Below are 288,358 nucleotides of genomic sequence, written 5' to 3' on the forward strand. Positions count from 1 at the left end.
CAAAAACAAGTGCTGCTCTTCCAGTGTATTATGGATACTGTGGCTATTGGACCACATAAGCTGCATTTTGTTCACCACCTTTTGTCCCTTTGGATTGTGTCATGTGCTATTGATTAGCTACTTCTGACCACATGATCCTGAGCAGCTATGAGCTCTATACTTGTCCCCAATGGAGAGGGTCAGACAAGTTCTCCTCCTTGCCTCTGTGTGTGTGGCTTTATACAGAGTATAGACCTTGCTCCATTATATCCTGAGTCTCCCTAGACCAGTGGTTTTCAATCTTTTTTGGTTCGCGGTGCAATGTAAAACATATAAAAATTTCCGGGCACACTTTGTGTACAAAATTAAAAATATATTAATATATTTTAAACTAAGAATAAAAATAACTTAATAATAATATACTTTCACAATATTTGTGGCACACCTAGCCACCTCTTGCGGTGCACCATTTGAGAATCACTGCCCTAGACATACAGCCTCTGTGGCTTTGCTCAGCCTCAAAAGCTTATTCTGGTTAAATGAAATACAGAGAAACTGTGACATAATTCAATGCAAATGTTTTCTTTTGCTTCTTCATGCTGATAGTTTAGACTGTATTTTCAGATCTGTGCTGACATCTCTTAAAAGTATAGAATCATAGAATAGTAGAGTTGGAAGGGCCCTATAAGGCCATCGAGTCCAACCCCCTGCTCAAGGCAGGAATCCAAATCAAAGCATTCCCAACAGATGGCTGTCCAGATGCCTCTTGAATGCCTCCAGTGTTGGAGAGCCCACTACCTCTCCAGTAATTGGTTCCATTGTCGTATGGCTCTAACAGTTAGGAAGTTTTTCCTGATGTTCAGGAAATCTGACTTTCTGCAACTTGAGCCCATTATTCCATGTCCTGCACTCTGGGATGATTGAGACGAGATCCCAGCCCTCCTCTGTGTGGCAACCTTTCATGTACTTGAAGAGTGCTATCGTATCTCCCCTCAGTCTTCTCTTCTCCAGGCTAAACATGCCCAGTTCTTTCAGTCTCTCCTCATAGGGCTTTGTTTCCAGTCCCCTGATCATCCTTGTTGCCCTCTGTCAGGCCCTTCCTGTGGTTACCGCCTTGTCATGGTCCCACCTCAGGGTCCTGCTCTCTTAACGGTTCTCTCAACGACTCCAGCAAAGATCTCTCAAGATCCCCCTGCTATGCCTGTAAGTGCACCCAGGCACAACGTAGCAATAAGCCAGGAGGAGACGAAGGCACAGTCTCAAGGCAATATTGCTTACAGGGAGTGTCTGGTGGTGCTTGTGAATATGAGTACCAGCCAACAGGGAAATAATACTGAATTCAAAGTGATAAATGACATCCTTTTAAATAAAATCTTTCAAGGGCCTTTTTGTAAACTGCATTGATAGCGTGTCCAACAGGCAGAGTGGAAAATCAGTAATTATCTTCATTTTTACCTGTTCAGAATGCTGCAGTACTTTGGGTTTAAACTAATATTATTATGTAAAACTGTTCAAAGTTCCCAGACGGACATAAAATGAAGGAAGTATACAGTGTATTCTGATTATACGAGTGTTGTGGTATTCACAGGCATGGTCCTTATCTTTTTGCTAGCTTCACTTCTGTAAACCTGCATGATCTCCCCTGCAGCCCTGGGGAGCAGTTCCAGCCTCTCACTCCTAGCGCTTCTCCCATTCTTGCCTCCACTATTGCTCTTATCTTTACTCTCAGCTTCTACTTATTTCTACTCACCTTTTCATTAAATGATATTTCATATTTAATTTGTTTCAAGTTTGTCTATGTTGCTCTTCAGCTGAAAAAGACTCCCAGGGCAGCTTATAACACTAGGATCAGTAAGATATACTCCATACCCTCAGGCTTACAATCTAAAAGATATAGCACCAGAGAAAAAGGGATTGAGAGGGGGAAGAAAAAAAAGCACACCCAGGTACTAGTTCTGGAATGGACACTGTTGGACTCCAACTGCTATTAGCCTTAGCCAGCATGTCAAATGGTCAGGGATGATGGGAGTTGTCATCCAGCAACATCTGGAGGGCCTCGGGTTCCCCATCCCTGTAATAAGTGTTTTTTTCAGGCAGGGAGGGGTGAAGCAAACTTTGGCCAATGGATGAGGCTAGGCTGTTTTCTCCCTTGCCATGATCTTCTTTCTGGGTGGTAGGCTTTCCAGTGAGCCTTGGTCCCCTGGCAGATGGCTGCCCTTCAGCTCTCTAGCTTTACAGCAACTGTCAGTTGGAGCCAAGGGAGAGGTGAACTAAACTCCCTGCAGCTGCTTTTTGTCTGACTGATGAATGGGACCGGTCTGGTCTCACCCTTATGCTCTTCCTGGGAGGCAGGGGTAAGAAAGCTGCAATGTTACATTTAGAGGGCAATTTTGTTATTCTAGCTTTTCAGAAGATTTATAGTGCAGTCATATACCTGTTTATTACTCTCTGAGCAGGGCTTGCCCCAACTTAGTAAACACACATCATGAATTTGTTTTAGCAATTCAGAAGCCAGAAATTTATTACTTCACTAACAAGCTAATCATGGGCCAGCTTGCTTAGAAGTTAAATTGTACTGTCTTCAGTGGGGCTTGCTTGGAGTTTTAAGCAACAATCCTATGTACAGTTAGGAATAAGCCTTATTGAACTCAGTGGGACTTATTTCTGAGTAAACAGGCACATGTTGTGGTTGTTAGGTAGTGAAGGAGTAAAAATCCACCACATGTGATCTGGCTTCTGAACTGCTAATGCAAATTCATACACACTTTGTGTGTATGTGATAAGCACACACTTTGTTCAAATTGGGCAAGCCCTGTTCAGTGGAGTGATAAAATGCACAAAAGTAAGACTGAAGAGAAGGAAGAAATGCTCAAGTAGTAGAGTTATGCTGTCATGAATGATTCACTTTCAGTGTCAACATGGCTCTCTAACAATAACATTTATCTGGACTTCAGAAGATCTCCGACAAGAAGTGTATGAGGCAGCAAAGGTGGAATAGTATTTAGAACAGATTCTGTGCAAGACTTGCCATGAATAGAAATGTACCACTTAAACTGAAAATTCAAAAAGGTCACTTTCACCACTATTTATGAAATTAAAAGTAAACATTAACAATAAGGAACATTGAAGATAGCAAGATGACAAAACTGAATAATATATTTTGTCTTTTTTAAAAACAACAAGCAAATATGGGGACAGAGACTACAGTACTGAACAGTTGTGTCTGATGAAATTTTATGGAGATGGGGAGTTCTATGGAATTGCAGAACTGTGAAGTTCCATACAACAGTTCCTGTAAGGTCAAGAGGCCCTTCAGATGTTGTTGGGCTACAGCTGCTATCAACCATTGGCCATAGTAGCTGGGTCCAGTTGATAAGGTAAATACCCCCTAACATGTTATAACCTCCAAATGTTTTGTCACGAAAATATCACCGCCATCTTGGCACGCATGCATTTGCTGTCTTGCTGTGTCCATGACCTTATAAGGTAATGTTCTTTTGTAACAGTTTATAACTGAAATTATGGGATGCCGAGACACGGCCTGCACAAAGTGTATAAATACTTTGTTTCTGTATGTTTGGCGCGCTGTTGGCTGAGCTTGACTCCCTAGCGCCTTGCTGCAGCAATAAATCCTTTGTTGTACCTTTCTCTGGTCTGAATGTGTCATTGTCAAGTTCCCTTAACACAGTGGGAGCTGGGGTCTCCCATCCCTGCCATAGGCAATTGCTCAGAACTAGAGCACATGCTGTGCATGCAGGAGGTCCCTGGTTCAGCCCCAGCATTTCCACATAGGGCCTGGAAAACCTGCCTAAAACCCTGGAGCACTCCTCCCAGTCAGTTTTGACAATCCTTTGGTAGCCTTTGTTGTTGTTATGTGCCTCCAGGCTCACTACGGCTTATGGCAACCCTATGAATCAGCAACCTCCAAGAGCATGTCATGAACCACCCTGTTCAGATCTTGTTCAGCACTATCTTGTGTTGCATTGTGGATACTCTGTTCATAGGGTTTTCGTGGTAAGAGATATTCAGAGGTGTTTTATCATTGCCTTCCTCCAAGTTTGGATGCATCTTAGTCTGGTGTTTCAGTTTTGACCATTCCGCCTTGGGTGCCCCTGCTAGGAGTCTAGCCTCTGGTCTAGGCTCCTGACGGCATTGCTCCTAGCTTCTTCAACACTCTCAACCCCCTCACCACGTTAAAGTGTAGAATTTTTATAAGGCAGCTTCGTAGATTTCCAATAAGAATTCAAGCAGTACTGAAAGCCATCCCCTCCCTATCACAAATACCCTTCTGAAATAAAAGAACTACAAAACACCTGTCATCCAATTATATTCTTCAAAGCCAAGTCGAATACAATACTCTGGGCGGGATCTCCACGCCTCTTTCCTACAAATAGGCGGGAAATCCTGCAGGCTAAGCCTCCCAGAAAATTCATTTCAAAACACGCTCCAAACACTAGCAGATTACTTCAGAACAACACGCGGAGGCTTTTTAAAAAATATATACACTGAAATTATCCTTTCATCGTCGTTTCGTGTTTATCAAACTGCTCCTGTCTACGTAAGGAATCAGCCTAGATAACATTGTCCACTCTACTTTGGGAAAGGAGCAAAAAGACTACATTACCCATCAACCTCAGCGCCGGAAACGAGTGTTTTCGTCTCATGCGCTTCCGCAAGCTGCTGGAAGGCAAAGAGCGCGGGTGATTTTGAGTCTGACAGACGGGGAGGGCAAAGTTCAGGGGGTGGCAGGGGTAGGGAGTCATGTCTCTCTCGTTAGTTGAGTCGCGATGGCCTGAGCATCTTGTCCCGCTGAAAGTAAGTAGAGGCGGAAGAGAACCCAGGGGAGGGGGGAGGGGATTGGGCGATAGCTCGGAGTAACCCTTGCTCTTAGAATTTGTTTTCAGTGCTAGTGTCCATTATCTTTCATCAGGTGATGCAATAATAATAAGAGCGCCTCTGAACATGGTGCCTTTTCCATCACTAAAAAGCCTAAGCCCTCAAAATAGTGCCAGATACAGCTGTTAATAAACTACAAGAGGGTCTGCAACAAAATGTTGCAGTGTGGAAGAGTGCTCATGTTTCAGCTGTGCTACTTTCCAGGATACTCCAGTGCATTTTCTCTCAACCAGTGCATGAATCCAAATTAAAGCGTACCCAATAGATGGCTGTCCAGCTGCCTCTTGTAGGCTTCCTGTGTTGGAGAACCTACCACCTTCCTAGGTAATTGGTTCTATTGTTGGACCACTGTAACTGGTTCGGAAGTTTTTCCTGAGGTTCAGTTGAAATCTGGCTTCCTGTAACTTAAGCCCAGTAATGATCTGCATTCTGGGACGATTGAGAATAGATCCTGGCCCTCCTCTGTGTGGCAGCCTTTCAAGTACTTGAAAAGAACTATCATATCTCCCCTCAATCTTCTCTTCTCAAGGCTGAACATGCTCACTTCTTTCAGTCTCTCCTTATAGAGCTTTGTTTCTAGTCCCCTGATTATCCTCGCTGCCCTCCTATGAACTCGTTCCAGTTTGTCTGCATCCTTCTTAAAGTGTGGTGTCCAGAACTGGATGTAGTGCTGAAGATGAGGCTAAACCAGTGCCGAATAGAGGGGAACCAATACTTCACGTGATTTGGAAACTATACTTCTGTTAATTCAACTAAAATAGCATTTGCCTTTTTTGCACCCACATCACACTGTTGGCTCATATTCACTGCATACATGTTAGTGCATTTAGTTCATCTACAATGATAAATGTGGGAAAAGTGGTTGCTGCATCTACTGTACATATGCAAAGCAGTTCTACATTGTTTTTAAAAATGTGTGTGGAAAAAGATCTGTGGTTGCTTACAATGGCATTAAAATGCTTTCAGGCTTGGCCCTTGCTAAGCAGCCTGCTTGTGTTTCTATCTTTAGAGAACAAAAGTCAGAAATCAAACAAAAAGCAAAGGTAGCCATAAGAAAAATTCCAAAGCTCAATCTTTATTAGGTCTATCAAAGTTGCCCATTATTTTGTAACATTTTGGTTTGTTTAATAATGGCATTGCCCTGATGTGGATTTAGCTATCTTTTGAAAGTTGTTTGCAAGTTTATGGGCAGAGCCTGCTTTCATTTTTAAATTTTCTACGGTGCTGAGCCATTTTAAGCACTTTGTAAGTAATGGAAGTAAAGAATAATGATTATATTTAATTATACTTTGTCACTTACACTATTAGTTTGCATTATTGTAGAAGTGGCAATATTGTATCCATTTATCGGTGAGTGGTTTTTCTAAATCAGAGGTCTTCATCTGATCCAGACCCAAGACCCACCTCTGACTCCCAATCTCCAACCTGGGACCCATTTTCACTTTTGATATTAGTGCTAATAATGCACATTATTAATCCTAAAATGACAGTTCACAGAGCAATATACATAGGGTTGTATTCAACTAACCCCCACTCAGAGTAGACCCATTGAAGTTAATGAACTGGCTGCTAGTCACATCTGTTAACTTCAGTGAGTCTACTCTAAGTAGGACTAGCATTTGATGCCACCCGTAGTGCTACCTTAGCAGTGATTTTTACACTTGATCATAGCTAAAAGACTCAAATGTTACTGAAAACCAGTGAAGACTCATTCACAATTTCTGTGGGACACCTGGGAATATTTGTTCTTCCAGATTTCATTCCAGTGAAGGGTGATACTAGAAAGTATAACTCTCAGATCATTTTGTTTTGAGAGGCACCATTGTTGAGGAGCCTTCCTCACAAAGATAGGTGCTACTAAATAGCAGCAGATGGATGATAGATGCACTTCCCAATTCTTTACTAACTAAAATCCAAATTTTAGTGATCTTGTTTACTAAAATTGCACTTTTAAGCTTGTGCCACAACAGAGTTCAAAGAATTGTTTCTGCATCTGCTATCTTTGTTCCAGTGACTCTGTATCCACAGTAAATTGTGGGGAAAATACGCACTGAATTGTTCAATTAATTGCATAACACCTCCTTTGATAGAACCAAATTTACTAATTGATCTTCCTCAAAAAATTGTGCAACAGCTGGAAACTTGTCGATGGAATTTTCTGATTAATGTCTCAACCAGAGTTCTAGCATTTTTTGAATGCCTGCATTTCTTGAATGCCTGCATTTCTTAAACAGAGTTAAACATTGTAAAATTTCTTCCCTGCACTGAGGTATTTCATTCAAGCAGCTGAACTAATCTACAATGTATGCCAACTTTAAAAGCCACAATGAGTTGTGAAATAAAGAAGCATATGATAATTTATTCCTCAACAGCTCTAGAATAGCCTTGTGAGCACTTTTCCTTCAATCATCTCATTTCTATGTGTATTTTTGTGTTGAGAACCTATTTCTTTGTCACATTCACTGCTTGGGCCCCCAGCTGCTGCCATGGTAGCAACTGCTGGGCAATTGAGGTATCGCACCACAGCTGACTCTTTAGTGTTCTAGTCCCCAGGATACTTCTATTCTGGGAGAAGTCTTCAAAGCCATAGAAATAAACTAGAAAGTGAACAGAGTACCCTTTCTCCATTTAGAGCTTCCTCACAAGAGGCATAAGTATGGGAAGGTGGGGCATATGGTTGTCTAGAAATATGTATCTTACTGAAAAAGGCTTGTGCCTTTCTCCTGCTAAGTTACAGCACTCATGGAAATGGATAAAATGAATGTCTCATCAGAATAATGCATCCTTGCCTAGACACCACATGTAGTGCTCCTTTGGTCTGATCAGCCTGAGCTGGAGTCCCAACATAGAGGCAACAGCTTTGCTGTGACCCACCTGGTCTGGCCTCATGACCCATCTGTGGGTCCCGACCAACTGTTCGAAATGACTCTTCTTTTGAATTATAATCTGAACTATACATTTTGCTAGATATTATTTATTACTTATTTCACAACATTTGTACACTTCTTGATTGTAATAACATGGAATATTTTTTTAAAAAAATTAATAAAATAAACTTTAAAATCTCATTTCAGGAAGTGGATAACTTGTTGCGCTGTGGGATATGCTTTGATTACTTCAATATTGCAATGATTATTCCTCAGTGTTCACATAACTGTAAGTATACAAGTTGTTTGTTTCCTTTTTGTTTTCTATTATTGTTTGTTGTTGTTGTTATGTGCCTCCAAGTGGACTGCAACTTATGGCGACCCTGTGAATCAGCGACCTCCAACAGCATCTGTCATGAACCACCCTGTTCAGATCCTGTAAGTTCAGGTCTGTGGCTTCCTTTATGGAATCAATCCATCTCTTGTTTGGCCTTCCTCTTTTTCTACTCCCTTCTGTTTTTCCCAGCATTATTATCATTTCTAATGAATCATGTCTTTTCATGATGTGTCCAAAGTATGATAACCTCAATTTCATCATTTTAGCTTCTAGTGATAGTTCTGGTTCAATTTGTTCTAACACCCAGTTATTTGTCTTTTTCGCAGTCCATGGTATCCTCAAAGCTCTCCTCCAACTCCACATTTCAAATGTTGATTTTTCTCATCCATTTTATTGAAACTAGAAATTTAAAACTCAAAGGTGGGGTAGTATTAGGATTCCATGAGTTACTAAAATTGATGGCAAACTTGTTGGTCCACGAGGTTTCAGGGTAGATCTGTTATACTCATTCATGGGTGGCTCTTGAAGTTTGCTTTAAATAGGAGATTCTTGGTTGCCACCAACCTATTACAATACAGTGCTCTGAGTGCATGGCAGTACAATCCAGCTTGTTGGTGTTTGACATGTAAGGCACCAAACACAAGGGTATTCTCATTCTTTCAACCTTATCCTAAGCATGTTTACTTGGAAGCAAGTCCCACTGAAATCAATAGAATTTATTTCTGAATAAGTGTGCTTAGTGATGGGACCTTTAGACCATACATAAAGGCTGGTACTCTAAGGTTTGGCATATTTTTATTTTATTTATTTATTTAATTCCATTTGTAAATCAATTCTTATAAAATATCTTGAAGCGATTTCACAATTAAAAACAATTGAGCAATTTCAGATATAAGAACAATTATAACAGTTGAAAAAAATCACAAACGCTTTCATATGTAACAACAAGGATGGCAGTAGAAGCAGCAGGCAGCTGTCAAAAGCAAAAATAAAAAACCCACCCTGGACTCTGTGGTGTGTAACAACTGCTGGCCAGTTGCCAATACACCGTTTTAGGGGAAGGTGGTGGGGAGGGTGGTGGTGGTGGGGCAACTGCAGGTTTTCCTGGATTACACTGATTATCTGGATCCATTTCAGTCTGCATTTAGGCCTGGTTTTGGGATTAAATCAGTCTTGGTTGCCCTGATGGATGACCTGTATTGGGAGAGGGCCGGGGGAGTGCGACCCTGTAAGTATTACTCGATCTCTCAGTGACTTTTGGTACGATTGACCATGGTGTCCTTCTGGTTCAACTGTTTATGATGGGAACTGGAGGCACTGTACTCCAGTGGCTCCATTCCTACCTGCATGGTTGAGTCAAGAGAGTTGCACTGAGGGAGTGTTCTTCGATTTCCTGGCACCTGTGCTAAGGGGTACTGCAGGGCACTATTTAGTCTCCAGCTCTGTTTAACATCTATATGAAGCTATTGGGAGCAGTCATTAAAAGTTTTGGAGCACATGCCATGAGTACTATGATACCACACAGCTCTGCCTCTCCATAACATCTGAATGAGGAGAGGCATTGCAGGCTCTGGACCTGTGTCATAATGCAGTAGTGGACTGGGTGAAGGCCAATATTCTGAGTTTGAATCCTGGGAATTTGAATGCTACGTGGGTAGATGATTCCTGTGTCTGGAAGATAGGCCAGTTACCTGTTCTGGATGGGGCCGAGTCCAGCTAAAGGAGGAGGTACGTATCTTGTGGGTACTCTTGGATATTTTTTTGTCATTAGAGGCCCAAGTGACCTCAGTAGCTAGGAGTGCCTTTTACCAGCTTCATCTGGTAGTCCAGCTGTGGTTATATCTTGATCAGGGTAACTTGGCCACTGTAGTCCATGCATTCAATGCATTGGTAACCTCAAGCCTGGATTAATGCAATGTACTCTATATGGGGCTGTCCTTGGGTCTGGTTCAGAAGCTCCAGGTGGTACAGAATGCATCAGCTAGACTGCTGATGGGGACCGATGGCTGACAGCATGTGATACCTCTGGCTAAAACATCTGCATTGGCTACCCATATGCAACCAGGCCAGGTTCCAGGTTCTTGTGTTGATATACAAATTGTTGAACAACTTGGACCCAGGATATGTTGAGGACTGCCTGAGCACTTACATCCCAACCTGATCATTGAGATCATCTGAGGGAGCGCTGTTACTGTAGTTGTCCCCCCATGTTACAGAGGCCCAACTGGCCTCAACCAGAAGTCAGTCATTTAATGTTGCTGGTCCTATCCCATGGAACACTCTTCCAGCAAAGATTTGGAGGCATCCTTGCTTTTGAGTTTCAGGCATCTCTTGAAGACTTTTTTGTGCCGAGAGGCCTATGCAGTTGTTTAAAATGTTTTTTGAGTAGCCAGTCATTTTAATGATTGTTTTGTATTGTTTTAAAATGTTTTTATGTTGCTGTACAGCGCCCTGAAGCTTTATGAGAGGGGTGGGATGTGCATACTCTAGTTAATTAATAATAAATTTCTTGATGGGGGAAGGAGACAGGGAAGTATAGGACATTCTCATAGTGTGAGTACTCATGGATTGTCAGGATATAACAGTTGTCCTCAAGATCCTTTGCCATAAAAGTTTGCACTTGGCCTGAGTTGACAGAAGGTGGGAAATTCATATATGGCTGTCATTATTTGATATTGGAACCACAATCGTAACAATGACCTCCCATCACAGGAAACATTCTATAGGGATCTAAATGAATTACTTGGAGCAAACTGTTCTTTTAATTCAATTAATTAATTGATAATTACATTATGTTGTAATGGCCCAATTTGCACATAATATTAAACCATAGTTAATTTTTAACTTTGGTTAGATGCGAACGAGCAGCATGCTTCACTCCACCGCCACTCCTGGCTGTGCAGGGGAGCAGCAAACAGAAGCCTGACTGTGTGTCATATGTGAACTAGCACTTGTGATTTGTTTTTCCATAAGTGGAAGCCAAAGTTGGGTCTCAGAATTATCATTAACAAGCATGATAAGTTAAATTCTGAATTCACACCTATAGTGGAGAGGGAATATTAGTTTTTGGAATATATAGAAGGAGTCAGTGCAAAAAACTCACTTATTAATCATAGCTCTGACTTCACTCATTGGCTAAAAACACAGACAGGTGGGAGGTGCCAGGCTGGTTTAGTTCCCAGAAATTGCTTACAAGTGTACCCACACATTTTGCTTCACAACTTTCTTTCTAGGGGGACTGGAGACTTACTTTTTTGTTTAAATGAAAGCTCAGAGTTTGGAGCCCCTTCTGGTCATTCTGGTTGCCCTTTTCTGAATCTTTTCCAACTCTGTGGTATACTTTTTGAGGTGAGGTGACCAGAACTGTTCACAGTATTCCAAATGTGGCTGCACCATAGATCTGTATAACGGCATTATGATATCAGCAGTTTTATTTTCAGTTCTTTTCCTAATGATCCCTAGTATGGAATTTGCCTTTTTCACATCTGCCGCACACTGGGTCAACCTCTTCACTGAGCTATCCAATACGATCCCAAGGTTTTATTCCTGGTCAGTCACTGCCAGTTCAGATCCCATAAGTGTGTATGTGAATTCAGATTTTTTTTGGCCTCAGTATGCATAACTTTACACTTGTTTACATTGAGCTGCATTTGCCATTTTACTGCCCACTCAGTGTGGAGAGGTCCTTTTGAAGCTCTTCGCAATCCCTTTTTGTTTTAACAATCCTAAACAATTTAGGGAGCAATCTAACTTGAGTTTACACTGGGCTGGGAGGAGTTGGTTTTGATGGACCCCCGGCTGAACTGGCAGGCTGCTGAGCTCGTCCAGCATAAGTCTACTGTTCCGGCTGAGTCGTGGTGGTGCTAGGAGCCTGCCAGGGACAGCCAGCCCAGTGGATGGAGAGCTGGTGGAAGTTGGCAGTAGCCCCAAAAACGGGGTGTTCCAGGGCTGCAGCAGGGGAGGAGCTGTGAGGGGGACTTATGCAGCACCAAACTCCCCCTTGGAGTGCTCCCCAGATCCTAATCTGGCCCAAAGTTCCACCGGCAAAAAGGCCAGTGCAAAATTATTCCAGTGGTGGTCTATGGGGAGTGCTGACTCCCTGGTAGGCCTGTTTGTGGGAGCCAGCTCTTTCCTTCTGGCTCCTGCGCACAGCTCCCAATGGAGCCTGTGTTCAGCTAGGATGGTGGCTCGCAAGCGGCAAGTGGATGCTGCAGAGCTCCCACCGGCTCCTCCTCCGCTGCCCCCCCTTCCTCTGGCTATCTCTGAATTGGGTTGCTCTGTCGTTAGCAGACTTGCCCATCTCACTGCTCACCTCCAACTCTCGGTCTTTTATGAACAAGGTAAAGAGCACAGGTCCCACTACCAATCCTTGGAAAACTAGGCAATAGTAATTCCTTGAGTTGTCAAGACCTTCTGTTTTCCCCTCCTCTGTAGTGCAGTTTTCCTGCTTATGTCTTATTTCTAGTACTCCGTAGTCTCTCCGTAGTTTGCTCTTCTTTGTTAACCTAGCAACCTTTCCTATGGTGGGTTCTCTCTAGAAGGTATTTTCTGTAAATACTACCACATAATAACTGTGGGTGGATGTTAAAGAATCCCCTCCACACATTGTTGTTGTTGTTATGTGCCTTCAAGTCGATTACGACTTATGGCGACCCTATGAATCAGCGACCTCCAACAGCATCTGTCATGAACCACCCTGCTCAGATCTTGTAAGTTCAGGTCTGTGGCTTCCTTTATGGAATCAATCCATCTCTTGTTTGGCCTTCCTCTTTTTCTACTCCCCTTCTGTTTTCCCCAGCATTATTGTCTTTTCTAGTGAATTCTGTCTTCTCATTATGTGTCCAAAGTATGATAACCTCAGTTTCAACATTTTAGCTTTAAGCGATAGTTCTGGTTTAATTTGATCTAACACCCAATTATTTGTCTTTTTCGCAGTCCATGGTATGCGCAAAGCTCTCCTCCAGCACCACATTTCAAATGAGTTGATTTTTCTCTTATCTGCCTTTTTCACTGTCCAACTTTCACATCCATACATAGAGATTGGGAATACCATGGTCTGAATGATCCTGACTTTAGTGTTCAGTGACACATCTTTGCATTTGAGGATCTTTTCTAGTTCTCTCACAGCTGCCCTACCCAGTCCTAGCCATCTTCTGATTTCTTGACTATTGTCTCCATTTTGGTTAATGACTGTGCCGAGGTATTGATAATCCTTGACAAGTTCAATGTCCTCATTGTCAACTGTAAAGTTACTTAAATCTTCTGTTGTCATTACTTTAGTCTTCTTGACGTTCAGCTGTAGTCCTGCTTTTGTGCTTTCCTCTTGAACTTTCATCAGCATTCGTTTCAAATCATTACTGGTTTCTGCTAAGAGTATAGTATCGTCTGCATATCTTAAATTATTGATGCTTCTCCCTCCAATTTTCACACCTCCTTCATCTTGGTCCAATCCCGCTTTCCATATGATATGTTCGGCATACAGATTAAACAAAAGGGTGATAAAATACACCCCTGTCTCACACCCTTTCCAATGGGGAACCAATCAGTTTCTCCATATTCTGTCCTTACAGTAGCCTCTTGTCCAGAGTACAGGTTGCGCATCAGGACAATCAGATGCTGTGGCACCCCCATTTCTTTTAAAGCATTCCATAGTTTTTCATGATCTACACAGTCAAAGGCTTTGCTGTAGTCTATAAAGCACAGGGTGATTTTCTTCTGAAATTCCTGGGTCCGTTCCATTATCCAAGGTATGTTTGCAATATGATCTCTGGTGCCTCTTCCCTTTCTAAATCCAGCTTGGACGTCTGGCATTTCTCGCTCCATATATGGTAAGAGCCTTTGTTGTAGAATCTTGAGCATTACTTTACTTGCATGGGATATTAAGCAATAGTTCGGTAATTACTGCATTCTCTGGGATCCCCTTTCTTTGGAAGTGGGATATATATCGAACGCTTCCAGTCTGTGGGCCATTGTTTAGTTTTCCATATTTCTTGACAAATTCTTGTCAAGATTTGGACAGATTCAGTCTCTCTGGGATGTTATTTAAATTGTATTTTGGCATTATGGGTGCTTTGTTGTTCTTCTTTAGCTTTACTCTGATTTTCGATATGATCAGTTCATGATCTGTACCGCAGTCTGCTCCTGGTCTTGTTTTTGCATAAAGTATGGAACTTCTCCATCTTCTATTTCCAATTATATAATCAATTTGATTCCTATATTGACCATCTGGTGATGTCCACGTGTACAGTCGTCTTTTTGGTTGCTCAAAAACTGTGTTGGCAAGAAACAAATCATTGGCTTCACAGAATTCAATAAGTCTTTCTCCTGCTTCATTTCTGTCACCTAAGCCCCATTTCCCTACAATTCCTATTTCTTCTCTGTTCCCTACTTTTGCATTCCAGTCCCCCATGATTACCATCATATCTTGTTTTGGTGTGTGATCAATTTCCTCCTGTACTTCTGTGTAAGATCTCTCCAATTCCTCTTCTTCTGTGTTTGATGTTGGAGCGTAGACTTGGATGATGGTTATGCTAATAGGTTTCCCATTTAATCTCATTGATATCACTTGCTCAGACCTTGCGTTGTAGCTCCTAATTGCTTTTGCTACATCACTTCTCACTATTAAAGCAACTCCGTTTCTTCTTGATTTCTCATTTCCTGTATAAAATATTTTGTAGTTGCCTGATTGAAAATGTCCCATTCCAGTCCATTTTAATTCACTCACGCCAAGTATTGTAATGTTGATGCGTTCCATTTCTTGCTTGACAACTTCTAACTTTCCCTTGTTCATGCTTCTCACATTCCATGTTCCTATTGTGTGCGTTGTACAACTCCAGACTCTCCTTTCGCATCTGTGCGCATCAGCCTCTGGGCTTCCTTTCGGCTTTGACCCAGCTGCGTCATTAGTCACAGCGCTACTCGTACTTGTTCTTTGTTCTTCCCCAGCAGCTCGTTGAGTGCCTTCTGACCTGGGGGTCTCATCTTACTGCACTATCTCGTATTTTATTTTGGATACTCTGTTCATAGGGTTTTCGTGGTAAGAGGTATTCAGAGGTGGTTTACCATTGCCTTCCTCTGAGTTTGGATGCATCTTAGTCTGGTGTCTCAGCTTTGACCATTCCGCCATGGGTGCCCCTGCTAGGAGTCTAGCCTTTTGGTCTAGACTCCTGACGGCATTGCTCTCAGCTTCTTCAACACTCTCAAACCCCCTCACCACGTTAAGGTGTGCATCCTAAAGGGGGCCTCCCCACATAGCAAATGCAAAATATGAACATTTTGCAAAGAAGCTGTTCTTTTTTACCTTAGTTATGTAAGGCTTGCTCAAGAGCGATAAACATAAGACCTTGCATAAGACCTCTGTATCAATTTTTTAAAAGCCTGGTGTATGTACTCTGATTACGGTCTCCAAGGTAATCACTCACATTTACTTTGCAGAGATCTTGAGTGAATTGCTCTGAATCCAGCATGCCTTCTTCATGTGTCAGTGCATGGTAATAGGTGTTTTTCATTTAGTATTGGGGGATGCGAGAAACAAAATGGTTTGGTTATGCTCAGGTAAGAAGCAATGGTAGTAGGGTAGGGTCTGGCCACCAAAACATTACCATACACCTGACAACCCCCCTATCTCCAAAATGTGCTAACATGCTTTCACACCACTGGCGACTGCAGATATGTAAGAGGTTTCTTTTACTTACTGGATTTTCTGTGGTAAGGGGAAATTTAAATGTGTAAAAAGTAAAAATGGTATGGTCTGAGCAACGTTGTGTGGGCACTGCAAAAAACGTCAGTGCACTGCATGAGCAGCATCCATTCCACAATAAACTCCCATTCAGAATCTACACTCAAACAACTGATCCTGATTTCTAGTATTGTATGAAAACAATATAGATGTTTGCTCCATCTTCAGCATTCATAACTTTGTACACGTCTATTACCCCTCCTCTTAGATGTGTTTTTATGAACAAAGATGTCCCAGCTTCTTTAGTATTCCTGGTAAGAAAAATATTCAGTCAAGTTCCTTTCATCTACTTTTCTGTAGCTTCTACTGCTCTTATGAAACTCTTTTTGAGATCATAGAATCATGGAGTCAGAAGGGGCCTATAAGGCCATCGAGTCCAACCCCCTGCTCAGTGGAGTAATCCAAATTAAAGCATACCCGACCGGTGGCTGTACAGCTGCCTCTTGAATGCCTCCAGTGTTGGACAGCCCACCAGAAGGATGGGATAACTAGAACTGTAGACAATATTCTTAATGTGTCTTAGATCTATATAACGGGGTAGTGAAGAATGTGTCATTTAGAGTGCCTCATCCAACTTTATTAAAAAATGGCTATTGCTGAGATTTTATTAAAACATTGCTAGCATCACAGTATAGTTCCGACTATGTGTGTTAAACAGCCTGTTGTCTCTTGTGCTGGTTTCTTTTCTGTGATTGGATGTTCCTGAGACACTGGGCTGGGCAGAGTATTTGGCTCTTTTGACTTGGTGGTTCAGTTGAGTGCTATAATTAGTTTTGTAGGTACAGTTCTGCAGACAGATCTACTGAAGTGTCACTGCAAAATGAGGTGTAGCGCTGAAGACTGTTCTTCTGGTTCAGCTTCAGTGTTTATCTCTGGGTATATTTCAACTCCTCTGGGACATGAATATTGAACATCAGTCCTGTCACATTCTAAAATGTCTTGGTTCTTGGGGGATTGCAATGGAGACCAATTAAGCCAATGCAAATTCATGCAGCTGCAAAGCTTCTCCTCCAGTATGGATGTTCATATATGGCATTAATTGATCAGCAGTGTAAAGTTGAACAGGAACTTTGTTAATGGCTCCAGTGCTTCTTAGTATTCATCATAATAGATGATGTAAATGGATTGGTTACAGATTCTGAACTTGCATCAACACCAGAACTGTTGGGAACAAGGAATTAGCAAGCATGCATCAGTGATTGACTCAATGGCTAATGGCTTTCATCCTAGAAAATGTTAACTGGTTGGCAAGTTCATAAAGGACAAATTCTTCTTCTTTGCTCTCTCAGATAAAAGGTTGATTGGTGTAAAATCAATGTGATTTGAGTAAATGACAATGTTGTGTAGCAGTTAGATGCGAGTCCTTCAATACCTGGTTGCTGCTTCTCTGTCTGGCTCATTTCCACCTGCCCTGGGAGAGTGAGGACTGCCTGATTCAAGTTGCAATAGCTGCTCCTGATGGTGAAGAAGCCTAGAGAGAAGCACCACTCCATTTGTTGTGGGAAGAATTGTTGGTGGTGTTTTGTTTTAAAAAAGTTTTTATCCGAACTTCTTGGCTGTAGCTAGAATTCTGCGTAAGAGCTGACGGGGCAAGTTCTGGTGTATATTTACTTTGACTTGTTCTCGATGAGCTGCACAGGAATGCTCTGAAAGGCATGGACTGAGTCTCTTAGGCAGTCACTGGCAGGACCAAGTTTGGCGTAGATAAAACAGCATTTCCTGTGTGGGAGTAATTATGGTCTGCTTGATGTATGTTGGAAAATGGACTGCCTTCAAGTCGATCCCGACTTATGGCGACCCTGTGAATAGGGTTTTCATGGTAAACGGTATTCAAAGGTGGTTTACCATTGCCTCCCTCTTAGGCTGAGAGGCAGTTCACCCAGTGAACTTCATGGCTGTGTGGGGATTCAAACCCTGGTCTCCTAGGTCATAGTCCAACACCACACTAGCTCTCACCATGTATGTTACAGCTCTCTTGATGTATATTACAGCCTATGAAAGTCTTTCATCTTACTTGCAAGGCTGCCTTACATACTTTCATAGACTTTGTGAAGTTCTTTAACATGATGAACACAAAGTCTGTTTTTTTAAAGTTGTGTTGATGGATACTGAAACCAGTTTTGAAATTTACAGTTCATGTTTTGCCAGCTGAAAATTGAACTGCAACATTTTTGGTGCTGCCAAATAGCCCAGGGTTCTAATTATGTTGTGTGTGTGTTTTTTCTCCAGATTGTTCACTCTGCATTCGTAAATCCCTGTCATACAAAGCTCAATGCCCTACATGTTGTGTGGTAAGTCTTATTTCCTGTGCTATGGTTTCTGTTTAAGCAAATGTTCTACAGCTTTCCCAACTTTTGGGTCCCCAGATGTTGTTGGACTACAACTCAAATCACCCCCAGCTAGCATGGCCAATGGTCAGGAATTATGAGAACTCTACAACAACATCTCGGGAAAAGCTGCACAGTTCTATGAATGGAGAGCACTTGGAGGTATTGGTAAATAACTGTCTGATTCCAATCTGTGCCTGGCTTATTGGACCCTAAAGTCTTGCATGCCTGATGTTCTCTTCGAAGATATCCCTTTAACTTGGCTCCAAGCTTCTTTAGTGGGGAATAGTCCCTACTCCCTCTGCTAGCAGCATACTTTCTCCTGCTGTGGTTTTTCCTAGCTCATTTACTTAACACATCATGAGAAGGGAAGAGTGATTGATGGCTTTAGGTCTCAGGGAACCACTTATTTATTTGTTTCACTCTGTTAAATGCTGCCCTAAGACGACCTCATAATTTATGCAGGGAAGAAAAGCAGCTTCAGGAGGTGGGATGATGGAAATCTGGAGCAGAGGAGGAGGTGTGCTTAACTCTTATCTCTTTCTGTAGCTTATTGGCTAAAAACGTCCCCGCCCCCACTGCCTCCAGTGGCTCCCCCAACCTGTGAGTTTTAAAAAATGTTTATACAAAGGCAAATCGGGAAGTGTGGAGATGCTGTTTTTCAAAGGCAGTCCCACATGCAGCACATTGCAGTAATGAAAAGCTACCAAGGCATGGATCACTGAAGCAAGGCTATCTCTGTCCAGATGGGTTTAGTTGGCATACCAGCCTAAGCCACTAGTGTCTAGCAAGGAAGATGGATCAGTGAACACTCCCATACTAAGAACTCTTTGCAGAACAAGCAAGTCGCCAACATTACCTCTGTCTTGTCTGGATTGAGCTTCAGTTCGTAGGTCCTCATCCAGTCGATTTCCATGATCAACATTGATTTAGCACTACAACTGGGATTAGTGAAAAAGAGAAATAGTTTGTGTTCAAAAACAAAAAGATAACTGCATGAGGAAGGGGGGAGAGCTGCTCTTTTCCCTCATGTGCCTATTGTTGAATGCTTTTGAATGCCTGAATAGGGCTATAGAGTTGGGTATTTTTCCACTTATTGATAACACTGCACTCCAGATCCCTGAATGATTTCAGTGAGTGGTTTCATACAGCTGTTGAACAGTGCTGGGGATAAGGTAGGAACCTGTGAGATCTGAAAGCATAATAAATACCATGGATTCGAGAAGAAATCCCCCAGTACCACCTTTTGGAACTGGCTGTCCAGGTATGAGCAAAAACCACCAAAAAGCAGTACTGCTGTTGCCAACTTGGACATCCTCTTCAGACAGGAATAATTGATGATATATCAAAAACTGCTGAGATACCCAAGAGAATCATAAAGTCTGCACTCCTTCATTTCTTTTTCTCTCTCTTACCAAAAGCCATCCCACATGGTGACCATGGGAGAATCAGTGCCAGAACCGGGCCTGAGCAATAGTTGACATGGATCTAGAAAATCAGGTTTGTCTAGGAGTGTCTGGAGTTGCCAGATTGCATGCTGTCAATATAGCTGGCTTTATACTTGCAGGGAGACTTTAATGTGTAGGATGATTCAGATGTCCCTATATGAGGTACCAAATTTTATGATGACTCTGCCATATGTTCTAAACTCTCATTGCCTCTCAGTTGTGGCTAGTTGACATTTGCACTTAGCCTCCTTTAAGGGTAGACTTAAATGCTTAATGTTAGGCATCACAAAGCTTCAAATATTGGTACAATTGAGAAATTTTCCATCATGATGAAGAGTTCATGTTGTATGGGAACTTTGGTACAAAATTAAAAAAATCAGATAATACATGTTATTCATGAAGGTCTCTAGCAAATGAGTAATGTACAGTATGCAATCCTGTACATGCATACTTAGAATAAATATCATTGAGTTTAGTGGAGTTTGCTCCTGAGGAAGGCCTATAGCCCCTTTGAAACTGATTGCCATTTATTGGAAAAAATAGCTTTGTTACAGTATCTGGTATGAAGAGTGTGCTTTGTTACACAGCACTTCAAACATTATTCAGTTCACACTCAGAGGATGAATTGGAGTAGTATTGTTCTGTTCAGTATATGAATTGCAAGCCAGTAGTACAAAAGATGGCTAATGTTTAACATTCTGTCCAACATAAGCTGCTGTCACTCACTTGTAAGTATTTGTAGAATACAATGCATGTGCAGTTAAATTATTATTATTATTATTATTATTATTATTATTACTACATTTGTATGCCACCCCATAGCCGAAGCTCTCTGGGCGGTTTACAGCAATTAAAAACATTAAAAACAAATATACAAATATACAAATTTAGAAACACATTTTAAAAAAACAATTTAAGAACACATGCTAAAATTATTGAGACCTTATGGGATTACCTTGAGGTGCAAATGTCTTGACATACACAGAACAGATCCAGGCTTGCTGTTTTATTATTACTCATCTGAGCAACATTTTTAGTTTGCAAAAGATCAGCTTTATCCTAGAACAGTTTTCACCATAGCCATATAAGGTAGGACCCATTTCACAGGAGAGGGAATTGAGGCTGAGAGTGACTTGTCCAAAATCTTCCATGGGGTTGGATAATTGGGAATCCAAGTTTCCCAGGTCTGCCACTCATTTTGTGGCTGGCCACACCTCCCAGGTTCCAAGTCATATGCTCTAATCTAGCCTCTGGCTCACGGTGATAGCATTCTGTATTGTTTTACTTGACATATCCGACCACACAGCTGTATACAATTAAAACTGAATGCCTAGTTAACAACCAAAGCATGCCCAAATCCTTATGACTCCTAAGATGGTGCTCAGCACTGAGGGACTGTAGCAAATCTAGAAATAATGTTTCCTAGCGAATGAAGTCTATATTATGTATACACAGCGTGTTGGCTCTAAATACTGTATCTTGTTGGAAAAGTAAATAACATGGAGCCCTATTTATACTAAGCCATAGTGGGATTAGTTATCGCTTCAAGCTTGTTGGATTTTAGTATGGTTCTTAAAAATGATAGCCTGTCTCAGAACTGTAGCAAAGGTTTTGATAAGCATTGGCAAAATATGTCTGCCTCTCATTCCATCCTCCTAAAGGTATTATTATTGTTATTATAAATTTATTTATACCCCGCCTTTGGGCCAAAGGCCCTCAAGGCAGCTTACAAAGAAAAATAAACACAAGTATAAAAAACAATACAATTCACAAAAATCAAACTAAGCAACAAACAACATTATTAAGAAAAAAAAATGTCCAGGAAAGAAACTCAGAAGCTAAAGGTATGAATTCGACTATAAAGTATTGAAAGTTCCTGCCCCCCTTGATGCCTGATGCTGGTTTTGAAGACTGCTTTGTATATATGTCTGGCACAAATAATGTTTGTTTTTGCCTTTTGTATCTTCTACATCAAACAATGTGATTTTTTTCAAAGGAACACAGTTTGGCACCATACAAGGCAACTAAAAGCAGAAGAAAGATAACTGTCAGACAGTTTTATAAAATAATAATTTGTATGCAGCAAATCTTTCTGGTATCTGTATCTATTTGTTCCATAATTAATTGAAGTTTTAGCCTTTTAAAGTTCTGCCTCCCATTCCCCTCCTTTTTGTGGCTTAATATTATAATACTTTAGTGTTTTGTTTTGTATAATACTTTAGTGTTTTTGTTTATAGTTGCAGACATAATAAAACAGTGAATTTCTGGCAATCAGAATGAAGTTTATTAGTTTTTCTGTAATAGCTTTTTATAATTTGATAAAACAAACTTAACTTTATAAATCATTTCTCAGATTTTCAGTAGAAAAGGTGATTTTCCTAGCTGCTTAGATGTTTTTAGAAAATACTTTTTGTACTTGATCTTTATGTTTTCCTTTGAATATAGCAATGTTTTCTGCGGAAGAAATGAGAGGCTACAAATTTATGAGTGAAATAATACTTGCCTGAACACTTTCTGTTGTTTTCTAGGCAGCAACAGAACCTGACCTGAAAAATAACCGGATATTAGATGAACTGGTAAAAACCTTTGGTTCTGCAAGGTACTACACAATTTTGTAAATTGCAGAGTGAGAATGCAGATGTGACTCAGTTTCCATTTGGAACTGCAATTTAAAATGTGCTATATGTTGAAATTGACAGTCTAAACCTGTGTGCAATGAAAGGGAATGTGTGATGATTCTAATACAGGGAACATATTGGCTAATTTTTAAATTGGTCAGTGGCCATATTAGATATTCCCATATTCATGCAGACTTACACTCATTCATACATACATGCAATTTTGGATTATACAGAAATATGGATAATCCTGGCAGAATCACATTGATTGGAAGCTGCTCAGAGCAGCCACAGACAGGAAGAGAGGGAGAAGGAGTAGGTGGGGATATATTATAGCTTAGCTGGAACACATAGGAACATGGGAAGCTGCCTGATACTGAATCAGATCCACTGGTCCATCTAGCTTGGAACTGGCTACACTAACCATTAATGGCTCTCCAGGAATTCAGACAGGGTTCTCTTCCAGCCCTGCCTGAAGATGCTGGGGATTAAACCTGGGATCTTCCGCATGGAAAGCAGTTGCTCCACCACTGACATATGCCACTGTGAGAACATGATGCTGGACTAGATGGGCCACTGGCCTGAGCCAGCAGGGTTTTTCTCAGGGTTTTTCAGGGAAGTGAAGATGTTTTCTGCAATGCTTTTTCTTGCCTAAAGTGTTCTATGCTGTTTGTAAACTCTCCTTGGTCAAGGCTGGGCAAATGGCTTCGCAGCAGCGCTGTAGAGTTTTCGGGAGGAGGCTCCTTTCTAGGAATGAATTCAGTAGCTGCTTAAAGAGCTCTAGCCACCAACGTACAGCTTCTCTTCCCAGACAGCCATGTGTGACAGGCCAGTGTATCCTTGCCAACCTCTCTGTCTCTCTTTCAGAAATTCCTTGCTTTTGTCTGTAGGGATGGAGTCAGACCAAAATAAATAGAGGCAGAAAGACAAGTTACTTGGCAGCCGTGTTGCAGGGGATCTATGAAGTGCAGGTTGTTTGTAGTTTAATCTAATTTTCATTTCAGAGTTGCAGCACTCTTGAGTTATGATTATATTCCTTTCTACTCAAAGGGGTCTGAATTTGTCAATTACCTTGAGATTTACTCAGTGATCATGATATGCTCTGGATATTGAATTGACCAAGCAGCCAATTAAATATATGTTAGGTTTCTTTTCTACTGAATCATAATAAAGCTTGTCATTTCTATTGTGTCCTGAGTGGGTGAATCATTTTATAGTGGCTAACCATTCCAAGATCTCTCAGGTTGGTGGCCTGGTATTATTGGTGTTGTCATTGTTGGTTTACAATTGGCAATAAAGGTATAATTTGACAAAGGCTTGTCTTTAACTCTTTGTTTACAGTAGCTGACACTGAAGGTTTAAGATTAAGGACACTGATTTTCCTCACTCTGCACTGTTCTTCCGCTTAAAAGAGACACCTTAGCGGCTGTATTGTTGTTTTTCTGTAAATTGGGTCTCCAGAATGGACTGTAGAACAACACACAATGTGCAGTTCACCCATAGGGTCTCTGCCATCATATGTACCTTTCCTCTTAATTTTTTTTTTTAACCATGGGTTGGTTCAGCTTATCCCTTACTCTTCATGGCAATTTCGCTGGTCAAAAGTGCCTTCCCTCAACCTTCTTTTTTTGTCTAAGCTGAATAGCTTTACCTCAGTCAAGCCGATGGAAATCTAAAATGAAATGAAAACAGTATTTTGACCAAAGTAGGCAATCTTAATGCTATTACTTGGGATACCATTTGAGGAAGGGTTATAGGTCAGTGACAGAGGATCAGCTTTGCATGCAGAGGGTCCCAGGTTGAATCCCTGACATCTCCGGGTAGGGCTGGGAAAGACTGCTGCCTGAAATTCTGGAGACTTGCTGCCAGTCAATGTAGGCATTATGAGCCAGATAGACCAATGATCTGACTCAGTATAAGGTAGCATCCTACATTCCAGGTGTCTCAGTATCTTAGAAAATTGACTAATCTTATTTGTTGTCCCCCCTTCCCCCTCTTTTTTATGAATTGCTTTGTTTTTAATAAACAAACAAATCATAGGGAGAACATTATGTTCATAGTAGTAATTTAACTGTGGGAGCATCAATTTCTCAAGGTAATGGTCTGCCAAATGGAAGAGAGCTAAAGAAAGCAAAAGCCACAAATAACTATATAGCTGAAGCTTCCTGATAGGAAAAAACAAAAGAGAGGCCATTTGGCAAGGTATGAGATAAAGTTGTGAAGTGGTCTGAACTACCTTCTCTTACACATGATAGGCCTCAGGCATCTCTGTTGCTTTGAGAGGAATATAAACTAGGGCTGAGCTGGAATGGACCATGTTTTCATGGACATCACTGCCTGCAAAGTGATCCCACCCATTTCAGTGATCTTTTGGGAGGTGGCTTTTGGTCAGCGTTGGGCTGAAGAAAGGAAGCACACCCTCAGCATATTTTGAGATGGGCAGCACCCTCCCCATACCAGGCATTTTGGGTGACAGAAGCAGTGCATCATGGTGAGGTTCCAGCACCATTTTCTGGTTCAAATGAATAATTACAACAATAAATGTCATAATCAATAATAACAATATTTGAGTCTTTCCAAGGAAGATTAGGGAACACTAGAGTTGTTTCTGTGGTCGTTTAGAAAGGTGGATGTGTGAGAATGGTGAAGAAACCTACTTTTTTGGTGTCTAAATCACCTGACATAAGATAACTTGCACGAGTACCACTTGCTGAGAAGTGACTGTTAAGTAAATTAAAAAAACTCTCTGGCAGTGAGCTCTCTGTAATAGAATGGCTGTTGAACTCATTGTAAATTATAACAGGAATTGCTTTTCTTAACCAGAAGCTGATAATAATTGGATATTTCCTGCCAGTTGGGCGGCTGAACTGTGTTACTATTGACTGCTTTGCCTTTTTGCTCCCCAAATATAATTTCTTTACTGGATGACTCAGAGTTCTATACCTCAGGGGTCCTACTAAACTTCTAACCTTTCTGTGTGGAGTAAATTGTGCTTTAAAAATGCAGGCAGGACTGTAGAAAATGGATTGATTCAAGAAAATATCCCAACTCATTTTGGTCTGTCCAGCCCTTTTTCAGGGAACATTTTGGTGTGTGTGTGTATGTGTGTAGAATCTTTAGTAAACTGTAATCAATCATTTATTACGGTCGATGACCAGCACCATAAAATGTTAAAACAGTAAAACAATAAAACATATCGGTATTATACGGAGAAGGAAACAAGCAGCAGCAGCCTAAGATAATATGGTACTAATGATGTTGAATTAAGACATCAGTGGCCCACCCGATATTAACTGTTATTTTTACTTGCCATCATCACTCTCCTGCAGGTAACAGCCAAAGCACAAAATCTTGCCACCTTGGCTGTCACCTGCTGGTTCCTATCGGAGAGTAAATGTTCTAAATAAAATGTGTCAGACTTCCCTGGGATTTTTTGGAGAATTGGGTTTATAAGATCGAATTGGGAGTCTCGATAAAATGGACAATACAGCAATACATCTGCAGCTGTCTCCATACTTCCTGTATCACAGGGGCATAAACGCTCCTGTACTGGCACCTTGCTAAATCTACCTTCTAAAAGCGGAGAAGGTAAGACATTAAGTCTAGCAAGTGTGAAAGCTTTTCTGTGCTTAGCAGTCGACAAATTTCTCATATAATTTGTTGTCGTAAACTTTCTTGCATAATCTCCATAGTTGGAATAGAGTGCAGCCAGACTCAAATGGGTTTGTAAATCAATGTCCATGATTCGCTGAGAGATATGCCATAATAGTGGGGATAGAAAAACCCAAATGCGACAATTTCATTGACAATTCTCTTTTCCATCTGGATTAAAAAACTAAACCCACTGGGAAGAACATTAGTTTTAGCCAGAAGTTTATCTTATATATCAATGCACGAGCCTCAACAGAGATTTGGCCCACCTCCAGCTGCAAAATTATATTAGGGACACATAACGGGGTACCTAATATTGCTCTTATAAATTTAGTTTGAACAGTCTCAAAAGGTGCAAAATTATCAAAAACACAGTTGGGAACCGTACAGCATCTGGGCTATGCTCTTAGCAACAAAAACCTGTAGGGCCACGGGGATATATTGGCCACCTTTGGTGTAATAAAAAGATAGCAGTGCCTTTGTACTTCTCTGGACATTCGCAATGGCATTTTTTAATTGAACCTTCCATGAGCCCGTTGAATGAAAGGTTACACCTAAATATCTATAGAAGGTAACCTGCTCAATTTGATGGTCATTGATCTGCCATCGATGCCTACTCCTCCTCCTATTAAAAATTAAGATCTTAGACTTTCATAGTTAATTGTCAGTCGTTCTTCTTTGCAATATGAGGCTAAAGCACTTAAAAGACATCTCAGACCAATTCTTGACAAAGATAAAAGTACTGTATCATCAGTGTAGAGAAGGATTGACATGGGTCTATTTGCCAACTTGGGAGGATGAGAATTTACCTTTGATAGGGTTTCAATCAAAGAATTAATGTAGAAGTTAAACAACGTGGGAGCTAAAATGCATCCCTGTTTCACTCCATTACCTGTTAAGACCAACACGATCACATTTAACCCTCAAGTGTGTGTTTTCACAGAGACTATGCATTAATATAAGAAGCCTCCTATCGATGTTTGTGGCCTCAAATTTTTCCCATAGTTTGTCTCTTGAAATCTAATCAAACGCAGATTTAAAGTCAATAAAAGCTTCATGAAGCCCCTCCTTTGTTGATAGAGAATACTTTTCCATAAAATATCGAAGAACAAGTCCTTGATCAATTGTGGAACAACCCATCCTAAAACCGGCCTGCTTGTCACCAGGTATATTTTCCTGCTCTAGCCAGCTTAATCGTTTCTCGTGCAAATGAGAAGCATATAGCTTGCTAATTATACTTAGCAAGCTTATCAGTCTGTAATTAGCAGGATTGGACCTTTTTTATATATTGGGATAATGATGGCCAGCCCCCAGTCCTCTGGAACATATGCTGTATGATCAGTGCATGTAAATAATGATGCTAGGATAGGGGCCCACCCCTCTAAATTTAACTTAAGGAGTTCTGGTGGAATATTATCACTCCCTGGTGCTGTACCAGCTTTCAATTTAGAGATAAGGTTTTTGACTGCATGGGAGGTGACCGGCGGCCACTCGGGGAAACTACTTATGTCTGTCTTCAATGTCTGGTGACAGCTTGGTCCTGTTGCAAAAGGCTTCTTGGCCTTTTGGCTAAGATCAAGTGTAGTAAACTGTTATCTACCAAACTGTTTCAAATAACCACCCTGTTAAAAGAATAAAATAAAATAGAGCAATTCCTACAGGGGGTAACATTGTACCCTTTTGAAAAGGGGCATTATTTGACATGTGGCTTGTCCCATGTAGTAGTAGTAGTAGTAGTAAGTAGGACCAGGGTGGCAAACAAATATATATGGAGACTGCATAGTAGTATAGCAAGTGTGGGGAACCTTTGGCCCTCTAGATGTTTCTGAACTACAATTTCCCTACATCTAACCACCTAGAATCTACCCCTAAATAATGTTTATATATCCTAACAGGAGTTGGGCCTCAAAATATTTTCTTGAATCAGTATGTTTCCTTGACACCTTTTATGGCAGAGGTGAGGAACATTGTTGCATTACAACTCCAGACATTGCTGGACAACAGCTTCCACCATCCCTAACCTTTGGCCGTGCTGGCTGAAGCTGATGGGAACTGGAGTCCAACAGCAACTGGAGGGCCACAGTTTCTCCATTCCTGTTCTATGATCTACTTTGTGTTAGTTTTTAGTGCTGTCATTCTCTCTTGTGACTAAAAAAAACACACATATTGGTTTTCCTTTGGCCTTTCCTTTAGGTCTGGCTTCCCTCTTTTGAACACCCATATGTTATTTATATATTATTAATTAATTAAATTTATATCCCACCTTTCCTCCCAATAGGAGCCCAGGGAGGCAAACAAATATATATGGAGACTCAATAGTACTATAACAGGAGTGGGGAACCTTTGGCCCTTCAGATGTTTCTGAAATACAATAGCCATCATCCTGGGCCATTGACCATGCTTGCTAAGGGTGATGGGAGTTGTAGTTCATCTGGAGGGCCAAAGGTTCCCAAGTCCTGCAGCATAGTATGGTTCCTCCCACCCACTCCTCTTGAGATAGCTCTCTGAATGTTAAGAGTTAGTTTTGGTATGACAAGTTGTAACTTGTGAAGTAATATGCCTAGTGGATGAAGTAGAGAGAAAGATGCCAAACCATGAGATGAAGAAGTTTTCAGTGATATGTAAAAAGAAAAGAAAAGCCATCATCCATACAAACCTTAAGAAGGTGTGCTCTGGTTTTGAGTATGCTGGTTTTGGTCCCCCCCCACCCCCGCCATATGAGGTACGTTGGTTTAAACTCCAGGAACGAGGGCCCATCATTCTGCCTGTAAATCTTGTCAGGAATTGAAACTCCCCTAAGGAAAGAAAACAAAGATTATATATTATATTTACAAACAGACTCGTACTCACTCATGGGAGATATCACAGTTGTTATTGGAACTTCCTCATGAGTGAGCATCCTGAAAATGTGATACATATTTAGTTTGGCCAACCTGATTATTCCAAAAGTTTGAAAACTGGACATTTCTTAACTGGATAAATATGATGCACCAGAGGGAGCAGGACTTGGCAGCATACCCCTATTTTACCTAGTGTGTTTATTTACATGTGAGTAAATAGAACATCCAAGTAGGGCTAACAGTGAGGTCAAGATAGCTAGTTTGGCAACTCCAAAATCTGAAATTCGGCACATGAACAGCTTGAGATTACACTGATTACTAGAAAGCCTGGAAGGGAAACATTTGTAAAGTTTTTTCTCTGTTTCTCTGGAAACAGGAGGATGGAAGGAAGAGCTGTAATAGTGGAACACAAATTTTGGCCAGCTCGTCACCAGAGTATGATGTCATAAAACACTGGCATCATACTTGGTGTTCCTTGACCATTTGTCTATCAATTGTTCCTTCAACTGAGTCAGGAGTAGGTGAGTACTTGTACATTGTGCTTAGTTTGGGAGCCACTGAGAAAACATTAAGTATCTTGTTGCTTTCTAAGTGGTTCCAAAGCTGGCTTTGGCTTCAGCTCTTCTCCTGTGCTGGGTTCACTAGATCAAAAGCTATGATTAGTACTGAATGTGTTTTTGTAGCCCTGGTTAAGACACTTCCCATGTCTTCTGTCCATGGCAAGCAACCCTAATGAGAAAAAGAGACCAAGATGGGTGGGAATTCCTAAGAAAGGAAATTATGAAGGCACAATGGCAAACAATTCCAACAAGGAAAAAAGGTGGAAGCCAGCGCCAGTGTGGCTTCACAAAAAGCTTAGAGATGATCTGAAAACAAAAAAGGCCAGGCCACAAAGGAAGAGTACAGACAAGTATCATGGATTTGCAGGGATGGCGTCAGGAAGGCTAAAGCTGAGAATGAGCTGAGGTTAGCAAAAGCTGCTAAAATCAATAAAAAAAGCTTTCTTTAAGGTACATACATAGCAAAAGACAGAGAAAAGAAATGGTAGTACAGCTGCTCATTGAGGATGGCAAAATGATAACAGATGACAAAGAAAGGGCAGAAGTGCTAAATTCCTACTTGGGCTCAGACTTCTCTCAAAAGAGGGTCTATGACCCTTCTGGCAAATAACATACAAGTTGAAGAGGCAGGATTGCAGCTTGAGATTGATAGACAAATGGCCAAGGAATAACTAATTACTTTGAATGAGTACAAATCTGAAGGGCTTGATGAACTGCATCCTAGAATATTGAAGGAACTCTCTGAAGAACTCTCAGAACCATTGTCTATTACCTTTCCGAAATCTTGAAGGATGGGTGAAGTCCCGGATGAACGGAGGAGGGCTAATGTTGTCCCTGTTTTCAAAAAGGAGGAAACTGGGAACTACAGACCAGTCAGACTGACATCAATCCCTAGGAAAATTCTGGAGCAGATTATAAAGTGAATTGTCTGCAAGCACTTTGAAAACAATGCAGTGATTAGAAGCTGACAGGGATTTGTCAAGAACAAATCCTGACAGACTAATCTTATCTCATTTTTGGATCGGGTAACCTCCCTGGAAGACTGTGGGAATGTTGTTGACATAATATATCTCGACTTCAGCAAAGCTTTTGACAAAGTGTCCCATGATATTCTGATTAGCAAACTAGCTAAATGCAGGCTGGATGGAACGACTATCAGGTTGATCTACAGATGGCTCCAGAATCGTACTCGAGTGCTTATCAATGGATCCTTCTCCAATGAGGGGAGGTAACGAATGGGGTACTGCAGAGCTCAGCCCTGGGGCCAGTGCTCTTCAACATTTTTATCAATGACTTGGATGAGAAGGTGCAGGGAATGCTTATCATATTTCCAGATTAAACAAAATTGGGAGAGATAGCTAATTCCCTGGAAGATTGAATTTTATTTCTAAGTGATATTGTTAGGCTGGAGCATTGGGCTGGAAACAGTAGAATGAAATTTAACAGATAAGTGCAAAGTTCTACACCTAGGAAAAAGAAACCAAATACGCAGTTATAAGATGGGGGATAGTTGATCGCAATCTGACTATGAGCCAACAGTGTGATGTGGCTGCAAAAAAAGGCAAATGCTATTTTAGGCTGCATTAACAAAATTATGGTGTCCAAATCACGTGAAGTACTAGTTCCCTTCTATTTGGCAGTGCCTTTTATTAGCTTCGGCTGGTAAGACAGCTGTGACTATTTCTGGACTCGGATAGTGTGACTACTGTTGTCATGCACTGGTAACCTCCAGGCTGACTTACTATAATGCGCTCTATGTGGGGCTGCCCTTGAGGTTGGTCCAGAAGCTGCAGCTGGTACAAAATGTGGTGGTGGGACTTCTCACTGGGGCAGGGTACACTTTAAGAAGGATGCAGACAAACTGGAACAGATTCAGAGGAAGGCAACACGGATGATCAGGGGATTGGAAACAAAGCCCTATGAGGAGAGACTGAAATAGCTGGGCATGTGAGAACAGAAGACTGAGGGGAGATATGATAGCACTCTTCAAGTACTTGAAAGGTTGTTGCACAGATGAGGGCCAGGATCTCTTCTCAATCATCCCAGAGTGCAGGACACTGAATAATGGGCTCAAGTTACAGGAAGCCAGATTTTGGCTGAACATCAGGGAAAACTTCTTGTTATTTATTTATTTTTATTTATTATTTAATTTATATCCCACCCTTCCTCCCAGCAGGAGCCCAGGGCAAACAAAAGCAGTAAAAACACTTTAAAACATCATAAAAACAGACCTGAAAATACATTAAAACAAAACAACTTTAAAAACATTCTTTAAAAAAGTTTTAAAAACATCTTAAATAAAAAGGGTTAAAAAACATATTGTTTGGGGAAAAAAATGTTTAAAAAAACCAAAAGCAATTCCAACACAGACGCAGACTGGGATAGGTCTTGTTGAAAGAGGAAAGTCTTCAACAGGCGCCGAAAAGGTAGCAGAGATGGTGACTGCCTAATATTTAAGGGGAGGGAATTCTACAGGGTAGGTGACGCCACACTAAAGGTCCATTTCCTGTGCTGTGCAGAACGGACCTCCTGATAAGATGGTATCTGCAGGAGGCCCTCGCCTGCAGAGTGCAGTGATCGACTGGGTATATAAGGGTAAGATGGTCTTTCAGGTATCCTGGTCCCAAGCTGTATAGGGCCTTGTATGCCAGAACTAGAACCTTGAACCTTGCCTGGTAGAGCGGTACAACAGTGGAACCAGTTACCTAGGAAGGTGGTAGGCTCCTCAATACTGGAAACATTCAAGAGTCAGCTGGACTAACCTCCTGCTCAAAGCAGGAATCCAACTTAAAGCATACCTGACACGCGAGTATGCTTCAAGTTGGATTCCTGCATTGAGCAGAGGGTTACATTTGATGGCCTTATAGGCCTCTTCCAACTCTATTATTCTATGATTCTTCCAGGTCACTCACAAAGCTGAAATTTATTACGTATGTATACAACATGTTTCTTCTTTCTTCTTCTCCAGTAACGTTTGTGGATAATAAAACTTCATGTCCTTGTCCAGAAAAAGAGCTATGATTTGAAGTTAGCTTCCCCCACCCACTAACCATAGTTAAGATTAGCCTGTTGGGGGAGGGGGTAGCGTGTAAATCCAAGGCTTGCTGTGACTTGTTGACTTGTCCTCCTTATACCGCACTGTGGTTTAGCTTTAAGAGCAAGCACAGCTGCTATAAGGCAGCTTTGTATGTTCCTTACCACCCATAAAAGATTCCTACTCAGATTGAGTATGTGATCAAGCCTTTTGAAGTAAACATAGGTTGAGCCTGAAGAAACATATTGGGTGTGAAATAAGATGTGTAATATTGTAATGGTCTCCCTGGCCCACTTCATAATGATCCCAGTCATAAAAACTATGAACATGATTTGTAACCACATGTTCCCTCCTTGCTCCTTGTTTTACACGCCCACCTTCAGTGAAGTTTGCTTGGTTTCTTAAAACCCTGTTTCTCATGCCATCTGTTTTAAGGGCTTCCTCTAAACTATGCTTTATTGACCCAAGATCCGTATGTCTCAACAGCTTTGGTTGCTTTTCTTATCTTTTAGGACAAACTTTTTTTTTACATTTGATGTTTTATATATTTAAAACAAATTACAGGAAGCAAAAAGAAGCTTGACTTTAATGTGGCAAAATAAAGTTTGATTCTCAGGTATCAATCAATCAATCAATCAATCTTTATTGATACGGTCATAGACCAAAAGACATTTATAAATAAAACTACATACATTTATAATAAAAGGTTACAAAGTTGCAGTCATGTTAAAACAGTAAAACAATAAAACAACAAGGAAAACAGTTACAGTTGGGTGGCGGAAGCTTCTGAAAGGATAGATGCCTTCCGAATTGATTGAGCCGCAAAAATAAATTTAGCAACTGACAAGATAGTATCCTTATTAGCTGCTGACAAAAGATGTAAAAGTAAACAGTTAAGCGGTTTGTAGGGGTATTTATTTATGATGGGGGTTATGAATTTGGAGCGAATATCGTCATATAGGGCGCACTCAAAGATGACATGAGAGAGAGTTTCTATGGCGCTGACACCACAAAGGCATAATCGGTTTGCATACGGGATACGTTTAAATCTCCCTTCAAGTAAGGCAGAGATAAGACAGTTAAATCTAGCCTTTGTAAAGGCTAGACGATATTTGGGGATCGTAAGAGTTTCCAGATAAGGGGCACTGAGCATAGGCACAAAGCTCAGACCAAAGTGAATAGGAGAGCAGGTCGAGGTGGCTGCAGTTATGGAGCGTTGGAAGTCCATATCGTTGATACGAGTCCGGATAGAATGTTTAACTGTCTCTGGAGCGAGGGACATCAGATGTTCAATTGAGAGGCCAATACTTGCAAGGTAATTTGTAAATGTACGGGCCCATTTCGAGGTAAAAGAGTCTTCCCAGAGTAAAGGGAGATAGCCAGTAGATTTTTCATAAGACATTTTAAACCAGAAATTTAGGGCGGCCAACCACGCTTGAGACTCAAGTGAGACTAGGCCAGATTCTAACCTAAGGACCGCCGCAGGAACGCACCTGGGAACGCCAAAAATTTGTCTGAGAAACAAGGAGAGAACTGCCTCCGCAGAAGAGTTGAAGGCGCCAATCCATAAAGGTACCCCGTAGAGAAGTTGAGAAATAGTTTTGGATCTAAAAACCTTTAGGGCTGCCGGAATGTATTGTCCTCCTTTAGTGAAGAAGAACCTTCAAATACCACTGGCTGAGTTGCGAGCAGTAGAAATAGCCCCTCGGATATGGGGATTCCAGGACAGAGAGGAATGAAAAAGTATACCAAGGTATTTGAATTGAGAAACCTGTTCTATTTTATGGGTATTAATTGTCCATGCGTGAGCAGGAGAGTGCTTGGCAAAAGCTAAGATCTTAGTTTTGGAAAAGTTTATAGATAGTTTGTTATCATGACAGAAACTCATAAAAGCTTTAGTTAGGTGTTTGAGTCCTACTTTAGAAACAGAAAGGAGAACAGCGTCATCTGCATACAATAACAAGGGACAATGCAGGTTTGCTAACTTAGGGGGGTGGAAGTCCGGGGATTGACAATAAAGGGACAGATCATTCATGAAAAAATTAAATAAAAGTGGGGCTAGTATGCAGCCTTGTCTAACTCCTTTTGTTGTAGTAATGGGGTTTGTGAGATGACCTTCACGACTACATCTAACACGAAAGGATGTGTGGTGGTGCAGACGGCTAATTAAGAAGAGGAGTCTCTTGTCGATCGTAGATTTTGCGAGTTTCGCCCATAGTATCTCCCTAGGGATGGAATCAAAAGCCGATTTCAAGTCGACAAAGGCAACAAACAGGCCGTTACCCCAGCGGTTCTTGTATTTTTCAGCTAAGTGATTTAAAATCACACAGTGTTCTATCCCAGACCTACCTTTCCGGAAAGCTGCCTGCTCCCTCCCAAGGATATTATCCTCCTCCAACCAAGATGAGAGTCTCTCTTTTAAGTAGCAGGCATATAGTTTGCCAATAATGGAAAGGAGGCTAATTGGGCGGTAATTTGCTGGGTCCTCTTTGTTCCCTTTTTTAAATATAGGGATAACTATGGATTCAAGCCAAGACTCAGGGAAGCATCCGGAATTATTGATCAGAGTAAAGAAATTTGCTAGAAGAGGGGCCCACCAAGCTTGGTGCGCCTTCAACATTTCAGAAAGTATGTTATCAGGTCCAGGAGCTTTGCCGGATTTCAAGCTAGCAATCAAATCAATAATTTCTTTTTGGGTTACAGGTGGCCAAGTGGGAAGATTTGTTAAATTATCAATAAAGGAAACAGCATTTACAGTCTCGTTGTTTGCAGAAAAATATTTCTCCCAGAGGTATGGGGAAATGTGGCAAGGGGCCGGATTTAGTGGGCTCATAGAACCAGAAATCAGCTCCCAAAAACACTTCGAATTATTTGATCTGGAGGCTTGAATTAGGGCTTCCCAATCTTCATGCATCACCTGCCTTTTTTTGATGACTATCATATGCTTGTAGTATTTTTTGATAATAAAATACTCAGGGGGGAGGGGGGTTAAATTTTGGTGTCGATATTGAAGGTATAGCCGTCTCAGCTGTTTCTTAGCATCAAGACAGTCCTTATCAAACCATCTGGGAAAACCAGTGGTAGGAGGAGCCCTGAAGGAAGAAGATGGTGGGATAATAGAGGCTTTAAGTTTGGTAATTAAGGAGTTATACGCTATTGACGCTAAATATGAATCAGAAGCATGCATGATCTCCCTCTGTAAGGACAGGGCAGAGGGGGAAGTGAGAAATAAGGCCACATTAGAGGCTACTGTGGGAGTCCAAAATGTCCTTTTATGGGTAGGGTGGATTAGATTTGCCATTGGTTTATGGGTAAGGAGCAAGTGACCGCGTTCTGGTAGATAAAAGGAAAAGGTAAGGGGAAGGTGATCACTATCCTGTCTGGAGCCGACAGAAAAGTCCGAAATAAACCTGAACAGGGAATGCGAGATCAAGGTGTAATCGATGACACTGCACCTGAGGCCAGAGATGTAGGTAAATTCCGCACATGAATCTATCTGCTTATGACCGTTCAACATTATTAGGCTGTGTCTAGCAAGGAATCGGTATAAACATATTCCACCATAATTTATCTTGGGGTCCTTGGAAGTCCTAGCATAGCCTGGGAGGTATGGGGTGGTGTCCTCGCCCCCCCAGAGGTTTGAAGCAAATAGCGCATCATTGTGGGGGCCAGACCTGGCGTTGAAATCACCCATAACAATGAGAGGAGCTTTGGGGAATTTAGCCTCGAGTGATGTTAGATAATTGGTAAGAACGTCCCAGTCACAGTCAATTTGTGCCCGAGAGGCATGAGGGGGAATATAAACATTTACTAACAGAAAAGAAAATGTGCTAAAAGATAATAAAACAGCCTGTGCAATGTTTTTACAAGGGGTTAAACTTATAGAGCGAGCTGTTACAGAAGTAGAAATGAGTATGGCTAGGCCTCCTTTGGGTCTGCCTTTGGAACTGGGTTGGGAATAGGTCGCTGGTAAACATGAACAAGAGAAACCATCCACTATTAATTTAAGGGTACACCACGTCTCCTGTAAGAAAATTAAGTCAAATTTGTTCAGAAAAGTAATACAGTCAGGAATTTTTTGTTTGGCATTCCACCCTGCAATGTTCCAGGAGAGAAGGTGGAATGTAAAATTAGGTGAGAGAACAGAAACCTGGCATGCATTAATAATTGGATTCGTAGGATGAGAAATTACCTTTGCTGTATAAGATTTGCAGAGTGAGTGCTGTGGTGTCCTGAAATGAGGGTTTACCATTTTTTCAGGAGATTCACAGGATAGAATCGGGTTTTTAGAATTTAATAAGGGTTGTCAAGTCAGTTCAGGAACCTCATGTACTATCACATCACATATTGTGCTAGGTCTACAAACATTTGAGTAACAATGTGGCAGTACCTTTAGGGGAACTTTCAGAGGAGAAACTTGAATGCTGGATGGTGAGTTCAGTTCATAGTCCTCCAAGTATCTGGAACATGTCCTTTTTGCCCTTAGATTGTTTAACAGATTCTGCATTTTGTTTATGACCTCACTTTGTTCATTCTCAGTGAATGTATGGAAACTATTTAATAGTTCCTCCTCTCCCTCACAAGCAAAGTCAAATGCAAGATCTTGATTTTCCTTACTGTTTACCAGAGAAGGAGGTGACTGTAACGGAACGAAAATGGGAGCTGGTGGTGGGGAGGAGCTTACTTCATCCAAAATAATAAGATCAGAGTTTATGGAGTTAAGTGTTTCAAAGTTTAATGTTTCTTGTGCTGGGGGAGTCAAAGGGGATAAGTTCTTTTCCAGCATAGTTGGTCCTAATGATAGAGAAGAGCAGTTCATGTTTAATGTGCTTTTAAGAGGAAAGTGTTCCAGGAATGGATCCAAGTTTCCAGAGTTTGATATATTTTTGCTGCTGTTCGAGGAAAACTTCCTCCTCTCATGTGAAGAGATAAGGTTTGTTGTTGGAGTTCTCTTTGTGAACAAGGAAATTGGACTGGCCAGGTTTGTGAAATGTCTCTGAACGGATATTCCATGGTAGCTGAGAAGGGATTTATTTGCAATTATCCGTGCTGTTGTCTCAGCCGATTTAAAGGTAAGTAAAGCAGACGTTTTTGTTGAGGGGTTGTAAAGGAATTCCACATACGAGATATCGTCAGGCCGTAAATCCATTACACCTAACGACTGGAGGGCGTAACACACTCTTTGCTTCCTGATGTTTACTTTTTCTTTGATGTTAAGAAGAGGAAGATTCAGCAGTGCAAGTTTGTTTGAATTATATTTGAGAAGCCAATTCCCATTTGTATTCTCTCGTCGTGAAATCTTGTTATTGGTAGAGCATATTCCGCTATAGGACCTCGGGTTGGGGTGAGTAAGTAGCTCTGGAAGATTTGGACTTTTTTTGCTTTCTGGTAAGGCTTTGCAATAAGATCTAGGGGGTGTTCTCGCTGTAGATGAAGCAGATAAATTCTTTGTTTGCGAAGCTGTTTGCTGTTGAGCTTTAAGTACTTTAAAAAGTTTCTGAAAGTTCATCTTCTTACTCCTTGGCGGTTTGTAATTTTTTATGTTTTTGGATTTTTTCTCCTTAGGTGCAATACGAGGTTTCTTTATGTTTGCACACTTCAGTGTTGTTGTTGTTTTGTGGGGGGGAAGAGTGTAGTTTAGGCTCAAATATAGTTTGGATAGTTCTTCCATAAATGATTTTAAAAGGTTGTTTGTTTCTTCCAAAAAAGCTTTGATGTTTTCAGTCTCTTTTGCCACAATGGCTAATTGTAACTGCAGACATTTTTGGCCAGTTAGAAGTAGTTTTTGGCCAATTTGTGCCAGTTCCGTGGTTTCAGTAACTTCTGTAGAGCAGGCAGAAGATGGCTGTGATTGAGTAAAAATGGGAGTCTGGCTGTCGATGTCTGTAGCATGCACAGTAGACAGAATGTCTAAGGGGGAATGTAAGTCAGTGTCCTTGTACAGAGAGGAAGATGGCGTCTCCTTGCTTTCAGGTACCTGCAGCAGAGAGTTGATCAGACTAGGTGTATGCGTCTGCCCAAAAAGGGGATCTGTGGATGTTCCATACACCAGGCTTTGTATAATTTCTGGGTCATCCCTTGCCTGGAATTCCTCACTCAAGCAGGAACAGAATTGTTCTGTTTCGATTTGGGAAGGGGTTTTCTCAATAGATCGTGACGCATTTCTCTTTGTCTTATCCGCTTTGGTTGGTAAAAAGAAGTTTGTAATTTTAAGCTGTTGATCCCCATTCCCAGATTCTTCCAAAACCTGTTCTGATTTATGGTCATGTTCATAACATCTTTTCCTTGTTTGAACCATTTTAAAAACTATAAGGTTTGCCTTTTAAACTCTAAGATGAACGGAGGTATAATTATAAATTGTCGACTCCAAGGCTAAGTAGTTTTATCTTAGGAATCCTTAGATTTTGTTATGGTAAATTATATTCCTTGAGTTAGTAATGCGAAGCAGAGTTGTGACTCACCGGCTGATAAAGAGTCTGTTTTCTTGCTGATAAAATGGTTCCATAGCCTTCAAAAAATAGGTGTTGTTGATGCTGTTAGGTTCCAGAATAAAAATTTCCAAAGAATATCTCTAAAGATAGCAAAAAAAGAGGCGAGGTGGGTATGAGCTCCAGAGCTCGCTAGTGGACCTGCCTGCCAGCAGCCATCTTCCGTCGCAACCACCAGATTCTCAGGTATTTCTTTTAGTTGAGAACCATAGATATTCTGGAAAGGATTGTTTTAAATCCCACAACATTAATATTTTACTTTCTTCTTTGTGCCTGAATCGTCTTAGGGACAGATTTACTGGTGTATTATTTTATTATTTTCTTGCTGTATCTAATATTGCACAGAACAAGTAGTGCTCCTTGTACCCAGTCTGATACTCGGCTATAATCCTTAACTACTTCTGATTTCCTTAATGGATCTGAATAAATCTTATAAGTCAGGGAGGCTGAATAATCTATTCCTTTGTGACCTAAAGGGCTGTCAGCTTCCCAATGTAGACCAAATCAATAGATGCTCAACATGGTGTCCTCAGCTAACCTCAGGTGCCATTAATACAGTACAGGAAAGCCTGCAGTCTCAGGAATGTTTGCACCTTAATCTGAGAGTTACTGTTGGGTACCATAAGTTAATAAAAAATAAATAGATATCAATATGGACTGCCTTCAAGTCGATTCCGACGTATGGCGACCCTATGAATAGGGTTTTCATGGTAAGCAGTATTCAGAGGGGGTTTATCATTGCCTTCCTCTGAGGCTGAGAGGCAGTGACTGGCCCAGTGACACCCAGTAAGCTTCATGGCTGTGTGGGGATTCAAACCGTAGTCCAGCACCTTAACCATTACACCACACTGGCTATGGAAATGCTGATCTGATTCAGTGCCTTGAGACAGATGCGAAGACATTAGGTCCTGAATAATTTCTCCCTCACTCTCTTCCAGTCTTTGTCTCCTTCCTTTTTTCTTGCTTTTGAAACATTAGAAGCTGCCAAAGTGTTAAACTGTAACGGTGAGTTTAGCAAACTGTGCTAGAGGGGGAAGAGAGGTTTTTGTTTTTTTCTTTGTAAATCATGTTTTGTAGTTGGGCTTTGTGTGATTTCTATAGATCTTAGGACATGGGTCATTTCACCTGAGAGCGGTCTATATCTGAGCGTTGTTTGATCACGAGGGGAAATGGTTGTGTGAATGTGACTCTATACAGCTACCCTTTTCTGTAGTAATAACACTTTTTCAGGTATTGCAGTCATGGAATGATTATACTATGCACTGTTTCCACATGTGAATATGGTACTACAGTTTCTTTTTGCATAGGGCAGTGTTTCTAAAACATTTTTCCCCACTGACCACTTCAAAATTGCTGGGGGTCTTGGTGGACCACTTGCATATTTTTTTGGCCTATTGTAGCAATTATAATTCCATCGAATTCAAATTATAGTACAGTAAAATTCAGTATAAGAAATAAAATAAGCAATACAATACTATTAAATTTAAACATCAATATTTAATGCAATGGATGTGCCCTGTCCCATCTTCAAATCACAAATCCACAAACATGCAGTAGTCTGCAAGCCACAGTTTGGGAACCCCTGGCAAAGGGGAAACTGACTGTGCACCTGTCCAAGGTTAGTGTTTCTTGTAGGAAAAAGAGGACTAGTAATTTGAAGTTTTTATTACCTACTTGAGTCATGCTGTGATCAGCTTGATATGGGATAATCTATAAGAGACTTGCAGAGGATCCTGCATTTTCATGCATTTGTGAAGGACACAGTTGGGCTCAATGCCTTTCAGAACCCTTCAAGCTCTACAGTTCTATGATTATATAGGCAACTTTTGCTTTTATCCCCAGTATCTGAAGGTCTTTATTCTGTGATAACTTTGTGCAAGAAGATGCAAAACAACAACAACCCATTTTGAAGTATCTTAATTATCTATTGCCTGTTGGTTGCAGCAAATATATTCATCCTCACTGAGGGTTATTTTGTGGTTGTTGTAGACAGAGCTTGGAAAAGTTACTTTTTTGAACTACAACTCCCATCAGCCTGAGCCAGCATGGCCACTGGATTGGGCTGATGGGAGTTGTAGTTCAAAAAAGTAATTTTTCCAAGCTCTGGTTGTAGAGCAGGGGTAGCCAGTGTAGGGCCCTTTAGATGTGATGAACTACAATTCCGATCAGACACTGCCAGAATGGCCAATGGTGGGGCCCTTTAGAAGTGATGAACTACAACTCCCATCAGGCCCAGCCAGAATGGCCAATGGTGAGGGATGATGGGAGCTGGAGTCCACAACATCTAGAGAGCACTGCTTTGGCTTGCCCCTGTTGTAGAGCAGCTATACATAGACACTTTTACTGCTGCTGCCTTCACTACATCTGTTTTTTTGTGAGGAATATGCTGCAGATTCAGAACAGAATAGTGGCTTCTTGTTGCCTATCTTGACCTTCTTTTGTCTGTTTGACATCTCCAGCTTTGCAATGTCTAGTTTTGACCATTGAATTGTCCTTGTAAGCTGGCTTCTACAAACATGCAATTCCTAGTCTGCTTGTATTTTGTATCCAGGACCTGTTTTAATGTTCTGTAAATAAAACATAAAAATAAGTTGTAGACTTCGAATGAAAGCGTGTGTGTGCTGCTAAAAATAGTCTATTGTGTATTAATAGTTCCAATTTGCCTCGTATCAAGTAAGATTAAGGCATTCATAATAATTTCATTATAAAATGCATGCCTGTGATAGAGTTTACAGAGGAACCATTGTATATTTTATGAGGTAATAAAGAGGTAATTATGATGAATATATTTGGCTGGTTTTGTCTTTTAAGTTTAAAAGATATGTTTCCAACTTCAACTGATCCTTGGAAAATGTGACATTCTCGGTCAGTGGAGGAGTGGAGCAGATAGGAATGGGTTAACTCCTCCTGGAGGTAGAGTCAACACTTGAAAAAAGATTAGTTGGTGGCCAGCCAGAAGGGGGAGGGAACCATCTTCTCTTCTTCAGTTCTTGACTCTGTCTGAGTGAGCAACAGAGTCAACCTATTCTTCCTGGGTCCCCATAAGTTGCTGTTTTACTCTGGCAAGAGAGTATTTTTCTTCTGCTGCAAATGCAGCACACAGGCTTTCTGCCTCTTTCTATTCCTTCACTCCCCGCCATTCAGCGAATAGGCATATACAGGAGAGGAAGATAGGGTTTGCTTCTGCAAGGCGCAGGGAGCGTGGACATGGCAGCAGCCGGGATTTGTCCTCTGCTTTCCCCACAGTCCTTCATTGGAACGCTCCTCTTCGATCCCAAGGAGATGAAAGCCTCTCCTGGAGTGTTGCTGTTGCAGAGCCAGAGAGGACCATGGACTGGTCCCTTGCTGTCCATGACTCTTGTAGGACAAGAGACATCCCCCCCCAGCAACCATCTCCACAACACACGGCTGCTGCCTTGCCACCTTTATAGGTACAGCCACTAGGTTTCTTTTCTAAATGGGGGGGTGCCTGCCCCAGCTTCCTCCCTCTTTTTCCTGGTTTTAAGCTATGACTAGTGGGGGAAGTGTCCTGTCTCATGCCTCAGCTGAGGAAGATGAAGGTCCCTGAGTGGGGCGGGGGATTCTAATGCTCTGTTAGGTAACCCTCTAGCCACCCTTGCCTCAGTGGCGGGTGCCATGTTAGACTCCCCGCCCAAAATAGTTTTGCTTTCTTAGCTTCCTTCTACTCAACTGGGAGTGGGGAGGAGGCCTCAGTGACTCCAACAGGCAAAAAGCATGCCAAATCCCGCCATCTTGAGAAGCCCTCCACCTCAACGGCCATGTTGGTCTGGCTTAACAAGGCCATGATGAGGGAGGTGGGTGCCTGCAAGCACTCTAGGGCTTGCTGCCATGCTTATTTCTCTTTTCCTCACCCCTCTCTTCGGATTCCAGTCCTAATAGAGGGAAGGTGAAGAGCATAAGAGGGGACTTTTTCCAGAATCTCAAACCTCATGAGGATAAATGGAAAAGGTGCTCCAGTTCCAAGGTCCAGCCTGACTGCCTCTCCCTTAGCCCAGACTCCTTAGGGGAGGGCACCCCACGTCATCCACTGTATCAGGTTCAGAGAACGAAGAGGGGGAGCTCTTGGGGGAGGATTCCCCTCTTCTGCCCCCCCCATTCCGTGTATAAGAGACTGTATCCTCCTGACTCTTACTCTATCATGGTATCCAAAGCTATGGCCTGCCTTCCGCTAGACCTTCCTAAAGAAGCTCCCCAAGAGGGGGAGCTAAAGGAAGGAAAATAGGGATCCTCAGACATCTTCCCCAGATCCAGGGATCAAAAGGTGGTCATTCCCTTTCCAGCATTTTTCAGGGTCATTGTTAAGGAGGAATGGGATCATCCAGCCAAATCCAAAGTTCCTCATGCCTTGTCAAAAAAAGCTGTGTGACCTTCCTGCCACAACCTTGGCAACCTTCCAAGTCATTGATGAGTCTGTGTTTGCCCTCAGAGCCAAACGGCTATCCCTAGGGAGTGAATGGATACTTTGTCAGATCAAAGTGACAGGCACAGTGAGTCAATCTTAAGCCTGCACAAAAATCCTCCACATTGGCCATGATAGTTTCGGCAGCAAATTCCTTTCTGGCCTGGATGGCAGTCAAGTGGGCTAAATCACTTCTGATTGAAGTATTATTGGATGCCAGACATGTTAAGGAGGGTCTGCACAAATAAGTAAAGACAGACCAATTCCCAGTGGACTGCTCCTTGGACAGCCTACAATATTCACAATTGAACAGCCTACAATACTCAAGCACTTGGATATGATGTAGTAGTAGTAGTAAGACACAACATCTGGCTGAAACCATCATTCTTGGCCCTGCCTGACTCGGGTGGTCAACTCTTCAGCAAGTCCCTGGAGCGCCACCTGGTGGAGATCAAGGATAAAAAGAGGGCTCTCCTGTATGTTCCTAGGAAGGATGACAAGTCCCACAAGAAGACATCACATTCCTTTCATCCCAAGGGCTATCTAACTACCTACACAACTGCTTGCCAGTTCCGTGGATCCTGGAATTTCTCCCACAAGCACACCCAACCTACACCCTCCTCCAGTTGGGGGGGGGGAAACAAACATCAAAATTCCAAGGCCAGTGCCAAGCAAAGCCAAGCATGACTCCAGAATGGCCCAGATAAGGGGGCAGGTTTCAGTTTTTTGCCCATGCCTGGGCAGCTTTCACCTCAGACAAGTGGATCCCATTCAATCCAGCTACTCCCTGGAGTTTACCACCTTGAGACAGATGGCGGGCAGCCCCCCCTTCTCGCCAGCTGGAGAAGCTGCAGAGAACCCTGGACACCATTGCTCATCTAGTCAAGACAGATGCCATAGAACCTGTACGAGAACCTGGAGTCTTCTTTGTGTTCTTTACAGTCTCCAAACGCAACGGCAATTACTACGCTGTCTTGGATTTAAAGTTCTTGACCTGCTTCCTACAGGCAAAGAAATTCAAGATGGAGAAGCTTAGGTCCATCACGGAAACCATTCAACAGGGACACTTCCTGGGATCTATAGATCTCACAGAAGCATACCTGCATGCCCTCAATCTTCAACAGCACAGATGTTTTCAGTGCATTGTGCATGGCCATCACCACTGCCAATACAGGGTCATGCCATTCAGTCTTTTCTCGGCCCCATGGGTGTTTACCAAGATCATGGTGGCAGTTGTGGCACATTTAGGGAGTCCACGTATACCCTTACCTGGGCAATCTGTTGGTGAGGGCTTCCTCGGTGACAGTTGCACAATGGGATCTTGAGACAACCATCCAGTGCCTGAAGAACCACGGCTTTATAATCAGCAGGGACAAGAGTCATCTGATTCCCACTCAGCGCCTCCAGCATCTCGGGTGGTAATTGATACAGCTCAGAGCAAGCTCTTCCTTTCCACCAAACACATGGACAGACTTCTATGTAAGCTGCACACATGCCCACTGGGCAGGCAGCTTCCCCTGATGGAACATGCTCAGTTACAGTGGTCCATGATAGCAGCTATAGACTCGGTGCCATGGGCGCGCTTCCACTCAAAAGCCCTCCAGTGGCTGCTGCTTCCATATCAAGACCTGATTGCTTTATACCAGAACTGGTTCATCACCATCTCCAGACCTGTGCAGGAGTCCTTATGGTGGTGGGGCCACTTGCCAAATCAGGAGAAGTGTTGTCCTTTCAGAGCCCCAGTGGTCTCAGTGGTCACCATGGATGTGAGCCTGGATGGCTGGGGAATGACATGTTGTTCTAGCATTGTGCAGGGGAAGTGGTCAGCTCAGGAGTGGTGCTGGTCAATCAACTGGGCGATCCGACTAGCACTTCAGGAGTTCCTACTCCTCCTGTCCTAGACATGTGTGCTGGTGTGCACTGACAATGCCATGGCCAAAGCACATGTCTGCAAACAAGGGGGCACAAAGTTAGGTCCCCTTCATGAGGAGACCAATCTGCTGTTCCAGTGGACGGAAAGACACCTGGCTTGAGCTGGGAATAAGTTCACCAGGGAGAGTGGGCCCTTCACCAGGATGTGTTCCTAGAGATTATGCAGACGTGAGGGCTGCCATGCATGGACCTGTATTTGCCTCCTTGGCAAATACCCACCTGGACCAATTCATAGCACAAGGCTGGAATCCACATGCCCAGGAGATAGATGCCCTATCAGTCCCCTGGCCTCAGGGACTTCTCTATGCCTTCCTGCCTTTATCTCTGCTGACCAGGCTGCTCTGCAGGATCCGAGTTCTCCAGGCCTAGGTGACAGTGGTAGCTCCACACTGGCCCCAGAGACCATGGTTCTCTAACCTAGTAGATCTCAGCTTCAACCCCCTGTGGCACCTTCCCCCCAGACTGGATCTTCTCTCACAAGGCCCCATCCTTCACCCGGATCCAGATTGGCTCCAGCTTCATGCCTGGAGACTGAGTGGCAATGGTTGAGAGAAGAGGGTATGTCTGACAGGGTTGTTTCAACCATTCTGGAATCTCACAAACCATCCACAGAGAATTTACTATCTCACCTGGAAGGTGTTTGACAGATGGCACAGACACAAGCAGTTACCTGTTGTGGATTACCACATTCTCACCATCTTTGACTTCTTGCAAGACTGACTTGACCAGGGGTTGGTAAGAGACAGGCAGTGCCCCTCAGCAGTGTTTTCCCAACGGTGGGGGGGGGACGACTAAATTTCTACTCATCCTCAAGTCAAACTTTTCCTCTAGTGGGCAGCCCAGTACAACACAGGTTTCCCTCCTGGGATCTCATATTAGTCCTCAGAGCGCTATTACAGGCTTCCTTTGAATAAGCCCCTTTCATACCTATCAAGGACCTCACCCTTAAGACAGTCTTTGTTGTGGTGAGCACTTGAGCTAGGAGGGTGGGGTGACTGGGGGCTTGAAGCTTTGCATTCTCTACCCAGACAAGGTGGTTTTTCACCTTGACCCCAACCTTCCTTCCTAATGTCAATTTCCCCTTCCACAGGGGACAGGACATCATGCTACCTAGCTCTGCCCCAACCCAGTCCATCACAGGGAAAAGAGGTTGCACAAACTAAATGTCAGGTGGGGTCTTCGGATCTACCTGGACCAAACAGAGCCATTCAGGAAGTCTGAGCCCCTGCTCATGTCTTTTAAACAAGGTGCAGAGGGATTAAAGGTGTCCAGGTCCACCATTAGTCACTGGGTGAGGAGCTGCGTGATTAAGGCATACCAGGCCAAAGGGAGGGTCCACCCACGAGGGATTACTGCACACTCAGTTAGGGGGGCTGCCACCATGTCGGCACTCCACAAGGATGCTGCACTGGAAGAAATTTGCAAAGCCGCCACTTGGGCTCACCCATCCACCTTCATCAAGCACTACAAAGAGGATAAGTTTGCTTCTGCTGAAGTGCCTTCGGCTGGAGGGATCTTCAGATGGTAGTAGGCTAGGTCTGCTCTCACTTGAGGATGTGGGGTGGTGGTGTCACTGCTCAGGTACATCTAATTTCTGTTTGCTCCACACCTCCACTGACTGAGAATGGAAAGTTGGACTTACCGTGAAGGGTCCTTCAGCAGAAAGTGGAGCAGACTGCCCCACCCTGCAGCAGAACCTAGTCTATGTGGTGGGGAGGGTATTGCCAGGGAACCCTCAGGCAACCATTGGTTGTTCTGCTTCTGGATAGTGTAGTAAGGGCCTCCTATGCTCCCTCCTTGTTACTGTCCGCTGATACGCTGATGTTTTCTTGTCCTGTCCACTGTTCAAGTTACACTGTTCAAGTTTATGTAGGTTGGAGTGGCTGGCTACTCAGTACTCGGTTTTTATAGCTGTGTCACGAACTGAAGAGGGGAAGTAGGTTCCCTTCCTCTTCTGGCTGGCCACCAACTAATCTTTTTTCAAGTGTTGACTCTGTCTCCAGGAGGAGTTAACCCATTCCTGTCTGCTCCACTCTCCACTGAACAAAAGGACACTTCATGGTAAGTCCAACTTTCCATTTATTGTGATAATCTTTGGATTTCTAGTCTAGCAGTTCAGTGAAAGACCATAGTTTTTTCCTTCTTCCAGTCAGAAGTGAACACAACAGGTCTATGTGGCTTTGAGCCATTGGTGGTAATCTGGTTAATAGTTTTTTTAAAAAAAAAAATCTGTGAAATAAATATATAAAAGTATTTTCTTAGGGCTCCTGGAAGGTGCCTCTTTTCAGTTTTCAGCAACCCCTCCCTTCACCTCACTCTATAGCCATCCCACTCAGAAGGGTCTCCTGACCCTCAGAGTTTTTTTTGGGGGGGGGAGCTCACCTTCTCTCAACTACCTTCCGTTTGCGCTTCTCTGGGTATACTGTAAGCCATATAAATGATTTTTTCTATCCTTGCAACTTTCTGGGTTTATGGGAATAGATTTAATTTTAGTTTAGAAGAGTTCTAGCTTGGTGAGATTTGTCACTACCCTTTTGTGGTAATTTGGTGTTGAGGTCAGTGGGAGCCCCCAAGAAGGAAGCAAGGGGATTATGGTGGTGTTGCTAGAATGTTTTGTAATATACAGTATCTGAATTTTTAGGAATGTCTATCCTTCATCTAGAATTAGAGGCTCCTGACCAAAACCTCATAGAATAGGCTTCAGCTTTCATGGAAACAGATGTAAATGGAGGCTGACAAACAGAGCCTCCCTGCAAGTGGAGACCAGAATTTATTAGCAGAGTGGTATTCTGAAGGAATTGAAATGTAAAAATGCAATTTGAGTGTCCATATTCCAAACTGTCTTGGCAGCAGGGCTGTGGAGTCGGAGTCAGGAGCAATTTTGGGTGGAGTCAGAGTTGGTAGAAATGTACCGACTCCGACTCCAACTCCTTCATAAATGGCAAATGTATATTAACTAGTAATAACAAATTTACTGTAGTAAAATGGTAGCACAAGGCATTTCATCACCACCATGTGAATCCAGAGCTTGGAAAAGTTACTTTTTTGAACTACAACTCCCACGAGCCCAATCCCTGGGGCTGATGGGAGTTGTAGTTTAAAAAAGTAACTTTTCCAAGCTCTGGATTCACGTGGTGGTGATGAAATGCCTTGTGCTACCATTTTACTACAGTAAATTTGTTATTACTAGTTAATATACATTTGCCATTTATGAAGGAGTCAGAGTCGGACAGTAGAAAAATGTCGGAGTCGAAGGTCTGGCGTACCGACTCCACAGCCCTGCTTGGCAGAGAGCCGTTACTTGATAAGAGTTATACTTTTTTTGCAGTACATTTCAAAAAGAGGTATGTCATTTCATTTTGCAGCCTTAGACAGATACATAGTTTTATTTATTCATTTTGTTTAGGCCATTTTTAAAGGTTGCCCAAAAACCTTGTTATCCAGGCAGGTCACAAACATAATACAATGAAGTATCATAAAACAACTTCTGCATAGAAAATTGTGACTGCAGATAGAGATAAAACTAGTGTCATAGCACGGCTAAAAATATATGATATGTAAAGCATGGGTTGCAGTTCAAAGCTTTGAAATCGGAGATTTTAAAAGGGTGAATAAAACAAATCTTCACCTAGTGGCTAAATGATCAATAAAAGTCATCAGGTGAGCCTCTCTGAGGAGGGCATTCCACATTTGGGATGTTGCCACAAGAGGATCTCAAGGGCTATCTCCAACGTAGCACACTAAGTAGCCTGTTCCATCAGGTGTAGGATTTACGCTTGTGCAATGGAACTTCCCCCTCTCCCCTTGCATGCCCCCTAAATCTGTTCTGGGTTTCCCCCCCAATCCTCTGGAACAGATTTGGGGAGGGCATTAGGCATGCACTGGGGGAGGAGAGAGGGAAGGTTCCATTCCGCAAGTATAAATCCTTGCACTGATAAAACGAGTGTTCTGGATAGTGCCCCAAGGTTCAGGCAGATATCTTTTAGAGAGATGCTAATCTTTCAGGTCTCTTCTCTAAGAGAACAATGTTTATGTTTCAGAACACCCAGTCCAAGACATCTATTTTGTACAATTATAAGATTAACTCACCAAAGGCCTATTTAGTCCAGCACCGTTTCTCACAGTAGCCAGCCAGATGCCAATGGGAAGACCAAAAGCAGGCTATGAGGGGTGCAGCAGTCTCCTACTGTTGATTCCCAGCTCATATATGCAGCTCATGATTAACTGATTTTTGTTGTTGTTAAGACAGTCACTGAAAAGCTTCATCTTCAAAATACACTCAGAGCTGTCTTTCTGTAACAGCTGGATCACTGAGGCCCATTTTGCTGAAGCCCACAATTTTTAATCATGCCATCCCTGATATTTAACATGATGATTAGGTATTGATCTAGATCCATATGCTACATGAGGTTCAGGGGGTTTTATTACAGGGGGTTCAGGGAGTGTTACCATCTCGGGTCGAGAAACATTAAATGATGGCAAATGGGTGTGTATTTTTCAAACACTTTCCCCTTTGTCAACTTGGAGGGACTGCAAGAGTGCAGAGGGCAAAAGTGTGGTGTGGTTGCCCCTGAAGACTCATTGAATTAAGTTGATGCAAAGAATAAAGTAAGGGTTAGGATTCATTTGGGAGGAAGGGCAGGATACAAATAACATATATAAATAAATAAGGAATCTTCAGACTGAGATAAAGTGACCAGAAGTGATTTTTCAAAACACCAAAAAGACAGTAGATGCAAGTCTTCTTTTCCTCTGAGGTTTTTAAGATCTATGGCCATATCTGTTTTGCACGTACGCAATTCAATATGAAATGTCAGACTGCTTGTTCCCGAATATTACTGTGAACTGAAAAATTACGCCCCGTGACTTTTCATTATTCTTTGCTTGTTGGGTTTAATGTTGAACTATGGTTGCATCCAATATATGGCCACTAGATGTCACCACTTAGCTTATTGTAGCTATCAAAAGAATTGATTACAACTTCAGTAGCAACATCTTCATCATTTTTTGGTGTTAAATTGTTGCTTTTTGGTTCTTCTGCATGATACTCACGGCTGGAATGAACATATATGTGTCACCAGTCTTGGATGGTGGTGGTGGGTGTGTTTCACAGGAGAGTTAGGCCTGGCTTTGGAGTTCTTGATGAGAGTTAATACATCTCCAGTTTGGTGTTGGACTCATCAACTTGTATTGTGGTGTCAATATGCTGGCAAGGCACTTGGAATGGTTCTTGGGTAATGTGGGTTGGGGTGTTCTTAGGAGTGCCTGTCTCATATAGCATGTTATATTCAGAAGTTGTGTCTGACATAAAATCTTCATAGCAGATGGCGTTAGCTCATTTACTCTTAAGATGTCTGCCATGTTGGTCTAGAGTTGCAGTGATGTTGCAGATCCCTTCTCTAATCTTGGGTCATCTCCCATAAAGATTCTGAAAAGCATTCAAACCCTTCTATGGGGATTATCTTCCCATCCTCCCTTGATTGTAGCTTCTTCTGCATCTGAGACTGCTCAAAAAGTGCACCAAAAAGATGGACGCAACATTTTTTCTTAATAAGAACACATTTTAGCTGCCTTCCTTATATTATTGTATTCATCTAGGCTCAGGAAATAAACGAACATTAGTGATGCTATGTTATGGTTTGTTTCTGTGCCACCTTTTGGCCAAAAAGGCCCCCAAGGCAGCTCACAAAGAATACACACAAACACAAAATACAAGTAAGAAAAGAGCAATAAAATTTAGAAAAATTTAAGAAAACAAAATCTTGACATTTTTAAAAAGCAACAACTAAAAGCCAAAGGCATCCATGTTCCTGGTAAAGGGCAGTCACCAAAAAGATGTCCGAAAGAGCAGGGGTGAAGGGGCAAGGCAGATGGAAAAGCTTGCCCCCTGAAGGTCCCAGCACAGTCTCACCCCTGATAAAATCATATATTGGTGGGAAGTGTATAGAAAGGGCATTCCCTAGATGGCATTGTACACTGACCTAGGTCTGGTTTTTTTCTAGACTGCGGCTGTTCGAGGTGGTCTGGGATTCCGCACTGTTTTCTTCTCCAAAGCTGCTTACCAAAAATGACTCTGCCCAAAGCCGTGTTTTGACATCCTCAATTGGTTTTGTTTTAAAACAAGAAAAGCAATTTACAGATACCGTTTTAGTTAAAGAAAACTTTCACACCCCTAGAAGACACTTAAAGCCACCTGACAGGGAAACTAAAAAGATCAAAATAAAGCAGGAGGAGAGCCCATGTGGTTCTGAAGAGTGCCATGAGACATTTGGCACAGAAGAAGCAAGCACAAGTCCTATAGCAGGCACTAGAAACCCTGAAACGCCTTCCACATCTGCAACAAAAGTTATTACAAAGGGTAAGTTGTTGGTTTTTGTTATTCTGTACTATTTTTTGCTGTATGTTTCAGAGTTGCACATGAGTTTGCTAAAAAGATGTTCCTGTAGAATGTAAAGTTCATAGGTGAGGTTTATGGATTCATAAATCAGGTTTGTTGTAAAAAGTGCTTTTTTCCCTCTGATTCTGGGACAGATCTTATGCATTCTTTCTGGCTTTTGTGCCTTAAATACAAGTGTGCTCAATGTGATATCTTGTGACTGTGACACAGATTGAATTAATATGTAGTACTAAACCATGGTTTAGAGTAGGGATTTTTGACCTCTCCTGCGATTGGCTGGCAGGGGGGAGATTTTACACCTACTCCATACTGCAACATCTGGGTAGGTGCAGTTAGAAGAGGGTGTTGGATAAATAGGTTATTTGGTTTAATTCGGCCACTTGGCAGGTGTGTGTGGGAAAGGGAAGGGGGGAGTACAAGCGGTGAGTACCCTGAGGCACTTTTCAGGCAAACAGTTACCCCAGAGACTTTCGCACAGGGCTGTGGGACCTTGTGAGGCAGGGTATGGACACTGTTGAGGTTAACCTGTGACACTCACCTGGAGTTATGGGGCTTCAGGGGGGCATAAATCAGGAAGACTTCCCTCCGCACCTGAAAGGTGTGGCAGGGGAAAGAGCTGGAAGCATGGCCAGCTTGACTCCGTGCAGGGTAGGCTCACCCGAGCATGACAGGCTTAGGAGTCTGACAAGGATTAATGGATTTCCTGCACATGTTTCAATTCCCTATGCATTTTAGAAGTCAGATGTTTATGAGTTCTTGAGTTCATAGGTTCTTAAGTTGTAGTTAATGAAGTGGCCCTAGTTTAGCCCATACATGTGTCTGGCTTGTTTATTTCCCGCCTCCTAGCGCAATAAGCTTAGCTTCAGGCTTGTGCACTCCTCTCCTTCCTCCTTTGTCCTCTGGCATGGCTGTAAAGAGAAAATTGTAAACTTCCACTTCCATTTTAAATTAACCACAGTTTAGCATGTTGTCAAAATCCTACACTGTGGTTAATCTTACTTACTGTTAGTAGAAAGAAGATAAACTATGGTCCATAAACTATGGTCTGAAGTTTGAGCATTTCCTCTTAACTTGGTTAAGAGTAATCACAGTTTGCCTGGGTTCAGATGACATGGCAAGCCACATTTAAATAGTACTCAGCCATGTGATGGAAAGACATTCCTGTCAACACAGAAAATGTTAAGTGTTTTAAGAGAAGAGAGATTTGTGCAATACAATAATTTGTTATGTTTAAGTTCTTGCTTAGTATGACATGCCATTTCCTTTTGGGTCTTTCAAAAAGTCAATAGCATGCCCATCAGGTGATAACAGTTAAAAGGATTCTGATGTATTTATTTTTTCAGTTGAACAGTTTTCAGTTTAAAAATTGACTTTGATAGAACCCTAGCTAAGTGGTGTTTTGCAATTCAGTTCTCCTTAATTCCAAAAGAACTGGAAAATTCAGAGCTGATGCTTTTAAATCACCAATAATGGAAACTTTACATTCATGATACACTAAAGTTGTTCCTACAGATTTTAATGGAGATTTTCATGGCTGTCCAAATATGAAGGGGGAAAGAATGCACTTTTCCTGACTCTATCTTGTGAACTGAGTCATAAATGTAAAATACAACGATATCCTTTGTACAGCAGATTATATTTTACATAGTTATATTTGCTAATTTATAATTGATTTGGAATACAGTGTGGGGACCTAGTTAGCTGGAAAACAACATATTATTGCTTAGATGAATTAGGTATTCCTAATCTCCTTTGCAATGTTATTATAGAACCTTCACCAAAGCTTTAAATTAACTTTAAAAGAAATGCTATATTAGTAATGATGTTCCATTCTTGTTCTGGTCATTCCATCCCCATGAAAAATAAATGTGTCTCCCTCTCTCCTTCAGTCTACAGCATAAAAAGACATTATCCCTGTTACTGTGTTTTTAGGATATTGTGTTTTAATGGTATTTTATGCTTGAAACCACCCAGAGAACAATATTATTGGGCGGCTTTGTGTAAAGACAAAAAACAAACAAATAATATATCCCCCTCCCTGTTTGAAGCGTGAGGAAGATAATTGTGCGACTATATTCCATTTTTTTCTGACCTCTGCCTTTGTGCTTTCCTATTTTGCTCTTCCCCTTCATGTCTCTGAGGCACTTCCTAGACCTTTTAAAGCTTTGACACATAGCGTGATAGCTGAGTTGCATATATATAAATATATATGTGTATGTATGTGTGTATATGTGTGTGTGTGTATGTAATTTTATACATATTGCCTAATAAAAATATTCTCTAGGCTGCATACACAGAAAAATAGACAAAATTAAAACACGCTATACAGCTGCTCAATAAAACCTTCAGTCAATAGAACCAACCCAGCTATAGGACAATAAAGGCCAGCCACAAATCCAGTCTCCAGCAACCATTCTAGCAAAATGCAACCCAGCTACAAAAGCTAAAACTAGACAACTTGCTAAAATCAGACAAGAAAATCAATTACGTTAAAGGATATTAGATATTAGATGTTAAATAATTGGGGAGAACAAAATGTTTTCAGTTTGGACTGAAAAGTTATTCAAGTAGGTGCCAGACGAGTGTCTCTAGGGAGAGCATTCAAGGGAGGGTGGCGGACAGCTGCCAAAACCTCCATCTCTCATAGACACTGTCCAAATTTCATTTTGAAGAGACAATTGAAGATAGACCTCTGCTGATGTCTTCAGGTAGGTACATGGGGGAAGAGGCCTTCCTTTATGAAGTGAGTTCCCCAGTCATGGAGAGCTTTGCTTACGTCTCAGGCAAAATATTACCACAGTGCTTGCATGCCTCCATTTTTGCTCTTTTAAGACCCAAAGGAAAGCACCTTCAACTGCTATAGTTTGTTTTATTTTAAAATGTATAGGCCCCAAGGCATGTGATAAATAATACTACGGTCAACATTTAAAAATAGTTCTGAAGAGACAGGTCCTGTAGTCTTGTGGGAAATATTGGGAAGGGTGTGCATGTGCTAAAAATCCCACCACTACAAACCATCACTCTCCAACCCCTGGGGAGTATCTTAAAATAAAGGGCCTGTAGTAAAATGGGCTGTGTCTCCTGCTGTGGGGGTCAGGTTTTAGTAGGACCTTGAAGTCCATACCTAAGAATAATACCTGTGATGGACCTCATCAAAAATTCCTGCTTCTTGTTGCTGGGCAGTAGTATTTACATTCCAAACATAAAAAATGGGGTTTGGAATCCAAAGTGGCTGTGTGTGTGTATAAGTATGTTATGGGGGAAAGTGGTGAGAGAGAAAATGATGACCTTTTCCATGTCTGCTTCTGCTTCGCCTCAGATGGCCCCCTCTGATGCCTCTTTAAAGAGAACAGCAATTTTGGGGATTTTAGGATGTGAAGTAATGTGCAGTTTCAGCATCAGTTTCTGCTGAGGAAGCAAGAGAACAGAACTTCCCTTTCTTTAGGCTGGCAGGAAATATTCTGCAGTCCTGGACCACCAGGCTATTTCATCAGGGACAAATGCAACAATGTACAGTATAGGAAAATCTAGATGGGAATGCATTGCTGTTGCCATTTTGAATCCTAAGTATCCCAAACTTGTTTCTTTAGAAATTAGATGGTGGGTCTATACTTGTATTTTTGTGGAAATTGGCTGCATTTGGAATAGATAATGAAATGGTGTCGCTGTTTTGTTGTTGCTGTTGTTGTTAATTTTATTAACCCCCTTCTACACATGCATCTCAGGGCGATGTGCAAGATACAGTAAAAACAGCTAAAAACAGATAAGACACAGAATACAGCAGATATATTTAACCCCCCCAACCCCCCCCCCACGCAAAATCAGCATTTCCATCTGCACAAAAACACCCTTTTTTCCACATGAAAATGCTTGGTTTTCTTCAGTTAATAAGCATTCTTTCAGAATGGCCATGTTGACATGATTTTTTTTTCAGTGGAGTGCCCTGTCTGTGGTGTTCCTATTCAAGAACTTCATATAAATAAGCACCTTGATGGCTGCCTGATAAGAGATGAAAAGAAGGACAGTCTCCGAAGGTAAGATACTTGAGTGGGTGAACTTCTGGTGAATGCTGCCCATGGTTGCTGCAATGAGATGCAGTAATGTGCCAGATTGTACCAAGCTTTCTAGATTGCCTGTTATGTGCTATGAACAAAGTTTTTAAAATAAAGGATGATGTTAACGAGCACCAAAAGAAGAGTATACAGCAACACTTTTGATGTTGAATGTTTTTCAAGATTGTTGGATTTATTGGTTAAAGTGGTACCTTGGTCACCCACAGTTGTATTGAAATAAGTTGAGCCAATCTCACTACCTTTATATCAATCTTCACGAATAGGCAAAAAACCTAGTGGTTTAAGAATGTACATAGAGCCATTAGATATTTCTATCAAACTTTAAAAAGCAGGGAAATTGTTTTAATATTGTTGCTTCCTCTCTGCTAAAACAAGATCAGCACAACACATGTCTTGCTTCTGTTATTTGGGCTGATTGCAGGTGTTGCCACCACTCACCATATGCTCAGAGGCACATGTTACCAAATTCTTCCAAGCTACACAGGAAGTGGATTGGACTGTGAAAGACCAACCCAAATGGTGTTTGCATTTTGACAAGTTTGTAGGGCAGTACAATATCTCAGAGAGGAGGTCAGGTCTCCTGCTCCCCTGGTGCATTCACTATAGCTGCCCAATCTCCATGCTTTTAAAAGTTTGATAGAAATATCTATGGGCTATAGGTACGTTCTTAAACAGCAAGGGTTTTTTTTTGCTTATTAGTGAATTTCTCTGCTTTTCAATCTGGGAGGTAAGAAATGGGATCCTGTGCAAGTTTGTGTGGATCATTTGCATGCTTATTGAGTTCTGTGGGATTTACTCCCCTGCAATCATGCTTGGGATAGGTGAAACCGACCACAGAGAATGGGGAGGGGAGGAGGGGGTGGAGAGCAGGCAGGAAGGGGAGGAGGAGGGCAGGTTTGATCATTTGCATGTTTATTGAGTTCAGTGGGATTTACTCCTGTGCAGTCATGCTTAGGAAGGTAAAACTGACCATGGTGAGGAAGGTCTGGAGTGGGCGGAGGAGAGGAAGAAGGGAGGAGGAAGGGAGGGGAGAGGGGAAGGAGGAGAAAGGCCGGTCTGATAATTTGCAATCTTATTGAGTTCAAAGGGATTTACTCCCATGCAATCATGCTTAGCATATGTAAAACTGATCAGCGGGGAGGAGAAGAGGGAGGGAGGGCTGGAGTGGACAGGGGAGCAGGAAGAAGGAAGAGGGGAGGGGAAAGGCAGGTCCGATAATTTGCATGCTTATTGAGTTCAGTGGAATTTACTCCTGTGCAGTCATGGTTAGGTTAGGTAAAACTGACCATGGGGGAGGAGGAGGGGAAGGGAAGAGTAGAGGAAAGGAGGAAGGGGGGAGCAGAAGGAGTGGGAGGGGAAGGAGTGGATTGGAAGGAAGGGGGAGGGGAAGGGAGGGGTGAAGGAAGAGGGAGGGAAGGGGGAAGAGGGAGGGGATAGGAAGGAAGAGGGGGAAGGTCAGGTTTCATCATTTGCATGTTTTTTGAGTTCAGTGGGATTTACACCTGTGCAGTCATGCTTAGGATAGGAAGGGGCAAAATGGAGGTGATGGGAGGAAGGAGGAGCGGAGGGCAGGTTTGATCATTTGCATGCTTATTGAGTTCAGTGGGATTTCTGCCCGTGCAATCATGCTTGAGAATGAAATGGACTGCCTTCAAGTAGATTCCGACTTATGGTGACCCTGTGAATAGGGTTTTCATGGTAAGCGGAATTTAGAGGTGGTTTTACCATTGCCTTCCTCTGAGGGTGAGAGGCAGTGACTGGCCCAAGGTCACTCAGTGAGCTTCATGGCTGTGTGGGGATTTGAACCCTGGTCTCCCAGATTGTAGTCTTGGATAGGTAAAACTGACCATGGGGGAGGGGGAGGGAAGGGTGGAAGGAAGGGGGAGGGAAGGGGGAAGAGGGAGGGGATAAGATGGAGGAGGGGGAAGGTCAGGTTTCATCATTTGCATGTTTTTTGAGTTCAGTGGAATTTACTCCTGTGCAATCATGCTTAGGATAGGTGAAACTGACCTGGAGGAGGGGCAGGAAGGGGTGGGGGAGGGAGGAAGGGGGAGGGGAGGGAGAGGGAGAGGGAGAGGGGAGAGGGAGAGGGAGAGGGGAAGAGATTGGATGGGTGGGCACTGGATAGAGGGGAAGCCCCTTTCCTTCCCAAAAGGAAAACATTGGGAACAGTATCATTCTTTTTCAGAGTTTCTCCCACCTTTCTATTCTACAGCAGGCACATGTTATTTATTTATTTATTGCATTTGTATACCGCCCCATAGCCAAAGCTCTCTGGGCAGTTTACAACAATTAAAAACATTAAAAACAAATATATAAATTTAAAAACACATTTTTGAAAAAAAGCAATTTAAAAACATAAAATCCACCATAAAACTAGCCAAACCCTGTAGGAGAAAAAGAGCAGAGACACGTTTAACTAAAGAAGCTGGCTGGAATTCTGAAGTGTTCCAATCACAACCCTGGCCCTGATGGCGTTCATCCCCCAGTTGGCACTCTCTGTACCATTTATTCTAACGATACTGAATTACACTGTGTATTTTCTATAGTCTTATATTTGGGTAGCAGTTCAAGAGCACATCTTTACTCACTCACTCACAAGTCAGATGTTGGAATGTTTGCACAATATGCATTTATTCGCCTTCTAAGTCCGATGTACATGTGGTGGCACAGCTTCATACAAGTAACATCTTCTGAGACTACTGCAGTGCCTGAGAAGGGACATTTTTTTTGCTGGTAAAGTTGGGTTCTAATGTGATGGAGCAGATTAATGAATTTGGAAGGAGTCTGGAGAGGTACCAATACAAGGTTTCATATGTCCATCCCAATCCATTTTGAATTGGACCCAGATCCTGGGAAGTAGGCCTATGAGAAATACATCTGCTTTGGCCTGGCTACTCCACGCCATATTGTGATGCTGCATGGAGGCTAGTCCACTGGAGCTACTGGGGCACAGCCCTTCCAGTGAGAATGTCAAACAGTTTTGTAAAAACCCACCCTCCAAAAAATCTCTCAGAGCAACACACTCTTTCTTGTTCCACATATATTTTATACTTCCATTTGAACTCAGAGAAGCTCTGCAAACATTTCTGTCAGTCTGCCAATCAGCTTCTTGTTCTCTGGCCAATCAGCTCTCTGCACCACTCAGCCAATCCTAATCCAAAAGTATGACTATGGCAAAGAGGTCCCTTGCCTTGGTCTGCCAGTTTATCAGTTCTTCTAGGAAGGCTTCTACTATTCACTAATAGGCAAAAAACCCCGCGACCCAGGAATGTACCTATAGCCCACAGACACCTCCATCAAACTTCAAAAAGCAGGGAAACTGGGCAGCCACAGTGAATGCACCAGGGGAGCAGGAGACCCAACCACTCTCCGAGACACCGGACCTTTATTTCACTTTAGACAGTCATGGATTCTCCTAAAGAATCCTGGGAAGTGGAGTTAGCGAAGGGTGCTGAGAGCTGCTAGGAGATACCCTGTTCCCCTCACAGAGCTTCAGTCAGAGCGGCTGACTGTTAAACCACTCTGGCCACTGGAGCTCTGTCAGGGGAACAGGAGTCTCCTCTTAGCACCCTTCAGAAACTACACTTCCCAGGATTCTTTGGGGGAAGCCATGACTATCTCAAGTGAAATACAGTCTGGTGTGGGTGTGGCCCTCTGATTAGGCAAGCCAAGCAGCTGTGAGTCTGGCTTTTAAAACACTGACAATTGGTTCTTACTGAGCATGCCCCACATTATAATAGACTGCAAAATTTCTTAAATTAATTAATTATCAGCCAGGCATTTTTTTAGTTTTAAATTGCAGAAGATGAAGGTCGGAGTATGGGGCAAGGTCAGTAATAGAATTACAAATACTCTGTGAACATGGGTGATGTTTAATTAATTTCAACAAATTATGAGAACTCTTGACAGAAAAAAGTCCAAAAACGGTCTGGTTTTTTCTCTCTCTTTTTACACTTTGAACTCTCAATTTTCTCTGTTTTGTGTATTGCCATGAAAATGTAGAGGGTTGTTAAGCAAGCGTTCCTGAGTTCAGGACTATACGTTTTGTAAAGCTTTGTTTTGTTTTGAAATGAGCTTATGGGAAGCATCAGAATGTCATGGGGAGGTATTTTCAATTTAACATTGTGGAATGAGAAACATCCATGCTGACTACAGTATAGAGCCACTCCACTCTTGTGGCTGTATAATTTGAAAGTATGCCACTTTCTTAGCCAGTCTTGTATCACGCAGGAAGCCAAGCACCTAGTCACTTCCTCTGAATCCTTCAGAGATGCTACTGATATTTATTTATGATATCCTCCAGATGCCACTTTGGGATGACAACCCAGGCATATGAAAATAGCTTAGGCGAGTCTTTGGAACAAAGATGATGTGGTGTTGTTTCTTAAACTTGTCAATCAACACAAATATAAAGAAATGGAAATGGACTGCCTTCAAGTCAATCCCAACTTATGGCGACCCTATGAATAGGGTTTTCATGGTAAGCAGTATTCAGAGGTGGTTTACCATTGCCTTCCTCTGAGGCTGAGAGGCAGTGACTGGCCCAAGGTCAACCAGTGGGCTTCATGACTGTGTGGAGTTTCAAACCCTGGTCTTCCAGGTCATAGTCCAACACTCACAGTACAAAATTCTCAGTAGTTGCAGCAAGGTCTCACTTTACATGTCATTATTCAAATGACATGAATTATTATTCCAAATGAAAGTCATTATTATTAGAAGGAGCATGGACAGATTGGTTCATACCTTCAGCTTTGGGAATGTCCAACAGCACAGATGTTCTGGAATGTTTGCTGGTGGCTGATTACTGCCAGGAATTTCTGCATATTAGACTGCAGGCAAATCCTAAAGCTATGCTTCATAATTTTGAATCTAATGATTTTAAGGCAATGGTAGAATTAGAGGTTTCCCAACCAATCTTCTACACATCTGTGGTTTGACAAAATTTGAAAAATCAGGATTATATTCAAATTTACTTAGCTAGTACAACAAGTAATGAATCCTAATTTTAAAGAAAAGATGTTAGTGGACCTGATGGGATTCCTGCTGAAGTCTTTAAAGAAGGTGGGCCTGAATTTACACAACAACTTCATAAGCTCATCAAAAAAATCTGGATGAGGGAGGAGATCCCAGAAGACTTTAGGGGCGCCATAATTATCACCCTTTTTAAGAAGGGTGATAGAACAGATTGCGGGAACTATCTAGGTATCTCTCTTCCTGCTACTGCAGGTAAAATCCTTGCAAGGATCCTCGCAAATCGCCTCCTACCTATCTCAGAAGACATCCTCCCTGAATCCCAAAATGGTTTCTGCCCTTCCAGGGGGACAGTGGACATGATCTTCACTGCACGACAGCTTCAAGAAAAATGCCAGGAGCAGAATCGACCTTTATATATGGCATTTATTGATCTGACTATGGCCTTTGACACTGTGAATCGAACCGCTGTCTGGACCATCCTTCTGAAAACTGGATGTTCTGATACATTTGTGAATATTTTGCAACTCCTTCATGTCAACATGACAGCAACAATTTTGGACAACAATGGCTTTCAGAGCGATCCATTCAGAGTCGGATCAAGCGTAAAACAGGGATATGTCATTGCTCCTACCTTATTTGCTATCTTCATTGCTATGATTCTACACCCTATTGAGGGGAAACTTCCTACTGGTGTGGAAATCGTATCTCGAATGGATGGAAAGCTTTTTAATCTGAGTAGGCTGAAAGCAAAAAGTAAGGTAATGTCAACCTCTGTTGTAGACCTTCAATATGCCGATGATAATGTAGTGTCTGCACATTCAGAGAAAGATCTTGGAACTATCCTAAATGTCTTCACAGAAGCATATGGAAAGCTTGGGCTCTCACTTAATATTTAAAAAGCCAAAGTGCTTCATCAACAGGTGCGAACTAGTCCCTCTGTAGCACCATCGATCCAGCTTAACGGTGTGACGTCAGAGAATGTTGATCACTTCCCCTATCTTGGCAGCCATCTCTCTGTAAAAGTTGACATCGATACTGAAATTCAGCATCGTCTGAACTCTGTGAGTGCTGCATTCTCCCGAATGAAGCGTAGAGTGTTCGAGGATCTGGATATTCACAGGGAGACCAAAATGCTTATTTACAAAGCCATTGTACTACCGACCTTACTGTATGCCTGTGAAACATGGAGCATTTATAAACGCCACTCCTGACTTCTTGAAAGATTCCACCAATGCTGCCTCCGGAAAATTCTGCAAATTACTTGGGAAGACAGACGGACTAATGTTAGTGTTTTGGAAGAAGCAAAGATTACTAGTGTTGAAACAATGATCCTTCAACATCAACTTCTTTGGACCGGCCATGTTGTTTGAATGCCTAATCACTGTCTTCCAAAGCAGCTACTTTACTCTCAACTTAAGGATGGAAAACGGAACATTGGTGGACAGCAAAAAAGGTTTAAAGATGTCCTTAAAGCAAATCTAAAAAAATGTAACATGAGCATCGAGAACTGGGAAGTCTTGGCCCATAAACGTCCCAAATGGAGGTCAGCTATTATCAAAGGTGCTGTGGACTTTGAAGAATCACGAATACAGGGCGAATGGGAAAAACAAGCTAAGCTGAAGGCACGTCAAACAGATCCTCATCGCGACCATCTTCCATCTGGAAACCTATGTCCTCACTGTGGGAGGCTGTGTGGATCCAGAATTGGCCTCCACAGTCACTTACAGACCCACTGTTAAAGACCTTATCTTGGAAGACAATCTTACTCAGCCACGAGTAATCGCCAATGAATGAATATGTTGGAAGCCATTCAAGCTTCTGATCACATTCCAGTCAAGTACAGATTCATATCTTTTCTTACTATAAATTAGCTACATAATCCAACATTTGAACAATCTTAATAGTTTGTGAGGTTCTTCTTAGGCTGTTTTACTCTAATTTTCCCAGAAGCTTAGCTATGATATACTAAAAATGATAATCAGTGAGTTTCCTTTTGCTCTTAATTGGTGATTTTGTTTATTGTTATGTGAGTTCTTTTTTGTTTTTTTAATGCCTGTATTTTTAAACATTTATTTCAAAATAAAATGCAGTGTTAAAAGACTGTGCTATCGCAAGAGTAACTAGATAATTTGATGAGTTTTGATGGGTAATGAGTTTTGATTGAACAGGATAAAACATTCCTTTATTAAAATATATCTGGATTTCGGTTGGCCAGTGTTTCAATTTCTCTTTGATCTCACTGTTTACAATTCTCCCCCCCCCTTCTGAAACACTTCATGGATCTGATGAAGTGGACTGTAGACCACAAAAGCTTACGCCGTCTAAATTTGATAGGTGACTTTTTGTTGTATGCTGCAGCAGACGAACATGGCTGCCCCTCTGCTTCTGTGTATTTTAATTCCTTCCCTTTAGATTATCAGTTAAAAGTATGTTCAAAGTTGAGATATTGAACGAAAATATAAATTGGAATAGGATTTTTTTTTTTACCATTTACTTATTTACATATCCCAGCAGATCCATCTATAGAGTCCCATGTGTGGATGGCAGAATCCCATGACCACTTTGTCTGTTAAACCACTGACCATTCTTGAAGCTCAGATTTGTTTAGTTAGTCTCTTTGCTAAAGTGTTTTGCTAGACATAACAGTATTACTCTTGAACTATCTTGTAACCTCACCATATGTGGAGAAAATCTTCCAAATTCTGAACAATCTTCTCTCCTACGTTTTGGATTAACTGTGCCATAAATACAGTTAAGTTTCTGAGGTATGAGATACTGATGATGATATATTTTTAAGGTATTCTCAAATATTTTTTGCTGATACAGATTTTGTGAGGATCTGCAGGGGATCGCTTTGAGCCAAAGAGCTTCTACCGAACCCTTTAAGAAGGCCTCAGTTCACTTCTGTAGGGGCCAGGGCAGCATCTCTTTTTTTTCAATTAATTTTTATTCAAATTTTCAAAACCAAAACAATACAAAAAGAAAAAACACAAATCAATAACTAATACAATAAAAAAAGAAAATATATATAAAAATATTGACTTCCGATTTGTCGTAGTTCAGCTATAAATCTATAATATACAACAAGCCTGTCTCTTAATAGATTATAAAATCACCTTCCTCCAGCGGTTATCTTAATTGGTTTCAAATCTCATTAACATCATATCATTTTATTCTTCCACAAAAAGTCAGAGAATTTTCCAATCCTTGAGATATATGTCCATCAATTTTTTTTCTAGATAAACATGTCAATTAATCCAACTCATCAAGTCTACTAAGTCCAGTAATTTCAAATCGCTCTTCTTCCATTATCCGTATTGGTTCCATCTTCCATCTTTACGCACCCAATAATCTTGCTGTCATAGTCATATAATAAGAGTCTGATAGGAATTTCCTTTATCACAGATATTTTCTTGCCATCAATTCCGAACGTATCACTGAAGTATTGTTGCAAAGCCGCATCTCTGTTCCTCTTTTTTACATGATACACTAGCATATCTCTTGAAGATTTTTCCATTGACACAAAACAGGGATTAATTCTGTTAACTTTCTCCATTTCAAGTTCCATCAAATCCTTCCAGTCCAGGAATTTTTTTGAACCGATAATATCTTTATCTCCAATCTCTTCAATTCCTTCAGGGACAGCGCTGAGTTCCAAACCGTAATATTTGTCTCCAGGAAATCCAAATCTTTTTCCATGTCCATATTTAATCCAATCTCCATAGTTTGAACCTTGCCTTTAATTTTTCTTTCATCCTTTTTTGGTTTTCCAGATCTATCTTTATTCTCCTTTCTCATAGAATCCTGAATTTCTTTCAGCTCCTGTCTCATTTCGTCAAATTCAATTCTCAACGCTTGACTATTATTTCTCAGTTCTTGTTTTATTGACTTAATCCCATTCATTATTTTCTGAAACATGTCTAAAGATAAAGTCCCTTCTTGTACATCCATGATCTTCTTAATTGTCATTCTTAAAGCCAAAGGAACAAAACTCCTTCAATTTTCAATGTCCCAAGCAAAGAGCAGTTTATTTCTTTATCCAGTTACAAAGGAGTTAATCTTTCAAACCAACTGGCATCACACTCTAGACAGCCCTTATCTCTTATATGCCCAGAAGTGCAAAAACAGCTTTAGTTCACAGCGTCCAAATAACTAGTAGCAGAAAGAATGAGCAGATTCGTCAAAAAAAAAGTAGATCAGAAAAAATAGTCCCAGACATATATTACACAAAAGTCTTATAAATCAAAAAGATTTTTCTTTTCTCTTCCAATCAGAAACCCCTCATCCGCTGTAATCTTTATAATGCTATTTTCCATGTCAGCTTTTTGCAATAAAAAAAAGATAGGCTATTTTTATTTTCTTCCCCCTTAGTTCCGTGAGTAAAAGAGAAGGAAAGTTTTGACTCACCCAGGTTTTCTTAATTGCTGGTTCTTTGACAAATCTCTTTAGCTGTATAGATAAGAAAGTAATAAGCGTAGACAGGAGAATGCTTGCCTGTTAGTCTGTTTTTCTTTAAAGAAAAAAAAACGGGTCACTTATTCAGCTGAGCTAGCTAGAAGTCCTCGCTCCATCCGAGCTGCTGGAAGACCTTCTTTCACAGACAATTCTGACGAATTCCAGTCTCCAACAAACACAACAAAGCTGTGTGGGAAATCTCACGTTTCTTCCTTATCCGGAAGAAATTATCCCCAGTCAAAAAAGACCCTTCTGACTGGATTTAAAACTGAAAAAGTTTCATCCAAGACGGGAGCCCGTCTCAGAGGCTGCACAGGCGGAGGGATCCTCCTGGGAAGTCAGGGGCCAGGGCAGCATCTCAATCAGCCAAGCCAAGAGATGGGTGGGACAGGGAGCAGCTACCAACTGGGACCGATGAAGCTTTTGGAGCTGCTGAGCATAAATAGCTCAGAGCTAGCAGGGAGGGGATTTTTTGTGGAGAAGGAGCAGAGACCTGAGGAGCTGCTATCCCTTGGTTCCCCTGTAGCTTCTTCCTGTGCTAGTTGGGAGGTACATGGGGCTTGGAGAACAGGCTTACCACCCACCCAAACCCTCTGGGGCAAGTATACTGTGGGACTGCAAACAGGGGAGGGGGTAGAGTATCCTACAAATTGGCTAGCAAGAAGATCCCTGGATGTATCACTCCCCAAGTCCTGTAAACCTGAGAAAGGAACCTTCAGGGTGCTGCAGTGGATAAGACTCTACCCCCAACCCACCAAGCCCAGACTAATATCAGGGTGTGGTCAGCAGCTGTCTTGGAAGAGAAGTCTATCTGGGAGAAAAACAATGTAGAAGACAGTAAGGACTTGTTATCATTCTGATACCTGGTGTGGATTTCGACGGAGGGCTGTATCACCTGTGTTCCATGGGGAAGATCCCAGTATAGCCAGAGTTGCTCCACTTGTGTTTATCTTGGTGGTAATTGGGGTTCACGTTTGGGCATATCCCTCATTGAACCCATAGACCCTTTAATGTGACCCCCAGGAGGGGCCCACCTTCTTAAATGGTTTTTTATGCCAAAAGGCTTCCCAGTTTTGTTGAGATGCTTGCACGCAAATCTATCTCCCACATTTCCTTCAATCCACTCACATAACGTTAATTGACTTTACTTTTTCAAGTACATTACGTATTGCAGAGCTTAACCTTTTGCTGTTTGATGGATGTGAGCCTACTAGCCTCTCTGTTTCCATTAGGGTTCTTGTTGCTTCAGCTTTTACTATAGCACTGGAACAAAAATGTAATATTTGATGGATACTAGCCCAGTTATAAGGGGTGTCCTCTAATTGTTCTCTAATTTGCTATCATTTCTTTTTGTCTCATGCCAATGCAAATACTATCAGATGGAGAGGGTACAAAAATAGATGTCTTACTATTGAAAGAGTTTTGCCATGTTTGAAATAAGAATCAAGAATGGAGTTAACTTGTGAATAGGGTAGAATGGCTTACTCTGTCTTGCATTGTGAAAATCCAGAGGGCTCCCAAGGAAATATAAATAGGCAGCACAAACAGGGTGAATGATGTCAAGGACTTTTTAAAAAAATGAAACTTGTGAGTTGCCTGTGGAACCTGAGTTTGTTGCTAGGGAACGTTATCAGTGGCATTTCTTGCAAATTGCTTTGAGTGCCTGTGGCAGAACAGTGATTCGTAAGTGTTATAAATAATAAATAAATAATAGTTAAGAAATGATTAGATAAATTTGTGGAGCACAAGAGGCCCGAGTGCCAAATTAGTCAAGTTAGTTAGGGAATGTGGCCACATGAACTCAGTGACCATATCTATAACTGCTAGAAATAGAGGGAGTGATTGCAGGAATGGACCTCTTCATTATTTGTCTGTTTTCCCAATTAGGAATCTAGAATTGCATTCCAGGTAACAGAATATCATGCTAGATGGAGAACAATGGGGTCTAAAGATATATACACTGCCTTGTTCTTTCAAGGGCTCTTCATAGCTATGTACAATATGGCAGAATCTTGCTTTTAAGGCCTTGGTTCCACACAGGCTATTTGTTCTGTCCTGGGTCTCAAAGACTGCAGTCTACATTCAAAAATTAGCATTATTCCTTACCCCAGGACAACATTATAAATGGAAAGTGGGAGTAGTGGCCTGTGTGATAGTAGAGTTGCCCTCCCCACACTGGCTTAGCTGACCTGGATGAGATTTTAATTGTTTTCCTAGGTGTTGGATTGACCTTTTATTGATTATTATAGCATCTTTAATAATTTTTCATATTGTTTGCTTTGTTTTTGATATTACTATATTCTGTGTTTCTTTTTATTGGCTGCTGTGGTCTTCCTTTTAAAAGAGAAAGCTGGATCCACCCGGAGTGAAATCAGAGGATGGTCACCTGCAATTTGTTCCAATTTGGTTGCCCTCAAAAAGTTTGATTATATACTTTATAGTAAAGGCACGTTAGCAGCAGTTATGAGCTCTCTGACTATTTGTAGCAAGGTTCTCCATATCTCTGGAATATATTACCAGAAAAGGGACTCTTGCTAACAGAGTGTTGTTTTTAAAACTGCAGCCCTATGTAGAGGTTTGGTAGTGAATGAGAGAAGGGGCCTACAGGAATGCCCAGGGTGAGCCCTGCCCCTTCAGTATTGGTGTGTGTGCCCCAGCCAACCTGTGATCAATTCAGTTAGAAGGAGGCCACCTTCTACGCACATAGATGTAGCTTTTTTTCAACCTTGGAATTTGTATCATGATTAAGCAGGGTTTCCACTCGTGTGTTGGAAACTCTACACACGTAGAAGCATCCCATCCAGACTAACGTGATCACACTTTGGCTAGCTAGCGAACATGCTGTAATTGAGAGCAGGGCTAGCCCAGTGTGTTCCCACAGGTCCCTTTATGTGTTTAGAACCAAATGCTTGAATAGGGCTGTTGTTAGCTTGTGATCCAAACTGTAGAAACACAATGGGTGTGTTCAGATGCTACATTCATAAGCCAAGATAGGAACACAGCCTTTTCAAGTGAGCAAACAAACCAGAAAGTCTTCAGTGACTATAGTTTCCTGTTTTGTTTGAACTGGAAAACTATGGTTAATGGCTGTGGAAGAAGCCAGGATACAAAGCCACAGTTTGAAGATGGCTTTGAAGTCATCATGTCCTGGTTTGGATGAAACAGGAAATTAATAACTAAAGGTTTCCTGGCTTGCTCTTCAGTTCACACGAAAAGGCTGCATGTGCCCCCACAAGTTATGTTCATATCTCAGTTTATTAAGTAGTAATTGTGCTAGGTGTACTACCATGCCTCAATTTAGTATAACTTTATTGAGCCATCTCTCCAGTCCTGATTTCAAGGTTGCATTTCATTCTTATTGGAATAGTAAGGAATAAAGGCAGGGCTGATCTACCGCCAATTTTGTTTTGCAAATGATGCAAAAGGTTTTTGAGATTCCTGTATTTGTTCATTGGTCTTGTTCCTATATCTTTCCCTCTCTAGTTGAAGCCTGTGGTTTCATTAAGAATAGTGTTGTCCTGAATGTAGAATACCACAGGCTTACTGTGTGTTAGTCCTTAGCCATGAAAAGACAATGACAAATGTTTGCAAGCCATCTTATTTCCACAGAGGCTTCTCTGTAAGCATTCCAAACAGGTGCTAGCATCTTTATTTTGACAGTGTTTGAATGTTTCTTGATTTTTATTATTACTTGCAGATGTAAGAACTTATATATGGCTTGAACATGTTTTCCCTCTGGAATTCTTAGAAATATGGCTGTTTTGTGTAATGTGGTTTATTTTTATCTAGGCGTCATGCAGTTTAAAAGAGTCTCTGAGAAGATTCTTGTCTCAGAAGACTTAGCTACCGTAAGTTATTGAGCATGACCTTGGCAATTCTTACAATGGCAGCTAGCACATTTAGCTTGCCTGTAATGAGAAAATATAGTTTAAACAGCATTTCAGTGACACAAATTAAGTATGACTCATTTTCCCGTTTTCCTGTGCTTAGAATTATGTGTAGAATTGGTTGTTGGCACAGACTTGTGGAAAACTCAGTTCTCATTCTTATTTTAAAGCAAGATTCTATGCCTCATGGGTTCAGTTTGGAATCCTTTGGGAAGAAGGGCAGGATATAAAGTGAATTAATGCTGCTGCTACTACTACTACTAACTACTGCTACTGGCCAAGAAAACTTAACTATAGCCCCCTTCAAAATTGACCATAATGCATTCAAAGAATTAGTGGGGGGGGGACTGCCCCTGCCAACACCACCCCCATACCTTCACACATAGGGTGGAAAACCTATGTGGATTCCCTCTTCAGACCTTCTTCCCATAACGATGGTGATATAGGAGACGGGGCTAGCATGCGTGGCCCCACCTTCCATTCCATGTGTTCTTTGAACATGTGCAAATTCCAAAGAACAAACCATGGTGTGTGTTTTTTTTAATCAGCCAGCATAGCAGAATCAGAAACCATGGTTTGAAGGGGAGGGTTGTAAGCCATAGTAAGTGCTGGCAGTGGTCCTTTGTGATGGACACACTGTAGTTACAGCTGTTGGACTGCCTATGGAGGCCACTGAAGAGTTAGCAAACTGGTCAGTTGGCCAGACCAATGTTCTCTGTAGATGGCAATTTACCTTTGTTTTTGTTTTCTTGTTCCATTTTGTTTCATCATTTGTTAGCAAGGGGATTTGTGAAGGCAGCTTGCCCTCTAGTCATGCAACAAGCAGAGGCAGAGCAAAGCTTCTTTCTCAAACTTTAAGTACAGACATTTTCAAAGAGAAGGACAAGCAGTCATCAGTGGTGAAGGCCACTGCCTAGTGGTTAAGGCTGTGATGCTCAGGTTCAAAAACCCACTCAGCCATAAGGCTGATTAAGTCACACACTGTCAGGCTAACCTACTTCAAATGGTTGCTTTGAAGACAGGGAGGGGGCTACGTATACTCACCTGAACTCCTTGAGGGAAGGGCAGAATAAAATTGAATTAAAATATCTATTTTGCTTTTTTGTAATGAGCAAAACTGTGTTATTCTCCTAATACAAATTGATTTGTTCTTTTAAAAAACTTGTTCATTATTTGAAAGTGTTTAACTGGTCAATCGATCAAACAGTTTTTGATTGGCCACACTGCACCACAGAGACAGGAGTTCTGAGCAGAAGGAAGACAAGAGCAGACAAGCCGTCTTTGGGCTTTGGGCAGACTATGCTTTGGTATGATGTCTGCATTTGAATCATACTTGTGAAGATAAAATTGAAAATACACAGGCAGTGTCCATTCTTTAAGTGGAACTTCTATGCTTTATACTTTTATAAATGTTTGATAATTGGTTCAAACAGTCTTGAAAACATTATATGAGGAATATGTGGCTATGAAAAGCAGGGTGTGCACTTGCACGGAGGCTAAATACCCCCTTCCCTGGTGGATTCCTGCCTTTTCCAGTCTGATACTGATCCAAACCAAACACAGTAGATTTATAGCCTGTCAGCTTCTTTAGTAGCTTCTAATTTGCTTGTGATTTAACATATATTGTTAGGATTGTTGGAAGTAATGCAATGTATTTCTACCCACTGAAAGATTTGCATTCCCCACTAGAATCTTACTGTTATCTGGACAGGAAATGGATCTTCTCACCACCTGCACTATAGAGTACAAAGATTACAATAATTAAAATGCTGTAATTAAAACTGCCTTTGGGTTTGCTTTCAAAACATTTTAACTTTAGTTTTCAATATGACGTGTTCAAGACTTGCCAAGAAAACACAATTCCAAAGGAAAAGCATGTTCTCTCTTGCTGTACAGCTGCAAGATCATTTTGTTTCCATTTAACACAAGGGACCATTGCGAAATCTTGATGTTACTAAACTGTTTGTCTGGGGAGGAGCAGGGCGGGGCGAGTAAGAGCATCTATTGGAGTAATAAAGTTTGTTCTCATGGTTGCTGATGGCATCATTACTGTGATATGTTAGATGATTCTCATATGAATCCTGCTTAAGTATGAAAGCTAATTACAGAGATCCTGCTCTGTGTCCCTGTCAGAGGTGCAGCTGATAGGCATGAGTGACAGGGCTTTCGCTGTTGTGGTGCCAAGTTTATCGCTGTTGTGGTGCCAAGTTTATGGAATGCCCTTCCCAAGAGAAGTCATCTAGATTTATCTATACTTGTTTTCCTGTGAGCAGTAAAAATAGATCTTTGAGCAAGCCTTTCGGATTACTGCATTTTAATGACAACGTTCCGATGCTACTGTCTGTGTTAAATTTTGACTGTTGATGTTTTAAATTGTTTTGTTTATCATTTTTTATATTTTGTTAGCTGTCTTCACTATCTATGAGAAAATGCAGGATAGAAATACTTGAAATAATAATTAATATCATGTACCGTTAACTGGCATTTGAATGAACATGTGCATATTAATGCAGTGGTTCCCAAACCTTTTCTCCCCATGGACCACTTGAAAAGACAGCTAGATGCTATATGATTTTTAACTGTAATTTTACAGAGATACAGCTGAATGATGCTTATGCACCACTGGTAGTCCATGGACAACAGTCTGGGAACTTCTGTATTAATGGATTTCTCTGTAACAGTTCCATATGTTCAATGAGAGTGTGCCCAAAAGTACTTCGCCGATACTATTTCATATACTGTCATCCAATAGATTTCAAATCAAACTCTGAACCCTTTAGCTTAGCCTATCTCACAAGTTTGTTGCAAGGATAAAAATGGGGGAGAACTTTGAGCTCCTTGGAGAAAAAGCAGTGTTTAATTGTACTTAATAAATACAATAATAATGCATTCTTACTGTTGGGGCAGGAATGGTATACCTGGTGGGGAGGGGGTAAAAAGTGGAGACTAAACATTCAAAGTAATGAAAAGAAAGATCAGCAGGCAAATTGAAGCTTATGGAACTCCTTAGGAGAAGTACCAGGAATGCTTCCTTTCACCAAAAAAACCCTCCTGTTTTGACCTACCTGAAAGTCCAGGAACCTATTCGAGCTTTTATTGTCATGCTTTTGTGTATGTGTGTGTTTTGATTAATTATAATATAGGAAAAGCATGTACATTTGTAGAAGTGCTTGGCAGGAAAAGCTTTGATTCCCTCCCATTTAAAAAATCTTTCAGCTCTGGACACAAAAGAAAGTTACTGCCTAAAGTGGTGTACAATTTATTGTCTGACCGTGATCTGAGGAGAAGACTGAAGGAACATGGGCTCTCCACGCAGGGAACGAAACAACAGCTTATTAAAAGACACCAAGAGTTTGTGCACATGTATAATTCAGAGTGTGATTCTTTGAATCCTAAATCAGGTAGGAAGGTAGATTTCAGGTAAAGTTTTCCTTAAAAACTGCTAACATTTTCATAAAATATGCCACTTCCTGACAGTTTGTTTACCTTCATTTTTTTAATTTAAGAACATAATATCAGAACATGCCTATTCATAATTTCTTTTTGGACATATCTGGTTTTGGGCTCTCTTAACATGAAATAGCTACCTTGCTGGGAGGCCAATTGAAATTGCATTTGACTGATATTTGCTCATTGCAAGCTAACTATGTGCCGTGGTTGCTTTCTACATGGGTTGGGGGTTCCCCTGTGCCACTGGCAGAAATATTCTCAGTGATATTCAGTCAAAATCATATAGTGTGAACTAATTTATATGGCCATCTCACGCAGCTTGCAGTGTTGAGCCTCTGCCATGTGGATGCAACTTCAAAGGGCTTCTTTGTGTGGTTGTGTAGGGTGACATCAGCCTTAGTGACTTAACCGTTGCTGGCATTTGTCCTCATTCACCCAGGGGTGGTGGTAGAAATATATGTGGTCATCCCACACTGTCTCATGTTACTTTTACAATGGGTGCTGCAGATACTTTTCTGGTAGCCATGCAATTCTATATTACAAATTCAATGATATATAATACACATCTAAGATAGACATTTTTTTAGGACCTACTCTATTTTCTTGACTCACTTTGTGAAGAAACTTCCTTTTGGCTGTCCTGAATCTCCCACCTTTCAGCTTCATTTGATGATCCCAGGTTCTAACAGTGTAAGAGATGTCCCCCCCCCAATTCTCCTTTCTCAACAACATGCATAATTTTATAAACCTCAGTCATGTTCCCTCTTATTCACGTACCTTTACTCATCTGGCTTATTTTTGTCACAAGTTTTCCATATTATGATAATAACTGTGATTTAGGGAAACAAACTAACTTCAAATGGTGGTTTGCAGAGTTGTCTTGTTTTCTGAAGCCATAGTTAAGATTAGGCACAATTTCAGGTTTGAATAAACTACTTAACTGCAGCTAATTGAAAATGGAAGCAAAAGCTTCCAATTTCCTGGCAGCCACACTGGAGGTGGAGATGAGAGGTGAGAGTGTATGAGCTCTTGCATGTAACACTAAGCCATATTTTAGTGTTGCATTCAAGCCAGGCCATTGTGATTTAAATTAAAATCAATTGGGCATTTGAGTCTAATCTAGGAAAGGCAAACCTGGGCCCCTCCAGATTTCTATCTATCTATCTATCTATGGAACAATTTCTTTACAAGGTATTGGATTCCTGATTGAATTAAGGTTTGGGTTTTGTTTTCTTGTGACAAAAATCCATAGGCTGTGAAGTAATAGGCCCTATGTAGGAGAGACTTAAAATCAACAAACTCATTATGCAAACAAAACTGCAATGTGTTTGTGATGCTAGAAAATTATCATTTTATAGCATGCTGTACATTTTCTTGCTATTTTGTTTTTTTATCAGCCATTTGTTTTCCACAGTCCAGAAATGAATAAGAATAAGAATAGTAGAATTCTGGGTAGTGTTAACAGACAAGAATGCTACCAAGGGCCACGTTTTTCTTCATATTTAATGTTTATAATAACTTATCTTACTTGTGGCAGTTTAATCTACACACTCTTCGATCTGTTTGATCTCACAATTCTATAAAACAGGTCAATTATATTTCTGTTTCACAGAAAAGGGACTGAAATGGAGAATGATTTGTTCAAAGTTGTTGTCTTAAGAGTTGATTGCGAGGCAGGGATTCAGAATCTGGGCTCTTAATCTCTAATCCTACACAAAATTATTCACTGGGGCATGCTGCCTTTTTCAGTCATTTTTATTTCAGTGCTAACTAGAAATGTTATGCTCAGATGAATAGTACAAAATAATAATGGAAGAAAACTCAACCATCCACTCACATATGTTGTTCAGGCACATTTTTACCTTTATTTATGGCTGAAACTCTTAATAAGTATTTGTTAAGCCTGCTGGTGCTGACATCAACAGTAACTAGGCCTAGCTTTTACTTAGGAATACAAGAAGCTGCCTTATACCAGGTCATACTAAATGTCACCTTACCCAATATTGTCTACCTTCTAGGGAAAAGGCTCTCCAGGATCTCAGGAGAGGACTTTCCTATCATCTACTACCTGATTACTTTAGTTGGAGATACCAGAAATTGGGATTGAACTATTCTGCATGCTGTCTGTTTCTGATCTATGACCCATCCCCATTTCAGGCTACCGGTGGAAACTCACTTGATTGACTGCTCATACACACAAAAAGTGCCTTCCTGCTAGAAAACTAGTCTCACCTTCTCTTTGACCTGCCTAGTTGTTTTTTTTTTTAAAATATAGGTTATACTTCTGTATAGATGAGCAATCAATCATTTCATCCCTGCTTGCAGTCTACAACTTTGAAGTGATAAAGCCAAAGTTTAGTCTATGGTTATGGACGAATGTAGGCCACTGGGTAGAGTGGATGCTAACTAAGTGTTGCTGGGCATGTTTAGAAGCAAGATTTATCTGTTGCTGGAGTGTGCCTCTTCAGATGCAGTTGTTGAGGCATTGTATGCTTGGATGGTCCTGATCATTATTAAAAAGAGAGAGAAATAAGAACTCTGTAACTAATGTCGTGACTGAGTTTGGTTTTTTTTTTTTTGTCCTCCCTCCCAACCTTTAATAATAATGCAAGAAACAAAGGTAGCAAGTGAGAGGTGTAACATTCACCAAAAGGTCCATGGACTGTGCTGTAGTGATATTAAAAAACTTGCTCATCTCGCTCTTGTGTTCAAGTGTCCTAGTCCTTGATCTGTTTTTGGCTGTTGATACCTTTGGGTTGGGTAGAGTGTGGGGCAGGGCTCATATGGAGCAGAAACCAAGAAGTTTGGTTGGCCCATAGATGGGCTGTTGCTGCAACCACCCACAAAGAACCACTTGCCTTTCCCTTCTAATATCCTCTTTCATTTCTCTTTCTCTCTGAGGTTTCCTCAGTAGCAGGTGGCTACTGCTGCTTTTGAACGCCCAGTGATATTAACAGCCAAAGATTTCCTGAGAGGTCTCTTAGAGCTTGCTCACAATGACATGAAAATTCTGTCCTACTTCTGAGTTTTTTCAAGCAGCTACCTTGTGGTTACTACCCATTTCACCAAAGATACTGTCTTATTTCCCATATTCAAGTCTTGCTTTTTGCAGGCAGATGAAATGCATCTCTCCCTCCCCTCTGTCACTCTTCCTCTCTCCCACAATCCCCATCTGTTAAAAACAGCTTTGTTATAGCTGAAAATGTATTTTCACTTGAGACTAGTGTGTTTCAGTCCTTACATTGAATCTGCTCTCAGACATTTTATATTTGGATATAATAAGAGCTCCTGTGGCTTTATGCTGCTGCTTATGGTGATTGTTTATTCCAACAGTTGCTGAAATTGTGAAAGAGCTGGAAAGCAATGAGAAGACTCGAGCACAACTGGAATCCAGTAAACCTATGGAAGATGTAAGTTGATAAGCTTTGACTGAGCCTTAGTAACAAGAAATGGGCATGGGACATTCCATTAAATAAAAATCCCACAATGAGCATTCCCCCCAATGGTGGTGGTAAACTGAGAATGCACCATGTGTCTCCTCATTATATCCAGTTAATTTTTTAGCCTAATTCATGTCAAGGTATTGTCCCTTCCATGAATAGTTGAGTGACTTATTGAACTTAAGGTCTAGTGAAAGCTGCTTGGGGAGCCACTTTTTACCAGCTTGCATTTTTAGATGTCTGTCCTCTGGACAAGAACTGTGCCACATTTGTATTCTGCACAGTGCCATTGCATTTAAAGGTGAACCTACCTAATTGGCACTTTCTGAAACAACATGCAAATCAAAACATAGCCATCTTTTGAAATCCACAATTCTCTGAATTTTGCCATATAGTTCTCTGCCCAATAAACAAACAAAAAAATTATTCTAGGGTAAGGGATATATTAAAATGGCTATATTATTTTAAATAGCATGCAAGTTCTTTATATTAGGAGAAATTGCTTTGCAAGATTGTGTATATTAGGCAAAATTGCATATCAGATGTGTATATTGGAAGAAATACACACTAGAATGCTGATGAATTTTCATGAAGACCTTTTTAAAAAAAATCACCAACTGATGTGGAAATGTAGAAAACTAAACTTAAGACTGGAAAAATAAGAAACAGAGAAAAACTGAAATTGATAGATTCACCCTTCCCTCCTTAAGGCTGAGTGCAAGTATGACTGTGTCACTTTCTGCACATGAATTTTCTAAAATAACTGGGAAGCTGGACGGTTGAATTGAACCATAGTGGTCAACTAGATATGCTCATTCTTATGGTATATGCTGGTGCCAAGTTGTGTCAGAAGCTGCTCCAAGAGTGGTTTGCATGGTAAAGAAGCTGTTGCTATATACTTAACTATTACTACCAAACTGAATGTTGAATTTCTTAATGGACAATTGGGAAACCTGTGACATTTGGAGGAGCCCAGAATGATAGTCCTGGGTGATTTCAATGTCCATGCTGAGGCTGCCTCTAGTGTTCCGGTTCGGGACTTCATGGCCTCCATGACGACCATGGGGCTGTCTCAAGTTGTTACTGGCCCAACACATAGGGCAGGGCACACCCTCAATGTGGTTTTTGCTCCAGATGGAGGAAGGGGTGGTCTGGAGATGGGGTGGTGGTGGATGTCACCCCATTGTCATGGTCAGATCGCTTCCTGATGAAGTTTGGACTTATGGCTCCAATCCTTCCCTGCAGGGGTGGTGGAGAGATTAAGATGGTCTGCCCCCAGAGCCTAATGGAATCCACAGGATTCCTGAATGCCCTGGGGGAGTTCCCAGTAGATAGAGCAGGTGACCCTGTTGAAGCCCTTGTCACACTGTCAAACAGTGAGGCGCGTCGGGCTCTTGATGTAGTTGCCCCCGAGCGCCCTCTCCGGCATTGGAGCCCGACTTGCACCTTGGTACACCAGTGAACTAAGGGCAATGAAACAGGCTGAACGACGGCTAGAGCGCAAGTGGCGAAAGACATGCTATGAGGCTGATCGGGCACGAGTAAAACATCATAACTGTGCCTACTGTGTGGCGGTGAGGGGGGCAAAGAAGGCCCACTTCTCTGCCTCGATCACATCCTCAAGTAGCTGTCTGGTGGAGATTTTCCGTATTGTCAGGGGTCTGTTGACATCAACTCCAGGAAATGGAGTCTTAGACCCTTTGGAGGCCCACTGTGAATTGTTTGCAAGGCACTTTGAGGGTAAAGTTGCTCGCCTCCGTAGCAGTCTTGATGCTCCATCCACATCTACTGTAGTCCCCAGTGAGGTGTCCAGTGCAATGTCTGCTGCAACTTCTTGGGAACGGTTTCCATTGATATGGCCTGATGATGTGGACAAGGTGCTTGCAATGATGCAGCCAGCAACGTGTCCTCTTGATCCTTACCCTTCTTGGCTTGTTAAAGCTTGACGAGGGGGTCTGACCGAGTGGATCCAGGGTGTGGTCAGTGCCTCATTGTGGGAGGGAGTGGTTCCAGCGGCCTTGAAAGAGACAGTGATTTGACTGTTCCTGAAAAAGCCCACCCTGGACCCATTTGTTTGTGACAACTACCGACGGGTTGCAAATACCCCCTTTTTAGGGAAGGTGATTGAGAGGGTTGTGGCACATCAATTGCAAGTACTCTTGGATGAAACATTATCCTGACCCATCCCAGTCTGGGTTTAGGCCTGGTTATGGGACTAAATTGGCCTTGGTCGCCCTGATGGATGACCTTTATTGGGAGAAGGACAGGGGGAGTGCGACCCTGTTATTCATACTTGATCTCTCAGCGGCTTTTGATACCATTGACCATGGTATCCTTCTGGGCTGACTTGGTGAGATGGGTATTGGAGGTACTGTTTTACAGTGGTTCCGATCCTATCTCCAGGGTCGCTCTCAGAGAATAGCATTGGGTGACTGTCTTTCGGCCCCCTGGCAGTTGTGCTGTGGGGTGCCACAGGTACCATCTTGTCCCCCATGCTGTTTAACATCTATATGAAGCCCCTTGGGAGCAGTTATCAGGAGCTTTGGGGCGAGGTGTCAGCAGTATGCTGATGATACCCAGCTCTATTTCTCCGTAACATCTGAATCAGGAGAGGCCGTGCGAGCCCTGGACTGGTGCCTGGTCTTGGTGGTGGGCTGGATGATGGCCAATAAACTGAGTCTGAATCCTAGCAAGACGGAGGCACTGTGGGTTGGTGGTTCCCGAGTTCAGATAATTGGTCAGTTGCCTGCTTTGGGTGGGGTTATACTCCCTCTGAAAGAGCAGATCCATAGTCTGGGGGTGCTCCTGGATCCATCTTTGTCGCTAGAGGCCCAGGTGACCTCTGTGGCTAGGAGTGCCTTTTACCAAGTTCGGCTGGTAAGACAGCTGCGTCCGTTTCTGGACTGAGATAGCCTGACCATGCACTGGTAACCTCCAGGCTGGATTACTGTAATGCGCCCTATGTGTCCTTGAGTTTGGTCTGGAAGCTGCAGCTGGTGCAAAATGCGGCAGCGAGTCTGCTCACTGGGGCAGAGTATTGCCAACATGTCACTCCGCTGCTGAAAGAATTGCACTGGGTGTCCATTTGCTACCGAGCCAAGTTCAAGGTTCTAGTTTTGGTGTGCAAAGCCCTATACAGCTCAGGACCAGGATACCTGAAAGACCATCTTACCCCTTATATACCCAGTCGATCACTGCGCTCTGCGGGTGTGGGCCTCCTGCAGATACCATCTTATCAGAAGGTCCATTCTGCTCAATATAGGAAATGGACCTTTAGAGTGGCGGCACCTACCCTGTGGAATTCCCTCCCCTTGAATATTAGACAGGCAACATCTCTGCTACCTTTTCATCGCCTTTTGAAGACTTTCCTCTTTCAACAAGCCTTTTAAGTTGAGACCTATCCAGGTCTGCGTCTGTGTTAGAATTGCTTGTTAATATGTTTTTTTAAATAATGTTTTTAACCCTTTTTTAAAAGATGTTTTTAAAGCTCTTAAAAAAATGTTTTTAACATTTTTTTGTTTTAATGTATTTTAAGGTCTGTTTTTATGATGTTTTAAAGTGTTTTTAGCGCCTTTGTTTGCTGGCCTGGGCTCCTGCTGCAAGGAAGGGCGGGATATAAATCAAATAATAAATAAATAAATAAACAATTCCAGATGTTGCTAGACTACAGCTCCCATCATTCCTCACCATTGCCCATGCTGGCTGGGGCTGAAGGGAGTTACAGTCCAACAATATCTGGAGTGCCACAGATTCCATATTACAGTAGGGCCCTGCTTTACGGTGCTTTGCTAATGTGGCGGTCTCAACTGGATGCAATTAGACTAAAGCCCCACTCATACGGCGCTTGTTACGCTTTTACGGCGGTTTTCAGGCATCGTGCGCCATTCTATTCAATGAGTTCTGCTTTTCGGCGGTTTTCGTTTTTCGGCGGGGATCCAGAATGTAACCCGCCATATGAGTGGGGCCCTACTGTACTGTCTTAATGGACTGCTGATGACTGTGTTGATATACTGCACTCATGGTAAAACCAATACCCACTTGAAAACATCCAAAATCAGTGGCAAAGAAACTCAGAACATTTACCTTCAAATAATTTGCTTAGCCTAAATGTTGTTTGTACTGGTATTTCAGGATACCCCCTGCCCCATGAATTTGGATTTTTGTTAGAGAACAAAAAATTGATGCTATCTAATTTGACTGAAAAGAGTAGCAGAAGCAGTACTGATTAGTAGTAATGAAAGAGAAATAGATGGCAGGTTATAAGAGGTGAACTGCCATTGGTAGCCATCTATAGCAGCCTTTCCCAACCAGTGTGCCTCCAGGTGTTGTTGGACCACAACTCCCATCAGTCTCAGCTAGCATTGCCAATGGTCAGGAAGATGGGAGTTGTAGTCCAACAACATTTGGAGGCACACTGGTTGGGAAAAGCTGATCTATAGGCTACAGCTACAGCTATTGACTCTGGCTTGGTTAAGATACAACTTTGTTTTTGGTGTTATATGAATTGATTCTGTATTTTTTGTAATGTATCATGAGGGCTAGAAACATTGTTTTTAAGCAATGAAAATCTGGTATGTAATCTGTGATATATGTTATGCTGGGCAAGAGATTCTACATGGCATTCTATGAGTGTGGGAGTACAATAGATGCTCAGCCTTGAATATATGAGGCTTCTGTGGTTGCTTATTAAGAGCTTCCTGCCTTTAATGTACAGCCCTTCTGAATATTTATTGTATCTGGTCAGCAACTGAAGCCTGTCCCACAGCATCCCACGGAGTTTGCCTCTGAAGGGTCCTGTGCCATCATCCTGCTCAATGTAGTTGCCTCCAAAGACCAGCAGCAAGGAAATGTACTCCCAGGTTTCTGTAGAGAAATGATAACAGTTAAAATGGAAAGAGAGCTCCATAAACCTGGATACAAATTTGGGCCAAATAGCATGCAGTTCTTGCTGTAGCAAAACATCCACACTAATCTATGGGTTTCTGTAGCAAAAGGTTTGGTGTCTTTCTCACAAATATGTGCTCTATAAGTCCCAACAGCATTGCTTGAAAATAGAGGTAGCCTAACACATGTTAAATGCAAACAGAGAGAAGGAAGGAGTGAGTGAGGGGAATAGAAAAACTATTTTTAGTTTTTAGATAATTATGTCTTAAAATCTTTGGTGTGCAGCTTTATATTCCTCATCCATTCTTCATTAAAAAGTAATGTTTGTACTACTGTTGCAGAGCATGACATTTACAAAGCACCAGACAGAAAATGAAATAGATGAAATTCATAGAGATTATCGTAAGTAAAGTTATTATTTCATTTGCATTTTTTTAAAAAAGGAATTTTCTCAGAAAATGTACATATACAAATTGAACTGGTATTAAAATACTCATTTTCTCTCTTTTCCACATCATTGTTCCCAAATATTGGCATCCAAAGAAAAGAAGGGAGAACAGAGCATTATGGGATTGCGAGGAGCCACTACTGGGAAGCAAAACTCTTCCCTCTTTTTTCCACATTTGCCATAATAGCTTTGGTGTTAACATGCACACATACTGTGGTTCAATTTGTTACGCATTCTTTAGTACAAACAATAGATTGTCATTACCTCTGAACTGGCAAACTGTGGTTTCATTTGTCCTCCAAACTAGGATCACAGTGTGCAGTTTGAAACTGGCTTGCAATCCTGGTTTTAAGAGCAAGCAGAAATGATAATTTGCAGGTTTTGATGTATTGGGAAACTATGCCTTGCACTAAAGAGGGAGTAATTGAATCAGAGTGCATGGGGCAGGGAGGGGAGAGCTTGTGAGTATAAGGCTTGTTCACATCGTGCCAAACCATGGTTTCACATTCTGTCTGAACTGAGCTGGTGTCTTTCTTAATTTAACTATTAATTAGTAACCTGATAGTTTGTCCAGTCAGAAATCTATGCAATCATTAGATTTGCATATCAAATGATGCTTAATATAAAGTTGACTATGGCCCTGGTTTAGAGCTCAAGTACTGTCAAATACCACCTTGATTGGTTCAGTATGGGACTGCTGTGAGCCCATTTCTCATTCTATGCAGTGACTAAAGCTCCCTTAGGAGAGCAACAGGAAGTTGGACCGGTTAGGAAAACTTGCTTCACAAAATCCTATTCAGCATATGTTTTAACAGGCTGCTCTTGATTTTTTAAAAAACTTTGATTTTGTGAATACTTTTGAGCCTCCACAGTTAGTTTTTTATTCATTTGCAGGACTAATTTTTTTCTGCACTGCATAGTCCAGCAATTCCTCTTTTAAAAGCCTCCCCCTTCCCTAATGATAGCATTTTGCACCCACATCCTTGTGTTGGAGAAATCCTAGTCAATGCTTTCAAATGTCAGAACAATCGTATTAAATAGTGCAATGTGAAAAGTTGTAGCAGCATTATGCAGACAAAATGTTTTCGTAAGTGTATCTGTCATTTCTCCCTGTAGCATGGCAATGCAATGAAAGTACTGCATCTCAGATGAAATTTCTTGATGTCTAACGAGAGCAGTGAGAAACCTCGATCCCAGTTTTTTCTTCAAGTGTTTGCTGTTCTTGAAGAAGTAGTGCTTGTAACACAGGAAGTTATAATTGTTTGTTAACTAAAGCGGATTGTGAATTATACTGGCTTGGAGACATAAACCCTGCTCAGAAACAAAACAGTCAGACATTGAGTCAATATGTGAGCAGGGATGCTGCCCCACCCTCTGATGTTGGGAGAGTGTAGAATGTCTGAGTGAGAATGCATGAGATGAAAAGAGCTGTGGTAAAAAAAAGTCTAGACAGAGAAGGTTTGTCTGAGAACACATTTGATTGAAGACTAGTAAAGCGTTGATTCTCTGTTCTGGAAATGACAATCATGAAGCTGGCATCTCTTTTTCAGGAGACCAGATTTTCAGAGAAGTGTCTCACTTGGCTTCTCAGTTAGTTGACAGTTTGCTCAGATAGCAGGATGTTTGCTAAACTCTGAAGTGGCTGCTTGAATACGTCTGGGCTCTCAAGGGAGACAAAGGAATGGGTTTGCCTCTTTCTACAGCTCTGGAATTGCATCAGAGAAGATGATACTCAACAAGAGCCTTGGCTTCAAAACCCATCATGTACATGAAGACTTCTTTAGAGGAACTTGTAGTGCTGGGTTTCACAAGCTTCACATTTTGTATTATGCATATAACAATGAGATTTCAATGAACCAAGATTTATGAAGCATTTCAGTGTTGTTTTATTTAAAAACCCCAAGATATTTTAGTGTATGTATATGTATATTTTTGACAGATTTATAAGTGTAGATTGTCCAAAATGCCCTGATCTAAAAATCATGGTTCTTGAAAATGAGACAATGACAATAGATTTTATTAATTTATTTGGATTAATCTTAGATGTTAAGAAGAGTTGTCACTCTTCTTATATTCCCCTTCCACACCCCTCAGCTTTTCTGGTCTTACTGGTGTTCTAGCAGTAAATTTCTTAAAACAGGCTTTTATTGGAGGACACAAAGGTAGGCAGTTTCGTTAATGTGGTTTGCTGACTGTTTCTAGTTGAATTAAGTAATACATTTTCAAGTCATGCATTTTCATTAATTAATGCATTTTCAAATGTCCAAGAAGAAAGCAGTTTAGGAAACAAATGGATTGTTGAATCTTTCCCCCTCCCAAAGGATGAAAAGTGAAGTATGCTGCAGATGTTTCTGTGCATTTCTAGAGGTCTACTTTCATCATTATTGCTTTTGGGGCAGAGCTGCATTGCTGCATTGCTACCAAGTGCTGCCCTTTAAATTGAATAAATAAATAAATACCAAATCATCTGCTACAAATGATGGCTAGTAGAAAGTTACACAGTGGGTGCTAGCTATGAATAAACTGTGAGATCGGATGATTAAGCAATCATGGGCCAATAGCAGTAGGACAAAAAAGGTGTGATGGTAGCAGCACTGTCTTCATGAAATATCCACATAACCTGTAATGGTACTGTGACATGGTGAGCAAATGCTGCCATAAGTACATTCACAGTCACGTAAATAAATTTGCTGTCTTCAGTGCCATGTGGATTAAATCCTGGCAATTTGTTCTGATCCAAGGAAACAATAACAGTATGGAATGGGGCTCCAACTGGCCGTAGGCAGGCAGCCCTCTAACCAGGGCTTGACAAATTTTGGATGGCCAACGAAGCATTTATGGTCACCAGGACATGCCCCTGCTCTGAGGGGTGGTGGCCCATATATCATGCTGTGTCTTTGAAGTATTGTACTGAGTCAAGGACAAGCCAACACACCTCTGTCATCTCCTTTCAGTCTGGAGCCACAGAGGGGTAAAAGAGGCATGTTAGCTTTCTCTGCCTCTGTAGCTGTGTAGCTCTGACCCCCCACCCAGACAAGCACAGAAACAAGCTGAAGTGTCTCCACTCTCCCTCTTCAACTCAGAGGCAGAGAGGGGGAAGCAGTAGTTGACTTTGCACCAACAAGCACAAAAATAAAGCAAATTGCAGGGCTTGGGGACGGGGAGCAAGTTTCATCCCTATCTTCGTCCCTAACACTGGAGCTGCAGACCTGGGCCTGTCTGGTTGACCCCTTGTAAAGTGAAATTGTTGAGCCCTGTCTCTTACCTTCTGGAAATCAGTGCAACTTAGTTGTGCTCTTGGTGAATTGGAAGCAGCTCTCCTGTTGTATTTGTCTGTGATGTCAGGAAGGGGATTTGGATGCTGGGCCAGTTATCCTTAACATCACTGAGGCTTTTTCAGTAGACCACAGATGGAATGCTTTGTCATTGTTTTCAACTAGATGAATGCTTCACACCCATGTTCTTACAGATGTGGACAATTGCCAGCAAACTCTCATGTTGAATTTTCCTCCCCCCTATGAGCAGATGCTCTGAGTTACAAGTGTTCATTTCCTTTCTTTTCTGCATTTGTGCTAACTGTACTATTAAGTTATTATGTGAGAATACGAAATGTACCCTGGAAAAATGCATTTAGTGGTTGTCAAACAGTTAAAAAAAGCTTTAGAATTAATTCCAAAATATTTGGGCTATGCAAGGGCGAAGAATGCTTTTTCCATTGTTAATGTCATGTTTGCTGGGTGCTTTACTGACGTCCACTTCTCCTTCATCCTGCTGCTTGGATGCAATGTTTGTTACATTGCATCTGATCTCTCTAGTACACATTTGCAGGGTGTTTCAGGTGTCAGTCCCAGCAGCAGACCAGGACCATTGTAGAATTAGTCTAAGAGTGGTGCCTTGTCCAAGGGTAGTTGCTGGGCTCCCAGTTGTTGTCATAGCACTGAACCAGAATTGTCAGAAACTGTTAGGCGGACTTATTCTCTGGAGATAACTTGCCAAGCACTTCTTGTATATGTCTTGCATTCATTTCACTTCAGTAGGGCATTCATGAATGCTTCAGCCTCCTTTCAGTTAGAATGGGTTAAAAAGTGGTAAAGGGGTGCTCTGGAACTGTTTTATCAGGCTCTGTTAAAATGACTATTTTGTTGCAATCCATGGTGAGAATACTCCAGCATAATCCATACTAGTGTTTTTCTGGATTAATACAGGCTTTGCAAGGATGCTCACAAAAGATGAGTTCATACTGAGGCAAGCTCCCTGCGCTCCAGCTGATCAGCTGTAGTGTGCCATCGGCTGTAGCGTAGGGAGCTCGTGCGCTACAGCTGATCGCTGTCAGCTGGAGCACAGTGGCTGTAGCTCTCCGTGCTACAGCTGAATGCACTCTGCAGCTGATTAGCTGTAGCGTGCAATCGGCTGTAGCACAGGGAGCTTGCGTCCTACAGCTGATCGATGTCAGCTGGAGCACGGCGGCTGGAGCTCCCTGCACTACAGCTGATCGCTGTCAGCTGGAGTGTGGCAGCTGGAATACAGTAGGGCTGCACTTTCTGGCGATTTTCACTTTTCGGCGGGGGCCTGGAACATAACCTGCCATATGAATGGGGCTCTACTGTATTTCTAGTCTGTGTCACTTTTGCATATATTCACCTATAATTTTTTTCTGTCACATTTTCATACTAATCTTGTGTTCTTATTTTTAAAATATGCAATAAGATTTCTATTTCAACACATAATTCTAAATGTATTTTGATACTTTTTTTGAATGGAGAACTATGAAAGCTGGTGGATAACTGAAGCAATTTCAGATATCCGATCTTATACATGCTTATCTAAGCGTAAGGTCCATTGAACTCAGTGGGCCTTATGTCTCAGTAGACATGATTGGATTGCACTGTAAGTTCTGATCTGTACATTAGTCCAGGATCAGGTCAGTTCATATTGGAATTTGTGAAGCTTAAATACAGATTGATTGTAAGATATATTAATGCTTTAAAGTTCTCCAAAATGCTGTTGAAATGAATGGGCAAGTCAAGTGATGGTATGCATTGTGCCCTTATTTATTAAAAAATTATATCTGAATCTTTTTTCCCTTCCAAACTTGACCATTGAATTGTACAAGATTTTGGCAGGTTGGCTGTCTTTATTGCTGCTGTCTTGCCAGGACAGGGTTCCCCCAGCTTCTTCTCAGTTTTCTACTGAATTTGGATGGGATGTTATGGTTGCAAATAACAGATACCTTAGGTTTGGCTTGTGTAAAGTAGGTATTTGAGCAATAAGGGAAGGGAAAAAAGTTTCCCTTGATTTACAGTCTGCTGTTGAGGAGTTTTCTGACCCATGTGTTTCAGAGCTGGAGGAAAAATTTGTTGGAATAAGATTGCTGCCAACAGTGTGTCTATATATATATATAGACACACTATATATATATAGACACACTATATATATATATAACGTTTATATATATTACGTTTATATATATTACGTTTATATATATATATTACGTTATATATATATATATATATATATATATATATATATATATATATTACGTTTATATATATATATATATATAAACGTAATGGACACATTGGCACCACATGGCCTGAACCTGGAGGACAGTACCAGCATCACTTAGCTTCTGCAAATGAAGCCCCTCTGAGCATTCCATCCTCAAAGCTCTATAACTGCCACCTTGGTAACAGCATTTGTATGTTAGCAGCTGATGAAGGCGGAAGCCGAAATGTTTTGGTATTACAATAAAAACCTCTGTTTGGTTAATCACAATTACGTTTTTATATATATATATATATATATATATATATTAGGTGATTAACGGAATCCTTATAGGGATCCAGAGCAAGCTTGAGTGAAGTTCTGTTTGTTGCTTTCTAAACTGTCTTACATATATATATATAAAAACGTAATTGTGATTAACCAAACAGAGGTTTTTATTATATTAACAAAACGTTTCAGCTTCCGCCTTCATCAGCTGCTAACATACAAATGCTGTTACCAAGGTGGCAGTTATAGAGCTTTGAGGATGGAATGCTCAGAGGGGCTTCATTTGCAGAAGCTAAGTAGTGGTGGTACTGTCCTCCAGGTTCAGGCCATGTGGTGCCAATGTGTCCAGAGAGTAAATCCAAAAGTTCTCCCTTTTGGTCAATGCTGCTGGATCTGCTGACATCTCTATTGCTGTTATGGAAAAGTCCAACAGGCTGTGACCCTCGATGTTAAAATGCTTTGCAACTGATTGTTCCACTTTTTTTGTCAAGATTGCCGACTTGTGGTTCCTGAAGCGCGGTCGTAGGTCAGTTGTGGTCTTTCCTACATATTGGATATGACATCCTGGTCTTTTGCACTCGATGATGTAAACTATATTGCAGGACCTGCAGGTGATGTTCTGTTTGATGTAATATGTCCTGCCTGTCCTAGTGCTTGTAAAAGTGGTTGTCTCCCTGAGGTACACACAGGTGATACAGCGTTTGGAGTGACAAGGATGAGACCCTGGATTGGTGATAGGTGGCTTAAGCACAGCTCTCATCAACAGTCTGCGCAAATTAGGAGGTTGGCAAAATGCTACAACAGGAGGCTAGCAAGATGTTCAGAGTTTGCCAGCAATGGGTAGCTCTCCCTGATTGCTCGGTGATAGTTAGGAGATGCTGGATGGAAATCTACCACAAACGGAATCCGTTGCTCTTTGCTCTTTGACACCTCAGTATGATGGAGGAGGTTCTCTCTGGACAGAATGGAGGCTCGGTGGATGTTGCAATCGATAATATATGGAGAATATTCTCTTCGAAGAAGGTGTTCTTTAAGTTCACTGATCCTTCTCTGGTATTTATCTTCAGTGTTGCAAATAAGTTTGATTCTCAGAGCTAAGCTATACACAATGTTCTTCTTTATATGCCTAGGATGGCAGGATTTCCAGTTTAAATAGGTGTGGGCATCAGTGGGTTTGCTGTAGAGATCAGTGGCTATTTTGTTGTTTTCAATGGTGAGAAAGACATCCAGAAAAGGGATGTGCGGATTGTCATTTGTACTATTAAATGTAAACTTAATAGAGGGATGGATAGAGTTGATGTAATTTTTAAATTGTTCCAAACTCTCTTTACCATTCGTCCAGACCATAAAGATGTCGTCAATGTATTGCCACCATATAAGTGGTTTGCTGAGTGCCTTTTTGAGGATCTCCTGTTCCAGTTTACCCATAAAGAGATTCGCATATGATGGAGCCATGCGAGTCCCCATAGCTGTGCATTGTAGTTGCAGGTAGTGTTCTCCGTTGAATTTAAAGTTGTTACAAGTCAGGACTAGCGTAGCTAAAGTTGTGAGAACCTCTGTTGGAGGATTGTTCATATCTCTGGTGTTAAGGAACTCATTTAAAGCCTGAATCCCATCATTATGTGGTACATTGGTGTAAAGAGATGTGACATCTAAAGTAGCTAGTATAGTCTTGTTGTGGAATTGATACTGCTTGTTTAAAGACTCAATTTTAAGCAAGAAGTCCTTGGTGTCTTTGATATATGATGGGAGGTTTTGCACCATGTTTTGTAAATTTACGTCAATGTACAGAGAAATCCTTTCGGTAGCTTTGTTGTACCTGAGACAATTGGGCGACCAGGATTGTTGGCTTTGTGGATTTTAGGCAGTATGTAAAACCTTCCAGGGGTGGGATTTGGATTAACAAGGAGATCACCAGTATATATCAGGATTTCCCCCCCAAGAGAGTAAATGACCAAAAAAGAAAGAAAGAAAAGTAATTCTTGCAATGATGGCGCATAAATAAAATGTCAGTATTTGAAATAAATATTTGCAAAAGCTTCCCCCTGTGGCATGATCATTATCCAACATTATTTCAACCCCTTTCCCATTTGCTTGTCTTCTGGGTTCACCTAAAATGCGTGCTGAATGGTGATTTGCTAAACTGGAACAACCTTGGATGGGAGCTGCAGTAGGTGACCTTTAATGTCTCTCCTTAGAACTTCTGATATGCCCAGGAGGGTGTTGCTGTGGGCAGCTGAAGTTGAAAGACAACTGCCAGAAATGCTTTTGTGTAGGGCTCTCACAAGTGGGAGGCTCCTTCTTCTGTGGGCTCCATATGGCTACTGTAAGGCCTGTCCCTCCAGGTTATAAACTGGTGGATTGGATTTTTTTAAAAAAAAACCTGGGCTGGGATACACATGGGATGGTAAATGCATCCTTAGCTATCTTTCAGTTTCTGATGGGGAGGGGAAGAGTTTTGCTATAGCTTCCTGCAGCCTTAGCCAATGGGGTGTCCTCCAGGTGTTGTGTTGATTTGTTTCTCTGATATTGGTTTTAAATTTTCTGTTTTGTGCACTGCACAAGCATATTTATATGTAGTGTGAAAATTAAACAAATTGAATGAGCAAACCATTGGCCATGTATGCTGGGGTTGATGGGAATTGGAATCAAAAACATCTGGAGAGAATCATGTTGGAGATGGTTGACATAGTGGGTTGTTATCCCTAGTCAGGCATTAGTTAACTATATCCTGGAGGAGCCATGACTTTCCCTATACCCCTGACCTTTCCAGCCCTGCCTTCCTTCAACTGGACATGTTTAAAAACCCTCTTCAGACCTTCCCACTCAATGCAAGATGATTGGAGGGTAGAGGGGCCAGGGCCAATGCATGCCTCCTCCCTCCATAGATATAGTTAATGAATGCCTGAGTAGGGCTAGTGTCTGTTCCCAGAAAATTCTTAAGCAGAAAAGCCTGGCTTAACCCCAGGCATGAGGTTACATTTTGCTACTGTGGAAGGGGTTGGGAACCATTCCTTTATGTGCTCAGTAGTTGCCAGACTCAGCTATTCTACTACTAGGGAATCTGCTCTGAGTTTGGATCTATGGTATCTGGAAAACCATCGTTTTTTCTCCAACCTTGGGGCTTGCACTATAAATGTTCCTTGAGAGAGTGAGAATTGTCTACTCTTTCAACCAATAATAGTACTAAAAAAGTGGAACCTACAACAAAGTATTACAGTGTGAAGTGCTCCTGTGAGATCCAGTGAGCCAAACATGCCATTTTCCAGGATACTCCATTTGATTCCTCTCCCCTTTTTTGTCCCCTCCAGCAGATGCCCAGCATTCTGTGGCCACAGAATCTGTTCAGTTCTTAATGGCAATTTTGAGGGTTTTTTTTTACCCCCTGGGTTTTCCCCCCTTAAAAAACAGTTTTTTGAACTTCTGCAAATCTGAGGGTTCCCTTCAGCAAATTGAACCATCCTCTTGTTTCTCAGGGGCCACCTTTTGGCTTCACTCCTGTTGGCACTCACCAGCTATGTTTGCTATGAGAGGGAATAATGCTTAGCATTTATGTCAGGGGTGAGGAACTTTTTTCAGTCTTGAGGGTTGTACTCTCTCATAGGCAGCCTTTCAGGGGGCCACATGGCAATGAAGAGTGGTGCTAGAGACAAAAGTGGGTGGAGCAATGGATGTGACCTTTGTACTGTGGGCTGCATTCCAGCCTGCCAAAAATTGTGATTTCTAAATATACCTACACATCTATCCACCCTCCATCCAGGCAAAGAAGAGGCATTGTCACAGTTCAAGAACACATTCCTGCATTTGAGGAGGGCACTGAGCAGAGCTGGTGAGGAGTGTCCCTTGAGGAGAGGGGGTATGGCCGAGGACTAGATAGAGAGGCCCGGAGGGGGCTTATTCATGTCCTGGGCCAGAGGTTCCCCACACTTCTTTCATATTACTGTTTTTGAGTGTTCAAAGTGCTTTACATATATTCTCCCAGCAACCAATCTGATTGGGTTTAACAGAATATTGTTTTGAAGTATATTAAATTGAACTAACCTTTGATAGGAGATCTTTTTTATACCTTAGGGAAGATTGAAAAAATGGTTAATTTCTAGGTCATAGAAAGGGTTTTGTGAATCATGGTTGAAAATTAAAAATAAATGTAGATTCAGAACAGCATCATGCTTACCCTAGAAGTTGTTGATCTTTGTGGGGATAATTCATCAAGTACAGCTTCAACCATCTGCTTGTCACAATTAAAGTGTTGATGTTGTTATGTGCCTTCAAGTCAATTACAACTTATGGCGACCCTATGAATCAGTGACCTCCAATAGCATCTGTTATAAACCACCCTTTTCAGATCTTGTAAGGTTAGGTCTGTGGCTTCTTTTATGGAATCAATCCATCTCTTGTTTGATCTTCCTCTTTTTCTACTCCCTTATGTTTTCCCCACTATTATTGTCTTTTCTAGTGAATCGTATCTTCTCATTATGTGTCCAAAGTATGATAACCTCAGTTTCATCCTTTTAGGTTCTAGTGATAGTTCTGGTTCAGTTTGTTCTAACACCCAATTATTTGTCTTTTTCGCAGTCCATGGTATGCGCAAAGCTCTCCTCCAACACCACATTTCAAATGAGTTGATTTTTCTCTTACCTGCTTTTTTCACTGTCCAACTTTCACATCCATACATAGAGATCGGGAATACCATGGTCTGAATGATCCTGACTTTAGTGTTCAGTGATACATCTTTGCATTTGAGGACCCTTTCTAGTTCTCTCATAGCTGCCGTCCTCAGTCCTAGCCTTCTTCTGATTACTTGACTATTGTCTCCATTTTGGTTAATGACTGTGCCAAGGTGATAATCCTTGACAAATTCATTGTCCTCATTGTCAGCTTTAAATCTTCTGTTGTCATTACTTTAGTCTTCTTGACGTTCAGCTGTAGTCCTGCTTTTGTGCTTTCCTCTTTAACTTTCATCAGCATTTGTTTCAAATCATTACTGGTTTCTGCTAGTAGTATGGTATCATCTGCATATCTTAAATTATTGATATTCTCCCTCCAATTTTCACACCACCTTCATCTTGGTCCAGTCTTGCTTTCTGTATTATGTTCTGCATATAGATTAAACAAATAGGGTGATAAAATACACCCCTGTCTCAGTTTCAATCAATCAGTTTCTCCAGATTCTGTTCTTACAGTATCCTCTTGTCCAGAGTATAGGCTGCGTACTAGATGCAAAAAGGGTCCATTAACCTCCTCACTGAGAAAAAGTCATAGAGGCTTGGCTGACATCCAGCGGTGTCCAGCTACCAGCAGAATGGATTTCTGTTTCTGCAAAAGGGCTTCCAGTTCCTGTGCTCTCCTCTAAAGCCCCATGCACCTCCCTTCCAAATCCGTTCTGGAGGATTGGAGGACTCTCTGAAGCAGTTTGGAGGGGGAGCTACAGGGGGAGAGAAGAAGAAGTCCTGTTGCATGAGTGGAAATCCGCCGTTTTGGATGCCACCCTTTAAGATCCAGATGTAAGTTGCTACACTTCTTTATTATAAGACAGTTGTTGAGATAGATTAATTTGGTCTCAAAATGTCAACTGGATCTTTGCAACATAGTGCTAGTTTTGAATGTGAAAGTCAGATGATGCCTGAAGGATGGAGAGAACTTGTTGCTATAAAGTTTGCATTTAATCAGTGACAGTGTACTGCTCTTATGCTTGTTCTTGGCTTCTTCAGGGCCTCAGCTCTAAAACGTTCATGGTGGTTTTTCTTCTCTTTTTTTCAACTTTCCACAAGCCCTAATCCTTGCCTCTTTGGTGACCTGACAGGCTGAAACTGGGAAGGAGGTAATTTTTTTGTAACTGCCTTTTTCTTAAGTGTTCAGCAAAACAGCCCTAAAGCTCTACTTTTTTCTCCTTAAAAGCACTTTGGCGAAATTGAAACAAGGGAAACATAACCCTTTTTGAGGTGCAAGTATAATGTTTTGAATGAAAAGTGAATGTTTGATCATATATGAAGATGCTGAATTTAGACGATGGGTCATAGTTAAGTGGTAGAGCACATGCTTTGCATGCAGAAGACCCCAGGTTCATGCCCTGGTATCTCAAGTTAAAACTAGAACCAGGTAGCAGGCGATGGGAAATATTCCTATCTGAAGTCTTGGAGAACAGCTTGAAAGTCACAGTAGACAATGCTGAGACTGGTTCATCTAGCTGGATATTGTCTATTCTCAAAGACCTCAGGCAGGTAGATTTCCCCATCCTACTTTTAGCTTGAGAATATGGGATCTACAAATGTGCTGTACCACTAAGCTACGGCCCACCACATAAATTATCATTCAGAACCACTCTTCCCCCCCCCATTTGTCTGGAATCCATTTCCCTGTACCAGCAAGCCTAGCTTGCAGCTTGATCCAAATGCAAGATCTGCTGGGATGAGCAAATCTGGGCTGTCCCGGTTCAACCAGGGCTATAAGTCCCTTATCTTGGCTTAGCCAAAGATACATCAGGATAACAACCCAGCACAGCTAGGAATATGCTGTCTCAGCCAGCGGAATTTAAGCAGGCAGAACCTGTGCTGGTATGAGTCCCCAAAAACAGGGGTTCAAGGGATGTGATAGGGGTGGGAAGGGGAAATAAGAGACTTTCACCTGTCCCAAACCTCTTTCTTCTCAGTCATGTAACCTGGCAACCCAGCAGAACATACACCTGCAAAAAGGGTGGTATGAGCCTTTTTTAAAAAAGGCTTGTTTTTCCTCAGCAAGTCTCAGGCCAGCTTAGTTGGTAGCAGCTCCCCTCCTGAACCAAGTATGGAATAGGGGTCACTTGCACCAGCTACTTAGGATTGTTCTGTTAGTGTCATAAGTAGCTCATTTTTATTTCGTTAAAATCACTTGGCAATAGTAGAACTGGTACTTAAGCGTGAAGGATTTCTTTTTATTTTATTTTTTTGTTATGTAAATAAGATAGTTTGGCAGACTCTGTTGTGATATATTTTTAGTCTTGGGCATGCAGATTGTTCATTTTGGAGAGCCGAACATGCTGCTAGAGAGCCATAGCTAATTTATATGTTTGTTTATAACGTTCATGAAAACAGCAAATGTCACACTACAGCTTGTGCAAATGTTTTTCTTAACCTGCAGAATTGGTATATATAGTAGCGTCTAATTTTAGTTGATGTTTAAATTTGTTGAAATCATGAAAAGTGGAGAAATTTGTTCTGAAAACCATATTTATAGGGTTGTAGCCAGTGACATTGTCCTGTTAGCACAAGGATATCCGCATGTGCAATGAAATTTCCCTTCGCTCCTCTTCCAGCCCATCTGCTATGGTGATTTCCACCTGTTCCTTGAAAATCTCAGCGCACCTAATATGAGACTCCCAGTCATCTTCTGTCCAGACATTTATTAGGTCCACACCTGAACTCTACAGGATTCATATACTCAGCAGCTGCACAAAAATCCTATCTGACCTGTGAAGTGACCACTGTTATTTTAAACCAGGAATGGGGCACTTGTGGCCCTCTGTTGTTGGACTACAACTCCCATCAGCCCAGCCAATATTGCTAATAGTGATTAGATAAACTCCCAGTTAATGATGGGAGTTGAAATGCAACAACGTGGAGGGCTGCAGGCTCCCCATACCTGTTTTTAAGCCACTAGTGTGAGGCCAAAACTAAGAACGTGTGGCTAATATCCTTAGTAGAACTCAGTCAGATGGCAGTGTGGAGTAGTGAATAGAGTAGCTAGATTAGGACTGGAGAACCAAAGGTCCAAGTCAGCCATGAAGCCCTGCCTAACCTACGTTACGAAATTGTTGGGTAAAATGGAGGGGGGATGACCATGTACACTGCTTTGAGACATAGCCAGCTACTCTCTTAAGGCCAGAACAGGTGTGGCATGGAGATCCATGACCTGATTTCCCAAATGTTTTTTAAAGTTATTTTTTAAACTTATAAGCAACCGTCTTGGGTGGGTTGAAGCATCTGATTTCCATTTGAGTGATGACATTTCCCGCTGTGTGGTTTCTTCGATCAATATCTGTCCTGTACCACCAAACAGCTGACAGTCTCGGGGGGTGGGGGGAAGAGGCACAGTACAGATAACCTGTCTTTTCAACGCAGTGGGGATAATAGCCACTTTGGCTAGAAGTTTTCAGTCAGAAAAACAACACAGGTCCCTAATAATAAGCATTTTAAAAAAATGCAAATGTGGTTGAAAGCTCTCTACCATGAAACATATCTATTCCTTTAATTTAGGGAGAATTGATTCCTGGGTCCCAGTAGAATTAGTATGGCTGTTGATATTGTCAGTTGTTCTTCTGCATGATTCTCTAATAACCTACAGTTGTGTTACTAGGATAATATTCTCTCTCTCTCTCTCTCTCTCTCTCTCTCTCTCTCTCTCTCTCTCTCTCTCTCTCTCTCTCTCTCTCTCTCTCTCTCTCTCTCTCTCTCTCTCTCTCTCTCTCTCTCTCTCTCTCTCTCTCTCTCTCTCTCTCTCTCTGTGTGTGTGTGTGTGTGTGTGTGTGTGTGTGTGTGTGTGTGAACAATAGATAGTCACAGGAAAGAAGGATTACATCCTTGTTGGGTTGTTGTTTTTAATGCTTGTTTGTCAAATAGAGTGTGGCAAAAATATTTCATTTGCCTGTTTTTGGAATAAGCATCAAATAATGTAGCTTGCATATCTGTTTGCATTGTTTGGCATTCAGAAGTCTCTGGATGGGCTGTTTGGATGCATTTCTGAGGAGGCTTGGAGAATGTAGAGTATGTGCATTATGCTTCCATATAAAATATAGCTGTCATGTGAAGGCTTCTAAAGTGCCTTTTAAGTAAGTTGCTGACAGCAGCTACATCATTTCTTATCAGAATTATCATTAGTCAAATTGTTATTTTCTGTTTCATCAGAGACTCAGTCATCTCAAAGGTTCTTGGGTTTCTTTCTTGAGCACTCACTGTTTTGTTAATGAGTCTGAACTTTAAAATATATTTCTAAAATTTATTACATGCTGTGCTTTGGGATTCGGACTCTGTCAAAAGAAAAACAGTATTCTGTTCCAATTTGTTTATAATTTCAAAGATGTTCGTCTCCCAAACAAATATATACATACATTAAATAAATAAATGTGTCCTTGGACCACACCATATTTGATCATTCAGTATTTGTGAACACTAAAATTGCCTATAAACAGCAATTTGGGGGCCACCACTGAGAAGGCCCTCTCCCTTGTTGCCATTCTCCGAGCTTCCCTTGGAGTAGGCACCCGGAGGAGGGCCTTTGATCTTGAACGTAGTCTACAGGTGGGTTCATATTGGGAGAGGCGTTCCATCAGGTATTGTGGTCCCAAGCTGTGTAAGGCTTTAAAAGTCAAAACCAGCACCTTGAATCAAGCTCGGAAACATATAGGCAGCCAGTGCAAGCAGGCCGGAATCGGTTTTATATGTTCGGACCGTCTGGTCCCTGTTACCAATCTGGCCGCTGCGTTTTGCACAAGCTGCAGTTTCTGAACTGTCTTCAAAGGTAGCCCCACGTAGAGTGCATTGCAGTAATCTAGAGGTTACCAGAGCATGGACAACTGAAGCCAGGTTATCCCTGTCCAGATAGGGACGTAGTTGGGCCACCAACCGAAGCTGGTAGAAGGCCCTCCGTGCCACCGAGGCTACCTGAGCCTCAAGTGACAGAGATGATTCTAGGAGAACCCCCAAGCTACGAACCTGCTGCTTCAGGGGGAGTGCAACCCCATCCAGTACACTTTGAATATTGGAGGAAATGTTTCCTACATTAGAAGATTAAATCTCCTTTCAAATGTCAAGTTTTCATTCTTTTCCCTCCAGTGAATTAGAACTATATAAATGTAGATCTTGGTTGCGATCCAGAGCAGCAAGAGGAACATGTGGGGATGAACTAAGTACTCGGGGCAGTGTTTCACTTGTTGCTTTTTTGCACGGCTGAAGAGCATGTCCTTTTGGCAGTGGAAACTACTGTAAGAAAAACAAACGAACAATACACACAAGGGCTCTCTCTCTCTCTCTCTCTCTCTCTCTCTCTCTCTGTTTCCCTCACTAGTGCAGCAGAGTCTAAAATTGTCCTTAATGTCAACTAACTACAAAAATTACCATTCTGATTTCATTGTTCTCTGGGCATCACTGTTTGTTGGATATTCAAAGTTTGCCAACATCTAGTTATGCGATGGGGAAAAGGCAAATATTTTCTTTTGTTGAGTTTTCTTAAAAACCGTACATAAAGGCCCTTGATATAATCTCAAAAGAACTTACTGTGAAACAATTCAATTGAATTTTAATAATTTGAAGGGAATGAAGATGTGTACTGGTACTGCTTATTCCTCCTCATCGCTAAGAACTGCTGATATATTTTTGCAGAGATACTGAACATGCAAGACCATAATTCGGCATTCACCACATGGTTCATTCACTCTAATTTTACAGGTGCAACATGTTGCTTTCAGTCACTTTTCTGGCAGGTTCTTTTTTGTGATTCTGGGCTATAGTACCCCATGTTTCTTTGGATCCAGTTTGGTATCTCCAAGTTTTTTTATATCACACATTGTTAATGTGCTGGCACAAGTGGTAATTTGCTGCATCAGCTTTTGGAGGTAGATGTGCAAGGCCAGGCTCCTTTTTTTCAGTATAGATCTTTCTCTCATACATTTTTTATGTCAAGGTCTGGATTTTCATCGTCCCCCCCATACAGATGAGAGTACTTTGTGTATGATCTATGTCAGTTGAACTTTGGGGATGTGTTCTGTTTGCCTAAATAACAATGTCCAATTGCATTTTTTTTTTGGATTTGAGAAGGAGATGGAATATAGATGCGCTCCTCCATCCAAAAATGACTCTGGTTGTATCACAACCACTCATAGCATTACTTACAAGATCTGAACAGGGTCGTTTACAACAGATGCTATTGGAGGTCACTGATTCATAGGGTTGTCATAAGTTGCAATCGACTTGAAGGTACATAACACAAATACACCACTCCTATTGCATTTTCAGTAATACTGATTTTTTTCCAGCATGTTTTGTGGACTGCATCACTATGTTCCCATTTCTGTGATGTAAGACAAGGACCAGTATGTCTGTATCACCAGAAATGCCTCTCACATTGCTGTATTCTGCTAATTGTAGAGCGGCCTTTACAATGAGTATATGAACATCATTTTTTGGCATGGATCACAGTGTGACTGTTGTTCTTTAGGAATCTTCTGAGCATGCCCTCAAAGCACTGTTTATTATCCTGGTTTGAGAAAACCTGTCCTTTCCTCACAGTCACTGCTGACTTCTCAGCAAACTTCACAGCCACTGATGATTTCTTTGTATAGTGTAGGTGCTCTGTTTTCTTAATACTGGCAGTACTATGCCCATCAAAAACAACAACAGGTGGTTTCCATAGTGATGCTTAATATTGGTTCCAGCAGCATTGACTGTATCATCATTACTTGCACAAGGACAGTTTTGCACAGTTTTGTGTGTGTGCGCGTGCACTCCCATACTTTGTTTCTATGTATTTTGTGGTCTGATGGATATTTTGTGTACTACATATTGTGTAGAGCAGAACATATTTTTGTCTTTCAAATGAGTCCACAAAAGTACCTAGCCAGCAAAAAACCTTTTTCTAGTCTTTCTGATGAATGGCTAGCAGTATGGATTAGGATGCATCTGTTGCAGAGTAGTGAGATTAGATATTTGAGCGTCTGAGTGAGCTTTGTGTATTTGAAACTTTGCTAAAGATTACACCTTCCCTGGAATTAGTCAGAGACTTTAAGCTTTAAAATAAGAAATAACTATTCTGGAAGTACATACTTGATAGGAAAGAGTTCTACATCTAGCTAAGTTGGAGATGCAAACACTAAGTCTAGTGTTTGCCCTCATGCTTGGAGCAGAGGGAGAGACAAAGAGAAGATGTTTGCTCTCCCTCTCAAGAGAAAGAAGAAGGAAGGAGACCGGAAGATGTGGGTCAACATCCTAAGTATATCAGTCTAGCAGGAAGGGAGAGTCAGCAGGAGATCAAAGGATAGGTATTATCCTAGCAGTCAGGAGGTCTTCTCTCTAGCTACCCTTTTAACCCCATGCAGCCTCAACCCACGAGTTTGAGTTGAACCACATATTCCAACAGCATCTATAGCCTGGAAAAGGAGGAGGGAGCACCAACTGTTTCTGATTTTTTTAAAACAACTCCCCGCTGTGTTTGACTGGTAGTAATTGGTACTATAGGCAAGTGGCTGTTTACGAGTCTGCTTCGTATTATCTGGCATAATTGCTAACATCCACCAATTTGTTGTGAGGATCAGTTACTATGAATTGCTTTGGGTGAAAATGCACCAGAAATTATCAATGAATGATTCAGTAGTCAGAGAAGCCTTCGCTAACCTGGTGCCCTCCAGATATCGTTGGGCTACAACTCCGCTCCACCCCAACTAGCATGGCTTTATAATTCTGGAGCTGATAGGAGTTCTACTCCAACAACCTTTGGAGGGGACTGGGTGTGTGAAGAATGAATTAGAGGCATTGTACTGCTCATCAGCCTTTCAAGCCTTCATTGTGATACTACGCTTTCAGTTTGCTCCTAATGTGTCAGTGTGTTTTTGTTTTTCAGGGAAAAAACACAAAGCTGAATTTCAGCTTTTAATTGACCAAATGAATAAGAGAAAGAAAAACACAAGTCAAATAAAGGAGAAAGGATCAGAGCTGGAAGAAGCAACTGCTGAAGAACTACCTGTAGAGACTGGTATGCAGTGCTGATTAAGACAAATTAATGTTGGATACTAATATATATCATTTAATTGTTCAAAGCATGGAAGCAGAGCAGCTCTGCTGCAGTAGGTGTTCAAAACACCTGCCTAACTAAGCCAGATGGTTTTTTGGTTTATTCATGTATTCTAAACTGGATCTGGAAGGAAGTACTGAAGTCAGTAGGAAATGTGTATATGATTTTCCTTCAATATAAATATTGGCCATTAGCAATGTTTCGTTAGAATCCACTCTGTTTCAGATGCGAGCAAGTAAAACCACTTGTTTGAACCTTCAGGTTTTCTTACTTGCCCTTGAATTAGGAAGACACTTCTGCTTCTTACTTCTTGGACACTTTAACAGGATGGTTACATGTGTTGTATTTTATTTATTATTTATTTATTTATTTATTTATTTTATTTTATTAAGCTTATATACCGCCCGACTAGCAACAGCTCTCTGGGCGGTGAACATTAAAAATACAATAAAAATAACACAATACAGTATATCACAATACAAAACTGTACAAAAAACTGTACAGTCTAAAATCAAAATATAATAATTTAGGATTAACAGGAATTAAAATGCCTCAGAGAAGAGAAAGGTTTTAACCTGGCGCCGAAAAGATGATAGTGTCGGCGCCAGGCGCACCTCCTCGGGGAGACCATTCCATAGTTCGGGGGCCACCACTGAGAAGGCCCTAGATCTTGTCACCACTCTCCGGGCTTCCCTATGAGTCGGAACCCGGAGGAGGGCCTTCGTAGTAGACCGTAGTGTACGGGCCGGTTCATATCGGGAGAGGCGTTCCGACAGATATCGTGGTCCCGCGCCGTATAAGGCTTTATAGGTAAGTACCAACACTTTGAATCTGGCCCGGAAGCATATTGGAAGCCAGTGCAAACGGGCTAGCACAGGTGTTGTATGCTCAGACCGCTTAGTTCTTGTTAGCAGTCTGGCCGCCGCATTTTGCACTAGCTGTAGCTTCCGAATCGTCTTCAAAGGTAGCCCTACGTAAAGCGCATTGCAGTAGTCCAGACGCGAGGTTACCATAGCATGTACCACTGATGTGAGGTCCTCCTTACTCAGATAGGGATGTAGCTGGGCTACCAACCGAAGTTGGTAGAACGCATTCCGGGCCACCGAGGCTACATGAGCCTCAAGTGTGAGGGAAGAGTCTAAGATGACTCCCAGACTACGCACCTGTTCCTTTAGGGGGAGTGTAACCCCATCCAGGACAGGGTATATATCCACCATCCGATCAGAGAAACCATCCACCAACAGCATCTCAGTCTTATCAGGATTGAGTCTCAGTTTGTTAGTTCTCATCCAGTCCATTGTCGCAGCCAGGCAACGGTTCAGCACGTCGACTGCCTCACCTGAAGAAGATGTAAAGGAGAAGTAGAGCTGTGTGTCATCAGCATACTGATGACAACGCACTCCAAAACTCCTGATGACCGCCCCCAGCGGCTTCATATAAATGTTAAAAAGCATGGGAGACAGAACCGAACCCTGCGGGACCCCACATTGGAGAACCCACGGTGTCGAGCAATGTTCCCCAAGCACTATCTTCTGGAGACGACCCGCTAAGTAGGAGCGGAACCACTGTCAAGCAGTGCCTCCAACTCCCAACTCCGCAAGCCTCTCCAGAAGGATACCATGGTCGATGGTATCAAAAGCCGCTGAGAGGTCAAGGAGAATCAACAGAGTTACACTCCCTCTGTCTCTCTCCCGACATAGGTCATCAAACAGGGCGACCAAGGCAGTCTCAGTGCCGAAACCGGGCCTGAAACCCGATTGAAATGGATCTAGATAATCAGTTTCATCCAATAGCGCCTGGAGCTGGTCAGCAACCACACGTTCCAGGATCTTGCCCAGGAACGGAACATTGGCTACTGGTCTGCAGCTGCTGAAATCCTCTGGGTCCAGGGAAGGCTTTTTCAGGAGTGGTCTCACTGCCGCCTCTTTCAGTTTTAGTACATTGTTGATTTAAGGCGAAGGGGTGAATAAGATGTTCTTATTTTGATGATCCTTAGTCAACATAGAATAAAATAGAAGTCATTCTGAATAAACTTTTTTTTGGTTTCAGGGCTGGTTCACACACACATCAACTGGAGAGCCTATATGTTCACTATTATTTATTTTTATTTATTTATTAGATTTATATCCTGCTCTTCTTCCCCATAGGAGCCCAGAGCAGCAAACAAAAGCACTAAAAACACTCTAAAACATCATAAAAACAGAATTTAAAATATATTAAAACAAAACATGTTTAAAAACATCTTTTTTTAAAAAAAAGCTTTAAAAACATCTTTTTTAAAAAAAAACTTATAAAACATATTAAAAAGCAATTCCAACACAGATGGAGAAAGGGATAAGGTCTCTATTTGAAAGGCTTACTGAAAGAGGAAGATCTGCAGTACGCACCAGAAAGATAACAGAGATGGTGCCTGTCTGATATTTAAGGGGAGCGAATTCCAAAGGGTGGGTGCCATTACACTAAAGGTCTGCTTCCTAGGTTGTGCAGAATGGACCTTCTGATAAGATGGTATCTGCAGGAGGCCCTCACCTGCAGAGCACAGTGATCAACTGGGTATATAAGGGATAAGACGATATTTCAGGTATCCTGACCAGTTATCTGAACTCGGGAACCACTAACCTATAGTGTCTCCATCTTGCTAGGATTCAGATTCAGTTTATTGGCCATCATCCAGCTCACCACTGAGTCCAGGCATCATTCCAGGGCTTGCACGGTCTCTCCCGATTCAGATGTTACAGAGAAATAGAGCTGGGTATCATCAGCGTACTGCTGACACCTTGCCTCAGATCTCCTGATGACCTCTCCCAAGGGCTTCATATAGATGTTAAACAGCATGGGGGACAAGATTGTACCCTGCGCCACCCCACAGCACCACTGCCAGGGGACTGAAAGACAATCACCCAATGCTATTTTCTGAAAACAACCCTGGAGATAGGATTGGAACCACTGTAAAACAGTGCCTCCAATACCCATCTCACCAAGTTGGCCCAGAAGAATACCATGGTCAATGGTATCAAAAGCCGCTGAGAGATCAAGTACGAATAACAGAGTTGCTCTCCCCCTGTCCTTCTCCCAATACAGATCATCCATCAGGGTGACCTCCCTTAAAAAGGGGGTATTTACAACCGGGCAGTAGTTGTCACCAACCAATGGGTCCAGGGTGAGCTTTCTCAGGTCGGATGACCGCCTCTTTCAGGGTGGCTCGAACCACTCCTTCTTACAATGACACATTGACCACACTCTGGATCCACTCAAACCCCCTCAGCAAGATTTAATAAGGCAGGATGGTCAAAGGTCAAGAGGACATGTTGCTGGCCACATTGTTGCAAGCACCTTGTCCATGTCATAAGGCTGCATCAACTGAAACTGATCCCAAGAAGTTGCAACAGACATTGCACTGGACACCGCACTGGAGACTACAGTAGATGTGGATGGGGCATCAAGATTGCTACGGACATTGGTACTTTACCCTCAATGTGCCTTGCAAACAATTCACAGTGGGCCTCCGAAGGGTCTAAAATTCAATTTCCTGGAGTTGATGTCAACAGATCCCTGACAATATGGAAAAGCTCCACTGAATGATTACTTGAGGATGCGATGGTGGCAGAGAAGTGGGCCTTCTTCGCTGCCCTTACCACCATACAGTAGGCATGGTTATAATGTTTTACTCATGCCCGATCAGCCTCACAGCACGTCTTTCGCCATTTGTACCAAGGTGCAAACTGGACTCCACAATGCTGGAGAGGGTGCTCAGGGCTAATTGTGTCAAGAGCCTGACGTGTCTTGCTGTTCCACAGCGTGACAAGGGCTTCAACAGGGTCACCTGCTCTATCTACTGGGAACTCCCCCAGGATATTCAGGAATCCTGTGATTCCATTAGTCTCTGGGGACAAACCATCTTAATCTGTCCGTCACTCCTGCAGGGAAGGATTGGAGCCCTATGTCTAAACTTCAGCAGGAAGTGGTCTGACCATGGGGTGACATCCGCCCTTCCATTTCCAGACCACCCCTTCCTCCATCTGGAATAAAAGCCAATTCAAGGGTGTGCCCTCCCCTATGCTTTGGGCCAGTGACAACTTGAGGCAGCCTCATGGTCATCATGGTGGCCATGAAGTCCCGAGCCGGAACATTAGAAGCAGCCTCAGCATGGACATTGAAATCACCCAGGGCTATCGTTCTGGGCTCCTCCAATACCACAGCTAAGATGGCCTCCGCCAGCTTGCTCAGAGAAGCTGTCATGCAGCAGGGTGGATGGTACACCAGTAGCAACTCTAGTTTACTGTCTCCTTGGTCTGATACCAGGTGCAGGCCCTCACAGCCAACTCCAAGACAGAGTGGTTTCCTAGTGACAGAGATGGAAATTCTGTAGATCACAGCAACTCCTCTCACCCGACCCTGCAGCCTGTGCTGGTGTTGCGCCGGGTATCCAGGTGGGCAAAGCTGGGTCAAATCAACCCATCCCAGCTGGCCCACCTAGGTCTCAGTAATGCACAGCAAATCAGCATCTTCATCCATGATCAGATGGATGAGTGTGGTCTTATTGTGTGCCATTAAACAACAGCACACATGGGCCAGTGGGCACAGCAGATGAGCAACGACGAACCCATCCATGAGAGGACTGGGAGAGAGGAACTAGGCGTAGATAGCCTTCCCTTATCTTCTATGGTAGTTCATCTCCTCTCTGTGGCTATACCTCCCTCTACCCATGATCACTGAAATTGGGGTGGCATCACCCATCTTCCTCTTTACTAAGACTCCTCCTAAACACCTGATATGGACACAAGAGCCCACCAACAAAACCTACCTGAACCAGTTATCCTAGTAGGCCTCTGACAGAATTTGGAACAGTCATACCCACTCAGTATCTTTCTCCCAAGGTACATATACTCCACCCTGTCTCACACCCAGGGAGGGCGAGCCTTCTGCCAGTTGCAGACTCTTACTCTGAAGGCATCTGGCAAATTAATAGAAAGCTTGTAGAAGACTTTCTATATGCATCAGTGATGGTTGTTTTCTCTTTAGTAACCATAGACAAAATGGAAATGGACTGCCTTCAAGTCGATCCCGATTTATGGCTACCCTATGAATAGGGTTTTCATAAGCGGTATTCAGAAGGGGTTTACCATTGCCTCCCTCTGAGGCTAGTCCTCCCCAGCTGGCTAGGGCCTGCTCAGCTTGCCACAGCTGCACAAGCCAGTCCGCAACTGCCAGCTGGGGGGAAACTGGGCTCCTTGGGACTCTGCAGCTTGCCCACGGCTGCACAGGTGGCAGGGCACGTAACTGTGGGAGTGATCTTTAGCTGGGCCTTGACATCCAGGAGACACGAGCGGGGATTTGAAGTCACAGACTCTGGACTCCCAGCCTGGCTCTCCTCCCTGCTGTGCTATACCAATAGAGTAATTAATTCTGTTCAGCCAGAATGAATGAAAAATCATACCTAAGCCATTGAGATCTACTGTGTGGGTTTGGACCTCTGATATTCCAGTTCAGTTATGAACTTCCTTGGCAAGTTCTAGCAAGGTATTTCTGTCATGGCAAGAAACTCTGTCTTGGTTCTCCAGCTGTAAAGTAGAGATCATAATGATCCGCCCAACAAGATTTTTTTATGAGGAAAAAATATCAATATTCTGTGTTGTTTCCTTGGCTTGGATTCTAACTTCCACTCCCAGCTTTTTTGCCTTCCTGTTTCCATTGCAGTCCCCTCTGCCTCCTTGAAAAGCTGCTCCTGAAGGATGGGGGCTCTCTAAAATGGCATGGGATGAGGGATTGATGTTGATTGGGGAAACTGGTGAAAATCACAGATATTTCATTGTCTGAGTAAAAGTACCTTCTATTCATGCAACTGTGTGCTTGTATCCAAGCCTTTGTGTATTAATTGTGATATGTAGATAGTTAGCTATAACAATTATAAAGATGCATTTGCTTTATTGAAGAGCACCCAGATAACATTTGAATCACAAAGCTTTCAACATCCTGTGGCTTCTGTGTTAAGTGAATATGAGGAGGATAATTCATGGTCATCACTGAGAGATGGAGCAGCTTTTTTTTTTGCAGGCTTTCTAATTTCTCTAAGATGATGTATCATCTTGCAATTTGAAAAATCATTTCTCTCACTCACATAGACACACATGCATATAACTTGCTCTGATTGGCTGGTTTTTTTGAGGGGGGCAACATGCATCAGAGAAATCCATTCCTTGTACTTCCTTCTTTTATTTTAACCCCTTGCCTCTGGATATATATATCTGAAACACTTGTTGAGATTTTGCTGTAAGTACAGCAGAGTGTGGACTTTTAAAGGGCTCTGCAATGTGCAAGCCACAAAAGCCCAGTGTTTTCTTCTTAGCATGTTCTAGTTATATACAGAAGTACACAGGTATATTGCAATAAAAAAATCAATTGAACCATCACTGCCAATTTACTTTCATTTGGGTTGTGCTGTTTCCCTACCCACCCACCCCAGGAGAAAAACGAAGTGTTGAAGAGCAAGCAGATTGGATCTCCAAAACAGACACTCTTGATTGTGGAAGAAGCCAATCTCTTGATTGGTCTGAAGTCAAACAATTGTCTTCTACCTCCTCCTATCAGTCATTTGAATCTTCGAACAGGTTTGTTTGCATGAAAACCTTTTTGTGTGTGTCTTGCCTTTTGTCATTGCAGGGCATGGGAGCAAAAGTGTAAAAAGAATACTAATTGTGAGATGACAGACCTCCAAAACTGTATGATACTTCCCACTCACACTCCTCCCCAAATACACCTTTTTCATACTTTTATGGTCCCTATAACCCTCACTAACCATCACTTGGAATTTGTTGCTCCTTTCCTGCCTTTTCACCTGTCAATAAGCCAAAGCTGTTTCTAGCAAGGTGACAAAATAGTCGATTCTGCTTCATCCTTTTATCATTTGACTTTTTCAACCTTTTGGCATTTGTCTCCTGCTTATGGAAAAAAATGTTACCATATGGCATTATGATGGGATATTTGATTTTGTTTTTTTGTTAAAAAACAGTTGTTACCTATCAGATAGCTACTTTAGGCAGACTTGGCATTCGTGGCTTTCTGCTCTTTGAACAACAGAGTTTCATGCCACATCATAATCTGCTTTTGGAAGTGTCCTTATGTTCAAATGCCATGTGGCATTGTGGGCTGCTCTTTAAGAAGCATAAGTCCAAAATGTCCTTGGCTCCTAGAATTCATTGTGAGTGCTATGGATTTCAGCCAGTAGTTTCTTTCCACTTGCAAGTGGATTTAAGGGCATTAAACTATAATCTGTTCCACGAATAGGCTGTGTTCAACTTGGAGGCAATTTCAAAGGTTCCTAAGAATAGGCTGCGTTATATCAAGTCAGACCACTAATCTTTCAAGCTCAATATTATTTACATGAGGGTAAGGAATTGGTGGTCTTCCAGAGTTGTTGTTAGACTCCAGCTCTCAGTGTCTCTGACCACTGCCCATGCTGGCTTTGGCTGATGGCAATTCAGTCCAGCAGGGCCTCTTGTCAGATGGGTAGAAAGGGTCCATTTCTACCTGCTCTGGGGTCACCAGAATATGTTTCTACATGGTCTAGAAAAAGTTCCCCCTTTAGGATGCACACCTTAACTTGGTGAGGGGGTTTGAGAGCGTTGAAGAAGCTGAGAGCAATGCCATCAGGAGTCTAGACCAAGAGGCTAGACTCCTAGCATGGTCACCCAAGGCAGAATGGTCAAAGCTGAGACACCAGACTAAGATGCATCCAAACTCAGAGGACGGCAATGGTAAACCACCTCTGAATACCTCTTACCACAAAAACCCTCCAAAATGGAGACAACAGTCAAGAAATCAGAAGGAGGCTAGGACTGGGGAGGGCAGCTATGAGAGAACTAGAAAAGGTCCTCAAATGCACAGGTGTATCACTGAACACTAAAGTCAGGATCATTCAGACCATAGTATTCCCCATTTCTATGTATGGATGTGAAAGTTGGACAGTGAAAAAAGCGAATAAGAGAAAAATGAATTCATTTGAAATGTGGTGTTGGAGGAGAGTTTTGTGCATACCACGGACTGCGAAAAACACAAATAATTGGGTGTTAGAACAAATTAAACCAGAACTGTCACTAGAAGCCAAAGTGATGAAACTGAGGTTACCATATGTTGGACACATAATGAGAAGACATGATTCAGTAGAAAAGACAATAATGCTGGGAAAAACAGAAGGGAGTAGAAAAAGAGGAAGACCAAACAAGAGATTGATTGATTTCATAAAGGAAGCCACAGACCTGAACTTACAAGAACTGAACAGGGCGGTTCATGACAGGTGCTGTTGGAGGTCACTGATTCATAGGGTCGCCATACGTCATAATCAACTTGAAGGCGCATAACAACCTTCCTGCAATTTCTGAGAAATGAGCTACCCTGCTGCTCCAAGTCCCCACCCCTTCAGGTTCTAGCCAATGAGTTAAGTCAGAGCTGTGATTGATGAATGAGCACCAAGAATCAAAAGGTGCTGTTTTCTCCTCTTCTGTATTTTTCTTTCTGGCTTCTGGCTTCTGTCTCCTTGCAATCTGAGATCAAGTACTCCCTATGAGTTATTCTCTGCAGATTCTATTACACAGTAAATGTAGGGTGGGTGTTGAAGAATTTCCCACCCTCACACAAAATGGCAAATGCAAACTGAACTCTTTGCAAAGAGACTTAGGACTTAAATTCCAGGCACTTGTTAAGAATTTACCATATAATTAATTTACAGTATAATGTGTCTACTCAGAAGTAAGTCTCTTTGTGTTTAATGCGGCTTCCTCCCAGGTAAGTGGGTACAGGATTGCAGCCCAGGCTTTCTTGTGAGAAAGGGGCAGAGTAGGGTCCATGGTGAGAGGGCCCCTTGTGCACAACAACATGGAAGTAAGCTCACTTGAATGCAATTGGGAGCATTTAAACACACAATAATCATGCCGGATGGGTTGAAGCCTGGAGGTATACTAAGTGGGGGTGGGGATGGAGAACAAAACATGCTCCTTTATGAAGATGCATCACTTTGGTTCCAGGAAGCAATTTTTGAAGCCTATAGTACAAGCATTAAGTCCCCTTTTGCAGCCATTTTATACCTCCTATATCTTCACAACTACCATGTGAGGTAGGTTTGGCTGAGAGTTGATGAGTGGCCCAAGGCAGGAAGTAAGCACAACAGTGGTGAGCTCACTGAGTTTAAAATGTGAAACTGTATGTTCTCTCTCTCTCTCTCTCTCTCTCTCTCTCTGTGTGTGTGTGTGTGTGTGTGTGTATAAAGGCTAGCAAACTGGCTTATCTTGTAAAAAAATCAGGAGTGTAATGTAGCAATCAAAACATGGAGGATGGTGGATGCCTGCCTGCTTTCCTGGCTTTGTGTGTGTTAGTGTCTCATCACCTTTTTTACCTGTGCTATATATATATTTAATATATATCAAGCTGTCCAAATGTTTTGTTGCTGTCGTTTTTACGGCATGGAGCAGTGGAGTAGAGAGAAATGTTCACTGTGTGCTTCATAATTGTTATCCAATCTCTTGGTGTGCTTTTCCCCCCTATGGAAATAACTGCAGTGCCATGGGTAGGTGGGTGGTTAAGTTGACTGTAGCAGCAATTTCCAGGGAGGGGTGATGAGTTGCTTTCCCAGACATGGGGGGAATATGGGGTTTTTTGGGGATGTGTTGGTGCTGCTGGCATAAACACTTAAATGGGTTGTTGCTGTTCAGAGAGGTTCAGAAAAGGGCAACGAAAGTAATCAAGGGGATAGAGCAACTTCCCTGTGAGGAAAGGTTGTAGCATTTGGATTTTTTAGGTTAAAGAAAAGTCAAGTAAGAGGCGATGAAGTGATAGAAGTGTATAAAATTAGGCATGGCATAGAAAAAGTGGATAGAGAAAGGTTTGTCTTCCTCTCTCATCACATTAGAAATCATGGACATCCAATGAAGCTGAAAGTTGGAAGATTCAGGACAGACAAAAGAAAGTACTTCTTGACACAGTGGATAGTTGAACTGTGAAATTTGCTCCGACAGGAGGCAGTGATGGCCATCAACTAGGAAGGCTTTAAAAGAGGATTGGACAAATTCATGGAGGATAAGGCTATCAATGGCTACTAGCCATGATGGCTATGCTGTGCCTCCATTCCGAGTCAGCACACTTCTAAATAGCAGTTGCTGGAAACCAGAGGAAGGGAGAGTGCTCTTGCACTCATTGTAGGTTTCCCATAGGCATCTGGTTGGCCATTGTGAGAACAGAATGGTTGACTAGATGGGCCATCGGCCTGATCCAGCAGGCTCTTCTGTTCTTGAAGAGATTCAGGTAGTGTACATGGTTATCTCCCTTCCCATTTTATCCTCACAGAAGCCTGTGAGGTATGTTAGGCTATGGAATTGGCACAGGGGCATCAAGTGAACTTCATGGCTGAATGGGGATTTCAAATCCTTTTTTCTTCAAAAAGAACAAAACACCTTGTAGTTATTGTGAAGTAAATAGATAACCATTACGAATGAACATTCACTAGAAAAGACAGTAATGCTGGGAAAAACAGAGGGGAGTAGAAAAAGAGGAAGACCAAACAAGAGATGGATTGATTTCATAAAGGAAGCCACAGACCTGAACAGGGTGGTTCATGACAGGATGCTGTTGGAGGTCACTGATTTGTAATCGAGTTGAAGGCACATAACAACAATGAACAAATGAACATGGTGCTTGGTTTTAACTCCTTAAGACTTAAATTTATCCAAGAATAAGCATCACCTTTGACCCCCTCTATCTGAAATATCATGCCTGGTCTTGCACTGAATGTAGTATTTCTTATGCAAATTTGCATAGATATTAGCAGAGATTGTCAACAGTCTGAGATGCGTGTGTGCCAGTGTGTGTGTTTATCTAAATGGCAGGCTTTTACCCTGCATTGAGATCACTGAGACTTAAGACTTAGTAAAATAAGAAAAGCTACTTTCTTTATAGAAATACATAGTAGATAGAAAAGGCATACCTAGTTCTAACTAAGTTGGAGGTGCAATGCTCAGACATGGGTATTGCCCTCATGGCTCAGGAGAGAGAGCAGAGACAAAGAGAAGAAGGAAAGGGAGGAAGGAGAAGGGGCAGATAAGCGTCCCTAAGCATATCAGTCTGCGATGGAAGGAAGTCAGTCAGAGTATCACAGGTAAAGGTAGTCAAGCCTAGCCATCTGGAGGACCCTAACTCTGTCTCCCTTCTGGAACATAAACGAAAGAACACATTTTGTTTTTAAATTGTTTTTAATGTTGTATTTTAAAATTGTTGTAACCCGCCCTGGGTTTTTTGGGTGAAGGGTGGGTAATAGATTATGATGATGATAACAACTAATTTACAGCTCATTATACTTGCATACATGGCCACATTCACACCATAATTCCACTATTATTCCACTTTAAACAATGAGGACTTACCCCAAAAAATCCTGGGAAGTGTAATATGAGAAGGGTGCTGTGAGTTGTTAGGAGACTCCTATTCCCTCAACAGAGCTATAATTCCTAGAGTGGTTTAATAGTTAGTCCCTCTTCCCAGAGAACTGGAAAAATTGTAGCTCTCTGAAGGGAATAGGGGTCTCCTAATAACTCTCAACACCCTTCACAGACTACACTTCCCAGTATTCTTTGGGGGAAGCCATGACTGTTTAAAGTGGAATAGTAGTGGAATAAATGTATGGTGTGAATGTGACCTTTGAATGGATTAAGGTTGGCTCTGGAGGAGAGTAGGGCTCTCATACTTTTAAGAACTGTATGGCAGGCAGATATTAAACAAGTGAGCCTTTTCTAATATGGGACTACAATTAATGGGAAAGTTTCACCTATTGATATTCTGTCTGTGGGACAGTTTATTACTTATATGTAAACCTGATTTATTTGTATCTGCAAAAGAGGGCACAAATTCGCATATGACATAGATTGTATGCAAATTTGTTTCACCTTTTGTGAGTGCTGGAGGGGGCCTAATCTACATATAGTCATCTGGACCCAGAAAATCTGTTTGCAGCCCCAGTAGTCTAGCAACATCTGGAAAGTTCCCAGTTCTTCACCTTTGCTTTACATTGTCTGGCACCAACTCTCCAGTGTTGCAGAGGGAAGCTTTTTCCAGCCGTGCCTGGAGATGCTGGGGATTTCATTTGGGACCTTCTCTGTGCAAAGCCCATACTCCGCCACTGAGCTTCAGCCCTTTCTCTGAAAAATTGTTATTAAACATGTAAAGAAGCCCGGAAGTTAAAATTTTGAAAACTCATGATAATGCTAGTGCCTGTATAACATTGAAGCTTGGAAGGTCTTCTGCATTTTTTTACATCTTTTGCATGATTTTATATTGCTCAACTATTTGTTGGTGACTTTAACTGGGGGCCCTCATTGGCACATGATTTTTTTCATTCATGCTTCATGGGTGACCTTTATTTGACTTATTATGTTTCTTTTCAAGACAAAAATTATAATTAAGGAGACAGGCACATGAGAATGTAAAGTATGTAAAAGAATTGGAGGGGGAAATTTGGCAATGTGCATTGCGTTCTGAGAAAACAGCTTGAAAAATGTAAATTTGCAACATGCTTAAGGAACAGATGTTTCCCATTGTTACCATATCTCTGGCTAGCAGAATGTTTGTTCTTATTCACTGCAGGGAAATAATTGACCATTGTTATACTTTTTTTTACATTTTGGCTATGACTATGAGGAAAGTTCTGTCTCTTATGCCCCTGTCTGAAAAGTCAAGTTTTATGGACTATTAATATGCGACATCGAAACAAATGAATTTGCAATCTTTCTTTCAGTGGCAACTTATTTTAGGAAGAAGGGCACACGGGAACCTGCTTGATAAAAAGCTCAGTATTGTCTACTCTGGCTGGCAGCAAATCTATAGGGTCTCTTTCATATTAACTGCTACCTGATCCTTTTAACTTGAGATGCGAGGGTTTGACAAATTAAAAACTAACAAATGACCAAGTCCAGATGGCATCCATGATAGAAATCAAATTTTGGATGATCTTCAAATCAAATCTTGCTGATCTTCTAATAAAAAAATATGTAACATCTATAAGATCAGCCTCAATATCAGAGGACTGGCCAATGTGAAACCAATTTTTAAAGAAGGGGTACAGGAAGTTACAGGCCCATTACTTTAACATTGTTTTGGGAAAACTACTGGAAGGCATTATTAAAGACAGAATTACCAAGGATATAGAAGAACAAGTCTGGCTGAAGAACCAGCATGGCTTCTGCAAGGGTAAGTTCTGTCTCATGAACCATTAGAGTTCTTTGAGAGTGTCAGTAAATATATGGCTAGAAGTGATCCAGTTGACATTGTGTACTTGGATTTTCAAAAAGCTTTTGATAGAATCTCTCATCAAACCCTCCTAAGTAAGTGCAGCAGTTTTGGGATAAGATAACAGGTTGTCTTATGGAACAATAACTGGTTTTAGAAAAGAAACTAGAGAGTATGACAGTTCTCCCAATGGAGAAATGTAGAAAGTGGTCCTCCAAGAATTGGTATTATGACATGTGATTTTTGACTTACTCATAATTAATGTGGAGTTAGGGGTGAGCAGTGAGGTGGCCAAGTTTGCTGATATTATATATATATAAAAAAAGATTGCAGGGAACTCCAAAAGGGTCTTTCCGAACTGAGTAAGTGGTAGACATTAAAATGACAAATGCAATTCTTAATGCAAGTGTAAAATTATGCATGGGGGTGGATCCTGACTTCAAATACATGCTTGTGTTGTCTGAATTGGACATGACTGACCAGCAAAGAGATCATGGAGTCAAGGTGGATATCCTAATGAAGATATTGACCCAGTGTGTGAAAAAGACAAATTCCATGTTGGGGATCATTTGGAAAAGGGATTAAAAATAAAGCTGCCAATATAATAATGGAAATGGACTGCCTTCAAGTCAATCCTGACTTATGGTGACCCTATGAATAGGAATTTCATGGTAAGCGGTATTCAGAGGGGGTTTACCATTGCCTCCCTCTGAGGCTAGTCCTCCCCAGCTAGCTAGGGCCTGCTCAGCTTGCCACAGCTGCACAAGCCAGCCCGTTCCTTGTCCGCAATTGCCAGCTGGGGGGCAACTGGGCTCCTTGGGACTATGCAGCTTGCCCACGGCTGCATAGGGCAGAGCTTGGAAAAGTTACTTTTTTTTTTTTTTTTACAATAATTTTTATTCAAATTTTCATAAAACATAGAAAACAAAATCATAAAACATTCAAAGACAAAAAACAAAACAAAACAAAAATGATTAAACAAAAATAAATAAAATGTTGACTTCCCATTTGTCACATATCAAATCAGTTATAGGTCTACAATATATAACAATCCTGTCTCTTAAATCATATTATAAAATCACTTTCCTCCAGTAGTTATCTTAATTAATCATCAAATCTCATAAACATTAGGAAAAGTTACTTTTTTGAACTACAACTCCCATCAGCCCCAGCCAGCATGTGTAGTTCAAAAAAAGTAACTTTTCCAAGCTCTGTATAAGTGGCAGGGCATGTAACCCCTGAGACACGTAACTGTGGGGGTGATTTTTAGCTGGCCCTTGACACCCAGGAGACACGAGTGGAGATTTGAACTCACAGACTCTGGACTCCCAGCCAGGCTCTCCTCCCCACTGTGCTATACCAGCTGCTAATATAATAATGCTTCTATATAAATATGGTGTGATTATACTTGGAATACTGTGTTCAGCTCTGGTTGCGATATCTCAAAAAGGATACTGTAGAGCTGGAAAAGATCTTGACACAATTTAGAGAAGGCTGCTGTTTAGGAAAGAAATAGGTGTGCAGCTTGCAAATAACTTTACTTAATTTGGGAAGAGGCAAACCCACAGCAGTAAACCATGCAGAGATCAATGTTCAGCCTCTCAGGGTGGGTCATTCTGCTGTCCAGCCTATTCAAACTGCATCCAATGCAGAGATTCAGCAGAATCACCCAGCCCCAGTGGAGCCTGAATGGAGAAAGCAGGCCAGATCATTGAATCATTCACAGATTTGCTTGGTCTAAGCACACATGATGCATGCACTTTTTTAGAGCTAAGCAGGTTTGGGTCTGGTCAGTGCCTGTATGGGAGTCTCCCTGGGAGCTCCATATATGATATGATGTCTTCTGTTCCATTACTGAAGAAAGGTGGGATGTAAATGTGCTAAATAAACCTGTGGATGTAGTGCTGGGAGGGGTGGTGTCACAGAAGCCTCTAATTTCACACCGCATAGTGGAAGTTCTATTACAGCTCAGTAGTATGTTCCTTATGCTGGGTAGAAAGGTGACTGCAGGGGGGGCAAGGAGGGATCGCTTCCCCCCACCCCAGAATTGTAAATTTATTTATTTTACTGTGCATAGACACATGCACACCTAGCTAATCAGCAGGAAGTTTAGAGTGATCACTGAGACCGCTCTTATTAAGAGAGCAGTAAACTTCAGCTGCTAGACTTGGATTCTCTGCATTGTTCTGGAGGAAAGCCTACTCCTTGTTCTGGCCAAATGATTGTACTATTTCAAATTTTACAACATTTCAACATTCTAGAAATACAATAATGTAAAGCCAGTGGAATCTGTATTATCTTAGGGCTTATCCAAACAGAGCAGGATAATCCACCGTTTCCACACCCGGTTTGTCAGCTGATAGTCCTCACTTTTCGCCTTTTTGTTCGCTGTTTCCCAATGAAAAAAAATGTCCCAATGAAATTCCTGATTTCAAGCAGCAAATCGCATTTTCGTCGGTATTGGAAGGAGCGGATTTAACCCGTGAAAATGCGTGATACCGCACGATGTCATTTGGACGACTGAAAAATAATAAGCACACATAGCGCGTGTGTCACACATTTTGCAGTCATCTGGATGAGCCCTTAGTTTCAATATGGCTTTTTTGGTAATGGGCCTTCTTTCAATAGCCTCCAGGCTTTCCTTACTGTAGCACGTTCCCCTTTTTGCAACCTGGAAACAGCTTGAGATAGTTTGTAATATGCTAACCACTATATTTATTGAACATCTTATCCCAGCAGCTAACGAAATAACAAGGCTGCACAGATCTCCCTTGTAGTTTCTAGCTGCGTGGCAAGTTCCTTGTGCAAGAGGTCCTTTGGAAGTTGGCCTTAAAGTAACAGTAACCTGCACTACCCTGAGCCCTAGCGAAATATAGCAATTGCTATTTTTTTCTTCAACTTGAACCCTGCCAAGGCTCTCCCTGCTCTGACTGTAGGCCTTCCCCCTTCTCTAAGCAAACTGTGACAGAATGCCCATATTTACTGTTTTCTTGAATTTTATGTATATAGGTTTGGGATTTGCTTTAAAAATAGCTGAGTTACAGCTTGCTGTAGGATCAAAAGGACTACTCAGCAGCAGAACAGAAACCAAAAGTGCTGACAAGATTCTCAGGAAATATGTAGTGAAAAGCCTTTTCTTAGGTAACAGAAACTTAGTGCTACAGTGTTGATTATACAGCCATGCAAGTGACTCTATACCAGTGGTTCCCAACCTTTATGAGTATGGAACCCCCTTTGTAAGGTTCCCCTATGCTAATTGTAATTTTAGACTTTGTTAATTGAAAAAATTGTGAGTGGCAAAATTATATGTCCAAATATCCCTTTCCATTAAAAGCTCCCTGCAGACAGAGATATGTTGCTTTCTTTTCTTAATGCAAAGATCCAATCAACTTGGTATCCCCCCCCACAATCTGAAGATGTACAGTCCTGTCTCCTAACCCCAGTGGGTTACAGCGTTGGACTAAGAACCAGGTTCAAATCCCTACCCAGCCAAGGACCCCACTGGGTGATCTTGGACCAAACAGCCTGATGTATCTCACTGGGTTGGTGTAAGGATAAAATAGAAAGGGAGGGGAAGCATGTGCACCACATTGAGCAACTTGGAGGAAAGGTGGGATATAAATACAATAATAATTAATTAAATAAATACATTTCTGCTGCAATACCAGGATCCCAGCCTCAGCCAGCCTGCTGAGCTTTTGTTTCTTTTTCTTTTAAATAATAATCAAAAAGCAGCAGTGTGATGGTGATTGGGATGCTAGACTGTGCACTGCAGACAACAAGGTTGAGGGGTGCTTTTAGGCCTTGGGATGAACATCAGAACTGATGACTTGGTTAGCGTGCACTTGGGGAATGAAAGCGGAGCAGAACACAGATCAGAACATGCACGCACACAAACACACCTGTCCCTCCTGCAAGCATCTGCAGGCATGCATGCATTTGGACACGTGGGAGCAGGGAAGCCCTCAACTGCTACATCATCTTGGAGAGAGATATTGGGGGGCAGAGTGTAGGTGGGATGCTGACACACACACGTAGCCTCAGAAATAGAGAGTGAGCAAGTCCTGCACTTCCTCACTGCTTCTTGGCCCTGTCTGGGCTGAAGGTCAAATCTGGGCGGTCTCGCAAATAATAATTTTTAAAAGGAGGTGGCAGCGAAACAGGAGCCAAGGAATGCAGGCAGGCAGGCCGGCTGCCAGGAAGGAAGGGGGAAAACAGCCTTTCCTTGCATTCTTGCTTCCTTTTGCTTCACAAAAAGCCTTCTGTCATTTTGAGCAAGGGCGTTGCCAGCAGTGGCAGTGCGAGGGAGGAGTCAGGAGTCGGCAGTAGTAATCCCCTCTTCTTCCTGGTAGCTCCGTCCTCAGCCTCCTTCGGCATCTGCCTTGTGTTTTATAGGCAGCTGCCTGTCCTTGGTGTACCCAAAAGACACTCTGCCGCTTCAGCAAAAGTCCTCCTCTCTTGTTTGGAGCAAGTGGGAGGTGTCATCTGAAGTGGCAGTGGGGAGTAGACAGCATCTAGAGAAGGAAAACTTTAAAAAATAAATAAATAATGCATTTCTTTACTGTTCGTGCACCCCCAGATTACTTCAAAGCCCCCCTGGGGGTCATGGCCCCCTGGTTGGGAACCACTGCTATATACTATAGCCAGCATGGATTTTTCGCATTCCACAATGTTAAATTGGAAATAACCTCCATGCCATTCTGATGCTTCCTATTCACTCATTTCAAAACAAAACCTTACAATACGTACAGTCCTGAACTCAGAAATGCTTGCCTAACAGCCCTCTACATTTTCATGGTGATACACAAAACAGTCAGAGAGAATCGAGAGTTCGAAGTATAAAAAGAGAGGGAAAAAAGCCAGACCCCATTTGGACTTTTTTTTGGTCAGTGTTCTCATAATTTGTTGAAGTTAATTGAAGAGCAGCCATGTTCACAGAGTGCCTGTAATCCTATCACTGATCTTGCCCCATACTCTGACCTTCATCTTCTGCAGTTTAAAAGTTAAAAAATGTGTGGCTGGACATTTAGCATTGGAAATGATAAGCCCAGGCATGCTCAGTAAGAACCAACTATTAAAAGCCAGACTGACAGCTGCTGGGCTTGGCTAATCACGGGGCCACACCCACACCAAACCTTTATTTCACATTAGACAGTCATGGCTTCTCCCAAAGAATCCTGGGAGGCATAGTTTGTGAAGGGTACTGAGAGGAGACTCCTATTCTCCTAACAGAGTTCCAGTGGCCAGAGTGGTTTAACAGTCTGCCGCTCTGATTGAAGCTCTCTGAAAAGGGAAAAGGACCTCTCCTAGCAACTCTCAGCACCCTTCACTAACTAACTACACTTCCCAGGATTCTTTGGGAGAAGCCATTACTGTCTAAAGTGGCATAAAGGTCTGATGTGGATGTGGCCAAGGACAGCTTTGGTTTAAATTTGGGTGGGAGACTATATATGCCTGCTGTAGAATAAAAAGGGGGGAAAATGCTGAAAAACAATGATACTGTTCACAATGTTTTCCTTTTGGAAAGGAAAGGGGCTTCCTCTCTGCCCAGTGCCCACCAACCCAATGTCCTCTCCTCCTCTTCCCTCCCTTCCTCCCTGTCTCTGGTCAGTTTCACCTATCCTAAGCATGATTGCACAGGAGTAAATCCCATTAAACTCAGAAAGCATGCAAATGATCAAACCTGCCCTCCCTCTTCCCTCCCCCTTCCCAACCCCTCCTTTCCCCTCCCCTCTCTCCTCCCCCATGGTCAGTTTTACCTATCATAAACATGATTGCACAGGAGTAAATCCCATTGAACTCAATAAGCTTGCAAATGATCAAACCTGCACATGTTACCAAATTCTTCCAAGCTACACAGGAAATGGTTTGCACTGTGAAAGACCAACTGAAATGGTGTTTGCATTTTGACCGATTTGTAGGGCAGTCCAATATCTCAGAGAGGAGGTCAGGTCTCCTGCTCCCTTGGTGCATTCACTATAGCTGCTGATGTCCCTGCTTTTTAAAGTTTGATAGAAATATCTGTTGGCTATAGGTATGTTCTTAAACTGCAAGGTTTGTTTGTTTTTAAATTGATTTATGATTGAAAAAAGGCACAAGAGTTTTCTATATAAGCATGCTAGGAAGAGAAAGCAAAGCAGCACAGCTGTTTTTATTATTATTTATTTATTTATTACATTTATATATATTTAGCTATGGATATCCAAAACTACTTCAAAAAATAGAAGGCACATGCTAAAGATGCTATGTCATCAGACATCACGCAAGTAACATCCAATGCCTCTGCCTCAAAAGAGACAAAAAATATACAGGTACAGGGAGGGCCTGAGAACATCTCAACTGAAAATAATGAGGCACCTAGCAGTAATGTACAATTTGAACACTAGGAAAGTCTGGATATAGGTAACTATATATTAGAAGGAAATCTTGTATCAGCTGTGTTAAAAACTGAACTGCTTATACAATGTTGGATCCCTCCTGAAAGTTATGACTTCTGGCAAGATAGACTGAGCACAACAGCATTTTACCATAATGGCTTTCTAAATATTCTCCATGCTTAGCATACTCTTCTGTTTTGAAAGGATACTGTATTTTATTTCCCCAGACAGTAGTACAAGGGGTATAGGGCACATTTGTTACCAAAGCTTAAGCCAAGCAGAAAGACTTCTATGAAGCTGCAAGAGAACACTCAAAAGGTGGACGGCATAGTGATTCACACAAAGATGCTTACAACTTCTTTCTGTCATGAATAAGAAAAAGGTGTCAACTGAGCAACAGCGTAAGAAGTCTTATTAAGAACTATAGGAGAAAATAGGAAAAACTGTATTCTATAATATCAGCCATTGTGTATTTTGGGTCACATGACCTTGCTCTTCGTGATAAGACCAGGACCACAGGCATCATGATAGACCTTCTAGAGTTTCGTTTTGAGGCAGGGCATGAAATTTTTTTTTTTAAAAAAAGGAAACTGGGGCAGACAATGTCAAGTACACATCTGCAAGAATGCAAAATGAGTTAATAAAGTTGGCTGGCCAAATTTTGAGGGAAAATATTGTTAGGAAGACTAATGCTTCAATGAGATTCTCAGTTTTAGCAGACAAAACAGCAGTTATTTCTTGGCATAGAACAACTCTTTCTAGGTATAAGATTTGTAGAAGAAAGTGGTGGGAATTCATTTGTACATGAAAAATTCCTTTGGTTCATTTCTATCTCAGACCAAATTGCAGTTGGGATAGCTAAAACAATCTTATCTGCTTGTACTGATTTTGGACAAAATTTCAGTAAGTTGGGCAAGGATATGATGGTTGTTCAACCATGGCAGGAAAAGAAAGTGGGGTTCAAGCACAAATCAGGGCAATCTATTCATAGGCAACCTTTGTCCACTGCTCATCCCATAATCTCACTATAAACTGTCTGAACAGTAGAAGTGATTTATGTCATACAGTTGGCATGATTAAAGCCATAATAAAAAATTTCTGTGAGAGCATCCAAAGACGGCATCTTTTACCCATTACACCAATGCTATGTGAAACATCATGGACTCAAAAATACAAAAGCATCCATGTCTTTGCAGTAAATTATACAACTATTGCCTCTCAACTCAAACAATTAGCAGAATCAAGCAAAACCCACAAAGACTCCAGTTTTTGTTTAAAAAATATTTCACTTTGTATTATATTTTCTGTTATAAACAGACAAGCACTAACAAAACCAGTTTCTTTTATGTTATGGACAAACACTAACAAAAACAGTCTGACTGGTTTTAGACCATATGTCTGGAGTTCTATGCCACAGCCATGGCAGATTCTTTGTAAAAGGTATGACCCTTAAAACCCTTAGGGGGTTTAATCTGGTTTAGAGCTCTACATTATTGTTGTTCAATGGACAAATGTATGTCTTTCTAGTGCCTTACTCTGTTATTGTTAAATGGACAAATAAAGTAATTTGTTAGAAGTTAGTTCTGAAATGTATAATCCCATAGAATACAGTAAATTATCACAACCCACCATTGTTTCTTTTTTCTTCTCTTCAGCATCATGTAATGGTGGATTGAGTGGGTTGCCAGTGACCTGTAGTAACCATTCATAGAGCACCCCCTGCCCTGGAAGTATTTCTGTGGACACCTTTGGCTGCTTATAAGCCTTTATTTTCAAAAACCGCCTTACTCAGAAGTCTTATTTGATCTTGGAGTTTTGTTCAGTATTAAATACTTAGCGGCAATCTTTTTGCTGTAAAAAGAGTGGGTACCAGTGTTTCTCAAATCCAAAATTGATTCATGCTTTATTTGATGTTATTGAACACAGATTAGCGATAGATACTTGCTTTGAAAGATTTTTTCTATATGTCAGCTGTTTAAAACTGGACAATTTGAGGCACACAACTTGCACAGACATTTTTGAAAAGTCCTGCTGCTTATAGTATGGTTGCTGTTTTTCTTCTAACTTAACTGTGCAATGCCTACTTGATGGTGATTTATGTTTTGGAACACTTTCCATGAGCATGGAGATGTTCTGCCGTTAAAATACCATCATAATTTCAGGACTTATTGGGACAACTGATTATAGTGAGTGAAGTAGTGGCTGAAAATGATAGTTTGAGAAGGAAGGACAGATTAGCATCAAATTGTAGCTTCATAAAGCTGTTTAATTCCACTAAGTGTGTAGGTGCCTTATTCTTGGATAGTACCTATATTGTATCCAGTAGTGTAACTACTCCATTTGCAATGCATTAGCTATTGTATGTTCAATATCAAACAAAACACTAGAATTTAAAAGGTTGGTGCTTCTTGTTACTCAAAGTGGTTACTGTTGAATATATCCTTGTAAGTCTTCTATGCTTTTGGTTGAATTCTGTAGCTGTTGTCCGCAGATTTTCCTTCTGAAATCTCTTTCCAAATTTTTGAGGCTTTTTCTTTTTTCTTTCTTTTAAAAAGATTATTCATCAAATTTAAGCCATATGTTGTTTGAGGAAGATACTTCACAAACATTGGCTTAAATCCTATTTTAAACACATTTTCTGGGAATCAAAAAACCAAAAAACAGCAATTTAGAATAAGTGTGGTCAAAATCTAAATATATGCATACAAATGGTTTTAGAACTCAATCTTCATGATAAATCTTTATTCCAAAATATTTTAAGACTTTCATTTTTATCAATCCTAAAGTTCTTCTTCTTGTTCTTCTTCTTGTTCTTCTTCTTCATTTTGGATTTCTTAAGTTCAAGCCTTGTTGGTAAAAGAACTGCATTGTAACAAGCAAACAATGCAAGGTACCACTCCCCATTTCTAGTGTGATGTTGGGCCAATAAAGAACTAAAGGAGTGGGGCGAGGTTTCTACAGGAATTGAAGTTTTTAATAGTGGCTTCCAGGTTCTAAACGAAAAACTTGGTGGATATTAGGTTCAGTTGATTTCAAGTTTCTTGTGACTTGGCAGCCTAGGATTTTTTTATTAAATCTTATAGGGATCTGATCAATAAGGCCACTTTCTGGCAAAAGGTAAACACTTAACATTCACATTAGTAGGGCAGTTTGTCTAAGCAAAAAGGAGCAAAATGAAGCCACTTCTCTTGGTCCCCCTTTGCCCTTTTGTTGTTGTTGTTATGTGCCTTCATGTCGATTACGACTTATGGCGACCCTATGAATCAGCGACCTCCAACAGCATCTGTCATGAACCACCCTGCTCAGATCTTGTAAGTTCAGGTCTGTGGCTTCCTTTATGGAATCAATCCATCTCTTGTTTGGCTTTCCTCTTTTTCTACCCCCTTCTGTTTTTCCCAGCATTATTGTCTTTTCTAGTGAATCATGTCTTCTCATGATGTGTCCAAAGTATGATAACCGCAGTTTCATCATTTTAGCTTCTAGTGACAGTTCTGGTTTAATTTGTTCTAACACCCAATTATTTGTCTTTTTTGCAGTCCATGGTATGCGCAAAGCTCTCCTCCAACACCACATTTGAAATGAGTTGATTTTTCTCTTATCCTCTTTTTTCACTGTCCAACTTTCACATCCATACATAGAGATCGAGAATACCATGGTCTGAATGATCCTGACTTTAGTGTTCAGTGATACATCTTTGCATTTGAGGACCTTTTCTAGTTCTCTCATAGCTGCCCTCCCAGTCCTAGCCTTCTTCTGATTTCTTGACTATTGTCTCCATTTTGGTTAATGACTATGCTGAGGTATTGATAATCCTTGACAAGTTCAATGTCCTCATTGTCAACTGTAAAGTTACATAAATCTTCTGTTGTCATTACTTTAGTCTTCTTGATGTTCAGCTGTACTCCTGCTTTTGTGCTTTCCTCTTTAACTTTCATAAGCATTCGTTTCAAATCATTATTGGTTTCTGCTCGTAGTATGATATCGTCTGCATATCTTAAATTACTGATGTTTCTCTCTCCAATTTTCACACCTCCTTCATCTTGGTCCAATCCCGCTTTCCGTATGATATGTTTTGCGTGCTGATTAAACAAATAGGGTTATAAAATACACCCCTGTCTCACACCCTTTCCAATGTGGAACCAATTGGTTTCTCCATATTCTGTCCTTACAGTAGCCTTTTGTCCAGAGTATTGGTTGCGCATCAGGACAATCAGATGCTGTGGCACCCCCATTTCTTTTAAAGCATTCCATAGTTTTTCATGATCTACACAGTCAAAGGCTTTGCTGTAGTCTATAAAGCACAGGGTGATTTTCTTCTGAAATTCTTTGCTCCATTCCATTATCCAATGTATGCCCTTTCACTGACAATATTTCTAAGAGCTCCTCTGGATAACAATATCAAGACTCTTCTGGGTTTCTCACAAGGAATCCTATGCTGCAGCTGTGTTAACAACTGTGCCACGCTTTAGGCTTGAGTTCCAGCTTTTTTTTTGCCTCTGGAGGAGCCAGTCTCATTAAGGCCCGTGTCAACAACCCCTTTCACTGTTCTCTTCTTTGACGTTCACTTACTCCAAAACACGCTGTGAACAATCTGATTATTATGATCAAATATAGTTTTAGCCTTATATAAGATTCTGCATCAGAGAGTAGTTTTTTAAAAAATCAAATAATACTTCGGCTTTTAATTTGTAATGGCAGCTCACTGAACTGCAAGAATAGACTGGGCGAGGGGGTCAAGGTGGTGGTAAATGCGTCCTTGGAAGAGGGTGTGATGCCATCAGCTCTCAAGGAGGCAGTAATAAAACCAATTTTAAAGAAGCCCTCCTTGGATCCCCAAGATTTAAACAACTTTTGCCCAATCTCAAATTTACCATTCTTGGGCAAGGCGGTTGAGTGGGTGGTGGCGAAGCAGTTCCAAGTGCACTTGGAGGAAGCAGATTATCTGGATCCATTTCAACTGGGCTTCAGGCCTGGACATGGGACTGAAATGGCCTTGGTCGCCTTGGTGGATGATATGAGGAGGGCGCTGGATAGGGGTGAAGGCACCTTCCTCGTCCTCCTGGATCTCTCAGCAGCTTTTGACACCGTTGACCACGGTATCCTTTTGTACCGATTGGAGGGGTTAGGCATAGGGGGCACTGTTCTGCAGTGGTTCCGTTCATTCCTCTCCGATAGGTACCAGAGAGTGGCATTGGGGGATGAGGTTTCGGATCCTTGGCCTCTCACTTGTGGGGTGCCGCAGGGCTCCATCCTCTCCCCGATGCTATTTAACATCTATATAAAGCCGCTGGGGGCTATCATCAGGAGATTTGGGCTGCAGTGTCACCAATATGCGGATGACACACAGCTCTATCTCTCATTTAAATCTTCACCGAGATTGGCTGTAGAAACCATGCCCAAGTGCCTGGAGTCAGTGAGTGCCTGGATGGGAAGGAATAAGCTGAAGCTGAACCCTGACAAAACCGAGGTACTGTTCGTGGGAGACAAGGGAAGGTTAGGGGATTTGGACCTGGTGCTCAATGGGGTACAACTGCCCCTAAAAGACCAGGTCCGCAGCCTTGGAGTCATTCTTGACTCCAAACTGTCCATGGAAGCTCAGGTTTTGGCTGTGAGCTGGGCAGCACTGTATCAACTCCATCTGATATGGAGGCTACACCCCTACCTTCCCAATCATCTGCTCCCATCGGTGGTAAATGCCCTGGTCTCCTCTCGCCTTGACTACTGTAATGCGCTCTATGTAGGGTTACCCTTGAAAATGGTCCAGAAGCTGCAACTGGTTCAGAACGTGGCGGCGCACCTGATTAAAGGCAGTCGCCGGTGAGATCACATAACTCCAGTGCTCAGAGAGTTGCACTGGCTAGCAGTTGCTTGCCGGGCCCAATTCAAGGTGTTGGTTTTGACCTTTAAATCCCTACACGGTTTTGGCCCAGTCTATCTGAAGGAGCGCCTCCAGCATCATCAGCTATGCCGCCTAACAAGATCGGCCTCAAAAGACCTCTCTATCCCACCAGTCAAAACAGCTAGACTGGTGAGGACTAGAGAAAGGGCTTTTTCAATTGTGGCCCCCACCCTATGGAACTCCCTTCCAAATGATCTCCGCCAGGCCCCTTCTACAATGAGTTTCCGCCGGGCCATGAAGACCTGGCTCTTCAGTCAGGCCTTTGGGGTGGGTTAGATTTTATCATTATCGCTTTTAGATTTTAATGTTATTGTATTGGTGTGTCATTTTGTGTTATTTTGTTCATTTTGTATGTCGTCCAGAGTGGCTGGATGGCCAGCCAGATGGGCGACTAAGAAATCAATCAATCAATCAATCAATCAATCAATAATACTTCGGCTTTTAATTTGTAATGGCAGATCACAGGTACAAAACATTCAAATTCAAAGTAGCAAAGAACTTGTATAGGAAACATTTTGTTTGCAAGCAGTGGAATAGAAGAAAAAAGTGTGTATTGCTGTCAGTATTTGGTATCTAAATCAACTGACATCTAAAAAGAGCTATTCTGAGTCTGAAAGATAATGGCTCAGTAAGATACAGAACTGTGGCATTGATATAATCTTAATTCATTTGGGAAGATAGCTCTGGTGACAATTTGTTTGGTTGGTTTGGTTGTAACAATCCCTGAGTAATAGTTTAGTGAAATCCTGGATTCATACTGTGATTTGTGTTGTGGCCCCCACCGGGCATGAGTGGTCAGGTGGGGGCAAGACAGAGGATGAGGATGCAGACTGGGACGTTGCTGAGTCAGTGTCTGTAATCGCAAAGTTATGCTAGTGTTAGAGAGAAGCTGAGTTTCTAGAAAGAGTAGCTAGTTTCATGAGGTGCTCTGCATTGCAACTGAGAGCTCTAGTTTACAGAAACCATGATAGCAACTAGAAAATGTGATAGGAATTAGCAATTACCAAAGATCCAGAGCTTGGCTGATCAGACCGAGGTACAGGATGGAGCCTAATTGATAGTTCTGCCATCCTTGGAAGCTCAGGCTGGTGGTGGCCTGGGACAGGATATTCTCTGTGGTGATTCCTAAGTTGTGGAACTCTGTCCCCACCGAGGTGTGTCTGGCAACTTCATTGTACAGTTTTAGGCAAATGGTGAAGGTACACCTCTTTGCCCTGGTTTTTGACACCTGAGATGTGCATTTTTAGGACCCACCCTATTTCGCGATTGTAGGTTGTTTTTAATTGTTTTTATTGCTGTATTTTAAAATTTTTGTAAAACAACCCCGAGTTGTTTGGGTGAAGGGCGGGTGGTGATTGTGGTGGTAGTAGTAGTAGTAAATCACACCAATATTATAAAGTTTAAAAGCTTTATTAGAATACCCAATTGGTTCACACCTACGTGCTGTTGTGAGTTCACCACGGAAGCCTAACAAGCCTACGTCCCTAACACATACTCACTCGCACCTTGGCATGCTAACCTGACTGGCCAAGATCCAAAGCCAGTATTTAAGAGGAGACGCAAAGCAAGCTGAAATCATTACATTCTAACTAGGTTTATTAAGCTAGGGCAATTAAATCCAAGCCAGGGCTTTGTCTCAAATTGTTGCTTGCTTCAGACTTCGGGATCTTCTGAAGATCAGAAACATCAGAAGACAATAGAAATAAACTCTTAAATTATTTTACCTACGTTGAAGCCTTAATGAAAGTATCCTAGTCTTTAATTCTTTCATTTCATTTGCCTCTGAATTTACTGCTAAGAGGATTTTTTTGTTCTGTGCATCCATGTGTATATACACTGTACCTAGCAACTTAGAATAACGTTCCATGTGTTTGATGACGTGAACTACAAAAGTTTATGGGCTGTATCCAATGCTGCACCACTTATGCAGTGGGACTTTCACTTCCATTCCTTTTCCTGCGCACCCCAAAAATTTGCTTCAGGGAGTCCCCCTACTTTCTAGAACAGTTTTTGAGGGTGCATGAGAGGCTGAAGGGGAGAGGAGACGAGGGGGAAGTTCTGTTGTATAAGTGGAAATCTGTGTTGATTTTGCTTGGTTTACTAACACACCTCCTGCAGAAAAAGTCTCAAATTATAGCAAAAAAACAAGGGGGGGGGAGTGATGATATTATGGAACTTCACTTTTTACTTGTAAGACAGTTGGCTACAATGTTTGCTCGGTCTACTGTGACTTTAAAAAGAATTGTATTATATAGATTTAAAGAAAACTTTTCTAGTATTGGCTACTCTGCTTCTGAACTCAAATCCTTGTAAACATCTCTCAGATATTCCTATGTACAAAATTAGTTCTAACTGGTTTAGAATACAAAATGAAATAATTATTTTCTTATTGTATCTTTTGAAGTAACTTCTTTAAACCTTACTAGAAATAATATGCAATTTTTTTGGTTTATTTTATTTATTTATTATTTGATTTATATTTTATTTATTTTATTTAATTACATTTCTAGACCGCCCTATAGCAGAAAGCTCTCAGGGCGGTGTACAACAAATAAAATCACAATTAAAATATGAGCAAGTGTGGAAAAAAATATATATATAGTACAATTATAAAACATTAATAAAATTGCCATTGAGATTTAAATTAAGATCATATTAAGTTTAGAATGTTAAATTAAAATATTTAAAAATTTACAAAATTTAAAAAGCCTGGGCGAAAAGGTAAGTTTTTACCTGGCGCCGAAAAGATAACAGAGAAGGCGCCAGGCGTATCTCGTCTGGGAGGGCATTCCATAGTTCGGGGGCCACCACCGAGAAGGCCCTAGATCTAGTTGTTGATCTCCGGGCCTCTTTATGGGTTGGGACCCGGAGAAGGGCCTTCGACGTCGAGCGTAGTGAACGGGTAGGTACATAGCGAGAGAGGCGCTCCATCAGGTATTGCGGTCCGATGCCGTTTAGGGCTTTATAGGTAAGAACCAACACTTTGAATCTGGCCCGGAAACATATCGGTAGCCAGTGCAGCTGCGCCAGGACAGGTGTTATATGGTCAAATTTCTTTGTCCCAGTGAGAACTCTGGCCGCAGCATTTTGCACTAGCTGAAGTTTCCGAACCGTCTTCATAGGTAGCCCCACGTAGAGTGCATTACAGTAGTCCAATCTAGAGGTTACCATAGCATGGATAACTGAGGCAAGATGCTCCTTGCTCAGATAGGGTCGTAGTTGGGCTACCAGCCGGAGCTGGTAGAATGCATTCCGTGCCACCGAGGCTACCTGAGCCTCAAGTGACAGGAGCGGATCTAATAAGACCCCCAAACTACGTACCTGTTCCTTTAGGGGGAGTGTAACCCCATCTAGGACAGGTCGAACGTCAACCATCTGGGCAGAGGGTCCTCCCACCAACAGCATCTCAGTCTTGTTAGGATTGAGTTTCAGTTTATTAGCTCTCATCCAGCCCATTATCGCGGCCAGGCAGCGGTCTAGTACATCAACAGCCTCACCTGAGGAAGATGAAAAGGAGTAGTAGAGCTGCGTATCATCAGCATATTGCTGGAAACGCACTCCAAAACTCCTGATGACCTCACCCAGCGGCTTCATATAGATATTAAAAAGCATGGGGGACAGAACTGAACCCTGCGGGACCCCATATTGGAGCACCCAGGGACTCGAGTAATGTTCCCCCAGCATCACCTTCTGGAGACGATTCCCGAGATAGGAGCAGAGCCACCGCCAAGCAGTGCCTCCCACTCCTAAATCCGTAAGTCGCTCCAGAAGGATACCATGGTCGATGGTATCAAACGCCGCTGAGAGATCAAGGAGAACCAACAGAGTTACACTCCCTCTGTCTTTCTCCCGACAGAGGTCATCATACAGGGCGACCAAGGCCGTTTCTGTACCAAACCCCGGCCGAAAGCCCGATTGAAATGGGTCTAGATAATCAGTTTCATCCAAGAGAGCCTGGAGTTGGCGAGCGACCACACGCTCTAGAACCTTGCCCAGGAATGGGACATTTGCTACCGGTCTATAGTTGTCAAGATTTTCAGGGTCCAAGGAGGATTTTTTTTAGGAGCGGTCTCACCACCGCCTGTTTCAGGCAGGGTGGGACCACTCCCTCTCGTAAAGAGGCATTAATTACCTCCTTGGCCCAGCCGGCTGTTCCATTCCTGCTAGCTTTTATTAGCCATGAGGGGCAAGGATCCAGAGCAGAAGTGGTCGCCCGCACCTGTCCAAGCACCTTGTCCACATCCTCGAGCTGTACCAACTGAAACTCATCCAATAAAACAGGACAAGACTGTGCTCTGGACACCTGCCCTTCCTCCTAGCAGGAGCCCAGGGTGGCAAACAGAAACGCTAAAAACACTTTAAAACATCATAAAAACAGACCTTAAAATACATTAAAACAAATAGTTAAAAACATTTTTTTAAAAAGCCTTAGAAACATCTTTTAAAAAGGGGTTAAAAACATATTATTAAAAAAAAGTATTAAAAAGTAATTCTAACACAGATGCAGTCTGATATAGGTCTCAACTTAAAAGGCTTGTCGTTAGAGAATAAAGTCTTCAGAAGGCGCTGAAAATATAGCAGAGATGGCGCCTGCCTAATATTTAAGGGGAGGGAATTCCACAGGGTAGGTGCTGCCACACTAAAGGTTTGTTTCCTATATTGTGCAGAATGAACCTCCTGATAAGATGGTATCTGCAGGAGGCCCTCACCAGCAGAGCGTAGTGATCGACTGGGTATATAAGGGGTAAGACGGTCTTTCAGGTATCCTGGTCCCAAGCTGTATAGGGCTTTGTACACCAAAACTAGAACCTTGAACTTGGCCCGGTAGCAAAATACTTTTGCTTAATGAACAATCTGTGTTACAAAGATGTTTGAGGGAAAAGAGATATGAAATCTCTAACTTCATAGCAATTACTGCAACTTATTTTAACTGGCCATTTGAAAGAAAAAGTCTCCCTCGGGTGTAAACTTTAAAAATAGGATTAGAGAGTTCTGGGGCATTAGTCAAGTGAAGTCAGAACAGCTGTTTAATCCGGTTTTTACATATCCCAAATGAATTGCTGTCCTATCTTTAAAGTTGCTTTTAATCCCAAAGTGTGTTGAGTGGGCTGTATTTCCCTTTAGTTAAATTGACCTATGGCAGAAATAATCATCTTGACAGTGATATATACATGGGGATGGGGGTAAAACACTTGCCATGTTTGGCATTTTCAAAACCAAACTCTACTTAGATATAATAATTGTAATGTTTTAACTGGTCTGTAACATAATATTAGTAAATTTCACATTCAAGTAATATGCTGTTCTAGTATGAGAGTTTACAGCTCCGTATTAATAAATAGCATGTGGGACCTCTAATCCAAAGCTGTGGCATATCAGTTCATTATTTATTTTTTTAAAAAATGGCACTTAAGTATGACTGTGACATTTTGGAGATTTTTTGTTGTTTATTTTAAAATTAAAGGGAATAAAAAAAACCCAGGGTGGAATTCAATTGGTGCTCTTGTGCTATAGAAGGACTTGTGATCCAGCAGAGGTGTCTGCTAGCAGAAGAAGAGGGAAGGTGATTTGTGCTCACCTCCCCCTCTTGCCTACAGCCCCCAGCCTCACCAAAATCAGCTCCAAAAAGTTGGAGGACCCTTTAGAACAGGATGGAAAGTGGTGTGGCAGGCTACAGAGGGAAGGGGGATTCAGCAAAAAGCTCCTTCTCTCCTTTCTGTTAGCAGGTGCCTGTGCTGCATTGCAGACCCTTCTGCGAGTGCAAGGTCAGCAGTCGAATTCCACCCATTCATTAAAACACACACACCAGGTGTTGTATCTAAATAATAATGACCTGAAGAAAAGCAGTGGTAGTAGCACTTCACAAATAAATTGGCAAGAGTAGGTGTGGTGCTATTACATGTCAATTGTATAGCTATTCTCATGCTTCTGAATACAGAAAAGGTTGCACAACCTCTTTTGTGTACCAAATTATAATTTATTCAGCCATGGTGAGATAATACATTATAGTTTAGTGCATCTTAAAGATTCTCTCTTCCTTCTTTTTCTGTTACACAAGCTTTAGTGCAAGCAGAACACAGTCTCTGGATTACTTTTGCCTTTCTCATGCAAAATTGTAGTGTCAGGTATTTTATTTGCAAGGGCCAAAGATGCCTTTTGTATGTGGATGGTCCCCTTGGATCCAACCTCCAAATCCATTTTTTAAAAATTAATTTTTAGAAATCTGTTTGTGTATATCTAAGAGAAACATGATTTTTTGTCCATTGTCTAGTTAGGCAGAAGTGGTCTCATTAAGTAAAAGCATGGAGTTGTTGACAGCATTGAGCATGTTCATAGGGCATTTTAGTAGCAGATGTTTTGCAGTGTGAAATCTGCTTGCCTTGTCTCTCATAGGGATGCATTACAGATGGATGGATGTTTTGTGGGGTCAGAAAACGCAGTGACAAAAATCCAAATGCAGGGATGTATTTGAGAGGGCTGTCAGCTGCTTTAATCAGCAAACAAGCAACAGAGCCATCTCATTAGCAGCTGACATTAAAAGTGCATTTTGGGTCTTTATAGCTTTACTGGGTACAGTTATTTAGAGCTGGAGTATTATGTGTAAATCCCGAAACATCACGACTTTGAAAACAAAGGCAATTAAGAAAAGGAAAGAAACTCTTTTAGAGACCACTGTGGAAACAAGCTCTTGGGAATTTGTATTTTCATGTTTTGAAGCTAGGGGTTTGTATTTTGATGCTAAGGTTTTTTGTTGCACAGGTATGTCTTTATGTAACATCTTGGTCACATAAACCTGCAACTGGCATAGTTAGAAAATCAGTATTCCTTAGAAAATTACTTAAATCTGACATACTGTAAAACCCAAAAATGCAGAACTATAATAAAAAAAATAGAGGCGGAAGTGTAGGATGGAATTGAAAGCATCTAAGTTAACTGTAGTTATAGTCTCATTGATAAGAACTCCCTGATTTTCTGTGTGGTCATTCTTGTCAGAACATTTATCACTAGTTATTTGGGTGATAACAGTAGCTTACTCTTCACTTGCAAAAAAAAATTTAGAATCCCAAGGAAGCAAAGCTCTGTTGTGCTGGCAAATGGTTGTCTTGCAAAATAGTTCCTGGCTATTTGATTCTCTGTTGTTATAATAATAGCCATGGAATAGATGAAAAATGGCTCAGATATTAAAAGCTTGCATTCGCTGCTTGATAATGGGTATAATGGAGTTCACAGAGGCATAGTAAGGCATGTTAGTGATTTCTGTAGAGAAAATAATTTTCCTATTAAGTAATTTTGTGCTGATAGTTGATGCCTCATTTTAAGTTTTGTTTTGATAGAAGAAAGATGTGGACCAAAGAGATTCAGGTGAAAACATCTGGAGGTGAAATGGGATTTCATAAGAAAGAAAAGAGTAGGCAAATCTAGTTCCATGTTTGAGGAAGCCCTCGGCTGCCTCCCTCTTCTTCCCCCCACTCCATTGTTCCAGATTACTTAGAGCACATCAGTTGTCCAGAATTTCAAACAATCATACAAGCAAATGTTAGTCCTATGCCCTTTTCTGGCAAATGCCTCTTAGTTTTTTCAAAGTTAAGACATTATGTATTAAGCTAAGAACAACAGTACAAACTTTATTAGCTTCTCCATAAACATATGTGAAGACATTAAATTGTATAAATTCTTAAACTTTGTGGAAAGTTTTACCACAAAACTTTTCAGCAGGTGCCATAGAAACTGAACTTTCTGACTGCTGACCGACCAGTCTGATATGGAGCATGTTGTGGATCAAACTGCTGCAAGCACCTTGTCCACATCCTTAGACCTCATCAACTGAAAATGATTTCACAAGATCAGGGAAGATCTGTTATAATAGTATCTTTCAGCTGAACCACCCATGGGGGGAGGGGCATAGCTGTGGAGTGGGAAAATGGCTGTCTGAACTTGGAGCTCCTCTGTGAATTTCTGGAAAAGCTGCCTCAGGCACCTTCATGCAGCGAGAGACCCCCTAAAACTAGTAGCCCTAAGTAGGGAAATGCAGGGAGATTATGCTGGAAACAAAGATGGGGATCTCACAGACTTTTTTAAAGCCCAGGGAGAGTCAGGGAGGAAAGGTCCCTAACAGCACAATGGTGGAGATGGGAACCAATGTGGCTCCTGCCTCAACAGCTAACGAGCAACAACAAATGCAGCATGTGCTGCAAATTGAAGGTACCGTGTTGTTGGCAGAATTTAAGGGGCAACAGCAATTTTTGAAGCAAATAATAAAGGAAACATGGAAGGAGCTTATGCTCCCATTTGAGACTAAAATGGCAAAGATGCGAACAAAGCTAAATGGTATTACAGATAATAGCCTCTAATGCATCAGAACTGGGAATGTCGCATTCTGAAATGATTAAGGGGAAATGAGAAAATCAAAGGAGTTGAAGAACATTGAAAATAGGGGACATACCAACTGGTGCATCCAGGGGATCCAAGAAAAGGAAGAGGATGATCTCAGGGGGTTCGTATAACACGATTCAAAACCCTTCTGCCTGACTTGGAGCTCTATGCACATGACTTTGAAACAGCTCACTGTACATTAGCAGCAACATCAAAACAATTCCCTCCTGAGAGACATTGGAAAGAAGAAATATGACAGAAGCTATGTACATTGAGAAGTATAACATAAAGAACAACCAATCATGGTTTTGCTGGACTTAGCCCCAGAAACGGTGAGAATGGCAGAGAACTTTGCCCTTTTACACTCAAACTCCAAGAGGCTGGGGGTCAAATATAGTTGGGGCTTCCCCTTCAAATTGATTGTAAATGGGCAACTTCACATTCTCTGCTTGCATTGTTACGGAAATGATGGGGCTGTCAGTGCAAGAAGTGGAACTACCTGAAGGAGCACACAATTTAGAAGACCCCTTTGAGGAGAAATGCAAAGATGAGAACAGATCCTCCAAAGGAGGGTGGGAAACAGTCCACAACTCACAGAAGCAAATCCAGAAAAAGCAAAAAGAAGCTTTCCTCCCCCTCCAACCCCAGGCTGAGCCTTGTGCTCCATGACAATAAAAGGAAAGTGACAGACTATGGGTTAACTTCAAATTTTCAAATGTTGTTTTGCGTAATTCCTCTATAGAAGAAAGAGGCATCTCAGGACACCTAGTGTTGAAAGACATGTGGATTTGCCATATCCCCTTTTCTTGCAGTTGAAATGAATATTTACACAGATTTTTGGGAGTGATAGATTCCCCCCTGTAACTCAACAGAAAGGTCATATAGTTGTAGGCGATGAAGGGATGTGACTGTCTTGGACAGTTTAACTTACATCACATTACATCACAGGTCTAGGTTCTGATCTGCTTGGTTTGTTTTCTGCTACAGAGCTCTCTGGTATAAAGCCTAACTACTGTATTTAACAGATGCTACAGTGTGGCATAGTATATCCCTCACTGTTGTTGGTTACAGTTGAAACTAACCATAATAATGTTGGTTATATTTCTTTTTATGTTCACATTTTTATTCCCAGGAGTTCACGGGACTGCCTGGAGGGTGGGCCAGCACGCCAGACTGAAATGCAAGTGGTCGTCTGCTCTATGTGTTCTTTTTCAACATGTTCTTCTTCTTCTGGAATGGGGACTTGAAGATAGTGACTTTCAACATGAGGGGAATGGGAGATGCAGTGAAATGAAAATGGGCTATTGATTATTTAAGAGGCATGAAGCCTACAGTGGTTTGCCTACCGGAGATTCATAAAGTAACTCGAGGCTTGACATTGCTTAAAAATCCATTGTCTGGGGACAGCTGGTGGCATCTGGGCTTCTGAGGTCAGAGGAGTGGTGCTGGTGCTGCAAAGGAGATTAGATTATAAAAAAAACAAAGACTCTGAAGGACAGGTGGGGCAGATATTATTTATTTATTTATTATTTATTAGTTCAACTTTTATACCGCCCATAGCAAAGCTCTCTGGGCGGTGTACATAAAAATAAAAACACTGCACATACAATTTAAAATCAAGTGGTCATCAGATTACAAAAGATATAACTGTCTGTTAAAAACATTGAATACATAAAACTAAAATATGAAATATTAAAATATTAAAATGCCTGGGCAAAGAGGAAGGTTTTCACCTGGCGCTGGAAAGATAGTAACGTAGGCGCCAGGCGAACCTCGTCAGGAAGGGTGTTCCATAGTTCGGGGGCCACCACCGAGAAGGCCCTCTTTCTTGTAGTCGCCTTCCAGGCATCTCTCTGAGAAGGCACCCGGAGGAGGGCCTTCGATGTTGAGCGTAGTGCACGGGTAGGTTCATATCGGGAGAGACGTTTCATCAAGTATTGCGGGCCCGTGCCGTGTAAGGCTTTATAGGTTAAAACCAGCACTTTGAATCGGGCCCGGAAACATATGGGCAGCCAGTGCAGGCGGGCCAGAATCGGTGTTATATGTTCCGACTGCTTGGTCCCAGTTATTAATCTGGCCGCTGCATTCTGCACGAGCTGCAGTTTACGAACCATCTTCAAGGGCAGCCCCATGTATAGTGCATTGCAGTAGTCCAATTTCGAGGTTACCAGAGCATGAACAACTGAAGTAAGATGTTCCCTGTCCAGATATCGGTATAGCTGGGCCACCAGCCTAAGTTGGTAAAAAGCACTCCATGCCACCGAGGCTACCTGTGCCTCAAGTGACAAGGACGGGTCCAGAAGGACTCCCAAGCTGCGCACCTGCTCCTTCAGGGGGAGTGTAACCTCATCCAGAACAGGTCGAACATCCATCATCTGATCAGGGGATCCATTTACTAACAGCATCTCAGTCTTATCTGGATTGAGCTTCAATTTGTTCGCTCTCATCCAGTCCATTATCGCGGCCAAGCATCGGTTTAGCACCTTGACGGCCTCACCTGAGGAAGATGAAAAGGAGAAGTAGAACTGCGTATCATCAGCGTATTGATGAAAACACACTCCAAAACTCCGGATGACGGCACCCAGCGGCTTCATATAGATGTTGAAGAGCATGGGGGACAGAACTGATCCCTGCGGAATTCCATATTGGAGCGCCCAGGGCCTCGAGTAGTGCTCCCCAAGCACTACTTTCTGGAGACGACCTGCAAGATAGGAGCGGAACCACTACCAAGCAGTACCTCCAACTCCCAAATCCGCAAGCCTCTCCAGAAGGATACCATGGTCGATGGTATCAAAAGCCGCTGAGAGATCAAGGAGAATCAACAGGGTTACACTCCCTCTGTCTTTCTCCCGACAAATGTCATCGTACAGGGCGACCAAGGCCGTCTCAGTGCCAAAACCGGGCCTGAAACCCGATTGAAATGGATCCAGATAATTGGTCTCATCCAAGAGAGCCTGGAGCTGGGATGCTAAAAAGATTGTTGAATGGCAAACAGTCTCTTTTGGGGGCAGTATATGCACCCAACACAAAGCAACTCTCCTTTAAAAACTTAATGTATCCGTGTTGTGCTTTCACAAAAGGGGAATTGATCATTGGTGGGGACTTAAATTGGAACATTCAGGGGGTAGCTATGGAAGGTTTACATATAAATGAAAGAAATACGGCCTAGGAGCATCTAGAGTAGAAAACCAAGTGTATAGTCTGAACTTTTATGCTCTACTTAAAAAATTAGGATCGAAAGACCTCTGGGGAGACATGCATCCAAATGATTTCAGCTTTATTTACAATTCCCCCAGACATAAGCAGTCTAGGATAGATTAAATTCTATCAACACCTGAGGTCACGAGGACAGCATCCTCCTCAGACAAAGGAAATATAAAAACAGATCTTGCCCCAGTGTGGTCAAGCTTTCAGATGTCAGATTGCATAGAATCCACTCCAGTATGTTGCTTCAATTCATTATTGGTCTGTAGCCAAATTGCAAAAGACAAAATCCAAGAAATGCTAACAAAGTATGTTAAGGAAAACTCAACAGAAGGGGTTTCAAGTACATTATTGTGGGAGGCACAATAAAGCAGTGATCCGGGGCATTTCTCTTAAAGAATACAGCAGGATAAAGAAAACTACAACACATTTGACCAACCAGAAGGCACAAGAAATTACACAGTTGCTCCAAATATATAAAGCAATAGGCTCTAAGTGAGTCTGTCTTGAGACAGAACAAAAGAGAAGGGAGCTAGACCTCATAGAAATAGATTAAAACCATGGGTGGGCTGATGTATCTAATTCTAAAGCAAAAGTATTATGAGTTTGGAGAGAAGGGCTTAAAGCTATTAATAAATAGATTGGGGGGGGAAGGAAGGAAAGTGCCAAGATACTCTTTGATGTACTCAAATATGCTAACACATTGAGCCCAACTCCCCAAATTAGTATAGAGTTTAAGTATTACACCTCATTGTATTCTTCTTCCAACCTCAGCAATTCTCAGATATGACTATATTTGATAGCAGTAAAACTCCCAAAGCGGGAAGTGCAGAATTTTTAAACCAATCAAGTACAGAGGGAGAAATTACAGATGCAATTAAAAGTTTGGAAGCAAACAAATCTCCAGGGTCTGATGGATTCACAGGCACCTTCTATAAACATTACAGAGAAACTCTGGTCCCATTACTGCACAGGCTGTTTAATGACATACAAGATGGCGTCCCCCTACCCAAAACCTGAAGTCAATCCTGGATAGTGGTCCTCTCAAAACTTTGAGACCCAGCAGAAGTGGAAAGCTATAGAGTCTTGTTATTGAACCAGGATTATAAGCTTTTTACCCTAATCTTGGTGAACAGGTTGAAATTGCATATAGGAAATTATATTCACCCAGGGGGCTTGAGAGTGTTGAAGCCTGGAGATGAGGAGCTGTATCATTCAGAAACCTTCCCCGCTGGATGGATGCAGGAAGGGGAATGATGTCACAGGAAGGATCTGTCAGACCACTGAGTGAGACAACTTGCTTCTTGCCTTTCCTAACAGTTAACGCTTTGTTTTTCACACACTAAAGCAGAGGCTTTGCATTGCCGTTGGGGACAGAAATACCACCAGTGCCCAAGAAGAAGCACCATGGGCAGGGTCCAAAAGAGCTGCATCACCATAATAACCTCCACCACCGTGGGTATGTGCCGACTGTCACCATTTTGCAGGAGAAATTCAAGTGCATATTGGAACTTTAGCACATGTCAGAACGGGAAAAGCAAGCAGAGGTATTAAGAAACAGTTTGATTTGTACTGTATGCTAGCTGAGAGGCCAAGATGTTTTCCTTTGAAATGGAAGCATCTGATCACCTTAGGAAAGGATAAACTCTTCTTGCACAACTTTGCTGTAACAAATACCTGTTGCCCTTCTGCCTCTTGGGAGCTGCCGCCCCTGCTAACACCACCTCCTCTTTCTTGGCGGTGCCGATAAGTTAATGTTATTTGTTATTTAATTTTATTTGTTATTATAATGTTATTTGCTATTTAATTTAATTTTTGTAAATTGTATTGCTTTTATTTATTTTTATTGTATTTTTATATTGTATTTTTATACTTGTGTTTATTTTTCTTTGTAAGCTGCATTGAGGGCCTTTGGCTGAAAGGCGGGGTATAAATAAAATTTAATAATAATAATAAGAAGAAGCTGAGAGCAATGATGTCAGGAGTCTAGACCAAGAGGCTAGACTCCTAGCAAGGGCACCCAAGGCGGAATGGTCAAAGCTGAGACACCAGACTAAGATGCATCCAAACTCAGAGGAAGGCAATGGTAAACCACCTCTGAATACCTCTTACCACGAAAACCCTATGAACAGAGTATCCAAAATGCAACATGAGAGGAACATGAGCATGCAGGAAAATGAGACCCCCAGGTCAGAAGGCACTCACCGAGCTACTGGGGAAGGACAAAGAACAAGTACGAGTAGCGCTGTGACTAATGATGCAGCTGGGTCAAAGCCGAAAGGAAGCCCAGAGGCTGATGCGCACAGATGCTAAAGGAGAGTCCGGAGTTGTACGACGCACACAATAGGAACATGGAATGTGAGAAGCATGAACCAGGGAAAGTTAGAAGTTGTCAAGCAAGAAATGGAACGCATCAACATTATAATACCTGGCGTGAGTGAATTAAAATGGACAGGAATGGGACGGGAATTTTCAGTTAGGCAACTACAAAATATTTTATGCAGGAAATGAGAAATCAAGAAGAAACGGGGTTGCTTTAATAGTGAGAAGTGATGTAGCAAAAGCAATTAGGAGATACAACGCAAGGTCTGAGTGAGTGATATCAGTGAGATTAAATGGGAAACCTATCAACATAACCATCATCTAAGTACGCTCCAACAGAAAACGCAGAAGAAGAAGAGTTGGAGAGATTTTACGCAGAAGTACAGGGAGAAATTGATCACACACCAAAACAAGATGTCATGATAATCATGGGGGACTGGAATGCAAAAGTAGGGAACATAGAAGAACTAGGAAATGTGGGGAAATGGGGCTTAGGAGACAGAAATGAAGCAGGAGAAAGACTTAATTGAATTCTGTGAAGCTAATGATTTGTTTCTTGCAAACACATTTTTTGAACAACCGAAAAGACGACTGTAAACATGGACATCAGCAGATGGTCAATAGAGGAATCAAATATAGGAACAACAAAGCAATCATAATGCCAAAATACAATTTAAATAACATCCCAGAAGAATATAAAGATCAAATAAGGAACAGATTTGAGGATTTAAACTTAGTTGACAGAGAACCAGAAGAACTATGGAGTGAAGTCAGAGAGATTATCAGGGAAGAATGCAAAAGGACAATACCTCTAGTTAAAAAGAAAGACCTCAATGGATGACTAAAGAAACTCTTAAAATGGTTAAAGAGAGAAGGAAAAGCAAAATCAGACAGAAACACGGTCAGAACCCTAAATGCAACAATACAGCAACTAGTAGGGACAAAGAGAACTATTACAATAGTTATTGTGTAGAAATAGAAGAGGGCAACAAAAAGGGAAGAACAAGAGCCCTATTCCAAAAGATTAGAGAAATGAAAGGGAAATTTAAACCACGAGCAGGGATGTTGAATAATCAACAGGGAGACACACTGACTGACCCAGATGAAATAAAAGGAAGATGGAAGCAATACACTGAAGAACTCGATAAAAGAGATACAAGGATGACAGATTCATTCATGGAGGAACCATATGATGAAGAACCAGAAATTTAAGAATGCGAGGTAAAAGCTGCTCTTAAAATACTTGGAAGAAACAAATCACCAGGAACAGATGACATACCAATAGAGTTGCTACAAGCTACTGAGACTGAATCTGTCCAAATTTTGACAAAAATCTGTCAAGAAATATTGAAAACTAAACAATGGCCCACAGACTGGAAGTGTTCAATATATATCCCAATTCCAAAGAAAGGGGATCCCAGGGAATGCAGTTATTATGGAAGTATTACCTTAATATCCCATGCAAGTAAAGTAATGCTCAAGATTGTACAACAAAGGCTCTTACCATATTTGGAGCGAGAAATGCCAGATGTCCAAGCTGGATTTAGAAAGGGAAGAGGTACCAGAGATCATATCACAAACATACACTGGATAATGGAATGGACCCAGGAATTTCAGAAGAAAATCACCCTGTGCTTTATAGATTACAACAACGCGTTTGACTGTGTAGATCATGGAAAACTATGGAATGCTTTAAAAGAAATGGGGGTGCCACAGCATCTGATTGTCCTGATGCACAACCTATACTCTGGACAAGAGGCTACTGTAAGGATAGAATATGGAGAAACCAATTGGTTCCACATTGGAAAGGGTGTGAGACAGGGGTGTATTTTATAACCCTATTTGTTTAATCTGCACGCAGAACATATCATATGGAAAGCGGGATTGGACCAAGATGAAGGAGGTGTGAAAATTGGAGGGAGAAATATCAATAATTTAAGATACGCAGATGATACCATACTACGAGCAGAAACCAATAATGATTTGAAACAAATACTGATGAAAGTTCAAGAGGAAAGCACAAAAGCAGGACTACAACTGAATGTCAGAATGACTGAAGTAATGACAACAGAAGATTTATGTAACTTTACAGTTGACAATGAGGACATTGAACTTGTCAAGGATTATCAATACCTCGGCACAGTCATTAACCAAAGTGGAGACAATAGTCAAGAAATCAGAAGAAGTCTAGGGCTGGGGAGGGCAGCTATGAGAGAACTAGAAAAGGTCCTCCAGTGCAAAGATGTATCACTGAACACCAGAGTCAGGATCATTCAGACCATGGTATTCCCGATCTCTATGTATGGATGTGAAAGTTGGACAGTGAAAAAAGCGGATAAGAGAAAAATCAACTCATTTCAAATGTGGTGTTGGAGGAGAGCTTTGCTCATACTATGGACTGCAAAAAAGACAAATAATTGAGTGTTAGAACAAATTAAACCAGAACTGTCACTAGAAGCTAAAATGATGAAACTGAGGTTATCATACTTTGGACACATCATGAGAAGACATGATTCACTAGAAAAGACAATAATGCTGGGAAAAACAGAAGGGGGTAGAAAAAGAGGAAGGCCAAACAAGAGATGGATTGATTCCATAAAGGAAGCCGCAGACCTGAACTTACAAGATCTGAGCAGGGTGGTTCATGACAGATGCTGTTGGAGGTCGCTGATTCATAGGGTCGCCATAAGTCGTAATCGACTTGAAGGCACATAACAACAACAACAAAAGGGCAAAGGGGGACCAAGAGAAGTGGCTTCATTTTGCTCGTTTTTGCTTAGACAAACTGCCCTACTAATGTGAATGTTAAGTGTTTACCTTTTGCCAGAAAGTGGCCTTATTGATCAGATCCCTATAAGATTTAATAAAAAAAATCCTAGGCTGCCAAGTCACAAGAAACTTGAAATCAACTGAACCTAATATCCACCAAGTTTTTCGTTTAGAACCTGGAAGCCACTATTAAAAACTTCAATTCCTGTAGAAACCTCGCCCCACTCCTTTAGTTCTTTATTGGCCCAACATCACACTAGAAATGGGGAGTGGTACCTTGCATTGTTTGCTTGTTACAATGCAGTTCTTTTACCAACAAGGCTTGAACTTAAGAAATCCAAAATGAAGAAGAACAAGAAGAACAAGAACAAGAAGAAGAACTTTAGGATTGATAAAAATGAAAGTCTTAAAATATTTTGGAATAAAGATTTATCATGAAGATTGAGTTCTAAAACCATTTGTATGCATATATTTAGATTTTGACCACACTTATTCTAAATTGCTGTTTTTTGGTTTTTTGATTCCCAGAAAATGTGTTTAAAATAGGATTAGAGCCAATGTTTGTGAAGTATCTTGGAGGTCACTGATTCATAGGGTTGCCATAAGTCATAATCGACTTGAAGGCACATAACAACAACAACAACAGAATAGGCAGGGTTTGTTCCCCAACAACAGATAACCGATCCAATTTGCAAGCTACTTAATATGATTAAGCATTCTAATACTAAACATAGACCACTGGCATGAATAGCATTAGACATATATAAAGCATTGGATTGTGTGGAAGGAACGTTTTTAAAAGAAGTCACCAAAACAATGCAATTTGGCCCCGAATTTGAAATAATAATTGACCACATTTACCAAGTGCACAAATTCGAATAAATGGTAGAAATTGTGAAACAATATATCTGGCTCAGGGAACAAAAGAAGGATGCCCTCTTTCCTCATTGTTGTTCAATTTAGCACCTGAGCACTTAGCAAGATTTCTGAGAGGCAACTCATTAATTGAAGGGATCAAAGTAAGAGACACAAGGTGTTTATTGAGACTTCATGTAGATTATATGATTTTGACAATTGAGAACCCATTGTAGGCTGTTCCCATCCTTTTACAGGTATTTGAGGGTTTCAGACAGGTGGCAGGATTGAGTATTAATATTAATAGATCTGAGTTCATGGGAATAAGCGTCACCCCAGATGTTCAGCTGCTACAAATACTTATTTGCCATTGGAAATTAAAATACCTGGGAGTTAATATCCCTAAAAAATTGAATAAACTATATCTACCCAATTACAGGCCAGTGTGGGCAGCATGCAATGCGGATGTTAATAGAGGGGGGGAAAACTGGTGCTGATGCTAATGGATAGAATAGCAATAGTTAAAATGATGATCCTGCCCAAGATAGCATATTTCTTTCAAACACTTCCAATTTGTATCCCTGAAAATCAATTGAAAAACTGGCAAAGTAAACTGGAAAGGGTTATTTCTGAGACTAAAAGACCAAGATTAGTTAAAAAGTTACTTTAAAAATTAGGAAAGGATAGGGGGCGGGGAATACCTACTTTTACTTTATACTATGAAGCACACCAAGTGTGGCATTTGGCCTACCTAATAATGGAAGACAAAAACATGCAATGGGTCTAGATGGAGAATGCGATTGTAGTGGGTATACCACTTTCTGCTCTCCCCCGTTTCATTTTAAATTTTCACAGTTACAGCAAATAGAGAATAGGTTCACCAAACGAATGTTTCAAATTTGGAGGAAGAGGAAGGGAACATTAGCTCCCTGATCCCTGTAAGTACAGCCAGGACTTATGATATGAAAGGTTTGAACAGCAAAAACTTGTACAGATTAAAGGACTTTTATGAAGATAATAGGCCACTATCACCACAAGAAATAACAACACAAGTGCAAAACACACCAGTGCTTGGTTAATGTGCAGGCAAATCTCATAAAGATGGCACCAAAAGTACAATGTTAGGAATCTGATGTAGTGGGAAGCTAGTTTGACAATGGAACACTCTAGTAATAAAGGGCAAGTTTCTATTCTATATAAAATATTAGTTGGCATCAGCATAGGCACTACTGCAATGCTAAAAGCCCAGTGGTAAAAACATTTTGAATGTGAGATTGAATAAAATCAAAATGAGACAAGCCACCACTTAAGTCAATATCTGCCAGTGGCCAAAATTTAACATTAATTCATTGGTGGTACATGATGCCACTAAAGTTATCTAAAAAAAAAAAGACTTTGCAAACCTATGTTGGCAGGGTTGTGGTGGTTAAGGCATTTATTGACACATGTGGTGGTTGTGCCTCCAGGTAAAGGATTTCTGGGAATCAGTTTTTGGGAAATACAAATTACAGCAAAGCAGGTCGTGGATGTAAAGCCACAGCTCGCTTTTCTTAACATGTGTACCCACCAGAATAATAACCGTAAGGATACAGGTTTAATTTGTCACTTTCTCACTGTGGCAAGGGCAGCAAAAACATGGAAGGACCTACATTGTCTTAATCTAGATATGTGGTATGTCCAGGTGTGGCAAGTGGCCCTCTTGGCGAAACTCTGAAAAACTCAAATGGGCTTGGTAATGTATCTATTAGAACTTCTAAGTATTAAAGAAGCATGGCTTCTGCAAGGGAAAGTCCTGTCTCAGTAACCTATTAGAATTCTTTGAGAGTGTCAACAAGCATATAGATAGAGGTGATCCAGTGGACATAGTGTACTTAGACTTTCAAAAAGCGTTTGACAAGGTACCTCACCAAAGGCTTCTGAGGAAGCTTAGCAGTCATGGAATAAGAGGAGAGGTCCTCTTGTGGATAAGGAATTGGTTAAGAAGCAGAAAGCAGAGAGTAGGAATAAACGGACAGTTCTCCCAATGGAGGGCTGTAGAAAGTGGAGTCCCTCAAGGATCGGTATTGGGACCTGTACTTTTCAACTTGTTCATTAATGACCTAGAATTAGGAGTGAGCAGTGAAGTGGCCAAGTTTGCTGACGACACTAAATTGTTCAGGGTTGTTAAAACAAAAAGGGATTGCGAAGAGCTCCAAAAAGACCTCTCCAAACTGAGTGAATGGGCGGAAAAATGGCAAATGCAATTCAATATAAACAAGTGTAAAATTATGCCTATTGGAGCAAAAAATCTTAATTTCACATATACGCTCATGGGGTCTGAACTGGCGGTGACCGACCAGGAGAGAGACCTCGGGGTTGTAGTGGACAGCACGATGAAAATGTCGACCCAGTGTGTGGCAGCTGTGAAAAAGGCAAATTCCATGCTAGCGATAATTAGGAAAGGTATTGAAAATAAAACAGCCGATATCACAATGCCGTTGTATAAATCTATGGTGCGGCCGCATTTGGAATACTGTGTACAGTTCTGGTCGCCTCATCTCAAAAAGGATATTATAGAGCTGGAAAAGGTTCAGAAGAGGGCAACCAGAATTGTCAAGGGGATGGAGCGACTCCCTTACGAGGAAAGGTTGCAGCATTTGGGGCTTTTTAGTTTAGAGAAAAGGCGGGTCAGAGGAGACATGATAGAAGTGTATAAAATGATGCATGGCATTGAGAAAGTGGATAGAGAAAAGTTCTTCTCCCTCTCTCATAATACTAGAACTCGTGGACATTCAAAGAAGCTGAATGTTGGAAGATTCAGGACAGACAAAAGGAAGTACTTCTTTACTCAGCACATAGTTAAACTATGGAATTTGCTCCCACAAGATGCAGTAATGGCCACCAGCTTGGACGACTTTAAAAGAAGATTAGACAAATTCATGGAGGACAGGGCTATCAATGGCTACTAGCCGTGATGGCTGTGCTGTGCCACCCTAGTCAGAGGCAGCATGCTTCTGAAAACCAGTTGCCGGAAGCCTCAGGAGGGGAGAGTGTTCTTGCACTCGGGTCCTGCTTGCGGGCTTCCCCCAGGCACCTGGTTGGCCACTGTGAGAACAGGATGCTGGACTAGATGGGCCACTGGCCTGATCCAGCAGGCTCTTCTTATGTTCTTATGTTCTTAAATGTAATTTTAATATATAATAGCTAGCAATCATAAAACATTATTAAAAACCATCATATAATTCCATCATATTATATTATTAAAACCATTCAAGTCTTGTACTAGATCTTTCCTAAACGTGTTTCAACCTGTAAAGGTCTTCTTCAGTGGGTACTTTGGATTTTTGGTAGCTGGATGTTACTGAGTTCCTTTGGTGCTTTTAGATCTTATAAATAATAGATCTGACCTACACCATATATGGTACAGATGTATATCTTGCTTGGTCTTTTAATTTAAACTGATGAATGAATAGTGGAAATCCTTGGTGGTGCAGGCCTCTCAAAATTCAATAGAATTACATGTTTTACCAGCTGACCTCATCATACGAATATCTCTGGCTGGTATAAGGCAGCTGTTGACAAAACTTGAGTTGCAGGGGTTAGAACTGTAGAGTTGGAAGGGGCCTATAAGGCCATCGGGTTCAACCTCCTGCTCAATGCAGGAATCCAAATTAAAGCATGCCCGACAGATGGCTGTCCAGCTGCCTCTTGAAGGCCTCCAGTGTTGGAGAACCCACCACTTCCCTAGGTAATTGGTTCTGTTGTCATACTGCTTTAACAGTTACAAGGTTTTTCCTGATGTTCAGTTGAAATCTGGCTTCCTGTACTCTGGGATGATCGAGAAGAGATCCTGGCCCTCCTTTGTGTGACAACCTTTCAAGTACGTGAACAGTGCTATCATATCTCCCCTCAGTCTTCTCTTCTCCAGGCTAAACATGCCCAGTTCTTTCAGTCTCTCCTCATAGGGCTTTGTTTCCAGTCCCCTGATCATCCTCGTTGCCCTCCTCTGAACCCGTTCCAGTTTGTCTGCATCCTTCTTAAACTGCGGTGTCCAGAACTTGATGCCGTACTCAAGAAGAGGCCTAACCAGTGCCAAATAGAGGGGAGCAAATACTTCACACAATTTGGAAACTATACTTCTGTTAATGCAGCCTAAAATAGCATTTGCCTGTTTTACAGCCACATCACACTATTAGCTCATATTCAGCTTGTGATCAACTACAATTCCAAGATTATTCTCTCATGTAGCATTGCTGAGCCAAGTATCCCCCATCTTATAACTCTGCATTTGGTTTCTTTTTTCCTGACCTGGATTTGTCCCCCAATGTAACCTCTACTCACGATCTTGTTTCACCAATACAGGATAAAAGTAACTATTTTACCGCTGAAGAATTACTACTTATCGACACCTTCAGTACACTATCGGGGTTGAATCAAAAAGAGATCTTAGTTAGACTGGAACGGTTGAAAGCCCAACTGTGTATTCTCATGAGTAGGAATCCAGCCCAACAACCTGCAGAAAGAACAGTACAGGCCCTTATATTAGAACCGATCATAAAAATCTCAAACAAAGTCCAAGCCCCTGTGGTAGATGAACCTCTTGGTTCTCACTTTGGTTTTGATAAGAGTCCTGTAATTCAGAGTGTTTGTCATTTGGTGAAAGGAAGGAGTTCTCTTTCGACGAACCTCCCGCACCCCCCTCAAGAAGGAAAAGCGTTGGAAAATTCGCCCAGTTATGAACTTGCCAAATTTGCGACGATAGACTCACCTGGATCCTGGACAAGAATGCGCTACCTAGACGCGGCGGAGCTGGGGATCCGAGTTTGCCCTTTTGAACCCAGAGTGACCCATCGTCCAAGTCCCTTGCAGAAAACCCCCCTCATGACTATCAAACTCCCAACTCTAGCAGAACACTGTAGACAGTCACCTTTGCAATGACGCCCTTTAAATGGATGTATTGCTCCGTCAGCTACTTTTAACGAGATTAGCGATATGTGACACCTTTCCTTATTATCTTGGAATGTAAATGGATGGTGTAACAAGCGACATGATGCTGACTTTTTAGAGTATATAAGTAACCCTCAGATTATATGCTTACAGGAAACTTGGGCTACCTCTCCGGATAATCTAACCCTTTCAGGTTATTACTCCTTCTCTACCTTAGCGGTAAAGCACTCAACTAGGGGCCGCCCTAGTGGGGGTCTCACCACATTTGTTTCAAACTCCTGTTTTTCATCAGTCCATTATCTTCCAACTTCCCTTCCCCAATTTATTTTGGCGCTCAGGATTAGAGGTGTATGGGCCGCGGCTCTTATCTGTATAAATGTTTATTTCCCTCCTCCCTATGGCTTAATTTCTGTAGGTATAAATGTCTGGGAAAAGTTGGAAAAAACCCTTATCCAACTTGAGATGCAGTATCCGAATGACAGATTTATACTTAGTGGGGATTTTAATGCCAGAATAGGTAATCTCTGGTTAAGTAATACAGAATCCTCTAATTGGGAACCTTCGTATCAGAAAGAGAATCAATATAGGATTTTTCAAGACCAGAAGACTAATAAAGGAGGCCCCCTTCTGATAGAATTAGCTTCAACACATTTGCTTGAAGTCCTGAATGGATCCAGGTTGGACTCCTCTTGTGGCTCTTTCACGTACAGGTCGTTCTTAGGTTCAAGTACAATCGACTATATTTTAGTGTCACAATCATTACTCTTGGACATTATTGATTTTTATGTCGTATGTAGGATAGAGAGTGATCATTTTCCTCTTCATGTAAGCTTAAAAGTTACTAAAAGTACTATCCCCACTACATTACATCCCGGACAATCAGTGACAGAGAGAAGGATTTATTGGTCAGGGAAGCTAAGAGATCATCTAGCAGCTCAACTGGGGAGTGATTCATATCAATCAATCCGCCAGGGAGTTATAGACGAAACACTGGACCCCATTCAGGCTTTTCAACTTATTCTTTCTTTACTTAGACCGAGTGTGACCCAAAAGAGCCATGGGTCTTCTAAAAGACATCCTCCACACTCTTGGTTTGACCAAGAATGTAGAGTGGAAAAAAGAAAGCTTAAATCTTTTTTACTTCTGACTTTTAAGTATCCATCTGCACAACTTAACAAACTCTTTAAATTATTGAAGGCCTCATATAGAAACCTTTTAAGATTAAAAAAAGGCAATTTTGTAGACTTTTGCTGGCAGCGACTAGCTAATGCGGTGTCTGGAAAGCAAGAGCGCCAATTTTGGAACTTGGTCAATTCAGGGATGGGCTCGTTTAAATCACTAAACGTGGAGCGAATTCCGACCTCAGCCTGGCATGCCCATTTTTATAGGCTTTACTCTTCAACAATAGCATCTCAATGTAACCTACTGGAATTAGACATCTTAAATGTTCCTCCGTGGCCCCCAGTTACTGTTGGAGAAATTTGAGCCCTTATTGATTCTTTGAAAAACGGTAAATCCCTGGGTGAAGATTTTCTTCCCCCTGAAATTTTCAAGCAATTTCCAGATTGGTGGGCGCCCCTTCTGGCTCGTGTATTTACCAGAATTAACAACACCGGCATCCTACTGGAAGGGTGGAAACGTAATATCATTGTTCCAATCTATAAAAAAAAGATCCTTCTGAACCCTCTAACTACCGCCCAATTAGTTTACTAGATGTGGCTTCCAAACTTTATAGTAAATTTCTTCTTCAAAAGTTGGAACAATGGGTGGACAAAGATCAGGTTATATACCCTGAACAGGTGGGTTTCAGAAAAGGCTCCTCTCCAATTGACCATTGCTTGACTCTTGACTCTTTACTTTTTGGCTAAACATAATATGACTGGCCCTACAAGGCATCTCTATGTTGCATTTGTCGATTTGGCTACGGCCTTCGACTCTGTGGATAGGAATGCCCTTTGGTCTAAATTATATAATCTGAACATTGACCGTTGTTTGTTACATCTCATAAGGGCCCTTCATACTAATACCAATGCCATGGTAAGAGTGAGCCAAAATGGAAACATGACTAACCCGATACCGGTTGAGAGGGGCGTTAAACAAGGATGTCTTTTAGCCCCCCTGCTCTTTAACCTATTCCTAAATAACATCATCCCTGAACTCTGGCTCACAATACTTTTCGCCTTCTATTGGGCCTAAGAAAATCTCTACGTTGTTTTATGCTGATAATATGGCCCTTCTCTCATTCAGAGCTTGGAAAAGTTACTTTTTTGAACTACAACTCCCATCAGCCCAATACAGTGGCCATGATGGCTGGGGCTCATGGGAGTTGTAGTTCAAAAAAAGTAACTTTTCCAAGCTCTGCTCTCATTAGTGCCCATTGGCCTAAGAAAGCTGTTGAGAACACTACAGACCCTTTGTACGAACGAAGGGCTACACATTAACTATGGGAAAATGAAAGTTTTAGTTTTTGGCAAAAGGTTTAAAGGGCACCGATGGTCACTGGCTGGCCATCAGCTGGAACAATGCCATGAGTATAAGTAAAAAATAAAAAATAAAATTTTATTTATTGGTCGCCTATCTGTCCAGGTTAGTGGACACTCTAGGCGACTTACAATAGCAAAAAGCTATACATAATATACAATATACAAAAACAATCCATAGTCCTAAACAATTTAAAACCAATTTCCAATTAAAACATCATAAAATTAATCCTCCTCAATCCCATAGGCCTGCCTGAATAGCCAGGTTTTTAAGGCTCGACGAAAACCTATCAGGGAGGGAGCATGTCGGAGATCATATGGAAGGGAATTCCAGAGGGTGGGGGCTGCAACTGAAAATGCCCTCTCTCTGGTCCGCACCAGCCTAGCTGTTTTAGCCGGTGGGACCGAGAGAAGGTCTTGAAAGGCTGATCTTGTCAGGCGGCATAATTGGTGATTCTGGAGGCGCTCCTTCAGATAAACTGGGCCGAAACCGTATAGGGTTTTAAAGGTCAACACCAACACCTTGAATCGGGCCCGGTAAACAACTGGTAGCCAGTGAAGATCTATTAATACTGGAGTGATGTGATCACGGCGACGGCTGTGCTTGTACCAGCTGTAATTTCCGGACCGTTTTCAAGGGTAACCCCACGTAGAGCGCATTACAGTAGTCTAAGCGAGAGGAGACCAGGGCATGTATCACCTGTGGGAGCAGATGAACAGGGAGGTAGGGTTGCAGCCTCTGTATCAGATGTAATTGATACCAAGCTGCCCATCTCACCACCGAAACCTGAGCCTCCATGGACAGCTGGGAGTCAAGAATGACCCCGAGGCTGCGGACCTGGTCCTTCAGGAATAATCTCACCCCATTAAGTATCAGGTCTGTAATACCCAACCTTCCTCTGTCTCCCACAAGTAACACCTCAGTCTTATCGGGATTCAGCTTCAGTCTGTTCTCTCCCATCCAACCACTTACGGACTCCAGGCACTTGGACATGATATTCACAGCCAACTCTGGTGAGGACTTAAATGAGAGATAGAGCTGAGTGTCATCCGCATATTGGTGACACTTCAGCCCAAAACTCCTGATGATAGCCCCCAGCGGTTTCACATAGATGTTGAACAGCATGGGAGAGAGGATAGAACCCTGTGGCACTCCGCAATTAAGGGGCCAAGGGTCTGAAACCTCATCTCCCAAAGCTACTCGTTGGTGCCTACCTGAGAGTTAGGAATGGAACCACTGTAAAACAGTGCCCCCCACTCCTAATCCCCCCAGGCGATCCAAGAGGATACCGTGGTCAACGGTATCGAAAGCTGCTGAGAGATCCAGGAGGACGAGGAAGGTATATTCTCTCCTATCCAACGCCCTCATATCATCCACCAGAGCGACCAAGGCTGTTTCAGTTCCATGCCCAGTCCTGAAGCCTGGGGGTATGTTTTTCTGACACACTCTCTTGGAAAAGGCATTTACAAATTACAAAACAAACAGCGGAAAAAATGGTGGGAGCAATTTTGAAATTTTATCATTCGGCTGGCGGTAATTTGATCCTTCCAGCCCTAAAAATTTACCAAGCCAAAGTGATACCTCAGGTTCTGTATGGTGTATCTGTTTGGGGTTGGGACAATGAAATCATTAGGTCCTTAGAGTCAATTCAAAACAATTTCCTTAGGTGTCTACTGTCCCTCCCCCCGGGAACTTCGGCGGCCATGTTACGGGCTGAGACCGGTCTCCCCCCGTTGGGTGCCCATATCCACCTAACCCTACTCAAGTTCAGGAGAGCAGTCAATGTATGCCAGGGCAAGGGAATATTAAAACTTTGTCTTGACCACCCATTTGCTGGCAATCTATGGGACAGCAAACTAGACAAACTATTACAAAGATACCACTTTACTACTCAGGATTTCATCTCCCTATCAACTAAACAAAAATTACGCGAGGCTGTCTTCCAATATTGTGAATATTTAGATAATTTAACTTTAACTAACTCTAGGGTGGCCCCGTGGTACGGGAGGTTTAAGACTGCCCATTACTGTGCCGCACATTTGGCGCAGCCTTTACCTACCAGCCTTAGCCATGCATTTACAGCAATACGATTCTTCTCTTTGCCTAATGCTGATAGAGAGGGACGGATTGCAGGGATCCAAAAGGATTTGAGAAAATGTGTCTGTGGATCTCAAACGGAGGAGGATCTACCACATATACTGCTCCATTGTCCAATTTATCAGCTTCCCAGAATTAGGTTCCTTAAGGGGTGCATAGATGATTTTGGGCCGATTCCAGAAGTCGGCAAAATAATTTTATTAATATCAGACTCTATTCCGGAGGTGACTCAAAAAGTATCTTTGTTTGTGCTAGCAGCTCGGAAAGTCCGAGCTAATTTTATCTCTGTATGTCCTAGGAAATAGTTCCTTTGTAAATGAATTTATGTGGTTTTATTGTTTTGATGTATTTACTTTGTACTTATTTTACTTCTGCCGTTGGCCTTTGGCCCTGCATTTTTAAATAAACTTGGAAACTTTTTCTTGGTGTAGAACGTTGCACTTATCCCTGTTAAATTTCATTCTGCTCCAGCCTATCAAGATCCCTTTGAATTTGTTTCTGTCTTCCAAGGTATTAGCTATCCTTCCCAATTTTGTATATTCTGCAAATTTGATAAGCATTCTCTGCACCTCCTCATCCAAGGGATTAATAAAAATGTTGAAAAGCACTGGGCCCAAGAACGACCCCTGAGGTTCCCTGCTTGTTAACTTCTGCCCAGTTTGAGAAGGAACCATTGATAAGCACTCTTTAAGTACTATTCTGTAGCCAACTGTGGATCCACCTGATAGTTGTTCCATCCAGCTCACTTTTAGCTAGCTTGCTAATCAGAATATCATGGGGCACTTTGTCAAAAGCTTGGCTGAAGTCGAGATATTATGTCCACATCATTCCCACAGTCTATTGTGGAGGTTACCCGATCAAAAAATGAGATACGATTAGTCTGGCAGGATTTGTTCTTGATAAATTCATGTTCTAGTAATCACTGTATAATTTTCAAGGTGCTTACAGACTGAACGCTTTATAATCTGCTCCAGATTTTCCTAGGGATTGATGTCTGGCTGACTGGTCTGTAGTTCCCCGGTTCCTCCTTCTTGCCCTTTTTGAAGATAGGGACAACATTATCCCTCCTCCAGTCATCCAGCACTTCACCATCCTCCATGATTTCGCAAAGATAATAGACAGGAGTTCCAAGAGTTCTTCAGCCAGTTCCTTCAATACTCTAGGATGCAGTCTCAAGCTGCAATCCTGCCCCTTCAATTTCACATTTCCCAGGAGAGTCATAGACCCTCTTTTGGAAGAAGACAGCTAAAGTAGGAATTGAGCACTTCTGCCTTTTCTTTGTCATCTGTTATCATTTTGCCATCCTGTACCACCATTTCTTTTCTCTGTCTTTTACTATGGATGTACCTGAAGAAAGCTTTTTTGTTGCTTTGGCATCTCTCGCTAACCTCAGCTCATTCTCAGCTTTAGCCTTCCTGATGCCATTCCTGCAATTCCGTGTTACCTGTTTGTACTCTTCCTTTGTGGTCTGGCCTTCCTTCCACTTCCTGTATGTGTCCTTTTTTTTGTTTTCAGGTTATCTCTAAGCTTTCTGTGAAGGTACATTAGCTTCTGCTGTCTTCCCCCTTTTTTTGTTGATGAAATTGTTTGCCATTGTACCTTTAAAATTTCCTTTTTTAGAAACTCTGACACATCTTGGACTCTTTTTCTCATTAGGGTTGCTTGCCATGGAACCTTACTTACCATTGTTCTGAGGCTATCAAAATCAGCTTTTCTGAAGTGCAGGGTACATGTATAACTATTCTCAGCTTTTGCTTCCTTTACAATCAAGAACTCTAGTGTAGTGTGGTCACTTTCCCCCAGAGTTCAACTGCCACTTCCTCTACCAAGTCATCTCTGTTGATTAGAATCAAGTCAAGGATAGCTGATCCTCTGGTTGCTTCCTCCACTTTCTGTTGGAGTAAGTTACCTCCAACACAAGTCAGGAATTTCTTGAAGGGGCCGTGTTTGGCAGAATTTGTCTCCCAACAGATATCAGGATAATTGAAGTTCCCTGTTATTACTACATCATACTTCCTCAAAACGTTGGCAATTTGCTTTGGGGAAAGAATAAGGCATAAAAACTAATAATAATATTTATATTTTTAACAATATAACATCCTATAGCACCACACTGCAAGGGTTCCATTTCTCATTGTTAGGCCACATTATAAATTTGCTTAAAGCCCACTTCCTAACTTTGATTTTATTTTTGATAAGAGTTTAACTCCAAGAACTTGGAGGGGAATACACACACACACACACAGACACACACATTTAAGTTACTTTTGCTTTATTATTTGAGTTATTTTATGAAACAATATTGCTATTTTATATTCTTTCCTGTATATGTACTATTTGTACTCTGTTTTATGAGTCAATAAAAAGTTAAAATCTAAAAAAAAAATCAGCCATCTGCCCCAAACATTGTCTTTTTCTGCTGTTGCCCCTGTACTATGAAAAGCCTTTGCAATTCGTAAAGCGCCAACCATCAATGCTTCAGGCTTGTAAAGACTTATCTTCTTGCCCAAGCTTTCCCTAACCCACAAGACTGCTTTATGCTTTTAAATCTCCCTGAATTCCTATTTTATTTATTTTTATATGTTTTCCTCCTGCTGTTTTATTGGTTTATTGATTGTTTTTATATTGCACACTGCTTAGAGATTTTGAAAATATTAAGCATTTTATCAATGCTTTTAACAGCTAACTGACTAAATAAACGTTGACTGCTCTTGAGGAAGTACTTTTGGTGAGCACTCCAATGTCATATTGACTGCATGTAACACATAATGAGAAGACATGATTCACTAGAAAAGACGACAATGCTGGGAAAAACAGCAGGGAGTAGAAAAAGAGGAAGGCCAAACAAGAGATGGATTGATTCCATAAAGGAAGCCACAGACCTGAACTTGCAAGATCTGAACAGGGTGGTTCATGACAGGTGCTCTTGGAGGTCGCTGATTCATAGGGTCGCCATAAGTCGTAATCGACTTGAAGGCACGTAACAACAACAAACATGAAACCAGTTTGTTTATCTTAGCTAGTACAGTGCTGACGGTGAGGGAGAATTGGGGATAATGGTGCCCTGGAGAGAATGCTAGTCAAGGCAGCTAATAATATCAAGAGGGGGGAGCAATCACTCTTGGCTGAATTGAATAGACTGTTTTTTCCCCATGTTTTTAGCATGATTTTTTTGCAGGGGTAGTTGTATTTAGGACAATATTTAACATGGCTTATTTTATGGCTATATGTTTTTCATGGTATGTTATAAGCAGCCCTGAGGGTTCTTTGGAGGCAGTATGGCAGGATATAAATCTCATATAAATAACGATTTGAAAAATGAGAAGGAAGTTGTCGGTCTCTGCCAACCAAGTTGAAATAGTTTATAGCTGCAGTAAAGTAATTAGCAGATAATGGCCAACGGCTGGGGCATAAATCTCTCAGGCTTGAGTTGAGAAGAGGCCAGCAACTATAGCAAACATGGATACCGGGTGGGTGTAGAACAGATGAGTCCTTGGGGCAATCCAAAGTCAAGGTACCGGAGGTCCAATCAGGCAGGGCGGGATCATGAGCAGGGCTAGCAACAATCTGACATGGAGGTCTGAAGTTTCCTGCAAGAGCCCAAGACACTCACAGCCTTTTAAGCTCAGTGTCTGAGGCCATGTGCTTGCAGTCAGCCTTCCCTCTTTCGAGAGCTTGTGGTTCTTAAATGGGCCGACCGCCTCCATTGTTCCAACACCCATTGGCACCTCCTCTCTGCTGGGGTTGGAGTAGCTTCCTGGTCACTCCCTGAATCCGACAGGACAGCTCCAGCATGGTCCTGCTTCTTGTTTGATGGTGAAGGGTCTTGAGCTTCCTCTGCTCGTCCCTCCCCCTGGGTCTCCCATTCCCCTTCTTCCCCTGTTGAATCCTCCAAGGGAGGCAGGACAGTAGTATAAATGCCAGCAGAAATCACAAGCTTGGATTATGACTTTTGACTATCAGTCAGTATTATTTGTCTTGCTGAAATGTATTGCTGGAGCTAGTCAAAGCTATAATGCTGCTTTAAAACCTCAAGTACATACTATCTAGGCTAGTTATTTAAAATATTTTTAAGAGAAATAGAATTGGAAATAGGATTTCAAGGGCTGGTAAGACTGGTAACTCAGGCTTTCTAACTTAATTGAAAATTACATGCTACCACTTTCTGACATGCTAGAAGTTGAAAAATGTTCTAATCCCAGTATTTTTTATGGAATGTTAAAAATTTCATGAAGCATTACTTGTCTTCTTGGCAAAAGTAGTTATGTGTTTTTCATTTATTTTATTAACCTTGAATCACTTAGTATATATATATATTAATAGAGAATATGTTTATTGAAGTACTCCTAGAAAATGAAATGTGTATGAGAACTATATTTTTTGATCTGTAGAAGATACCTGACAGAAAAGTGGTGTAAAAATGGCATCTTTTTATTAGCTGCATCATAGATGGGATTGGTGTGTCTTTAAGAGTCTGTTTTTAGTGATGAAGGTGAATTTAAATGAAGGTTTCTGCATCTGAGGTCAAAATGCATCCAATGTGTATGTTGAAAAGGCAAAGTAGATGCGGCAAAATTAATGGCAGAACCGGTCATTTACTTTGTATATAACACAGATGTCTACTTTTTAGAGACAGGTGAGTGTGTCAGCAAGAGAGAGAAACCAGGTTACAGTACAGGCAATGGGGCTGCATTGCTGTCCTGGCTTTCCAACACTGCACATTGCTACCAATTACCGAGAGAGGGAGCAGCAAGGCAGCAGGCAGCTCAGCATGGTACAGTGCAGCAGCAGAGCCAATGTGATGCTCTTGAAGCTGCGCCCACACTGTGCTGAGCTCCCTGCTGCTTTGTTGCTCTCCCCTCAGAAACTGGCAGTGATGCCAAAGAGCAGTGCAGCCCCACCTGGGCAGTCCCTCTAGCCACTACTGAGTGCAGGGTAATTATATGACCTAAGAACTATCAAAGCATTTTTAAATTTTAAAAATGGGTTTAATACAATATCCCTATAGGCAGCAGAGATTACCTTTAAGGCTCCTTTTTCTTCACAGAGAAGCTACTAAGTGTGTTTATGTGACTCTTACCACTTTTGAAAGCAAACTCTACCAATTCTGCATGCTATAGCAGTATCATAGTATAGAGTGGGTGGAGCTTTTTGCTAGAAATAGATGCTACAGAACCCACCCATTTTGTGACATAGCGTAATCACACTGAAGGGAAGAGCTGGGAAGGGAAGGGAACAGCTGCAGCACTGGGGGACTGGAGAAGATCTTCTCTGGGAGTGAGTACCTGAGCAACTGGGTGCTTGCTCACTCCTCTGGGTTGCTGTCTCTTGAGACAGCTGAAGTCCCTGGAAAGTGCTGCAAGGACTGGGACCCCCTGCCTGACCCTGACTCCAGAGAGAGGCTGCAGTCAATTTGGCAGCTTCTTGCATCAGCTCTTGGCTGGGTTAGCAGGCATAAAAGCCCAGCTGCCCTTGGGGAGCCCCTTAGGGAGTCCCGAGGGCAAGGGCACTACCCCTTCTGTTTTTTTTAAAGCCAATCTAGAGGAGATTGGTAGTAGGGACGGTATATGGTACGTGTGTAGTTCCTGCTCAGGGTGAGAGCCTGTGCAGTGAACTGAATGATAGGAGAAAGTAGCCAGATGCCTTCAGAGTGAGAGTGTAACTGGCAGAAGGCTGGCCCTCTCTGGGTGTGAGACGGGGGGAGTAGATGTGCCCTGGGGGAGAGATATTGAGTGGGTCTGATGTTCCCAATTCTCTTAGAGGCCTACTGGGATAATTGGTTCAGGTAGGTTTTGTTGGTGGTCCGTGGTCGGTAAAATGAGTACCCAGCAAATGCTGGGGGGTAAAGAAAGGCCGGGGAAGGAACTGGCAATCCCACCCCATATATATGGTCTGCCTTGTAAGCGTCGCAAGACGTCACCCTAAGAGTCGGAAACAACTTGCACTATAAGTGCAGGGACACCTTTATCTTTACCTTTTAGGTTTTGTTGGTGGGCTCTTGTTGGGTCCATATCATTGTTTCAGAGGAGTCTTAGTGAGGAACATGGGTGATGCCACCCCAGTTTCAGTGATCATGGGTAGAAGGAGGTATAGCCATGGGGAGGTGGTGAACTACCATAGAAGATGAGGGCAAGGCTATCTATACCTTATTCCTTGCTCCCACTCCTCTCATGGACGGGTTCCTTGTTGCTCATCTGCTATGCCCACTGGCCTGTATGTGCTGTTGTTTAACACCAGACCAGTACACAGTAAGACCACACTCATCCATGATTTGATCATGGATGAAGGTGCCAATTTGGTGTGCATTACCAAGTCCTGGGTAGGTGAGCTGGGAGGAGTTGATCTGACCCACTTTGTCCACCTGGATACTCGGTGCAACACCAGCTCAGGCTACAGGGACAGGTGAGAGGAGTTGCTGTGGTCTAAAGAACTTCCATTTCTGTCACCAAGAAACTACTCTGTCTTGGAGCTGGCTGTGAGGGCCTGTACCAGGTGTTGAGCCCAGGAGACAATAAACTAGGGTTGTTGCTGGTGTACCGTCCACCCTGCTGCCCACCAGCTTCTCTGACTGAACTGGTGGAGGCTGTCTCAGTTGTGGTATTGGAGGAGCCCAGAATGATAGTCCTGGGTGATTTCAATGTCCATGCTGAGGCTGCCTCTAGTGTTCCAGCTCAGGACTTCATGGCCTCCATGATGACCATGGGGCTGTCTCAAGTTGTCACCGACCCAACGCATAGGGCAGAGCACACTCTCAACTTGGTTTTTGCTCCAGATGGAGGAAGGGGTGGTCTGGAGGTGAGGGAGGTGGATGTCACCCCATTGTCATGGTCAGATCACTTCCTGGTGAAGTTTAGACTTATGGCTCCGATTCTTCCCCCGCAGGAGTGATGGACAGATTATTAAGATGGTCTGCCCCCGGAAACTAATCGAATCCACAGGATTTCTGAGTACTCTGGGGGAGTTCCCAGTAGATAGAAGACCCTATTGAAGCCCTTGTCATGCTGTGGAACAGCGAGGCGTGTCGGGCTCTTGACATGGTTTTTTTTTTTTTTTAGTTTAATTTATATACCGCCTTAAGCCTGAAGGCTCTCTGGGCGGTGTACAAAAAGTTGCCCCTGAGCGCCTTCTCCGGCATCGTGGAGCCCAGTTTGCACCTGGGTACACCAGTGAGCTAAGGGCAATGAAACAGGTTGGAGGATGGCTAGAGCACAAATGGTGAAAGACATGCTGTGAGGCTGACTGGGCACACCTAAAACATCATAAACGTACCTACTGTGCAGTGGTGAGGGTGGCAAAGAAGGCCCACTTCTCTGCCACCATCGTCAGAGGTCTGTTGACATCAGTTCCAGGAAGTGGAGTTTTAGACCCTTTGGAGGCCTACTGTGAATTGTTTGAGGGTAAAGCTGCTTGCCTCTATAGCAATCTCCTTATCCCCAGTGAGGTTATCTTGACCCATTTCAGTCTGGGTTCAGGCCTGGTTATGGGACTGAATCAGCCTTGTTTGCTCTGATGGATGACCTTTATTGGGAGAAGGACAGGGGGAGTGTGACCTTTACTCTTACCTGATCTCTTGCCAGCTTTTGATACCATTGACCATTGTATCCTTCTGGGCTGACTTAGTGAGATGGGTATTGGAGGCACTATTTTACAGTGGTTCCGATCCTTCAGCGTCGTTTTCAGAGAATAGCATTGTCTTTTGGCCCTCTGGCAGTTGTGCTCTGGGGTGCCACAGGGTACCATCTTGTCCCCCATGCTGTTTAGCATCTATATGAAGCCCTTGGGAGCAGTCATCAGGAGATTTGGGGTGAGGTGTCAGCAGTATGCTAACGATACCCAGCACTGTTTCTCTATAACATCTGAATCGGGAGAGGCCGTGCAAGCCCTGAACTGCTGCCTGGACTCGGTGGTGGGCTGGATGATGGCCAATACACTGAGTCTGAATACTAGTAATACAGAGATACTGTGGGTTGGTGGTTCCCAAGTTTGAATAATTGGTCAGTTGCCTGCTTTGGAGGGGGTTGTACTCCCTCTGAAAGACTAGGTTCGTAGTCTGGGGGTGCTCCTGGATCCCTCTTTGTTGCTAGAGTCCCAGGTGACCTCAGTGTCTAGGAGTGCCTTTTACCAACTTCGACTGGTAAGGCAGCTGTGGCCATTTGTGGACTGGGATAGCCTGACCACTGTTGTCCATGCACTGATAACCTCCAAGCTGTATTACTGTAATGCGCTCTATGTGGGGCTACTCTTGAAGTTGGTCTGGAAGCTACAGCAGGTGCAAAATACGGTGGTGAGACTGGGACAGAGTATCGCCAACATGTCAACCTGATGCTGAAAAAATTGCACTTGCTACCTATTAGCTACCGGGCTAAGTTCAAGGTTCTAGTTTTGGTGTACAAAGCCCTATACAGCTTAGGACTAGAATATCTGAAAGACCGTCTTACCCCTTATATACCCAGTTGATCATTGTGCTTTGCAGATGAGGGCCTCCTGCAAATGCCATCTTATCAGGAGGTCCGTTCTGCACAACAAAGGAAACGGACCTTTAGTGTGGCAGCACCTACCCTGTGGAATTACCTCCCTTTGAATATTAGGCAGGCACCATCTCTGCTATCTTTTCTGTGCCTACTTGAAGACCTTCCTCTTTCAACAAGTAGAGACGTTATCCCAGTCTGTATCTGTGTTGGAATTGCTTTTCAATATGTTTTTAAACCTTTTTTTAATTTAAATATGTTTTTAAAGGTTTTAAAAATATTTTAAATATGTTCTAATATATTTTAAAGCATGTTTTTATGATGTGAAAAAGTATTTTTAGTGCTTTTGTTTGCCGCCCCGGGCTCCTACTGGGAGAAAGGGCGGGATATAAATCTAATGATGATGATGATGGACTGCCTTCAAGTCGATTCTGACTTATGGTGACCCTATCAATAGGGTTTTCATGGTAAGTGGTATTCAGAGGTGGTTTACCATTGCCTTCCTCTGAGGCTGAGAGGCAGTGACTGGCCCAAGGTCACCCAGTGAGCTTCATGGCTGTGTGGGGATTTGAACCCTGGCAGAAATGAGTTCTCTAACTAGATGCATTCAAGCTGTATGTGTTATACTTCAACCAGCTCAAAATGGATTTGTTGGCCTGTTCAATTAACTTGAATATAGAAATGGCTTCCCCAACCCTACCTGGAGATGCCAGGGATTGACTCTGCGACCATCTGATTGCAATGCATGTACTCTACCACTGAGCTGCAGCCATTGATGTAGGATTTCTTGGCATTTAAGGACCATTCATGTAGGATTTTATGGCCTGTTCTAGTGTCATAAAGCAATTCACAATGAATACCCTCTGATGGTGTAAACCACACAAAGAAAAAGTATACAGTTTTCCTCTTGATTGATTTATCTGGATTTACTTCGTCCACTGGTTCTTTATTCACAATGCTGTAGACCCCTCATAAGCACTTTTTGAATGAATGTACTTACCTTGATTGCAAGTTCAAAAGAGCATGTTGAGGGTTGACTTACATTATTCCTTTTAATAAGAAAGTGTATGATCCTATACCAGTTGGTTTAGAAGCAAACACGCAAACAAAATGGAGGTAGCTGGATCCCAAGGGAATAGCCCTTCTCCAAGCCCCAAGCGAGTACAACCAAGTCCATTCCCCTGGTTATATTCTCCCCTCGCTGGAGCTGGCTGTCCTCCCTCACCTGCCTTTTGTAACCCTTTTAAAGTTACTAAAAGCCCATGAGGTGACTGCCCTAAAACAGGAGCAGTAAAATAAATGAGTGAAGTGTGTTAGTTTCTCTCAATGGTTGACCAGTCCCAGATGGGTTCTAGGAATAATATACCTTGTGTTCCCACAGCATTTGAGAGATCCAGGCAGTAACGTAAAATGAAGAGGAAAACTTTTATTTTAAATCAAGGACTTATTTAGGACAAGCATGCATAGATGGCACGCAAGCATGATGGTTTTCAATATTACAGTTCTCTCCCTGAACTGTGCTTCTCAATGTTTCTATACAAACCTACTCTCAACCAGCACCCAGCAAACTGTCTCCCTCTCTCTTCTAAAACCCTAACTCATCTGACTTACCCTCATCATCTAACTAACTTCATTACAACTCCAATCTCAACTCTCCTGCTTAACTGACAAAGCAGTCTTTTTATACTCTCCCCCTCCTCAACATTCTAATTTCAGAACTGGCCAGTGATAGAAGAGGCAGAATCTAGCCCTATCCATCACTCCATAAGGTATGCAGAAGATCAGGGCCGGTTCTAAAGGGCGGCCAGGTGGGGCACTGGCCCGACAGCCCCTGGAGCTACAGGGGGCCCCTCAGCTGACCCCCCCACTCCCCTTCTGTGATCCGTGGCCCCCCCACGCCCCCCCACCTACCTGTCTGCTGTCTTTTACCATGGCCCTTAACGAAGATGGCGGCCGCGGTTTCCCTAAAGTACTGAAGCCCCTGCCGCCATCTTAGTTGATGGCAGCAATGCACACGTGTAGCACACGCGTGCCGTCAACAAACATGGTGACGGAGGCGTCATCCCCTTAGGGAAACCGTGGTTGCCATCTTCGTTAAGGGCAATCGTAAAAGACAGGAGACAGGTGGGGGGGATGTGTGTGTGTGTGTGTGTGTGCTTCAACCCAGGGCAAGCTGATGCCCAATGGCCCTGGCATGCCTGGAGCTGGCCCTGCAGAAGATTATTCCTTTCCTCACTGACCCAGGAAAATTCCTTTTAAAATCCTTTTAAGAAAACAACACAAAGAGGAGGAATGTGCATGCTTTTGTTTTGTTTTGGAACTTTTGCAGCAAGAAGACAGAGAGCAGGCACAAATTCTTGCTGTGCTCTGTGTGATAGTTAAATCTGCTACCTTGCCGTGTTGTCCTAGCCTGCACACCAGATGTGGCAGTTTCTCTTGCTTTTCTCCAAGCTTGAGGATAGACAGGGAAATCTCAGTTGTTGGCATCTAGACTGTCTAAGCCTGAGCACCAGGTTAAGCACTATGAGATCCTGCTCACTGACATTCAGACTCAGGGATACATTGTAACTTTTTATTGTGTATAACATTACATATATAATTATGCATGGCATGGGGAAAGTGGAAAGAAAAAAGGGTTTATCCATCTCTCATAACACCAGAAACTGTAGACATCAGATGAAGCTGAATGCTGGAAGGTTCAGGACAGACAAAAGAAGGTATGTCTTCACACAGTAGTGAAACTATGGAATTCCCTCACATAAGAGGCAGTGATAGCCACCAACTTGGATGGCTTTAAAAGAGGATTAGAGGATTATTCATGGAGGATAAGGCTTAATGGCTACTAACCATGCTCTGCCTCTATAGTTGAAGGCCGTATGCTTCTGCATACCAATTGCTAGAAACCACAGGAGGAGAGAGTGCTCTTGTTCTTAGGTTTTGCTTGTGGGCTTCCCATTGGAGCATCTGGTTGGCCATTGTGAGAACATGATGTTGGACTAGATGGGCTTCTGGTCTGATTCAGCAGGCTCTTCTTATGTTCTTATTGCAGGTCCCACTTGTCTTGAAATATACAGATGTTCTCAAGTACAGTAGGGCCGCGCTTATATGGCGGGTTAGGCACCAGGCCCCCGCCGTAAAGCGGAAATCGCCATACAGCGGAACCCATTGACTATAATGGGTTGCATCACGTGAAAATGCTGCAAAATGCCACAAAAGCGCAAAATCGGCTTTAAAATGGGGAATTTCCCCTAATTGAAAGCTGCCGCATCAGCGGAACGCCAGAAAACGGAACGCCGTAAAGCGGGGCCCTACTGTATGCAGTCTTGAGAGTCAGCGTGGTATGGAAGATGCAATGGCTCTTTGTCCTAGGAAGTCTTTATATAAGCCAGAATCAGCCATTAACTCTCTGGGTGGCCTCAGTTCTCCCATCCATAGAAAGAAAATTATAAAGGCTCGGTTCCACGCTGGAGGTGAGATAGATGAGTATTGTGATGGTTTTAGAAAACTCAAGTTTAAAAAGTACTGTAGAAAGATCAGAGTTTTGTAGTGGAGACATAAGTAGATGTTTTTCAAAGTTAGCATTTAAGTAGCTGGTTACTTGAACCAGGCTTTCATGAATAAACCTAGCAGTTCATAAATTGTCTCCTAAACTGTACCCTAGCTCCAGTTGTCAAAAATATGGATCATTTCTCTTATCTATCCATTTCAGATCTTCACTTAAGGAGACAGGTTTTTAACATTTGCCACTTCCATTTTAAAAGAATCCATGTGAGATATTCCAGCTGTATCCAGATTAATTTTGCAGTCTTAGTCATGGCTGAGACCATTGTTGATTGAAGTTGTTTTTTTAAAAAACAAAACAAACTATAATAAGAATCCAGCTTTATATAAATTGCAACTCTCCTGGGTGTGTCAACAGGGCTATTAAACAGATTTATCTATGTAGGTTGCTGCCAAGGTCAGGAGCAAAGCCATAAGAAGCTTTATTTTTTAAGGGGAGAAGAGACAGGGCAGCAAAAAAGCTATTCTAATCACAAACTTTTTTGCTAGACTTTATGTTGGAAGAAGGAAATCATGGGGGTTCAGGAAGAAAACGGCAACAAAATAAATGCAGCTATAAATGTTAGATCACTACAATGCTGGTGTTTTTCTCCGCAACGGCAGCAACTGTGGAAATAATAAACTCCTGTGGAAATCGTTTTCCAAAATGTTTTGAGCCCATAATAAGCTAATTTTTAGCACCTGTGGTTCTTTTTCTTCTTTTATCTACTTATTGGTACTGTTCTGAGTTTTGTGATTGTGAATTCGACACATGCCCAAAGCTTCCTGGACTTGGAAAGTTGTTAACTTAAGGGAGAAAGGTTCTGAAATAGTTTTCTTCCCCCAGCCTTGTTCAGATGCTCTCGGAACACATGCAGGGTTAAACCAGGGGCAGGCAGACGCATGCAGCAAGCACTGTCCTCGGTTGCTCTTTAGACCTCTGTCCAAAAAGTGTGAAGGTCTGAGGTTTTTTTGTTTTTTTTTAAATGTTTGATTGAATCTGCTTAGGAATACAGGAACATTAAGAAGAGCCTGCTGGATCAGGCCAGTGGCCCATCTAGTCCAGGATCCTGTTCTCACAGTGGCCAGCCAGATGTCTGCGGAAAGCCTACAAGCAGAACCTCAGCATAAGAGAACTTTCCCCTCATGCGGCTTCCAGCAACTGGCAGAGCATAGCTATCATGGCAAGTAGCCACTGATAGCCTTATTCTCCATGAAGGGCCACTGAAAGCCATTGAAAGAACTATCCCCATGATCAGAAACCTTGATAAGCCAGGGGTGCCACTCGTGGGGAGGTTTTCTAAGGACATTTAATCAAACTGCTTAAAGAAAAACCCCTTCAGATCATGCTAATTGTATGAAATTCTAAAGAGATGAACTCTTATCATAATATATTTTACTGTTTTTTCTTTAAAGTAGCTTACCCAGTGTTGCAACTGTGAGAACCTCACTTTTTTAAAAAGCTAATACTTTTCTGTGGTGTTAACCAAGTTAAGATACTTGTCCAGAAGTCAATCACACTGCCTATGTAGAATGACCTAAGTATTAACAGGACTCCAATATTGCCATTCTTATGAGCATGAATATTATTATTATAGTGTTGGGGAACTTCACTTCAATATCCATGCTGAGGCTGCTTCAAATGAAACAACTGGGAGCAGTCATCAGGAGATTTGGAGTGAAATGTCATCAATATGCAGATGACACCCAATTATCTTTCCATTCCATCTGAATCAGAAGAGGGAACTGAGGTACTAGACCAGTGTATGGAGGCGATGATGGTCTGGATGTGGGCCAATAAATTGAGGCTGAATCCTGAAAAGACAGAGGTGTTATGTGTCCTCAGTTCTCATGTCCAGGACGTGGAGAGATGATTGGGGTTGTGCTCCCCTGGAAGGAGCAGGTCCTGGATCCAGCATTGTCACTGGAGGCTCAGGTGGGCTTAGTGGCTGTCTCCGGCTGGTTCACCAGCTTTGCCCCCTTTTGGACAGAGATTACTTGGCCACAGTAATGCATGACCTGGTAACTTCCAAATTGGATTATTGCAATGCACTCTACATGGGACTGCCTATGAAGACAACTCGGCAACTGCAACAGTCAGGGCTTCCTTTTAGATCTCATATAGCCCCCATTTAAAAACAACTGCGTTGGTTTCCAGTTTGTTTCTGGGCCCAATTCAAGGAGCTCACGCTGGTGTTTAAAGCCCTAAACGACTTAGGTCCCAAATATCTGAAAGACTGCCTCCTTTCCTACAAACCCTCTCAGGTGTCGAGATCAGCAGAGCACCCTTTTAGTAGTTCCACCACCCTCAGAAGCTCAGGAGAAGACATTTTTTATGGCAGCCCCTACATTGTGGCACTCCCTCCCAACCAAGGTGCACCTGGCAACTCACTGTACATCTTTAGGTAAATGCTGAAGCCGCATATATTTACCCTAGTCTTTGACACCTGCTGTGTATATTTTTCAGACCCACCCTTTTTTGTGATTCTGGTGGTTTTTAACATGTTTTTAATGGTGTAATTTAAGGTTGTTGTCACCTGCCCTGGGACCTCTGGGTAAAAGGCAGGCATTAACTCCTGCTGCTAATAACAATAATATTGTTGTGTGCCTCCCCAATCTCCGAGCGGTGAGATTTGCGGGGTCCCTGCACTCATCCAGGGTTTGGTTTCTTTTGGGAAGAAGGTCAGCAGAGACTGTGGTGTTTTTTTATGAAATATGGTTTATTTATTTACACACTTTCCAACCTGAGCTTTGGATGGAGGGGTTCAAGGCATCAGCAGTCCAATATCCAGCTTTCCCATCAGTGTTACAGGAGGCATCCTATAGCCATGGTGCAGAGAGACAGCCTCTCTGCCTGCCTCCAGTTCCCAGGCATTCTCCAGACAACCAAAAACACAAGCCTCTCCTAGGCTCCGGGGGGGGGAAGCTTCTGAAGAGTTTCAATAACAAAAGGATCTTCCTGGCCCATTCCCCAGTTGCTGGGCACCTGATAGACCCATTACAAACCTGGCCACTCTATTTGTTTAGCAAAAGAAGCTCATCTGACCATCAGAGCGAGTTCCTCATTCCAAGGCACAGATTCCAAATCAGAGGTTGGAAGGGGACCCACAGGAATCATCCATTCCAACCCCCATACTCATAACAATATCTAGTCTTTTCTGCAGTGCGCACAGGGTGATGAACATGACTGTTGCCTCACCTTCCATATTAACAGCCATGTGATGTAGGTTAGGGTGAGAGGTGGTGACATGCCCTAGACCACCCAGTGAGCTTCATGAGGGAGTAGGGATTTGACCATGGGTATCCACCATCCGAACATATCAGTAGTTCAGTGTGAATGATATATTTGGACTGATCCAGTCCATTCTGTGAAGCAGAGTGGGAGCACAATTGTGCTTGCTGCAGATCTGGCACACCTGTCCCATCTTTGCTATCCTCTCACATGCACATCTGAAGTCAGCCTATATGCAGCAGCCTCAGTCGCCCAGTCCACCCTCACAGGGACTTGACAGTCTGATTCAGACCTATTCATGTTGGATTTTACTTGTGTGGGCAGACTTTTCTTGGTGGCAATAGGGAGGACAGGTAAACCCTTGCTCTATGCAATGAGTTGGATTAACCCAAACATATCATCTTAACTAGCCCACTAACCATTACACCACAGTGGCTGTTCAGGCATTAGTGAGGTAGAACTGATTCTATTCATAAATATACATTCAATGTACCCAAAATCTTCCAACCATCGAAAAGCATGCTGTTTATTGAATGCATTTAGGCATACTATGTTGAATGATACAAGTGCTTGAACGGCACAGATTTTGGCCATATTTATATCTGAAATTGGAGTCTGAGTTGAATTTGTGGTACTGACATCCTAAATGGCAAGTAGAGGTGACAGTTGATCCTGAATGCTTGTAGCAATATTATAAAACAAACCTGGAAGGCATGCATCCCAGACATTCTTGTACAGCTCCACATAGTGTTGGGTAGGCCTTCAGCAGTGAATGTATGTAATAAATTCCTTAATGTCATCCCAGAAGCCATAACAGAACGACAAGAATTGACCTTACCAATATGAATGGGCAGGTATAAAGTTAATATGCTCTTCGTATTCAAACTGTATAAACTTGAAGGTTTGCCTATTTCCATTGATGCACACATTTGGAAAGATCCTGGTTTATACAGAGTCAGACCAATATTCTTTCTATTCCCACATTATCAACAGGACTGAATCCCAATTGTCCTGTAGCTGAATAGCTTGCAAAATAAACCTAAACAAGGCACCTGAAAGTATTTGCTATTACCCCAGTGGAGCCATCAAGTTATGTCACTTTTAATGGAACTTTTAAAGGAACTCACAGTTTATGTTTCTGGTTCAATCTGTTTGCCAGAAATATCTGAAAACCTTAAGTAACCTATTTGCGAGGAGCTGAGATAGGAACAGGGAACTAGCTATTATCTCCTGGCCTTTGTTTTATGTATGATCCCTTGTGATGGGAGGACAAGGCAAATTAAGCATTCTTTCAAGAATGTTGCTTAACCTGCTCCAGATTAACATCTGAAAACATTTGAAGTTATTGCATAGTCACAATCCAATTATTCTTCTGTCTGTTCAGTGAGTGGATTATTACTGTAAATATATACAGCTTATTTATTTGACCAAACTTCCACCTTTAGCTGCTGTGATTTATTATTCTTCATTGAAACTTGTGCATTAAACTTATGCATTACATTTTGCATATGGGAAATCAGGCAACTTGATATGGGAAATCAAGCAGATGTTAGCTGCATGGATGCTTAAAAAAAGAATTTGAGGAGCACATTGATAAACCATAAAGACCAACAGTAACAATGCACGAATAGCAGGATAGTGTCTAGAGTGGCAATTGGACCTTTGAATAACAAGGGAGTCAAAGGTGTGCTAAAGAAGGTTAAGTAGGCTGCAAAGAAGCTGAGTGAATTATTTGTATCTGTCTTCACAGCAAAAGATGTAGAGGAGATCCTCTACAGATTGCGAGCCTGAACTAACTTTTATAGGTAGGGAGTCCGAGGAATGGAGACAAATAATAGGTCTCAGCTTTATTGATGAAATAGGAATATGGTCAGTTCTCCCCATGGAGGGATGTAGCAAGTTGAGTCTCCCAAGGATAGGTATTGGCACCTTAAATGAGTTAGGGGTGAGCAGTGAGGTAGCTAAGTTTGCTGATGATACCAAATTGTTCAGGGTGGTTAAAACAAAAAGAGATTGCAAGGATCTCTAAAAGCAATTCTCCAAACTGGGTGAATGGGCAGTAAAATGGCTGAATGTAAGCAAATGTAAAGTGATTCACATTGGGGCAAAAGGCTTTAACTTCACATATGCTGTAAGGTCATAGGGTCTGAACTGGGGCTAACTGGCCAGGGATGAGCCCTTGGGGTCTTTGTGAATAGCTTGATGAAGATGTTGACCCAGTGTGCAACAGCGGTGAAAAAGGCAAATTCCATGTTAGGGATCATTAGGAAAAGGATTGAAAATAAAACTGTCAATATAATAATGGCATTACAAAAATAAGGTGTGACTGCACTTGGAATACTGTGTACAGTTCTGATCACCTCACCTCTTAAATAATATTGTAGAGCTAGAAAGGGTTCAGAAGTAGGCGACCAAAATAATCAAATGGTGGAGCAACTCCCCGAGCATTTGGGGCATTTTTTAAAAAAGGCGATTAATAGGAAACATAATAGAGGTATATAAAATTATGCAAGATGTGGAGAAAGTGGAGAAAGAAGTTTTTCTCTGTCTTTCGTAACACTAGTGGAAATCCAATGAAGCTGAATGTTGGAAGATTGAGGACTGACAAAAGAAAATACTTCTTCACACAGTGCATAGTCAACTATGAAATTAGCTCCCACAGGAGGCAGTGATGGCCACCAACTTGGATGGCTTTAAAAGAGGATTCAACAAATTCATGGAGGATAAGGCTATTAATGGCTGCTGTGTTCTACCTCCATTGTTAGAGGCAGTATACCTCTGACTACCAATTGCTAGGAATCACAGGTTGGGGGACCACTGTTGCACTCGGGTCCTGCGTGCATACTTTCTGTAAGCATTTGATTGGCTACTGTGAGAGCTATACTAGATAGGCCTTTGGCCTGAAGCAGCAGGGATCTTCGTATATTTTTAACACTAGCTGTACATTTTTAAATAATATTTTAATCCAAGTTCAGCTTCTTTGTCATTGTAGTGGGTGGCGCTAAGAATAATTTCACTAAAACTGAGTACTGTACAAAAGTAAAAAAAGAGACAAACCAAGACCCTAGGCTTACCATCTAATATACCGGTAAGATAGAAAGGAGTGAGATAATCGCTCTTCTTGTGGCCTTACTGTTAATCATGTGTTGTTAGAATGACCACAGTTTTCAAGGCAGGCCTTTCTGCATACCCAGTTCCCTGTTTTGAGTGTGTCCTCAGTTCTGGATGACTGTCCAGTATTTTACCTATTGTTATTAATGTGATTACATCTGTTATTGTATTTTATCTCTTTTAATGTACGTCGCCTAGAGTGGCTAATTGCCAGATAGGCGACAAACAAATTTATTATTATTATTATTATTATTATTATTATTATTATCGTTATTATTATCGTTATTATTATTGTTATTATTGTTGTTATTATTATTATTATTATTATTCCATTGTTGATCTACAAGCTTTGTCAAGGTGCCTGAGTGCTAATGGCTGGTTGTCCTCTTTTTAAAGACTGTTTGAATTATGGGAAAGAAGTGGTTTGATTGATGGAGAGATCTGAATAGGTGTCCGTAATTTTCACAGGAAATTAGACCAAGGTTTTGCTGTCTACCTCAAATTCTGGTTTGCTCCAGTTGTCCATTTTGGTTCATCATGGCTATTCTGGGGTTTGCTGAATGCAGTGGTTTTGGGACCCGTCAAGTCCAGATTAACACCCTCTGGCAGCATATTCTTGTGCACATGGAAGGAACTTACAAGTATTTTTAATAGATTAATAATAGCCCGCTACCCTTCAATATAGATAAGAGGGTGGGGTACCAAACATAGGGTCAAAGGGCTAAGGGGCCACACATTGCACAGCAATAAATCTGAGTGTTTACATGCAGAGTAAAAATGTGTCAGAGAGCTGATTCTGGCTATCTGAGAAGAGTTCCTGCATGATATACATCATTCTCAAGCACATGTTGGTCACATTTGCGCTCTTATGTTTTTATAAATGCACTTTTTAAAAAGTCTTACATGTATGGCACAGTTATGTATGAACTAAAGAGGCCCAGAGATGTAAGTGAACCTCACTAAACCTGAATCCCAAATTCTTTGTCATATCTTTAACAAGTAAATAATTAGGAAGTGCATAATAAAATGAAGGAATAGATGCTACCCCTATCAGAGTTGAACGCCAGATAATCCTTAGACTAGAAGAGGGGGAAACTTTTTAAGCCTGAAAAACACATTCCCCCATGGACAACCTTTGGGGTCACATGCCAGTGGTGAGCAGGACCAGAGAAAATGTGGGTGGAACAATGGATGTGACACTTACCTTTGTACAGTAGGTTACATTCTAGCCAGACAAAAGACAGAGGCAGATGTGTGTATGTGTATAAATATTCCATCTAGACAAAAGCACTTGAGGATGGCACAGAGCAGGACTAGTAGGGGTATGGCCTAGGGAGATTCCTGAGGGCCGGATAGAATCCTGGAGGATCACACTCAGCCCCCAGGCCTGAGGTTCCTCACTCTGGCTCTAGACCTTGGTAAAATGGACCAGAGTTTGGTGACTTAGAAGGGCCCATTTGGATTTAGGGAAGACTTTCTCTGGCCATTGTTGCAGATTCAGTAGTCTGCTGTCAGAGCAGGAATAGTTTGAGTATGAAACTGCTCTTTACCTCTGGATTCTGCTTGGCTAGTTATATTAAAAAGTGTGGGTTGCACCAGGCAGAATGTCCTGGGAATGGCATAGTACACCTGTGAATGACTTTCCCCGTATCTATACCAAGGCAAGTTAAAAATTAGAGAGTCCATGCAATTTTAGGTTTTCTGTTCAGTTCTGTGGGATTTTCTGGAATCCATAACATTACACATTCTCAAAAGCTCTGTCTTTTTTAACTGCTTTTTTGAAAAAGCTAAATTAATTAATTAGATTTGTTTGCCAAAGAAAAAGGGGCAAGGAGCATTTTAATTATGAGTGCTTACTTGGAAGCTTTTGCCTACCATTTTAGGTTTCTGAAGCTCAGTTTGGAGAGAAACCAGCCCTTACAGCTTTATATGAATGCATATGAGGACTGCAATTCAAATCTAGCGATTGGTGGTGCTGCCAAGAATCTTTGCTTATATTTTGCTTTGTAAGGAAGCTGGTTTTTTTTTATGAGTTCCAGTGCAGCATCTCTATGTTTGATCTCACATTAATAACTTAAACCACAAAAGAAAAAACCCAACCTAAACAAGCCTGGAAGAATTCAGTTGGGCTAGATGATTTCTCTATTCAAACATTACGTGTAATTTTATTATGTTTGAAATGGCTATCAGTCATGAGACATAATTAAAAACTTATATATCAATGCAATTCTTTGTGCTAGGTCTTTCAGATACATGTAAGTTTAATATACATGAATGAACTAGCATTCATAAAACCTTGTATAAAACAATCATGTATAATAATAAAATGTCTTTGTGCTGAACAAATCCCAAACGTGTCAACGTATTCAGGTCTTCTTCAGTGGGAACTGTAAATTTTTATCAGCTAAGTGCTCTTGTGCTCCTTTGGCGTTCCTGAAGGGACCTGCATTACTATGAGTGAGTGACACAGGATTATGCATCCAAAGAGACAATTTTAATTCGATTGTGAATCTACATTCTAACTGTATTCACTTTAGATCCTTAATATTTATTTTCCAGTCTCAATTGACTGCACAAGGTATACATCTGTATAGAAAAGGTATAGGTTAGTGAGTGTTCTGTGTATAAGGGGGACTTCATACCTTTTATATTTTTTATATGTATAATGTTGAACTATAGTTGGCCACATTTGTTGTTTACTTTGTCTGTAGGCCACACTTATTGTTTACATGATCCAGGAATGCCAAAGGAGCTCCAACTAGTGTGGGCCCATATATATTGGTGAAGTTTCCTTTTTACCCCTTCTCGAAATTTGGAGTTTAGTCTCATTAACTGTGTCCCATCAAGCTTCCCTTCTAGGGTAGTGTTAGGTAGAAAACCCCTTTGGGCCCACTATGGGTTTGGAGTCACTTGTCAGGTTTTGTGAACCAACGTTGCAAAGCACAATGGAACACTGAGGGGGGGGGAGCACAACTGCTCTAGGTTTCGTTTCCTCGCCTCTGGGAACTTAGCCCTGAAGATGCCTCTCAGTCCACAACAATGTTTTGAGAAGATAAGCACTCTGCTCTCTTCGATTGTTTTACTTTCTCAAGTGTCTTGTACTTTATTATCAGCCTTGTAAATAATCAGAGGCTTGCACTGCTTTCTGAATTCTCTTTGTATACTCCCTTAGAAAAGTAGTAATAGGATCACATAGAGTTACTGAGATTTGACCTTTTCAGGCTACACGCATTCTCCTGTGTATATGTTTCTTTTTTTATGACTCCCAAAGTGTCAAAACATCCCCTCTCACTGGCCCTAACAGTAGTATTAAAAACTAGGTTTCTATAGGCATCCTACCTCTAGAATAATAATAATAATAATAAAATTTTATTTCTAAGCCGCCTATCTGGCCTAATCAACAGCCACTCTAGGCGACGTACATAAAAATAAGATACAACATATAAATACAAATACGACATCAACCTCTAATTAATCTAAACCCACCCACATCTTTAAAATAAATTAGATTACCCAGGAGTCCCGTAGGCCCGCCTAAACAGCCAGGTTTTCAATTCTCGGCGGAAACCTACCAGGGAGGGGGCATGGCGAAGGTCATAAGGCAGAGAATTCCAGAGGGTGGGAGCCACAACTGAGAATGCCCTCTCTCTGGTCCGTACCAGCCTAGCTGTTTTAACTGGTGGGACCGAGAGAAGGTCTTGTGAGGCTGATCTCGTCAGGCGGCCTCTTTGGTGATGCTGGAGGCGCTCCTTTAGATAAACTGGACCGACACCGTATAGGGCTTTAAAGGTTAACACCAACACCTTGAATTGGGCCTGGTAAACAACTGGTAGCCAGTGCAGATCTTCTAGCACCGGGGTGATATGATCACGGTGGCGGCTGTTCTTAATCAAACGTGCCGCCGCATTCTGTACCAGCTGTAGTTTCCAGACCTTTTCAAGGGTAACCCAACGTAGAACGCATTACAGTAGTCTAAGCAAGAGGAGACCAGGGCATGTACCACCCGTGGGAGCAGATGGACCGGAAGGTAGGGTCGCAGCCTCTGTATTAGATGTAATTGATACCAAGCTGCCCGGCTCACTGCTGACACCTGAGCCTCCATGGACAGCTGGGAGTCAAGAATGACCCCAAGGCTGCGAACCTGGTCCTTCAGGGGCAATCTTACCCCATTTAACACCAGGTCAATCCAGCTCCTAAGTTATTTTTTTCAGGATTTGGTTCCTAGCACACAGTGACCTCTGCTGCTGAACTTGCCTTGATGCTTTGTCAGCTGGGGCCAACATGCTTCGTCAGGTGAGGGCTCCCTCTAGCCTGTGAATCGTCCAGTCATCTTCATCCTTTGAGTACATCTTCATCTGTAGCCATGAATGTAGGACTCCCAAAATTTCAAATTTATCAGAAATGTATCCCTACCCATTTTATCTTCACTACAATCCTGTAAGATAGGTTAGGCATGGAAATTGTGATTGGCCCAAGATCACCCACTGAGTTTCATGGTTGAATTGGGATTTGAACTTTGGTCTTCCTGGTGCCAACCCAACACGCTACAATACACTGGGTTGTATACAGAGTATGAATATACTGTATTTGCAAATCTGAAAGAAACTGACAGTGCTTTAGTACTGTAGCTTGGGTTGCAATCATTTTGTTGATACTGGATTTACATTATTATATTCCAGGAATGTTATACCTGTCACTTTCATCCTCATCTTTCTTTCTGTTTGGAGCATGAGAGAGAGGAGAGAGAGAAACCACTTCTACTCCTTTGAGCTCCTTAGTCTGCCTGTTATTTTGGAATGCCTGAAAATATTCAAAAAGTAGTCTAAGATAAATCTTACTTTGCTTTTCAGCTCAAGTTCAGACATCATAAGAGATCTGGAGATTGCTGGGATGTGTTCAGGTTCATCAGATCAGTAAGTGTTGTATAAAGAAAAGGGTCTCAAAAGTTGTCATTGATTTAATTTTTTTGTCATTCAGCTAACCTGTAACCTTAACCAATAGACTAGAAACATGCCAAATGTTGTGGCATTTGATCCACAGAAGCACCAGTGGAAGACGACTGTACTGCCTTGGCAACTCCCCCACAAGTTTCTTCTGAGAGTGGGGGTGGAACCTCCTGAATGGGGGGGCTGTGACAAAAAAATTGAGCAGAAGCACCTTCTGTAAGCAGCCCTGCCATTCCATTCAAGTTTCCTGCAACCTTCAGGATAGGCTTTTCAGAAGACTAACGGGAGGAAGGGGTGGAAGAGTCACCTTCTATCAATGCTTGTCTGAATTCAAGCCTATATGTCCTCCCTCCTCCATTTCCTGTCAGATTCTTTCTCTTAAGCAGTATGCTCTCTCACATGATTTTAAACAGTCTAAGGATGTTGCCACCCTAGGATCCTACTGGGAGGAAGGGCGGGATAGAAATTTAATAAAGTCCCACCTTACCATGATTCATCCAGACATATGATAGCAACTCTTGTTAAGTAACAGGAAGTTTGCAAGCCAAAAAGAAAAAGGAAATGTTTCTTTAGAAACAGAGAGTGTATATTAGAGACAGGCCCAGACAAAATCTTCCTTGAAGACGTGTTGCTGACCTTTTCACTGTCATCCACCCTGTTTCTGATGTTCATTGAGTGCCATGGTTTATGAAGCCCAAACAGCAGCACCCAGGGACAAGAGGGGGAGTAATCAGCAGATAATGCCAACATTTGCAGAAGTACTAACAATAGTTTTAAAACACCTGAGGTAGAGCCCCCAAAACAGCCCAGTGAGGACTGTGCGCTCAGTGGCCATGAAATGCTGACAGAGTGGTGTGTGTGTACAGAAACTGAGGGGGGTATGACCTGACTGACTGTAAGAGTGAACAGGAGCATTCCACAGTGCAATATTTTGTTGATGGTCCCGACTGTTAATGTACTAACCACAAAAATCCCTAATGTAAAAACTCTTCTGAATAAATTCAGCAGAATATTGTGACATGCCAGAAGACTAGTTCTGGCTATTCTGATAATCTCTTCCTTTATTTGTTTCTATAATTGTTTTAAAATTGCACAAATTTGAAATACAGTGCTATTGGATAAGGTTACGTGAGCAGCAATGAACACAATTTGAAATGAGATGGAAATAGGCTAAAATATACACTATGTTCTGTTATTTCTTAGTTCTCAAGTGCTATAATCTGCTGTTATTTCTTATACCTATTTGTGACAATTCAAGTGTTTTTAAACATTGGCAATAATAGCATCAGTTTCAGAAGTTTAGCCAGTTCCACAAAGCTGTCACATTTCGAGTTGAGTTTAATTAAATTTTTATGTTGCATTGTCAGAAGAGACTAGGATTTGGGCGGGGGGGGGCTGGCAATGGCAGGGCCATGGGGAGTGGCATAACCACTGCCACTTCTACAGCCCCATTGCTCATGCTACCCAGGGTGGAAGGTGGTGGAGCAGGGAAAGAAACCGATTTGTTGTGCCATCTCTCAGACTGGAGCAGTGAAAAGGCCTGGATTGGGCCCCTTGCCATCATGTAACAGCACCAGCCCCAGTTTGGGAGTTTCTGCTGGCTGCCTCTGGCAGGGATGACACCGGTGGTAGCTTCCACCCACCATTTGGGCATACACAGAACTTCTCTAATGACAGAGACCAGCAGAGCCCCACCTCATCCAAAGCCCCCACCAACACAACAGACAGCAAGACTATTTAATATTCAGTAAAGACATTATTGTGTATGAATGAATGGCTTTATAACTCTCATAAGAACATAAGAAGAGCCTGCTGGATCAGGCCAGTGGCCCATCTAGACCAGCATCCTGTTCTCACAGTGGCCAACCAGGTGCCTGGGGGAAGCCCGTAAGCAGGACCCGAGTGCAAGAACACTCTCCCCTCCTGAGGCTTCCGGCAACTAGTTTTCAGAAGCATGCTGCCTCTGACTAGGGTGGCAGAGCACAGCCATCACGGCTAGTAGCCATTGATAGCCCTGTCCTCCTCTCCCCCTCCCTCCCTTTCCCTCCCTCTCCCTCCCTTTCCCTCCCTCTCCCTCTCTCTCTCTCTGAAGAAGAAGACTAGATTTTGTCTCTTTACAGTAGAGGTGGTAGAGGAAAGAAACACAAGAAATATCTACTGTTGCTACGTGCTGGGTCTTCCATTCTTTGCTGTTTCATTATTTACCTAAATTATATGTCATGGTTGTAAGATATTTGTTGCACTGTTAATTTCATATATTTCATTCGTGTGAAGGGGGAGGATGCAGAGTACTATCCTTACACCTTTGGCAAAAGCTATCCTCTAGCTTTGTGATCTCAATATGATATGTGCAATTTCTTTGAACATTTCTTTGAACTACCTGACTCCTCAACCCAATTTGTCGTCTTCGTATTAGTATTAGTACAGAAGCACAGATGTCTAGCTACAAAATAATGTGTGCTATATCTTCATAAAGCAAATTTGTACGTGAAATATTTAGATTTTAAAATTTCGCTTCACAAGAATTTTTTTTTTTACAATAATTTTTATTCAAATTTTCATAAAACATACAAAACAAAATCATAAAACATTCAAAGACAACAAACAAAACAAAACAAAAATGATTAAACAAAAAAATAAAATGTTGACTTCCCATTTGTCGCAGATCAAATCAGTTATAGGTCTACAATATATAACAATCCTGTCTCTTAAATTATATTATAAAATCACTTTCCTCCAGTAGTTGTCTTAATTAATCATCAAATCTCATAAACATTACTTTATTCTTTCCACAAAAAGTCAAAGAGAGGTTTCAATTCTTTAAGAAATATATCTATCAATTTTTCTCCTAATAAACATGTCGATTAATCCATCTCGTTAATAATAATAATAATCTTATTGTCATAACCATAGTCCAAATAAACATATCGATTGATCCATCTCATCAAAATCTGTTAGGTCCAATAATTTCAATAGCCATTATTCCATTATCCATATTAATTCCATCTTCCATCTTCAATAGTCCTGTTAAGTCCAGTAATTTCAGTGTCCAATCTTCCATTATCAGTATTCCATAATAATCTTGCTGTCATAACCATAGTCATATAATAAGAGTCTGATGGGAATTTCCTCTATCCCAAATATTTTCTTGCCATCAATTCTGAATAAGTTGCTGAAATATTGTTGTAAAGTCATATCTGTGTTCTTCTTTTTTACAAAATGCACTGGCTCATCTCTTGAGAGTTTTTCCATTGTCACATGGCTGCAGTTAATTCCATAGATTTTCTCTATATCAAGCTTCATCACGTCATTCCAGTCCAGAAGATTATCCAAGCCATTGATAACTTTATCTCTAATATCTTCATTAATTTCTTCAGAGATAACGTTAAATTCCAAACAGTAGATTTTATTTCTAATATCCATAAACTCCAGATCTTTTTCCAATTCCACATTTGTTCCAATCTCCAGGGCTTGTATCTTCCCTTTATTTTTTCTTTTCTCATCTCTGATCTCATTCTCCTCTCTCACAGGATCCCCTATTTCTTTAAACTCCTGCGTCATTTTGCTCAGTTCAATTTTCAGCTCCTTACTGCCCTGTCGCAGGGTTTGTTTCGTTATCTCAATCTCATCCATTATTTTCTGAAACATAATTACTTCCAGATTCTCAGCCACTTTCTTGATTGCCATTTTTAAAACCACGAAAACAAAACAAAACAAAAATAAAGAAGAACCACTTCTTATTTCAGCAACAATTGGGTTAATATTCCAGGCTTGATGACATCACAGTATAAACAGAGCAGCCTGCCTTATCTCTCTATGTTCAAGAATACAAAACAAATTTGGTTCCCAGCATCAAAACAGTTAGTGGCGTCGTGAAGAAGTAGACCAAAAAGAGAATAGTCCCAGACAATATAATGTTCCTCGGAATAGAAATCCCTCTTCTGTTTATATCTTTAGAATGCACTTCCAGGACAGCTTTTTGCAATAGAAACAGAGATAAGCTGTTAATTTCGTGAATAACAGAGAAGAGTTATAGCTCACCCAGAAGTTCTTTAAAGCTGATTCATTTGACAAATCTCTTTTTGCTGCAACAATTTAAACCAAGTAAAAAAAATAATAGAAAGAAGGGTGCTTGCCTGTTAGTCCGTTTTCTCTTTGAAGAAAAGATAAACGTATCGCATTAATCAGATAGAGCTTGTTCGGAAGTCCGTCCGGCATTGCTGGCTGGACCTTTTCTCATAAATTAATGAAATCCAGTCCTCCCAACAAAAACAAGCTTTTGAGGTTGATCTCTACGTTTCTCCCTGCCCGGGAGAAATTTCATCAGTCAAAAAAAAAATGTTCTGACTGATTTATATCTGAATAAGCTTCTTTTGAGGCGGGAGCCCGTCTCAAAAGCAGGCACAAGCGAAGTCACCCTTCCCGGAAGTGACCCTGGGAAAATTTCGCTTCACAAGAATTAATAAAAGGTGACCAATTGTTAATAAAATGTCTCTTTTGACTCCCTGTGTTTTTTATCTCATGCATATAATTTATTAACTTTTGCTGCAAGAGTCATTTCCCATATTTTCTCAAGGCATGCTGTCAGACTTGGAACTTTAATCTGCTTCCAGGTATAATTATTTATACCAAATATTGATGTAACAGTATCTGAATCTAATTCACTGGTTTCAGTGAGCTTAAACATGCCTAATTTAGGCCATTATCTTTCTTGTGAACTAATATCAATATATATGTATATATCAATAGAGGGGTCTAATTTGTCCTTAGGTTGAGAAATGGCTCATGAAAGTGTCATTGCTAGGGACCCACCAATATGGTGGACCTAGTCACAAGTTAGAGCTTTGAGTTGATTTGTATCACGTGACTGACAGACAAGTTGGGACTGATGACAAATATAATAATAAAGCCATAATATCTGCTACAGAGAAAAATAGAAGTGGTAGTTTGAAGTCTTTGGTTCCATTTGGATTATTTTGGATTGTTTTTCAAATTGTACTAAATGTTTACAGTCAATATTACTAGGGTTTTGTAGCTTCTTGTTCAGTTTCAGTTATTTTCTGGAGAAAGCAAATGGGCATTGAAACCTTATCTGATCACCAGTCGCATACAAAAATGACATTCCTAGTTATGAATCAAATAAAAACACCATGCTGTACATTTTTCTGTAGCAAATAAAAATAATAAATTAACACCATTTCAGTTCTTAGGTTACAGAAATCATATCTTCATTTGTAATGGACTGGGAAGCTGTGCATTTAATTGCTGTAATCTTTCAGTATTATTTCCCTTTCAATAATTACATCAAACTCTGTTATCAAATTTCTCAACTCGTATGCTGGTAGTCAGTGCTAGCCCTACTCAGAGTAGACCCATTGAAGTTAATATTAATGAACTTAGGTTCATTAATTTAGTGGGTCTGCTCTGAGTAGGGCTTAGCTGAATAGAACCCATAGTACTTAATTCTATTGAATTCAATAGAAAACAATATATTTTCTTGCATGCCATGCAGGATTTCCTTCATGTTTGGTTTTGAATGGCTGGCTCTTAATTTCTCCCTTGTAAATAGAGAGGTTTCTGCCTTCTTATAATGAATGAAACGTGAGCTCTTTTTCAAAGGGCTCCTTTCTGTGTATTATATGAGCTGATGCTGCAGTTAAAAACAGCAGTGTAATGCAGTCCATTCTGAATTTCTAATCTTCAGAAGCATTGCACCGCAGAAAATTTAAAGCAGCAGCCAAAGGAAGCGAGATGGGGATGGATGGGCCTAATGAGAATAGTCAGAAATAAAAAATCAAATTTATCAAGCTTACAACTCAGAAAAGAGAACTGTAGGTAGCAAATAGAGGACACAAGAATTGGCTAATACATTTATTTATCAGAATATTTCTATCTGTCCCTTCTAGTCTAAACGTTACACAGAGGCTTCGATTGAAGCACCAGGTTTGAGAGAGACCTGGGCAAGGTGACCTGCAGGCAGCCTCTCAGAGGCATCCTAAATGTATTTATTTATTTGACTTATTAGTCGCTTATCTGGCTGAATTGTCAGCCACTCTAAGCGATGTACAAAGCAGAACATGCAAACATCAAAACATTAAGAGACTAACAATAAAAACTAACAATAACGGAAAAGCTAAAAAAACAGGAACAGCAAACCAAAAACATTCATCTTCCTGGTAAAGGACAGTCCCCAAACAAATGTCACTAAGAGCAGGGGTGGGGGGCAAGGCAGGTGGAAATGCTTGCCCCCTGATGGTCCCAGCACAGTCTCATCCCCTCAGCAGCACGACTCAGCCCGCAGCTCCCCCTGATAAGGCCCAGGCAGAGGGGTGGGGCAAGGCAGGTGGAAATGCTTGCCCCTTGATGGTCCCAACACAGTCTTATCCCTGCAGCAGCACAACTCAGCCTGCAGCTCCTCCTGATAAGGCCCAGGCAGAGGGGTGGGGCAAGGCAGGTGGAAATGCTTGCCCCCTGATGGTCCCAGCACAGTCCCATCCCTACAGCAGCACGACTCAGCCTGCAGCTCCTCCTGATAAGGCCCAGGCAGAGGGGTGGGGCAAGGCAGGTGGAAATGCTTGCCCCTTGATGGTCCCAGCACAGTCTCATCCTTGCAGCAGCTTACTAGGTGAGCTTACCAGGCAGCAGCAGTGATGGTCTGTGGCTCTCAGCCTGGAGTAGAGAAAATCAGCACTGGGTGAAGTGGTGGCACCAATTGTTACCATTTTCATTTCCCCAGAATGCCTCTGAGTCCAAATGCAGCAGGGTCCAGAGACTGGAGAAAGTAAGGTGGTGGCTACAGCTTTGTCTGGTGCTTTCCTTCTCAGCATTGGGCTGCCCTTACCTTGAAAGGTAAAACAAGTGCTGGTGACTGGCATCAGCCACAGTGGGCCCAGCACTTGCTCCACCATGCCATGTGGTGACTCAGACCTCTTCCATTGTACTACATCCAGACTACCACCACGTTTGAGACTACTACTGCTATAGATCTTGCTGGGCCAGGTCCAGGTCGGGCCAGGTTCTCAGCAGCCCTCTGGATCTTTAGAGTGGGGAAGAGCTAGGGACATTCCTGAACTGTGCCCTCTGAACAATTGTGTATTCTGTTTTTGTTGTCTGGTAAAATGCTGTAGGGTTTAAGAAAAAACTGATCTTTCAGTGAACTATCTTACTCCATATGAAAGTAGCTCATCAAATCCCCCTCCCCAGGAGCCTTGCACACATGTTGTTTGGGGTTGTTATTGTTATGTGCCTCCAAGTTGATTATGACTTATGGTGACCCTATGAATCAGTGACCTCCAACAGCATCTGTCATGAACCACCCTGTTCAGATCCTGTAAGTTCAGGTCTGTGGTTTCCTTTATGGAATCAATCCATCTCTTGTTTGGCCTTCCTCTTTTTCTACTCCCTTCTGTTTTTCCCAGCATTATTGTCTTTTCTAGTGAATCATGTCTTCTCACTATATGCCCAGTTTCATCATTTTGGCTTCTAGTGATAATCCTGGTTTAATTTGTTCTAACACCCAATTATTTGTCTTTTTCGTGGTCTATGGTGTCCGCAAAGCTCTCCTCCAACACCACATTTCAAATGAGTTGATTTTTCTCTTATCTGCTTTTTTCACTGTCCAACTTTCATGTCCATACATAGAGATTGGGAATACCATGGTCTGAATGATCCCGACTTCAGTGTTCAGTGATACATCTTTGCATTTGAGGACCTTTTCTAGTTCTCTCATAGTTGCCCTCCCCAGCCCTAGCCTTCTTCTGATTTCTTGACTGTTGTCTCCATTTTGGTTAATGACTGTGCCAAGGTATTGATAATCCTTGACAAGTTGAATGTCCTCATTGTCAACTTTAAAGTTACATAAATCTTCTGTTGTCATTACTTTAGTCTTCTTGACGTTCAGCTGTAGTCCTGCTTTTGTGCTTTCCTCTTTAACTTTCACCAGCATTTGTTTCAAATCATTATTGGTTTCTGCTAGTAATATGGTATCATCTGCATATCTTAAATTATGGATATTTCTCCCTCCAATTTTCATACCTCCTTCATCTTGGTCCAATCCCACTTTCCGTATGATATGTTCTGCATATAGATTAAACAAATAGGGTGATAAAATATACCCCTATACCACACCCTTTCAGATTGGGAACCAATCAGTTTCTCCATGTTCTGTCCTTCCAGTAGCCTCTTGTCCAGAATATACGTTGTGCATCAGGACAATCATATGCTGTGGCACCCCCATATCTTTTAAAGCATTCCATAGTTTTTCATGATCTACATAATCAAAGGCTTTGCTGAGTTGAGTTTGAGTTTATTTACAGTCAAATTGACCCTGCATACAGAATAATATTACAAAGTAAAACAAGTACAAATGGGTTCCATTTGATTTAGCAGCAAAGAGATATATAATCAAATAAGAACAATATACAGAGCAAATACATTATAGCTAATTATTGAACTTTTGTTTTCGTACATTTAATAGCAGCAGCGCTAAATTTGGCGACAGCAAGTGTCACCTCAGGTATATAATCACCTAGTAGATAATCTATGTAAAAAGATTCAGTTCTAGATGGAAGAGACGACAAAATAGGCATAATTAATTTAGCTCTTAAGTCATGATAAAATATACATCGAAGAAGAACATGTTCATTCGATTCAATTTCACCGTCAGCACAGGGGCAGAATCTCTCAGAGTATGGGATTTTATTGTATCTGCCAAACAATACAGCGAACGGCAATATATTTAATCTAATTAGGGTAAAAGCCCTTCTATAGTTGGGGAGTTCCAAATTCAAGAGGTATGACATTAAGGTGAAAAACTTGGGGTTGTGTCTTTGTTTCCTTACAAGGAGTAGATGATGCTGGAGATCAATATCTCTTAGCCGTTGTTTAATTATCGCACAAGCAGAGTCATGACCCAGATGGAGGATGTAAGGCAAAGAAAAGCCTGGACTTAATAGTTTATCATGAATCAGTTTTTCCCAAGGGGAACAAAATTTATCTGTGAGAACATGGGGAGCCAGCCCTATGGGTCTAAAAATTAATTTCAACCATAATAATAATCTCAGTTTCCACACGCAAGACTCTATAGATTGGAGACCGCATTCTAGTCTCAATATAAAGTTAGGGACACAAGTAGGAACTCCTAAAATTGATCTTAGGAAGGAGTTTTGTATGGCTTCTAGTTTAGTAAAATTGGTATATGTACTAGTTTGAGCCCCATATAAGAGTTGCGGGAGAATTTTAGCAATGAATACTTTTATGGCTGGAGAGATAAATTGGCCCCCTTTGGTATAGAAGAAAGATAATAGGGCCTTTGTTGTACATCTAGCAGTTAGCAGAGTGGAGGAAATATGCATCTGATGGGAACCTGATGTTTGTAGGACAATACCGAGATATCTAATAGTTTTCACTTGCTCAATGGGCAGGTTATCAATCCTCCAGGTGTGTTTTGTCTTTTTTTTTGGTAAAGACAAGAACCTTAGTTTTCTGCCGATTTACTATTAGCTCTTCTTCTGAACAGAAGGATGACAGAGCTGCCAACAATCTTTTGAGGCCAATGGGTGTCTGTGAAAGGAGCAGTATATCATCTGCATATAACAGGCAGGCTCTCGGGATAGAGGATAACATTGGCAGATAAGATTGTATAGATGTAAGTTTAGCCACTAGGGGATTTATATAGATGTTGAATAATAGGGGTGCTAAAATGCACCCCTGTTTAACACCCTTATAGGTAAAGATACGTTTTGTTAAATGGCCTTCATTATTACACCGAATCTGCAGGGAAGTATTATGATAAAGGCCCTGTGTCAGAGTTAAAAGACGCCTATCAATTCCCAGGTTTTGTATTTTCATCCAGAGTCTTGATCTAGATATAGAATCAAAGGCCGCCTTTAAGTCTACAAAGACCGTATATAGAGCCTGACCATTAGTTTTGGTGTATTTGGTAATAAGATGCTGAAGAACCAGAACATGGTCAGACGGTGATCGTCCTAGACGAAAACCTGCTTGTTCAGGTGCTAGCAGCTCAATTTGGTTGACCCAGTCTAGTAATTTCCTATAGAGATAAGTGGTGTATAGCTTACTTATTATATTAAGCAAACTTATCGGTCTATAGTTCTGTCCTTCCAGTAGCCTCTTGTCCAGAATATACGTTGTGCATCAGGACAATCATATGCTGTGGCACCCCCATATCTTTTAAAGCATTCCATAGTTTTTCATGATCTACACAATCAAAGGCTTTGCTGTCATCTGTAAAGCACAGGGTGATTTCCTTCTGAAATTCCTTGGTCCATTCCACTATCCAACGTATGTTTGCAATGTGATCTCTGGTGCCTCTTCCCTTTCTAAATCCAGCTTGGACTTCTCCATTTCTCACTCCATATATGGTAAGAGCCTTTGTTGTAGAACCTTGTGCATTACTTTACTTGCATGTGATATTAAGGCAATAGTTCTATAATTACTACATTCCTTGAGATCCTCTTTCTTTGGAATTGGGATGTATATGGAACGCTTCCAGTCTGTGGGCCATTGTTTAGTTTTACATTTTTTGTGACAATTTTTTTTCAAAATTTGGACAGATTCAGTCTCAGTAGCTTGTAGCAACTCTGTTGGTATGCCATCCGTTCCTGGTGATTTGTTTCTTCCAAGTATTTTAAGAGCAGATTTCACCTCACATTCTAACATTTCTGGTTCTTCATCATATGGTTCCTCCTTGAATGAATCTGTCATCCTGGCATCTCTTTTATAGAGTTCTTCAATGTATTGCTTCCATCTTCCTTTTATTTCATCTCAGGCAGGCAGTGTGTTCCCCTGTTGATTATTCAACATCCCTACCCTTGATAATATGTTTGGGTATTTATGTGCGTTTATGAAAACCTTGTAAATCTTGACAGACTATATTTTATGTCCTCCGGACAAAAAAATTTAAGCTTGCTTGCAGTACAAGGATGAAACAGAATGAAGAAGAAACAGAATGAGAAGTTACCCAGAAGCAGAATGTACCAATATACATGGTACATTGTAATAAATGACACTGAAGAGAAATGCAGCAATATTTATGTCTTCATTACTATATCCATGGTAAAACATTAACTGCATCTAAAGGTTCCAATGTAGGTGGACTTCCCGGAAGTGAGTGCTCAGCTGGTGACTGTCTCTGAGAGATCTCTGCCTCAGAGGAAGCTTTTTTCAGGTTAAAAGCCAGTTAAAAGGAAACTTTGACTGGCTTAAATGTTCTCCAAGGTATAGGAGAACCGATCAGATTTTCCACAAGACTTCGTTGAGCTGTCGGCGGCTGGAATTGATCAGGAAATCCCTGAGATAAGAAGGCATGCCGATCGGCTGAAGATGGAGTCAGGATTTCCATGCAAGCTGTACTGGGATAAAGCGAAGCGTTTTTTTTCCTTCTAAAAAAAAGTCCTTAACCAGCGAGCCTACTTCTGTCTAAATCTTATCATTTGGCTTAAATTACTACAATAAAAGGGATTTGTTTACGAATCAGCAACTGAGAAACCTGGGTGAGTCATACTTTTTCTCTTTTAAATATAATTAAGGAAGAAAGAAAATGTAAACAACTTATATATTTTTTTTACGACAAAAAGCTGGCCTGAATTTGGAGCTTTAAAGTTTAAAAACGGATGAGAGGTAATTATTATTTGATGGAAATATATTTTGGACTGTTTTTCTCCTTGGACTATTTTTTTTTGGACGAATCTGCTGTTCGTATATGTTACTAATCGCTTGGTGTTGGCTGTACTGGGAACCAGGATTGTTTTGCATTCTTGGACGTAGATAAGAACTGTGTTGTGCTGGCTGGACTATAATAACAGGCCTGGAATATTAACTCTTTTGTTGGTGGAGGAAAAAAATAAATAAATAGACTGCCTCTAGGTTTTGGAACAGTGGTTAATATCAGAAATTAAAGGCTTCTTTTGAAAATGACAACTAAAAAAGCAACTAGGGCCCAGGAGCGAAGAGGTTCTATTGACCCACAGGAAGGGGCTATACCCCCAGATATGTTTCAAAAAATAATGGAAGGGATTAATGATATAAAACAGGAAATGAAAACTGAATTGATAGATATAAAAGACTATATTAAAACACAAGTGGATGAGATTAAAGGGACAATTGGGCAAATAAAGGAGGATGCAAAAAATACTAAAGAAAAGGTACAAATCTTGGAGAATAGAACAGATATATTAAATCTGGAATTAGAAAAAAACTTGGACTATTTGGCTGTGACTGAAATGAGAAATAAAGAGCATTGTTTGAGATTCCGTGCAATCCCTGAGGAAACAGGTGAAGACATCAGAGATAAAATTGTTAATGCTTTAGTAAAATTTCTGGATTTGAATGAAGATCGGATGGAATTTGAAATAGACAAAGTTTATAGAATTAATTCCAGATATGCAACAATGAAAAAAATTCCAAGAGATGTGCTTGTTCATTTTATAAAGAAGACGACCAGAGATATGGTATTACAGCAACACTTTAAAAATACCTTTAAAATTGATGGTAAGGAAATATTGGTGATGAAAGAAATTCCTATTAGACTTCTACGTAAGAGAAAAGAATATGCTTTCCTTACAGAAAAACTTAAGCAATGCAAAATTCAATTTAGATGGGATGTTCCAGAAGGAGTGGTCTTTACATTCAGACAACAGAAATATAGATTGAATACTGTTCAAAAAGCAAGGGACTTCTTGAGAAAAGCTTCAAAAGATATGGAAGAAGATAAACTCAAAGATATGGATATAATTCCTGGGAAACAAAGTCAACAAGGATATGCAGAGGAGGGGAAGGAAGATGATGGATTAAAAGGAGCATCAGGCACATTTTAAAATACACGCTTAAAGATGGATTACAAATATCTAACTTGGAATATAAATGGAGCCGACACGGCGCAGAAGAGAAAGAAAGTGTTTCATTATTTGAAAAAATTAAAATTGGATATAATTTGTTTACAAGAAACTCATATTAAGAAGAAAGATTCCAAATATTTGATTTGTAAAAATTTGGGTGAAGAATTTATTTCAGCTGGACCAAAAAAAAAAATGGAGTTGTTCTTTACATTAACCCACAATTGCTTCCTAAATTGGTATTACTGGATGATAGTGGTAGATTTGTGGGGGTTGAAATTACTTTACAGGGTACAAACATTTTGATAGTGGGTATTTATGCTCCCAATGAAGATAAAACAAGGTTTTACACAGGACTTATGGAAAAATTGTCAGAGTTTTCATATGATCATTGGTGCGTCATGGGTGATTGGAATGGGGTAATCTCACCAAAAATTGATAGGCTTTCTGAAAAAAATATCAAAGAGACACAGGGTAAATTACCGAAGATTTGCTTTGAACTGATGGAACATTTAGAATTGGTGGATACCTGGAGATATATAAATGATAACGCAAAGGAATTTACTTATTTTTCAGAAAGACACAAAACATTCTCGAGGATTGATATGATTTGGATGTCTAAAATTCTGGTCTTATGTTTTTTTTACTTTGTTTTGTTTGTCTTTTGAAAAATTTGAATAAAAATTATTAAAAAAAAAATAAAGGTTCCAATGTAGTTATACTCAATCCAGATATATAAAAATCCATTGGCAAACCACCTAAATTTCAGGCAATGCTTCAGATATATTAAAGGAAGATTGCAAAGTAAAAGGAGTTAATGGCATGGACTATCAGTGTTAGTCTATTGCGGCAAAAACAACAAAGAGACTTGCAGCACCTTCTATAAAATGAAAGACACACTTTATTTATATTGTTTGTTTACAATAATGCTCTAATAATGAAAACATCAATAGTCTGTGATCAGAAAAGTAGTGCAAATTTTTTTGCATGGCAGAAATTCAAATGGCAATGTGGACCCCCCTCATATTTCTACTGCAGTCCTTCTGTCTCCCAAAGCTGAAGTTTTCAGGGGCTGGGAAAGTGTTTGCTTTCTGCCCTTCAGGTATTGGGGGCCTTCTGCGGTGGGGTTTATAGTGCCATAACAGGGATTTCACAGCCTCACCACAGGTTCAGGGTTTTGGCTGCCTTATGCGCCAACCTGCGGTGTGGCCCCCTCCGTTCCTGCAGTGCGTCAATGGTGTTCCAGTTAGAGGAAGGACCGACTCTGCTAGTCCCATACCGCATACTGGGAGATGGGGGAGGGGAGTCAGAGATGGTCAGGGCAGGAGGGGACTCCTGGGAGTTGGGGGGATGGCAGGGGCTATGCAAAGCGTGGCCTATTCCTAGGAATCTCGTCCTGGAATTCATCACAGATGGTAGGAGTAAAGCTTGTCTGCCAGTGTGTCGCAAGGTAGGCTTGCAGGGGGGCCTTTAGGACCATTCACATGTCTTGGGATATGTCATGTGCTGGCCAGCTGGCCCATGCACACCCCCATACCCCTTATCCTCACCCTCCATGTTCACCTGACCCGCCAGGGATTGTTGATCAGGGAGGTGCCCTGTGACCATCATGCTTCAAAGCTCAGCGGTTACATGTAGCACCCCTCACACTTAATTTTGGAGCCTTCCGGATGGGGGGTGGGGGTGTTTGGGGCCAGGTCAGACTTCCCTTCGAGCCATCCTGGGGTCCAAGGTTTGTTTCCAGGCAGACCAGGGGTACAAGAGTCATTCCACATTATTTTACCCTCCCCTGGACTGGACACTTCCCCATGACGGCGACATAGTGTTTTTGGCCGGAAGCTATAGGCCTGGCTGCCTGATATTCAGGGGGAGGGATCTTCCCTCATAAAGTTTCGGTCTAGTGTCGCGATGCCTGGGAGCGGACCCATGGGGGTTTGAGGGCCATGCCCCTCCGGAATTGGGGTTGCCTACCCGGCAGTGGAATTGCCTACCTGGGACGGTCTATTTGGTTTTTGTATATGCAGGTGCAGGCCGCTAGGAGGTGGAAGTAGGGGGCGCATGGAATACATTCACCCCAGGGGCGAGTCTGAAGGTCTGGGACCCAACTGTTCACGATTGTTTCTGTTTTTGGCAGGTTGCTGGACGGGGATGGAGCAGATGCGCAGTCTACTCTGCAGCCATGGCATGAGCTCATAGGCTGGCCTTGGGGCCGCAAACGCACATTGGTTCACAGCTGGGCCTCTGATGGTGGGCCATGGTTTGGTGACTGGGTCGACAGAGTATGCGCTGGAATGGTCTCCTACCCATGTCGTTCCAGCAGGGTTCAGGGCAGAAGGTTACTGAAGGGCAAGACATGTGAGAACATGCAGTTGAGGCCACAATAGCCTCTGGTCGTCTGCTATGGTCAGACAGGAAGGGCAAGGCCCTCAGTGGCAGGCATGTGAGGACATGCAGCTGAGGCCTTGGTAGCCTCGGGTCGTCTGCTGTGGTCAGACATGGAGGGCAAGGCCCTCAGTGGCAGGCATGTGAGGACATGCAGTTGAGGCCACGGTAGCCTTGGGTCGTCTGCTGTGGTCAGACATGGAGGGCAAGGCCCTCAGTGGCAGGCATGTGAGGACATGCAGTCGAGGCCTCGGTAGCCTTGGGTTGTCTGCTGTGGTCGGACATGGAGGGCAAGGCCCTCAGTGGCAGACATGCTTGGACATGCAGTTCGGGAGGCAACGATGCCATCCTCCTGATGGACCTGCAGAGGGGTCTGCATGAGATTCTTATCGGGTGTGGGGTAAAGGGAGACTAAGCAGAGGCTTGTCCCCCTTTTGTGGCAAAGAAGTGCGGGAAAAGGTTTAAAGGGAAAGGGCAGCTAGGTGACACCTTTAGGCACCTTTGGGGGCGATTGGCGGTCCGGGGGCCTGCAGCTCAGGGCTATACGGCCCGGGGGGCAGAACACGGGCCGCCTTTGGGGCCAACGTGCCTCATCCGCTCGGAGTTTCACGGCTCCGGGGGGCGGTGATGCGTGTTGGACCCCCTACACATCTTCAGGGTGTGGCTTGAGCTGGGGTCTGGCATAGGGCAGCCCCGGGCTCAGGCAAGGTTTAGTCGCCCTATGGCTGCAAGCAGGCTTTGCCTGGATCATCAGAATGCTCCCGCACTTGATTTCCCCTCTGCAGGTTCATTATTCTAATTGATTCCGTTTAATAAAGTGGCCCATGATTTAACCCAATGAATGGTGTTTGTGTTTTATTTCGGCAATAGGCCGCAATCCCGTTCCGTGCCCGGTACCTGCCGGGCAAAAGGGGCGTGTTTGCGGCTGCTGCCGAAGCCAGGCCGCCATCAAGGGTGTGTGCGTGTGCACGTGGCGCGCCAGCGCGCCGTCGTGACGCACAGTAAGGAGGCGGGGCAGCTGAAGGCCATTTAAGGCCACTCCACCAGCCTCCCGCCCTCCTTTGAATTTTGGCGGCGCCCGCCCGACCCTCCCTCTACTGCAGTGTGATTCATTTGGTCGCTACGGGGCCGACTAGGAATTTTTGGCCTGCCTGCCTCGCTTTGCTGGCAGGTTTCTTTTGCCTACTCCACACTGTGGTTGGGGGGACGGGTCAAGGGTTAGCACGGGTGCCTTTGGGGTTAATAGGCTGATTGGTGTGTTTTTAGCTTCAATATGTCAACGGTCACTTGTGGCAAAGAAGTGCGGGAAAAGGTTTAAAGGGAAAGGGCAGCTAGGTGACACCTTTAGGCACCTTTGGGGGCGATTGGCGGTCCGGGGGCCTGCAGCTCAGGGCTATACGGCCCGGGGGGCAGAACACGGGCCGCCTTTGGGGCCAACGTGCCTCATCCGCTCGGAGTTTCACGGCTCCGGGGGGCGGTGATGCGGGTTGGACCCCCTACACATCTTCAGGGTGTGGCTTGAGCTGGGGTCTGGCATAGGGCAGCCCCGGGCTCAGGCAAGGTTTAGTCGCCCTATGGCTGCAAGCAGGCTTTGCCTGGATCATCAGAATGCTCCCGCACTTGATTTCCCCTCTGCAGGTTCATTATTCTAATTGATTCCGTTTAATAAAGTGGCCCATGATTTAACCCAATGAATGGTGTTTGTGTTTTATTTCGGCAATAGGCCGCAAACAGGCAGAAGGGGAAATCAGCAACCTCTGTGTGTAAACATAGAAGCGCCTTAGGTATACACTAAGTAGCACTTTGGATCCTGGCCCATATTTATGTGGTATGTCTCTATGAAAAATATCCTTTGATTAATGTAAGGACTTTTTAGTACTATTCCACTTTATTTGATTTGAGTGCTGGATTTGGATAATTGCCAAGAAGATAAGACTTGCAGACTTGGAGGGGAGGGCAGTTGTATCCCTCACAATAGCTTGATAGCCCTTTCCATTTCTCTAAGCTTTTCAAAATGCATACATATTAAAGAGACACTTTTTTTTAACCTAACCCCCCCCCCCCCAAAAAAAGACCTGGTTCCTTTCTTGTACTGCAAGCAAGCTTTAAAAATTACTTGTTAGGTAGATTGTCTAATGAGTGTCATATGTTAGATTTTCTTTTAAGCGTCGGTTGTTTTTTAAAATACCTGTAATTTTAAATAAGAGTCCTCAACACAACATTGGCATCGCTACACTTGAATAATAGATTTTAGTGGCTCCGGTTAACAAGTTGATTGCTAAATTTGGCAAATTTAAGTGATGCTGTGTTTTGTCAATAAAAAGAAATGATGAAGTAATTATGTTGCAGAGTTTTTCATGTCATTTACTTCCAAATTTACTAAGCTACTCTTAACCTCAAGTGGCATAAACACTGTATACTGTGGTCTCTGGTCTCCCCTCAGCTAGGCTTGAAAACATTTGTTTTAGGTTTTGTAGCTTCCCTAAAGAATGCTAGAAAAAATTGGGGGGGGGTGTAGTCAGGGGTAGTATTCTTAAGGGGAACTAATAAAAATAAAAATTCTTGGAATGCCCCTACCGTCTCTCTACCTTCTTCTCAAGGGGAAACAAAACAAAACAGCCTTTACGCTTTGAAAAGGAAGGAGGTGGTGTTAGGTGGAATAATTTGTAAGATGTGCAAGAGGCTGTGATGATTTCTATTTCAACTGGAAATTATGCTACTGAACATAATTATGCTACCGAACAGAAATTCCTCTGCCTCCCAAACTTAAATGGGAAGTAGAATAATGTACAAATCCCATGCTCACTGGCTGCAATTTTCTTCCAGAGAGCATGGGATTGTAATTTTCTTTGCTTCTGGATTCCATGTTCTCCGTGACTTCATGTTCTGCAGCAAGAACTAACTTCTAAGGACACACATTTCCTGTTAAGCAGAGGTATCCTTCCTGCTAGTTAGCACTAAGAAGCTACCCTGGGCTCCTTCCATATGGGATGAGGCTTTTTAGATTAAGGAGGTAATTGTTTGAACTCTTCTCATTGCAAATTTGTCCCATCATTCATATTTTAATGGGGTTGTCAGACGTTTGTTTGCAACATGCTCAGTCCTTTAACTCCTTTTTACGTTGTTTCTGACAGAAATTGCTGAATAGTTTTCAGCATAAGCTGCATTCGTCAGTAGTAGCACTGACCTGGTTTATGTTAATTTGAAGAAGCCACATTCAGTTTGGATGCCAAGGAGCAGCCCTCATCTGGCCTTACATGTTGCAAAAGGGGTGAAGCTCACTGCTAAGAGGGAAGATGCTATTTGTAATAGGCATTGTGTTATAGAAATCCTGATGATCTCTAAAGATTTGTTAAACTAAATATTATGCCTTTAGCTGTAACAACATATTTGTTATAAATGAAGATGTCCTTAAATAAAGTACACATTAAGACTTATGAGGAGATATTGAAATCACTGTTGCTTCATTTCTTCAGACACATACCGGACATACTCCAACTTCTTGTTGTCATTGTACATTAATCTTGCTGCTTTTCAGAGGAAAATTAAGCTCTCTGATTATGACAGTTGAGTGTTGCAGAAAAATTGGCTGATCATTTAATCCCAGGCTCAGCTTCTCAAATAAAAAGCAACTCTTAAACTAATCTGCAAACATTTCAGCAAAGCCAAATAACTCACCTAGCAAGCTTGGAACGTTGTGACTCCACAGCACATGACCTCCAGTGTACCTTTTGAATTCTTTCCAACACAAAGAATGTAGCAACAGGACGACCATATCTTTCTAAGGACTCAATTCTCTGCTGTTGAATTATCTGTGTAGTGGTCTACCAATGTAGATAGAAGTCTTCAGTAACTGGTGCAGGAATTCTCTTTTCCAGTAGACATTGATAGTCCACTTTGTCTTTCTGTGGTATACTGGGGTGGACTATGTTGGTTTTAACTGGTGTACAGGAGTGGAATACATATCATTTTAATGGCTATATGCTGACAGTGTTGCATTCCCCCCTGGATATCTTAGATCAGGGCTGGGTAACCTGTGACCTTCCAGGTGTTGCTGGAGTACAGCTCCCATAATCCCTAACCATTGGCCCTGCTGGCTGGGTCTTCAGGGGAAGATTGATTGCTCAGCGGTAGAGCACATGCTTCACTTACAAAAGGTCTCCATTTCAATTCCCAGTATCTCCAGATAGGGCTAGGGAAGATACTAAAATGTAGTCTACCACACTGGCCCCTCTTTTAGTTATGAAAGTATAAAACCCCTTAGATGAATCAAATTTGGAACCATTTAGACAGATGAGGTGAGCACTTAGCAACAAACTATATAAAGCATGCCCATTATTATTTAACACCTTATTGTACGATGTGCGCGGTAGTACTACCAGTTCGCCAGGACATAAAGCAGGAGGGTCAAAAAATTTGGAAAAACTAGATCCTAGTCTGGCATTAAAATCACCACCAATGATTAAATTATGTGTGGGATAATATTGTTGAATTTGTTCTATAAATTCAGAAAACTCTTGCCATAACAAGGAACGACACCTCTGGTCATAAGGGGGAAAATAAACATTAATACATATGAAATGGTCAGAGGGGGGAAAGTTTCAGGAGAAATAGTTAAGGCTTGGCAATTTTCAGGGGTCCCACATGACAGATACTAGGGCATTGAGTTCAGTAGAAATTAGAAGCGCTAGTCCACCACTAGCGCGACCTTTCTGAACCAAACGTCTAGCTGGTTTAGTCCAGCTTTTAAACCCATCAATGTGTAGGTGGTGATCTTCAGTTAGCCATGTCTCTTGCAGGCCTAGGATGTCGTACTGGCGAAGAAAGGTTAAGAACTCAGGGTCAGAAGCTTTATTGTTCCAACCAGCTATGTTCCAAAACAAATAATTGGACTCTACCAGGGAGGAAGGGACCTGGGGCTTAGATGAAACTGAATGGGCTAAAGTGCCTTCAGATTGAAGCAATGATTTTCAATTAATTGAATCGTCTAATAATTGAATTTGGTCTATATCACACACTAACGTTTGTGGTGGGCAATTTATGTCCCCGAGGGGAGAGCTGGGAAAAGTGAGACGAATGAGTGGTTGATCTGATCTCATGCGGGGCCAGGCAGCATCTTTCCGTCCAAGTCGGGGATGACGGGATTGAGGCTCCTTCTGATGAACAGGGTGGAACCGCACTAGGATTTATTTGAGGACAAGAATGGCCTACAGAAGAAAGTTTTTGTTGATGGTACAAATCTGCCTTTAGACGTTCAAGTCTGTTGATTATGTTTGTTTGTTCAGCTACAGGGAGATCAGGGAAAATCTCAATAAGTTGGAGATCTTCCGACCCTCGATTCATTTTGTATGTCGGTAGAAGGGCCGAGTAGGGCCGTATCAACCAAATTGATAGGAGCTATTGGAGAAGCGGGGAGGTTTGTGGATTTACATCCAGGAAGACTAGAATGAAAAGATCTAATCCCCAAGGGAAAAGGAGGGGATACATTCTTAAAACAATGAGTAATAAATAATCCGTGATCCACCAGGTAGGATTTTAAAGAATAAAACTTCTTAGCTATCACATTATTTATAAAGGTTATTATTACCTTAGTCATACGTTGATTACTATAAAGAAATAAAATTTTACTTATATCTACAGGAGCTATTTGTAGCGGTACACAGGAGATTAAGTATTCGCACAATTGAAATTTGTTCGGGTAGTGGCCACGTTTCCTCAAAAAGTTTGGAAAATTGAGGAGAACCACTTTGTTTTGTTCGATGACTAAATTCATGTGGGACTGTGACAAATCAGTTTCCAGTACCTTACACGATGGAAAATTCAAAGAGGGCAGAACAGAAGACTTATTTCTCGTAGGCTGTGTAGTCTCCGCTGGAACTCCTGAAGGCTGATGTTGTGATTTATGAAAAGAAATAATGGAAATGTCTTTTCCCGGACAATCTGAACGATCTTCAACGTTGGGTGAACTTGGCTTCAAACAAACAGACATGGTAGTTGATTGCAATGATTTAGAGTCTAAAAGTTTCAGAATTTCAAATAATGGAGTAAAATTTAATTTTTTATAAGAAGGATTCTTGTAGTTTTTCACATTCTTGGGCTTCTTGAAATTCTTCACTGCTTTTTTACGTTTCTTGGATTTGTTGGAATAGGAGGGTAGATTAAGAGGGTCAGCGCACTTTGCGTGATCCTCCTTAATAAGTGTTAGTATCTTCCCACTTGCTGGACTGTATAAAGGGTTTTACCACTGAAGATAGATCTGATAGCGATCATCTCCCCCTTTCTTTGAAATTAGCTGTCTCAATTGGTCACCTGTCCCCCTTGCAGTCTTTTCCAGATACTGAAATACATCAGGGCCCAAAACGCCGCAGATGGTGCCCTATATTACTCGATGAGGTCAAATCTATATTAATGTCTCCTAAGTTACTGAACCTTTGCCTAAATGCATCCTCTCCATCAATGGATGTCATTGAGACATTCGAACGAATTTTAAACCATCTTTATTCGGTCGTTACTTCATCTAAGAGTTTCCCAGTTAACGTACGCTCTGGTGGCAAACCATGGTTTGATAAGTTCTGCCTGGCAAAGAAAAAGCAAATCGGTTTTCAAACTCGCTTTCTTCGTTATCATTACTCGGAAACGGCCCTAGCCAAACTTTTAAATCTAAAAAAATATTATAGTAATCTTTTAAAATCTAAAAAATTACTTCATACCACCTATCTTTGGCAACGATTAGGCGTGGCTGCCCATCAGGGCAACCAGGGGGAATTTTGGAGGCTGGTTCATGGTACTCTATTTGATAAACCGTTTATAGCTATTCCCCCTATTCTCCCACAAACATGGATTTCCCATTTCCAAGTCGCGTTTGGTGATTTATCTTCTCTAGGGCAAGATTTTCCTACTATTCCCAGAAATTGCCCCTCATGGCCCCCGGTTTCGGAAGCAGAAATTGATACTTTAATCTCTGCTTTCCGCTCAGGGAAAGCCCCGGGACAAGACATGATTCCTCCCGATTTGTACCAAGCATTTCCATCTTGGTGGTGCCCTATTTTAGCGGCTTTATTTTCAAAGATCAATGAATCAGGATGTATCCCTCATGGCTGGAAAACAAGCATAGTGGTCCCTATATTCAAAAAAGGGGATCCCACATGCCCGTCCAATTATAGACCCATTAGCCTGTTGGATGTAGCGGCAAAGCTTTATGGGAGGTACCTCTTAAGGAAACTTCTTGACTGGGATAAGGAACATTCTATTATATCGGATGTCCAGGCAGGTTTTAGGGATGGGGCTTCCACAATTGACCAATTGTTTATCCTACACCATTTCATTATGAAAGTTAAAAAGAAGTCCTTACCATCCCTCTTCCTAGCGTTTATTGATTTTGCGGCGGCTTTCGATTCAATTGATCGCCCCCTCCTATGGAGGAAACTAGAAAAGGCTGGAATTGACAAAAGACTGTTATGGCTCCTACAAATCCTTCATCATGACACTGTTATAAGAATTCGCCTTGGTTTCAATGGGGTTTTATCTCAAAAAATCCCAATGAGAAAAGGTGTTAAACAGGGTTGCCTATTGGCCCCCTTTTTATTTAATTTCTTTATTAATGACATTGTCCTGACTATGACCTCACCCAATTTTTTTCCACCCTCGATTAAAGATAGAAAGATTCCGGTTTTATTATATGCAGATGACTTGCTTTTGCTTTCACAGAATAGGACTGGCCTTAAAAGAATGCTTTTCAATCTACAAGAATATTGTGATCTACAACTTCTCCAAATCAATTATTTAAAATCTAAAATAATGATATGTGGAAAGTATAGCAAAGCCAAATCGTCTTGGCTTTTGAACGGCCACAACATCGAACAGGTCCACACCTTTAAGTATCTGGGAATATATATTAGCAACAAACTGTCCTGGTCCCATCATTTGGCTCACATTAAACTTCAAGCATCTAGAGCCCTGGGCCTATTGAAGAAATTATTCTTCTCTAAAGGTGGCCAATTATTGAAACCCATGTCCCACCTCTATATATCAAAAATACTCCTGTCAATTTTGTACGGGAGTGAGATTTGGGGTCCCTCTTTGCGTTCAGTGCTTGAGCCAATCCAAAACTCTTTCTTTAAGCAAATCTTAGGTTTACCCGTAGGCACTCCAGCGGACTTTTTGAGATCAGAACTCAACTCGCCCTCTTTAATGGCTAGGATCGATTTAGCATATTTACGTTTCTGGAATAAACTCTCTGTTAACGATCCTCCTTCTCTATCCAAATTATGCTGGATAGACCAGATGGAAAATGGGGGCTGGGCGCAAAATTTTTTCGCCCTAGGTCTCCAGTATCTTTTAACCCCTGCCACGATTGCCAATTCTAACCCGAAATCATTGCGGAATCTGATCTATGAACAGGAGGCCAAACAAGATAGTCTAAAGATTACAACTTCTCGTTTTTCACATTGGTATATTCATATCAAATTAAATAATGCATGGCCCAATTATTTGGATATTTTGACTAGGGCTCCCCTCCAAAGAGCCTATACCGAATTACGTTTTCAAACGATGCCCACAGCGACCTTACGAGGTAGATATTTGGGCACCCCTTACACTGAAAGATTATGTATAGCTGGGTGTTTGGTGCCGGATGATGTGTTACATTACATGCTGGACTGCCCAATGTTTTCTACTCCAAGAGCCAAATTTTTAATTCCGCTATTTCAGACATATAATGCTGTAAACAGTTTCCAGCTAGTGGTTTTTTTATTATCAGCTGTAGACCCAAATGTAATAATTTCTACTGCTAACTTTGCCCTCGCAGCGAAGAAGCTTAGAGTTAGTTATATTAAGAATAATGGTCATAAATAAATATTTAAGTTTGTTGTATTTTAACTAATTATTTTAATTTTGTATCATGTACATATGTTAATATTTCTTTTGTAACAGCCTTTGGCTATATACAAATAAATGAAAATGATGATGAGATAGGGCTAGGAAAGATGCCTACCTTAAGTCCTGGAGAACCCCTGAATTGAACAGCATTTATTGCATTAGTCCATAGACCATAGCAAGTTAAAACAAGGTACCTAAACTTTCACCAAAAGTGCAGTATTCAAAATTAACATTTATTCATAAAATATGTACATATCCTGAAAATAAAATGGGCTTTGCTTATAAGACAAATAAACATTACTAAATGGGCTCCTGCTGGGAGGAAGGACGGGATATAGATCAAATAATAAACAAACAAACAAACAAATAAATTTTGTGTGTGTGAGAGAGAGACTGAAGGTGACATTAGGAGATTGTCAGGATATATTTTAGTGCTACAATGGCTTCATATCTCTGACAACTTACAGAAATGGAATCCAAAAACTTTTTCCTGCGTTTAGCGGCCTTTAGTGCAAACAAAGCAACCCTCCACGTCACATACTGGAAGTCACTGTCAACCATATAGATGGACCAATGATCTGGTTCAGTATAACACAGGAAACAGGCTCCCTAATCCATGAGACTTGATTGATTAGAATGATTGGATGCATTAGAAAGATTGCTTACAGTGTAGGAGTCTCTTAGCGTGGGGGACTTGCAATCTAGAAAACGAAACAAGGGAGGCAGAGATAAGCAAACGGGAAGAATGTGGGATCATTTTAAGTTACATATATTTAGGCTATACTTTAATCCAGGAGTTTGCAAACTGTGGTCCGCAGACCCCCAGTGGTCCACAAGCTTCATTCAGGTGGTCTTTATTATGTCTGTGAAGAACACTTCCAATCTGAATTCTAAAGAATTTGAATTTTTATGCAATAAATACAGTATAAGAAATAAAAGAAGTAATAAAATACCATTGGAATTATGTAATAACTAGCACAAAGCATTACAGTTGTTAACACCAGGCAGAAAAATTGTTGAGTGATCTGCCAAGACCCTCAGCAATTTTCAAGTAGTTGGAGGGGGGAAGGTTTGGGATCCTGTATTATAGAGTGTGAGGTCTAGGTAGCTGGGTCAAAGGCTTCACAGAGAAATTAAAAGAATAATATATTAAAATAAATAGAACCTCCAAATACCTCAGAATACCAGCTGCTGTGGACTAAAGACTTGGTCATCGCCTTCATAGTCTGCATACAGTAGGAGTTTCCATTTGATTGGATGCAGGTGAAAACAAAATGCTTAACTGATCAACTGATCAAGCTAGACAGTTCATATGACTTCATACATGTATAATTTTGGTGTATATTGGATATAATTTATTTAAGAGTCAGGTTTTAATTTTTCAGGTTTTAATGTTTATTCTTATATAAGTGCTGACATAACAATGCCCTTAGGAATAGTTCTTCCTTTAAGAGCTACCTATTCCAATGTCGATAGTGATTTAAAATTGTTACATGATGAAAGCTTGAGCTAGTATTTATGAAGTTAGAAAATAATATGGACTGCGCTACTGAAAATTGTGCAAATCTGCTTAGTCTGTCATCCTATACACACTTACCTAGTTTTGTCACTATATGCCTTCAAGTTGATTATGACTTATGGCGACCCTATGAATCAGTGACCTCCAGTATAAACCACCCTGTTCAGATCTTGTAAGTTCAGGTCTGTGCCTTCCTTTATGGAATCAATCCATCTCTTGTTTGGTCTTCCTCTTTTTCTACTCCCTTCTGTTTTCCCCAGCATTATTGTCTTTTCTAGTGAATCAGGTCTTCTCGTGATGTGTCCAAAGTATGATAACCTCAGTTTCATCATTTTAGCTTCTAGTGATAGTTCTGGTTTAATTTGTTAATTTTCTAACACCCAATGGTATTTCATCCTAAGGCAACTCCTGTGCACACTTTCCTGGAAGTAAGCCCTGTTGAACATCTTAGGACTTACTTCTTAGGAAACATGTACAGAATGTTGTACGTATTCTTTCCAGCAGGTGTATTTGTGCATTATTATTATTATTATTATTATTAGTAGTAGTAGTAGTAGTAGTAGTAGTAGTAGTAGTAGTAGTGCATAACTTGTAGTCGCTTGTTATCCAAAGGTCTCCAAGTAACTTGCAACACCATTTAAAAACATAAGCATAGATACATTATGCCATTTAAAAATCCTATAAAACACCTATTTTTAAAATATATACACAATGTATATTTAGAGAAAGGTCTAGTAATAGATTATTCAGAAGATTCTTCTAATACAATATAATAAGTTTGTTGATACATGTTTTCCTTTGATTGTCAAGCTCATCCTCTGAAAACTCAGTATAAGGACAGATTTAAATAAGATAACTGCTAGTGTGAGGCTGCTAAAAAGCACTTGAAGGAAATGGGTATGTTTAGCCTGCAGAAGAGGAGACTGAGAGGGACACGATTGCGTTCTTCAAATACTTGAATGACTGTCACATAGAAGAGAGCAAAGACTTGTTCTCGGCTACCCCAGAGAGCAGGATAAATCTAATCAGCTTAAGCTTCAGGAGGGTAGATTTTGATGGAACATTTAGAGAAACCTCTTGATGATAAAAGCTCTTTGAGAATGGAACCAATTACTGGGGGGAGGGGTTCTGCCTTTCTGGAGGTCTAAGATAAGAGCCAGTATAGTGGAGTGGTTGGAGTGTCAGACTGGAACCTGGAAGATCAGGGTTCAAATCCTGCTCGGCCATGAAACTTACTGGGTGACCATGGGCCAGTCACTGTTTCTCAGCCTAACCTACCACACAGAGTTGTTGTGAGGATAAAATTGGAAGGGGGAGAAACCATGCTTGTATGCCACCTTGAGCTCCTTGGAGGAAAGGTGGGATGTACATGTAATAATAAATAAATTATATATATATTCAAGCAGGAGGCTGGGCAGTCATCTTGTTGGGCTGCTTTAACTCTGGATTTCCTGCATTGAGCAGGGGGTCTAGAAAGACTCCTCCAACTCTGTAATTCTACCAGACCACTGACTGGACACACGGGCTTGAGCCTCTTAAATATTCCATGGAACACTGCATCATGGCATCTTTCACATAGTGCTCATCTTGTGTCCAGTTTCTTATTGTAAGTAGAAAAATGTTTCAACTAATATTAAAGATGTAACAGATTTGTCAAAGGCTAGTAATGCTGTCCATCTCTAATAGCAATCAGTGATGGAGAACAGAGAGAGTCCTTGTAGATTTTAGTGCTTGCTTGCATTTAAAAAAAAAAAAACCCCACAAAACCATGTGGGAATACATGGTGAGCATCTTGGCACATTATCACTGCAGTCACAACACTATCCTGTGAAAATGATTGATTACAAAAAATTGGTTGGCTTTAGCTGTGAGAAACAGGGAGCTGTGACTGGAGAAACAGGACCACGTTCCAGTGCAGATTAGAACAAATCCTCTCTAACCTTGGAAGGGGGAAACATCTGCTACATGTCTGGACTTCCATGAAGCAACAGACCTTTGTTCTATCTTCTGAAGGTGGTACTTTTGTAAACTCGGTTACTGTGCTCCACTCCAACTGTCGGTGCCTGAAATTAGTTAGCCTATCAATAGTAACCTAAGTATTTACTGAGTTTCCAAACATGAAAGCACATTTTTCTATACTTTAAGCCTTTTAGAACTCAACACCAAATGAAAGGGCAACTGGTACTGGAACCACTGGGAAACTAGTTCTTGAACTAGTATTTGAACTTTAACATACATTAATACTCCTATAGGAGAGAAAGTTAATTGAGTCCCCCAAGCAATTTATTCCAGTTCTAACTTATACTGGCATCCTTTGAATTAAGCTAGTGTGACAAGTTGAAGAAGCTGGCTATGTTTAACCTGGTGAAGAGACATTTAACAGGCCATATTGGAAGGGCTGCCTCAGATATAATGGAGCGAATTTATTTTCTCTTGACCCAGAAAGTAGGACTGGAAGCAGTGGGTTCAAATTACAAGAAAAAGGGTTTAAACTAAATATTAGAAGAACATCCAGAATGTGCAAACTGTTCCAACAGTAGAGCAGACTGCCTTGGAAGGTGGTGATCTCCTTCATAAAGGTTTTTAAGAAGAGAGCAGTGATGTTGTGCATTGGCAGAGGATGGGAATAGATGATGTTTTGATGTCTCTTCCAACTCTTTCATTTTAAGCTGCAGCTTAAAATCGTATTGTAATATAATTCTAATGGGAACAACAATCAATGCCATTCGTCTCTGTATAATTAATGTCATAGTCATAGGAAATGTCTGGTTGTTTCCATTTAGCTGTGACTGAATTTCCACTATGCCTGTATTTCCATATATAGCTGTGTTTGTTATACAGATCAACTGTGTGTTTGGGGTTAGGGCAGAATATTTTATTTTAGGGAAAGCAAAAATACATCTCTTTTAAAAATTCAGCTCAAATACAGCATTAAAGTTTGCATTAAAATTAGGGTGGGTGGGTGGCCCACTTTTGTCTCAGATACTGTGAAAAAAATTGCAGTTTAACATTTTTAAAGCTGTGGTTTCCGTGCTATAATTGAATTATGCAACAATTTCTAATAAAAAAAATTATTCTGACCGTTAGGCAGCCAATTTAAATGGCTGCATCCAAAGAGCAGGCGCAGGCAAGTGCTTACATGCTCATGCTTGTGTTTCCGTGTATATTTGCAGACTAGCCATTCCTAAAGTTTCCTGCATATCTGGCCTATCTAAATTCACATCCACATACTCCAATGGTATGGTTGCATATTATTCATGGCAATTAGTTGGCATGACATTTGGAATATTGTATACTGTTTTGATTGTACAGTTCTCATTGTCTTCTCAAAAAGGATATAATAGAGGTGGAAAAGGTACTGAGGAAGGCAGCCAAAATGATCAGGGATTTGGGACAATGTCTCTACAAGTGTCCGGGACTTTTTAGTTTAGAAAAAGATAGCTAAATGGGAGCATGCTAAAAGTTTTTATAAAATTATTCATGGGGTAGAGGAAGTGGATAGAGAGACATTTTTCTCTCTCGCAGTGCCAAAACGCAAGGCATCTAATAAAATCAATATTCAATGGGTTCAGGACAGACGAAAGCATTTTTTTTTTGCATGACACATTATTTTATGGCACTCACTGTCACATGATATGGTGATGGCCAATGGCTTAGATGGCTTTTGAAAGGGACTGGACTAATTCATGGAGTATGCCAGTCACAATGGCTGTACGGAACATGCAAGGTTCAGAGACTGCATGCCACAGAATACTAGGGGAGCAACATAAAGAGGGGACTGTTGCCTTCAACTCCTGTATGTGGGCTTACTTGGTTAGCCACAGTAGGACACAAGATGCTGAACTACCTAGAGTAGTCTGCTTTATTAGGGCTCTGTTTTACGATATGGCAATGGTAACTGGATTAGATGGCTTTAAAAGGAGATTAGGCAAATTTTTAGAGGGTAGGTGTCTCAGTTATCATTAGCCATGGTTTCTAGGTTAAAACTCCAGATTTTAGAAGTAGTGTTCCTTTGAATACCAGCTTCTGGGGGATGGGGGCAAAAAGCAAGAGACTGTTGCCTTCAGACCCTACATGTGGGCTTTCCAGACCCAGTTAGCTAGCCATTTTTGGAAACAGGATGTTGGATGGGATCAGCCCTCCCCAGCCTGGTGCCTTCCAGGTGGTGATGAACTGCATGAGCTCCAGCCAGCATGAACAGTGGTCAGGGTTGATGGGAAGTGTAGACCAAAACATCTAGAGGAAACCAGATTGAAGAAGCCTGGACTAGATGGTCATCTTATGTTCGCAGTGAAGCTGCTCCCTGGCAACTGGATATGTGTAGGTAAAAGTCCTTGGGAGAAGCTTGGTAGTTACTGATTCCAAAAAGGGGACCCTCAAACTCCTTGCATGCATGGAGCTTCCCACATGCTGCTTTGTATCTTGACTATGATTTTTTTTAAAAAAAATCTAGTTAGTGTATTGAGCTTTCTTTGTTGTTTTTAAATGTTCTTTGTGGTACACAATGGCAAAATTATTATTTAATTTGTCAACTGATATATTATCTTGAATGTTAACAGCCTGTTGGATCTGCCACCTGAAAAGATCAGCAGTAATTAGTCCTGCATCTAAGATAACAGCAACTTACCCAAGTTGTGATTACTGTGTGATACAGGATGCCTGTTTGGTTCCTGTCCTTGCTTCAGGTTGTCTTTCCAGATGCTGTCTGCTTGCAGAAGCTGAAGGGAAGATCCAAGGCCTGTGTTGCTGGGACAGTTTGGGGAACTTGGTTGTTAATGAATGAAAAGGAACATTTGAGGGTTTTGTCACCACAAGCTTAACTGCAAGATGACTGTGTTGCTAGTCATTGCTTTATTGAACTGGCCTAGTTCACACTGCCAAATTCCTGCACCGTGATAATTGCAGCCTTCCAGGTGTCTAGTGTGTGAAATGGGTAAGCAAAAGGCAAGGTAGAGGTTGTGGTGAAAGAGTTTTATGCTGAAACAACAAATATGTCTCTTTCCCATCAACCCTCAAACTTCACAATTTTTTATTATCTTCTTAACAGCCTTTCATGTTGAGCAGTGTTAGTGCTGGCTGTCCTTACAGTCTGCACATACAATCTCTCTCTAATTATAGACAAAGCAAATATGAGACGGTTTTGCAGCACTAACGAGTTAAAAGTCTGCAATGTTTCTCACATCCAAGTATGGTAAGAAATGCATTCTTATACATGTAGTTATATTGAGTTGGAAATACAGTGGCATATTTGTGGTATGGTTTATAAAACATATTTTTATGATGCAATTTTATTCTCAGGTAACATTAATCTTGTGGAACGTGCAACTTTAACGATAATGAAGGGAAGGAGAGAGGAGAGGCTCTGCTACAGACATAGTGCTGAGATTAAGGATAGTAGTGTAGCACTTGGGAAGCTAAAATATTTATAACAGTCTCAGAGGATGTCATTTCTGATCAGCCAGTCCATCTTCTTGCTTTGCTGCACTCTGAGGTGGCAATCAATCAAAACACATTTTCTTCAGTGCCCAGCGGTGTCGTTAGTATGTATTAGAAGCTGGGCTTTTAGTTTTACAGCTGCAGCCCTCTGGAAGGAGTTACCAAATGAATCAGTTACCAGCTTAAATTAGGCACCTAGTGTTCAATAGCTATTTAGGCAACTATTGAAGGCTTTCCCTGAAGAGTGACCCAGTCACTTTGTGGAATCAATTGTAGAAATTGTTTTATTGCTTTTAGTTTACCAAGTTTGTAGTATTTTGCATTTGTATTGTACACACTTTGGTAGCTTTTGCTTGGAAGCCATTTATAAATCTGCAAATAAAATAAAATACTTAGTGTCTGCACAGCTGCATCAAGTCAGCATGGTTGGAAATCTGCCAAGGGCCCACATCCTAGCAGGGCTCCACTATCAGGAGACCCCCAGATCTGCTCCTCCTGTTCACCATTGCAACCTGTTTGCCTATTCACCCACCTCTTGCTTTAAGCAAGCCAACAGCTATATAATGAAACAGAAGCAATAGATGCCATTGCCCGCTTTCTCGTTGGCTGTCTTCCTGGCAGACAAACAGGTGGCAGTGATGATGAAGTGGAGCGGCAGAATCTGGTGCTAATGCAGGAAGGAGTAGACTAACTCCTTACTGGGGGAGCTCAGAGAGGGTGTCTTGCATAAGGGCCTTCTAAAACATGGAGCCAATCCTATCATATAACATTAACAAGATGTCATCTAACTGGTGGAATCATAATAAATGTTATAGTACACTTTATAGTACGACTGTACACATGGACATCACCAAATGGTCAATAGAGGAATCAAATTGGTAGCAGAAGATGGAGAAGTTCCATACTTTCTGCAAAAACAAGACCAGGAGCAGACTGCGGTACAGATCATGAACTGGTCGTATCGAAAATCAGACCTCAATGGATGACTAAAGAAACTCTTAAAATGGTTAAAGAGAGAAGGAAAGCAAAAGCAAAAGGAGATAGAAACACAGTTAGAACCCTAAATGCAATAATACAGCGACTAGTACGTAGGGACAAAGAGAACTATTACAATAGTTACTGTATAGAAATAGAAGAGGGCAACAAAAGGGGTATCACAAGAGCCCTGTTCCAAAAGATTAGAGAAATGAAAGGGACATTTAAACCAAGAGTAGGGATGTTGAATAATCAACGGGGAACACACTAACTGACCGAGATGAAATAAAAGGAAAATGGAAGCAATACACTGAAGAGCTCTATAAAAGAGATGCCAGGATGACAGATTCATTCATGGAGGAATCGTATGATGAAGAACCAGAAATTTTAGAATGCGAGGTGAAAGCTGCTCTTAAAATACTTGGAAGAAACAAATCACCAGGAATAGATGGCATACCAATAGAGTTACTACAAGCTACTGAGAAGGAATTTGTCCAAATTTTGACAAAAATTTGTCAAGAAATATGGAAAACTAAACAATGGCCCACAGACTGGAAGCGTTCCATATACATCCCAATTCCAAAGAACGGGGATCCCAGGGAATGCAGTAATTATCAGACTATTGCCTTAATATCCCATGCAAGTAAAGTAATGCACAAGGTTCTACAACAAAGGCTCTTACCATATTTGGAGCGAGAAATGCCAGACATCCAAGCTGGATTTAGAAAGGGAAGAGGCACCAGAGATCATATTGCAAACATAACATTGGATAATGGAACGGACCAAGGAATTTCAGAAGGAAATCACCCTGTGCTTTATAGATTACAGCAAAGTGTTTGATTGTGTAGATCATGAAAAACTATGGAATGCTTTAAAAGCAATGGGGGTGCCACAGCATCTGATTGTCCTGATGCGCAACCTATACTCTGGACAAGAGGCTACTGTAAGGACAGAATATGGAGAAACCGATTGGTTCCCCATCGGAAAGGGTGTGAGACAGGGGTGTATTTTATTACCCTATTTATTTAATCCATACGCAGAACATATCATATGGAAAGCGGGATTGGACCAAGATGAAGGAGGTGTGAAAATTGGAGGGAGAAATATCAATAATTTAAGATATGCAGATGACACCATATTATTAACAGAAACCAGTAATGATTTGAAACGAATGCTGATGAAAGTTAAAGAGGAAAGCACAAAAGCAGGACTACAGCTGAACGTCAAGAAGACTAAAGTAATGACAACAGAAGATTTATGTAACTTTAAAGTTGACATTGAGGACACTGAACTTGTCAAGGATTATCAATACCTTGGCACAGTCATTAACCAAAATGGAGACAATAGTCAAGAAATCAGAAGAAGGCTAGGACTGGGGAGGGCAACTATGAGACAACTAGAAAAGGTCCTCAAATGCAAAGATGTATCACTGAACACTAAAGTCAGGATCATTCAGACCATGGTATTTCCGATCTCTATGTATGCATGTGACAGTTGGACAGTGAAAAAAGCAGATAAGAGAAAAATCAACTCATATGAAATGTGGTGCTGGAGGAGAGCTTTGCGCTTACCATGGACTGCAAAAAAGACAAATAATTGGGTGTTAGAACAAATTAAACCAGAACTATCATTAGAAGCTAAAATGATGAAACTGAGGTTATCATACTTTGGACACATCATGAGAAGACATGATTCATTAGAAAAGATAATAATGCTTGGAAAAACAGAAGGGAGTAAAAAAAGAGGAAGGCCAAACAAGAGATGGATTGATTCCATAAAGGAAGCCACAGACCTGGACTTACAAAATCTGAACAGGGTGGTTCATGACAGATGCTCTTGGAGGTCGCTGATTCATAGGGTCACCATAAGTCGTAGTCGACTTGAAGGCATATAACAACAACAACACTTTATCATAGACAATGATAAAAAAAAGTTGCATTCAGGCTGGAAAATGGTGGTTAATAATATTTTAAGGGCTATAATATCACTTGGAAGGTATTTTACTGAACACCACGCTGGATGCTACTCTTTTGCATTGGAGAGCCTAGATACAGGCTCCCATCCCGGAAGCATGCAATGTCAAACTGGTTCACTAGTAGAACTGTATCATGTGTCCCATGGGCCTATTTAAAATATCAGTAGATATATATGGTTTGGATCAGCGTTCTCCAACCTGGTGCACTCCAGAGGTTATTAGACTACAATTCCCCATCAGTCCCAGCCAGCATGGCCAATGGCCAGGAACAATGGGAGTTGTAGTCCAACAACATCTAGAGAGCACTGTGTTGCGGAAGCCTGGTTTAGATGAGGTCTTGGTAATTTCTTTGTCTTTTCTGCAGTGCTTAATCGTTAATGCTTAATATTTATGTTGAAAGAAAGGTTCAGAGATGGCAGCAAAGTTCTCCCCACCATCAAGACTGAGAATTTGTGACAGCCTGTGCTGCATGGTTGGCTAGGGTGAGAAGGTTGTGAAAATTGCTTTGTCAAAGCAGGAGCCAGAGCTTTGCCTCCCAATTTTTATTGTGTGGACTGTTCTCTCTCTTAATTGCAGTTAAGTGCCATCTCTGGAAGAGAGAGCAATACATTTAGTATATTAACACATTTTAGTAGAATTACTTTGCTGCAAGCATCACTGTGTGATCCATTATTTCTACATGAATGACACGCAGAGATGAATGAACTCATGGTTTGTAGTTATAAAATCTAAAGTTTTAGAGGATGTTATATTTAGAAACAAATAAAACATTTTTATTGGGATCGTCATGGGTCTTGAAATACAGTACAAAGATAATGTGTCATAACTGCTAAACAATACATAAATAAAGAATAAAAGCTGCAGCATAATAAAGGATAAAAGCTGCAGAGAGGCTTCAGTGATTTGGAGATATCCTGCCTAATCTCCACCATAATTTCATACCTATTTGTGCATGTAGCGAACAGTATGTTCACACCAAGGAACAGTTAAAAGGAACATGCTGAACAAACTTACTAGGTACTTAAAAGAAGTTGGGGTGCAGGTCCATGATGCAATTTCGCATAAAAACTTCTTATTCTACTGTACATGTACACACAGTGGAATAGCAATTATGCTTCCAGACCTGTGGAATATATATAACCTCCTGTAGCCAAGTGGGTGGAGTGCCCACATGGTTGCAGGAGGTTTCTCTGATTCCAGAAGTCTAGAAGCAGAGTTCCATTTCCCCAGCTCTATTTGGGGGTGGGTGGGGAGCATATTGTCATTGGGATCATAGTGGGGAAGGGAAGCTTTAAATACTTTTTGCTCCTCTCTGAACTTCCAATCATTCTTGTCCCTGATTGCACGTTTTGGGGGAGGGGGGAGATGAAATAAATAGATATATGGCAGTGTTACTTATTGTGTATTTATTAGATTTATTTCCCACCCTTCCTCCTAATAGGAGCCCAGGGCCCCTACTGGAAAGGGAAGTGGTGATTCCTGGAGAAGAGAGAATGAAATGGCTGGATCACTATCAGTGCAGGCAATTACTGGCCTACATAGGTCAGAACAGTTGTGTCTGTACTGGAGGAAACCTCAGTACTTCCCATGGTAATACAAACACACACACACACACACACACAATCAGAAACTGAATGGGGAAAACCTGGAAGAAGGATGTTTTAATCACTGCTTTTTGGAGATGTCCTAAAAAGTGAGTGAACCGAAGTACGGTTGTTCCACATGAAATGTGGAAGCAATGAAGAATTTACTGAGAGACAGACAAAGTGGTTTAGTGCTTAGAGCAGCCTTTCCCAACCATTGTGCCTCCAGATGTTGTTGGACCACAATTCCCATTTCTCCTGACCATTGGCAATGCTGGCTGAGGCTGATGGGAGTTGTGGTCCAACAACATCTGGAGGCACACTGGTTGAAAAAGTCTGGCTTAGAGTGTCAGACTAGGACTGGATATGTCTGCTTAACCATGAACCTCACTGGATGATCTTAGGCTAGCCAAACACCTCTTATCCTAACTTATCTCACAGGGTTGCTGTAAAAATAAAAGGTGCGGGAAGAACCATGAGCTCCTGAAGCTCATTCAACGGAAGGCAGGATAAAAATAAATAAATTCTGCTCACTTGTATACCACAAAAATCCATTAACATTATGCAGAGACCCACCAAATGCACCCTACTTTTCAATGCACATTCTCACTGTTTTAAGAATACTGGCTTTTAAGAATGCTTCTAGAATGATACACACAGGGTAATAGGTTTGTAAAGAGGTTCCTCAAGCTAGGGTTACCAAGGAATAAGAAAGTGGCTGATGAGTTTCCATGGAGAGCTGTCTTCTGCCTGTAAGTGTCTTTGCTAATTCAGGCAAAGCATTAGTGTCCTTTCTAGTTCAGGCAAAGCATTCGGTGAGCTCTCACTGAAGTGGGTTTAAATCCTTAGGCATACATTTTGATGATTTTAGTAATTAAAGATAAGTTACTTTCCACTTTATTGTGAGCCATATGATGATTAATGATAATAGCTAGAACTGGAAAAAGGATTGGGGCAATATTTGAAAAATAGGTTATGGTCAGTTCTCAATATGTCAGTAAACCCTCACTTTTCCCCATGTCTCCAACCCACCTGACCAGTTCCTATCCCTACCCAAGGTCCCTAGGATCCTCAGAATGTCTTATCTCTAGACATCCCCTGGTCCTTTACTCTGAAAGTCTGGGTACTCTTTTCATCACCAGATCTGAAGGCACTGAAGGTAGAGCCTGACACTGATTTTATGCCTTCTACGTTAAATTTTACCTTGTAGTCCCTTTAGTACCACTCCCTATATAGACCATCTTCCATCTGGAAACCTATGTCCTCACTGTGGGAGGCTGTGTGGATCCAGAATTGGCCTCCACAGTCACTTACGGACCCACTGTTAAAGACCTTAATTTGGAAGACAATCTTACTCGGCCATGAGTGATCGCCAATGAAAATGAATATATGTGTGCATATATATATATATATACTTTATATATATATATATATATACTTTATATATATATATATATATACTTTATATATATATATATATATACTTTATATATATATATACATACTTTATATATAGTATTTTAATTGTATTTATGTATTTTAATTTATTTTAATGTTTTTGTGATTTTATTGTTTACAATTTTATTAAGTACATGTTTGATTTTATTTTTGTAAGCCGCTCTGAGTGCCCTGCTATAGGGTAGAAGGGCGGGATAGAAATATTTAAAAATAAAATAAAAATCTTGTATTTGTAAGGCTGTTTCTATAATCCAGTGGCTCCTCCCAAGTCCTTTCTTCTCCTGCACCTCTCCTAGCTCACCACTGAGGTTGCAATCTCCAAACTCTGCTTTTACTTTGCCTTCACTTTGCTGCAAGCCACCTAAAAGGAGCTAAACCTACCCTCCTTATCTCTCCTCCCTGTTTCTGCTTTCTGTCCTCCCCAGCTCCAGGCTCCCACTCCCTTTGACCAGGACCTGCTTCCGCTGTGTCAACAGCTTCCCTTCTGCTGACTGCCTTGCTTTCAGTCTCCACACATGTGAAACCTGTTTCTGATCTGCCAGCTTATTATCTAGTAGGGCTGTTAATGGGGCAGCATGGAGATTGGTGCCGTCTGCTGCAGTCTCCTGACACTCACTTTTTTCTGTAGCTGAGCTAATCAAATTCTTAACATTTCATCTGATGCAAGTTATCATCTGATGGATGTTTGCATGTTTCTTTTAGCAACTTAGGATAATCGATGAGGCTTTTATGTTGTAATAGTGCTGGTAGCAATATCAGGACTATACTCTGATCTGTATGGTAAAATGGAACCCATATTTTAACAGTCTTTCAGGAGAATCAGTAAATTATTATTATTTTATTATTATTTTATTCAATTTATATACCGCCCACAGCCCGGGGGCTCTCAGGGCAGTGCACAACATAGATAAAATACAATAAAATTACAAAAACAGTAAAATATACATTATTAAACAAGTAAACAGCCAGATATACATTAAAAGCACAAATAGATTAAAATGCCTGGGAGAATAAAAAGGTTTTAACCTGGCGCTGAAAAGATAAAAGTGTAGGCATCAGGCGCACCTCATTGGGGAGACTGTTCCATAATTCGGGGGCAACCACTGAAAAGGCCCTAGATCATGTTACTACCCTCCGAGCTTCTCTGTGAGTTGGAGCTCGGAGGAGGGCCTTAGATGTTGAATGCAGTGAACGGGTAGGTTCATATCGGGAGAGGTGTTCCGCTAAGTACTGTGGTCCCGCGCCGTGTAAGGCTTTATAAGTCAAAACTAGCACTTTGAATTTGGCCCGGAAACAAATAGGTAGCCAGTGCAAACGAGCCAGAACAGGTGTTATATGTGCAGACCGCCTAGTCCTTGTCAGCAGTCTAGCAGCTGCATTTTGCACTAGCTGTAGTTTCCGAACTGTCTTCAAAGGCAGCCCCACGTAGAGCGCATTGCAGTAATCCAATCTAGAGGTTACCAGAGCATGCACAACTGAAGCGAGGTCGTTGCTTTCCAGATAGGGACGTAGCTGGGCTACCAACCGAAGGTGGTAGAACGCATTCCGTGCCACCGAGGCCACCTGCGCCTCGAGAGACAGGAATGGATCGAAAAGAACCCCCAAGCTACGAACCTGTTCCTTCAGGGGGAGTGTAACCCCATCTAGAACAGGTTGAACATCCACCATCTGGTCAGAGAAGGCACTCACTAACAGCGTCTCAGTCTTGTCAGGATTGAGCCTCAGTTTATTAGCTCTCATCCAGTCCATTATCGCGGCCAGGCAGCGGTTCAGCACATTAACAGCCTCACCTGAGGAAGATGAAAAGGAGAAGTAGAGTTGCGTGTCATCAGCATACTGATGACAACGCACTCCAAAGCTCCTGATGACTGCACCCAGCGGCTTCATGTAGATGTTAAAAAGCATAGGGGACAGGGCCGATCCCTGCGGGACTCCACAATGGAGAGTCCAGGGTGTCGAACAATGTTCCCCGAGCTCTACCTTCTGGAGACGATCCACCAAGTAGGAGCAGAACCACTGCCAAGCAGTACCTCCAACTCCCAACTCCATGAGTCTCCCCAGAAGGATACCATGGTCGATGGTATCAAAAGCCGCTGAGAGATCAAGGAGAATCAACAGAGTAGCACTCCCTCCATCCCTCTCCCGACATAGGTCATCATACAGGGCGACCAAGGCTGTTTCAGTGTCAAAACCGGTCCTAAAACCGGATTGAAACGGTTCTAGATAATCGGTTTCATCCAAGAGCACCTGGAGCTGGCTGGCGACCACCCGTTCTAAGACCTTGCCCAGGAATGGAACATTCGCTACTGGTCTATAGTTGTTCAAATTATCTGGGTCCAGGGAAGGTTTCTTCAGGAGTGGTCTCACTACTGCCTCTTTTAAGCAACTAGGGACCACTCCATCTCTCAAGGAGGCATTTATCACTTCCCTGGCCCAGCCGGCTGTTCCAGCCCTGCCAGCTTTCACTAGCCAAGAGGGGCAAGGATCCAGTACAGAGGTGGTTGCACGCACCAGTCCAAGCACCTTGTCAACATCCTCAAGCTGTACCAGCTGAAACTCATCCAACAAATAAGGACAAGACCGTGCTCCGGATACCTCATTAGGTTCAACTGCCGTAATACTGGAGTCTAAGTCCCGGCGGATGCGTGAGATTTTATCTTGGAAGTGCCCAGCGAACTCATTACAGTGGGTGTCTGAAGGTTCTATAATTTCCTGAGAGCTAGAATGTAAAAGCCCACGGACAATTTTAAAGACTTCCGCTGGGCGGTTGAGAGATGATTTAATAGTGGCAGTGAAATATCGCTTTTTCACTGCCCTCACCGCTTCTGTATACAGTTTGGTGGAGGCACTCACCAAGGCGTAATTGCATCCGTCAGGAGTACGCCTCCATCTGCACTCAACCCTTCTCCTCTCTTGCTTCATCGCTCTCAGCTCTGGGGTATACCACGGGGCTGCATGAGCTCTGCATGGGATAGGTCGCGCAGGAGCGATCGTGTCCACTGCCCGGGTCATTTCCGTATTCCACAGTTCGACCAGGGCTTCGACAGGAGCGCCTGTCTTATCAGCCGGAAAATCCCCAAGAGCCCTTTGGAAACCCAAAGGATCCATTAGTCTCCGAGGTCGGACCCGCTTAATAGGTCCTCCACCCTTGCAGAGGGAAAGGGCGGCTGTAAGCCTAAACTTCGGCAAGCGGTGATCTGTCCATGACAATGGGTTCGAGAAAAAACTCCCCACCTCCAGATCACCATCTCCATGTCCAGTGGCAAAGATCAAATCAAGAGTGTGCCCCGACACATGCGTTGGGCCAGTAGCAAATTGAGACAGCCCCATGGTTGCCATGGAGGCCATGAAGTCCTGAGCTGCCTCAGATAAGCCAGCCTCGGCATGGATGTTGAAGTCTCCCAGTACTAATAGTCTGGGAGACCTCAACAGTACCTCCGAGACTACCTCTGACAGCTCAGTTAGGGAAGCTGTTGGGCAGCAGGGTGGACGGTACACTAACAGAATTCCCAGTCTGTTTGACCCAACACAAGGTGGAGGCATTCCAAGCCAGTCGTCACCTGGACAGGGTGCTTGATGAGTGAGAGAGAACTCCTATAGGCCACAGCCACCCCACCTCCCCGGCCCTCGGGTCTACCACAGTGCTGAACCATATACCCAGGTGGGCAAAGCTGGGAGAGAGCAAGTCCTCCCTGATCACCCACCCAGGTCTCAGTTATGCACGCCAGGTCGACACCCTCATCGACAATTAAGTCATGGACGAGGGAGATCTTGTTGTGTACTGACCTAGCGTTTAGAAGCAGCACTTGGAGATCCGAGAGCTGGCTGATAGGACAACCAGCAGTCCTGCGGATGTGAGAAGGACCGGAACAAGATACAGACACAACTTGTCTGGGACGAGTTCCCCTTATCTGGCATGTTCTTCTCTGTCCTTAGGCAGTCCCCACTCTAGAGAGCTTAAACAACTGGATAAAACATTTAAAGAGGAGGATCAAAGAGAGAGGATTCAAATTCACACGTGTATATAACAAATGTGATTCTAAATTGTTGATCACACAATTGTTGTTATGCTGTTCTATGCATTTTTAATGCTTTCTTCTCTGCTCAATAATATTAATAAATTCCCACCCTCCTCAAATTGTAGTGTGTTTTTTGCTGTCATGAGAACTGGTGGCAAAATTCCCTTTTGGCTCTAATAGATGTAAAACTAGTTTTTAAAATTATTTCTGGCTTCTTAATATTCCAAATTTATCTCCATATAATTTTCTTCTTTGCCATGAAGAATGCTCAGTGAATGCTTTTTTGAAAAAAGCAAATGAAACAGTGCCATTGAAATAATTTTCAATCAAGTTCATTTTTTAAAAAGTGGGATGTTGTATTCAGGAAGAAAAATAAACTGTCTTATTTTTTCTTCTAACATTACATTCAGGTTCAAAATTGGTTACCTTTACCATTTATCCACACTCTGTGTTAAAATTTATTTTCAGCTTTATCCGTACTATGTCAGACGTGATCTCCCTTTTGGAAAAAAAATAATCTTAGATACCAGATTTTTGGCTGCTGTTACAATTTATGTAAGAATGAGGCTGGGAAGCAAGTGCTGCCAGTAAATGGAATGGCAAATTACTTGTTTGCTTGGCCCCAGACTCTTGGAACAAAATTGAATGCAAACCAAAAATAGAGGCAACTTTGAGGAGAACAGTTTCTAGAGTGAGATCAAGTAAGTACAACAGGGGTGCACTCCCCTTGTCCTTCTCTCAGTAAAGGTAATCCAGGCAACCAAAGTCGATTTAGTCCTATATCTAGGCCTAAATCCAAAGAGTACTTGCAACTGTTGCACCACATCAGAGTATGGAAATAGTGTCCAGAATGCTATGGAGGCAAGCAAGTTTCCCTTGCAAACAAGTCACAGAGAGCTGAATCTCCATTGCTGGAGCAGATGTCAGCAGGCCCTGGACACTACAAAAAAGATCCACTGAATGGCTACTTGAGGAGGCAGTGGAGGCAGGGGGCCTCCTTCGTTGCTCTCACTCACACAGCAAGCATGATTATGCAATTGCACTCGTGTTTGGCTTTACAGCCCATCTTTTGCCATTTGCAGTCTAGCCACTGTCCAGCTTGTTTCATCACCCATAGGTCTCAAATATACTAAGATGTAGAATAGGCTCCACAGCGCCAGAGAGGGCTTTACAAAGGTAGCCAGCCCTGCTCTTCTAAATAACCATTTGCACTGATACACTATAGTAATAAATAGTTTACTGTGTGAACCATTACAGCACAATTCTAGCCATGTCTACTCAGAAGTATATCCTATTGAATTAAATAGAGCAGCCTTTCCCAAACTTTGGATCTCCAGATGCTGCTGGAATACAGTTCTCATCATTCCTGACCATTGGCTATGCTGGCTGGGGCTGATGGGAGTAGTCAACATCTGGGTTGGGAAAAGCTGTATAGTAGGGGCTGAATTCCTGGTAAGTGGGATTAGGATGATAGCCTTGCCTGTCTGCACTTTTGGTAGAGCCTTATGCTTCTTTAAAAAACACTGTACGACTGGAAAGAGGCCCTTCTCAGCTTTTCAATGTTTACAAGTCTGTGCCAGGTGCATTATAGGTCCTTTTAAAAATATTGTGAAATGGCGAAATATTGTGAAGAAAAGATGGCTGTGCTTTTCTTTACTATCTGTCTGTGGGAATGCCTGTTTATATCATTATCATATACTTAACATTAATAACTTCAAAATAGCTTTTTCCAGATGGGTGAATACTATATCATTCATGTCAGCAGAATGTAAGATATCAAGCTGTTGAACTGAACAATGGAATTCAACTGTCTTAATAGCGAGTGTCATACAATATCCTATGTGTAAATGAATTGTGTTGGAAATCTGTTATTGAGCCTGTGTTGAAAAATTCTTTAGTCACTGTAATGATGACTTTCATGGAACACAGATACGTTTTTGTCGAGGATTTTCTGTGCTGCTAAGTTAATTTGTGGTTCTACTTTTGCAGTTGCCCTCTGTTAGGTAGCTATTGCCGATGACTTACAGGATATTTAGGATGTGGTCAGTGGGGCTTAATTTCCAGATAAATTGGGTTCAGATTGCAGCCTTAGCCATATGGTTTTATAAGGAACAATTCAAATGAGGGTGGTTGCCTGTACAAGTATATATAATGGCACAAGTATGTCCTGACTGTAATATAGTTTGGTTGGACCTTGTCTCATATTCATTATAAATTTCAAAATGTAGGTATTTACACAGATTTTGTCTATTTTGTTGTGTGCCCAGTTAGTATGCTTATATTTCCTGTATTTGTTTATATTTAATTACAAATAAAAATTGGTTCAAGTGCTTGATTGTGTTTCTCATGTTAAAATATAGTTATAGTCGTGAAGTCTCTTAACATCATTGGAGGAGAAATCTAGTCTTGCAGTAGGAAAAACCCAGCATGCTTATTTCATTCTTTGGGTCTATTGTTCCTGTTCCAGGTATGTTTGTGAGCCAGGAACACTACACTGAGCACATTATGAGCAAACCTTAATAAAATTTATCTCACCCTCATAGTTAGTACTTTAACAGAGGCCCTACACAGTATTGCACCTGTGGTAGAGGTATGGTGGATTGACTTTCTTTATGGCATAAGAGTAGAATAAAATGTGCATCTTTGCATACATATATTTATATATATCAAGGGTGGGGAACCTCCAGCCCAGAGGCCAAACTAGGCTTGGCAGAGGTTCCAATTTGGCCCAGCAGACTATTCCTGATAGATCATGCCCACCTGTTCCACACTTGATGTCATATGTGACATCAAGTATGGGGCATGTACCAATGTGGCTTCAAATGACCTTTTGGGAGCTCACGTTGAGATCCTGATTGTGCTATCGATGGAGTGGGATGTGCTCCCGCCATTCATCAGGTGATGGGAACACACCTTACTCCAGGAGCAGGAAGTTACTTGTATTCAAACTGCTGCTGAAACATTTAGTCACCCCCTCCATTTTAGCAACAATTTTAATGCAAACTGCTTCCTCTTCCTGCAACAAGCCTCTTTAAAGGCACACTGGGAGCATGCCTTCAAAGCGGCTCATCACCTGATGTAATTGTGACATCAAGTGATTGACAGGGAGGTTCCCCACCCCTGATACAGATAATAAATCATTTTCTGATCAATCAAGGGAATTGAAAATTATGATGACAAAGAATCATGATTCTGCAATATAATAGCTAAAAGCAGTTAGTATCCACAACATAAGCAGAAATAAAGCACAGCACATAAAGGATGCGTGGGCAAGATTTTTAAATAGAATGTTAATGAACACAGGGTTTTTAGCAAGAACATTTTGATTGTCCTGTTGTTGCAGCCTGAGGAAGATGTAGACAAGACGCTTGTGGCAGTGAGGCCAACTATGTGCCCTCTCGATACCTGTCCAGCATGGCTGGTAAAATCTAGTAGGAGGGAATTGGGTGGATATATCCAGGAAGTAATCAGTGCCTCACTACAGGAAGGAGTTATGCCCACTGCCTTGAAAGAGGAGGTGGTGCAGACTCTTGAAGAAGACCTCCTTAGATTCAGAGGTTTTAGAAAACTACCATTCAGTCTCTAATTTTCCCTTCCTGGGCAAGGTGATTGAGAGGGTAGTGCCCTTCCAGCTGCAGGTATGCCTAGAGGCAGCAGATTATCTAGATCCATTTCAGTCTGGTTTCAGGCCCAGTTTTGGCCTGAAACAGCCTTATTCCCCCTAATTGATGACTTCTGTTGGGAGAGAGACCGAGGAGTTTGGTTCTCCTTGACCTCTCAGTGCTTTTTGACACTATTGACCATGGGCGTTTTTCTGGGGTGATTCTTGGAGGTACAGTAGGGCCTCACTTTCCGGTGCTCTGCTAATGCGGCGGCTTTCATTCCCCATTTTAAAGCCGCTTTTGCTGCGTTTTGTGTCATTTTTGCGCAATGCGCCCCATTATACTCAATGGGGTTCCGCTTTACGACGATTTCCACTTCACAGCGGGGGTCCGGAACGGAACCTGCCATATAAGCAGGGCCCACCTGTACTGTTTTACAGGGGTTTTGTTCCTACCTGTAGGGTTGCTATCAGAAAGTAGTAGTAGGATATTGTTGTTTGGCTGCATGGCTTTTGGGCTATGGAGTCCCACAAGGGTCAATTCTGTTTCCTATGCTATTTGACATCTATATGAAGCCGTTGGGAGTTGTTATTTGTAAATTTGGAGCATGGTGTTGTCACTATGCTGATGACATACAGCTCCGTCTCCATTGGAATCAGGAGAGACTGTGGTGTTGGACAGGTGTCTGAAGGCAATGATGGACTGGATAGGGACCAATAAACTGAGGCTGAATCATGCTGTGGGTGGGTAGTTTCCATGTCTGGGAATTAGGTGTATGGCCTGTTCTGGGAGGGGTTGACCTCTCTCTGAAGGATGAGGTTTGTAGTGTGGGCGTACTAGATTCCAACTTGCTACTAGAGTCTGAAGTGGCTTCATATGGTGGGAAGACTCCAGTGGGATCCAGCTTTGCACCTTTAAAGCAGAGTACTAGGATCCCTTCTGGGGAGTGTTGGGGTCACATTATAAAATGTCTCACAAAAACTCCTGCATGATTATAGCGTATCTCATAAACTTAAACATAAAATTACTAAAGTAGTGGTGTCCACTTTATGAAATTCTTTACCCAAAAATATCTGTTCAACTCCCTATCTTTAGTTGCCTGGTGAGGATCTATAGCTCAGCTTTTCCCAACCTTTGGGTCCCCAAATGTTGCTGGATTACAACTCCCATCAGCCCTGGCGAGGATGGGCAATGGTCAGGAATTATGGGAACTGTAGTCCAGCAACATCTGGGGACCCAAAGGTTGGAAAAGGCTGCTATAGCTGATAATTGATCTGATCCCCTTATCATGGTTTGTTTCTGCTTTTTCTTGCTTCTCTTTCTAAATTTTGCTGATTAGTATTTAATTTGCAAATATGAATATTTTTAATTTTGTTATTTTATGATTGCTGCCTTTAAGGGTCTGTATGGATGGAAAGGCGAGAGAAAAATATTTTAATAATCTCTGCTGCTGAAGAAGTATGCTGCATGCATGGGTCAGGCCATCAGAACAGATAATTGGTTGGTGACAACCTATTCAGTCAAGCTTGTTGTAGTTTCTGTATTTGAATATTTGCAAACTACCAAATAAACATTTATCTTTTTTAAAAAATAATATTTTTAAGTATCACCATTCTTTGGAGCCGGAATAATCATAACCACATACATTGTTTCTATCACAGTTTTTAGCTTGCTCTATACTTTTAGCATCCTTCTTTTCTGTATATGACACAATCATGATTGTTTACAGTTCTGTTTTACTTCTAGGATACAGTATTTAAGATATTCATTCTCTGTATGCCAACTACTTAAATGAAATCTTGTTATTGTGGTCTTGCACTTACAGCTGTAGTTTTACCAGTTGCTCAGTTCTCCAAGACTCCTCAACTCTTAAAAAATTAAGAACATAATAAAAGTCTGCTGAATCAGGCCTATGGCCCATCTAGTCCAGCATCCTGTTCTCACAGTGGCCAACCAGTTGCCCATGGGAAGCCTGCAAGCAGGACCTGAGTGCAAGACCACTCTACCCTCCCGCAGCTTCCAGCAACCAATATTCAGAAGCATACTGCCTCCTATAGAGGTAGAACATAGCCATCGTGGCCAGTAGTCATTGATAGCCTTACCATTCAGATTGGTGGCCATCACCGCCTCTTGTGGGAGTGAATTCTTAGTTTAACTGTGTGCTGTGTGAAGGAAGTACTTTTTTTTGTCTGTCCTGAATTGTACAACATTCAGCTTCCTTGGATGTCCATGAATTCTAGTGTTATAGGAGAGGGAGAAACCCTTTTCTCTATTCAGTTTTTCCATGCCATGCATGATTTTATGTGATTTTATCATGTCACCTCTGACTTCCCTTTTCTCTAAACTAAAATGCCCCAAATGTTATAACTTTTCCTCATTGGGGAGTCGCTCCATCCCCTTGATCATTCTGGTTGCCATTTTCTGAACCTTTTCCAACTCTACAATATGCTTTTTGAGGTGAGGTGACTAAAACTGTACACAGTATTCCAAATGCGGCTGTATCATAGATTTATTCAACAGCATTATGATACCAGCAGTTTTATTTTCAGTACCTTTCCTAATGATGCCTAGTATGGAATTTGCCTTTTTCACAACTGTCTCACATTGGGTTGACAACTTTTCAAGCTTTCCACTACGACCCCAAGGTGTTGTTCCTGGTCAGTCACTGCCAGTTCAGAACCCATTAGCATATATATGAAATTAAGAACATAAGAACATAAGAAGAGCCTGCTGGATCAGGCCAGTGGCCTTAAAAAATTAAGGTTTTTTGCTCCAATATGCACAACTTTACACTTGTTTACATTGAATTTCATTTGTCATTTTACCACCCATTCACTTCTCAAACTGTCCTTTTGGAGCTCTTTGCCATCCCTTTTTGTTTTAACAACCTTGAACAATTTAGTTTCATCAGCAAACTTGGCCACCTCTCTGCTCACTCCTAACTTTAGATCATTTATGAACAAGTTAAAAAGCACAGGTCTCTATACCAGTCCTGGGGTACTCCACTTTTTACAGCTCTCCATTGGAAGAACTGCCTATTTATTGCCACTCCCTGCTTCCTGCTACTTAACCAAATCCTGATCCTCAAGATCCTCTTATTCCATGACTGCTAAGCTTACTCAGGTGTTAAAATTATGTTACCAAAAGTTAAGTGCACTCATGGTTGACATGTTTATCTCCCCGTGTACCCCTATTGGTAAGTCAGTCTCTCACCTCCTGTCCTTCCACCTAGTTTCCAAAAAACAAAAGTCTGAAAGGCTGTCAGGAAGCCTCCAACTCCACTTCTAAAAAAAATAATAAAATTAAAAATCCAAATATCAGTCTGGTACACTTGATTATTTGCATGTACCAGACTGGGATGCAAATAATATCTAGATGGTGTCATTAGGCAATTGCTTGAAAACCCTCAAGGCAGAATATGCAATTAAAAACTAACGCTATTTTATAGGAAATCTGGGTCCCCATGGCATCGAGACATAAAAAGAAGAAAATATAAAACTTAAGCAAAAAGCTTAAGAAGGAAGAAAATTCCAAAAATCTTTAGGCAAATGCATTTCTACACTGTAGACTTTCAGAAGGGCTGCCCAAGTATTCCCCATTTCTATGTATGGATGTGAAAGTTGGACAGTGAAAAAAGCGAATAAGAGAAAAATCAAATAAGAGAAAAAGTAGCTAACAAGATGACATGCGGGGAAGAATCTGAGGATTGCTAAAGAGTTTTAAAAATTAATGTTGTATTTTATGCCTTGTCTTTATCAGTATTTTAATCTGTTACATGGGATTTCTTTTGAAATAAATAGCATCCACTGTACCTGCTCAACCTTCTTTTCTTTTCTTTTCTTTTCTTTTCATGAAGCTTTAACATCAACCAAGGACACTCCCTTAAGTTTGTGATATGTGTGTCAAGCCCAGACATCAAAAACATGTAGAGATCTATACTTGGCATCTACTTTCTAGTTATGGAGCAGCTTTTGAGGGGGAGGAAGGAGATTTGCCACAGTCTGAGTCTGATCTTCTTTGCTGGCATAACGTTCAGTGACTAGGGCTAATTGGGAAGAGTGACTGCATTATTTGCGATCCACCCACAACTCTTACCATGGATATCTTCCAGAATCCATTATTCTTTCCTCTTTTTATATGCTGATGATTTTGCTATGATACCTTTGGACCTGATTCCTAGGTAAATATTCTGTTCCTCTAGTGCAGGGTGGTCAACATGATGCCCTCTGTAGATTTTGTTGGGCTAGTATAGTGTAGACTATAACTCCTGTAAGTCCCAGCCAGCATGTCCAAAAGTCAGGGATGGGAGCTATAGCCCACAACATCTGGAGGGCACCACATTGGTGACCGCTGCCCTGAAAGTTTGAATCTGTTAGTGCAGGATTTGTTTTTGTGACATCTGATAAATCCTATTGTTAGATTTTTTTTTTCATAGTTTGATTTCACTATTTTGTAAATTTCCAGGCAGGGTGCATTAAGGAATTAAAACGAGTAAAACGTTTTAAGATTTTCCAGGTCGTACAATTTATAGTCAAGTGGATCAAATGAAAATGTGAATCAAATGAAAATGCTTACCAGGCAGCTGTATGTTTTTCATTTGTTTAACCATCAGCCAGATATTTAGTTCAAAGGCCGGAGGGATACGTTCCTTGGTAAAATTAAAATCCCAACAAAACTGATTCTTGGAATTGCATTGTTTGTGCTGCTGGTAATATCATGACTCACAAACAGGAAAACTTTAGACTTTGAAATGGAAATATGTTTATCTTTATTAGAACAGAATTATTCAGATATATTCAGAAAATTTATCTGAAGCAAGAATTTAGTTATAAAGCTTCTGGTATGTTTGTTAATGCTACAATGCTTGAATTCTACTTTCCAGATCAATAGTAGATTAAATTCTACTACCTGAAAACTTGTTTTCAACAAAGACCTTAAATTTTAAATTTTGCTTATCAAAAGATAACCCTTGGTTTTGGATGTCAGCAGTAGCCTTATGAAGTATGTGTGCACTTCTTGCATAATTATGGATTTGCTTGGTAAGGTTCTTCTAGGGTAATTTCTTGCTCTCTCGCTCTCTCTCCCTCCCCACTCCCCCTCTCCCAAAACCACTTATTTGCTAATGCAGCATGTTTTACAGTCAAGATTTTCCCTTTCACCATTCATTTTTAGATCACAGCTTATTTTAAAAGCAGTCCATCAAATAATATGTTTCTACTTAAAGGCAGTCTGTAATTCAAATCTAATTAATGACACATTTGACTTAGACCAGCTAAGCCAGCAGCAGAATCATAGAATAGTAGAGTTGGAAGGGGCCTATAAGGCGATCAAGTCCAACCCCCTGCTCAATGCAGGAATCCAAATCAAAGCATTCCCGACAGATGGCTGTCCAGCTGCCTCTTCAATGCCTCCAGTGTCAAGAGATCCCACTACCTCACTAGGTTATTGGTTCCATTGTCGTATGGCTCTAACAGTTAGGAAGTTTTTCCTGATGTCCAGTCAAAATCTGGCTTCCTGCAACTTGAGCCCATTATTCCGTGTCCTGCACTCTGGAATGATGGAGAAGAGATCCCGGCCCTCCTCTATGTGACAACCTTTCATGTACTTGAAGAGTGCTATCATATCTCCCCTCAGTCTTCTCTTCTCCAGGCTAAACATGCCCAGTTCTTTCAGTCTCTCCTCATCGGGCTTGGTTTCCAGTCCCCTAATCATCCTTGTTGCCCTCCTCTGAATCTGTTCCAGTTTGCATCCTTCTTGAAGTGCAGAGACCAGAACTGGATGCAGTATTCAAGATGAGGCCTAACCAGTGCTGAATACAGGGGAACTAGTACATCACGCGATTTGGAAACTATACTTTTTGCCTTTTTTTCATCCACATCACACTGTTGGCTCATATTCAGCTTGTGATCAATGACAATTCCAAGATCCTTCTCACATGTCGTATTGCTGAGCCAAGTATCCCCCATCTTATAACTGTGCATTTGATTTCTTTTTCCTAAGTGTAGAACTTTGCATTTATCCCTGTTGAATTTCATTCTGTTGTTTTCAGCCCAATGCTCCAGCCTATCAACGTCCCTTTGAATTTGCAAACATAATTTGGGTTGGTCTTTCACAGTCCAATCCACTTGCTGTGTAGCTTGGATGAATTTGGTAACATGTGCTACTGAGCATAAGTAAAACTGACGGGGGAGGGAGAGAGGGCTGGAGTGGGCAGGGGAGGAGGAAGAAGGAAGAGGGGAGGGGAGGAGGAAGGGGAAGAGGAGAGGGGAAGGAGGGGAAAGGCATGTCAGATCATTTGTATGCTTATTGAATTCAATGGGATTTTCTCCTGTGCAATCATGGTTAGGATGGAGGAGGTGGGGGAGGGGGAAGGGGAAGGAGCGGATTGGAGAGGGACAAAGGAAGGGGGAGAGGAGGGCAGGTTTAATAATTTGCATGCTTATAGAGTTCAGTGGTATTTACTGCCATGCAATCATGCTTAAGATAGGCAAAACTGACCATGGGGAGGAGAAGGGGAGGGGGAAGGGGAAGGGGAAGGAGGGGATTGGATGGGGATGGGGATGGGGATGGGGAGGGAGGGGCAAGGGAAGGGGCAAATGGGAGGGGATAGGAGGGAGGAGAAGGGAGGGTGGGTTTGATCATTTGCATACTTTTTGAATTCGTGGGTGTATAATTAAAAACAAGAGTCACTTTAATGCTAAGTTGTTGAACTGATAATACTGCATGTCAGTATAGTAGACACACTACCTTTTTTCTTCTTGTTATAGGCTTCTTTGGTAGGTATGTAGGTAGACTCTAGAGTCAGACCTAAAGGACCTTTGCAGTGCATTGTAATATTTCAGAGGGAAATATGGTTTGTTGTCTCATGAGAAGGTATAAGGAACCTTTCAAATGTGACATGATGAACCCTGATGTGTGCAGGCTTGGTGCCCATGTAACATTTCTCATCTATCTGTGACTAATCAGAATTTGAAACACAATTCAAACTGGGTTCAAAACCCTGGTTAACACTGGGGGAGAGGAGAATTTGTACAGGAAAAGAGCAGTCAGTGTGCTTAAGTCTTTCATTTACACTTCAGCTACTAAAATTTTCAGCATTTGAGGATCTGATTTTAGAGCCATATTTCATATTTAAGAGATCAAGTAAATTAGTCTTGATCCACAGTCTCTAACGAAGAAAAACATTGTTTTAAATTTAAACTATTATGTCCATTTTCTGATATGGAGGGGTGACTGAAGGCTGATGACTTTGGCATTGGATGGCTTTAAAAGAGGATTGGACAAATTCATGGAGGATAAGACTATCAATGGCTACTGCCTCCATAGTCGGAAGCAGTATGCTTCCAAATCCCAGTTGCTGAAAATTGCAGGAGGAGAGAATGCTTTTGCACTCAGGTCCAGCTTGTGGGCTTCCCATGGGCAGTTGATTGGCCACTGTGAGAACAGGATGCTGAATTAGATGGATCATTGGCCTGATCCAGCAGGCTCTTCTTGTGTTCTTATTGCTATGCTGGAATAGGATGGCCATATGGCCTACTTTACAAAGGGCAGTCCTTTATTTCAAGGAGTCCTCTCTTTGCATAGCTATCTAGCCCAAGTCCAGTTTAAAGACGAGAAAGGAGAACACGGGCCTTGAAGTTGCCCATCAGCAGTTAGCACATGGACAGGAAACTGAGTAGGCACACAGTATTGAGTTACATTGGGGTGGGGAGCCTTGGGCCCCAGGACCAAGCGCAGCCCTCCAGGCCTTTCTTTCTAGTCTTTGGGACTGTTCCTGGGCAACATCCCCTATCCAGACTGCCCTCTCTTCTTCTCAGAGCCCACCTTCACCTCTCCTGTTCCATGCCCTCCTTTGGTGTTTTTGCTGTGATAATGCCACTTTCGTGCCTGGATGGAGAGAGATGTGTGTATGAACTAATCACTTTTGCATAACTGGGAACATTTGTTGCTCCACCCACTTTTGCCTCTGGTCCTGCCCACCACCGACTTGAGGCCTGCACAAGGTCCCCCTTGGGCTGAAAAGGTTTTCCTGTTCCTCAGCTACATGGATTAGACATCTGGCTTAATATACAAGAGTTTCATATAAGGACTGAAGCTCAGTAGTAAAGCACCTCCTGTGTATGCAGACATTCCCAGATTCAATCCCCAGCATATACAGTTAAAAGGATCCGTTAGTAGTTGATGAGGAAGACCTCTGCCTCAGACCTTGGAGAGCTGTTGCCAATCGTACCATACTGAGCTAGATGGACCAATGGTTTGACTCACTATAAAAGCAGTTGTCAATGCTCTAGGTCACCTAATCAGCCTTGCCCCCCATAAGATGTATTGGATTTCTATTTAAATTGGAGTAATTGCTTCTAAATTGGCATCTCTACATATTGTATTACCACGGGGTTTCTAAACTGTGCTCCATGGACCACCAATGATCCTTGAACTTCATGCAAGTTCTCTGTGACATGGCCCCATTCAAAGGACCACCCTTTTTATGTGTGAAATGGACTGTTTATAATGCTGTGGTTCTGGTGAAATATTCATATTTATTTTTTAATTGTATTTTTATTGCTTCTTTTATTTCTTATATTGTATTTTATTGAAATCCAATCTGAATTCTATGGAATGCACATTGTAATACAATATAAGAAATAAAAAATCAATTAAAAATCATACAGCACAGCCCATTACAGTTGCTACAACAGGCAGAAAAATAAGTGGTCCTCCAAGACCATCAGAAATTTTCAAGTGGTCCATGGGGGATTTTAGAACCACTGTATGAAAACACTAGCATATGAAAACACTATACAAATCTGTATGATCTTTTTATCTCTTTTTTTGGTGATGCGTTAAGTAGCCATCTCATGCCAGATACAGCACCCCTACTCAGGAAAGCTTGCACTTTCTTCAGCAACTGAGTCTACTTAAGGAAGTCTGCCATATCTTTTGAGAACTGGTCATTTGAAAGGTTGATCCTCCTTTTAATATAACCGCTCTTTGCTATTTTTTCTTTGCCTGGCTTTTGTTTGCAAACTAAGTTCTACTCAGAGTAGGCTCATTGCAATTAATGAACTTAATTCAGTCATGTCTATTAATTTCAATGGGTCTATCAGTAGAACTAGCATTGAATACCACCCTTTTTATGTGTGAAATGGACTGTTTATAATGCTGTGGTTCTGGTGAAATAAATAATGTGGTTGGTTTGGTTTCATAGCCATAAAACACTTATAAATGTCTTGAACATAGGACATAAGGATATCATTTAAAAGCTAGAATATCCTCACTGGCATATGCAGAATGCCTTCCTCTTCCATTATCCTGATTGTAATGTAATTTGATCGACCTTTTTGTGCATGTTGATTTCAGTGGAACCCATTTCCTAATTTTTTGTGGATAAATTTTCACTCTTATTAGCACATCGGGAATTATAGATTTCATCAGCGAGCATTTGCATCATTTATTTTCTCTGGTTAACTTATGCAGCATACTTTGAGATCTTGTTAGGACTTAGAGAGGAACTGTATGATGAAGAACCAGGAATTTTACACTGCGAGGTGAAAGTTGCTCTTAAAATACTTGGAAGAAACAAATCACCAGGAACAGATGGCATCCCAATAGAGTTGCTACAAGTTACTGAGACTGAATCTGTCCATGCTGTTGAAACTTAAAGAGGAAAGCACAAAAACAGGACTACAGCTGAACATCTAAAGTAATTATAACCAAGATTTATGTAACTTTAAAGTTACATAAAGACTAAAGTAATTATAACCAAACATTTATGTAACTTTAAAGTTGACAATGAGAACATTGACCTTTTCAAGGATTGTCAATACCTTGGCACAGTCATTAACCAAAATGGTGACAATAGTAAAGAAATTAGAGGAAGGCTGGGACTGGGGAGGGCAACTATGAGAGACCTAGAAAAGGTCCTCAAATGCACCGAGGTATCACTAAACACTAAAGTCAGAATCATTCAGATCATGGTATTCCCGATCTATATTTATGGATGTGAAAGATGGACAGTGAAAAAAGTGGATAAGAGAAAAATCAGCTCATGTGAAATGTGGTGTTGGAGGAGAGTGTGATGTCCTTATATGTTAAAACCTGTAAATATGGTAAGTGCGGGTTTATTAAGGGATATATGGTAAGTGAATTGAATGAGAGGGAGGAGAGCATGGGTTGGAAGGCTGGAGAATGCTGGATGATGATTGGCTGAGTGTTTGAATGGCTGAAGGTATAAATGGGAGGATGACAGTTGAGAGGGGGTCGGTTGGTGAGAGTTGTTGGAGAGTCGTTCGTGGAGAGTTATTTGGATGGGTTGGTTGGCAGAGTTCTGAGGGAGGTTTGGATTCTATTTGGCTGATATTTAGACAGTATATATATGACCAGAAGCATAAAGAGTGACACTATATGAAATCATACGCTTGTTAAACATTCCTAAAGTAATCTTGTTATTTCCTGGTGTTATCAAATAAATACTTTTATTGGTTTACCAAAAGCCTGATCCTTGGCTGGGAATACACAGACCAGAAGGGAGGGCAGGGTAATTAGCAAGGCTGAAGGGAAACTGTATCATATGGTGCCAGCGCTGAAGGGAGATATTGTAACAACGTCATGTATCCAGAGCAACCCAGGATTGTATGCTTTATAGACAAAGATACAAGGGGTTGTGGACAGCAAGGGCACCCAGACACAAAGTAACCAGCTATAGAGAGACTGAGGCAAAGTCTCTAGCAGTATTGTTTACAGGGAGTGACTGGTGGCGCTGCCTAGCAGTGGGATCTTGTGAGATCTGTGCTAAAGCGGAGTGAGAAAAAATAAAAACAACGATCCTGACTGGTGGTGTCCTGAGGTGGTGCCTAGTGAAAGGCAGTAGCCACAAGCAGGTGGGAACCTGACAGGTGGAGCCAAAGGTGGGATCGTCACAGAGAGCTTTGCAGATACTATGTCTGCGAAAAATACAAATAATTGGGTGTTGGAACAAATTAAACTAGAACTATTATTAGAAGCTAAAATGATGAAACTGAGGTTATCATACTTTGGACACATAAGATATGATTCACTAGAAAATACAATGATGCTGGGAAAAACAGAAGGGAGTAGAAATAGGTTGTTATAGACCACCCTGACCACTTCCTTTGTGGAATCAATCCATCTCTTGTTTGGTCTTCCTCTTTTTCAGAGTTCTCTAGGAAAGGAGACTGACTGTTAATTCACTCAGGCAATTGTAGCTCTGTGAGGGGAATAGGGGTCTCTTAACAACTCTCAGCACCTTTCACAAACTACACTTCCCAGGATTTTTTGGGGGAAGCCATGATTGTTTAAAGTGGAATAATAGTGGAATAAATGTATTGTGTGAATGTGGCCAAAAGCAAATGGAGCAATGGATGTGACTCTTGACATTGTACAGATGGGTGCATTCTAGCCATGGAAAAGTCAAGAGGTTCCTGATGCACCCATACCTCTCCCTCCCTCTTTCTTCATCCAGTTATGGAAGAGCCATTGTCACAGTTCAAGGACACTTTGCAGCCAGGCAAAAGCACTCAAGGAAGGCAAGCACTCAAGGAAGGCAAAAGCACTCAAGGAAGGCAAATGTTGAGAGCTACATTTGACCCTACCCCCAGCATCAGGTTCCTTACCCCTTAAATAAATGAATGAAATATATTTTAAAATGATAACACTGTAACAGACAGTATATAGATTTTTTGACTTCGATCAATATAACCTTTTATCATTTAAATTCCTCAGTGGCATTCATTGCTGTCGTCTTCTAACTTTTTAATAGTAGCCTTTATTTATAGTAGCACTTTCCCATTTCAAAATCAGGAGTTTTTAACCAACCATGGAAGTAAATGTAATTACTTTTTTTGACTGAGAAATTTCTTTTCAAATTGAATGCTATGTCATTGGTATATTTATGCAATAGTAAAAGGGGAAGCCATTTCTTTATAAAGCCTCATCTCCCTGCTTGTCCATTTCTGATCCTTATTAGTATTATTACCATTTCCACTTCTTTAAGATTGTACAATTTTCTTAACCTTTCAGATTTTTTAAAAATGAATTCTTCTGCTCCTCTTATATCTTGGTTCCTGTCTCTTTGGTACATTGTTGATTTTAGCTTTGGGGCCATACATTATGGGTTGTATCCAATCAAAGTTCAACTTAGAGAAGAGCCATTGAAATGAATAGACCTTAGATAGTCATGTCCATTAATTTTAATGGGTCTACTCTGACTGTATCAATCATTGCATACAACCTTACATGTGTTAGTTGATGGGAGACTGAAAACATCTGTAGATCTTCATTTTTTTTCTTTTTCATATATTATATATTCAGATTGCTATTAATGTTTGAAAAGACACAGCATGAAGTTATAGCATAAGCTTTTGTCCCTTAAAGCTACTTTGATCAAACCCCCACTTTGATCACGTATCATGTATTCTCCATTTGGCCGTCTTGATCCATTGTAGAGAAAGACAAAAGATACAATACTGGCCACATGACTCCACCAGACCACCATAGGCCTCAAAATTGTATTGTGCATTAATACAACGTCATCGTCTCCATTATTAACCCACCACATGTGGTTTCTCTCCCATATTAGTATTAATGGCTTAAGAGGGCCTGCAGTGCCATATAATAAAGAGGTTGAATGTTAAAGAATTTGTACAAAATGATCTCTTTGGGTATTAATTTTTGAGACAGAGGGGTTGCTCAATTCTCTCTGATACAGCCTTAAAATCAGAATTGGATGTCCTTCATTAATGAATGCTTTAGCTAAACTCAAGAAAGTGTGTTTGATTTTTGTAATTAATGTCTGAGCTTCCATATGCAGGCTACCAGATTAGAGAATCCTGAGTAGTTTCTTCTGACCTTTTGCTATGTGAATATTGGCTTAATTTAATCAGTCTTTACCCATAATGTAGATGAGATAAGCTGAGAGGGATAATTCCTTTTGATCTTTACAAAGAGGACACTATGTTTATGACTCATAACTCTTAAGATGACTGCCTTCCATTTCTGCTGCATTCAGCTTTTAAGAGGATTTTTTTTCTTTTTCTCTTTTAGCAACAGTTTCCCAGATATGAAAATGACCAAGCAAAAATCACAACGGTCTAGAAGCAACTCATTATTGTCTAAGAGTAAGCGAAGAAAAAAATAGCAAAGATAACTCCTATTATCTTGTGTTATGGAAACTTCTAAAATGCCTTTACTTCCCCCAAAGTCCCTGACTGTAAGCATCCCACTTCTAAATACATTTACTTGGTAGTAAGTCACATTGATAGCAAGGCAAATAGCTTCTAAGTAAATGTGCCTTTACTGTCTAAAGTACTGAAACAAATGTATATATGTGTTATGTAAGAATTATTTAAATCATTGACATTTAAAATGTTTTCTCATAATATAAGCCGCTTATGTAGGTAATATGCTTTTCATCTACCTGCATCCCCACCAACCATTACCCATTTTGCCTCATAATACTGGATATCGTTTGGGATGCTTTGCTTATTTAACACTTGTGGCTGGACCATTGTTTCCTTACGCACAAGAGGAGCCTGATTCACAAGCATTTTAGGGGGGGAAATGTTGTTGTCGTTCAGCTGTTTTATGTAAAGACAAGTGTTAGCTTTGTAGGCCTTCTTGATCCGCCTGGAGTAAATAGCAGTATCAGACTAGAATCAGTTGCTCTTTTTTTTGGTAAGATTCTTTGACCTCCACACTTTCTGTGGAAAACACTGTATCTTCTTAAAGACTAGAATTTTGAGACTGAAAAATAAAATTAATTCAGTGACTCTCATTGTTTTAAAAGATTGCCTAACACAGGGCTGGGGGACCTGTGGCCTTCCAGATGTTGCAGGAGTACAACTCCCATCATCCCTGACCAGAGTGGAGCTGATGGGAGTTTCAGTCCAACAACATCTGGAAGGCTACAAGTTCCCATTCCCTGGATTAACAATCAGACTTGAAACCCTTGCTCCATAAGATTCCTATTGATTATACTTTCTTTAAAATAATTCTTCTAACGCTCTTGCATGAGAGAGAATACTGGAGAGGCTACTCCTATTCCTTACTGATGTTCTATTAGCCAACTAATAAAAGATTTTAATTTTAGATTTTATCTGACATAGCTGTAAAAATATTTAGCAGTGTGTACATATGCAATTACAAGGTTTTTTTACTTTCTCTTAAAACAATAAAATATATTTATTTGTTTAACGTCAAAGATCAACAATTTTTGGCTGGCTTTCCTTAGCAGATGCAAGCTAAGGTTCAAGGTTTGTATGTGCTTGTACCCATCAGACTTCAGTGGCAGGAAGATCTGTTTTGCTATGACTCACCTTCTTTCCCACATCTTTTACCTGCTGTTGTATTGGGCTTACATACTGCAGCAACTAGTTGGCAGATCACTTGTGGCACCACTAGGATGGAGTGTGTCTCTCTGTGTATGCTTTCAAAGTTCTTTGCAAGGATGTCTCTTTGCCACATAGATATTAAGCATTCATATCAAGGCCTTGCTTAGACCTAAATCTGGCAACTGCCTAGTATGTGCAAGTACACTAAAGAAAATTACAAGTGATACGTTGTGAAGTAACAACTGTTTGTTTAATCAGCTATCACCCTGCAGTCAAATTTCATTGCTGATGAGATGCCCTAGAGATTTGGCTTAAAGGGCAAACATACCTCATTTTTTTAAGGTTACAGACTTTTTGCCAACTTATTTGTTGTGATATCGTTTGGGATTTAAACTTTATAAAACATGATTATTGAGAAAAAATATTATTGAGAAAAATTCCACACAGTGTCATTTTTGTATGGACAAAGTGCCATTTATTTGGCATTCTCTAGCAGCATTTCACCACTTTGCTAGTTTTCATTCCTATTGTCGTTTTGCTTCTGGGATGCACTACGTACTAATAAAAGTCATAAAAACAAGTCTTATTGCTTTCAATGTCTTTATTTTCTCTCCCATGGGTGTAAAATCTTTCCTTACTGCTTGTGGTGTGGTTCCCTTGAGCCATTTGCGACATATTTTTCCTTTTTCATATATGTTGTCTGCAGCATATATGTTTTTGTGAGCTCCACCTGGTACAGCTTGGAAATACCATGATCCACAGGCATGTGCATGTACAGTTGAATATTTGCAGACTCTTTTTTCAGAAGCTATCCCAAAGCTGCTCTTTAAACCCAGATTGAAAATTCCATTCCAGTATTTGGCATGAGAGCAACACAAATGTGAACTAATGTCATGTATACTTTTTCTTCTAATGGAAAATCAACTTACGCTGTTGCTAAGCCATCTATCTCATAAATTTCAACAGCTGGCACTTTAGAACAAATAATACTTTTGGCATAGTTCTCTATTTTTCTACAGGTTAAATAAGAAATATAAAATTCCTTTTAACATTTGAAGCCCTCCCTGCTCTGTAGAATCAGAGCAGGTGATGTCACATTAATGGAGATCCTCCCCACACAAGCTCAATCCAGACTAGACAGAGGTGCTTTTGGTGGATGGTTTTATCAACTCTGGGAAGAAGATTCAACCTGTTCATAATGGGGCTTCAAGGCCATGTTTTGGGCTACTCTTAGATCCAGCTTTGTGGTCAGATGCCCAGGTGGCATCCATAGCATATGAAATGAATAATGTCCACTTCTAGAATATGATAGACTTGTTAATGGTCAAAAGAAAGAAAGTTTCTTTGCCTTGGTTTTAATTTTGATTAGTTATTTTATCTCTGGGGGGGAAGTAAGAGATCCTAGAACACCCCTAGTGCTTCTTCTCTGCTTGTAATTTAGGAGGGCAGTTCAAACTTTTCTTTTTAATGTTTATTATTTTAGTGTACTCAGCTCTGCTTAGGGAGGAAGCAGGATATAAATGAATCAATAAATTGTGGTTATTGAATGTACCATCCAGCTTGCTCTGGGCCCTGGTGCGCACACACACACACCCCACCTACCTGTCTCTCCTGTCTTTTGCGGCTGTGCACGCTGGGCTGCCATTAACCAAGATGGCGGCTGAGGTTTTCCTAAGGGGCTGAAGCCTCCGCTGCTATCTTGGTTGATGGCACGCATGCATGCTAAGCACGCGCATCCCTGCCATCAACCAAGATGACGGCAGGGGCATCAGCATCTTAGGGAAACCTCAGCCACCATCTTGGTTAATGGCAGACCTGTGCGTGCAGCCCATGTGCAGTGCAGCCAACTGCAAAAGACAGGAGAGACAGGTAGGTGGAGCCAGCGAACGGGTGGGTGGCTGGGAAGCTCTCTCCCTGCAATCTGCAGCAGTACTCCCTGCGATCTGTGGCAGTGGATCGTGGAAGGGGGGCACTACTCCTCCCCCACCCTATCAAGGGCCCCCTCAAGGTCCTCTGTGGTCCCAGAGGCCCTTAGCCAGGGCCGCCCTGGCCGCCCTTTAGTGCCAGCCCTGGTCAGCATGTTTAGAAGGTTGGATTATGTTGGTTTTGAAAAGTACACTATTGCTGTCTGACAAATGATGCTCTCAGTACAGGTGTGTAACAGTTTGTTGTGATGTTTGTGCCGTACAGGAGGCATTTTCTGTTGAATGGTGTATTATTTTTATTTAGGCACTCCAGTTTTGTGTGTGTTTGTTTTTGAAAAAATGTTCTAATGCTTTTTGGGTGCAGTCTGTTGAGCATCGTAACCAGAACAGCGATTCAATACATCAGGATAGACACGTTAAGTAACATAGGGGAAAGAACTTTGAACTCTGGAGCCACTTCCAAAATCTTGTAATTCCTCTCACAGATGGCATTTCTCATCCTAGGACAGTTCCATACTATGCACTAAACACACTTGATGCATATACATGGATGCTGCTTATTAAATACATGTGTACATGTGTGTGGGAACCCTGATTTGCCAGGATGGAGGGGGCTTCCGGTTCTGGTCCCGGTAAGACGCTTTCTTCTTCAGCTCTAATCTCAGCTCCCTTAGTTTACAACTTGTAATCCTTTAATTCCTACCTGCCTTCTGGCAATAGAGACGGCAGGATGCTTAAAGACTTGGCGATTAGCCCAACATTGCAAATACTACTTCAAAGCTAATGGGTAGCAGTAATTAAGATAACAACCTGACTCCCTCCACAGAGCGTATGCTAAAGGAGCAGGAGAAATAGGACATCAAAGCGAAATACTTATGTCCCTGCTACATGACCCCTGAATAATCGAAATAAATCAAACCATAGAGACCTTTGCAACATAACGTATAAGAGTATAAGAGTACTCATATATCTCCTGCTAAACTTAGATACCAAAAGAATTGAACAGTGATATCGGCGTCCATTTTAAGGCTTATCCTGGCAATTACATAATGATTTTTACGAGGAAAAAATGTCAGGAGCTAGGTATCTCCTTGGGGGAAGGGAAACCCCCCCCCCGAACCATCTCAACTATCTCAAGCTATGATAACTCAATTCTTTCCACCAAACTCTACTATTCACTATTCCCAGTCCTTATCAACAAACATTGCAAACGATGACCCCCAGCCGCAATTCCAACATGATTGGTCATTAGACCATCAATTAACAATCAAGCTACCTAAGGAGGATAATCATAGTAAAAGCCTGGCTGAAGAATTACAGGATGCAGGCTTTAATTGCAATCTAACTCTGAGGGATGAGGAGATTCCTTCAGAAATATTAACCATAGACGATATAAATGAATCACAAGAACCTAGGTGTGCCCATCCAGAGAATCAGTCCACAAATAAATTTTCAACACAGCAGAGTATGACAGGACTGAACCTGCTGTCGTTAGGCTGGGGAATAGCTGTTACCAAAGAACTGAGTTTGATAAAAGCCTATCTAGCTGAAACGAATAGTCTACTCACTACTCTGATTAAGTCTTTGGGGCCGCTTCTGTCAGAGGAACTACACCCCCCTGACTCCACCTCTGCTACCCAAGCTATTCGAGAATGCTCGACACGGAAGTCAGAACTGAAAGCAAAAAATGCTACGTCTTTGCATCAGGCTTACCGGAGGGCTAACAAAATGAAGAAACCAAAGAATATAAAGAATTTTAAACCTGTTTTAACAAAGAAAATGAATTTTAACCCTTTATTTAAGCTATTGAACGCACCAACTAAAACTCAGATAACTCCCATGCAAGCTTGCAAAACAAAAATACCCCCCAAAACCAGCTCTCAACATTTAAATAAACTAAGTCCCTTGTTGGAGAAAACTAAATCTTTAATAGAGCCCAGCACAGAAACATCAGAGAATGGTTCCAGGATTTCAGATATCAATGAATCCACCGATGCCCACCTACTTCCGGATAGATTCTGCAACGCCTCAAACTGGAACTTGCAATTGGCGAGAGACACATTAGCAGTAACATTCTTACCTACACAATTGGAGCAGAGATTGACTACATGGATAAAACAACATTTTGCATCCTGCCTTAGACTTTACTCTCTGAACATTCCATACAAGAACTGCGTTAAGCATGTGTCTTATGTCTATTCACAATTTCCCGAAAGACGTGTCATTTTCACCTTCCAATCGATATTTATCGCCGAACGGATTTACAAAATTAGGGAAGACCTCTATACCCATGGTATCCGGATTCATCACTACTTTGTAAATAAGACTCCATTGAATTCACTGCTTAACCGCTCCCTCCTGCAATCAAGGGAAGAAAGATCTCGGCCCCAGACACCCCCTACTAGTCAGAATAGTCAGGAGCTCCCCATTCGGACTAACCCCCCGGCCCAAAGCCAACTTCAATCTCACTGGCAGGAGGGCCTAGATCATGAAGAGCTCCTCCTTATGGAATCTTATGTCCGTCTATCTAAACCAGATCAGGAAGGAATTATTAAGAGATTGGCTTATCTTATCCAAAGCTTAACAAAGCAATGCTCCGAATCAAACAGAGCTGATTCCCCCCAAGCCTTCCCTTTAGTTTCAGATAATTTTAACAAATCTCCGTCTAGAACTATGACAAACCAATCTCTCTCACACAGTTTGCTATCAAGCAATATTAATAGACCCCTAACCCCAGATAAAGGAAGGGAGATACTTAGACCCCAACATTATGATCCGATTCCGGGCGTAGCCAAGCCATCAACTTCTTGGCTTGAGATGCGTTTCCTGCAACCCGAAGAATTGGGCTCTCCGACCACAAGTCAGAAGATAAAACCAAATTCCTCCCCCAGAACAACACAAGTTCCTGGAGTAATTTCCAATGTCAGTACCCTATACCCAGAAATACATATTATTGTTCCATGTCCATGACCTCAGTCAAAAGTAATAACCAAAACAAACAATCCAATGCCCAGTCCCAACCCTCGGGCAGGCTTTAATCCATCTCGTGTCATGATGGCCTACTCCAAAGCTGTAGTCTGTCTAGCCTGCGAATTATTTCCACTCTGATTTTTGTATATAGTACAAAACAGTTTAACCATGTATTTTATTATTTTCCCTTGTATTTTACCTTGTATTATGGGTCTTTGACTGCAAATAAAAGTGACTGACTGATTTGCCAGGATTCCGATATGCTTTTACATCAGCATTTAAAAATTCATATGGACTGCCTTCAAGTCTATCCCGACGTGTGGCGACCCTACAAATAGGGTTTTCATGGTAAGTGGTATTCAGAGGGGGTTTACCATTGCCTTCCTCTGAGGCTGAGAGGCAGTGACTGGCCCAAGGTCATATGCACATCTGTATATTAGCCACAATCTAATTGTGAAACCTTTTAACTGATCATATGAAGAGGATTGATAAGGTAGAATGGTAAAACACTGTGGCGACAAACACAGTGAAAACTATATTTGACTTGATGTAAATGATCAACAATAAGCTGGGTTGCCTTTTTTCACTGCATAAGATAGATAGTGAGGAGGGTGTTCTAGCTAATATACCTACAAGTGAGATCATAAATTCAAATGAGAACAGACATACCCTTAAAAACAGAGATTACACAACTCTTTTCTCAGAAGAACACTCAGCCTCTAGGTTGTATTATTCCTTCCAGATTTAACAATCTGCCACAAACCATTCAGGACCCTAGAGGCTCACAACTAATATTAACTCTAACAATGAACCTTGTGTGAGCCAGAGTGATGAAGAAAGTAGAATAACTTACAAATAGTACTCCAAACTCTTCAAATCAATTTGGTAGCTTTTCCTATTAACGTATAGTTTCCTTGTTGCAAGAGCTATCCATCATCTGAGCATTTTACTTCAGTGCGATCGTGAACATATGAATTTAGAAGCAGTTGAAGCTTTTCTTAATCATCTAAGGCTAATAGATTATTGTTTCCCTTTGCAGAGCCTATTATTTTATCTTGGATCTTTCAGGGAAGAAACTTTGATTGAGGAAGGGAATCATACCCATGCATTCAATAATAGCATTAGAATATTATGGCTAGTTCTGTGTGACCAAAAAGTGGATTGAATTGAAATTTGTTAGATTTAATATGAATGATGTATGAGTATATCTGGGCGAACCCTCTGCGTTTACAATCTGTATGTATGAAATATTCATAACATATGAGTTTCAACCCTATTTTATATTAATGAGCTCCTTGCACCTTGAAGACAATAGCAGATTATCACGTTGATTTCAGTTGGACCAACGATGCTGAGTTCCTTTATAAATATTATAAATCCTGATATCTGTCTGCAGTATTTCTGGGATGATGAAGGCTTGTATACTCATAGGTTCCTAAACAGCTATGCAGAGAATCTGTACTAGCTAAATATTTCCATCCACACTGGAATAATTTCATTTCTATCCTTTTTACTAACCTTTACTTGTCAGAGTTCATTACTCATAGACAACCCTGAAACTTAACATACCCTAGAGCAACAAACATTCAGACTGTTTCAGTGTAGACACTTTCGATTCAGTGAAACACAATTCAGGTGTGTGTGTGCAGGTGCAGATGCGTACATGCACCCCCACACAAACATACAGTGTATCATATATACATTGCGACTGCTACATTTAATGCCTTTTTGCAGATCTGACTTCTACATTTTGTCATACTGACTATAGCACTATCTAGAAAAAAGGGGACCCAATGTCTGTACTGGGATTTGTTCCTAGAAAAGTAGTATGTGCCCCCCATATATTTTTCACTGTTTGTAAAATGTTTCCTACTATTGATACCCAATCTGTATTTATGAGCAGAGTGAGTCCCAATGTGGAACTCTTGAGAATTGATATGGAGGACTTCCGGGAAGGGTGACTTCGCTTGTGCCTGCTTTTGGGACGGGCTCCCGCCTCAAAAGAAGCTTATTCAGATATAAATCAGTCAGAACATTTTTTTTTTTGACTGATGAAATTTCTCCCGGGCAGGGAGAAACGTAGAGATCAACCTCAAAAGCCTGTTTTTGTTGGGAGGACTGGATTTCATTAATTTATGAGATAAGGTCCAGCCAACAATGCCGGACGGACTTCCGAACAAGCTCTATCTGTATAAGCGATACGTTTATCTTTTCTTTAAAGAGAGAACGGACTAACAGGCAAGCACCCTTTCTATTATTTTTTTTACTTGGTTTAAATTGTTGCAGCAAAAGGAGATTTGTCAGATTGATCGGCTTTGGAAAACTTCTGGGTGAGCTATAACTCTTCTCTGTTATTCACGAAATTAACAGCTTATCTCTGTTTCTGTCGCAAAAAGCTGTCCTGGAAGTGCATTCTAAAGATAATAAACAGAAGAGGGATTTCTATTCCTGATTTCTATTCCGAGGAATATTATATTGTCTGGGACTACTCTCTTTTTGGTCTATTTTATTTTGACGAATCTGCTTCTTCACGACGCCACTAACTGTTTTGATGCTGGGAACTAAATTTGTTTTGCATTCTTGAACATAGAGAGATAAGGCAGGTTGCTCTGTTTATACTGTGATGTCATCAAGCCTGGAATATTAACCCAATTGTTGCTGAAATAAGAAGTGGTTCTTCTTTATTTTTGTTTTGCTTTGTTTTCGTGGTTTTAAAAATGGCAATCAAGAAAGTGGCTGAGAATCTGGAAGTAACTATGTTTCAGAAAATAATGGATGAGATTGAGATAACGAAACAAACCCTGCGACAGGGTAGTAAGGAGCTGAAAATTGAACTGAGCAAAATGACGCAGGAGCTTAAAGAAATAGGGGATCCTGTGAGAGAGGAGAATGAGATCAGAGATGAGAAAAGAAAAAATAAAGGGAAGATACAAGCCCTGGAGATTGGAACAAATGTGGAATTGGAAAAAGATCTGGAGTTTATGGATTTTAGAAATAAAATCTACTGTTTGGAATTTAACGTTATCTTTGAAGAAATTAATGAAGATATTAGAGATAAAGTTATCAATGGCTTGGATAATCTTCTGGACTGGAATGATGTGATGGAGCTTGATATAGAGAAAATCTATGGAATTAACTGCAGCCATGTGACAATGGAAAAACTCTTAAGAGATGAGCCAGTGCATTTTGTAAAAAAGAAGAACACAGATATGACTTTACAACAGTATTTCAGCAACTTATTCAGAATAGATGGCAAGAAAATATTTGGGATAGAGGAAATTCCCATCAGACTCTTATTATATGACTATGGCTACAACAGCAAGATTATTATGGAATACTGATAATGGAAGATTGGACACTGAAATTACTGGACTTAACAGGACTATTGAAGATGGAAGATGGAACTAATAGGGATAATGGAATAATGGCTATTGAAATTATTGGACCTAACAGATTCTGATGAGATGGATTAATCGAAATGTTTATTTGGACTATGGTTATGACAATAAGATTATTATAATTATTAACGAGATGGATTAATCGACATGTTTATTTGGAGAAAAATTGATAGATATATTTCTTAAAGAATTGAAACCTCTCTTTGACTTTTTGTGGAAAGAATAAAGTAATGTTTATGAGATTTGATGATTAATTAAGATAACTACTGGAGGAAAGTGATTTTATAATACGATTTAAGAGACAGGATTGTTATATATTGTAGACCTATAACTGATTTGATATGTGACAAATGGGAAGTCAACATTTTATTTTTTTTTGTTTAATCGTTTTTGTTTTGTTTTGTTTTTTGTCTTTGAATGTTTTATGATTTTGTTTTCTATGTTTTATGAAAATTTGAATAAAAATTATTGTAAAAAAAAAAGAGAATTGATATGGAGTATACAGAAACAGTTCTGCTGAATAACCGAGTCTAAATAACCAAGCCTTGGTTATTGATACTTCTAGATATTCAGTCTCACTCAGGGATCCCTGTTAACCCATATAGTTGCTTTGGCATAACCTGCATTAGTTTCTCAGTCTTTGTGTAAGGCTTCCTAGTCTGTGTGTGTGTGAGAGAGAAATCTGAGCTTTCATAAATGAATTAAAACAAACTGGTGGTACACATTAAGAGGTGGTACAGTTTGATCTTAGGCAAGTAGATAAAAGCACTTTTCACTTGTGCTCCTGATCTCAGTATGTAAGGATCCTACATGTGCACAACTGGGTGCACGTAGGACTCTTTCTGTGCAGTTGGGAACCCTGAAAAAGTATAGGACTTTTGCATGTCTCAAATTGGATGCATGTTCAATCCATCCACTATTTGATTTAATGTCTAAAAAATGTTATAGGACTGCGTAAGATTGCAGCTTTTTATTAAAAAAAATGCTTAGATTATATAATTGGCTACAATAGCTGCTCTTCAGCAAAAAATTGTGTGTCACATGCCGGTGGTGGGCAGGGCCAGAGACAAAAAGTGGGAAGAACATGCACAACTCTTACCTTTGTACAGTAAATGATGTCCCAACCACACAAAAGCCAGAGCGCTCTCTCTCTCTCTCTCTCTCTGTTTCTCATGCGCATGTGCGTGCACACACACACACACACACACTCTCCAGGCCAAGAAGAGACATTACCATAATTGCAGGACACACTCCAGCCACATAAATGCACTTGAGGAGGGTACAGAGTAGGGCTGGTGAGGGATGTGCCTTGGTGGGGAGAGTCCTGAGGGCCAATCAGAGTTCTGGAAGGCTGCAATTGGCCTCCGGACCTGACCTTCCCTGCTCCTACTGAAGAACTTTATACCAGCAGACTTTTATTTACTTTTTTAACTGCAGACACTATCTTTTATTTTGTAAAATACATAAAATAAAAATTGTTTTATTTTGTTTTATGTAGTTGTTATGTCAGCCACGCTGAGTGATATTTTTACACTAGAAGGGTGGGATATTTTTATTTCTTCATTTATTTATTACAATGTTTATTAATTTGTTTTATATTAGGACATTTCCAAAGCAACACACAAGAGCTTTACAAAACCAAAACTTATGAGATAATAAAGGGCACCTAAAAACAAAGTAAAATATTATTTTGCTTTTTCATAAAATGGACAGTAGGCATGGCTGGAATCACCTCACTGCGAAGACCCGCCTGAATAAAAATAATCTGCAATAGCCATAGAAACCGCAAAAGAGTTGACACCTGTCTAATGCTAATTGGAAGGGAGTTCCTGAATGCAGCTGCTGTGACATTAAAAGTCTTGCTCAGTGCTGCCATGAAAGTCTCCTCTGATGACCACTTGTTAATGGCTTTATATCACAACACCAAAACCCTTAATGTGGCCTGATAGAATATTAGCATGCAGCTCTTGGGACTTAGTGGGTAAAAAATAGGGAGCAGGCCAACCAGACTTGACTGTCATGGGCCCCAAGGAAAACCTGTGGCAGGAATGGGAGAATGAAGAGTGGGTACAGAACTTAGAGAGGGGATTGTCAGTTCTGCTGAAGAGAATCAGGATGGCACAGGGGAAGTCCAATGAGTTCAGTTAATCCAGTGAGTCTGCTAGTAGAATTGTTGAGAACAGCCCAGAAGCCCCCCTCTCCTGCTACGGTCATCCAAAGATAAATATGCCTTGGCATCCAGCCAGCTGAGGAACAAAGCAAAAGTAGACAGCCGGCTCCTCTCCATGGTCACACCAAAAGGCAAGTCACCTTCAGCTCAAGAAGTTACTATCAGTTCCTCAAAGGAGCTTGTGCTTGGTAGAAAAAAGGGCTGGAATGACTGAGAATTAATCCGTAGTGGGCAGACATCATCCCTCTCTGGTATATAAATTCAGCAGTGCTTGTGATTCTCTGTGGCAACAAGGCCTTTGCTGCCCCCACAATGCCTAGTTATATCCTGAGATAGCCCCAGTGTGTTCTTGTATCTTGATTTGTGCCTAGAGTGTAATGCTGCATTTCCTGTACTGAATTCTTGAATAAAAGCTTCATGCAGAAAATCCAGTTTCCTCAGTCTGCTTCTTGATTGGGAGCCAGGACACTGGCATAGCAAAGTTTATCATAATCGTGGTGCAGTCACTGAGAAGGCTCTCTCTTGACCCACCCAGCCATGCTTCCACCCATGGTGGGACATAGAGAGAAGGGCCTGTCCTTCTGATCTCAGGGCATGGTGAGAATGGTACAGGAGGAGGTGGTCCTTTAGAAACAATAAGAAAAGTGCCCTATGGGCAGCAAGAGGTTGACAGTACAGCTGAATAAAGATGTAATAGTGTCTACAGAGGAGACAAGAGGATGGGGACATTGGGGGGATAGTCCTTATATGAAAGGAGAGAAACAAGTGGTATGGGAGGTGACTAAATAATGGAATGGTGCAGAAAAGTCGTGGACAATAAGGCTATCAATGGCTACTTCAAGGAGGGTAAAGCTATCAATGACTACTAGTCAGAGGCAGTATGCTTCTGAAAACCAGTTGCTGGAAGCCATAGGAGAGGAGAGTGCTCTTGCACTCAGATCCTGCTTGTAGGCTTCCCATGGGCATCTGGTTAATCACTGTGAGAACAGGATGCTGGACTAGGTGGACCGTAGGCCTGATCCAGCAGGCTCTTCTTATGTTATTATGCCAGGGCACTTACTGTGTTCCTTCAAAAACAAACACTCACCTTCTAGCATTACACTATGTCACCCTCAGTGACATTCACCATATGGATTAGGAAACTTCCATTCTGTGTACCCAGAGCAACAGTCTGCTAACCCCAGCATTCAAGACAAATTAGAAAGACTAATGTCTGTTTCAGAAAATGTAGCACATGAAGCAAAACTTGGGAAGCGGAGAGTTTGCAATTTTGTCTATGAAGAATTTAGCCAGGGTGTGTGTAGAGTGGGAAGATAGAACAGTTTAGTGAAGAGCTTATCAAAAGGTTGAAAGTCAGCAGGGATTGGCTGTTTGGAAGTTAGAAGTGAGTGAAGGTGAAGGTGAATCATGTGCATAATTATTAAATCCAAAAATGTGAAATCTGAGTAGGGGCACCATAAAGACCAAACAGCTGACTTTGCTGAGATTGGCTTTGAGGTATATTCCCCATAAGTGTGCTGTAGCTGCAAGCAGCAATATTTCTATTATCCAGAGAGCTATCTGCATGACACAATCTTTTTTGTTATGTAGAGATATATACTATTGTGGTCCTGCTTCTATATATATATGTAGCAGGATGAGATAGTAGAATGCTGATGTGGTAGAAAGAACTGCACCACTTCAGACAAGAGGTGAGGGATACCAATTTTAAATTTTCCCTGTGACAAAAACTTCTTGCAAGCAGAAAAGTTGAAAAGTTCTTCCCCAACTCATTGCCAGCTATACTGTTTTCTCTTTGCTGGAGTGTTTAAGGTGGGGGAGCAAAATCCTCCACCTGCAGTGTGAAGTGTTTCAGTCCATTCTATCACCTCAACATTGCTACTTCCTTGTTCTGCAATGTAAGACCAGGGCAGTCGGGAGCAATGTGTCTTCTATGATGATAGCCTCCCTGTGGATTTCTCTCCCATAAAAGAGTTCTGTAAACTTTTAGGTAAACAGGAACTCCAAAGGTATTCAGGCTGACCAATGCTTTAATTTCAAATAATTAATGATTTGGAACATAAACTCTTCCACACACAGGAGGGGGCTGTTTCCCCACTCTGTCTGCAGCCCCATACCCATGTTACACACCATTCACAAGGGTCCCCTAATGTTCAGGAGCAGCTGGGGCGTGCAGGGGGAAGCAGAGAGAGGTAGGAAAGCCTCGTGGAATGAATGGAACTCCATTTACAGAAATGAATTTAAGATCCAGCATAAGAAGAACCTGCTGGATCAGGCCAATGTCCTATTGAGTCCAGCATCCTATTTTCACAGTGGCCAACCCAGAACTTTTTTGTGGCAGTACTCACTGGTATAGGTAATAGGGAATTCTATATATCCATACATATATAATCATAGATATTAAGAAGGTATATGTTTTATAATAATAAAGAATTAAGCACTGAATTGGAGGCCTGTTGGGGCCTGAAGATTCAGGCTCATAGAGAACCCTGAATCTTAGCATTTAATTCAGAACTGTAAGCAAAAACCTGTTGCAAACGGCAGCGGTCACAGGGACCTTCTGTTTCTTTGCCAAGACCTGGCCGATGCTTGATTGACACATAATTGATTACCCTATTGTTTGGAAGCAAGGAGCATTTAAATTGTGAGAGAAGCTGTGATTGATGTAATAAGTAAGAACTGCCAATGTTTGATTCTTGGGTAAAGCTATAATGTCACCTAGGGGGAAAGTCTGTAATAATTATTAAGGGTTTAATGAAGAGAAACAGTGAGATTTTATAATGATTTTACAACTTTATAAGTGTGTTTTCATTTTAAAAAGGGGGGTGGCCTGCCTCCTCTATGTCCCTGAGGCTGAAAGATACTAGTTAACCAGAGTTACCCAGTTTTTCCTTAGTCTGTGTGGCTTCAATATGAAGCTAAAGTTTTTAAATAATCCCCTCTTGAGCTATTTATTTCATAAGTAAGGGAGTGGGATTTCTGAGAAAGTATAAGGACATAAGAACCCCTATGGCAAAGGAATAGAACTAGGGGTGCTCATACATTCCCAAACACCCTGAGTTGAGGCAAACTTAACTCAGGGAACTTGTCCAAATATTTCCAGGGGTACCTGGGTCAGTCTGACTGATCAGGAACAGTGGCATATGGAATGTACCAAGTATCTTGAAAGCATATTCACAATAGTAACTGTTCCAACTAGACCCAAATTCATTAGTCTTTTAAGACAATAGGACAATGGAGACATTAATGATATGGACAATCTTGGAATCACCACTGGAGTTTTCTAATGCTTTCTGATTGGTATGGAATGGAATGATTGTAGAGAGGAGGAACTGTTATGTTGGGTGGGCAGGAACTCATGAGATTGGTAAAATCTTTGTCACATGCTGTAACTGTACTCTATAAAAGAGCTTGCACACAGTGCCTCAGTGCAGTCTCTCTTGGATGTTTCTGGGGGGCTGACCCTGCATGTTCATATGCATATGCTTGTAAAGAATAAAGGCCTACCTTTCTGCTTCAAGCCTGTATCCTCAATTTTTTTTTTTAAGGACCCCCAGCAAAAGATCCCAATGGAGAAAAAGTTCTCCAACATAGGCACTTCTTTTTTGCTGCCTATCCCAAGCATTTTGTGCTGGCATCAATTGTACTTTTGTACAGATATGAGTACCAGCACCTCATATTTTTTTTACCAAAAAAGCAGTGGGCCAGCCAGATGCCTACTATGGGAAGCCCACATGGAGGACCTGAGTGCCAAAACACTCTCCCCTTCTGCAGTTTCCAGCAACTGGTATTCAGAAGCATGCAACCTCTGACTGTAGGGTCAGAACATAGCCACCATCTATCCAAGCTATTATATTTAATGTTTCTGGTTACTGGCTATTGTTTTGGTTTTAGTTGTAGGCATTTTGTGTTGTTTAAAAAATATGGGTGGCATTGAACTGACTCCATCAGTGCAAGGATTTCTGCTTCTACAATGGAACTTCCTCCCTCTCCTCAGCCCACACCCTCCCCAAATCTGCTCTGGAGGGTTGGGGGGAAACCAGGAACAGATTTAGGGGGCACATAAGGGTAGGAGAGAGGGGGACATTATATTGCACAAGCAGAAATCCTTGTGCTGATGGAACAAGTGAGTTGGATACCACCCTCTATTTTGTTTTGAATGCATTGAATTGTATTTTATACTGTACTTTAAATGTATTTTCTTGGTAGCCTAATGTAGAGCTGAAAAGCAGGTTAAAAGTAAATGTTTTGCTTTTGGTTTTTTTTAATGCAAACTATTGGAGAAATCCTTGGGATTTGAGTGGCAATTTGAAATTGCAGCATTTTCCAACCATACCAGGAGAATTTACTTAAGTAACAGGAAACCCTGTAATTGTGATCCCTTGAAATCGATTTGAAAAGTATGCTGGACAAAAATGCTGTGACCACGACAAACTTCTTCAAATAAAGCTTTCAAAGGCTGAATTCTCAGAGAATGCTTGGTGGTTGTGTATCACAGAGTACAAAGACAGAAAAGGTGTTTGGTGTTCTCTCCTCTCCCCCCATTTTGGGCTTTAATTGCACCACATCCTGAGATATTTCCTGCTGGTGATCCCAAGACAAAGTAGAACAAAGCAAGACAAGTTGAGAACTTTGGTTAGTGTTAGCTTCTGTTGTATGCAATTGTGGCATTGAAACTCTTGCACACTCACCATGGCTAAATCATACTGTTCACCTCAACTGCTGAACTCCTGCTCTATATTGCATGTTTGTTTCTTTGCTGTAGCCTCTCAAAAATGATATATGTAAGACCATGCTAGGATTCAGAAAATAAATCCAGCTTAAACTTGATATTTTGCTTGTCAGATTTGGAATACCAATCTTGCTATCTGTGTTCTTGCAAAATATAGCCACCGCCTTATTCCTAATCTGGGTGGAAAATCAGTGCTATTCTTCTTTTGTTGTGTTTTTAAATGAGCAAACTTGCTGTGAAGTATCCAAGTTTGACCTACCTGTGTAGACAGAGTGACAATCTACCTCAGCTAATATGTGATGCCCAAAACTGGTCTGAGGGCTCTTGCAGGGAACAATAGACCAGAGGACAGGAGGGGAAATGTGGCTGCCAGTTTGTCCCTCCAATTTCTCTTCTAAGGCCACTCTGCTTCCCTAATTGGACTTACTTCCTTTTAGAGGCAGGTGGGGAAAACATCCTAGAGGGGCATTTACAGGAGAGATCAGACTCGGGAAGAATTAAGCATCCTGTCTCTTGCAAGTTCCTGTCTACGCTCACATTTGCCTTGTGAAGGAAACACAGAGCTCAGAACCCTATGCTCTAGGCTGTTTGGGGGTGTAATTCTAGTATGTGGTGGTAATTCGGGAATTGTAAGCATTGCTGTGGTTTGAGCACTTACTTTAAAAACCAATCCAGCTTGAAGCAGCACAGTCTTAAACTCTGCAGTGCAATGACTAGGCAATTGCTCGTCTTTTTGTCATGGTAAAAAACTCTGCTCTGGATGCCAAATTATTGGCCTGTGTTAAAGACTGCCATATAGTTTGGTTACATATATCTGTATAACTTTTTTAAAAATCCAAAGAAAGTATCTTGTAGTTCTGTGGTAAAGCTTCACTGAACCAACTTTTACAATATGTTTCTCCTCCCCCCCCCAAAAAAAAGGGGATCTGTGGAAGGTATGGCAAAGACCTCCTTCTTGTCTTCTTGAAGCTGCCTACAAGTCTTTCTCCTCACACTATGCAGATTGTTATTTCTTTTTTCCAAATGTTGGCAGCTTTTGTCTCTGTAACACTGCCTTCAACCACTGGCATGATAAACAGTGGACCTGACAGCAGGATTTCACATGTCTGCTTATAACTATTACCCCAAGGAAAAATGTGAAGACATCTCAGGTTGGAAATTAAAAAGTAGTTACAATTTTATAAAATTGGCCAGATATTGAAGATAAAAAATGTAATTTTATGTATTGCATCTAGTTAGAAGGATATTTTTATCAGGCATTTCTTTGAGAAGGGGTTATTATCAAATATCCATTACTATAAATCTGGGAGCCAGTTTTATAGGAAGAGGACAGGAAATGTGTCTTCTCATATAACAATAGAATTAAAGGATCAGATATCTGATCCAACCTTATCCCCAAGAAAAGTCATTTCATACCATCTTAGTTTATTTTAAAAGTCTTGAGGTTAAACACATGATGGTTAAATGCAGCAAAATGTTGATAGTGCAAAAAAAAAGAAGACCTTCAAAGAGTCATTGCTTTATATTTGCTATGAATTCACCTAAGCTCACAGGTTATCAACAGCCATCATCCAGTGCAGGCAGAGGATAGAGGAGGTGCCACTCAAGCTTTCTTGAGTGTAGGGAGGTACCAGAAATTTTTTTTTTTGGCAGTCAGACTTTAAACAGCAGAACAGTCTTTATAGTATATGCTATTTATTCATATCTTGCACACTATGACTAATTATAGTAAATAAAATGCATTCTAGGTGGCCTTAGCCAATATTGAAGAAACAGAAAAATAGAAATATATATCAGCAAGAATGAAGTTGCTGGATGTCTATTTTACATCAAAGTATAAGACTTTGAAGGCAACTCTTAGTTAAAACAAGTTACAATAGTTGAAGGACTGAGATAAACTCCAAGTCATATTACAGAACCAAAGTTACAAAGTACATGGAAATACATCATAATACATCACCCATCAGATGTCATGGATGGAATAGGTGGATGGTTCTCCGTTCTTTGACACACACACCCCACTCCAGCCGAGCTGAGGGGTCCTGAGTGTTATAAAACCTGGCCTTTTATACACTTTCTTATCAAAGGGAAAGCGTGTTTCCACAGCCTTATCTGCTACTACCTGTTGCTGCGTCCCATTACTGCATCTCTCTATGCAACCTCCTCAGGCTCTTCATCAGGTCATTAACCAGACGCTTCTGGTGGGTCTTCTATTCTCAACTATTTAGCTTAACTTCACCATATAAGGAACTTCCTCTTACTTCACGTTGACATTTACCAGAATACATTGGCTGTCTATACTATGCGTCATAATAAAACATCGCATTTTTCAGAAGGGAAGGCAAGCCTATTTTTAAAACGAACCTGTTTTTACTTTTTGGCTCTCATGCATGAATAAGCTATAAGCTAAGCAAATATAAGCAAATGTAAATGATTTCAGCACATTTATGCATATTTTAAGCCATTATCTGGGCTGGCCAATTACACTTAAGCAAGACCGGGAGCATCTGATGCCAGGGGGTTGATCCAGCAGTTCACCCTCCTTGGGCTCTGCCTATGCACACTTCAGAATCCAGGTGACACACTCCATGTATGTTTGGTTTCCAGTGTAAATACAAAATTTTCAGCATTTGGAAAATAAGAAGTGTAATAAAGTGTACCAAAAGAAAGAAATTACTAGTGGAAACCTTCTTTTACATTTTAGTTTTTCCTTTCACCTGAAACATTGGCTGCCTTCACTCGTATCTTGGACACTTGCCCTTGATTCAAATCACATATTTGATGAGAGTGTGATTCGAAGCAACAGCGACTGCCAGAGATAGCCTTACTTCCTGTTCCTTTTGCAGAGGATAAAGATATTATGGTTGGCCCAAGATGTATGGAGTAGAACCGCCCACAAACCTTTTTTTAAATCAGAAGTTAAGATAGTCCTGCCTGCTTCATATCTATTTCGACACAGAGAGCAGGGTGTGATTGGGGGAAGAACGGACTCTTAAGATTTTTTAAAAAATTGTTCTGAGTAGGGGGCCTTGATGGCCAAGTTTGTTTCTTCCCAAATAGTTTCTATTTTATCTATTATGCGGCAATATGTTCTGTTATGCCATATGCCTACTATACAGATATCTTGCAAACCAAACTGTTTTGTTAAAACAAGCTTTGACATTATTAAACATTTTTGAAACGTACCTTTCATTACCTACAGTGGTCTGGCATTGAAATCCCCAGGAAATTATCACATTTAAGTTTCGAAATTGCAAACAGCTTTGTTTTCCTTCACTGTGGTTTCACTTGTGGTTTGTTACTATGTTGGTAACACACACTGAACCACACAGAGCATTTTAAGAAGTTATATTTTATGGGAACAATTTGTAAGTGAATATGCAAAATAAGAAAAAAGTTTCTGCCATAAAGTTACTCCAATGAAATGTATTATGTTGTTTACTTTGTGTCATAAATTGCCCTTTGTAGGATTGTATGGAGCCTGATACATAGAGAAGTATATTTTTCTGACCTGGCGGGAGGGAACTCTGATGGGGACATCAAGTTGTGAGTGAGTAGGACTTGTCCCTATCCCAGGTTATAGCCTGAATATGTAGGGTACAGCAAATTTGCTGAAGATAAGCGGGTCTGGGTCTGGCCACTGCCTAAATTGGAGACTGCCTGGGAAACCCTTATATAAGAATGCAACTTCAAATTCCATAGCAGAAGAAACATGAGATATAAACGTAATAAATTATCTTTAATTCAGTGAATATTACACACACACAGTTTCACATATGTATCAGAAGATTTCTGGGCTATAACCTTAGTGCAGAAAATAAACATCCTCTTTACTTTTCCTCTTCATATGTCCACAGCAGTGATGGATGGATTTGCCAGTTTTGATTTTTTCATTTTTCTAATGTTAAATTCACTTCTCTATATTTCTGTAGCAATTTGTGGATTTTTTCCTGTGGCCCCATAATTCATGTTAAAAGTTCCAGAAGGTATGCATGTTTTTGCCTTGTAGTAACTCAATAACTATGATTTGAAGGAATACTGCACTCCTAAACGCAGTGAGTTTTATTGCTGACTTTTCACCACTTTAAGGCCAGAAAACAGAGTGATCTGCTGTCAACTGCTCCATGAAGAAGGATTCCAGGACAGTTGAAGACCACCTCAGTGCCTGCTTGGGCTGGACTGTTTCTCCCCCACCCACCTCCACAGGGTCAGTCATCTTGTGGGAAGGACCCTGATGTGTGTTTTGATATGTTAATATTTGTATTGGGTTTTTGAAATATGTAACTAATATTACTTGTAAGCCACCTTGATAGGATTTATATACTGAAAGGTGGGATATAATTATATATATATAGAGAGAGCAAAATATAAACTAAAATAGATAGAAAGACAATGTTGAGTGCTGTCTATATGAGGGCAGAAAATATACATGGTAATAAATGTCCAGGTCCAATTAATAGATTTTAGAATTTCAACTAAATTTCTATTTAAATATCTAACATTGCTTTGGGTGTCCTTGAAGACGTCTCTTTGAAACACAGGTTGGATTTCACACTATGAAGAAGGTGACATACAAGTAAATACAATAACAATGTGAGAAGTAGAAAGGTCAGCTGTAAATATCAGCCTGTTAGTAGGGACGCTAGTGTGCCAGAATATCAAAAGCTAAGAAGGGATACATAAATGATGAAATTTTAAAAGGGGTAGGCCTAGAAGTAGGCATTGTGAGAGCAGGGGCACAGGATATAAATTCAGAAGAGCAAAATTACCACAGGCCTAACCACAAGTGCCAAAGACACTTGAAGAGAGACACTGCTTACAAGTGCCTGTACGCTAATGCTAGGAGCCTGCGAACCAAGATGGGAGAACTGGAGTGCTTGGTCTTAGAGGAGAGCATTGATATAGTGAGCATAACGGAGACCTGGTGGAATGGAGAAAACCAGTGGGATACGGTTATCCCTGGATATAAACTATATCGGAAGGACAGGGAAGGACGTATTGGTGGCGGAGTTGCTCTATACGTGAAAGAAGGCATTGAATCCAGCAAGCTCGAAACCCCCAAAGAGGCAGACTCCTCCACAGAATCGTTGTGGGTGGTGATACCATGCCCCAGGAGGGACTTAATACTGGGAACGATCTATCGTCCCCCTGATCAAAATGCTCAGGGAGACCTTGAGATGAGATATGAAATTGAGGAAGCATCCAAACTAGGAAATGTGGTAGTAATGGGTGACTTCAACTACCCGGACATAGACTGGCTGCATATGTGTTCCAGTCATGACAAAGAAGCAAGATTTCTAGATATTCTAAATGACTATTCCCTAGACCAGTTGGTCATGGAACTGACCAGAGGAAGGCAACCCTGGACTTAATCCTCAGTGGGGACCGGGACCTGGTGCAAGATGTAAGTGTTGTTGAACCGATTGGGAGCAATGACCACAGTGCTATTAAATTAAACATACATGTAACTGGCCAATTGCCAAGAAAATCCAACACGGTCACATTTGACTTCAAAAGAGGAAACTTCACAAAAATGAGCGGATTGGTAAAAAGAAAGCTGAAAAACAAAGTCCAGAGGGTCACATCACTCGAAAATGCTTGGAAGTTGTTTAAAAACACTATATTAGAAGCTCAACTGGAGTGCATACCGCAGATCAGAAAAGACCGCCAGGGCCAAGAAGATGCCAGCATGGTTAACGAGCAAAGTCAAGGAAGCTCTTAGAGGCAAAAAGTCTTCCTTCAGAAAATGGAAGTCTTGTCCGAATGAAGAAAATAAAAAAGAACACAAACTCTGGCAAAAGAAATGCAAGAAGACAATAATAAGGGATGCTAAAAAAGAATTTGAGGAGCACATTGCTAAGGACATAAAAACCAACAAAAAATTCTATAAATACATTCAAAGCAGGAGACCATCTAGGGAGACAATTGGACCCTTGGATGATAAGGGAGTCAAAGGTGTACTAAAGAACGATAAGGAGATTGCAGAGAAGCTAAATGAATTCTTTGCATCTGTTTTCACAGTGGAAGATATAGGGCAGATCCCTGAACCTGAACTAACATTTGCAGGAAGGGATTCTGAGGAACTGAGACAAATAGTGGTAACGAGAGAGGAAGTTCTAAGCTTAATGGACAATATAAAAACTGACAAATCACCGGGCCCGGATGGCATCCACCCGAGAGTTCTCAAAGAACTCAAAGGTGAAATTGCTGATCTGCTAACTAAAATATGTAACTTGTCCCTTGGGTCCTCCTCCGTGCCTGAGGACTGGAAAGTGGCAAATGTAACACCAATCTTCAAAAAGGGATCCAGAGGGGATCCCGGAAATTACAAGCCAGTTAGCTTAACTTCTGTCCCTGGAAAACTGGTAGAAAGTATTATTAAAGCTAGATTAACTAAGCACATAGAAGAACAAGCCTTGCTGAAGCAGAGCCAGCATGGCTTCTGCAAGGGAAAGTCCTGTCTCAGTAACCTATTAGAATTCTTTGAGAGTGTCAACAAGCATATAGATCGAGGTGATCCAGTGGACATAGTGTACTTAGACTTTCAAAAAGCGTTTGACAAGGTACCTCACCAAAGGCTTCTGAGGAAGCTTAGCAGTCATGGAATAAGAGGAGAGGTCCTCTTGTGGATAAGGAATTGGTTAAGAAGCAGAAAGCAGAGAGTAGGAATAAACGGACAGTTCTCCCAATGGAGGGCTGTAGAAAGTGGAGTCCCTCAAGGATCGGTATTGGGACCTGTACTTTTCAACTTGTTCATTAATGACCTAGAATTAGGAGTGAGCAGTGAAGTGGCCAAGTTTGCTGACGACACTAAATTGTTCAGGGTTGTTAAAACAAAAAGGGATTGCGAAGAGCACCAAAAAGACCTCTCCAAACTGAGTGAATGGGCGGAAAAATGGCAAATGCAATTCAATATAAACAAGTGTAAAATTATGCATATTGGAGCAAAAAATCTGAATTTCACATATACGCTCATGGGGTCTGAACTGGCGGTGACCAACCAGGAGAGAGACCTCGGGGTTGTAGAGGACAGCACGATGAAAATGTCGACCCAGTGTGCGGCAGCTGTGAAAAAGGCAAATTCCATGCTAGCGATAATTAGGAAAGGTATTGAAAATAAAACAGCCGATATCATCATGCCGTTGTATAAATCTATGGTGCGGCCGCATTTGGAATACTGTGTACAGTTCTGGTCGCCTCATCTCAAAAAGGATATTATAGAGTTGGAAAAGGTTCAGAAGAGGGCAACCAGAATGATCAAGGGGATGGAGCGACTCCCTTACGAGGAAAGGTTGCAGCATTTGGGGCTTTTTAGTTTAGAGAAAAGGCGGGTCAGAGGAGACATGATAGAAGTGTATAAAATTATGCATGGCATTGAGAAAGTGGATAGAGAAAAGTTCTTCTCCCTCTCTCATAATACTAGAACTCGTGGACATTCAAAGAAGCTGAATGTTGGAAGATTCAGGACAGACAAAAGGAAGTACTTCTTTACTCAGCGCATAGTTAAACTATGGAATTTGCTCCCACAAGATGCAGTAATGGCCACCAGCTTGGATGGCTTTAAAAGAAGATTAGACAAATTCATGGAGGACAGGGCTATCAATGGCTACTAGCCATGATGGCTGTGCTCTGCCACCCTAGTCAGAGGCAGCATGCTTCTGAAAACCAGTTGCCAGAAGCCTCAGGAGGGGAGAGTGTTCTTGCACTCGGGTCCTACTTGCGGGCTTCCCCCAGGCACCTGGTTGGCCACTGTGAGAACAGGATGCTGGACTAGATGGGCCACTGGCCTGATCCAGCAGGCTCTTCTTATGTTCTTATGTTCTTAAGGAGATAATTCCTGCTAAAAGAAATTCATCTCATCTATTATATCCATCTATATCATTAGCTGTGCCAAAGAATTTGATAATACAGGAGAGGGTTATATGTGAAAGTAATAATGATGCAAAGCATTTGGACCATGGCAAGGGCAAAGATGGAGATTATTAGTTCAGAAAAGGCATTGATTCAATTTTATTCCAGACAAATGGGGGGGAAATTGGAGAATGACTGCTGTGAGGAAGAAAGCTGGCTGTGTGGATCAATTGCCGCAGTCGCAGAAGGTCCAAAGTTCTATGAGCCAGTCATTATGATTATTTTGTATTGTTTTTATGTATCTTATAGAATAATAGAACAGTAGAGTTGGAAGGGGCCTACAAGGCCATCGAGTCCAACCCCTTGCTCAATGCAGGAACCCAAATTAAGGCATTCCCAACAGATGGCTATTCATTGTGTGTATGTGTATGTGTGTGTATTTGTACACCCCCTGATATTTTATATGAGTGGGCAATAGATAAATATTTTTATAAATAAATAATAAATCCCAGGTAATTCCTGGGAGGGCTGGGACAGACCCCTGTCTGAAACCCTGGACAGCTGATGCCAGTCAAAATAGCCAATACTGAGCTAGATGGACCAATTGTCTGACTCAATATAAGGGAGCTTCCTGTATTCCTAATGAATCAATTCATGCTAGCATCTGAAGGGATCTACTAACTCATGACACCTTGGTTATTGATGTGCAGTGACTGTTATTTTATCTTACTACATTTATATTTATTATTTATAAAAGTACTGATATACCACCGTCTCACAAAACATCATGGTGGTGAACAACAACATAAAAACATTTTAAAACAATCAAAACAATCATTGAAATGACTGGCTCCTAAAAAACAAAAAACCACACACACACACATTTTAAACATGTACATCCTTCAGGGATAGTTCACAGGCAGGGCATGCTGATGACATCCTTTTCTATTGTTAATCCCCAATGTTAATCCCCATTGATTAGAGGTATGCTGCCCTTTGAGCTCAGTTTGTGGTTGAGATGCAAAAAATGAGTTATCTTCCACAACTGATCAGATATAGCCCATAAAACAAGAGGAGGACATTTTGGAGATATTTTATCATTTCAACTAATTGGAGGGTGGGGGAGTTGTGGCCTTTGAACCATATGGCTTTCTTGGCCTGAGGTGACAAAATATGTTCTTATTTTTTTTCTAAATTAAGCTCAACAAGCAATCAGACCTAAGAAGGAGGACTTAAGTTTGAGGCTATGGGAAGAGCAAAACTTCAGCAGATAAATCACAAGGATACAAGCCAAAGGGTGGTCTCAGTGAGGCACACAAGGAACAGGAATTATGCAGTTACAGGAGATAATGTTGGCATGTTTATACTCTTGAAAGTGTCATGAATGGCCAACTGGGATTAGTTTCTTAAAGATCTAGGCAGGAAAGATAACTATTTAATCTGATCAGCAGCCAACTGGCACTCAGATCCTAGTCACCTGAATGTCCTGGCACAATTTTTAATGCATTTACTGAAATCCCAGGGACACAGCATTCTTCATCTGCACTGCAAATGGGTGAACCTATTGTGACTATGCCTATGTAAGCACTTAGCACAGTGTCTAACAACACTCCTGTTCCTCTTTAATTATTTATTTAAGAATATTTTTATAGGCTGTCTTTCAACAGAAAACTTCACAAAGAAGAGTCACAGTTTTAAAATACAGATTAATGTGTTTCTGAAATATGAACTATTTTATAACAAGGAGGGTATGAAAGGAGTTCCTGCTGCAAGGACCTGATGCAGCCGATAGATTTCTGTCTCATATGTGCACAGTGGAAGACACATGTTTGTTGCTGTGTAATATATCATCAGCACTAATGTAGTTTTTAGAAAATTGGGGTGCTTGTACTATTTAAATTAAAAGTCATCCCCAGTTTGCCTGGTGGCATTTGTGTATTTGCTAGTGTTTAAATCCGGAAACCAGTTGGATGTATGCCAGTGAGCCCTCTGTGAATTGTATCAGCCACTCATGTATGGTTATTTAATGAGTTTGCAATGCTTATTAAAATGTGTGTTCCCTGTGGTGTTTCCAGTATTTCTGGAACCAAGGTTAATTTCAATTACATTGTTTGACAACTGGTATCCTATCATGGCCAAAGAATGGATCACCCAACCTTGTGTCTTTAATCACCCTTTTTTGGGCTCTCCTTGCACAACAGAGCTTACCGATACTCTACTGTTTAGAGGCTTTCAGAAGAATAGCAATTTATACTGTAAGAGGAAGGTTATGCACCATCTCAGTGTTATGCAATCTGATGCTCAAAATAACATAATGAGATGGTAGGCTCTGCACCACAATCTATGGTCTCTTACTAAAATATTCCACTTCCACATTTATCTGCTGTTTTTGCTGTTTTATGTTTTCATTGCTGCTTTATTAAAGATTGGTAGGTTGCCTTAAATGGCAACTATGGCAGAAAGGTGATACGCGGCTTTCAAAAGAATTGTGTGTGGAGAATCAAATCTTGGAGCAGGGGATCATAAATCTTTTCTCAAATAGCATAAAGAAATATTTGAAACTATGTTGTCAAATAGAAAATAATGACAGATAAGAAAAAAGAGACATTGTAGGAACATAGGAAGCTGCCCTATATCAAGTCAGACCACTGGGTCATCTAGCTCAGTATTTATGTATGTATGTATGTATTTATTTATTAAAATTTATTTTCTGCTTTTCACCATCTAGGTCTCAAAGCAGCTTACAACAATAAAAATGAACAATATACACAATGTAAAACATAAACCTCAAAAAATTTAAAACCTCAGCATTTTAAAATCTCAAAAATGAGAAAAATTTAAAATAGCAGTGAAGCATTCATGATGCAAAGGCCTTCTGAAATGAAATGGTTTTAACCAATCTGAAACTCAGCAGAGACAGTGCCTGTCTATTTTCTAATGGGAGAGAGTTCCACAGAGTTGGGTCCGCAGCAGTGAAGGCACAACTTCTCATTGATAGGACTTATTTATTTATTTATTATTATTATTATTTATTAAATTTATGTCCTGCCCTTCCAGGGCAGCAGAAGTTGTGCTTCTGGTCCATGGGGGACCACTAATAAGGACTTCCCAGACTATCTCAGTGATTGACTTGGGACATACAAGATACAGTATTGTCATTGCTGGTAGCAATGGTTTCAGACAAGAGGCGTTCCCAGCCCTTCCTGGAGATGCCCGAGATTCAACCTCAAACCTTTTGCATGTTCTGCCACTGAGCTATGATGACCCTTGTACAATGGGCTGCGAGTAGCTGAAGGAATTAAGGCAGCTTTTACATGCAGAAAGAAGGGTGGAAAGGTTGGGGAAAGACAAAGAAGAGAGCAAGCCCAATATCCATATGTGTACACATCTAAATAGAGGGAATAATGTAGGAGGTATTGTAAAAACAGGTTTATAATGGAAAGTGAAAAACAAAGGAAAACATGCCAAAGAGATGTATTTAGGAGGGAGAAAGGAAAAAAGGGGGGAAATGCTTTCAAATAAATCCTAATTGGTAAGAAATTCTGTCCAAGCCCAAGTGTTTTGCTGTATTAGATTTATTTTAAGATGTGCCTGGGAGAACATGCCTTGGGCCTCGCAGGGAGATTTTCGGGGGCCCCAATTAACGTTGTGACGGGTAATGGGAGGTATGGCGTTGGGAGGAGAACGTGCCAGGTAAGGGGAACTCGTCCCAGACAAGTTGTGTCTGTGCCATGTTCCGGTTCTCCTCCTATCCACAGGACTGTTGGTTGTACTGTCAGCCAGCTCTCGGATCTCCAGGTGCTGCTTTTAAATGCTAGGTCGGTCGTTAATAAAAAACCCCTTATCCACGATTTGATTGTGGAGAAGGGTGCCGACCTTGTGTGTATTACCGAAACCTGGGTGGGTGAGCAGGGAGGAGTTGCTCTTTCCCAGCTTTGCCCACCTGGGTATTCGGTGCAGCACTGTGGTAGATCTGAGGGCCGGGGAGGCGGGGTTGCTGTGGTCTATCGGAGTTCTTTCTCTCTCACTAAGCACCCTGTCCAGACGGCGACTGGTTTGGAGTGTCTTCATCTTGTGCTGGGCCAAGGAGACAGATTGGGAATACTATTGGTGTACCGCCCACCTTGCTGCCCAATGGCTTCCCTAGCTGAGCTGACGGAGATAGTCTCGGAGGTATTGTTGAGATCCCCCAGACTTGTGGTACTGGGGGATGTCAACATTCATGCCGAGGCTGTCTTGTTCGGGGCAGCTCAGGACTTCATGGCCTCCATGACAACCATGGGGCTGTCTCAAGTTGCTACTGGCCCGACGCATGTATCAGGACATACTCTTGATTTGATCTTCGCCACTGGTCATGGAGATGGTGATCTGAGGGTGGGGTATTTTTCATCTACTCCATTGTCATGGACAGATCACCGCTTGCTGAGCTTTAGACTCACGGCAACCCTTTCCCTCTGCAGTGGTGGGGGACCTATTAAGTTGGTCCGCTCCCGGAGGCTTATGGATCCTGTTGCCTCCCAGAGCGCTCTGGGAGTTTTTCCGGCTGATAGCACTGGCGCTCCTGTCGAGGCTATGGTCGATCTGTGGAATGCGGAGATGACCCGGGCCATTGACATGATCACTCCCGCGCGCCCCCTTCGGTGCAGAACTCAAACAGCACTGTGGTATACCCCGGAGCTGAGAGTGATGAAGCAAGAGAGAAGGAGGCTAGAGTGCAGGTGGAGGCGAACTCCTGACGGATGTAGTCATTCTTTGGTGAGTGCTTCCACTAAGTTGTATGTAAAAGCGGTTAGGGCGGCAAAAAAGTCATATTTTGCTGCCACCATTAGATCATCTCTTTGCCGCCCAGCGGAGCTTTTTAGGGTGGTACGAGGGCTTTTACATTCTGGCCCTCCTGATACTAAGGAAACATCGGAAGCTCGCTGCAACGAATTTGCGGAGCACTTCCAGGATAAGATTGCTTGCATCCGTCGGGACTTAGACTCTGATGTTATGACAGATGACTCCATTGAAGTGTCCAGAGCGCGGTCTTGTCCTTCATTGTTGGATGAGTTTCAGTTGGTGCAGCTCGAGGAAGTGGACAAGGTGCTTGGAATGGTGCGGGCGACCACGTCTGCCCTTGATCCTTGCCCATCTTGGCTGGTGAAGGCCTGCAGGGCTGTAACCACCGGCTGGGCCAAAGAGGTGATAAACGCCTCCTTGAGAGAGGGAGTAGTCCCTGGTAGTCTCAAGGAGGCAGTAGTGAGACCTCTTCTAAAGAAACCTTCTTTGGACCCAGATATTTTGAACAACTATAGACCGGTGGCGAATGTCCCTTTTTTGGGCAAGGTCCTGGAGCGGGTGGTCGCCGGCCAGCTCCAGGCGCTCTTGGATGAAACCGATTATCTGGATCCGTTTCAATCCGGTTTTAGGCCTGGTTTTGGCACTGAAACAGCCTTGGTCGCCCTGTATGATGCCCTTTGTCGGGAGAGGGACAGGGGGAGTGTGACCCTGTTGATTCTCCTTGATCTCTCAGCGGCGTTTGATACCATCGACCATGGTATCCATCTGGGGAGGCTCGCGGAGTTGGGAGTTGGAGGCACTGCTTGGCAGTGGCTCTGCTCCTACTTAGCGGATCGTCGCCAGAAGGTAGTGCTTGGGGAACATTGCTCGACACCCTGGACTCTCCATTGTGGAGTCCCTCAGGGGTCGGTCTTGTCCCCCATGCTCTTTAACATCTACATGCAGCCTCTGGGTGCGGTCATCAGGAGTTTTGGAGTGCGTTGCCATCAGTACGCTGATGACACGCAACTCTACTTCTCCTTTTCACCTTCTTCAGGTGAGGCTGTTGATGTGCTGAACCGTTGCCTAACCGCGATAATGGACTGGATGAGAGCTAATAAACTGAAACTTAATCCAGACAAGACTGAGACACTGTTGGTGAGCTCTTTACCTGCCCAGATGGTGGATGTTCATCCTGTTCTAGATGGGGTTACACTCCCCTTGAAGGAACAGGTTCGTAGCTTGGGGGTCCTTTTTGACCCTTCCTTGTCGCTTGAGGCTCAAGTGGCCTCGGTGGCACGGAATGCGTTTTACCATCTTCACTTAGTAGCCCAACTACGCCCCTATCTGGACAGTGACGATCTCGCCTCAGTTGTTCACGCTCTGGTAACCTCTAGACTGGACTACTGTAATGCGCTCTACGTAGGGCTGCCCTTGAAGACCGTTCGGAAACTTCAGCTAATGCAAAATGCGGCAGCCCGGTTGTTAACGAGGACCCGCTGGTCTGCGCATATAACACCTGTCCTGGCCTGCCTGCACTGGCTGCCTATTTGTTTCCGAGCCAGATTCAAGGTGCTGGTTTTGACCTATAAAGCCTTACACGGTGTGGGACCACAATACCTTGTGGAACGCCTCTCCCGCTATGAACCTACCCGTTCACTTCGTTCAATATCCAAGGCCCTCCTCCGGGTACCAACTCATCAGGATGCCCGGAGGATTGTTATTAGATCTAGGGCCTTTTCTGTAGTGGCCCCCGAACTGTGGAACAGCCTACCTGTGGAGATACGCCTGGCGCCTTCGGTACTTTCTTTTAGGCACCAGGTTAAAACCTGGCTATACTCCCAGGCATTTTAATGTTCAATGTGTTTCATTTAATTTTTTTTTCGTTTAACTTGTTGCTGATTTTATTGTAATTTTATTGTAATATTGTATTTTAATCTTGTTTTGTTCACCGCCCAGAGAGCTATTCGCTATGGGCGGTTTAAAAATGAAATAAATAAATAAATAAATAAAAATAAATAAATAAAACACCAGTATCTTAAACAGAGGCCATGCACTGTGGCATGAGTAGCAAAACTACATTTCATAAGAAATGTAACAATATTTGGAGAAGTCACAGAGTTTCACAGATAAGGATTATCTCATATACATTCTTAACTTTTAAAATTTGTATTTATGAGATTTATATCCCAGTCCTCATCCCGTATGATCTCATGCAGGTCACAGCAGATAATATAAACAGATAAAGCAAATACTTTTTATGGATTCTGGCTTTTAAACAGTATTACAAAAGGATTGCAGACTTTCAGTATGAACCTTCCATTATACAAAGGCCTGCTGAAAGAAAAAAGCCTTCAGTTGGCATTGAAGAACATACAGTTCAGAAGCCAAATGAAGTTCAGGAGATAGGTTTAAATGGCTTGAGGTATACCAACTATATTCAGCAATTTCAGCAGAAAGATCCAGACCCCAGACTTCACAAATACATCAAAATATGTTTTGTACAATCAGTGTGATATCTTGCACCAAGGAGTTCCCAAAGAGTTTTGAAGACATGTCACCAGACGAAACATGAATGAGCATCTCCTCTATCGAGGTTGAGAATCGATGGGTAATATTGGAAAAAGTACAAAAGAAATTTGTGGATACACATGACCAGGGCCGGCTCCAGGCACGACGGGGCCCTTGGGCACCAGTGTGCCCTGGGCCCCTCCGCTCCCCTTCTGTGATCCATGGAAACAGCCGCGGGAGGAATCTCAGGACAGGAGCTTCTGAGCTGCCCGACATCCTGTCCCGTCCCATCCCCTCCCCTCCCCTTCCCTGCTTCACCTACCTTTCTGCTTTTTTTGCAGCTGTGCGCACTGCGCGCACTGAGCGCACAGGTTTGCCATCCATCAAGATGGCGGCCGAGGTTTCCCTAAGGGGCTAAAGCCTCTGCCGCCATCTTGGTTGATGGCAGCAGTGCGCGCGTGTAGCACGCATGTGTGCCATCAACCAAGATGGCGGCAGAGGCTTCAGCCCCTTAGGGAAACCTCGGCCACAATCTGGACTTATGGCAAACCACAAAAAACAGCAGAGCAAAAGGTAAGTGAAGCGGGGGGATGGCGGGCGGTTTGGAAGCTCTTGTCCCGCGATCCGCAACTCCTGTCCTGCTTCCGCAGATCATGGAAGGAGAGAAGAGGGCCCTCTGTAGCTCCAGGGGCCCTCGGGCCAGTGCCCCACCTGGCTGCCCTTTAGAACTGGCCCTGCACATGACAGATATGTAGCTCCTTACAACCCATATTTATTAAAATACTTTTTAAAAAGTTGAATGGTATTCAGGAATTATTTTTTACTTGCACAAATAGTCTGTCCATAGTAGGGTTGCCAGGTCAGAAGCATCCCAAACCCTGAGATTTTGGGGGTGGGCCCAAGTAATGTCATGGGGCAGGTCCCAGGGACATCATGGGGCGGGTCCAAGTGATGTCACAGGGTGGGTCCAAATGACATCATGGGGTGCGTCCAAGTGATGTCATTAAGCATGATACATTAAACATCAACCACAGTTGCTTGGCGCATCATACAAAAACATTTATCTGATTGGAAATTAAGATAGAAATCTTAGCTAAAAGATGCAGCCTGGGTAGGGAACATTTAATCTAGCCAATTAGCTTCTGGCGAAAAGGGTTCAAGTGCCCTCAGGCCAGGCCAGGCCAGTCACCAGAAGGCCATTATAGGAAGAAAGGAGCCTAGTAGGGTGGAGATGTTAGATGGGAGCACTCAGGAATAAAGATGGATGCCCCCGAAGAGCTGCAATTCTAAACACACTTATTAAGGGACTAAGCCCCATAGAACTCAATAGGACTAACTTCTCAGTAGATATGGTTTAGCCTGACCACTGTTGTCCACACACTGGTAACCTCTAGGCTGGATTACTGTAATGCGCTCTATGTGGGGCTGCCCTTAAGGTTCGTCCGGAAACTGCAGCTGGTGCAAAATGTGGCGGCGAGACTGCTCACTGGGGCAGGGTATTGCCAACATGTCACCCCGCTGCTGAAAGAATTGCACTGGCTGTCCATTTGCTACCAGGCCAAGTTCAAGGTTCTAGTTTTGGGGGTACAAAGCCCTATATAGCTTGGGACCAGGATACCTGAAAAACCATCTTATCCCTTATATACCCAGTCGATCACTGCACTCTGCAGATGAGTGTCTCTTATCAGGAGGTCCTTTCTGCACAACGCAGGAAACGGACCTTTACTGTGATGGCGCTTACCCTCCCTCCCCTTAAATATTAGGCAGGCGCCATCTCTGTTATCTTTTCAGCACCTTTTGAAGACTTTCCTCTTTCAACAAACCTTTTAAGTTGAGATCTATCCCAGTCTGCGTCTGTGTTGGAATTGCTTTTAATAAGTTTTTTTTGTAAATAAACAATATGTTTTTAACCCTTTTAAAAAGATGTTTTTAAAGCTTTTTAAAAAATGTTTTTAATGTTTTGTTTTAATGTGTTTTAAGGTCTGTTTTTATTATGTTTTGATGTGTTTTTAGCGCTTTTGTTTGCCGCCCTGGGTCCTGCTGGGAGGAAGGGCGGGATATAAATAAATAAATAAAAATAAGATTGCGCAAGTTTGGCAATATCAGAAGAGGAGGATGATCAGCATTTTTTTTGAAATTACACGTGTTAATGCTAGATATATTGTTCTACTGGAAGTAAGTGGGCAACATCCAAGTATCACATGAAAAGTTACTTACAGTGATCATATTCCCTGTACATCTTTCAATGCATCAGCAAATTGTTTTCACATGCCTTTCCCAGACTATGGTTTGAAGGCACATAAGGCCAGCTCCCTGCTGAAGCTAATCAGGGTCAGGTCTGGTCAGTGCCTGGAAGGGAGAGCACCTGGGAACCATATGTAACCCCTCCTTGGGTTTCTATCATAGAAAGAAAGGCAGGGTATAAATGTAATAAATAAATAAATAAACATCAGAGACCATGCTAACGGTATGACTCCAAACTGATAATAGAGCAATTGCACCAGATACAGTGTTGGAAGATATCTATGGCATGCCAAGAGATTATCTGTACCCAGAAGTGCCTAACTGGATACAGCCAGATGGTTTGGTGCAGCCAAAAAAAAAAAAAAAAGGCACAACAGCAGACAAAATAATTGGAACAATGTATGCTATTCTCCAATAGATACTGGGAGAGTGTGAGAACTGTAGAGGGCCAGCATTTAAAGCCCTAGTACTACTCTACTTCTCTTTTTGGCACATAGATTGAATGGGAAAGAAGCCATGATGGATGAACAGATTTAGGAAGCTGCCTTATACTGCCATTGGTCTATCTAGCTCAATATTGTTTGCATTGACTGGCAGCAGCCCTCTAGAGCTTTGGGCAAGAGTCTTTTCCTACTTATACTGGGACTGGGGATTGAACCTAAGACCTTCTGCATGCAAAGCACATGCTCTCAGAATGTCTTTCTAATTAAAGTATTGTCTATTATTATTATTATTATTATTAACAACAGCAGCAGCAACAATAGCCTGCCCTACACCAAAGCTCCCAGGGTGGGTAACAACCATTTTAAAATAAAATAGATATTAGCATAAAACTGTGCAGTTGAACAATAGCTCAATGTTGCTGAGCCTTGAAAATAAAAAATGACATAGGGTTTTCCTTCCTCCATTGCCACCAAATGTAACAGCAAGACTGTTGTGATCATTATACCCACAAAGAAATTAGTGACACTCTGGAAACAGTCTAGATCAGTGCTTCCCAACCTTTATGAGTATGGGATCCCCTTTGTATGCTTATTGAGTTCAGTGGGATTTACTCCCCTTCAATCATGCTTAGGATAGGTGAAACTGACCATGGGGAGGGAAACCTGGAGTGGGCAAGGAAGGAGGAAGATGGAAGAGGGGAGGGGAGGAAGAAGGGAGGAGGAAGGGAGGGGAGAGGGGAAGGAGGAGAAAGGCAGGTGTGATAATTTGCATGCTTATTGAATTCAGTGGGATTTACTCCTGTGCAATCATGCTTAGGATAGGTAAAACTGACCATGGGGGAGGAGGAGGGAGAGGGAAGAGTAGAGGGAAGGAGGAAAGGGGAGAGGGGAGCAGAAGGAGTGGGAGGGGGAAGGAGGGGATTGGAAGGGGAGGGGGAGGGGTGGAGGAAGGGGGACGGAAAGGGCAAGAGGGAGGAGGAGAGGAGTGCAGGTTTGATCATTTGCATACTTACTGAGTTCAGTGGGATGTACTGCCGTGCAATCATGCTTGAAAATGAAATGGTCTGCCTTCAAGTTGTTTCTCACTTATGGCAACCCTATGAATAAGGTTTTCATGGTAAACGTTATTCAGAGGTGGTTTTACCATTGCCTTCCTCTGAGGCTGAGAGGCAGTGACTGGCCAAAGTCACCCAGTGAGCTTCATGGCTGTGTGGGGATTTGAACCCTGGTTTCCCAGGTCATAGTCCTAGGGTAGGTTAAACTGACCATGGGGGAGGAGGAGCAGAGGGGGAGGGGGAAGGGACGGGTTAAGGAAGGGAGAGGAAAGGGGCAAGAGGGAGGGGATAGGAGGGAGGAGGAGGGGAGGGCAGGTTTGATCATTTGCATGCTTTTTGAGTTCAGTGGGATTTACTCCTGTGCAATCATGCTTGGGAAAGGTGAAACTAACCTGGGGGAGGGGAGGGGAGGAGGAGGTTGGGAGGAGGAGGGGGAGGAGATTGGGTGGGTGGGCACTGGGCAGAAAGGAAAACACTGTGAACAGTATCATTCTTTTTCAGGGTTTCCCCCATCTTTTTATTCTACAGCAGGCACATATAGCCTCCTACCCATATTTAAACCAAAGCTGTCCCTGGCCACATCCACACCACACCTTTATTTCACTTTAGACAGTCATGGCTTCTCCCAAAGGATCCTGGGAAGTGTAGTTAGTGAAGGGTGCTGAGAGTTGCTAGGAGACACCCTGTTCCACTAAGAGAGCTTCAATCAGAGTGGCTGATTGTTAAACCACTCTGGACATTGGAGCTCTGTCGGGAATAGGAGTCTCCTTTCAGCACCCTTCACAAACTACACTTCCCAGGATTCTCTGAGGGAAGCCATGACTGTCTCACATGAAATCAAAGTCTGGTGTGGGTGTGGCCCCCTGACTAGCCAAGCCCAGCAGCTGTGAGTCTGGCTTTTAGAACACTGACAGTTGGTTCTTACTGAGCATGCCTGACATCATAAATTCAAGCCAAGTTTTCTTAAATTAATTAAAAATCAGCCAGACATTTTTTTTAACTTTTAAACTGCAGAAGATGAAGGTCAGAGTATGGGGCAAGGTCAGTAATAGGATTACAGGTACTCTGTGAATATGTCTGATTTTTAATTAATTTCAACAGATTATGAGAATTCTGAAAGAAAAAAGTCCAAAAGGGGTCTGGTTTTTCTCTCTCTCTTTTTACACTTTGAACTCTCGATTCTCTGTTTTGTGTATCACCGTGAAAATTTAGAGGGTTGTTAAGTGAGTGTTTCTGAGTTCAGGACTATACGTTTTGTAAGGTTTTGTTTTGAAATGAGCTTATGGGAAGGATCAGAATGGCATTTGGAGGGTATTTTCAATTTAACATTGCGGAATGCGAAAAATCCATGCTGACTATAGAATAAATGGAAAATAATGATATGCTTAAAAGCTTCAAGTGGATGGCAAATTCAATATATATTTATGTTTTTGTTCATTTGCCCTATACTCTTTCAAATATTTATTTTAAAAATGCAAAATTGAAAAGAACCTGGACTGGGATAGCAGCCACGTTATTAAGGGAGGAAGAACTGTAAATACTCAATTTGAATTAATCTCTCATGTTGGCAGTATTGCTATATATAAACAGGTCTGAAGCAAAACCTATCCAAAATATATCCCCAGTAGTGTGGGATGAAGCAGTTGTGGCATTAGCTAATGTCTTCATGCAGTGGATAGACGTCCAAGAGATTTAATGAAAATAGATGTCCATTTGGGCAGTACAACTATTTTACTTGGTACAGGTTTCTGAAAATCTTACCAGTATAGTGCCTCATTCCTCAAGTCAAGCATCAATGAATAATTCTTTGACAAACAGTTAACTGGTTAAAATTCAAAGTCCACAATGTGATACAAAATATCAAAGCAGATTCAGATGGAAGACTTGCAGAATATCTCCTTGCAGTAGAAAATGGAAAAGCATTTTGAAATCATCTACCTTTGCATGTTCTGTATGCTGTCATGTAAGAATAGTTCCTGTAACAATATTATTAACTATAATTTCAAAACTTAGTGGGCCAAGTTAAATCTATATTGTGGGCCAAATTATGGCAAATGGTTTTGGCAAGCATATTAAATACCCAACAGACTATCTCAGTAATTTAGAAGGTAGCAGGTTAGTTCCACATAAAAAAGAGGTACAAAAGAAACATACAGAGATTAAAGTCATTGTAAATTGAGTATTTAAATAAAAAGAAAAGAAAATTAGAAAAGCAATTAGGAAAGCTCCAGCAAAGTGTTGCAGGGTAGTCCTTGCATGTATGTATTACCTGGATGGGGAACCTTTCGCCCTCCAGATGCTATTGGATTCCATCTCCCATCATCACTGACCATTAGAAAGGTTGTCTGGGGCTGATGGAAGCTGTAGTCCAACAACATTTGGAGGGCCAAAGGTTCCCCTTCCCTGGTGTATTCCCTGAGCCTAAGGCTGAGCGGGTTTTAAAAAAATAAATGAAAGTTACCTTCAAGGACACGAGACCCTACTCTAATGTGGGCCTTTCTTCGTGTGGAATAATATTTTTTATTTATTTTCTTGGGTTTTGAACATTTAAAAGTGCATTCAGTCTACTTGCAAGTGAATGGATCATGAAGCTTCCAAATGCAACTTTGGTTGCCCTTTTCTGAATCTTTTCCAACTTTGCACTGTTTTCATGTGAGGCTTTTTTTGCAGTTGAGAGATTAATGGAATAACAGTGTAAACTGATGCATCTTCAAAAGCCAGTAGAACACCAGTACAGATGGGGCTTCTCATATTTCAGCAGGGAGTGCGATCCTAACACAGTGTTACCACAGTGGCTCCTACTGCCACCCTGGGTTCCTACTGGGAGGAAGGGCAGGATATAAATCTAATAAATAAATAAACACATGCGGGAAGGGGGGAGTCATGCACACTGGCCCCTCCTGATTTGTTGAATCCCTGTTGGCTCAGCTTCACATCATCCACACATTGGAGCGGGAAGGTCTGAATTGGGGAGACTGCTCCACATGCGTAGGCTCCTTGCATGATTTAGGAGGCTCCACAATCTGGGTTATAAATCATGCAGACAGTCTACATGGGTAAAGCAAGCTCCCTGCTTTGGACCTTCAGCCCTAAATGCATGGATGGCAGCATAGCTGAGCTGGCAAGGACATGACAAGACGGGGGCCAGCAAGTAGGCCCCACCCTCTTCCTCCCTCTATTCTAATTGTGTAAGTAAGAATGACCAAATAAGACTAATGTGGTGCAGGTATGAAAAGATTCCTATATTCAAAATACAGAGGAGAAGGTACATAAATGGCAAGGGCAGTATTGGAACTGTTTCAGGGCTGACTAATAGGCATGTGCTTAGTAACACCACTGATGTGAATGACAGATGGTAAGAGTTATAAGGCACAGCAGCAGTTGTCATGCCTGGGCACAGGGCAATTTTTAGAGCATTGCTGAGTGACTTGACCACATAATATGTGCTCACAGAATGCCATGTTGTGTGGGCTTCCTTCTGTGTGTGGCCCATTCCAGATGGAGTTATTTGACTCATTTTGCAATTGCCAAATTGATTACTACCTTAATAATGATCTGCATTAATTCATGGACAAGAGAATTTGGAGACTCTTCTCATGCATATTTCCTGATAGCTATCTCTCCACCTCCCATGAAAACCAAATTTTTAAGGGCCTGTGAATTCACATTCTTTCCAGAATTTGATCAGCTGAGTTATAGTAAGGTTTAGATGTTCTCTGTTCTGTTTTGGGTATCGGTTTTTTTTTAGTTTTACTTGTTTGCAATTCAGTGTTGAAAATACAGTAACATCACTGGATAGAACACATAATGATTGTAGAAATCCAAGTCTTCCCTTTATTGGTAGGTAAATATACATCTAATGTTTTGTTTGTTTATGAGATAGAAAAGATCCTTTCAGTTCCACATTGTTCAGTTTCTGTTTGTTTAAATAGTTCTATTTGTTTAAATATTCTTGTTTGTTTTAAATATTCCTTTCAGACAAGGGATGCCAAGTCAGAAGCATCCCAAACCCTGAGATTTGAGGGGTGGTGCCCTAGTGATATCATGGGGGTGGGCCGTATTGATGTCATTAAGCATGATGTGTTAAGCATCAACCACAGTTGCTTGGAGCATACCACTCAAAGAAAAAAAATTCTCCGACTGGAAATTAAGATAGAAATCTTAGCTAAACGAGGGTGTTCCCAGGTCTAGCTGAAGTGACAGGATCATTCCTTCTCACCTGTTTAGGGAGCCTCAGTAGGGAACATTTAATCTAGTCTACTTGCTTCTGGCAAGAAGGGTTAAGTGCCCTCAGGCCAGGCCACTCACCAGAAGGCCATTGTTGGAAGCAGGGAGCTTAGTGTTGTGGAGATATTAGATGGGAGCACTCAGGAGTAAAGATGGATGTCCATGAAAGCTGCAATTCTAAACACATTTGCTAAGGGACTTAGCTCTACAGAACTCAATAGGACTTACTTCTGAGTAGATATGGTTAGGAGTGTGTTGTTGATAAGACTTGACTAGGCATCCTCTGCAAATATATCCATATCAAAGCAGGGTTGGCAACCCCTGCTTGGAATGCCCTTCCTGCCTTTTAATGTGGCTGCTCCAAACTTCTTTACAGACTTGACTCTTCACTGCAGAGAGATGTTTGAGAAATGAGTAAAGAAGATTCTCTATCCTGTCCAGCCTACTTTGTGGGCTGTGATAAACTCACTTTGACAGCCATCCCACTTCCAGTGAGTAATAATTGAGAAAAAGAAGACACACATGGTTTGGTCTACCTTCACAGGCAGTAGCTTGTAACAACCGCAATTGAAGCCACACTTCCCAGTATGTGAATTCTCTTTTACCACAATTGGGCAAGAAACAAACTGCCATGCAAACAACAACGTGCATCATCAATGGGTTTAAGGGGGTTGAGCTGTGCACATGGAACCACTGTTACTGCTTTTATGGATGTAAGGGAGTGAGGTCAGAGGTAAACGAAATGCAAATGGGGGGGGAAAGACAGTGATGATTTCCTAAATGCAATACCATACCAACCACAACAAGATTCCTGTGAGTAAGGCAGAAAACACAGCATCCCACAACCAGTCAGGGTTCTTAACCAAAAACCAAAACTAAAAAGCTGGCAGCCAGTCAGTCAAGGTCACAGAAATCCCCATGCAGCACAACCTGACCCAGGGACTGCAGTTAGTGCAGAATGCTGCAACACAATTGCTAACATGAGTGAGATCCTGTCAGCACATAACCTCTGCTCTGAAATCTGTACTGATTGTCAAGTACTTGTTCTGCTCTTAAAAGAAATTGATCCTTTAGTGTGGCAACACCTACACTTTGGAACTCCCTGCCTATTGACATTAGGCAGGCACCTTCATTGTACTCTTTTCAACACTTGCTAAAAACATTTTTTTTTTAGGAAAGCCTACCTAGGCATGTAAAAGCTATTATGCTTTTTATCTGTTTTTAATACATTGTTGGTTTTATTATCTTGAATTTTTTTTGAATACCTGTTTTTTACTGTTTTTGCCAATAATCTTATTGTTTTAATTCATTCTTTAAACTGCTTTGAGTTTTTTTATAATAACGTGGTATATAAATGTTGTAAACAAAATACATAAATAAATTTCAGAGTTACTGTGGCCCTTGGGTCTCTTTCCTCTTTTAGGAACAAAGGAATCTATCTTATACCAACTTGGGCCATTTGGTACCAACAAGCTCAGTACTGATGACAAGGACTAGTATTGGCTGACCAGGAGTCCAGGCAACAGTCTTTTCCACAAATTGAATTTTTGACCTTTGCTTGCAAATCATGTGCCCTACCACTGAGCTACAGCCCTTCCCCTGTTTAAAAAAGGATCTTTTAAAATTGTTATTTTCAATTCACTAATGAATGCATAGCATACTAGGAGGGCAGATTCACCCCATTAATTTAAAGCACATTCAACACACATTTGAAGGAATCCCATTACAGAATCATGGAAACTGTAGCTTGTTAAGGGTGGTAGGAACTGTAACTGTGAGGGGGACACTACACTTCCCAGGATTCTTCAGGGGAAGTCATGCACTTTAAATGCAGGTTAAATGTGCTTTAAATGTATTATTTGGATCTGCACTACTTCATAAACCTTGCCTGCATATAAATCATTTTAATTATTTTTTAAAATGGAAATCAGCTACAAAGTTTACTTGGTGACCATGGGCTACTCACCATCTCTCAGCCTAATCTGACCCTCAGGATGAAAACAATAGAGAGGGACCATGACCACCCCAAGCAAGAAGAGCACACTTAAAATGTAGAGGAAATAATAATGTACACTTATAGTGTGAAATCAGATACATATCAAGACATAGTATGAAGAAATATTTATATAAGCATGCATGACAAAGATGTTTATTATTTAAAATATTTTTAAATTGCTTTTTAAAAATGTGTTTTTAAATTTGTATATTTGTTTTTAATTTTTTTAATTGTTGTAAACCGCCCAGAAAGCTTCGGCAATGGGGTGGTATACAAATGCAATAAGATCTATCTGTCTATCTATCTGTCTATCTGTCTATCTGTCTATCTGTCTATCTGTCTATCTGTCTATCTATCTATCTATCTATCTATCTATATCTATATCTATATCTATATATCTATACCTATATATCTATACCTATACCTATATCTACACACAACCTGTAAAGATATCTATAGTGCAATCCTATGTATATTTACTCACAAGCAAGTCAGTGGGGCTGACTCTAAACAGATTCATGCCACTTTCAGCTGTTTTGCAACTGTTTTATGTTTATATAGTTACTGGATTTTAAATGAATTTATTTCTTGCTGCCTTGGTTTCCCGACCTAACTCACAGAGTTGTTGGAAAGATTTCATATACACAGACTGGAGATGTAAAAATACATACACCCTATATAATATACATTTTTTTAAAAAAAATCAGTATTCGTAACCTAATAAAAGCATCAACCTTTGGGTGAAGGGTGGGTAATATTCTAATTCTAATAATAATTCTAAGTAAGCTCTGCCTAGTTACTTTTTAAAAAGGGGTTGGAGGGGGAAAGATTTACAACAAATCCTTTGCTATGTTCACCCAAAAGACCCATTGATTTATAGCACAATCCTAACCATGTCTACTTAAAAGTAAGTCCTACTGAATTCAGTGGGGTTTACTCCCAGCTATGTGGGATTAGCATTGCAGCTTTACTCCCAGAAAAGTGGGTATAGGATTAAAGCTTCATATTGGGAAGGTTTTCAAAAAAGGCTATGAATTAGACAAATAAACTGCCCTCTTCAACAGGCTAGAAAAATGTAAACTTGTTTGACTCCTTATAATGAGAAAAGTGTAACGCATGGTAATGGCATCATGAGCTGCAACATGTATACACTTTTCAAATTTCTGTTTTCAAATTATTTGAAAGATAAAATGTGCTGAAAGTTATACACTCACTTCTGATGTGCAGACAAACAGGAAAAGGAATATTTTCAGGATCTGCAACAGGTTGTAGCTATTGCCTAGAGGTGAGCAAATCTCTCATTAATCACAACCCTGACTTCACTTATTGGCTAAAAACCTGAAAGGGCAGGGATTAGAGCAGCTGACTTCTAACAGAAGTTGCGGGGGGGGTGGCGACACATTTTGCTGTATATCTTTTCAACCAGACCACCTAGAAACTTAATTTTTTAAAAAATATATAAGCTAAGAATCTGGAGATTGGGGTGCCTTACCTGGAGACCCGGAGAGGTCCCCCAAAAGTGGGAGTTTCCAGATGAAAACCGAAGATCTAGCAACCCTGTTTCAGGCAGATGAACATTAATTTCCTGCATTTAGCTGGATATTTTGACTAAGTATTCCATGCTGTTAAGCCCTAACCTGTTGTAAATGGTGCACAATTTAAAGGCAAAGAGTAAATCTGAAACACTTTAAAATGTGCAGCCTTTCCTTTCTGGAATGGTTATGGAAATATGGACCACATGTTGACATAGTAAGCACTGGCTACAAGTAGTATAAATGCCACAGGTGGAAAAAGGCTGCAGTTATATATATAATTGCAAGATGGTATACATGGTTCTCAACATTTTGCCCTCACAGCAATCCCATGATGCTGAGAAAAAGTGACTGGTCCAAGGTTACCCAGTGAAGTTCATGATCAAGTGGGGTCTGAACCTAGTTTGAGTTTGAGCTGATGATATTAAATTGTTCAGGGGTGTTAAAACAAAAAGGATTGGAAAGAGCTCCAAAAGGACATCTCCAATCTGAGTGAATAGGCAGTTAAACAGCAATTCAATATAAACAAGTGTAAAGTTATGGATATTGGAGTAAAAACACCCTTAATTTCACATCTGTGCTCATGGGGTCTGAACTGGCGGTGACTGACCGGGACTGAGACCTTGGGGCAGTAGTGGATAGCTTGATGGAGATGTCGATCCAGTGTGTAGCAGCTGTGAAAAAGTCAAATTCCATGCTAGAGATTATTAGGAAAGATATTTAAAATAAAACTGCTGATATCATAATGCCATTGTATAAATCTAAGATGTGGAATATTGTGTACAGTTCTAGTAACCTCACCTCAAAAAGGATATTGTAGAACTGGAAAAGGTTCAGAAAAGGGCAACCAGAATGATCAAGGGGATGGACCAACTCTCCTATGAAACAAGGCTGTGGCATTTGTGGCTTTTTAGTTTAGAGAAGAAGTAAGCGGTAATATGATAGATGTGTATAAAATTAGGCAGGGCATGGAAAAAGTGGATAGAGAAAGGTTTTTCTCCCTCTCTGATAACACTAGAACTCATGGACATGTAATGAAGGTGAATGTTGGAAGATTCAGGACAGACAAAGAAAGTACTTCTTAACACAGCACATATTTAAACTATGGAAATTTGCTCCACAAGAGGCAATGATGGTCACCAATCTGGATGACTTTATTAGACAAATTCATGGAGGGTAAGGCTATCAATGGCTAATGACCATGACGGCTATGCTGTGCCTCCGAAGGAGGTGGTATGCTTCCAAATACTGGTTGCTGGAAACTGCAGGAGGGTAGAGTGCTCTTGAACTCAGGTTCTGCTTGCAGGCTTCCCATGGGCAACTGGTTGGCCACTGTGAGAACAGGATGCTGGATTAGATGGGCCATAGGCCTGATCTAGGAGACTTTTCTTATATTCATATGTAGATTTCCCAGGCCCCAGTTCTAGCCACAACGCCACTGTTCACATTCTGTAGAAATGCATAGGGTTGTGCTAAAAGACACACATGATGAAAAACTTGTGAACATTGATTCTGCATTTCCAGAACTTATTAAAGATGGTTTTGATAGCCTGGTTGCACCCAAGCACCACCATGAAGTCAGTGGCATTGTATTGTTATAAGGCTCCCTTGTCTGTCAGCAATACATAATAAATAGCAAGGCTAGATTTCAATATTCAGTGCACTTCCTTCAAGTAGATCTTAACAGCAATCTAGGATTTCTAGAAGTCATTTTTTTCTAAGGTGGATTCTCCACTCTAACTTGCACCTCATACTAGGGGATGCTGTGGAGAACACAGCCATCTTTGCTGGTGAACACCAAGCATTCTATTTTGACTATTGCCACTGCTGGTTCTTTTCAGAATTAAAGCCAGGACACATGGAACAGAACAAACAGAAACCAGAGACAGAGGCTTTGATATTGAGATCCATGTGCCTCTCCAATGCGCGGGACTTAGACTTACAAATTTTGTGTCTCTTGACTGCCAGTTAGCTAGTGGGCTAGCTTGGGACCAAGATACATAAAGTATTGTCTCATCTTTCCCTACATACTGTTGGAATAGGCAAATGTTGCATGTTCCCTTTAAGGGATATTTGGAGAATATCCCATGTCCCTGTTTTACCATGATGTAACTTCCTAATGGGTGGGGTTACTTACCTGACTTCCTCCTCCTTTGGCCTGGGGGATTTTTGAATATTCTCCATTGCTGATCTATCCACCATTGAGACAGGCCGCATGGCACAGATGCTCTCTCTGAGAGCATCAATACTAAACCACTAAAATGAACTGAGACTCCTATTGTCTTTCTTCTAAGCTAGAGCCTATGTTCCTAACATATGAGGTTGTAAGTAAACATTCTTTTCTTTTACCTAAAAGATTGTGTCTGTTGTTGTTTATATAGAGAAAGGTGGGGCTGCTTTTTTCTCATTCTGCTGCTTGTATTTTTATATCTCTGCTAAGAAATAGGACCAACCAAATTAGTTCCTATTTCTCTCTGGTATTTTTATAATACCGAACACATACCCAGCCAATCACTGCATGCTGCAAATACCATCTTATCAGGAGATCCGTTCCACACAGTGTCAGACTTGGGCCTTTAGTGTAGTGGGAGTTACCAGTTGTCTACCGGGCCCAATTCAAGGTGTTGGTGTTGACCTTTAAAACCCTATACGGTTTCGGCCCAGTATATCTGAAGGAACGCCTCCAGAATCACCGATTGTGCCGCCTGACGAGATCAGCCTCGCAAGACCTTCTCTCAGTCCCACCGGTGAGAACAGCTAGGCTGGTGTGGACCAGAGAGAGGGCATTCTCTGTTGTGGCCCCCACCCTCTGGAACTCTCTCCCTTTCGATCTCAGACATCCTCCCTCCCTGTCCAGCTATCGCCGAGCCTTGAAGACCTGGCTGTTCAGGCAGGCCTACAAGATTGGGACAGATTAACTTATGTTACAATTGAATTAATGAATGGTTTTTTAGCTTAAAATTTGATTGTGTTGATGTATATGTATTGCTTTATTCTGTTGTTTGTCGCCTAGAGTGTCCGTAACCCGGACAAATAGGCGGCTGAAAAATAAAATTCATTATTATTATTATTATTTGGAACTCCTTCCCATTGTGTATCAGACAGGCACCTACTCTATTATCTTTTTGGCACCTGCTAAAAATGTTCCTCTTTCAACAAGCCTAAAACCTTTATCCCAGTTGGAATCTGTCTTGGATTTGAACTGATTTTATGTATGTGCTGTTTTTATATTTATAATTGTTTTTATATATGCAACTGTTTCATATACATCATTACATTGTAAATCACTTCATGATGCATCATTGGAAGCAATTCATGAATAGTAGTAGTAGTAGTTGCTGTTGTTGATGTGTTGCTCTTTCTCTCTATGCTGCCATCTGGTTCACAGTGTTGCCACATGTGAGTATATTCTTCCTTGTCTAGAGGAAGTGGCTCTATTCCAAAGTGCTTCTTCCCATCTCAAAACCCCCAATACAAATATACTGTATGCACTGCTATGTTCTCTCCATCTTTCTCCTGGGAGGCTGCGGCCATTCAATGCATCATCCTGATTACCAGGCTATGGTACCACCCGGTTCTTGTGACTGGGGTGGCATTTTGTCTTCCTTTTCTGGTTCTCTGGCAAAGGGTTCTTCTTCTGTTACTGGTGTTTGGGCTGCCATGGGAATAAAAAGGGTTGTCTTGGGATGGTGGAGAGAATGATGGAGCTTGGGTCTTTAGGCATAGGTTGCTGCTTTTGCCATTTGGTGATGGCAGGATATCAATCAATCAACCAGTCAATCAATCATGAACTGGATCATGATTGAATCAATGCATGAACTGTGCCAGGACTATGCCTGTGTAATTGTCCTGACACTGTTCTTATGCACGGAGCGTGGGAGGGAGTCAGCCACCTTTGTTCAGGGGCAGCAGCAACAGCAGCAGCAGCCACTAGCTGTTCCACCAGTATCTGATGATTGCATCTGCCAGTGAACGCGTCCCATAATGTCCTCCCTTGTTATGGTGCCAGGCCACTGCTGCTGGGTACGCTGAGCGAGGCAAACAGGCCCTTTCGTCTGGTATTGTCCAGAGGCCATTGTGGCAGCTCGCCCCCAGCCTCTCCCACTTCTGGATCTCATTCTGTGACACAGGGGCATGAGCGGTAGGCTGGAAATCCTCGGTGACCAGGGCCAGTGTAGGGAGAGTGAGGGGGAGCCTGGCTGCATTCTTGGCTGTTGTGTCTGCGAGAGCGTTTCCCAGAGTTACGGGGTCTCGCTCTTTCGTGTGCGCTTGACAATGTACTACAGCTATCTCCGCTGGCATTTGTACTGCCTCCAATAGCTTCTGTATCAGGGGCAAGTGTTGGATGGGTTTCCCTCCTGCAGTTAGGAACCCTCTGTATTTCCACAGATGTATGTGGCAGTGAACCACCCCAAAGGCATATCTGCTGTCAGTGTAAATAGTAACATTTTTACCCGCTGCTAGCTGGCAGGCTCTAGTCAGGGCGTATAATTCCGCTGCTTGCGCTCCCCACCTGCCAGGCAGGGCGGCTGCCTCCACTGGCTCCCACTGGTTAACAACTGCATACCCAGTATATCTGGCTCCGCCATCATAGAAGGAGCTCCCGTCCGTAAAGAGGATGAGGTCTGGGTTATGCAATGGCTCGTCAGACAAGTTCTGTCTTACTTGGAGAGTGGAATTGACTACCTCCACACAATCATGGTCATCCAATGGCGTCAGAAGGTCGGGGAGGAGAGTGGCCGGATTAAGGGGACCGCATCTTTCGATATTCAGATTGGGGTCCTCCAGCAGTTCTGCTTCCAGCTGCTGCTGTCTCTGTGCAGAGAAAACTTGTGTGGTGCCCTTGCGGAGCAAAGCTGACAAGGCATGAGAAGTCCAAATAACAGTATTATGCCCTAAAGTAAGGCTCTTGCTTTTCCTTACCAGGAGTGCTGTTGCCATCAGGGTTCGTGTGCATGAGGGTGTTCCCTTTGCTACAGGATCTATTTGTTGCGAATAAAACGCCACAGGAAAGTGACTGGGGCCCCATTTCTGAGTCAGTACTCCACTTGCCACCCCTTCCCTCTCTTGTACGAAGAGGTGAAAGGGCTTGCTGTAATTGGGGGGTTTCAGAGACATTGAGGTGGCTACACAGTCTTTTAATTGTTGAAACGCCTGGGCTGAATTGGGGCACCATGTAATTGGATCTGTAGCTCTTTTTGCAGTGAGGGCATGGAGAGGTATGCAGAGCTCCCCGCAGGAGGGAAGCCACTGTCTGCAGAATCCAATAATACCTAAGAAACCTCTCAACTGCTTCTTGGATTTTGGTAAAGGGCACTGTTGTATAGCAGTTATTCTTCCTGGGTCCATCTGTCTACCTTCTGGCGTCAGAATGAACCCTAAATATTTGACTCTTTGTGAAACCCATTGTATTTTCTTCGGGTCCACCTTGTGGCCTCGTGAATGAAGATAAAATAGAAACGCCTTACCATCCTCCCGCAATCCGGCATCCGACACATTTGCCAGCAGGACATCATCCACGTAAAGAACCACCGTGGTGCCTCTAAGGGGGGTGAAGTCTTCCAGGTCCCCCTTTAAACATTGGCTGAAGATTCCTGGACTATCGCGGAATCCTTGTGGGATCCAGTCCCAAACGTGGCTGCGGTGGTCCCATTCAAAGCCGAACAAATGCTTGGAATCCGGGTGCAAAGGGATGCTGAAAAAAGTGTTTTTTAGATCCACTACTGTAAACCAAAGAGCATCCCAAGGGATCTGACTGATGATAGTGGCAGGATCTGGTACTACAGTGTGGAGGGGAATGACATACTTGTTAATGGCCCGAAGGTCTTGGCAAAATCTCCATTTCACAGGATCCCCTGGTTTCTTAGGAGGTTTCTTGATGGGCAGGATCGGGGTGTTGCAGGGGGTTCGCTGGGGATGTATGATTCCTTCCTTTATGAAGCCTTCTATGATGGGGTGGATTCCCTCTCGAGCTTCCAGGGACAGTGGGTATTGGGGAATGCATGGAGGGGGGAGAGATGGCTTTACCTGGATCCTCACCAGTTGCACGGATTTTAGCAACCCAACGTCAGTGTCTTTTGTTCCCCACAGGGAGGGTGGTAAGTCCGTCAAATCTTCGTGTAGTGTAAGCCTCCCTATCATGTGTGTCTCATCCCTTACCCCAAATACGCTAAGCAACAGCCCCACCCCCCCAGGAGTGCAGGTTAGAGTGGCCTCAAGCTGACATAACATATTGCGCCCCATTAAAGAAATAGGGCAAGCACTGGAAAAGAGAAACACATGAGTAAACACCTTGCTTTCATATTCAACCTGTAAAGGTCTTGTTACACACAGAACTTGTGGTACCCCTCCCATACCCATTGCCAATTTAGAGTCCTTTGTGAGCCACTGCGAAGGTGCTTTATTCCGGAGAGAATAAGTGGCTCCTGTGTCAACCAAGAAACAAAACTCAACACCCTCTACTCGCATAGTGACGACCGGTTCAGCTACTGGAGAGGAGAGAGAAAGAAATGTTCCGAGGAATCTGTTCCTCCTGAGCCCCCAGCCTTTCCCCTCTGTTGTCACATGATCTATCCTGGGCCCCTAATCTACACTGCTATTACAGGTGTGGTGGAGGATGCTATCTCAGCACCAGTGTTAAAGTAATATTCAAGTGCCAGTCCAGCTGGCTTCTGGCAGTTGAATTGGTGGGCTGGAGGGTGCTATCTTCAGGCAGCAACATGTCTTGGGCTGGACTGTGCCAGGAGGGAGTATGAAGTGGGTTCTGTGGTATCATCATGGTATACCCACCATCACCATGTGTTTATTGGCTCCTTGTGCGCTTGGCTAATTTGGGGGCATGTCAGCTAGTGACATTGTGATTGGTTGGTGGCAATGGGGCTGTTAGGAATCCTGTTGAGTGGCTGCTGTCACCTGGCCTTTTCTACTTTGTCATTGTTTTGACATTGTTGCTAGGGGAGAATAGGATTTTGGGTCGTTACAGTGGAGTAAGCTTTGGTGTAGCAGCAGCCGCCTTGATCGGATGACCAAGTAAACAGTATATGGGGTTAATGCATATTGCAACCTCTCAGAAAAAAAGGCTGAACACTGGAGGATCTGGGAGATGCCCTTGAGATTCACCTTAGTTGAACACCTCTGTCATACGGATGTCTTGCTTCTTTCTTACTTAACACTGTGCTGGCAGACTATCCCTGCCCCCACCCCTGGCTAGTGTTTTTGTGGTGTTTTTGAAGTGGAAACTGTTATTAATCTGTATTTGTATTTGTCATACAGTACTAGTATTCCCAGATGGGATGGGGGGGGCATACCAGCTGAATAACATCAATTGAATGTATGTCCTTAAACCAGTTTCACTGGAGATCACAATGAAGATTATTATGACAGGACTATTCTGGAATAAATAGCTTGAGAATTGCTGGTCCTTCATTGTCAGTGAAATACAGAGGCTACATTTTTCAGCCTACATCCTGGAATGGATTCTTTAGTAGCCACTTTCCAGTATCTACAGTGTAACTAATGAAAGAACTATATATGGTTTGGGTAAGTGGTCTGTGGAGTGCAAATTGTAGATGTCAAGCACCTAAGTGCACTTTGGCTTATGAAACGTTTTCTCCACTTATCAATTTTACATAATACAGTGTTTCAATGTATGTGTGTGTATGTAGAGAGAGGGAGGAACACAAATTGGCAAATACCCCCTCTCATTTTGTATATATAAAAGCTTGTGAGAGCTGTCACTATATAATATCTGTACAAGGTATCCCAATTCCAGCGTAGCAAGAATTTCTTTTATTTATCATCTGAATTACTCTGACCATCCATTCTCCCTTACGTACCTCTTTCAGTGTCACCTTTATAAAGCAGATGAGTAAGGAAAAACACACATGCACACCTGTACCATGGCAAAAACAATCTTTTCCATTGGTGCCTGTACACACCTGAAGAAAACAAAATGAAATGGACTGCCTTCAAGTCAATCCCAACTTATGGCAACCCTATGAATAGGGCTTTCATGGTAAGCTGTATTCAGAGGTGGTTTACCATTGCCTTCCTCTGAGGCTGAGAGGCAGTGACTGGCCCAAGGTCACCCAGTGAGCTTCATTTATATATTATTTATTTATTGAATTTCTTAGTCGCCCATCTGGCTGGCTATCCAGCCACTCTGGACAACGTACAAAATAGGCATACAAATACAATACACATTAAAATCTGAAAACAATGACAATAAAATCTAGCCCACCCCAAAAGCCTGCCTGAAGAGCCAGGTCTTCACGGTCTGGCGGAAACTCATTATAGAGGGGGCATGGTGGAGATCATTTGAGAGGGAGTTCCAGAGGGTGGGGGCCACAATTGAAAAAGCCCGCTCTCTAGTCCTCACCAGTCTGGCTGTTTTGACTGATGGGATAGAGAGAAGGTCTTTTGAGGCTATCTTGTTGGGCAGCATAGCTGATGATGCTGGAGGCACTCCTTCAGATAGACTGGGCCGAGACTGTATGAGGATGGCTGTACTGGGATTTGAACCCTGGTCTCCCAGGTTGTAGTCCAAAACTCTACCCACTACTCCACACTAGCTCTCAGAAGAAAACAGAAGGGAGTAGGAAAAGAGGAAGGCCAAACAAGAGATGGATTAATTCCATAAAGGAAGCCACAGACCTGAACTTACAAGATCTGAACAGGGTGGTCCATGACAGATGCTCTTGGAGGTCATTGATTCATAGGGTTGCCATAAGTCGTAATTGACTTGAAGGCACATAACAACAACAACACCTGAAGAAACACAGCGCTCCCTATCTTTCACCATATCCTGAACTAAAATTCACCAGTGGATTTGTGCTGTTTTTGTTGTTTTTATTTTTGCATCCCTATCCAGTCCTAAGGTGTCCTGCAGCACGAGTCTCCTACTGTCCTCCATTTGTGAGCTGTTCAACAATCCTAGCAATGGAATTGTCTCTGTATTGATGGCACCTTCTTGACCTGCCCACTTAGCCTGAAGTTGTCTCGCCAATCAGGGCTGGCACCAGGCATGCCGGGGGGCCGGCACCAGCACGCATGCCACACCTACTTACCTTTCCGTTGAAGTGAATGCTGCCCTTGCTGTGCTTGCATGTCTGCCATCAACCAAGATGGTGGCGGAGACTTTCCTAAGGGGCTGATGCCTCCGCCACCATCTTGGTTGATGGCACACATGCGTGCTATGCACGTACATATGTACCATCAACCAAGATGGCAGCAGGAGCATCAGCCCCTTAGGAAAACCTCAGCCACCAACTTGGTTAATGGCAGGCTTGCGCCCGCAGCGCAGCCACCATTTACTTCAAGGGAGAGTTAGGTGGGGCATGCTGGCAGGTGTTGTAGGCCTGCGCGGTAGTAGGGGGGTGCCTGGGAGCTCCCTTTCTTCAGTCCGCATCAGGGTTGGGAGCTGACACTGCCATAGATCGCAGAAGCGAGTGCTAACCCCCACCCTAAGGGGCCCTTCAAGGGCCCTCAGCCAGAACCCAACCTGACCGCCCTCGCACCAGCCAGTTTGCAGACTCATAGAATCATAGAGTTGGAAGGGGCCTATAAGGCTATTAAGTCTAACCCTTTGCTCAATGTAGGAATCTAAATTGAAGCATACCTGACAGGTGGCTGTCCAGCTGCCTCTTGAATGCCTCCAGTGTCGGAGAGCCCACCACCTCCCTAAGTAATTAGTTCCATTGTTCTACTGCTGTAACCGTTAGGACATTTTTCCTGATGTTCAGTCAAATCTGGCTTCTTGCAGCTTGAGCCCGTTATTCTGGACTACAGCTTGCTTAGTAGAAGCTTCTTGCAAGAGCTTGAAAAGTAGCTCCGATGCCCCACTGAGCAAATGGCTTGGGGCCAGAACATTACAACGAAGCTGAACCTGCCTTGCCTGGAGGCTCAGTTCAAGTCTTATGCAGCAGCAGCAGCAGCTTCCTGAGTTCTTGCTGAGGACCTAGGGTGGGTCAGACAGGGACACCAGTCTCACCAGTACATGCCAGACAAGCTTTTTGTTTGTTGTTAACATCATCCAGATTTCCATAGTTTCCATTACAAACAGGCTGAGCAATTGAATAGTGCTGGTGTTTTTATTTGACTTACTAAAATGTTATCTAGTAATCTGATTTGGGTGGTGACCCCAATCAAAGGTGCTCAGACAATAAAGGGTGGGAAGGGTGGTTCATTAATTCACAATGTCAGCTCTGCAAAACTGCAGAATGATAGCTGCTCTTGGGAAGGGGCCACAACTCAGCAGCAGAGCTCGTAGTTTGCATCGCCAGTCAAAACAATCCATTAACATGTGATGGGAAAAACTTCAGCCCGAGTCCCTGGAAAGCTGCTGCCAGTCAAAGAAGACAATCTTAGCTATGCAGATAAGTAGTTTGACTTGGCATAAGGCAGATTGCTATGGTCCTCTTACCCTTAGGACAGGGATGGGGGACCTGTAGCCATTCAGGTGTTCAATTCCAACTCCCCCAGCCCAAGCAGGATGGCCAATGGTCAGGGATGATGAGAGTTGCAGTCCAAACACTTCTGGAATACCACAGATTCTGCATCCGGCTTTAGGATATCTAACACTTACCTCTTGTTCCCTTTGCCACATGTGGCTGGACCAGCATTGTGGAAAACTTTGCCCCATGAAACACAGGTGTCTTTTTCCAGTTGAAAATGTGTTTCTTCTGGTAGGGTTTTGCCTTGATAAGTACCTGATGGTTTATTTAAAGGTTGTGCTTTATCTGTGGTCTCTGCCTCTGTTGTATTTTTACTGCAGTTTTACTGAATGTATTGTTTGATATGATAATGTCATTTTAAATAGTTGTAAGACACTTAGATTTATTTATTTTATTTAAATAATTTCCATAGTACTTTATATTTTTAGAAAAAAATCTCAAAAGTGGTTTACAAACTAAATTAAAGCATCAAATGAAGCATTACAAAATATCCAAAGATTACAGATGCAGTTCAAATATAAAATACACATTTACACCAGCAGAATTAACAAGGAAACTAAATATTCTCCTAAACATTAAAAACTTACCGACAAAAATCAAATACAAAAATACAATAAGATCCACAAAACAACATCAGGAACTAAACAAAATAACTTGAGATGGAAGCTGTACCCCTGCACTTGAGTATGGATGGCCCAGCCTTCTCCCACCTGATACCTTCCAGATTTTATTGGACTACAGCCCTCGTCATGTCTGACCATTGGCCACACTGGCTGGGGCTAATGGGAGCTGGAGTCCAAAACATAGAAAGCACCAGATTGAAGAAGGTTGACATAGGCATAAGAAGGGAAGGGCAGAAGTATCTAAATAAATCATTAAATAAACTATAAGAACATAAGAACAGAAGAAGAGCCTGCTGGATCAGGCCAGTGGCCCATTTAGTCCAGCATCCTGTTCTCACAGTGGCCAACCAGGTGCCTGGGGGAAGCCCGCAAGTAGGACCTGAGTGCAAGAACACTCTCCCCTGGGATGATGTTTGCACCCTCAACTTACTCAAGTACCATTCTGGTGCTGTAGGATATGGTTGGGTTTGAAGACAAATTCAAAACCCCAATCTGATCAGAAATTAATATCTCCTCAAAATTCTTATTTGGGAATTCTGCCATCATATGTAATCACTATATTTGACACCCAGTTATGGCTGGGCATTTTGTTTGAAAGGATTGGGTACCCAACCCAAAATGGTGTTTGAATATCAGCTATCTAATGCCAAAAGCATTTAGCATTTGATACCAGATATGCTATAGTATTTTGTATTGGATATCAATTGATAGTTGGCATGCAGTGCTGCTTTGAATTTTAAAAATAATCAGTATTGTTGGAACTCTTTAACAGTATTTGATCGCTTGACAATCTGTAGCATCTTATTTGTTTTCTGACAAAACCTAAATAATCAAGAAGCTGTCACTGTCAGCCCAATCCAGTAGCCATGCTGGCTAGGGCTGATGGGAGTTGTAGTTCAAAAAA

At 41.7% G+C, this 288,358-nt stretch overlaps 1 protein-coding gene across 3 annotated transcripts; it reads left to right on the forward strand.

Moving 5' to 3' along the window:
* The first annotated feature begins 4,450 nt into the window (after positions 1-4,450).
* RAD18 (RAD18 E3 ubiquitin protein ligase) lies at positions 4,451-235,128 on the forward strand. Of its 3 annotated transcripts, XM_061618523.1 has the most exons (13): positions 4,451-4,794; positions 7,950-8,031; positions 18,047-18,108; positions 22,121-22,191; positions 51,138-51,493; positions 55,467-55,566; positions 72,141-72,325; positions 75,708-75,784; positions 81,040-81,100; positions 99,504-99,635; positions 106,138-106,282; positions 175,445-175,507; positions 233,280-235,128. In XM_061618523.1, the coding sequence occupies exons 1-13, from the start codon at positions 4,741-4,743 to the stop codon at positions 233,371-233,373; spliced, it is 1,482 nt and encodes a 493-aa protein (XP_061474507.1). In that variant the 5' UTR covers positions 4,451-4,740; the 3' UTR covers positions 233,374-235,128. The 3 variants fall into 3 exon arrangements, with proteins under 3 accessions (XP_061474507.1, XP_061474509.1, XP_061474508.1); XM_061618525.1 differs by lacking the exon at positions 175,445-175,507; XM_061618524.1 differs by lacking the exons at positions 175,445-175,507; positions 233,280-235,128 and adding an exon at positions 134,722-135,139.
* Positions 235,129-288,358: the final 53,230 nt, after the last annotated feature.

The sequence above is a fragment of the Rhineura floridana genome, chromosome 3 (assembly GCF_030035675.1).
Source record: "Rhineura floridana isolate rRhiFlo1 chromosome 3, rRhiFlo1.hap2, whole genome shotgun sequence".
Classification (NCBI taxonomy): domain Eukaryota; kingdom Metazoa; phylum Chordata; class Lepidosauria; order Squamata; family Rhineuridae; genus Rhineura; species Rhineura floridana.

Bases quoted from the DNA above. Each gene is read 5' to 3' on its own strand.
- RAD18 (XM_061618523.1), top strand. From the start codon at position 4,741: ATGTCTCTCTCGTTAGTTGAGTCGCGATGGCCTGAGCATCTTGTCCCG. The intron at 72,326-75,707 runs GTAGGAAGGTAG...TTATTCCAACAG, and splicing joins TTCTTTGAATCCTAAATCAG to TTGCTGAAATTGTGAAAGAG. The intron at 99,636-106,137 runs GTATGCAGTGCT...CACCCACCCCAG, and splicing joins AGAACTACCTGTAGAGACTG to GAGAAAAACGAAGTGTTGAA.